The sequence below is a fragment of the Delphinapterus leucas genome, chromosome 7, assembly GCF_059928025.1.
Source record: "Delphinapterus leucas isolate spDelLeu-1000000601 "Yukka" chromosome 7, BTC_Dleu_Yukka2, whole genome shotgun sequence".
Taxonomy (NCBI): Eukaryota; Metazoa; Chordata; class Mammalia; order Artiodactyla; family Monodontidae; genus Delphinapterus; species Delphinapterus leucas.
In genome coordinates this window covers 41,853,997-42,142,354 of record NC_143135.1, presented here as the reverse complement: position 1 = coordinate 42,142,354, position 288,358 = coordinate 41,853,997, and the positions used below count along the sequence as shown (strand labels likewise).

Genomic DNA, 288,358 nt, shown 5'->3' with positions numbered 1-288,358 from the left:
GTGTGTGTGTGTGTGTGTGTGTGTGTGTGTACTTTATACTGCAAGAACAAATACATCAATATAACAGAATAAACACATAGAGCTCAAAAATAAACCTATGTTAGTAACATCAGCAAGGTGGTGGAATAGGAAGTCCTAGGCCTTGGTTCCTCACGGAAACACTGATTTAGCAATAATATACAGAGCAAAATACCTTCATGAGAAGTCTAGGATCCAGTTAAGAAGTTGCAGCACCCCAGAGAAGCACAAAACTAATAACAGCCGTATTGAAATGATGGCCATGGGAGAAAAACTCAGAAAAGAATCAACACATTTCACCCGCCTGAACTATTTCCAAGATCCCTGTTTGACATTCTGCAAACATAACTTCTGTTTCTCCTGCCTTAGGCATCAGGACAGTCTTTTCTCTTGGCTCCAGTGTCTTGACATCTCCTAGATCCAGAGGACCCAGACCAGCATGGCCCTGGGGAAACTGGTGAGACTGAGATCTAAGTGATGATGTCTGTGCTGAGATCCTATGTGAAAATGACTCTAGCTCTGGTTATAGCCAGTGACTTCCTCTTATTCTCTTAATGACCTGCAGAGCATTGAATATGGGTAGGTTCAGACAAGACAACCAGAGAATGCCAAAACATTTATCTCTGCTTCTTGTGTGCTGGGGTCATCCTGCTTCACCTCTGACTGACGTTATTAGGAGGTGGAAGTCGGAGAAACACTGGAATTGGCTGTGGTTGTTTGCAGGGATTCTGCATATCATGATTGCCCTTTCCTGGTATCTTCAGGTCTGGGGTTCTGGGTTGTGAGCCTCAGGAGGAGACATTAAGTCACTGCCAGTACAGAAACCAGGACTATTCTCCACGTGAACTCAGACTTACAGAGGTGAGGATTTTTCTGGACTGGGACCTGAAAGCCATTTTATTTTTCAATGCCTCTGATGGTTTTCATTTATATATCTTCACAAATATTGAGTTGGCCAAAAAGTTCGTTCAGTTAGTGAATACACTGCTCAAAAAGTTCTTGGTGAGAATGAAAAATGTGTCTTACCTTGGAGTCTCCTGTGCCCACCCTTTTTCCTGGGGATCTCAAGAGAAGGTGAAAATGTACAACCCATGAAGATCTGTGCCAAGAATGCTACAGATGTTGCAATTTGGCCACAGTCCTTTCAAAGAGATACGTTATGTCTTATCCCCAAAGAAGAGCATATAGGGTAAAACTGATGCATCATATATCCCCAAGCTTTCCTGATATTACCAGGAGTTTATATAATTGGGAAAACTATCTAAGAATTACAAAAACAAATAATTGATTTTAAAACCTAACTTAATTTACATAATGAGCTTTGCTCAGGATGATGTTGAACTAGACCCAGGAGGCTCACAGTTTAAGGTGTTGACCTAAAATAAACCTAGTTATTTTCCCAGCAAAAAAAAGTTTATTTGTGTTAAGCAAAGAATTACAATTCAGCGTCTGCCACCATGGAGAGCAACATGTAAGTCCTCACATAGCAAGGGAAGGAGAACTCTTTCACAGAAGGCAAAAGGATGTTGGGAGGGCTATAATAAACAAACAGTCCAGGGCTTTTCATTGGCTGAGTTGTTGCCAGGAAAGAAGAGGAGGTCTTTCTTCTTCCAGTTGGGTCCTACTTTGGTAGCAGGGCATGAGAGCTCCCTCTTCTGGTTTCCTGACTACTTGAGGTTTCTGTTTATTAATTTTTTACATTTCCCTCTTTTAATCAAGATCTTTCTTTGAAAGTATCACTGATCGAGTCAGGGTTTCTCATTTCAGCAGCTCCCTGTCCCTCAATGCCAGGAAGGACTTTTCCTGGGTATAATGTCTCACATCAGAGGGAAAGAACACAGAGTGGAAACCTATTGAAGTCACATTTGAGTAACAAGGAGGGTAAGAGAGAGAACTCCCAGGCACTTTTAATTTAAAGTTTATATATTATCAAGATATTAGGCATTGGAGATCACCTGAAGCATTATGTCATCATCAATGGTTTGGCAGACAAACTTCCAACAGGCCTGGTCCAGATATCTTTGGAAAGCTATCTCATCAGATACTGTCTGCTTCAATTCCAGGAAATCTTTACTTTCAGGTCACTAGATAATGTGCAGGTCCAGTCAGTGTTTGGTGTTTTCTTTAGGTGTGTCACATGTTCTCAGAGTTTATTCCCTGGAGTTTGGCAGCCCAGGATTAGTTTGCAGTACCTGATAGGGGCCTTTCCTGCAAGGTTGAAGAGAGTCTTTCTGGAGGTGCATTTTCCAGCTTGCAGGGTAGGATGCTTAAGGTCTTCCTCTCCGGAGAATGCACTGTGAAAAGATTGCTCTATCAAACATAGTTATTTGTAGTAGAAGCAATTAGACCTTTGCAATACTGGAGTATCTTTCATCTCTTGTGGGTCAAAAGAGGCAGGAGCCAAGTACACTGGGCATCCTCTGACTATCCCAAAGGGTGAGAGTTTATGCGTTCCAAAAGAGGTAGATCTGAGATTTAGAAGGACCACCAGCAAGGCTTTTGGCCAAGGTATTTGGAAGGCCTCTACAAATTTTGTCAGTTGACTCAATAATGCTGTGTACCTTCAACTAAACCAGAGGATTGAAGGTGATAAACACAGTGAAATTGTTGTAAAACCAGCCAAACAGAGCAGACTGGTCGAAGTACATGAACAGTAAAAATGGGTTCCTTGATCATTATGAAGTTTAAGAGGAGTTCCCCAGGTAAGGATAATCATATCCAAAAGGACTTTAGCCACAGAGCAGGCAGTAGTCCGCCAGTCCGGTGTGAAAACATACATACCATGACTAAAACATATGTATATCCATGAGATGGAGGAAGTTGTATGAAACCCATTGGGCAGAACTCAAACGGTCCATGAGGCAGTTTAAAATGTCTGAGAGCAGTACAAACAGGCTTCCTGGATTGTATTTATAACAAGTGCGACAAGTGAGGTAGGCACTATTTTGTGACTTTGTTAATGTTTCTCCACCAATATTGACTCATGAATGCTATCATTTTATGAATAGACCAATGGTTTAATGCATGTACAGTGGCTAGCAATGGGATTTTTAGAGTTTCTGGTAGGACTAGAATGTTATTTGGTTTGAATCAGAGCTTTCTCTTTTTTCAAACCAACAACTGTGAATTTTCAACCTTGTTTTTTCTTTTCTGAGGCCAACTGTTGGGCTTCTCTAGCCAGTTTTTCTAACTTGTCATTTGGGGAAATATCTCTTTGGACCATGACAGAGGTCTGATTGCTCTTGGTTCCTTTAAGGGCAGCATTCCTTGTGGAAATTCCAGCACGGAGATTTACTTCCAGGAGTCATGTTTAGAACACCCTGGAATCTTGGGACTTCCCTTGTAGTCCAGTGGGTAAGACTCCGAGCTCCCAATGCAGGGGACCTGGGTTTGATCCCTGGTCGGGGAACTAGATCCCACATGCATGCCGCAACTAAGAGTCCGCATGCCGCTACTAAGAAGCCCGCATGCTGCAACTAAAAGATCCCGCGTGCCACAGCTAAGACCTACCGCAGCCAAAATAAATTAAAAAAAAATAGAATGCTCTGGAATCTTAATAACAGCTAAAGTGGAGGGTAAAAGCATTACATCCAACAATTCCTGAACAAAGGGGCCATTTTAAATTTTATATCTGCTGGAAGAAAGGAAGCCACATTGCTTGTAAAACAGTCCAAAATCATGAACTACTCTGAAAGCATACCTGCTATCAGTATAAATATTAGAAGTTTTGCCCTTGGCTAAAGTACAAGCCTGTGTAATGGTATATAATCCAGGCTGTTGGGCCAAAGTAGTCATACGTATAGATGGTGCCTCATCAGTATCAAAAGGAGTTGCAATAGACTAAACAGCACAGTATTTGCCATTGTCACCTTTTAAATAAGAACCATCAGTGAACCATGAAAAGCCAGTGTTACCCAGAGGAATTGCCTGTAGATTATCACCAGGAGTCGGGGGGTGATCCATCAGCGTTAGGCAGTCATGAGAGATGTCATTGGTGATGGTGGGAAGAAGAGTACCAGGATTAAAGTTATCACACTGTAAAAGAGTTACGTGAGGAGTAGTTAACAAAAGGGCTTCATAGGAGTTGAGGGGGCTCACTGAGAAGGGTTGAGTGTAATGAGAATTGGGGAGGCCTTCTACTGCATGAGGTATAAAAATGGGTAATGGGGATCCCACAATAACTTTCTTGTGGCCTTAACCAAAAGGGCAGAGACAGTAATTGTTCTAAGGCAAGAAGGGTATCTCCATGCCACAGGGTCCAGTTATTGGCTATAATACCCTATGGGTCAATGGTGATCCCAGTGTTTTTGGGTGAGTACCCCCAGGGCATTCCCTTCCTTTTCATATACAAAAGGAAAAAGAGAATTTGATAACTGGGATGTCCAAACACAGGCAGGTTCATCAAACTCTCCTTTAAGGCCTTAAAAGCTGTGTTGTCTGGTTCTTCCCATCAAATTGGATTGGAGTTGTTATTGCTTAGTAAAACATACAGAGTTTTGGCCATAAAAGAGAAATTTGGAATCCAATTTTGGCAACAAGCAACTAGCAGTTGGCACTTAGTTTTGGGTTTTTGGAAACTTAGGACACCATGAAGTCTATCTGGATCTGGGTGTGGCCCTTGTTCTGATATCAGATGCCCTAAATATGAAACCTGGGTTTGGGCAAACTGATTTTTTTCCTTGACAATGTTATGTCTCTTTAAGGCTAAAAGCTTTGACATATGGATGCTGTCTTCCGGTGAAGAGGCTTGAGAAGGAGAGCACAGAGATTTCTTTCGCAAGTTACAACAAAATAGAACTTCTAGGGAACTTTTTATCACCTGGATAAGCCTTCAGGATTTGTGAGAAATAAGTAAGGGCTGAGGCATTACTGCCCATGTGAACTGTTTTTCTTACCAAGTGAAGTAAAAAAGGTATTGGCTAGGGGACTTCCCTGGTGGCGCAGTGGTTAAGAATCTGCCTGCCAATGCAGGGGACACGGGTTTGATCCCTGGTCTGGGAAGAACCCATATGCCGCGGATCAACTAAGCCCGTGCACCACAACTACTGAGCCTGCACTCTAGAGCCTACAAGCCACAACTACTGAGCCCACGCGTCGCAACTACTGAAGCCCGCGCGCTCTAGTGCCTGCATGCCGCAACTACTGAGCCTGTATGCTGCAACTACTGAAGCCCACACACCTAGAGCCTGTGCTCCACAACAAGAGATGCCACCGCGCTGAGAAGCCCACGCATTGCAATGAAGAATAGCCCCCTCTCGCCGCAACTAGAGAAAGCCTGTGCACAGCAACAAAGACCCAATGCAGCCAAAAATTAAAAAAAAAAAAAAGGTATTGGCTAGTTTCATCAACTGGAATACTAAAGAATGTACTGCATAAATCAATTACTGTAAAGAAATTGCTTTCAGTGGGAGCGGATATTAGTAATGGATATTAGGAACAACAGGGTGTTGAGGGATAACAATGTTGTTTATTGCTCAAAGGTCCTGGACAAGCATCCACCCTTGGCCCTTAGGTTTTCTCACTAGCAAAATGGGAGTATTGCAGGGGCTAGTGCAAGGGATAATGATGCCTTGGCCCTTGTAATCTTCTGTTATGGGCTTTATGCTTTTTAGAGATTCTTTCCTATAGAATATTGATTAATTCTGAGCAGAGGTTTTGAGAGATCTATTTGAATATTGATGGGAGGTGTGCTGTGAGTTTTGCCAATATCAGTTGGAGATTTTGCCCATAACAAAGATGGTAGCTGGATTGATAGGGACAAACTATCAGTGTTTCCAGAATCAGCTCTAGAATCATTAGAGATGGAGCAAATAAAAGATGTCAAGGGGTCATTTAATTCACCTGGTTTGTTATTTCAATGACTACTCTGAAGTTCTAGAATTATTTCTACCTTTGCAATTTTTTTTTTTTTGCCGCACTGTGTGGCTTGTGGGATTTTTGTTCCCTGACCAAGGCCCTTGGCAGTGAAAGCGTGGAGTCCTAACCACTGGACTGCCTGGGAATTCCCTTTATGATTTTTTTTTCTCCCTTTGGAAGAAAGAAATTCCAGCATGATACTTCTCTAAGAAGTCTCAGCCTGATAGATGGATGGGGTTGAGGAACTAAGGAGAAAAAGGCATGTATCTCTCAAAGGGCCAAACAAAAGGAAATAAGTCCAGGGAGAGGCATCTCTTGCAGTTGATTAGAGATCCCCACTATTTGAACTGTTTTAGTACTTCGAGGCAGGGGCTATTTCATAGTAGTGGAGTCAAGCACCGAGAGTGTGGCTCTGGTGTCAGTTAGGACTGGAACAGATTCATACCCAATCTGGAGAGACGTTTCTCCAAGCAGATTAAGAGGGATGATTGGGAAGAGCCCCTGTAGTTTCTCAGAGCCCCATCATTGAGAATTGGGAGGACGTTGGAAAGGCTTGTTAGAGGGCTGAAGGTGCCTAAAGCACTTAAAGGTATAACAATCTCTTTTCCAGTGTCCTAGTTTTTGCAATAATAGCAGAAACTAGGAGGGTTTTGTTTTTGTTTAGGGGTTTTTATTTGCTGGAGTTGAAGAATTTTAGTGTGTTTTTTTTTGGTTTTGTTTTTTGGGGTCTTTTTTGGCCACTCCACGCAGCTTGTGGGATCTTAGTTCCCTGACCAGGAATCGAACCTGGGCCATGGCAGTGGAAGTGTGGAGTCCTAACCACTGGACAGCCAGGGAATTCCCTAGTGGTCTTTCTTTTAGGTGAATCATCTAGAGTGCAAGAGAGTAAGTTTGTCAGATTAACTAAGTCTGGAGTGGACATATTTTCCCATTCCATCCTGATCCTTTTTACTAGAAGGGAAAGGTCCTGGTTCAGCCCATTAATAAACATAGAGTTAAAAGCTACCCAGGTGGAATAAACACCTGAAGGAAAACCAGAATTTTCTTTAAAAGTAATCTGAAGTCAATTGTAATAGTCATGAACAGATTCGTCTGATTTTTTTGTGCAAACCTAAATTTTGCTGCAATCAACAGGCTTTGGAAAAGGCCTAGGAGTTGCTTCATGAAGTTGCCTAGCAACTGTCCAAGCTTGATCGTATAATAAGTTAGCAAGCTGGTCTCCCAGTTGTGATTCTAGAGACTTTCAGGATTTTCCCAATTATCAGTTTTCATGCAGTGCTGGGCCGGGCCTTTACCCACAAGCATATGAACTAACTGATTTAAATCAGAGAAACAAGGTTGACAAGTTTGAAAGACTATATTAAATTCCTCAGCAAATCTGTGGAGATCTTCGGTTACTTTGGGAAAATATTTGAGTGTGGCTCGCAGTTTAGCTTTAGTCCAGGGAATATAAGAAATTCAGGGTTTAGTCTCTGGATCCTCAGAAGGCTTAATTTTAAGGGGACAGGTTCTGATAAGTTCTGAGGAAAAAGGAGTGGGAAGGGTTTCAAAGAAATATGAAAGTTCAATGAGAGAATTAGTAAGGGGGAGCTGAGGGTGTGGAGGAGGTGTGGGTATAGAAGTATAGAAGGGAAGGAGGAAGATGGCACCGGACATGAAGCCTGAGCACAAGGCGCCAAGGAAGAGGAGCACGAGGCTTCCGAAGCCACTTCATCTTTCTTTAATTGCTTGTTTGCCTCAGTTAACCTTAAAATCCTATTTTGCAGAGAGGCAATTTTAGGGTCCTGGTGATATTTGGAGGCCTCAAAATACCAATCAAAATAGGCATTTCATTCAGTTTTGGAACTCTTAGAGCTATGGTAGTCCAATTTGGTTTTAAGAACGTTGAGTCTGGGGATTTCAGAAGTTCCCCATAATGCCCATTGATATTCTAAATTGTCTTTGGTTAAGTCAGTCCGTTTTGTTAGAAATGCGTGTGAGGAAGGACAAATGAACAAAGTTATATTCTATTAAACACAAAAATTCTATTCCTTGCAATTTGGGGTCCAGACTAGGAATATGACCAGGGGCATTTCATTTCCTTTCCTGAAATGAAGAGGACAATAGTAACTAGCTAGTGATGATTCGGGGACCTGGTACTTTGATATTTAAAGGATAATTTCAAAATATCAGAATGTTAGACATAGGGTTAAAAAAAATTTTGTGTTGTTCCTCTTAGTCACATTCAATTTAAACATACTGGTGTTACTCATAACCAAAAGATATTTTTATAACAAGGAAGAAATACTTAACTTCATTTATTTAGAATCAATAGAAATAGAATTATTAAAAGAGCTCTTAGATGAATAAAAGTAAAATCAAAATAATCAATTAAAATTGCTGCTACCACAGTTAGCAATAGATTACACATAAAGTTTGGTAATATTAGAAATATTGGCACTTAATCTTAATAGAGCTTGAAAACATTAGCAGTATGTAATGTTGTTGCCCTATGCTGTCTAGAGCAGTGCTCTGATCATATCTGTTTTCACTGGGGTTTAGCTTTAATTAATACATCCACATCAGCTTTGTCTGCTTCTCCAAGACTTTTTTGATGGCTCTCAACCAGGACATTGTCTTCCTTTTTTCGGGGTCTCTGGGAACTACCATCTCTATAAGCTAGAGAAGTTCCGAGAGCAACAAAGTTGTGCACATCCTGCAACTTCTTACGCAGCCATTCCACTCTTTCCATGGAGCTCAGATGCTTGCCCAGGTTATGCATAAGCTGTATTTCACTCACAGATCTCTTCCTACAGGGAACAGAATCAGAGAGGATCACTCCATTAGCTCCCCTCTTCCAAATCATAAAGCCAACCTTAAAAATCCAATTCCCATGCCCTCACCGTGCAGAACAGGCTATGGTACTTACTTAACAGACTTCCCTTCCGATCTTGCAAGAAAACAAACCGCGAACATGACAACCATTACTTTAACCATGTCTTTTGCAGACATCATCTTCACTAAAAGAAAAAGCGAAATGAAGGCATTTAAAATATTTTTAATATTCCAAACAATACAATTAAATTTATAGTAGTTTATATTTATAATCATACAACTTTGTACAGAGTGTGACAGTAACTAATTGGATTGTTTTTCATGAGAGACTTTTGGAATCAGCCTCTTTATTTTACAGTATATATAAGTATATATTATATATACAGATAATTAGTATATATTATGTATACACACGATTTGACTTAGAAATTAGACAGATTAGCTTTACTTTCTTAGGTATCTTTTTGAGAGTTCTTGTGCAAGTTTTAATATATGAATTTAAGCTACATGAAGAATGAAAAACCTTACTGTTTAGAATTTCCTCCCACATTTTGTGTTATGACTAAATACACAAGAAGCTTGAAAATGGCTACTTCTTATTTATTTATTTATCTATCTATCTATCTATTTATTTATTTATTATTTTGGCTGTGCCGGGTCTTAGTTGCAGCACGCAGGATCCTCCTTGCAGCATGTGGGATCTTTAGTTGCAGCATGCGTGCAGGATCTAGTTCCCAACCAGGGATTCAATGCAGGGCCCCCTGCACTGGGAGCGTGGAGTCTTATCAACTGGACCACCAGGGAAGTCCCTACTTCTTTTAATTAGGTAAATTGTCAACAGTGTTTGTTGACTTAGCAAATCTCTTTTTCATAAGTAAACTTCCTTTCAACGCAATGATAAACATAAATGTCAAATGAATAGGCGCTGATTTAGAGATTTTTACTAAATTAACACACACTTCTCCTACCGTTAAAAAGAATGTGTCAAAGCATTTAAACATCATCTAATTAATTACTTGTTATATGAATTTAGAGCTTTGACTCCATATAAAATGCCTGTCTGTATCTTATCTTTTCAGCTTATTTTATTAACAATTTTGTTTGAGTATAATTTTTAGTACATTCCTCTTTTGCTTTTAAGCTTTTCATCTCAAAATAGAAAAGTCTTACCGTAATCTGCATTTCAACAATTGCAAAGCCTTTTATCATAGACGTGCCTTTTCTTAATACTTAACGTTCTCCGTTTTAACATACACATAGGGTGGCTATGTACTCATATTTTAAAGGGAATCTGCATCATTTAGAAGTAGCATAAGGAGCATTATAATCTACTATATTTATTTTCACTGTGCAATATAAAGCTATTGAAGGAGGAACAAATGAATATTCTTCATTTTTGGTTTGTGTTAGAAACAATCATTATAGCCAGAGGACAGAAGCTTTGGTGTCCTATTCTAGCCTTGTCACATTCACCAAACGCCTCTGCCTTGCTTCCTTGTTCTTAATAGAGAGATGAGGTTCTTACAAGAATGTCATTTAAAAAGCTGAAAAATGGTTGTAAAACATCCTTAAAATTCATGTACAGTTTTCAGAATAGAAAATTAGAAAAGGCTTTATGTAAAGGGAATAAATATTCAGCAGTAAAACTGAGTTTCTCCAACTATAGTACACAGATTGAGCTCTCTATGAGGATATTCTGGAGGAAAAGTGGAATTTTAACTCAGAGAAATAAATTTACATTGATTATTTAAATCAGAATTATTCATTTCTCATTAGGCTGTTTTATTTCAAAATTTTAATAAGATACCATCAAAGCACATCATGCCAAATTTTAATTATTTTTCATGTAATTTCAGATGAGTTTATAAAAAGCAAGGCCTCTCAAAAGACTTTAATCACAAAAATAAATGATTTAACAATATTTTAGTAGCATAAATTTATTTTTCATTACAGCATTTTTAGATTAAATAATATTCAAACCCTCCCTTAACATTTTACCTTGAACAAGCAGCATGACATGGTAGAAAATGGTACACATTAAATAATTGCTTGATCATAAAAAAGAACTCATATGAAATTTAAAAGAGAAAATAAAGATTACTCACCACACAATGTCTTAGGACACGATCTTCTTTCAGGTTTATTGGCAGCTGATGCTTTCTCAAAGTTGAGTAAACCTGAGAAAGCTGATGGATTGAGTTGTAGACCCTTAAATGTGACTTTTATATATAGGTCTTCCACACACCAAGGAAGCTTTTTTATTGTTAAGGATGACGTCACTCCCAATTCTCTGAATTTTAACTATAGGATCAGAGCAGCACACACACTCCCATGGGGCGGTGCTCATTCCTCTTAAATTTTAGATAATTGGATATTAAAAGGAAAACAGTGTGGGGCTGGGCAAAGGATTTATGCAAAGATTTCTAACAAATAGTGAATTGTAATTCTGACTGGATTAGTGAATTTATATTACAAAAAAGACTGACTTCAGAGATTTATGGTAAAGTCATCACTTATTTGAAAGTAAAATCTGAAAATAAGTATATTTCTTATAACCATAATATTGGCACAACTATTATGAGGATTATAATGAATTATATTGCATTATGCTTACTTTACAAGCCATATTCAACCAATCCATATCATTCCTGATCATCTTTCAAAAAAATAGGTATAGTGCTTTTCTTAAAGGAAGTGTTAAAAATGTTTTGAGAATATGCTCTTAGTACATAATTAATTTGAAAGGCTTCAAAAGTGAAATTATTTTAAAATTCATTTAACTTACGTTTTATCTCTTTTTATTTTAATTTGCAATAAAAGCATTTGAAAAGCAGTAACTGTATGCCAGACTTTACATATATCATCCCCCTAAGTCTTCACAGCAATCCTTTAAAGTAAATACTATTATCTTCACATGAGGAAACTGAGGTTTGGAAAATGAAGAAGATGGAGTTCGACGAAGGTCTTTATGATACCAGAGCTATTTTAATTCTTACTACCTCAGTTTCCCCTTAGAAATGTAGCCCTTCTTTGAACCCCAGTCTTCCTGACTCTAATTTGCCTAACCCTTTGCAGACTCTTTGCCAGGAGTTGGGTCTTGTTTCTCATGTTCCCCACCTGGTGATGGAGGGCCTGCTCCAAAACCTAATAGAGGCAAGATGCCCCCACCTGTCTAATTTCAAATATTGCTACAGCCTTGTCCCCATCTATCGATCAAAACCCCTTGAATCCCCTTGGTATATCTAGGGTTCATTTAGGCAGCTTGCCTCCCAACTAAAGCCCCAGAATTGGATCAGTTCTCTTAGCTCTGCTCCTACCCAGGCTTCATGTTATCCTCTTTCCTGCTAACTCTTGCCAAGCTTTGACTCTACATCAAGTAAGAGCCAGTCCGAATTTCAAATACCTGTACAGAGGCTAGAATGAAAGATATGTGTTAGTGCTGTTCTGAGGAATCCTCTACACTGAGCAAATCTCATTTGGAGTAGTGTTCCAGGCTCCGTTTCAGAAGTCTTAGAGACAAACTGCAACGTGCCTGGAGGATATGAACCAGGTTGGTGAAAATGTTGATAAACATGACATATCAGAAGGAGTTGAATCAAACTGGAAAAGTCTGGAAAAGAAAAGACTTGGGATGATGATGTAGCTGTTTTTAATTCTTTATAGGGCTTCTATAAGGAAGAAGGAATATCTTCTGTGGTTTAAGAAGGAAGGACTGAGTCCAATGGCTAAAGATAACAAGGAGGCAGATTTGGGCTCATCTTGGATATCGTAATTGTCAAAATAAAGAATCAATTACCTTCCTAAGTAGTGAGCTCCCGATCACTGGAAGTGTTCAAGTAGAAGCTGGGTGAGCATCTATCAGAGATATCATAGAGATTCATACAGAGCAGAGAGTTGAACTAGATAACCAAGAGGTCCCTTTCGACTAAAAAAAAGAAATCTATTGTTTTGATCCTTTAAAAGACCTCTTCTGATGCAAAGTCTAAACCTGATGTTTGTGTATCATTTTTTCTTACGCCCTGTTAAGAAGTAGAAGAACTGGAAAAATAAATGGTTTTATAAACACATTTTTTGATTGTTATTATAAAGCCATGTTTAACATTTTAATTTGGAGATTTTTCCCACTTCTTTGGGTAAGTTTGGCATAACTGACAGCCTTCCAGGAGTAATGCACACTGTTTTCACTGTCTTCCTCTTATTACAATTATTTAAGAATAAACTGCCATATTGAAGATAACCACATTATTAAACTAGTTTTACAGAAAAATGAAGAAAACAGACAAAGCTTATTCATTCAAAAAATGCATTGAGTATATACTAGGTATCTGCCGGAGGCTGTGTTAATCACTAAATGATTGAGACATGATCCTTGCCCTGAAATTTGACATATAAATTGGAATACAATAGGCGTTATAATAGCCATATTAACAGAGGCTTACAAAAAGCACAGAGGAAGAAGTGACTAATTTCCCTGTAGTTGCTGCAAGCTGTTTTCCTGAGAAGCTTAAGTATTCTCAAGGATGAATGAGTTTTCCATCAGAGAAGGTGAGAAAGGACAAGAAGGAACAGCATGTGCAAAGGCATAGAGGCAATGAAGACTGAATACACGCTAGTGGGAGGAGAGGGGAGATGGGTAATGACCCTAAAAAAGTAAGTATGGTACAAATTATGGAAGGCTTCTGTGTGTATGCCTAGGAGTTTTATCTTGTAGTCCTCCCTAAACACATATGTGCATTAGTAATATTTTGTGTCCTTTGGATTTTGTAAAGTACTACTTTGACCTTCCCACAAAGAAGAGACACAGCTGCCAAGATTTGGCACATAGTTTATCTGAACCATCAGCCGCTGGGACTGTAGACATTAGATAGAAGGAAACCATTTAGGAATAAGAGGGCTAAGGGCTATGTGGGCACAAGAGGCTGATGTCAGAGTGACAGAAAAGAGCTGAGCATAGCTTTTTCCTTTGAAAAGCTCAGCCTTTCTTAGCGCTCTCAAGTTCTCTGAAGCTAGGGTCAGACAACCTACTGTATTCCTCCTCACATTTGGTAAGGATAAAGGGCCATGTGTTATTTCCCCTGCATTATGGGAGGTTTAATTTGAGACTGATACTTTTTCCTTCTGTTTGCTCAATAAGAATTAGTATGGCTTTGGGGACTTAACATCAAGAAGAAACTTCCAGCGCTGGGAAATCCAGCTATAGTTCTCCTAATTCCATGTTTTGTCAACAGATTAATTGGTGACTGTCTTAACAGTTGACCTACTCTTTTGCTTTAAGCTCTCCTGTGGGTTATTGAGCTACTGAATTCTTAATCTGTCAGACACAATTTTCCTCCCTCCTACTCACCAGCCCCCAGTCGTTTCTGTTGTTAGAGACAATGAATAAAAATGTTTTAAAGGACAGTATATAATAACTGTTGAATTTTCCACTTGTTTTTTATAATATTCATTTCTTTATTTTTCTTTCTCCATAATCTTTATTGATGGATATTTCAAATGTGGTTCTCTGATAGGCAGCGTTTAATAAGCCATTGATCTCTTTATAATGTATAAGCTGTTATAAACCCTGGGATACATTATACCTGAGTAGTCCTTCAAAGATGAAATATGCAGCTACTTTCACAAATAAAATACTAATTGTTGCTTTTTGTCCATTCTATCAGTGAGCGTCCATCCCTGCCTGTATTCCTTCTCCATGTTTATGTGGAATGGAGGAGTGTTAAAATGACATGCACTGTTTTCACAGTTAGAAGAAGGCATCTCTGCAGGTGGGGACTGAGGGTAAAAAGATTCTGTATGCCTGGGATGAGAGAGTCCTTCTAAATACAGCAAGGCATGTCACAGTGTAGACCAGGGTGTCACTTGGGGAAGCCTTGGGATCCTTACTGATTGAAAAGATTTCTAGTTGTGCAGATGCCTCTGTAATGTCCTCATGATATAGGTAAGCACTGGAACAAGTCCTTGAGTGTTCCTCATTCAAAAGCCCCCTGAGATTTAATTGTACCCTCTGTTTCTTAAAGAAATAGAGGTGGGGGGGAAAGTAGGCTTTGAGAGTTTTCATTTTTAGTTTTGGAACCATAAGGAAGTTGGACAGCCATAGCAATTTAATGAAGAAGTAAAGTCTCACATTTTTAATGACGCTTTTCAGTGAGCTGACCAGACCACTGATGTCACCGCTAATTCTAAACATTCTTCTTTTATTGTCTCGTAAATATACTTTTCAGACCAAGTGTTCTCATTTGGAGTATAGACAATATGTTTTCCTCAGTAAATGTGAATCTTCCCTTGGAATAGATTCTTAGTTCTGCTGCATTTTCCCTTTACCCTTGGTAGAATATTATATGCAATTTATGACATCAGAAAAAAAAATACAATGTCTTTCACATCCCTTCCCAATAGTCAACTGGAGCCAATAGTCTGTGTACCTTGATTCTTTCTTTGTGTTTTAAAATAGTGTGGGAAAAATAAAGCAGGACCGGGGGTATTGGTTTCCCATTAGTGAAGCTTTAAGTCAAATGATGTGGGTGCTCAGAGTCTGAGTTAGGAATGCCAGCATGTCAATCCAAATTACCATTTCAATCCAACACAGTAAAGATTTGTTGAGCACCTAAAATCAGCCAGTCTAGAAACAGTAGCAATTTCCCTGCTCACAATCTTCTCCCTGAACTTTTTTTTCCTGTGATTTTTTTTTTAAGTTAGAGCATCTTAACTTTTCAGATCTCAAATTTTACATCTCAAAGTAGAATACTGCCTTCCCTCCTTTTAGTTATGAGCTTTCAGAAATGAGCTATCATATGTGAAAGTGTTTTGACTGTTTATGGCATTCAAAAAATGCATGTTGGGCCTTCCCTGGTGGCGCAGCGGTTGAGAGTCCGCCTGCCGATGCAGGGGACACGGGTTTGTGCCCCGGTCCAGGAAGATCTCACATGCTGTGGAGCGGCTGGGCCTGTGAGCCATGGCCGCTGAGCCTGTGTGTCCGCAGCCTGTGCTCCGCAATGGGAGAGGCCACAACAGTGAGAGGCCCATGTACCGAATAAAAAAAAAAAAAAAAAAAAAAGTATGTTGAATCTAAATCTGAAAGGTAATTGTCCCTTGCCCATTCTCTCACATGCGTCCACCTCATTCCAGGAGTCCCCAGTACTAAACATGGAGAGTGCTGAGCTCCTGGGCTCAATCTGCTCTCTTCCTCCTTCAGCCCAGCCCCCTGAAGTGCAAAGAATTCTGAGGCAGTAGGCAGTTATGGTGTTCATAAATTCCATTCTGAATTTGCTGATTGCACAAAGAATTGTAAAATTTAAACTAAAACTAAGCATATCTTTCTATTGTTGGGAATAAAATGTGCCGAGTGTGACTGGAGAGTGGACTCCAATGCAAGTTAAGCTGACAGGCAGCCCTAGAAGCTATGTTCTTCTCACATCCACCTAGCAGCACTATGCAGTGAAACGCTCAGGACCTGAATATGGAAGATGAGGGTAAAGGTTTGGCACTTATTAGTTGCACAAGCCAAGTCATTTTAGCACAGAACCTTAATTTCTACAGAAAAATAGATATGAACTACTCCACAGAGTTATTGTGAGGATCACATAGAATAATATATATAAATGCACTTTGTCAACTGCATACCTGGTATTGATTAAAATCACAACTAACAATAATAATTATTTTCATGGCTTTTCGGCCAGAACCGCCATCTTCCAGTAATTCACCAAAATGACCAACACAAAGGGAAAGAGGAGGGGCACCCGCTACATGTTCTCTAGGCCTTTTAAAAAACATGGAGTTGTTCCTTTGGCCACATACATGCAAATCTACAAGAAACGTGATATTGTAGATATCAAGGGAATGGGCACTGTTCAAAAAGGAATGCCCCACAAATGTTACCATGGCAAAACTTGGAGAGTCTACAATGTTACTCAGCATGCTGTTGGCATCCTTGTAAACAAACAGGTTAAGGGCGAGATTCTTGCCAAGAGAATTAATGTGAGTATCGAGCATATTAAGCACTCTAAGGGCCAAGATAGCTTCCTGAAACGGGTGAAGGAAAATGATCAGAAAAAGAAGGAAGCCAAAGAGAAAGGTACTTGGGTTCAACTGAAGCGCCAGCCAGCACCACCCAGAGAAGCACACTTCATGAGAACCAATGGAAAGGAGCCTGAACTGTTGGAGCCCATTCCCTATGAATTCATGGCATGATGGGTATAAAGAAAATAAAAGACCTGGACTGTAAAATAATAATATTAATAATAATAATAATTATTATTTTCATGAATCCTGTTAAGGTCATATAATTCCAATTGGTAGCTTTCTGTGTCCCCATTTTAAGCTGATTGCATGGCATTTCAAACATCACAGAGATGCTCTAAAGGCTTAACCTAGAATGCTATTGACTTCATCTTTCAACAGTGAAGAGAATCTTCAGCATGGCCTAACTCAACAAACTGTCCAAAAGAATGATCTAATGGGTGCAAAGAGAGGCATGAAAATGAGATCCTATATTTCCCTGCCAGGGACATTCTCCAGATGTCTAGGGCAGCAGTAAAGTATGGAAAGTCACTGTGAAACAATTCCAAACATACTCATGTGGCTGGTTATTTTACAAAATCAATCAGAGGGAAGGTGATAGTGGAAAGAGCACTAGATTTGGAGTCAGAAGACCTGAGTTCAGATCCTGAAATCACTAGGGTCACCAGTTTCAATAATAAAAACACAGAATACCAGTCAACAATAATATATTCTATATTTAAAGTTTTATTAAGAGGGTAAATCTCATGTTAAATGTTTTTGTTTTTTCCACAATTAAAAAAAAAAGGAATTAGGGAATTCCCTGGTGGTCCAATGGTTAGGACTCAGCGCTTTCACTGCCAAGAGCATGGATTCAATCCCTGGTCAGGGAACCAAGATCCCTGTGTGGCTCAGCCAAAGAAAAAAGAAGGAATTAAAAAAAATCCCACAGGACAAGAAGTTAAATTTGAATTAGTTCTAATTACCTATGCAAATGCACACTGAGATTAAAAAAGATATTGTGGGCTTCTCTGGTGGCGCAGTGCTTGAGAGTCCGCCTGCCGGTGCGGGGGGCACGGGTTCGTGCCCCGGTCTGGGAGGATCCCACATGCCGTGGAGCGGCTGGGCCCGTGAGCCGTGGCCGCTGAGCCTGCGCGTCCGGAGCCTGTGCTCCGCAGCGGGAGGGGCCACAGCAGTGGGAGGCCCGCGTACCGCAAAAAAAAAAAAAGATATTGCAAGGGAAGGGACATATGTGTAATAAAAATTATTTGAGTTTATCTGAAGTAAATATCTGAATTCTGTACCTCTTTCTTTATTTCCCTAATGACTTGGTTTTTTTTAATAGGTCCTATTTTGTATAATTTGCTTATCAGGTTTCTTGCAGTTACAGTCTATGTTCCAATTACATTGTTACATAGCTTCTACAGTGGCCACATCCAAATTATTTCATTCTTTTCTGGACTGAATATACATTAATGTGAAAACATGCTCAAGATTATCATATGAGCGGGTATCCTGAACATGTACTGGAATAAAATCAACTCCAAGAACTGCTCTTCAAATTTGATTTGTTGAAGCACATAATATCATCTTTCATGGTATGAACTGCTTTTCCCTTTCTTCAGAATTACATTTCATCTCTTGATCAATGACTCTTTAAATTTCTATCCACTGACAAAAACGAATTCCCCTCTTCTTCAACACTGTACATGATGATTTCACTTGTTTCCATGCTGGATAAGTATTTAGGACTATCCATGTAAAAGAATCAAATTCTTCAAGGGATGAAATCCATTGGAAAAGATAGCTATGGCAAGTGTCATAATTACTGTCCTCTTCAAGTTGGAATTTTTTTTTCCATTCATAAGTAATGTTATCCCTTTTAAGAACAGGTACTTAAAGGGAAACACTTTTCATCAATTCTTTCTTATTGAACATATTTTAAAAGTTTCTATAAACAATGGAGCACTTTAATAACACTGCTGCTCTTCTTTTAATTTGCATAATCTGATTGCCAAAGAAATATTGAAAACTGTGAACAAGAAATAAGGCTCCATTTAATGGAGTATTTAAAAAGTCAACAAGAATTTGGGGAACGTTTTCTTTAAAAAGTATCTTAATGCATCAGGTAAACTGAGCATTCTTTGTGCTTGTGAAAGAGAAGTCAGTGGGCTTTTAAATGTGAGAGAATTGGATAATACTGAATGCCAACAAAATTACAAAAATCATTTAATCATCCAGTTTGAACAGGATAAATATTGAACTATGTTTCTTTTTTTTTTTTAACATGTTTATTGGAGTATGATTGCTTTACAATGGCGTGTTAGTTTGAACTACGGTTTTTAACTAATAAAAATGTATCAGTATTGGCTCATTAATTATGAAAAGTGTACCACATTAATATAATATGCTAACTCTAGGGGAAACTGTGTGTAGGGGTGAGTTTATGGGAACGTGCTGGGCTACCTGGTCAAATTTTCTGTAAATCTAAAACTCTTCAAAAAAATGAAGACCATTGGGCTTCCCTGATGGCGCAGTGGTTAAGAATCCGCCTGCTAATGCAGGGGACACGGGTTTGAGACCTGGTCCGGGAAGATCCCACATGCCACAGAGCAACGAAGCCCATGCGCCACAACTACTGATCCTGCACACCCTAGAGCCCGTGCTGCGCAGCAAGAGAAGCCACTGCAATAAGAAGCCTGCGCACCGTAATGAAGAGTACCACCCCGCTTGCCGCAACTAGAGAAAGCCCACGCACAGCAACAAAGACCCAACGCAGCCAAAAATAACTAAATAAATTAATTAATTTTTTAAAAATGAAGTCCATTATTTACTTATTTATTTATTTGTTTTTTATTATTTTTTTAGTTTGGCTGCGCTGGGTCTTCATTGTGGCATGTGGGCTCTTCATTGCGGGCTTCTCTAGTTGTGGCACCCAGGCACTAGAGCGCACGGGCTCAGTATTTGCAGCATGTGGGCTTCTCTCTAGTTGCAGCGCACACGTCTAGTTGCCCTGTGGCATGTGGGATCTTAATTTCCCGACCAGGGATCAAACCCGTGATCCCTGCATGGGAAGGTGGATTCTTTTTTTTTTTTTTTTGAATTTTTGAATTTTATTTTATTTATATATTTATAATATAAAAATATATACTAACATGTATACATGTCAGTCCCAATCACCCAATTCATCACACCACCACCCGCACCTCCCTGTCACTTCCCCCCATGGTGTTCATACGTTTGTTCTCTACATCTGTGTCTCATTTTCTGCCCTGCAAACCAGTTCATCTGTACCATTTTTGTAGGTTCCACATACATGCGTTAATATACGAAATTTGTTTTTCTCTTTCTGACTTACTTCACTCTGTATGACAGTCTCTAGATCCATCCACGTCTCAACAGATGACCCAATTTCATTCCTTTATATGGCTGAGTAATACTCCATTGTATATATATACCACATCTTCTTTATCCATTCGTCTGTCGATGGGCATTTAGGTTGCTTCCATGACCTGACTATTGTAAATAGTGCTGCAGTGAACATTGAGGTGCATGTGTCTTTTTGAATTATGGTTTTCTCTGGGTATATGCCCAGTAGTGGGACTGCTGGATCATATGGTAATTTTATTTATAGTTTTCTAAGGAACCTCCATACTCTTTCTCCATAGTGGCTGTATCAGTTTACATTCCCACCAACAGTGCAAGAGGGTTCCCTTTATTCCACACCCTCTCCAGCATTTGTTGTTTGTAGATTTTCTGATGACGCCCATTCTAACTGGTGTGAGGTGGTACCTCATTGTAGTTTTGATTTGCATTTCTCTAAAAATTAGTGATGTTGAGCAGCTTTTCATGTGCTTCTTGCCCATCTGTATGTTTTCTTTGGAGAAATGTCTATTTAGGTCTTCTGCCCATTTTTGGATTGGATTGTTAGTTTTTTTAATATTGAGCTGCATGAGCTGTTTATATATTTTGGAGATTAATCCTTTGTCCGTTGATTCGTTTGCAAATATTTTCTCCCATTCTGAGGGTTGTCTTTTCATCTTGTTTATGGTTTCCTTTGCTGTGCAAAAGCTTTTAAATTTCATTAGGTCCCATTTGCCTATTTTTGTTTTTATTTCCATTACTTTAGGAAGTGGATCAAAAAAGATCTTGCTGTGATTTATGTCAAAGAGTGTTCTTCCTATGTTTTCCTCTAAGAGTTTTATAGTGTCCTGTCTTACATTTAGGTCTTTAATCCATTTCGAGTTTAATTTTGTGTATGGTGTTAGGGAGTGCTCTAATTTCATTCTTTTACATGTAGCTGTCCAGTTTTCCCAGCACAACTTAATGAAGAGACTGTCTTTTCTCCATTGTATATCCTTGCCTCCTTTGTCATCGATTAGTTGATCACAGGTGCATGGGTTTATCTCTGGGCTTTCTGTCCTGTTTCATTGATCTATATTTCTGTTTTTGTGCCAGTACCATATTGTCTTGATTACTGTAGCTTCGTAGCATAGTCCGAAGTCAGGGAGCCTGATTCCTCCAGCTCCATTTTTCTTCCTCAAGATTGCTTTGGCTATTCGGGGTCTTTTGTGTTTCTGTAAAAATTATGAAATTTTTGTTCCACTTCTGTGAAAAATGCCATTGGTAGTTTGAAAGGGGTTGCATTGAATCTGTGGATCGCTTTGGGTATACAGTCATTTTCACAATATTGATTCTTCCAATCCAAGAACATGGTATATCTCTCCATCTGTTGGTATCATCTTTAATTTCTTTCATCAGGGTCTTTTAGTTTTCTGCATACAGGTCTTTTGTCTCCCTAGGTAGGTTTTATTCCTAGATATTTTATTCTTTTTGTTGCAGTGGTAAATGGGAGTGTTTCCTTAATTTCTCTTTCAGATTTTTCATCATTAGTGTATAGGAATGCAAGAGACTTCTGTGCATTAATTTTGCAATCTGCAACTTTACCAAATTCACTCGTTAGCTCTAGTAGTTTTCTGGTGGCATCTCTAGGATCCTCTATGTATAGTATCATGTCATCTGCAAACAGTGACAGTTTTACTTCTTCTTTTCCAATTTGTATTCCTTTTATTTCTTTTTCTTCTCTGATTGCCATGGCTAGGACTTCCAAAACTATGTTGAATAATAGTGATGACAGTGGACATCCTTGTCTTGTTCCTGATCTTAGAGGAAATGCTTTCAGTTTTTCACCATTGAGAATGATGTTTGCTGTGGGTTTGTCATATATGGCCTTTATTATGTTGAGGTAGGTTCCCTCGATGCCCACTTTCTGGAGAGTTTTTATCATAAATGGGTGTTGAATTTTGTCAAAAGTGTTTTCTGCATCTATTGAGATGATAATATGTTTTTATTTTTCAATTGTTAATATGGTGTATCACAATTGATTGATTTTCATATATTGAAGAATCCTTGCATCCCTGGGATAAATCCCACTTGATCATGGTATATGATCCTTTTAATGTGTTATTGGATTCTGTTTGCTAGTATTTTGTTGAGGATTTTTGCATCTACATTCATCAGTGATATTGGTCTGTAATTTTCTTTTTTTGTAGTATCTTTGTCTGGTTTTGGTATCAGGGTGATGGTGGCTTCATAGAATGAGTTTGGGAGTGTTCCTCTGCAAATTTTTGGAAGAGTTTGAGAAGGATGGGTGTTAGCTCTTCTCTAAATGTTTGATAGAATTCACCTGTGAAGCCATGTGGTCCTGGACTTTTGTTTGTTGGAAGATTTTAAATCACAGTTTCAATTTCATTATTTGTGATTGGTCTGTTCATATTTTCTATTTCTTCCTGTTTCAATCTTGAAAGGTTATACCTTTCTGTGAACTTGTCCATTTCTTCCAGGTTGTCCATTTTATTGGCATAGAGTTGCTTGTAGTACTCTTAGGATGTTTTCCAGAGGTGTTTGTTGTAACTTCTCCTTTTTCATTTCCAATTTTATTGATTTGAGACCTCTCCCTCTTTTCCTTGATGAGTCTGGCTAATGGTTTATCAATTTTGTTTATCTTCTCAAAGAACCAGCTTTTAGTTTTATTGATCTTTGCTATTGTTTTCTTTGTTTCTATTTCATTTATTTCTGCTCTGATTTTTATGATGACTTTCCTCCTACTAACTTTGGGTTTTGTTTGTTCTTCTTTCTCTAGTTCCTTCAAGTGTAAGGTTAGATGGTTTATTTGAGATTTTTCTTGTTTCTTGAGGTAGGATTGTATTGCTATAAACTTCCCTCTTAAAACTGCTTTTGTTGCATCCCATAGGTTTTGGACCATCGTGTTTTCATTGTCTTTTGTCTCTAGGTATTTTTTGATTTCCTCTTTGATTTCTTCAGTGATCTCTTGGTTATTTAGTAACATATTGTTTAGTCTCCATGTGTTTGTGTTTTTTAAGTTTTTCTCCTTGTAATTGATTTCTATTCTCATAGCGTTGTGCTCAGACAAGATGCTTGATATGATTTCAGTTTTCTTTAATTTATTGAGGCTTGATTTGTGACCCAAGATGTGATCTATCCTGGAGAATGTTCTGTGTGCACTTGAGAAGAAAGTGTAATCTGCTGTTTTTGGATAGAATGTCCTATAAATATCAATTAAATCTATCTGGTCCATTGTGTCATTTAAAGCTTGAGTTTCCTTATTTATTTTCATTTTCGATGATCTGTCCGTTGGTGTAAGTGAGGTGTTAAAGTCCCCCACTATTACTGTGTTACTGTTGATTTCCTCTTTTAGAGCTGTTAGAAGTTGCCTTATGTATTGTGGTGCTCCTAGGTTGAGTGCATATATATTTATAATTGTTATATGTTCTTCTTGGATTGATCCCTTGATCATTATGTAGTGTCCTTCCTTGTCTCTTGTAACATTCTTTATTTTAAAGTCTACTTTATCTGATATGAGTATTGCTACTCCAGCTTTCTTTTGATTTCCATTGGCATGGAATAGCTTTTTCCAACCCCTCACTTTCAGTCTGTATGTGTCCCTAGGTCTGAAGTGGGTCTCTTTTAGACAGCATATATATGGGTCTTGTTTTTGTATCCATTCAGCGAGCCTGTGTCTTTTGGCTGGAGCATTTAATCCATTTACGTTTAAGCTAATTATCCATATGTATGTTCCTATGACCATTTTCTTAATTGCTTTGGGTTTGTTTTTGTAGGTCCTTTTCTTCTCTTGTGTTTCCCACTTAGAGAAGTTCCTTTAGCATTTGTTGTAGAGCTGGTTTGGTGGTGCTGAATTCTCTTAGCTTTTGCTTGTCTGTAAAGATTTTGATTTCTCCATCAAATCTGAATGAGATCCTTGATGGGTAGGGTAATCTTGGTTGCAGGTTCTTCCCTTTCATCACTTTAAGTATATCATGCCACTCCCTTCTGGCTTGTAGAGTTTCTGTTGAGAAATCAGCTGTTAACCTTATGGGAGTTCCCTTGTATGTTATTTGTCATTTTTCCCTTGTTGCTTTCAATAATTTTTCTGTGTCTTTAATTTTTGCCAATTTGATTACTATGTGCCTCAGCGTGTTTCTCTTTGGGTTTATCCTGTATGGGACTCTCTGTGCTTCCTGAACTTGGGTGGCTATTTCCTTTCCCATGTTAGGGAAGTTTTTGACTATAATCTCTTCAAATATTTTCTCTGGTCCTTTCTCTCTCTCGTCTCCTTCTGGGACCTCTATAATGCGAACGTTGTTGCATTTAATGTTGTCCCAGAGGTCTCTTAGGCTGTCTTCATTTCTTTTCATTCTTTCTTCTTTATTCTGTTCTGCAGCAGTGAACTCCACCATTCTGTCTTCCAGGTCACTTATCCATTCTTCTGCCTCAGTTATTCTGCTATTGATTCCTTCTAATGTAGTTTTCATTTCAGTTATTGTATTGTTCATCTCTGTTTGTTTGTTCTTTAATTCATCTAGGTCTTTGTTAAACATTTCTTGCATCTTCTTGATCTTTGCCTCCATTCTTTTTCCGAGGTCCTGGATCATCTTCACTATCATTATTCTGATTTCTTTTTCTGGAAGGTTGCCTATCTCCACTTCATTTAATTGCTTTTCTGAGGTTTTATCTTGTTCCTTCATCTGGTACATAGCTCTCTGCCTTTTCATGTTGTCTATCTTTATGTGAACGTGGTTTTTTGTCCACAGGCTGCAGGATTGTAGTTCTTCTTGTTTCTCAGAAGGTGGATTCTTAACCACTGGACCACCAGCGAAGTCCCTGAATTCCATTAATTTTTAAAATGTTCATGGAGGTATCGCAGGCCAAGATAAATAAATGACTGGTAATTTAAGCAAAAAAAAAAAAAGTTTAGGAATTAAATTGAGAATTAGAGTGGTGACAATACAGCAAAATTCAGTCAAATAAGATTATTTTGATCATCTATTATCACTTTCCCCAGCACTTCATATTATACATTGTCTTATTTGGTTCTCACAGTATATTTGAGGTAAACATTATTCCTATCTTTTAAGTGAGAAGTTGAAGCTTGGACTTATGAAGTTACTGGTTCAAGTTTACTCAGCTAGTGAGGGAACAAGGTCTGAATTTAAATCTATGTCTCTTATATCCATGGCTTTTCCTGCAATGTCAGATTACAGAGAATACAGGTGAATAGAATGGAAGAAGGGAATTCAATCCAGAACATATCTGCTAAGGTGTTGGAAGGGATGGTATTATAGAGAAGGTCAGGCATGAACCTTGACCTTGATGAATGTTTGTGCTGGGGGGGAGACAGACAAATATGACTTACAATAATACCAGGACCATTGGAGTGGGAAGGAGAGGCAGATGTAGGTGTTTAATGTGCACACAACCTCATTCCTGCTAGTGGTAAAAAGTTTCAAGGTCAGACTCCTACACTTAAATGCAGTCTCTGCAGATTTGAAGATTACTTCCTTTTACCTGAGGGAACACTGAAGGATAGGCATCTTGGTTTCTTTTCAGGTGTAAATAAGATGACACTCACAAGTGATAAAGCTGACAATCTTTTATCTAGTATAAAGATTTCTGCCTATAGTTTTTCAACCGTAAGTGCTTTCCTTGCCACTAAATAATTTAGCTGGCAGTTTGATTTTAAGCTTGGATTCAGCGAAATACTCGTATCTTTCATTAGTCAGAGTGCAATAATATAATAATAGTTACACTTATAGAGCCCTTACTATATGCCGGCAACTATTCTAAGTACTTTATAAACATTATATGTTTAATCTTTACAACAGTCATAAAATGGGACTATTTTGACAACTATTTTACAACTGAGGAATCTGAAACATAAATAGGTTTAAAACTTGTCTGGGGTTATCAAACTATAGTGGCAGAGACATGATTTGGACACAGGAGTATGACTTATAATAATTATGGTATATTTGAAACCCAGCAGGACTCTGTGGGACCCTCCTGGGTACAAATACTTTCTGTGTCTCCCATTTCTTGTTTGTAGGAAATAGGCTTCATTCAGCCTCCCTGACCTTCCCTGACCAAAGGGAGATTCAAACAGTTGCTAATCCGGGAAGGGAGGGAATGCAGAAACAAAGGAGGAGCAGTCAAGAAATAATAGTGTGGTGATAAAGCAGGGTCCTGGTTCCCCCTCAAGAGATATACATAACAATATCTTTGCCATCTTCTGCAGGAACTAAGGCCCCCACCCAGGTGGAGGATGGTAACTTCAAGCTGAGCACAAGATTCTTGGAACAGCACTCTGTTACCTCAGTACCACCCAATCAGAAGAAAGTCTGCATACAGTGGAAGATATCAGAGACTCTCATCCCCTCCCCTGCAATTAACTTCCCCTTTTTCCCTTTAAAAACTTTCATGGTCAAGCAGAATCTTTGGAGTTGGTTCTTGAACACGAGTCTTCCTTCTCCCCAGGTTGCTGGCCATCTGAATACAGCAACCTTTCCTTTCCAACCAACACTTGTCTCTCTCTCTTTTTTTTTTAAATGTTATTTCCAGTGTACTTTTTTTTAAAATTTATTCATTTATTTTTGGCTGCATTGAGTGTTTGTTGCTGAGCATGGGCTTTCTCTAGTTGCAGCGAGCAGGGGCTACTCTTCGTTGCGGTGCTCAGGCTTCTCATTGCAGTGGCTTCTCTTGTTGCAGAGCACGAGCTTTAGGTGTGTGGGCTTCAGTAGTTTGGCACGTGGACTCAGTAGTTGTGGCTCGCAGGTCCTAGAGCACAGGCTCAGTAGTTGTGGCGCACGGGTTTAGTTGCTCCCCGGCATGTGGGATCTTCCTGCACCAGGGCTTGAACCCTTGTCCCCTGCATTGGCAGGCAGATTCTTAACCACTGCACCACCAGGGAATTTCCACTAAGTGAGATTTCTTCCTGGAATGCACAGATGGCTTAACATGCAAAAATCAATTAATGTTCTGTATAACATTAACAGAATGAAGGTGGGAAAACTGCATGATCATCTCAATTGGTGCAGAAAAAGCATTTGACAAAATTCATCACCCTTTCATGATAAAAACATTCAACAAACTAGGAATATAAGGAAATTACCTCAACATAATAAAGGTTACATATGAAAATTCACAGCTTGCATCATACCCAAGATGAAAGACAGAAAGCCTTTTCTCTTAGAATAGGAACAAAATAAAGGTGCTGGCTTTTGCCACTTTTATTCAACATAGTACTGGAAGTCCTAGCCAGAGCACTTTGGCAAGAAAAAGAGATAAAAGGCATCCAAATTGGAAAGGAAGAAGTAAAATTATCTCTGTTCACAGACAACATGTACATAGAAAATCCTAAAGATTCCAACACACACACACACACACACACACACACACACACACACACATACAACCTGTTAGAGCTAAGTTTCAGGATACAAAATCAACAACACCAGTTGCATTTATTTACACTAATAAAGAACATCCCCCCCCATTAAGAAGACAATTCCATTTATAATAGCATAAAAAGAATAAAATACTTAAGAATAAACATAACCATGGAGGTGAGAGACTTATATACTTGTATAGTGATAACTACAAAACATTGCTGAAAGAAATTAAAGACACCAAGAAATAGAAAGACAGCTCAAGCTCACGGATTAGAAGACTTAATTTTTTTTGGCCATGCCATTTGGCTTGCGGGATCTTAGTTCCCCAGTCAGGGACCAAACCCGGGCCCTTGGCAGTGGAAGTACAGTCCTAACAACCGGACCACCAGGGAATTCCCAAGAAGACTTCATATTCCTAAGCTGTCAATACTATCCAAAGCAATCTACAGATTCAGTACAATCCCCATAAAAATCTCAGTCGTGTTTTTTTGTAGAGATAGAAAAATCCATCTAAAATTCATATGGAATCTCAAGGGACCCTGGAGTAGGTAAAACAACCTTGAAAAAGAAGAACAAAGTTGAAAACAACATTTCATAATTTAAAAGCTTACTACAGATCTATGGTAATCAACATAGTGTGTTACTGGCATAATGACAGATAGGAAGACCGACATAATAGAATAGAATAGAGCCCAGAAACAAACCCTTGCATACATGGTCGAATGATTTTCGACAAGGTGCCAAGATAATTCAATAGGAAAAGGACAGTCTTTTCAACCTTACACCATATAAAAAAATTAACTCAAGGGACTTCCCTGGCGGTCCAGTGGTTAAGACCCTGCCCTTCCACTGCAGGGGGTGTGGGTTCCATCCCTGGTGGGGGAACTAAATCGCACATGCTGCACAGAACGGCCAAGAAAAAGAAAAATTAACTCAAAATGGATGGAAGACTTAGATGTAAGACCTAAAAGTATAAATCTCTTAGAAGAGAACATAGGCCAAAAGCTGCACAACATTGGATTTGGCAATGATTTCTTGGATATGACACCAAAGGCACAGGCAACAAAATAAAAAACAGACAAAGTGGACTTCACAAAAATTGTAAAATTTTGTGCATCAAAGGATAACAGAGTGAAAAGTCAACCTGTGGAATGGGAGGAAATATTTGCAAATCATATATGTGATAAGAGATTGACATCTAGATTAGAAAAAGAACTCCAACAACTCAACAACAACAAAAGAACCTGATTTTAAAATGGGCAAAGGACTTGAATAAGGAGTATTTATTACTTCTCCAAAGAAGACATACATTTAGTCAATAAGCACATGAGAAGATGATCTACATCAATAGTCATTAGGGAAATTCAAACCAAAACCACAATGACACACCACTTCACACCAATCATTATAGCTATTTAAAACCAAAAGCAAAATAGAAAATAATAAGTGTTGGTGAGGATGTGGAGAAATTGGAACCCTTGTGCACTGTTAGTGAAATGTAAAATGGTGCAGCTGCTGTGGAAAAAGCACGGTGGTTCCTCAAAAAATTAAACATAGACTTACCATATGATCCAGAAATTCTACTTCTAGGTATATACGCAAAAGAAATGAAAGCAGAGACCAGAACAGATATGCGTACACTCATATTCATGGCAGTGTTATTCATAACAGCCAAAAGGTGGAAACAATCCAAATGTCCATCAATAGATGAATGGATAAGCAAAATGTGGCATATGCATAGTATGGACTATTATCCAACCTTAAAAAAGAATGAAATTCTGACACATGATACAACATGGATAAACCTTGAAGACATTATGCTAAGTGAAATAAGTCAGACACGAAAGGACACATGTTGTATGATTCCAGTTATATGAGGTACCTAGCATAGTCAAAATCATAGAAATGGAAAGTAGAATAGTGGTTGCCAGAGGCTCAGAGGGTGGGGTGGGTGAGGAGTTGTTAGCAGATACAGAATTTTAGCCTGGGAGGATGAAGTTCTAGAGAAGGGTAGTGGTCATGGTTGTAGAACAATGTGAATGTACTTAACACCACTGAACTGCACACATAAAAATGGTTAAAATTGTAAGTTTTATGTTATGTATATTTTTCCACAATAAAAAATAAAACCAAAAAATTAGTTCAAGTCACTCAGTTAAAGGGATTTCTAAATTTAATTTAAACTTTCTAAATTTACCCCTTCCCCTTTTTCCTCTCCAAGATGGTATCCAGGGGCACAGTTGGAGGGTTCTGGCCTACATGATCCTGTGAGAATGGTGAGTAAAAGGTCCTGTACCTAAGTTGGTCCACACATGTGCACAACCTGCCATCTATTCAGATACAGTTGGTTCATCCCTGACCTTTGGCATGAAATTTTGGTCTTCTTACTCACTTAGTTTCCAGTGACTTCTCCTTGTTGGTTTAGTTTCTCTTGTCTCTAGGTATTACAGTTTCCACTCCCAGATTCTGTCACAATCTCGAACCAGGCCTTGGCCTATCCTGTCCACTGTTCATGACTTTGCTGCTATATCATCTTACTTTGCTATTGTGAGCCCATGCCAGAACCACTGGCCCTCAACTCAGAGTACCCACCACAGGGGAACCCAGGGAACATGAGAGAGCAAACTGAAAGCTCTCTCTACCTGAGAAGGCCACTCAACTCACTTAGCTATGCTGTACCTTCCCTTCTTTTATGGAGCCACACAGGATAGTGATTTCCTTCCAAAGTCTCAAACGGGGATCAGTGCAAGAACTCTTCTGCTCTTGGAATTTATTTTAAATTATCCAATGCCACTCTGTCTCAGAGCAAATCCTGAAGAGGTGAAGAGAATCCATGACTATAACTTCTTACCTCTCCCCTCCTCTCCTCTCCTCTCTTGTCGTCTCCTCTTCTTAGTCTTCCTTGCTCTTCCAACAAGTCTCCCTTCCACCCCCATTTTGACCACAAGTGGTGGGATTTTATTTTAATTTACCTATGACATACTCTCCTACCACCAGGCAGCACATCTCCTGTGCTAATCATAGTAAGTGGAGGGATTATCTTGAAGGAAGGAACTTTATGGAAGGAACACTGTGATCTGATTCAGATCTAACTTTTGATACTTTAAATACAAGCTAAAGGAATTTAGAAGATTCTTTCACAAAACCTGGCTTTCTTGCTGTAATATCCATTTTAAACATTAAATTTGCTGGATATTACTTATCTCTTTTTATTTGTAGTCCTTCTGCGACAAATTCCAACCTCTCCCAAGAAGATGATGCTTAGGTCCTGCTAGACAAAACATCATACTTTCAAAAATGCAAAACAAGAGGCACATAAATATGTTTTCAAATAATATTACCCCTCTTACATTTGTGTCGTTGCTTCAAAGTATCTCTACAAAATGCAAATCAAAACTACAATGAGATATCATCTCACACCGGTCAGAATGGCCATCATCAAAAAATCTAGAAACAGTACATGCTGGAGAGGGTGTGGAGAAAAGGGAACCCTCTTGCACTGCTGGTGGGAATGTGAATTGGTTCAGCCACTATGGAGAACAGTCTGGAGGTTCCTTAAAAAACTACAAATAGAACTACCATAGGACCCAGCAATCCCAATACTGGGCATATACCCTGAGAAAACCAAAATTCAAAAAGAGTCATGTACCAAAATGTTCATTGCAGCTCTATTTACAATAGCCCAGAGATGGAAACAACCTAAGTGCCCATCATTGGATGAATGGATAAAGAAGATGTGGCACATATATACAATGGAATATTACTCAGCCATAAAAAGAAATGAAATTGAGTTATTTGTAGTGAGGTGGATGTACCTAGAGTCTGTCATACAGAGTGAAGTAAGTCAGAAAGAAAAAGACAAATACCATATGCTAACACATATATATGGAATTTAAGGAAAAAAAATGTCATGAAGAACCTAGGGGTAAGACAGGAATAAAGACACAGACCTACTGGAGAACGGACTTGAGGGTATGGGGAGGGGGAAGGGTGAGCTGTGACAGGGCGAGGGAGAGTCATGGACATATATACACTAACAAACATAAGGTAGATAGCTAGTGGGAAGCAGCCGCATGGCACAGGGATATCGGCTCGGTGCTTTGTGACTGCCTGGAGTGGTGGGATAGGGAGGGTGGGAGGGAGGGAGACACAAGAGGGAAGAGATATGGGAACATATGTATATGTATAACTGATTCACTTTGTTATAAAGCAAAAACTAACACACCATTGTAAAGCAATTATACCCCAATAAAGATGTTAAAAAAATAATAATAATAAAATAAAATAATTTAAAAAAATTAAAAAAAAAACAAAGTATCTCTACAGCAAATCTACCACCCAGGTCATTGTAAATACCCTGCATCTGGATAATGGCACTAAACTAACCTCCAGAAAATCCATTCTCCACACAGTAGCCAGAACAGTCACTTAAAAACAGAAACAGATCACATCATACACCTACCTAAATCGAAACTCCTAACCATGGCCAAAGAGGCCGGACATGAAGTGACCTCTGTCTACCTCGCCTCTTTTCACTCTCCCCCTCCTTTTCTACTAAAAAAATATCCTACAGTAGAATTTCCTCAGAATCCCACTACTCTACAGATAATGTGAACAATTTCAAATCACTAATGAGAAGTCTGCTTCTCACCCCTATGCAATTTTACATGAGCCAAGTCTCTCTTCTGAGGCTCTGGTTTTTCCTTGGCCAGTTGACAAATACCTGCCCATCTCTAAGATCCAGACCAATTATAACCTCATCTGTGATGCCTGCATAAACACTGAGATATTCCTGAGGCACTTTGTACTCATCTCTACCAAAGCACTGAAAATGGCAGCCAAGGCTGGAACCCAAGTTCAGCTATTTCTATTACTCTCACTGTCTCTCACATTAACTTCTTTTTTTAAAAGATTTTCCTGGTTTACATCACCAATGCAGGATTTTTTAAAAATTTTATTTATTTGTTTTATTTATTTTTGGCTGCATTGGGTCTTCGTTGCTGTGTGGGCGCTTTCTCTAGTTGCGCTGAGAGGGGGCTACTCTTCCTTGCAGTGTGCAGGCCTCTCATTGCAGTGGCTTCTCTTGTTGCGGAGCATGGGCTTTAGGCATGCGGGCTTCAGTAGTTGTGGTGCAAGGGCTTAGTTGCTCCGCGGCATGTGGGATCTTCCCGGACCAGGGCTCGAACCCATGTCCCCTGCATTGGCAGGCGGAGTCTTAACCACTGCACCACCAGGGAAGCCCTCTCACATTAACTTCTAAGCTGTGACACTTGCAGACTGACCAAAGAATATCAAAACGAGGGCTAATAAAGACTTGGAGATTGTCTTTTCAGGAAAACAAAAGCTGTGTGATAGTGGTTTTGAGTACTGTCATCATTTCTTTTCATATTTGAATTTTTTTGTTTGCCATGAACCCCCTCAATCAGTCTTAAATTATCTGAGATTAAAGAGAGAGATCAAGTGCTCATGTGCTTGGGAGCTATGGGGTATAAACAGCAGTGAGCGATTTTATGTGTCTCTGAGCCAGATACTATATAGATTTCTCTTGGCTCCTCCATGGCAAATTCCATTCACCTTCCAGTTGCCCTCAGTCCCCACTAAGCTCCAAGCCATTAATTTCTAGGACCAATGGAAAGCCTTCCAAGTCTTTTCCACTTTAACCTCCTGTTTTACATATACATACACAGTCAATTTTGCACTGTTAACTGTAGGGTTCACATATTACACAGCATTGCAAAAACCTCCCTTACTAGGTTTTAAGGTAAAATTGCAATTCCTTCAAAGATATCTTTTCCACAAAATCTCTTCTATACTGCTTCATAGTCTAAAAGTGGGTGAGAAAGTTCAAGAGTACATGGAATGGGTTTTCTCTCATTTCCTTTGTAAATTCTGTTTTTGGAGCTCTGTTTCATATACACTTTGATGTCTGATATCTCTGTACTTAGCACCATGATGCAAACTGAGGCCAGGGGAGCCATTTCTTAACACTATGTTATACTATATGTATTAGTAATCCAGTACTGCATTACAAATTGTCTCCAAACTTGGTGGCTTAAAACGATAATAATTATTTGTGATTTCTACTCTTTCTGTGGTCAGGAATTCAGCAGTGGCTTGGCTGGTCAGTTTTGTGATAGGTCTTTCATGAGGTTGCAGTCAAGATATTGTCTGGGGCTAAAGTCATCTCTCTAAATTTGAAATACTGATTTTCTTTTTTTTTTAGTTTAAGTTTTGTTTTTGTTTTTGTTTTTTTTGCGGTACGTGGGCCTCTCACTGCTGTGGCCTCTCCCGTTGCGGAGCACAGGCTCCAAACTCGCAGGCTCAGTGGCCTGTGCTCACGGGCCCAGCCGCTCCGCGGCATGTGGGATCTTTCCGGACCGGGGCACGAACCCGTGTTCCCTGCATCGGCAGACGGACTCTCAACCACTGCGCCACCAGGGAAGCCCTAGTTTAAGTTTTACTCTTCCAATGACTCTAAAATGTTCTTATTAGTCCCAAGTGTTCACCCAAATTCTGATTGTATATCTCCACTTGTTAACTGGATCCTATGACTTGCACTCCAACTCCATGTGTCCAAACTGAAAATATCAATGTCATGCTTTAACTGGCTTCTTGAAAAAGTCATTAACAAATATTTATTGGGAGCCTACTATATTTCAGGCTTGGATTAGGTGTGGCATAAAACAAAGTGAGAATAAACAGTATCTAAACTTGGGGAACTCACAATTTAGGGAAGAGAACCAGAAGCCAATGAAAGGCTGATATACAAATGGACAATGGACAGGCCATATATAAAAGCAGGACCTTGCCCCACAACCTGCAGCAACATACTCAGGAAACCAGCCCCTCATCAAAATAAACAACACAGGAAGCCATTCTGCTGTAAATCAGACTTGCAGAAAGCCAGGCTGCTATCTCTGGTAACAGCCCAGGAAGCTAAACAATAATTTCTGTAACAATTGGCCCCTAATGGCAAAGACTTGATTGATAACGGTTTCTCTAATTTTGTCCCTGCTTCCAACTGAGGACCAACCAGAGGAAGCCAAATATGTACCCTTAACCAACCACATAGGATGCTCTACTTCTAATTAGTCCACCTACAGCTTCACCATGCCAACGGCCTCTAATCAGGGCATATCTGAAGCTTCCCCTTTTTCCACTATAAAGCTTTATCCCTCTTCTGCCTGCCTTTGAGTCTATGACAAAATGCAAGTGACAGTGGCTGACTCCCTTGCTGTAGCAAGCTTAGAATAAATAGACTTGGCTTTTTTCATTTGGTTGGTCTTTGATTTTTTTCCACACCAACATCCACATAACTGTATGGAATAAATGTCTTAATGGTAGCTATGGAAACACAAACTGCTGTTGGATCCCAGGATAGGGGTGGAGAGGTTGTAAAGAAAATTTTCTCAGAGGAGGTAGCCTTCTAGCTGGGTCTTGAAAGTAAGGAATTACATTATTACTTAAAAGTTTTACAGGTAAAAAAAAAAAAAAAAAAGTTTTACAGGTATATCTTGTCTCTACAACTAGATCAAAGAGAAGAGAACCTGAAAGAAACATAGTTTCAGATTTAAAAGGGCCATTAGAGTTGATTTAAACACCTTCATGGTTACTAACTGCTGCAGACTGAAGGTTTGTGTCCTCGGAAAATTCATATGTTGAAACCTAATCCTCAATGTGGTGGCATTTGGAGGTGGGGTCTTTGGGAGGTGACTAGGTCATGAGGCAAGCCCTCATGAGTGAGATTATTGCCCTTATAAAAGAGACCCCAGAGAGCTCCCTCACCCTTTTCCTACGTAGATGTGAAGACGCAGAGAGAACAGCTGTCTGTGAGTCCAGAAGGCTGGTTCACTGGGAACTGAATCTGCTGGCACCTTGATCTTGGGCTTCCCAGCTTCCAGAACAGAAATAAATTTTTGTTATAAAGCCATCCAGTCTATGGCAGTTTGTTATAGCCACCTGGACAGACTGAGACACTAACAAAGAGTCTGGGGCTCTGAGAGGGGAAATAACTTGCTGCAAAATCTTTTCATGTTCCTTGTGGTACCTGTCATAGACTTAATGATTCTAAATCTCTCCAAACTGAGAATATGAAGTGATTTCCTTTAATATTCAAATTATGAGGGCTTTGTGCTCCCATCTCACTTGACTGAAGAAAGTTGAGTCATTCCCTGGGCTCTTTTCCCAAGTTGTTTTAACAGCAGAGAAGCTTACATGTCCCACAAATCCAACCTGGTGGGGTATGCTACCTAATTAAGCTGCTGGCCTCAGAATATTGGTTTTCTATCCATAAGCATGGCCATGCATTTCCTGCCAATCACATGCTGCAATTTGGGGATTATCATCCATGGTCAAGCATATGCTACCACTACCCTTCTGGCATGGGCAGTGAGAGAAGGAAATAAATCCTTCCTTTAATTGATAATGGATAGCAAGTAGAACAGAGAAAATAATGTACACCTGTTGCTCAATGTGGTTGCTCAGAGTCTACAGATCCATCCTGTCAAGGTCATGGAAGGATGTCTGGCTGCTGGTCCATCACCTCTGGTTGGTGCCATCTTCTGTCTCACAAAAGAGAATTGCCTCAACATCTCGCCTGACGTGAAGTTGGAGTTCCATCTATGATGAAGCAGGTTTCAGGTCTATCACTCTAGTCCTCATTTTCTGTTCCAGAACCAATGTCTTTCTAGGCTGACAGGACGAGTGGGAGTGGAAATATCCACTTCATCCATGAGAAACCCCTTCTACTATCCACAGGAGGGTTACAGTGCACAATGGCTCACAGAAATGAAATCTCAGATCAAAATCTTTCAGCATCAGCACAATTGGGTTATTGCTTCAAATTACCTGTAGATAATAACCAACAGTCCAGTCTAGCTCAGTCTAGTTCCTTTCTTCCTATTGTTTTCTCCAGCTCCAGAAAAAGTTTGGGATCTCATATTTTGGTACATTTTTCAGATTTCCAGATCTCTTGGAGTAAAAACACACTCTCATATTTCCATAAGAACAAACAATAAAGCTGTTTAAATTCAATCAAAGAAAGAATAATTTTTCCCAAGTAAGCACAAATTCTGCAGAGTAGTACTGCTAAAACACATCAAATTTATGTAATCAAACAGAAAACTGAGCTGCTTCATTTAAAAAATCTACTTTTGTGTTGTTTTCATTTTCTTGAAAAACAGTGGAGGGACTTCTCTGGTGGTCCAGTGGTTAAGAATCTGCCTTCCAATGCAGGGGACGTGGATTTGATCCCTGGTCGGGGAACTAAGATCCCAAATGCCATGGGGCAACTAAGCCCACATGCCACAACTAAAGGGCCTGCATACTGCAACTACTGAGGCTGCATGCTCTAGAGTCCACGTGCCACAACTAGAGAGAAGCCCATGCGTCGCAACTAGAGAAGCCAGCACACCGTAATGAAAGATCCCACGTGCTGCAATGAAGATCCTGCGTGCTGCAATGAAGATCCCACATGCTGCAACTAAGACCCGACACAGCCAAATAAATTTTTTTTCTTTTTTTTTTTTACTGTACGCGGGCCTCTCACTGTTGTGGCCTCTCCCGTTGTGGAGCACAGGCTCCGGACGCGCAGGCTCAGCGGCCATGGCTCACGGGCCCAGCCGCTCCGCGGCATGTGGGATCTTCCTGGACTGGGGCACGAACCCATGTCCCCTGCATCGGCAGGCGGACTCTCAACCACTGCGCCACCAGGGAAACCCAGCTGTTCCTGTCTTGAGTGCACTTATGTAAATGCTTCTCTCGTTGAGTTTATGTCCTTTTGGCCTTAGATTCAATGACACTGAATATGATCAAGAGCACATTTTAAAATCTGCAATTCCCCTAGCAGCTAACCAGAGAATGCACCAAGTGAAATTTGCATTCCTTGCCATTACAAGTCATTACATGGATCCTGCTAGGCAGCTGTCCTAAATTGTTAGCTTGCTGGCACTATGGTTTATTCATCTCTGTATCTTTTGCAACACTTAGCATTCTATTAACACAAAGTTGATCAATGAGTTATATGTTGAACTAAACTGAGAGAAATTAAATATCCTCAAAGTTGGCAGATCTACCATTTGAAAATGGTTTCAGAATTTGGGAATAGGTAAAAAGTCATTAGAAGTCAGGTATAAGAATCATTCTACTTAAAGGCATGATGTGGCCATTAAGTAGTGAGTGATTATCTTGCACAGCCCATAAACTGACTAAAAAGACAACTCCTAGAGAGGAGCTACTTCCTCCTCAAACCCCTGAATTCACACAACAAGCTGCATATACTCTTTCACTGACCACTTACAATACTGAGGGTACTATATGGGCACTGGATATATAAAGTTGGATAAAATATGGGCCCTCGAGAAGAGTAAGGTACCCCTCCCACATAATGCATTCATAGTAATCTATCCGTCCCCCACCAAAGCATATATTTTACGTCATTGCAATTTCTTGTTAGTCTGTCATACACTAAACAAGGCTCATATGCTCTGTGAGAACAGAGATGTGTGTACTTTTTTGCTCACTTTTGCCCCCACCAGTGCCTGGAACCTGGTAGAGTGTTTGCTTGACATTGCCTACCCAGCCTTCTTCCGTCTTCTTTAATAAAAGAACCCTCTTTCCTGTGAAGCATCTACTGCATGTGGTTTACTTGACTCTGATCCCATCTGTATTGCAAAAGAATTGCACACATCAGAGTTCACCCTGAACTTTTCAGAGACTTAAGGAGAAGATCTTTCCTTGGAGGGTGGCCAAGCTACAGATGAATCTTGGCAGCCACCATGCCTCCCACATGGTTGCTGTTGCTGCCTCACCCATGTCCTGTTCACAGGGGAGATTAGCACAAACCTTCGCATCTAACAATTCTTGACTGATTGGCAAGGGAGTGCAAAAGGCAAACCCCCCTTGACTCCAGGTGGGATAAACTCTATGGTGTGATTTATGCCTCAAATCTCCCCATGGGAAAAAGCTGAAACTAGTGGAGCTTTTTCTCCAGTGGAGCCCACATTCTTAGTTATCTTTCTTCCCCTGCTTTCTTTCCTCCCACATCTTTTCCTGAAAGCATCCCTTCAATAAATAACTTTCATGAGAATCCTAGCTCTATTTCTAGGGAACCCAACCTAATCAAGCGGTACAAAAGAAAGATGAATACAAATAACATCATTTGCATGGCTGGATCTCACCATGTTTTTCATTGTACTTTTCCATTAGGTGAGCTGGTTTGTTTAAGCTATTTGGATTTGAGTTTCTATCATTTGCATCTAAAAAAGTCCTGACATTTAGCAGTGTTCTAGAAATGTTTGTTGACTAAGTATGTTGAATTATAAATAGAGTAAAATGGAAATATAGGTGAGGATGGAAAAATGGTGAGCTAGTTTGTTTAAGCTACTTGGATTGGGTTTCTGTCATTTGCATCTTAAAAGGTCCTGATATTCAGGAGGCATTCTATAAATGTTTGCTGAATAAGTATATTGAACTATAAACAGCATGAAGTGGAAATATAGATGAGGATGCAATGAATTCCATCGAGTATTTTGAGGAGAAATGGTAATTTACATTTATCTGAGCCTGTAAGTATAAATAGTAAATCAGCAGGAAGGTGAGTAGTGAAGACATTCTAGGCCTAAGGAACCTTTGTAAGAACAAAAGTTTGGTAATGTGAAAGTACATGGTATTTGAGAAAAATTAGTTGTTCTGCATGGTTAGAGCAAAGGAGTGAAAAAAGTGCCTATTCTGTTGAAGCAGCAAGTCTATGAGATTATATGGGAGGGAAGGCAGATCATCACTGGCACGTTTACCAACGTCGTGGGCTAATGCTGACAGGTGGGCTCTAAAAGAGCGTACAAGATGTACAGACAACACTCTGATATGTTTGGGATGCAGTGGCAAAGAGACTGCAGCCAGTGTAACCAAGCTGTTGCTGTTAGTCATGGTCACATGCAATCAAGGTAAGATCTGCTGAGACCCATTGATTCTGAGGTGTGTTCTTTACCCACATGGGAACGCAACATACACGTCAGTCTCCTTGGTGTCATTTTGTCCTGATCTGTTTCACCTGGGTGATGCAAGAGCTGGCCTGTACAGGGTGAAATACATTTATTTTGATCCTAAGTCATCATCAAAGTTGTTGGATTTTTTTCAGAAAACAATGTTATAGGTATAGAGTATTTTTCATATTGATTGCTCATACCAATGCCTGCTCCCACAAGGTACAATATAAACCTCCATTTATACAGCCACATGCTTTCACATGAATTTTTCTATTTAATCTTCACAATCATCTGACAAAAATCAAAGAAGTTTAAACTTTGCCAAAGTCACCAGACTTTAAACCATGTCTTTTCTTTTCAAGTTCATGCCTCTTCCTATTATCTGAGAGTAGCCTCAGGGTGATTCTTATGGGCCTTCAGTAAATATTTGCTAAGATGAGCTGCAGCAGCACTCTTAGTTCTTGGTTCTTTTTTCTCTGTTCTCATGATAATGGTCTCCTTCATCTGACACCTGCTCCAGCATCCCGGAAGTCAGACTCCCCCTTTACAGTAAGCTCTCTTCCTCAGCTGCTTTTCTTGCTGGAAGACTCTGACCCTTATCCTACATGCCTTTTGAATGTCTCATAGGCATTTTAAATACAACATGTCTAAAATGGAATTCTGGATGATTTTTTAAAACCTATATATTCTCTAGTTCTCTTCTATTCTTCCCCATTTCAGCATATGATGCCACCATCCAGTGAGTTCGGAAAGCCAGAAACTTGAGGGTCAACCTGTTACTTTCGCTTCCGAAATACATCTAGAATATTTTTACTTTTCTCCATGTATCTCTACTAGTACTATCCTTGTCTAACACATCTTTCTTTCATTTTGACAGCTTCAATAGCCTCTTAGCTGGACTTCAAGATTCTAACCTTGTTTACTCTATATACCCAATCCATTCTATACCTATCGCAGGAGTGAGCTTTTAAAAAGATAAATCAGATCACAACATTCTTTGGTTTAAAATCCTTTAATCGCTTCTAATTGTATTTTGGATAAATCAGTTTTTGAATAACCTACAACACCTTGTAATCATTGCCTGCTTACCTCTCTAGTATCACTGTGCTCTTTGCTTAGTAGTTATCCCTGATATTCTCAATTATGGCAGACTTTCCTTTTCGTTACAGCAATATGCAATTATTTGCTGTAATTATTTTGTTATTTGTGAAATTTCTTGTTATATGTCTCCTGTGCAAGAAAGTAAACTTCACGAAGGCAGTGACATTGTCTATTCTTGATTATATCACTAATCCTTGGCACACAGTAGTCCCTGAATAAATATTCTTTAAATGAACAAACAATTGAATGATCTCCCACCTAAATGAGAAGGCTGTAAGATCCAGTATTTATCCTGGTCCTCATGCCACTCAGGTGGCCACTTACCTAGCTCAGACCAGAGAGGAAGTATAGAAGATATTTGAGAACTGCAAAAGGAATCAACCTATCAGCCTTTCTGCAGTGAAAATATTATGGGACTTGGAGTCATGAGAACTCCATTCTAATTCAAGAGAGTTACCTAAACTTTCTGAGCCTCAGTTCCCTCATGTGTGAGAACGGGGATCATGTTGCATATCTTGCAGCCCCAGTATCTTGCATCCACAATGCCTGACACATAATAGATGGTAAAAATAAGATTGTTTAATTAATAAAATCATAATATTACCTTACAGGATTTTTATGAGGATTGTATTAGATACTTATGTAAGTTTTGGGTATATTATAAACGTTCTTTAAATATTTACCTCATAGAACACATAGTTGAAAGAAACAAAGTTGCTTTCTTATTCAAAGCAACTCTGAAGAAGAACAAAGTTGGAGGACTTACATTTCATGATTTCAAAACGTACTGAAAAGCTACAGTAATCAAGGCAGTGCAGTACTGGTATAAAACTAGACATAAAGATCAATGGAATAGAATTGAAAGTCCAGAAATAAACCATTACGTTTATTATCAGTTAATTAAAAAAATTTTTTTTATTGAGGTAGAATGTCATAACTTAAAATTTTCCATCTTAGTTTTAAGTGTACAGTTCTGTGGTATTAAGTACATTCATGATGTTGTGCAACCATCACCACCATTCATCTTCATAACTTTTAATCTTGTAAAACTGAAACCCTAGACCAATTAAACAATAACCCCTCCTCCCAGCCCCTGGCAACCACAATTCTACTTTCTCTCTCTAGATTTTGACTACTCTAAATATCTACTTCATATAAGCAGAAATGTGCAGTATTTGTCTTTTTGTGACTGGCTCATTTCAATCACCATAATGTCCTCAAGGTTTATCCGTGTTGTAGCATATGCCAGAATTTCCTTCCTTTTTAAGGCTAAATAATATTCCATTGTATGTTTATACTACATTGTACCATTCAATCATCCATCGATGGGCACTTAGGTTGCTTCCATGTTTGAACTATTGTGAATAATACTGCTATGAACATGGGTGTACAAATGTCTATTTGAGTCCCTGATTCCAATTCTTTTGGGCATATACCCAGAAGTGGAATGCTAGATCATATGGTAATTGTATTTTTAATATTTTGAGGAACTGCCATAGTGGCTGTACCATTTTACTTTCCCACCAGCAATGTACAAGGGTTCCAGTTTCTCCACATCCCCACTAACATGTGTGTTTTTTTGTCTCTTCTTCTTTTTTGCTAGTACCCATCCTAATGGACGTGGGGAGGTATCTCATTATAGTTTTGATTTGCATTTCCCTAATGATTAGTGATGTTGAGCATCTTTTCATGTGGTTATTGGCCATTTATAGACAACTTTTTAATTTTTAAAAATTTTAATTTTTGGGTGTGTGGGGTCTTTGTTGTGGCACGTGGATCTTCGTTGCAGCGCAGGTTTCTCTCTAGTTGTGGCACACAGGCTCAGTAGTTGCAGCACATGGGCTTAGTTGCCCTGCAGCATGTGGGATCTTAGTTCCCTTAGCAGGGATTGAACCCACATCCCCTGCATTGGAAGGTGGATTCTTAACCACTGGACCACCAGGGAAGTCCTGACAACTTTTTTAATTTTTGTTTTTTGTTTTGGCCGTGTCATGCAGCTGTGTGGGATCTTAGTTCCCCAACCAAGGATCAAACCCATGCCCCCTGCAGTGGAAGCATGGAGTCCTAACCACTGGACCACCAGGGAATTCCCCCTTATTGGCCATTTATATATCTTCTTTGGAGAAATGTCTGTTCAAGTCCTTTGCCCAATCTCTAATCAGTTTGTTTTTGTTGTTGTTGAGTTTTAAGAGTTTTCTATATATTCTGAATATTAATCCCTTATCATATATATGATGTGAAAATATTTTCCTTTATCCTTTGGATTGCCCTTTTATTGATAGTATCTTTTGATGCACAAAATTTAAAAATTTTCATGAAGTGTAATTTGTCTATTTTTTATTTTGTTGCCTGTGCCTTTGGTGTCACATCTAGGAAATCATTGCCAAATCCAATATTGTGCAGCTTTTGTCCTATGTTTTCTTGTAAGAGTTTTATACTTTTAGGCCTTACATTTAAGTTTTTGATCCATTTTGAGTTAATTTTGGTATGTTATGTTAGATAAAAGTCCATTTATTCTCTCACATGTGGACATCCAGTTTTGCCAGCACCATTTGCTAAAAAGGCTGACCTTTTACCATTGAGTTGTCTTGACATCCTTGTCAAAAATCATTTGACCACATAAGAAAAGAATTTATTTCTGGGCTTTCTATTTTATTCCTTTGGTCTATATATATGTCTGTCTATATGCCAGTACCACATTGTTTATGTCACTTGATTTTTGACAAGGATGCCAAGATCATTCAATGGAGAAATAATAGTATTTTTAACAAATGATATTGGGACAACTGAGTATCCACATACAAAAGAATGAAGCTGGATTCCTATTCACACCACAAACAAAATCCAACTCAAATGGATCAAAGACCTAAATGTAACTAAAATCACAAAGTTCTTAGAAGACAACATGGGAGTAAATCTTCGTGACTTTTTATTAGGCAATGAGTTCTTAAATATGACACCAAAAGCACAAGCAACCAAAAGAAAAAAGATAAATTGAACTTCATCAAAACTAAAAACTTTTGTGCCAAAGGACACTGTCAAGAAAGTGAAAAGACAACCTAGAGAATAGGGGAAAATATTTACAAATTACATATTAAATAAAGGAGTTATATTCAGAGTATATAAAGAACTCTTACAACTCAACAACAGAAAGACAAACAATCCAATTTTTAAATGGGCAAAGGATTTTAATAGACACTTCTTCAAGGAAGATATACAAATGGTCAACAAGCACATGAAAATATGCTCAACATCATTAGTCATTAGGGAAATGCAAATCAAAACCACACCTGAGGGACTTCCCTGGTGGTCCAGTGGCTAAGATTCCATGCTCCTAATGCAGGGGGCCGGGGTTTGACCCCTGGTCAGGGAACTAGATCCCACATGCCACAAGTGAAGACCCAGTGCAGCCAAATAAAAAAAACAAAAAAAAAACAAACAAAAAAACCCCCACAATTGAGATACCACTGCATACCCATGGGATGGGTATTAAAAAAAAATACAAACATTACTAAGAATTAGCAGGGGAAAAAAAGACTTCAATAAATAATGCAGAAAATTATTTAAGTAAAGAAATATGTGGTGAAAAAAGTTTTAGTGAGAACGTGGAGAAACTGGACTCTCATACCTTGTTGGTGGAAGTGTAAAATGGTGCTGCCACTTTGGAACACAATATGGTATTTCCTCAAAATGTTAAATATAGAGTTATATGACCCAGAAATTCCACTCCTAAGTATATACCTAAGAGAACTGAAAATATGTGCACACAAATGTTCATAAAAATTGTTATTCATAAAAAGTAAAAAGTTGAAATGATCCAAATATCCATCAACTGATGGATGGATAAACAACATATGGTATATTTATAGAACAGAATATTAGTCAGCAATAAAAATTAATGAAGTACTAGTATATACAACAACATGGATGAACCTTGAAAACATTATGCTAATGAAAGAAGCTAGACACAACATACCAAATATTGTATGACTCCTTTTATATGAAATGTCCAGAATTGGTCAATTCATTGAGACAGAACTTAGATTAATGGTTGCCAGGTGCTGGGAAAGGGAGTAATGACTGCTAATAAGCATAGAGTTTCTTTTTGGGGTTATGAAAATGTTCCGAAATTACATAGTGATGATAGTGTTACCAAATGCAAGTTTTTTTGTTTTTTTGTTTTTTTTTGTGGTACGCGGGCCTCTCACTGTTGTGGCCTCTCCCGTTGCGGAGCACAGGCTCCGGACACGCAGGCTCAGCGGTCACGGGCCCAGCCGCTCCGCGGCATGTGGGATCTTCCCGGACCGGGGCATGAACCCATGTCCCCTGCATCGGCAGGCGGACTCTCAACCACTGTGCCACCAGGGAAGCCCAAATGCAAGTTCTTGTGCCTGACGCATAGTGAGCCCAAACAAACCAAAACTTTGGAGTTTGAAGCAGAGAAAGGTTTATTACAGGACCAAGCAGGGAGAATGGGTGGCTCATGCTCAAAAAACCCAAACTCCCCGATGGTTTTCGGGGACAAGTTTTTATAGGCAAAATTTGGGGTGAAGGCTACAGGGTGTGTGACTGTCTTCTGATTGGTTGAGGTAACAGGGCGGTGTTCCAGGAATCTTGTGCTCAGCCTGAAGTTATCATCGTCCCCCTGAATGGGGGCCTTAGTTATTGAGTTAAAGACATTGTTACGTATATTCCTTCAGGAGGAACCAGGATCCTGCTTTAATAGCTGCACTATAGTTTCCTGATTGTTCCTCATTTGTTTCTGCATTACTTTACTTCCCTGACTAGCAACTGTTTGAATCTGCTCTTTGGAACTCAGGGAGTTCTAGGAGGCTGGAGCCTTTATCTTGCAAATAAGAAGCTGGGTTGTGAAAGGCTTTTGTGCCCAGGAGGGCCCCACAGGGTCCTGCTCAGTTTCAATAGTTGCGCAGCTCTGTGACTATACTAAGAACCACTAAATTGCATACTTTAAAAGGGTAAATTTTATGGTATATGAAATATTCCTCAATCAAACCATTATAAAAAGAAAAGAACATTTACCCAAAGACCTCATTTTAAGTGTGATGAAATTGAGATCTAAAGAATTTGAGTGTTGACATATGTACCAGTGGTTTTCTCTTCAAATGAAACTATTATGAAACTATAAAGGCAAGCCACAGGCTGGGTTAAAATATTTGAAAAAATCTGATAGTGACATTTATCCAGAATATACGAGGCACTCCGTAAGAAAAAGACAAACAACTCAATTTAAAAAATGGGTAAAAGATTTAAAGATATCTTCTTTGACCAAAAAAGACATAGGAAGGACAAATAAATACAAGAAAGATGCTCAACATCATTATTGATTAGAGAAATGCTAATTAAAGTAACAATTAGAGACAGTTACATACCCACTAGAACTGTTAGGGAACTGTTGACTGAAACCACCCCCCTTGGCCAGGCACAATGATAACTGCTTGGCCAAGTTGTCTCACAACAGGAGGTCCTGATAAAGAATGCAGTGCTACCTAAAACTAACTGGGAGAATTTGGAAGGGGCCAAAAGGAGGAGGGAGGAGATGATATGTCCTGCCAAGCTCCCAGAAGCCCTCACACTAGAATCCATCTTGGCTGAGAGATGCGTGCACCAACAGGAAGGACCCTGAGTCACCAAACATGGGCCAAGCAAGATGATTGGCCATAGACAACCCAGAAACTAACCCCATAATTACCATAAAACCTGAGACTGTGAGCCACGTGGCAGAGCAGTTCTCCTGGGTTCCCTTACCCTGCTGCCCTCCCCCCGGGTGTCCCTTCCCAATAAAGCCTTTTGCTTTGTCAGCGTGTGTGTCTCCTTAGACAATTCATTTCCGAGTGTTAGACAAGAGCCCACTCTCAGGCCCTGGAAGGGGGCCCCCTCCTGCAAAAGAATGGCTAAAATGAAAAAGACTGACAATACCAAGTGTTAAAAAGTATGTGGAACGACTAGATTGTCGACAATTGCCAGTGGGAATGAGAAATGGTAGAGTCACTTTAGAAAACAGTCTGTAGTTCCTTATAAACCGAAATGTACACTTACTATCTAACCCAGCAATACCACTTATTGGGTGTTTACCCAAGAGAAATGAAAAAATATGTTCACTCAAAGACTTGTATATGAGTCTTCACAGTAGACTTAGTAATAAAAATTTTTAAAAACCCAAAACACCTGGGAACAACCCAAAATGTTCATCAGTTGACAAATAGATGAAAACTTTGATACATTCATATACAATGGCATACAATTCAGCAATAAATAAACAAGTTACTGATATGCACAACACTGATGAATTTCAAAAACATTGTGCCAAATAAAAGAAACCAGACATGAAATTTTTGAAAAGGCAAAACTGTAGTGATAAAAATCAGATCTGTGTTTTCCATGGGCCAGGGATAAGGGAAGGAGATTGTTTGCCAAGGGTCAGGATTTTGTGGTGATGAAAATGAAATGTTCTATATCATGATAATGGTGGTAGTTACAAGACTATATACATTTTCAGAACTCTTCAAATTACACTTAAAAATTGTGCATTGCATATGCAAATAATATGTCATTAAAGCTGATTTTTAAAAACAGCATCACCCCAAAACCTCACTTAAGGACGAAAAAGTTGAAATCTAAAGGAGAGTGATCACACAAGTAGCGGAAGTTGGAAGTACATCCAGCATTAGAACCAGTCCTTGACTTCTTATTTAGGTCTATTTGCATTACAACTTGTAGCTTTTTTTAGAAGAAAAGCAACAAATGTATTTTCATTTATTTGGTTTTGCGAACACAGTAATTAAATATTTCTATTATCAGGTTTGTCTTCTATTTAGCTCAACTTGGGATCAAGCCTGTTGATAATAAATAATTCATTGTAGTCCTCGGTTGAATGACTTACAGTTCCTAAATCCCTTCAGTAATGGGGACTAATAAATCTCCCTGTCAGCTCTTTAAAAGACTAAGAAAAACTAAGAAAGTCTCAGACAGTGGTTTGATATAAATAAAAGGTATTGTTTCCAGGCTTGCGACTTGTCTAGTGTTTCTCTATTGCCTTGTTCTGAAAGAAAGCAAATACTTAATACTTGAGAACTCAGAACTATTCAGGGTGGTGAAGGATGTTTTTACAGACTTCATTTGGAAAATCCAGGGGAGCCCCCTGGTGTAGTTTCTTGATATTGCACTTGGGCGATGCTGTCATCAAGCAGGAAGAGAGGAGAAACACCCCAGGGTAACACAAATAAAAGGGCTAGTTTGACATTTTTGTTCATTCAGATGTTCCTGATCCTTTGTGTTGTCACTGTGACTAGCCTGGCTCACGCAGAATGCCTTTGAATTGGACGTAATTCAACAGACATTATTAAGAGTCTATTACCTAAGTGTTAGATTGATGCATAGAGAACGGATACTTGGAGACATCAAAAGTTAAATGTTACAAAAATGTATGGCTTAAAAAGTGCTATTATGCAAATTATTGGGTTTGATTTACAAGGTAGGTATTATTATTCTAACTTTACAGATGAGGAAACTGAGGCTCAGAAAAGCAGAGATTTGTCCAGGAGTACTTTTTTAGAAAGCACTCTAAAATTGCATACTTTGTATTATGTACCACACCCTTGGCCAGGTTCCAGGAATATAAAGGGAAATAAGTTCAAGAACCTCACTGTTGGCTGTAAATATGTAAAGTAATTATAACACAGAGGAAGAAGTCCTCCACTGTGATGGGGAGAGTTGGGAAATATTTCCTATGAGTAATGAGTTGAATCTCACAGAGTATAAGTAAATTTGCTATGTAAAGTAGAGGGAGGAGAGGTTTCCAGGCAGAAAAAAATCACGTGCAAGGAAGGGAGCACAGAAGACCAAGGCAGTGAGAGAATGGTGAAAATTCCATTGACTAGCAAGAGCATCAGTTACATACGTAATGAGACGTCATGGGGTTGAGCCTGGGAAACTCAGTAGCAACCAGATTGTAAAGGGCCTCTATGCCATTCTAAAGAGCTTGGATTTTTAAAATATCTGTGTATTTCCACTGCTTACAAAATCAGCATAGTAATGTCTTAAGAAGGTAACTCTGGAGCCAGTGTGGCTGCTTCACTGGAGGAAGTGGATTAGTTGGAGGCTGTTGGAGTAGTCAGGCATGGGATGATGACAGTGCCAACCAAGGCTGACTCAATGAGGATGAAAACAAACAGGCAGACTAAAGAGATTCTAGGAGTCAGACATGTCAGAACTGGGCAATCAGTTGGATTTGGAGGGTTAAGGGAAAGGGAGAATCAGAAGATGACTCCAAGTTTGAACTACCAGGTGGATGGTAATACTGCCATTAAATACATGTAGAGCACAGGATTTGGGGCCAGTAAATGATGAATCCAGAACTCAATCCCAGGCCTTCTGACTCCAAACCTAAAGCTCATTGTACTCTAACATACTGTGTTTTATAGGCTAGCGATGCCTATTGTGGTGGAAAAATATTAATGAAAGTAACTTAAAATTTTTACAAAAATAACTTCTACAATAGAGCTAAATTATTATATTATCATAGCCTCTTCTGTTGTGCAATAATTTCTCAAAAATATATTCCTTTAAAGCCCACTATACTTATGTCACTTCCTCTCTGTCACTAATTCTCTGCTAGGTCTTAGTCTACTTTCAGAGGAGTTTATTAATACATTGGATATATACAATCTAGTCCAAGTTTTATTAACATAATGGTACAGAAGTCAACTTGCTCCAGTTCAGAGGTGCTCACTCTGCCTGATGATACTGTAAGTCCCCTGGCCACCTAGACCTGTCACCATCAGTCAATGATCCACCTCTCAGTGTCACTCATTCAGTCATTGCACCGTGCTGGCCCCTATACCAGGCACTCTACATACAGTAGTTGATTCAATCCTCTTAATGTCTCTGTGAAGGAACAACTAAATCATCCTTACTTTGTATGTGAGGATCCTAAGACCCAGAGAAGCTGAGTAACTTATTCAGAGTCTGACAACTTGAAGTATATATGCTAACTACTCGCATACTGGCACTTCCAGCCGAAACATCACAAATCCCAGACCTGCATCTCCAACACTACCAGCCACCCCCACCTAGACATCCTTCACATGTCTCACAACTTAATGCTTAAAATCCAGTTATTTTCCCCACAATCTGCCATTCTTCTGTTTTCTATCCTGGTCAACAGCATCGGTACATCCCTGATCACTCAAGTCAAGAAACTAGAAGTCACCTTAGTCTCTTTACTTGTTCTTTCCACCCACGTGCAATAACCCAACCTTTTTCACCTCACCTTCCTGCTCACCTACATTTCCTTTAAAACATGATTGACTATATAATCATACATGTTGTCTTAACTTGCAAAATAATTTCTAAAAACTGCCTGTCTGGCTGGGGCATCTCAATAAAACTGCAGCTTGCTTTAAGTTGCAGAATGTTCTTGGAGATCTACCATTTGCAGTATCTGATTAGTGATCATTTTTGCCCCAGGACTTTAGTAAAATGTTAGGAAAAGTTTCCAGATTCACAATAATATAAAAGCATAATTTCTGGAAACAATAAGTATTGCTGAGCAAACCAAATGTGAAAAGCAGAGAACATTTGGTCATGCATATGAATATGCAGCAGGAGCACTTAAATACTTTCAGCTTTTTATCAGTGATGAAAATGTGGCAAGATCCTGAAATATATCTTTTGGCCCAACCAGAACATTCTTCTTTTAGTAACTCACAAACAATTTAATATTAATATATTGAGCACATAATTTACATTCATCTTTGGGTTCTCACTAATTTACTCCTTCCCACTCCAAGAAAAATTCTTTATACAGTATAGTACATAGCAGGTGAAAACAAACTGCCTAGGTTTGTATCCTGACTCTGTTACTTCCAGCTGTGTGACTCAGGCAAGTTGCTTAACTTCTCTCTGCTTCAGTGTTTTCATTGGCAAAATGAGGACAGTAATTGTAGCTACCTCATACAGGTTTTGTGAAGGATTAAATGTAAAGCTTTTGCACATAGTAAGTAATTAATAAGTGCTAGCTCTTTATTACTCTTCTGATTATAAAAAGTATATATGCTTACCATTCTAAAAAGTCAGCAATATATAATTTTTTTTTTTTTAAAGCAGACACTACCCAAACTAGTCCATGACCATTGTCAGCATTTTAGTGAAAATCCTTCCAGTTATATTTCCATGTATGTGTGTGATATGCAGAGTCATACACATTTACCTTATATACATTTACAACAGAGGGAAAAATGTGTATAAGGATCACTGGTGCCTCTAAGAGGGGCAAGTTCCAGATCCTTCTTTGATATTCAGAGTAATTGAAGCAGTGGTCTTAAACAATTTGGGGTGGCAGAGAACTGGTCCCTGAGACAAAAAATGCCCATGACCAACAAAAAGACAGAAGGTGGTAGACTGGCTTCTTCCCTGAAATTAAGTGTGAGGAAGGTTTAGGGTTAATGGGGCAGCAGACATTAGCTTCTCTGTTTCAGTTCATATGAGAGGAAGCTTGTGATCCTAGCAAGTGGTGTATATGGAAGCAATGGAAAAGCCTGTCCATCAAGAGCTATAAGTCGGATAGTCAAGGCCTACTTTGGAAAGCAGTGACGCATTTGAATCCTCAAGCTTTCTTAGCAGTGGCAAGGGGCACTGATTCAGAAGATTCATATAAGAGTCTTGTCATCTGAGGAATAACCTAACGTTGCACCTTCAAACAAGCTAAGCCCAAAGCTAGAAAGAAGACAATAATAACCAAAGCAGAGATCAATGAAATAAAAAATTGAAAAATATTAGGGAAAAAAATCGCAAAACCAAAAGTTGGTTCTGTGAAAATATCAACAAAATTGACATTGAAGAATGTCACTGAGGAATCTTGGGGCAGGAGACTCAAGAAGGTAAATTGTATTTTCTGCTAAGCTGAGAAGAATAGCCTTGAGGTTATTATCATTTGAACAGTAAAAGAATATGACTTTATTTTATACTCAAGCAAATAAGACATACTTGATACTTATCTTTGTGAATCATTTTACATAAATGGGATCATAGTACATGTGCTATTTTGTAACTTGCTTTTTTCCCCTCACAATATGTTGTGGACATCTTTCTGTGAAATAAATGTATAAATGTATAGCTGTATCGTAAGTTTTTAAATCAGCTGTACACTATTCCATTATATGTACAACCAGTATAAACCACCCCCAAAAATCAGGACAGAATTATTGTCACAGTCCATTTTTTTTCAATAAATCACTAGTGCCCCGATCTGCTAGGTCAATAGAAGATTCCAAATCTCCCTCTTAGAGCTTCCTATTCTCCTTGAGCTATCTAAAATTCCAGGGCCTTGCATAGTCTAAAAGGAGGTCATTTGACTTCCACATCTAAGGAGGGAGACCCTAGTGTTGGTTCTGTCTTTGTCCCCCCAGCTCTTCCACTGGGGCTCTTGCATCAGGTCTGACCCAGGATCTGCCCTGTTCTAGTTCCCAAATTTTATAAGATTATAGCATTACAAAAGAATCTGAAGTCCATGTATCTGATGAAGTTTAGTATCATTTATCTTCCCAGTCTAGGAGTTCTAGTATGGATTAGTGAGTACCTGTGTTGCTCTTATGTTCTCAGAGAGTAAAGGAACACTGTGCCCCTTGAATCTTGGTGTTCTTTTCTTTGTGTACTTTAGCTCTTGCTACACTGCCTCACTCTTGCCAGTGCCCTCTTCCTAGGGACTTTGTCCCTGTCCCCTCGCCTGGTGGCTGTGGCCTAACCGATGGGCCCCTCAAAAGTCTCCCTGATACTTGAATTAAGGCTGAGCTCATCCATTATATTAGAGAAAATGTCTTGTGGGTCTGGTATCTCCATCTCTTAGTCCAAGGAGTCCTGAGATGTGATGAGACATGTTCCTGGCAGAGAATACTAAACAAAAGAGTCTGGTCAGGGACCATAGCAGGTCTTCTGGGCCAAAACAGACATTGTCTGGAGATGCAGCATGGTATGTTGCTGTCATCTTGATGGTTATTTGCTACTTACTCTCCATCCACCTCAAGTCCAAGAGTGGCAACCCCTTTCCCTTTACCAGCGATCAGTGTAGGAGTGGGTCAATCCTGGCAATGAGATGTGAAGTTTACTGGGATAGCCTTCTAAAAAAGATTTCCTCATTCCTAAAATAGAGACTCAGAGGGAGATGGTCCCCTCTTCCTTTGCACATTGTCATGTTTAAATGGGGTGCCTGGAACCACTTTTGCCTCTTTGTGAGATGAAAGCCAATCCATGATGGAGGAAAGAACCAAGAGAATTGCAGAAAGGTACAGCTGGAACCCAGATGTGCTGACTCTGAAGGCTACCCTGTCTCTAGACTTAATAAACCCGATTAATATATTTCCTCACTGCTTAAGACCATTTGAGTGAAGTTTCCTATTACTTGCAGCCCAAAACTCTATTAGTCTTTCAGGTGGATAAATTACTTAGTCTCTTAGACCTCAGTCTCTTCATCTAAAATAATCTCTACACTCCTGTATTTTGAAGTTTAAGCGTGCTTTGTCATGCACACTGTCATGAGGCTATCATTACTAGATTAAAGATAATACTTCTTTTCCATGTTTTTAATCTTGTCTCACAGTGAGCTGCTCAGGTAGCTTGGACTCTACTTCGTATTTTCTGAGGAATTTAACCCCACATAAGCTGGACTGAAGACCTTGATACTGAGTAAATCTTAGCCAGGTCCACAAAGCTGCACAGCAGTGTAGTATCATGATCAGGAATTAGATTGCCTCATTTCAAATAACAGCTGCCCCCTAACCATGATCTTGGGTAAACGGCTTAATTTCTCTAAGGCCTAGTGCCCCAACTAGACATTGTAGATTACAGTACCTACTTCAGAAGGTTGTTTTAACATTCAAATGAGGAGATCTATGTTAAGATTTTAACCCATTGACATTGTTCACAGTTAAAAAAAATTAGCTATAATTATTTGGTCAGAGTAGTATAATGGTTTGTTGATATGGCTTTGATCTTTGTTTACTTAGTACCTAATGTCTTCTGTACATACTTCTGTGAATTCTGCAAAATACACTGAACTTGAAATGTGGTTGAGAGCTTTATTTTCTTACCCTTTAGTTTTATCAAGTATCATTTTGGGTTTCTTTACCTTAAAGTTTCTAATTTTGTGTTTGGGACTTGTGAGTCCATTTTTGATGGAAGTCTCATATATGCCTGGCAAGAGAGATGGCTGCATTCAGAACAAACCTCAGGGTCAATGACCGACTGAGTATACTTTATGTACCACACCTCTCCCCCTAGTCCTAAGGCCTAAAGGTGAGTGGTGACTAAGGGGATGAAAACCCTTATTAGTACTGAAACAGATGAGGTGTCTCTGGAAGCCACCTCCCCTGAGCTGTTTCATTTTTGAAAGCTGGCATGAGCTGACAGAACCAAGGAGATGGGTCAGCACCACTTCAAGATCCTTTTTTTTTTCTCTCTCTCTCTTTTTCTTTCTTCCCCTGACTCTTGGTTTGCTATGTCAATTCAGATAATCCTGACTCAAGAGACAGCTTCTTTTAATGTTTGCCTGCCTCTGCCTTACAGAGAAGAGGTGCTCAAGAATCACATGGATCATTACAGAGTGAGGACCCTTAGGACTGTAAGACAATATCCCACCCAATCTCCTTATTTTATGTATGAGATACTGGGCTCCCAATTGTCCAATGATCATGCAGCTACTTAGGGCATAGAGTAAGGACTCAAACCCAGGACCGGACACTCTACCCAATGCTCTTTATTTTTATTTAGTGAATTAGTTTGGCAAGAATTGCCACAGAAATGCATACTTAGGTAATACCTAGTAAATATTATTGAGAAGTCAGGATAAATGCATTTATATGATCTCATTTCATCTTTACTACTACCCTGTGAGAGGATTGGAGAGCTCAGCAACTTGCCAGAGATCACAATGGATTCTAAGTGGGGAAGCTGGGATATGAAACTATATCGTCTGACTCCAAATCCAGAGTTCCTAAAAGAGAAAACATTTGTGCTCAGTCAGCCTATCCTTCACCCCATACATATGCTTGCATGGTATATGCATAGTAAAAATGCAATAAACAACTCCCTCTCTCCCTTCAACCAAAGCATCCTCAGCCAAGGGCAACATTATTCATGAACCTCAGAGTTAAAAAAATTTTTTTTTCCCCAGAGAATTCGAGCCTCTTATCCCTGGCTTCTGCATATGTGATCCTTACACCAGAGGCATTAGCATCTCCTTGGAGCCTACTAGAAATGCAGAATATCAGGCTCCACTCCAGACCTCCTGAATCAGAATCAGAGTTTAACAAGATCCTCAGGTGAGTCGTGTGGCCCTTAAAGTTGAGAGACTCTGCTTTAATCTAACTGAAGCTGAAAGATTTCTGACTTCTGGTGATCAAATAGCATTGTTATTAAATTTCTCCTTAACGTGATGAAATTTCCAAATAATTATGTGCAAACCTCTCTCTCAAGAAGTTGAAAAAGTTGAATATTTCAGAGAAAAATAGGATTAACACTAGATGGTATATCTTGCTAAAGGTAAGGAGAGTTGAAATAATTTGAAAGTCTTTTTTAAAAACAGAGAAATTAGGTAGAGAAATTTCTCCTACACCCCAAGTCACTGAGAAAAATTAAGATAATAAATATTTATTGGAAAAAATGAAAATATGAGGGGAAAGGAATATTTATCAAATAGCTTCACCAGGCATTTTACATAGTTTAATTTCTCATCACAACACTGGATCCTCACTGTATATACAAGGAAACTGAGGCTAAAAGAAATTAGATAAATTGTTCAAGGCCATGAAGAGTTAAGTCAGAATTCAGGTTTGTCTGATTCCAAAACTCCTTATGCCACTCCCTGTGTATGACCCACATACAGTTGCTAGGTGCTGTGAGGCTCCAAAAGAAGTTCCTATTTTCTCAATTCTAAGATGCAGTTTTTGCCCCGCAGCTTAACATTTCTGAAGTAGGGATGCTTCTTAAAACTAATGTTAGGTCTTCCCTGGTGGCGCAGTGGTTGAGAGTCCACCTGCCGATGCAGGGGACATGGGTTAGTGCCCCGGTCCGGGAAGATCCCACATGCCGCGGAGCCGCTGGGCCCGTGCGCCATGGCCGCTGAGCCTGCGCGTCGGAGCCTGTGCTCCGCAACGGGAGAGGCCACAACAGTGAGAGGCCTGCGTACTGCAAAAAAACAACAACAAAAACAACAACAAAAAACCAAAAAAAACCCCACTAATGTTAAAAGACACTTGTCGGGACTTCCCTGGTGGTGCAGTGGTTAAGAATCCACCTGCCAATGCAGGGGACACGGGTTCAATCCCTGGTCCGGGAAGATCTCACATGCTGCGGAGCAACTAAGCCCATGCACCACGACTATAGAGCCTGCACTATAGAGCCCACGAGCCACAACTACTGAGCCCACGTGCCGCAACTACTGAGCCCGTGTGCTGCAACTACTGAAGACCATGCGCCTAGAGCCCATGCTCTGCAACAAGAGAAGCCACCGCAATGAGAAGCCCACACAGCGCAACGAAGAGTAGCCCCAGCTCGCCACAACTAGAGAAAGCCCACACGCAGCAACAAAGACCCAATGCAGCCAAAAAATAAATAAAAATTTAAAAAGAAAAAGACACTTGTCAAGGTGCCAGGAAAGTTCAGTGTGTATTGTAAAGATTTTTCAACAAATAGTGCCAGAACAGCTGGATATTCAACCAAAAAAAATGAACCTTGACTCATTTCACACACAAAGATTAATTTGGGATGAATCATTGTCTTGAATGTTAAAAGCCAAAACTTTAAATGTGGAAGGATATGTTTGAAAACTTGGGATAGGTAAATATTTCTAAAAGAAGTCACTAAAAGCACCAGATACCTCATACCCATTAGGATGACTACTGTGAAAAAAAAAAAAAGGGGGTTGGAGGGAATATGGAGAAATTGGAACCCTCGAACACTTTTGGTGGCACTGTAAATGGTTCAGTCACTATGGAAAACAATATGGAGTTTCCTCTAAAAATTAAAAATAGAACTACCAGATGATCCAACAATCCCACTTCTGGGCATATATCCATAAGGATTGAAAGCAGGGTCTAAAAGAGATATTTGCATGCCCATGTTCATTGTAGCACTATTCACAGAAGAGGTAGAAGCAATCCAAACGTCCACTGATAGATGAATAGATAAATAAAACGTGGTATAGACATACAATGGGATATTATTCAACTTTAAAAAGAGAGTAAATCCCGTCACATGATATAAAATGGATGGACCTTGAGGACATAATGCTAAGTGAGATAAACCAGTCACAAAAAGACAAATACTGTGTGATTCTACTTATATGAGGTATATAAAGTTGTCAAAATCATAGAGACAGAAAGCAGAATGGTTTGTCAATGAAAAAATGTTGCCTGCCATATCAGTAAACAAGGATGTTGTAGCCATCAAGCCTTCACACTGCAGCTGCCCTGATGGTGAGCCCTGAGGGAACTCAGGATAGAAACAGGATGCTGCCATCAGTCACTGCAGGCACCCCCCAACGGTGCACCCCGAGGAGACTCAGAATGAGAAAGCACAGGATACTGGCCCCAGATAGCTGAAGTGCTTATCAAAGGAATAATCTCAATGAGCCCAGAGCTTTGCATCTTCTCATATATAGAAAAGCACTAAATTCATTAACTTGAGATGTCTGGTTCTCTTTAATCAACTGTAATCTTTTGAAGTTCCTACTACCTGGTGTTTGTTGTAAATACTCCTATACATCCTGGCTCCTCTCTTACATCTTTGGAGCAGTCTCTCTGAGCTGACAGGCTGCATCCTGGGCTTAAGCCCTCAGTTTTGTCGCCAAATAAAACAAAATTCTCCACTTTTAGGTGGTGCATTTTTTTCAATCTACGGGTTGTTACTAGGGCCTGGAGGAAGAGAGAAGAGGGAGTTGTTTAATGGGTATACAGTTTTAGATTTATAAGATGAAAAACTTCTGGAGATCTGTTTTATAACAATGTGAACTACTTAGCACTATTGAACTGTATACTTTAAAATGGTTAAGATGGTAAATTTTATGTTATGTGTTTTTTACCACAATAAAATTTTTTAAAAATCTTCACAGAAAGAAAGCACTTAACATAAAAGAAAAAAATGATTTATTGGACCTTGTAAAAATTGAAACTAGCCATTCATTGAGACACTGAAAAGAAAATGAAAAGGCAAATCACATACTAGGAGAAAAAAAGTATATATATTTTAAAAGGAACCCTATAGTCTTTTTTTTTTTTTTTTAATTTTTGGCTGCATTGGATCTTCATTGCTGTGCACGGGTTTTCTCTAATTACGGCAAGCGGGGGCTACTCTTCATTGCAGTGCGTGGGCTTCTCATTGCGGTGGCTTCTCTTGTTGCGCAGCACGAGCTCTAGGCACGCAGGCTCAGTAGTTGTGGCTCGCGGGCTCTAGAGCGCAGGCTCAATAGTTGTGGCACAGGAGCTTGGTTGCTCTGCGACATGTGGGATCTTCCCGGGCCAGGGCTTGGGCCCGTGTACCCTGCATTGGCAGGTGGATTCTGAACCACTGCACCACCAGGGAAGTCCCAGGAACCCTATAGTCTTTATTTATTTTTAAAATATTTTTGTTGCATTTCTTTTGTTTATTTATTTTTAATTAATTAATTTGTGGCTGCTTTGGTTCTTCGTTGCTGTGCATGGCTTTCTGTAGTTGCGGTGAGCAGGGTTACTCTTTGTTGTGGTGTGCAGGCTTCTCCTTGCGGTGGCTTCTCTTGTTGTGGAGCACGGGTTCTAGGCACGTGGGCTTCAGTAGTTGTGGTGCATGGGCTTAGTTGCTCCGGAGCATGTGGGATCTTCCCGGACTAGGGCTCGAACCCATATCCCCTGCATTGGCAGGAGGATTCTTAACTACTGCGCCACCAGGGAAGCCCCAGGAGAAAATATTAATAGTACATATATCTGCAGTGGATGCTTTGATGCTCCCTCCAGATTTCCCTTCCACAACTGCCAGGAGTTTGGGCTGCTAGAATTGCGACTGTTAAGTCTGCCTGTAGACATTGCCCTTGACCAGAAGAGAAAAAAAAATGTAAGGGAGAAGAAAAGAAGAAAAATCAGGGCATCCAGAGAGATGGGAGGAAAACTAGGATTGTGTGGAGACACGGAAATCAAGGGAAGAACGTACATCAGAAAAGAGGTAGTTTGTCAAATGTTCCTAAGTGATTACATAAGAGAAAAACTAGATAATACATATCAGATGTAGCAATATGGAGGTCACTGGAGAGAATAGGTAACAGCAATTTAACTAATAATGGGGACAGAAGCCAGATTGCAGTGTGTTCATGAGTAGGAGGTAAGGAAATAGACGCAGTAAGTGAAACAACTCTGAAAACATTTTGAATGCAAAGGGGAGGAGTGAATTAGGTCAGCATTTGGAGCAGCTATGTGGGTCAGATGGCAAAATGTTTAAAAATTCAATTTAATTATTTTTGAATAAGTAATAAATTCACTTGGTTTAAATTACGCATTGAGTAGTCTTACTCTAGTTCCCCACAATCCACATCCCCTACTCTGACTTTTATATGTAACCACTATCTATTAGTTTTTTTGGAATCTTTCTATTATTTCTTTAGGCAGATATGAGCATATGCTAATGTAAATTAATAATCCTCCCCCTCTTTCTTCCACAAAAGCAGCTCAGCTTTGATTTTTTTCACTTAACAATAGATCCTGTATATCTTTCTTAGTATCTACAGAGGGGACACAGGTTGTTTCCAACCGTTTGCTACTATAAACGATGCTGCACTGGATAACCTTATACAGTTGAAAGTTTGTATGTATAGGTATATTTTTAGGTTAAAATTCCAGAAGTGGGATTTCTGGATTAAAGATTGGTGCACTTTTAATTTTGATGGATATTGTCATATTGCCTTCTATGCGGTTCATATCATTTTGTTCTCCCAGGCATTACGTGAAAGTGTCTGTTACAGAAAATGCTATCACACCTTTGACTTTTTTGTAATCTCATGAGTGGTTGTAAGGCCAACTGGCCCGAGGCAGGGGAACACAATCAGATTCACAGGTTGCATCAGACCGAAATTAATTCTCTGGACCACCCAGTTCCAGAAACTGACCTGGGGACTTTGAACCCAGCCCAGCCTTCCTGCCTTTCGAGGGGCGGGACTAACGGTCCCCCAGGATACCCGAAAAGACCACCAAATAAGGAATACCCTGCGCCCTCCCAGATTCACCACACCCCTTTCCCTTCTTCCCCTATAAAATCTTGCCCAGCCTTGCCCGGGTGCGACTTCTCTGGCCCCTTTCTCTCGGACCAGTGAACCTCGCCCAGGAGCGCTCCCTAATAAAGCTCACTTGAAGCTTTCCTCTGTTTCGCGATGCCGTTTGTTAAGATCCGACCTTACAGTGGTCATTGGTATTTTATTATACTTTTACTTGGCATTTATCTTACTATGAAAGAGGTTGAACGTGTTTTTGTATGTTTAAATGCAATTTGCATTTTTTATAGTGAACTCTGTCTCTCAAAGAGTCTTATTGTTTATGTCTTTATCCATTTTTTCATTTGACTTGTTGGTCTTTTTCTTCTCAATTTCTAGGAGCTCTTTATATATTAGGGGAGAAGGAGCTATTAATCTTATAAGTGAAAGGTGGATAATAGACCAAGCTTACTAAGAAGAGATGGGGAGTGATATCAAAAGCAAAAATGCAAATATTAGCCTTAAGTGAGAGGAAGGATACATTTTGTTACATTACAACAAAAGGGACAGATGGGGTTGGGTCCACATTCCAGGTGGGTATGAGGATATTGTGGTAGGGCTGCAGGAGTACCAGTTTATCAGCTTCTACTTTCACAGTGAAATAAGAGGCAGGTTCACCTGCTGAGACGTGACAAAGGGGTAGGGGTGGGAAGAGACATGGCTGGAAGGCTGAGAATGGGTTGTCTGATTTAGTGATTTTACAGGCAAAATAATTTTAGGTGAAGACAAGGTCCAGGGTGTAATATTGGGAGTGTGTGGCTGAGGTGACAGCGGTGGAGGTCACTGAAAATAAAAAGATCAAGAGACCAAAAGCCAAGATGTTGCAAAGAATTAAATTGGGGGAGAGAGAGAGAGACAAGAGAATCAGACTGTTTACATCTTAACAACAAAATAGGCTAACGGAAGCAGTGTTCAAAAAGGCAGGAAGATTTTTTTTTTTTTTTTGCGGTACTCGGGCCTCTCACTGCTGTGGCCTCTCCCGTTACGGAGCACAGGCTCCAGACGCGCAGGCTCAGTGGCCATGGCTCACGGGCCTAGCCACTCCAAGGCATGTGGGATCCTGCCAGACCGGGGCACGAACTCGTGTCCCCTGCATCGGCAGGCGGACTCTTAACCACTGCGCCACCTGGGAAGCCCTGGCAGGAAGATTTTGATAAGTGAAACCAAAGAGTAGAACTGGCCTCTCTGATGGCTCCTCTGTCCTTAGTCATTCTCTTGACCTCGTGGCCTGAGACTTTGAGGGAGGCATAGTCATTCTGGAGTAGTGCTGTGAGCTGAGCTTCATGACTCAGCTCTTAAAATCTAAGAGGTGGGGGAGACTGTGGGGAAGAGAGAGGAGACGTCTTTCTTCCTCCTGTTTCAGTTTCAGAATTGACCTTACAAAACTTCAGATCCACCCAATTCTTTGGGGTCTTCTGAGGAACCCAGCCCAAGGAAGTCTCTGATGTATTTCAAACAGCTATGGAGTCTTTGCTATAACCACAGTAAACCAATATTTGTTTGTTTTTTTAACCAGTTGTTCAGCATAGCAAGTCACAAAATAGTACACGCTGTCTAAGCCCATCTTTTTTTCTTTTTTTCCTCAACAAAAATGTCTAGCTGTGTACAAAAAACTTTAGATGCCATATATAACCAACAGTGGCTAAATCCGAGAAGCTATTATAACTGTTTATAAATTCATTTTCTCATCTAAAATTTTCTTTTTTGACAATAAACATAACTTATGAAATTTAAAAAATTAAATAAAATAGTTCATTACAACATCAACAGTGGGCCATGAAACCATTCAGCATGATGAGGTCGAGAAAATAAAAAGGGTCTTCTTGAAAGCTGTGCCTTTGAGAATTCCTTCTCTCATCAAGTTTCTCCCACAGCTGTGTCTCAGAGGATAAACTTGGAAGGATGCTGCCTCTCTACACTATGTGTCTACTTCCCCCATAATGACCAATCACTGCAGGGTCACATCAATTGTCGGCACCCTCAGTTTGACTTTATCTGATTTTCTCTGATTCATTCCCATCTTGGAAGCTTCACATCTTCACTATCAGGCCAGGAGACCTGGGTATAATTCTCCATGCCTACTGCCCCCACTACCAGTGCTGTGCTGGCAGAGGAACACAGTTGTGTTCTTTTCCGGACTCAGTCACACTTACAACTACTAGCACCAACCTTGCCACCTCCTGATATGGCAGTTCTCGCATTTATCCTCTGCCCTTTCCCAATCATCCCTGGCTCCTCTGCTATACTAAATTAATAAACCCTAATGACAAGTTTAATTCTCTTTCTTCTACCTGTTAGGAGTAGAGTATGGCCAAAAAGGAAGACAACATCACCCCTCAAAAGTGTTGCTCCTGAAGTTTACTCCAAAAAGGTTCAGCAACATCCCAGTTATCTCTGTTAAGAGGGACTGTCTAATGAGGTATGGTCCTGTGGTAGAGCTGTAGTTTTACCTTAACCTTTTCTGCTGGCGCTTGAGTGGAGTGGCTCTCCTAGCATCATCCATATGCTGGATGTGCTGAACTTTTCCTTGTCCTTGACTTACTTTGTGAGCTGAGGGCATGGCCCAGACTCATGATATCTTTCCTTAGGCATTCTAATAAATAGGAGCCATTTTATCTTGCCAAAACACTAAATATATGTGAGAGAATTTCTTAGATTGTTTCACCAGGCTTCTTTTAATTATTTTACCAAGCTTCTAAGAGTTTGGTAATATGCAAATATGCTCACATCATTTGGTCATTACCTCTTTATGACTTTTTTCTTCTGCTAAGAAAGACCAATTAGCCTCTGGGTTAACCAGGAAACACACCAATGTCCCTTAAACCAAGACAAATGTGCAACCAGCTGAGTTATTGAGAATTAAATGGAGCAAGATTGGATGTAAACACTCAACAATATTATTTATTTAATTTTTTAAAACATCTTTATTGGAGTATAATTGCTTTACAATGGTGTGTTATTTCTGCTTTATAACAAAGTGAATCAGCTATACATATACATATATCCCCATAACTCCTCCCTAACTCAGTACCTGAAGCTGTCTCCTGCCCCTTGTTAGCAAGAGTATGTATGTATATAAAATAAAATATTGTATATAATTTTATATGTATACTTTTAAACAATTATTTTAGTTTCAATTCCTCACAAAGGAGAGCTTGAAACAAGGGCTTGGGTGTAGGAGGTAATATCAGGAAGCAGGAATGAGGGAATAAAGAAAATGAGAGAGATAAAGAGAAACTGCTGATAAAAAAGATGTGTTATTGAGTTACTGAGTGGGCAACTGGGATTCAGTCCCTCTCTGAACCCTCTAAAGAAATACACAAAATGGGCCTCAGAATTGTCCTTCTTAAGGATGGGAAGCTATGGCTTTTCTTTTTTTTTTAACTGATTCCCACCCTCTATTGAGGCTTGCTCCCAGGAGTGTTTCTGAACTACCCTGTGGAGGGATGACAGATCTTCCTTGGCTTCAGGAAAAACACTGAGGCTGAACATCAAAGCATAGGGAGAGCTAGAGGTAAGAGAACTTGGAACATGGAAACTGTCTACCACAGCTGCTACTAAAACCCAAGCTGGCCTGAGGGGATGAAACTAGGGGCACAAAAAAGCACATGCTACATAAACCTGTATCAGGAAAGTGAGTGGAAGGTGACTAATCTTTTAGAGAAGAATCTTTCTCCCCCCCCAACTCCCTACCCTAGGTTATTGGGTAAGAGGGTAGGCATTGGATGACCTGTTGCCTTTGAATATGTGTTTAAGCCTCAGATGAATGCCTTGTGCTTAGTAGCAGGTCTCAGTCTTACTCTGTCTTATCTGATGACATTGACTCCAAAGCCTATCTGAGTTTGCCAGACATATCTCTCTCCTGGCTATACAGCAGCCTCCTTGAAGCTTATTCTAGGCTATGGATTCTTTTGTTACCTCATCTAGTAACACATTCTTTTTTATTTTCCATCTTCTAGAATTAAAAAAAAAAATTTTTTATTGGTGGGGCAAATGGCGGCCTCTGGGAAGGCTCATGCCAATGAGTACTTCCCAGAACTGCTGCTGCAAGTGCCCTTATCCCCATGGTGAGCCACAGCCGCCCCACCCCCCCCCCCCCCCACCTCTGCAGGAGACCCACCAACACCAGCAGGTTGACCCTGGTTCTATTCTATATCATCTTCAATCTGGGGCACAAGGTGTCAGAGCAGCCTCTATCTGGAACATTGTCAGTAGTTGTGGCATATGGCAAAGAGAACATGGTGAGGAAGGTGCTGACCCTTAAAGCCTCCATCCAGAACTGACACCTCTGTTCACTCATTGGTCAAGCTAAATAAAAAAGAAAAAATAGAGAAGCACGAAGAACTACAATCCTGCAGCCTATAGAATGAAAACCACATTCACAGAAAGACAGACAAAATGAAAAGGCAGAGGACTATGTACCAGCTGAAGGAACAAGATAAAACCCCAGAAAAAGAACTAAATGAAGTGGAGATAGGCAGAAAAAGAATTCAGAAAATTCTTCCAGAAAAAGAATTCAGAATAATGATAGTGAAGATGATCCAGGACCTCTGAAAAGGAATGGAGGTAAAGATCAAGAAAATGCAAGAAATGTTTAACAAAGACCTAGAAGAAATAAAGAACAAACACTTAGAAGAATTAAAGAACAAACAGAGATGAACAATACAATAACTGAAATGAAAAATACACTAGAAGGAATCAATAGCATAGTAACTGAGGCAGAAGAATGGATAAGTGACCTGGAAGACAGAATGGTGGAAATCACTGTAACAGAACAGAATTTAAAAAAAAGAACAAAAGGAAAAGAAGATCCTAAGAGACCTCTGGGACAACATTAACACACCAACATTCACATTATAGGGGTCCAGAAGGAGAAGAGAGAGAGAAAGGACCCAAGAAGATATTTGAAGAGATTATAGTTGAAAACTCCCCTTACATGGGAAAGGAAATAGCCACCCAAGTCCAGGAAGGGCAGAGAATTCCAGGCATGATAAATCCATGGGTAAGCAGGCTGAGACACATAGTAATCAAATTGACAAAAATTAAAGGCAAAGAAAAATTATAAAAAGCAACAAGGGAAAAATGACAAAAATATACAAGGGAACTCCCATAAGGTTAACAGCTGATTTCTCAGCAGAAACTCTACAAGCCAGAAGGGAGTGGCATGATATATTTAATGTGATGAAAGGGAAGAACCTACAACCAAGATTACTCTACCTGGCAAGGATCTTATTCAGGTTCCTAGAGAAATCAACAGCTTTACAGACAAGCAAAAGCTAAGAGAATTCAGCACCACCAAACCAGCTCTACAACAAATGCTAAAGGAACTTCTCTAACTGGGAAACACAAGAGAAGAAAAGGACCTACAAAAGCAAACCCAAACAATTAAGAAAATGGTCGTAGGAACATACATATTGATAATTACCTTAAATGTGAATGGATTAAATGCTCCAACCAAAAGACACAGGCTTGCTGAACAGGTACAAAAAAAGACCTGTATATATGCTATCTACAAGAGACCCACTTCAGACCTAGGGACACATACAGACTGAAAGTGAGGGGAGGAAAAAGCTATTCCATGCCAATGGAAATCAAAAGAAAGCTGGAGTAGCAATACTCATATCAGATAAAATAGACTTTAAAATAACGTTACAAGAGACAAGGAAGGGCGCTACATAATGATCAAGGGATCAGTCCAAGAAGAACATATAACAATTATAAATATATATGCACTCCACATAGGATCACCTCAATACATAAGGCAAATGCTAACCGCTATAAAAGAGCAAAATGTCAGTAACACAACAATAGCGGCGGAATTTAACACCACGCTTACACCAATGGACAGATCATCCAGACAGAAAATTAATAAGGAAACACAAACTTTAAAAGACACAATAGACCAGATAGATTTAATTGATATAGGACATTCCATCTGAAAACAGCAGATTGCACTTTCTTCTCAAGTGCACATGGAAAATTCTCCAGGATAGATCACACGCTGGGTCACAAATCAAGCCTCAGTAAATTTAAGAAAATTGAAATCATATCAAGCATCTTTTCCGACCACAACGTTATGAGATTAGAAATAAATTACAGGGAAAAAAAGTAAAAAACACAAACACATAGAAGCTAAACAATATGTTACTAAATAACCAAGAGATCACTGAAGAAATCAAAGAGGAAATCAAAAAATACCTAGTGACAAATGACAACGAAAACACAACAATCCAAAACCTATGGGATGCAGCAGAAGCAGCTCTAAGAGGGAAGTTTATAGCAATACAATCCTATCTCAAGAAACAAGAAAAATCTCAAATAAACAATCTAAACTTATGCCTAAAGGAACTAGAGAAAGAAGAAAAAACAAAGCCCAAAGTTAGTAGGAGGAAAGAAATAAATCATAAAGATGAGAGCAGAAATAAATGAAATAGAAATGAAGAAAATAATAGCAAAGATCAATAACACTAAAAGCTGGTTCTTTGAGAAGATAAACAAAATTGATAAACCATTAACCAGATTCACAAGCAAAAGAGGGAGAGGACTCAAATTGATAAAATTAGAAATGAAAAAGGAGAAGTTACAATGGACACCACAGAAATACAAAGCATCCTAAGAGACTACTACAAGCAACTCTATGCCAATAAAATGGACAACCTGGAAGAAATGGACAAGTTCACAGAAAGGTATAACCTTCCAAGACTGAACCAGAAAGAAATAGAAAATATGAACAGACCAATCACAAATAATGAAATTGAAACTGTGATTTAAAATCTTCCAACAAACAAAAGTCCAGGACCACATGGCTTCACAGGTGAATTCTATCAAACATTTAGAGAAGAGCTAACACCCATCCTTCTCAAACTCTTCCAAAAAATTGCAGAGAAAGAGACACCCCCAAACTCATTCTATGAGGCCACAATCACCCTGATACTAAAATAAGACAAAGATACAACAAAAAAAGAAAATTACAGACGAATATCACTGCTGAATATAGATGCAAAAATCCTCAACAAAATACTAGCAAACAGAATCCAACAACACATTAAAAGGATCATACACCATGATCAAGTGGGATTTATCCCAGGGATGCAAGGATTCTTCAATATATGAAAATCAATCAGTGTGATACACCATATTAACAAATTGAAGAATAAAAACCATATGATCATCTCAATAGTTGCACCAAAAGCTTTCAACAAAATTCAACACCCATTTATGATAAAAACTCTCCAGAAAGTGGGCATTGAGGGAACCTACCTCAACATAATAATATGACAAACCCACAGTAAACATCATTCTCAATGGTGAAAAACTGAAAGCATTTTCTCTAAGATTAGGAACAATACAAGGATGTCCACTCTTATGCAACATAGTTTTGGAAGTCCTAGCCATGGCAATCAGAGAAGAAAAAGAAATAAAAGGAATAAAAATTGGAAAAGAAGTAAAACTGTCACTGTTTGCAGATGACGTGATACTATACATAGATAAACCTAAAGATTCTACCAGAAAACTACTAGAGCTAATCAATGAATTTGGTAAAGTTGCAGGATACAAAATTAATGCACAGAAATCTCTTGCATTCCTATATACTAACAACGAAAGATCAGAAAGAGAAACTAAGGAAACAATCCCATTCACCATTGCAACAAAAAGAATAAAATACCTAGGAATAAACCTACCTAAGGAGGTAAAAGACCTGTACTCAGAAAACAATAAGACACTGATGAAAGAAATCAAAAATGACACAAACAGATGGAGAGATATATACCATGTTCTTGGATTGGAAGAATCAGTATTGTGAAAATGACTATACTACCCAAAGCAATCTACAGATTCAATGAAATCCCTGCCAAATTACCAATGCATTTTTTACAGAAGTAGAACAAAAAATCTTAAAATTTGTATAGAGACATAAAAGACTCTGAATAGCCAAAGCAATCTTGAGGGAGAAAAACGGAGCTGGAGGAATCAGACTCTCTGACTTCAGACTATACTTCAAAGCTACAATAATCGGGCTTCCCTGGTGGCGCAGTGGTTGAGAGTCCACCTGCTGAAGCAGGGGACACGGGTTCGTGCCCTGGTCCGGGAAGATCCCACATGCCGCGGAGTGGCTGGGCCCGTGAGCCATGGCTGCTAAGCCTGCACGTCCAGAGCCTGTGTTCCACAATGGGAGAGGCCACAACAGTGAGAGGCCTGTGTACCGCAAAAAAAAAAAAAAAAAAAAAGCTACAGTAATCAAGACAATATGGTACTAGCACAAAAACAGAAATACAGATCAATGGAACAGGATAGAAAGCTCAGAGATAAACCCGCACACTTATGGTCAACAATCTGTGACAAAGGAGGCAAGGATATACAATGGAGAAAAGACAGTCTCTTCAATAAGTGGTGCTGGGAAAACTGGGCAGCCACATGTAAAAGAATTAAATTAGAACACTCTCTAACACCATACACACAAATAAACTCAAAATGGATTAAAGACCTAAATGTAAAACTGGACAATATAAAACTCCTAGAGGAAAACATAGGAAGAACACTCTTTGACATAAATCCCAGCAAGATCTTTTTTTTTTTTTTCCAGCAAGATCTTTTTTGACCCACCTCCTAGAGAAATGGAAATAAAAACAAAAATAAACAAATGGGGCCTAATGAAACTTAAAAGCATTTGAATAGCAAAGGAAACCATAAATGAGATGAAAAAACAACCCTCAGAATGGGAGAAAATATTTGCAAATGAAGCAACTGACAAAGGATTAATCTCCAAAATATACAAGCAGCTCATACAGCTCAATATCAAAAAAACAAACAACCCAATCCAAAAATGGGCAGAAGACCTAAATAGGCATTTCTTCAAAGAAGACACACAGATGGCCAAGAGGCACAGGAAAAGATTCTCAACATCACTAATTATTAGAGAAATGCAAATGAAAACTACAATGAGGTATCACCTCACACCGGTTAGAATGGGCATCATCAGAAAATCTACAAAGAATAAATGCTGGAGAGGGTGTGGAGAAAAAGGAACACTTTTGCACTGTTGGTGGGAATGTAAATTGATACAGCCACTATGGAGAACAGTATGGAAGTTCCTTAAAAAACTAAAAATAGAATTACCATATGAGCCAGCAATCCCACTACTGGGCATATACCCAGAGAAAACCATAATTCAAAAAGAGACATGCACCCCAATGTTCACTGCAGCACTACTTACAATAGTCAGGTCATGGAAGCAACCTAAATGCCCATCAACAGACGAATGGATAAAGAAGATGTGGTACATATATACAATGGAATATAACTCAGCCATAAAAAGGAACGAAATTGGGTCATTTGTAGAGATGTGGATGGACCTAGAGACTGTCATACAGAGTGAAATAAGTCAGAAAGAGAAAAACAAATATCGTATATTAACGCATATATGTGGAATATAGAAAAACGGTACAGATGAACTGGTTTGCAAGGCAGAAATAGAGACACAGATGTAGAGAACAAACGTATGGAGACCAAGGCAGGAAACTGGGGGGTGGGTGGTGGTGGGATGAACTGGGAGATTGGGATTGACATATATACACTAGTATGTATAAAATAGATAACTAGAAGAACCTGCTGTATAAAAAAAAGAAAAAATACATTTCTCTGAAGAAATGAATTATTGGGAAATAATGTTGCATGAAAGAATGAAAAAAAATTTTTTTAATCTTCTGATGGAGAAATGTCTAATCTGATCCTTTGCCCCTGTTTTAGTTGGGTTATTTGTCTCTCTGTGGTTGAGCTGAACGTGTTTTTATATATTCTGGATTCTAGTCTCTCTCTCTCTCTCTATTTTCTTTTTTTTTGGTCACACCATGTGGCATTCAGAATCTTAGTTCCCCGACTAGGGATCAAGCCCATGACTCATGCATTAGGAGCAAGGAGTCTTAACCACTGGACAGCCAGGGAAGTCCCTGGATTCTAATCTCTTATCCAAGATATGATTTACAAAAATCTTCTCCCGTTATGTAGACTGCCTTTTCACTTTATCAGTGGCGTACTTTGAAGCACAAAAATTTTAAATCTTGATGAAGTGTAATTAATTTATTTTTCCTTCGGCTGCTCCTGCTTTTGGTTTCATATTTAAGAAACAATTGCTAATCAAAGGTCATAATTTACACCTATGTTTTCTCCTAAGAGTTTTATACCTTCAGTGTTTAGATTTAGGTTTTTATTCATTTTTAGTTAATTTTTGTATATTATGTGAGGTATAGGTCCAAATTCACTCTTCTGTATGTGCATATCCAATTGTCCCAGCAATATTTGTTGAAAAACTCTTCTTTTCCAATTGAATTGTTTTGGCACCTTTGTTGAAAATCAACTGATCATAAAATGTGAAGGTTTATTTCTGGATCTCAATTCTATTCCACTGATCTGTATTTCTATCCTTATGCCAGTACCACACTGTCTTGATTAGTGTAGCTCTATAGTAAGTTTTGAAATTGGGAAGCTTGAGTCTTCCAAATTTGTCCTTCTCCAAGACTGTTTTGGATTGTTTGGCTATTCTGAGTCCCTTTAATCTCTATATAAATTTTAAGAAAAGCTTGTCAATTTCTACAAAGAAGTCAGCTGTGATTATAAATTGTTATTTAACTTTTCTTAATAATAAATTACTTGTAACATACCTCACAATGATTATAACACATTTCAACATGAATATTGACAACTATACCCATATTTATTATTTTTGTTCATTTGCATTATGAAATTCTATGAAGGTGCTATTCAGAGGGTGGCAGTTGAAAGTCATAGCAGAAATTTCTAACTTTGTGGAAGTCTGTATATATTTTTTACTTTATTCTCATGAAGCATAATAATATACATCCAAGAGTAACAAAACATAACATTGTTTTTGTCCTTTTCAAATGCACCATGTGACATTCTTGTTGTAGAAGATAAATGTTAGCAAGATGGCTGACAGATTCTCCTTCTTTCTTCTTCTTCTCCTTCTTTTTTCTTAATTTTAGAGTGCTGAATAATATTGTTCAATAAAAATATTCTCTAAAATAACTTCATTATATTTCTAAACTACTTTGGCATTAATCTGGAAGTTCAATTGAACTCTCACATTAGTGGAATTTCTTTTCCAAAAGAGAGTATCTGTGAATCAAATCAAATCAAACAACACTTTTACAGAATAAAAAATATACTGAGTACCTACTGGGGGTTTAGCCCAACTCTTCATTGTGAAACTTCTTAAGTGATCTATACTAGTCACTTCTACCTGACCCAGATAAAGTGTTTCTTTATTTGTTGAAATGTGCCTTCCTTATCTCACCATTCATAGTCTTCTTGCCAAGGACTCTTGTGTTGCCACATTTAAGGATCAGTTTGCTTTTGTCTCATGTAATGTCTATACTGCATTAGACACAATGGCCTGCTCTCTACTTTGTGAACTATGTCCTTTGAACTCTGTCCAGGTATTATACTACCCTGGGTCTCCTACTTCTGAATACCTGGTCTCCACTTTCCTTAGTACTTTCTTCTCTCTTCCTACTACACCCAAGGGACATGTCCTAGGCTACCCTAGTCCTTGCTTGCCAGTTTCACAACAATTCTTATTCTGATGTCTTCTCATCCAGGCTAATGCTCCCTCTTGCCTAGAGGGCATAGCTATTGGATATCACATAACCTTAAATAGAGCATGTCTGGACGTGGACCCCCTTTACTCTCCAAATCAACTTCCTTTCAACATCATTTCATAGTGGTAACAAACATTTCCCAAGGTCATTAGATTTCAGTCCCCCATCCCTTAATTCCCTATATATAATTAGTTACCATAAAGTCCTGTGGGTATTTTTGGAAAGAATTCTCAAACCAATCTATTCATCTCCATTCCACTTTTACCACTTGTACAATTACTTATGAAACTTTTTGTTCATGAGGTCAAGGGCAACATAGTTAAGAGCTTTAACCTGCAAGAGCTTTAATCTACAAGACATGCACCTGCCTAGAAGGCGAATAGGTCCTAAGAGCTGGGCCAGATACATTACTCTGTTGATCAGAGTTGAAGGCCATTTTCAGATGGTATCAAGAAGAACCAATATAACCTTTACCTCAGGTTTGTATATCTACAACTCCCCACCATGTCTCCTGAATACTGTATGCTACTAACATATTTTGTTCACACCCACATCTATACTTTTGTTTATTTGGTTAGTCTAGTTGGTGGTACAAGCTTAGTACTATCCCATTTAAAGGTTGGTGGTTTATGTCATAAAGCTTTTAGTACCATGGTCAATTCAAGAATATGGTGAAGCACATCTCCAGGTTGGTTTTCATGAAAACCAAAAGGTGGACAGACACAGAGAGGTTTAATCTTAAACTCAAGACATTGTTCACTAAGTCAACAGGGTAGTGTCAGGAACTAGAACTGAAGTAGAGTTTCCCAAACCAACAGAAAAATTCTGGGCAGGAGTTTTTCTAAGCTTCCTTAAGTTCTCTGCCACCTGTAAAGCAAAAGCAACTCAAACCTTCACAATTAGCCCTATCTGAACTCTCCTTGTCTTTGACATCTAACAAGTCTCAGTATCTCCTGCAAAAGAAGAGCAAAACTCATATAGCCCTTTCCATTGGCTAATGTATTGATTATGTTTTTAATATTTTTATGATGTTTGGACATCTTGGGGGCCCTAGCTGGCTGAGAAGAGACTGCTTCTCCCAGGATTAGCTAAGTCCCAGAGATAATAAACAACTTGCCTGAAGACATACTTTTCATACACAGATCAACCAATCCCAAGTAAATACATAGTCCCTCCTTTATCTAACTCTTCTACACCAAGCAAATATATCCCCTGCCCTAAGTTTCTCAGGTTCAGTTACCAGGCAACTAGTGACTACCCCTATAGCCCAGAGCCCACTTGAATTATTCAAACTAGCCATTTGTAAGCAGTTTCCCTACCCTGTCTTGCCTTTCTTACAGAAAACAATAAAGTCTTTGGCCAGGCTTTCTCTCACTCCTTTTTGCTTCCTGATCAACCCTGGTGCTTCCCAATGTGGCCCTGCATCAGGTGGTGTGCCCCCTCCTCTTGGAAACATAAGTAATTGAAATCTTCTTTCAATGGCATTAGCCTCTCCATGTCATCACTCAGTCACCTCCATAAATTAAAATCCCATGAGTATAACTGAAATAGCTAGAGTCATTCTAAACAATTTGTATAGTTGACCTCATTTAATCTTCACAACTCTCTGAGGTATATGCTATTATCCCCACTCTAACAAAGAGAATACTGATGTACAGAGAGGGTAGGTAATTTGCCCAAGATTCTATGAATCAGTGGCAGAGCTGGGACGCAAACCCAGGCAGAGCAGTGTCAATCTGTGACTTCATAACTGCACTATATTGCCTTCTAAGGAAGTTGGGGTGTTCTATACGCTCAAGATACAAATCACTGGCATTTTCCTCATCACCATAGGCCTCCTGAAATGGTTGCCCTTCTTGTTTGAAAGCCTGTCTTAAATTATTTATCAGAATGAGGAACAGACATTATCTGGAGCTTGAAAAGCATCTGGTTCTGATCCTAGTTGTTGGCTTACAGTGAATAGAGAAATGAACATCTAATTAAAATTGCATAGAATGCAGATGAGACAAGGGTGACAATCCATACTCTTTCTCTATAACCTCTAGATTGCTTTCACTAACTTATATAGCCTCAAGTATGATTCCTCAGTGGCTACTACATGAATGGTTGTTTTGGTTGTGTAGCATAAAACTTTTATTTTCTTTGTTTTTTTAAATATTTATTTATTTATTTGGTTGCACCAGGTCTTAGTTGTGGCAGGCGGGCTCCTTAGATGTGGCATGCGAACTTTTCGTTGCGGCATGCATGTGGGATCTAGTTCCCTGACCAGGGATCGAATCCAGGCCCCCTGCATTGGGAGTGTGGAGTCTTATCCACTGTGCCATCAGGAAAGTCCCAAACTTTTATTAATGACGCTAATAAAATTTACAGTCAACAACTGCCACACAATAATATTTTCTTTTCAATGGCTGCCTTGGGCCAATTCCCAGGGATAAGATTGAGTTAAAGAAAATTATGGTTGTTCTCATTACTTTCTATGTCTTTAACCTCTAGATTGCTTTCACTAACTTATATAGCCTCAAGTTTTGTACATGTTAGACATGGACTTGCCAACATTCAATTATATCATGTATATTTATGCTAAGTCATCCGACACTCTCTAAAACTATCATATTACTCTACTCTGAATCTCCAACATCCCCTTCCCTTTCCTTATCCTCGACTGATAATCTCGTTTCTTGTAGAGACAAGCAGGCAAGACATCCAGACAAGACACTGGAGAGTTGGTAGATTTGTGATGAGCAGGTGCTCATCACAAATCTACCAACCCTCCAGCGTCTGAATCTGCTTACTCTGTTGACCCTGTATTATAAGGAATGGAATTGGCATGCTCTTACCTAAGGACAAACCCTCATTTGTTCATTGATGTCTCCCTCCACTCAGGGCTTTCCTTCTCCTCCTTCTACTGACTACCCCATGACTCTAATGACGCTAGTTGTTCTCCCCCAATTTCTCAAGTTCTGTATGTGGATGTCTATCTGGAATCTTAAATGTAGCATATTCAGAACAGAAATCTTGATGTCCTCCACACCCCGAATCTGCTTCTCCTCCAGTCTTCCTTCTGGAGGAGAAGGAAGGAATTCCTTCCTTCTGGAGGAATAATGACACAATCATTCATTCAATTGGTCAGACCCCAGACTAGAAGTCATCCTTGATTCTTTTCTTCTCTTTCTCTCATGCCATGCATTGAATCTACCTCTAAAACCAAAATATAACCAAGTGTAGTCATTTCTCACCTCCTCCATCAGTATCATCTTAGCCCTAGCCAGCCTCAACCCACATCTTATTGTTGTAATAACCTCCTAAGTGGTCTTTCTGCTTTCGCTCTTAGTCTCCTACACAGTGGCCAAAGTATTTTTTTCTTTTTTTTCTTCCATTTTATGAAGATATAATTGACATACAGTACTATATAAATTTAAGGTATACAGCATAATGATTTGACTTACATACATCATGAAGTGATTATCACAGTAAGTTCAGTGAACATCCATCAACTCATATAGATACAAAATTAAAGAAACAGAAACTTTTTTTTCCTTGTGATAAGACCTCTTAGGGTTGCTTTCTTAACAACTTTCATATACAACATACAGCAGTGTTAATTTTATTTATCATGTTGTATATTACATCCCTAGTACTTATTTATATTATAACTGGAAGTGTGTATCTTTTGATTGCCTTCATCCAATTCTTCCTTCCCCCCACACCCCACCTTTGGAAACCATAAATATGACCTCTTTTTCTTTGAGTTTGTTTTTTCTTGAAGTATAATTGTCCTACAACACTATATTAGTTTCTGTTACACAACATAGTGATTTGATATTCTATATAGTTCTAAATGATCACCATGATAAGTCTAATTACCGTCTGTCACCATAAAAAGATATTACATAATTATTCACTGCGATCCCCATATTGTATTCACACTCATAACTCATTTATAGCCCTACTGGACGCTTGTACGTCTTAATCTCCCTCACCTGTTTCTGTTTTAGCCCATCCATCTCCCCTCTGGCAATCACCTGTTTGTTCTCTGTATCTATGACTGTTTCTGTTTTATTATGCTTGTTCATTTGTTTTGTTTTAAGGATTCTATATATAAGTTAAATCATACTGTATTTGTCTTTCTCTGATTTATTTCACTTAGCATAATACCCTAAGTTCATACATATTGTCACAAATGACAAGATATCATTCTTTTTTAAAAAATTAATTAATTCATTTGTTTTTATTTTTGGCTGTGTTGGGTCTTCGTTGCTGCGTGCAGGCTTTCTCTAGCTGCAGCGAGCGGGGGCTACTCTTCGTTGCAGTGTGTGGGCTTCTCATTGTCGTGGCTTCTCTTGCTGTGGAGCATGGGCTCTAGGCACGCAGGCTTCAGTAGTTGAGGCTCGCAGGCTCTAGAGCACAGGCTCAGTATTTGCGGCACATGGGCTTAGTTCCTCCGTGGCATGTGGGATCTTCCCAGACCTAGGATTGAACCCCTGTCCCCTGCATTGACAGGCAGATTCTTAACCACTGTGCCACCAGGGAAGCCCTTCATTCTTTTTTTATGGGTGAGTAATATTCTACTGAATATATATACCACATCTTTTTTATCCATTCATCTATCTTAAGCAACTTTGGTGGCTTCCATATCCTGGCTATCGTAAATAACATTGCAGTGAACATAAGGGTGCATATATCTTTTCTAATTAGTGTTTTCAATTTCTTCAGATAAATACCCAGGAGAGGAATTGCTGAATCATATGGTATTTCTATTTTCACTTTTTAAAGGAAACTCCATACTGTTTTCCACAATTGCTGCACCAATCTACATTCGCACCAACAGCACGCAAGGGTTCTGTTTTTTCCACATCCTTGCCAACACTTGTCTTTTTGATAATAGCTATTCTGACAGGTATGAGGTGATATCTGTCCCTCAGACCAGAGCTACAGACTAACCAGGGCTAGTAGGATCTGTATTAAGAGAAAAGGGCTATCTCTTAATGAGAGGGTGATATCTCATTGTAGTTTTGATTTGTATTTCCCTAAAGATTAGTGATGTTGAGCACCTTTTCATATGCTTGTGAGCCATCTATATGTCTTCTTTGGAAAAATGCTAATCAGGTCCTCTGCCCATTTTTTAATCAGATGCTCATTTTTTTTTGATGTTGAGATGTGTGAAGTCTTTGTATATTTTGGATATTAACCTCTTATTGGATATATCATTTGCAAATATCTTCTCCCATTCAGTAGGCAAACTTTTCATTTTGGTGATAGTTTCCTTCACTGTGCAAACCTTTTTTAGTTTGACGTAGTCCCATTTGTTTATTTTTACTTTTGTTTTCCTTGCCTGAGGAGACTTATCCAAAAAAATGTTGCTAAGACTAATGTCAAAGAGCATATACTACCTAAGTTTACTTTTATGGTTTCAGACTTTACACTTAAGTCTTTATCTACTTTGAATTTATTTCTGTGCATGGTGTGAGAAAATAGTGCAGTTTGATTCTTTTGCATGTAGCTGTCCAATTTTCCCAACACCATTCATCAAAGAGGCTATCTTTTCCCCATTGTATATTTTTGCCTCCTTGTTGTAGATTAATTGTCCCTGTAAGTGTGGGTTCATTTCTGGGCTCTCTATTCTGTTCCATTGATCTGTGTGTCTTTGGGGGACCAGTACCATACTGTCTTGATTACTGTAGCTTTGTAGTATAGTTTGAAACCAGGGAACATGCTAACTCCAGTTTTGTTCTTCTTTTTCAAGATTGCTTTGGCTATTTGGGATCTTTCGTGCTTCCAAGTAAATTTTAGAATTATTTGTTCTAGTTCTGTACAAAAACAGCATTGGTACTTAAATAGTGGTTGCATTGACTCTGTAGATATCCTTGTGTAGTATGGTCATTTTAACAACATTAATTCTTCCAATCCATGAGCACAGTAAATCTTTCCATTTCTTTGTGTTGTCTTCAATTTCTTTCATCAGTGTCTTGTAGTTTTCCAAGTATAGATATTTTACTTCCTTAGATTTATTCCTAGGTATTCTTTTTTTTTTTTCTTTTGCGGTGCGCAGGCCTCTCACTGTTGTGGCCTCTCCCTTTGCAGAGCACAGGCTCCAGACGCGCAGGCTCAGTGGCCATGGCTCACGGGCCCAGCCACTCTGCGGCATGTGGGATCTTCCCAGACCAGGGAACGAACCCGTGTCCCCTGCATCGGCAGGCGGACTCTCAACCACTGTGTTACCAGGGAAGCCCCCTAGGTATTCTTTTTGATGTGATTGTAAATGAGATTGTGTTCTTAATTTCTCTGATAGTTCATTGTTAGCATACAGAAATGCAACAGATTTCTGTAAATTAATTTTGTATCCTGCAATGTTACTAAATTCATTGATAACTTCTAGTAGTTTTTTGGTGGCATCTTTAGGATTTTCTTTGTATGGTATAATGACATCTGCAAACAGTGAGTTTTACTTCTTCCTTTCCAATTTGGATTCCTTTTATTTCTTTTTTTTTGTCTGATTACTGTGGCTAGGCCTTCCAATACTATGTTGAATAAAAGTGCTGGGAGTGGGCATCTTTGTATTGTTCCTAACCGTAAAGGAAATTCTTTCAGCTCTTCACTGTTGAATATGATGTTAGCTGTGGGCTTGTCATATATGGTTTTTATCATATTGAGGTATGCTCCCTCTATACCTATTATGTTGAAAGTTTTTATCATGAATGGATGTTGAATTTTGTGAAATGCTTTTTCTGAATCTATTTAGATGATTATGTGATTTTTATCCTTCCTTCTTGTAATGTGGTATATCATATTGATTGATTTGCAAATATTGTTCCACTGTTACATCCTGGGATAATTCCTACCTGATCATGGTGTATGATCCTTTTAATGTACTGTTGAGATAAGTTTTATTGTTGAGATAAGTTTGCTAATATTTTGTTGAGGATTTCTGCACCTGTGTTCATCAGTGATGTTGACCTGTAATTTTCCTTTTTTGGTGATATCTTTGCATGGTTTTGGTATCAGGATGATACTGGCCTTATAGAATGAGTTTGGAAGCATTTCTTCTTCTGCAATTTTTTGGAATAGTTGAGAAGCATAGATGTTAACTCTTCTCTAAATGTTTGGTAGAATTCACCTCTGAAACTATTCAGTCCTGGACTTTGATTTTTGGGAGTTTTTAAAATTATTGATTCAATTTCATTACTGGTAATTGATTTGTTTATGTTTTCTATTTCTTCCTGGTTCAGTCTTGGGAGATTGTACATTTCTAGGAATTTGTCCATTTCTTCCAGGATGTCCATTTTATTGGCATATAATTGATTATAGTAATCTCTTATGAGCCTTTGTATCTTTCCAAGAACCAGCTCTTAGTTTCATTGACCTTTTCTGGGTTTTTTTGGTCTCTATTTCATTTATTTCTGTTCTGATCTTTTTATTTCTTCCTTTCTACTAACTTGCTAACTTTGGGTCTTGTTTGTTCTTTTTCTAGTTTATTTAGGTGTAAGGTTAGGTTGCTTATTTGAGATTTTTCTTGTTTCCTAACATAGGCTTGTATCACTAAACTTCCCTCTTGGAACTGCTTTTGCTGCATCCATAGATTTTGGAATGTTGTGCTTCCATTTTCATTTGTCTTGAAGTATTTTCTGATTTCCTCTTTGATTTATTCATTGTCCCATTGGTCTTTTAGTAGCACGTTGTTAAACATATGTTTGTGTTTTCTCTATTTTTCTTCCTGTAATTTCTATCATCTTACCCTTGTGGCTGGAAAAAAAGATGCTTGATATAATTTCTATCCTCTTAAATTTACTTGTTTTGTGGCCTAGCATATGATCTATCCTGGAGAACATCCCATATGCACTTGAAAATAATATGTATCCTGCTCTTTCTGGATGAAATGTCCTAAAGATATCTATTATGTCCAACTGGTCTAATGTGTTGTTTAATACCACTGTTTCCTTATAGATTTTCTGTCTGGATAAACTGTCTGTTGATGTAAGTGGGGTGTTAAAGTCCCCTACTATTATTGTGTTATTGTCAATTTCTCCCTTTATGTCTGTTAATATTTGCTTTACATATTTAGGTGCTCCTGTATTAGGTGATTATGCGTTAGTGAGTGTACTATCCTCTTCTTGTATTGATTGCGTTGTCATTATATAATGCCCTTCTTTGTTTTTCTTTATAGACTTTGTTTTAAAGTCGATTTTGTCTGATATGAGTATTACTGCCCCCACTTTCTTGTCATTTACATTTGCATGAAATATCTTTTCCCATCTGCTCACTTTCAGTCTGGGTGCCTTTAGTTCTGAAGTGAGTCTCTTGTAAACAGTGTATACATGGTTCTTGCTTTTTTATTCAATCACCCACTCTATGTCGTTTGATTGGAGAATTTGATCCATTGATATTTAAAGTAATTATTAATAGGTATGTACTTATTGCCATTTAGTTACTTGTTTTCTGGTTGTTTTTGTAGTTCTTCTCTGTTCTTTTCTTTTTCTTTTAGTTTCTTCCCTTGTAGTTTGATGATTTTCTTTAGTGGTATGCTTGTATTCCTTTCTCTTTAGTTTTTGTGTATCTATTTTAGGTTTTTTATTTGTGGACACCATGGGGCTCATATATGCTGATCTATAACTGTATCTACTTGTTTCAAACTGGTAGTCACTTAAGTTCAAACACATTCTAAAAGATCTACATTTTTTACTCTCCTCCCACACATTTTCTATTTTAGATGTCATATTTTACATCTTCATGTTATTCCTTTACTGATTATTATAGTTACAGTTGATCTTAAAATTTTTTGTCTTTTAATCTTCATATTAGCTTATTTAAGTGGTTGATCTCAGCCTTTACTATATATATACTTTTACTAGTGGAATTTTCCCTTTCCCATAGATGCTTACTTCTTGTTACAGCCGTTTCTTCCACTTAGAAAAGACGCTGTAACATTTCTTTTAAGATAAGTTTAGTATTGATGAACTCTTTTAAATTTATTTATTTATTTATTTATTTATTTATTTATTTATTTACTTGGCCTCGCCATGCAGTGTGCAGGATGCGGGATCTTAGTTCCCTGACCAGGGATCGAAGCCATGCCCCCTGCACTGGGAGCACAGACTCTTAACCACTGGACTGCCAGGGAAGTCCCTTGATGAACTCTTTTAGTTTTTGCTTGTCTTAGAAGATCTTTATCTCTCCTTCAATTCTAAATGATAATCTTGGTGGGTAGAGTATCCTAGGGTGTAGGGTTTTCCCTTTCAGCACTTTGAATGTACCATGCCACGCCCTTCCGGCCTGCAAAGTTTCTACAGAAAAATCATCTGATAGACTTATGTGGGTTCCTTTGTACATGATTCTTTATTTTTCTCTTGCTGCTTTTAGAATTCTCACTTTATATTTAGCCATTTTAATCATGGTATGTCTTGGTATGTGTCTGGGTTCATCTTGTTTGGGATCCGCTGTGATTCCTGTACCCGAATATCTGTTTCCTTCTTCAGGCTTGGAAAGTTTTCAGCCATTATTTCATCAAATACATTTTCAACTATCTTTTTTCTCTCTTCTCCTTCTGGGAGAATGTTGGTATGTTTGATGTTGTTCTGGAGATCCATTAAAATGTCCTCGTTTTTAAAATTTGTTTTTCTTTTTGACATTCTGCTTGGGTAATTTCCATTATTCTATCTTCCAGATCACTTATGTGTTCTTCTGTATCACCTATTTTACTCTTAATTCCTTCTAGTGTGTTTTTCATTTCAGTTATTGTATTATTCAGTTCTGACTGGTTCTTTTTTTATTTTTTTCAATTGAAGTATAGTTGATTTACAATGCTCTAGTATTTTCTGGGGTACAGCAAAGTGTTCTTTTTCATATTCTTTTCCATTATGGATTATTATGGGATATTTAATATAGCTCCTTGTGCTATACAGTAGGACCCTGTTGTTTATCTGTTTTATATATAGTAGTTTGTATCTGCTAATCCTAAACTCCTAATTTATCCCTCCCTTACCCTCTTTCCCCTTTGGTAACCATAAGTTTGTTTTCTATGTCTGTGAGTCTGTTTCTGCTTCATAAATAAGTTCATTTGTATCATATTTTAAATTTATTTATTTTTAAAAATTTTATTTATTTTTGGCTGCATTGGGTCTTTGTTGCTGTATGCGGGATTTTCTTGAGTTGCAGTGAGTGGTGGCATCTCTTGTTGCAGAGCATGGGCTCTAGGTGTGCAGGCTCAGCAGTTGTGGCTCATGGGCTCTAGAGCGCAGGCTCAGTAGTTGTGGCGCACGGGCTTAGCTGCTCCACAGCATGTGGGATCTTCCCAGACCAGGGCTTGAACCTGTGTCCTCTTCATTGGCAGCTGGATTCTTAACCACTGTGCCACCAGGGAAGTCCCTATTTCATATTTTAGATTCCACATATGAGTGATATTGTATGGTATTTGTCTTTCTCTTTCTGACTTACTTCACTTAGTATGATAGTCTCTATGTCCATCCATGTTGCTGCAAATGGCATTATTTCATTCTTTTTTATGGCTGAGTAGTATTCCATTGTGTATATATGTACCACATCTTCTTTATCCATTCATCTGTTATGGACATTTATGTTGCTTGCATGTCTTGGCTATTGTAAATAGTGCTGCTGTGAACATTGGGGCGCATGTATCTTTTAGAATTCAAGTTTTCTCCAGATATATGTCCATGAGTGGGATTGCTGGATCATATGGCAACTCTATTTTTAGTTTTTCAAGGAACTTCCATACTTTTTTTCCATAGTGGTTGCACCAATTTATATTCCCACCAACAGTGTAGGAGGGTTCCCTTTTCTCCACACCCGCTCCAGCATTTGTTATTTGTAGACTTTTTAATGATGGCCTTTCTGACTGGCGTGAGGTGGTATGACTCATTTTTTTTATATTTTCTAGGTCCTTGTTAAAATTCTCGCCGTGTTCATCTATTCTTTTCCTAATTCAGTTAGCATTCTTATTACTAATGCTTGGAATTCTTTATCTGGTAAATTGTTTATTCGTTTCATTTGTTGTTTTTTCAGGAGTTTTTTCTTGCTCCTTCAGTTGAAATAAATTCCTCTGTCTTCTCATTTTGCTTAACTTTGTCTTTATGAAACAGGACCACCTGTTGTGGTCCTGAAGGGTGTCCTTGGGTAAGCACGCCCCTGTACAGTCTGTGTGTGCCCAGTGGCTTTGGTGGGAGAGCTGGATCTGATGTGAACACAAGTTACATCTTTCCCCAGGGTGTTCTGGAAGCTAACACCTTGGTAGGAGGTAGGGCTGGAGATGAAGTGGCTAGGGGCGGAGCCAGGTGTGAGCTGGGGTTTCTCCTTTGCCCAGTAGCCATCACCACCCTATTCAGTGCAGGTCACAAGCTGCTGGAGTAGAAGCCTGAGTGCTGAGTCCAAGCCGGCTCTATTTCCTTTAAGAGTATCCTTGCCCCAGAGGATTGGAGTGCTGGAGCATGAGGGGCTGGTGCAGGCACTTGGTGAGTCTGAGCAGAGGCTGTGCCCTGCTCAGATGCTGCTTTGGGTCTGAGCTCTCCCCTCAGCTGATGCTGGCCTTGCCCTGTTGTGGAGCTTTAATGCAGAGCAGGTGAGGCCTGTATGGATGCTCAGAGTGAGTCAGGGTACAGGTTTTGGCAGTCTGGCCACAGTCAGAGATCCAGACTGCTTCTGATTTGCTGCCTGTGTAAGCACTAGTAATGGCTGCCCCCACCTTGCTTAGATGTCACTTTGGGTCTGAGCCCCTTTGTGCCTCACAGCCAAGTTCTTTAGCAGCCTGCATCCCAGTGTGGAGCATCATGAAGCAAGTGGGGCTTGAGTAGTGACTTGGCTCAGGCTGGGTGCACACCTGGGTGGTCCAGGAAACTGGCCAGCAACACATGCAGTTTCAATTCATCCCCATCACGCTGTTTTGGGAGTGAGCAAGTGTGCAAATGCTCCTCATGAGTGGAGTCTAGGTTTCCTACAAGCCTCCTGTTAGTCTTGCTGGCCCTTCAACCAGCCTAGGGAACTCATCTTCCCAGTGCCGGACCTCAGGGCTGGGGCACCCAATATGTGGTTCAAACTTCCCAGGGAGCATCTCCCCTATGTAATCTCCCTTCTCTTCTGAGTCCCCTCCCAGGGGCACATGTCCCTGATCGCTTCTCTTCTCTTCCTACCCGATTCCATGTGGATCTTTCTTACAGCCTTGGTTGTACAGGAGTCTCTCTGACAGTCTTCAGTTAGTTTTCAGTGAGAATTGTTCAACATGTAGATGTATTTTTGATGTGTTCATGGGTTGCGGGGGAGGTGAGTTCTGCATCCCCCTACTCTGCGATCTTTATCTCCTTCCACAGCAGGTTTTTTTTCTTGTAGTTAATTTCTAGTCTCATAGTGTTGTGATTAGAAAAGATGCTTGATATGGTTTCCATTTTCTTAAATTTACTGAGGCTTGTTTTGTGGCTTAGCATGTGATCTATCCTGGAGAATGTTCCATGTGCCCTTAAAAAGAATATGTACTCTGCTGCTTTTGCATAGAAGTTCTTTATCTATATCTATTAAATCCATTTGATTTAATGTGTTGTTTAAGGCCAGTGTTTCCTTATTAATTTTATGTCTGGAGAAACTGTCTGTTGATGTAAGTGGGGTGCTAAAGTCTCCTACTATTATTGTGTTACTATCAATTTCTCCCTTTATGTCTGTTAGTATCTGCTTTATATATTTATGTGCTCCTATGTTCAGTGCATTTGTTATATCTTCTTCTTGGATTGGTCCCTTGATCATTATATAATGTCCTTCTTTGTCTCTTTGTTTTACAGTCTATTTTGTCTGATATAAGTATTGCTGCCCTGGCTTTCTTTTAATTTCCATTTGCATGGAATACTTTTTTCCATTCCAACACTTTTGGTCTGTGTGTGTCTTTAAATCTGAAATGAGTCTCTTGTAGGCGCCATATATATGGGTCTTGTTTTTATATCTTTCAGTCACTATATGCCTTTTTATTGGATCATTTAGTCCATTTATATTTGAAGTAATTATTGATAGGTATGTACTTATTGCCATTCTGTTCATTGCTTTGGGGGTGGCCAAAGTATTTTATAACATAAATCAGATCATTTCACTGTCTTAATATCAAATTTCAAATCACGTTCCATCACCCTTAGAGTAAAATCCCAAGCCCTTGCCTTGGCCTACAAGGTCTTACATAATTGGTTTTGATTGTGTCTCCTTGGTTCCTCCTGCTCTTTCCCTGCTCACTACACTCCAGCTACACTGGTCCTGCTGTTCTTCAAATACATGAAGCTAGTTTCCAACTCAGGACATTTGTGCTTGCTGTTCTCTCCAATAGAAATGTTCCCAGATTAGTCACATGACCTGCTGCCTCACTTCAGCCCAGTCTTTATTTAATTATCACCAACTCAGAATGACCTTCCCTGTCTACCTTATCTAAATAACCTCTCACCCTTCTTGACTCTCTTACCCCTCATTCAATTTTGTCTTTTTGTTTATTCATTAATTTTCTGCTCCCTTCCCCAATACTTACCTGACACTAGAACATAAGTGCAATGAGAAAAGAGATTTCATTTGTTCACTTATGTATCTAGTGCCAGGAACATAGGTGCTCAAAACATATTTCTTTGTTAATGGATTAATAACTTAGTAAAAAAATAAAAACAAAGTTGTTCACATTTTAAAAATGTAAAAGGACGTATTAATTGAAATGAAAGCTTTGGAGTTCAGATTCTGTTAGTGACTAATGTCACTTGCAGAATTGCTTGCAGATTCGTTTTTAAGGGTATGGTCAGATGAATTAGGATACTTCTTTTCTTCCCACACATATCTAATTATATCCACAATTAAATAAAGAAACAAAGATATTGAAAGAGGTCTGATGGATCAGAGTGAGTCTGGCCAAAACCTAGATAAAGGACAGAAGAACACTGACCCTAAAAATATACTCTTCATGAAGATAAAAGTTGTATGGATCAGTGGGTCAGCTTTTACATTGATGGCTGAGGCCATAGGAAAACACTATATTTGCAGAAATGATTTCTACACTCCCACCTTGGTACTGTGGGCTGTTATGTGAAAAATTGTTTTGTATGTGTGAACTGAAAGAGCTGTACCACTAAAAAAATGTATCATGTGGAACTCAGGCTCTTTCTGTTGTGGGACAGTATGGCAGAGATTTTTACCTGGTCCCAATAGTCATCTCTCTTCTACAGCAAGGTCAAAAGACCTTTTCTGTTAAGGACCAGATAGTAGATAATTTTGGCCTTGAGGGCCATATAATATAAATAAATGTTCATGACTATGTTCAAATAAATCATTATTTACAAAAAGAGGCAATGGAAAGATTTGGCCCCCAGCTATACTTTGTCAAACCTTGCTTTAGAATTGTAAAATTTTTAACTGAGTGCATGACTGCCTAGCTAAAGGCTGTGTTTCCTAGCCTGCCTTGTAGCTATCTGTGGCCATGTGACTAAATTTAGCATGTATATAGATTACTGTGATTCTTAATCTCAGTGCTATTGACATTGTAGGCCAGATAACTCTTAATTTATTTTTATTGGGATATAATTCATAACATAAAATTCACTGTTTTAAATTAAAGTATACAATTCAGTGGTTTTTAGTATATTCACAAGGTGTGTGCACCACTATCTATTCCAGAACACTTTCACCACTCCTAAAAGAAACTCTATATCAGTTAGCAGTCACTTCCCATTCCTCCCTCTCCTTCATATTCTGACCACCACTTATCTACTAATTCTGTCTGTATAGATTTGCTTACTCTGAAATCATACAATATGTGGCCTTTTGTGACTGGCTTCTTTCACTTAGCATAACAGTTTCAAGGTTCACCTATGTTGTAGCAAGTATCAGTACTCCATTCCTTTTTCATGCCTGAATAACATTCCATTGTACACATATACCACATTTTGTTTATCCATGCATGGACACTTGAGCTGTTTCTACTTTTTAGCTATAATTTAAAATGCTTTTATGGGACTTCCCTGGTGGTCCAGTGGGTAAGACTCCACACTCCCAATGCAGGGTGCCCAGGTTCAATCCCTGGTTGGGGAACTAGATCCTGCATGCCTGCCACAATTATGAGTTTGCATGCTGCAACTAAAGATCCCTCATGCTGCAACGAAGATCCTGCGTGCTGCAACTAAAACCCGGCTCAACCAAAATAAATAAATAAATGAATAAATATTTTAAAATGCTTTTATGAATCTCATGTACTAGTTAGATCACAGAATAACTCTATGTTTAACCTCTGTGGAACTTCCAAACTATTTTCCAAAGTGGCTGCGCCATTTTGTATTCCCACCAGCAATGTATGAGTGTTCCAATTTCTCCATATCTTCACCAAAACTTATTTTTGATTATAGCCATCTCAGTGGGTATGAAATGGCATCTCATTTTGGCTTTGATCTGCATTTCCCTAATGACTAATGACACTGAGCATCTTTTCATGTGCCTATTAACAATGTACATATCTTTAGAGAAGTGTCTACTCAAATTTTTGTACATTTAAAAAATTGAGTTGTCTTTTTATTGTTGAGCTGTAAGAGTTCTTATATATCTTAAAAAGAGATCCTTATCAGATATATAATTTGCAAATATTTTCTTCCTTTCTCTGGGTGGCCTTTTCACTTTCTCAATAGTGTACTTGGAAGCCACAAAAGTTTTTAATTTTAATGAATTCTGCTTTATGTATTTTTTTGTTGGTTGCACACATTTTTGGTGTCATATCTAAGACTCTGTTGTCTATTCCAAAGTCATGAAAATTTACCTGTTTTCTTTTAAGAGTTTTATACTTTTAGTGCTTAGATTTAGGTCTTTGATCCACTTTTTTTTTTTTTAACATCTTTTTTGGAGTATAATTGCTTTACAATGTTGTGTTCATTTCTATTGTATAACAAAGTGAATCAGTTATATGTATATATATATCCCCATATCCCCTCCTTCTTGCGCCTCCATCCCATTCTCCCTTTCCCACCCCTCTAGATGGTCACAAAGCATCGAACTGATCTCCCTGTGCTATGCAGCTGCTTCCCACTAGCTAAGCTATCTATTTTACATTTGGTAGTGTATATATTTCAATACTACTCTTTCACTTTGTCCGAGTCTACCCTTCCCCCTCTCCATGTCCTCAAGTCCATTCTCTACCTCTGCATCTTTATTCCTGTCTGGTCCCTAGGTTCATCAGAACCTTTTTTTTTTTGATTCCATATATATGTATTAGCATACAGTATTTGTTATTCTCTTTCTGACTTACTTCACTCTGTATGACAGATTCTAGGTCCACCCACCTCACTACAAATAACTCAATTTTGTTTATTTTTATGGCCGAGTAATACTCCATTGTATATTTGTGTCACTTCTTCTTTATCCATTCATCTGTCGATGGACACTTAGGTTGCTTCCATGTCCTGGCTGTTGTAAATAGAGCTGCAGTGAACATTGTGGTACATGACTCTTTTTGAATTATGGTTTTCTCAGGGTATATGCCCAGTAGTGGGATTTCTCGGTCATATGGTAGTTCTATTTTTAGTTTTTTAAGGAACCTCCATACTGTTCTCTATAGTGGCTGTATCAATTTACATTCCCACCAACAGAGTGTTCCCTTTTCTCCACACCCTTTCCAGCTTTTATTTTTTGTAGATTTTTTGATGATGGCCATTCTGACCGGTGTGAGATGATACCTCACTGTAGTTTTGATTTGCACTTCTCTAATGATTAGTGGTGTTGAGCATCCTTTCATGTGTTTGTTGGCAACCTATATGTCTTCTTTGGAGAAATGTTTATTTAGGTCTACCACCCATTTTTGGATTGGGTTGTTTGTTTTTTTGATATTGAGCTGCTTGAGCTGCTGGTATATTTTGGAGATTAATCCTTTGTCAGTTGCTTTGCTTGCAGATATTTTCTCCCATTCTGAGGGTTGTCTTTTCACCTTGTTTATGGTTTCCTTTGTTATGCAAAAGCTTTTAAGTTTCATTAGGTCCCATTTGTTTATTTTTGTTTTTATTTCCCTTTCTCTAGGAGGTGGGTCAAAAAGGATCTTGCTGGGATTTATGTCATAGAGTGTTCTTCCTATGTTTTCCTCTAAGAGTTTTATAGTGTCTGGCCTTACATTTAGGTCTTTAATCCATTTTGAGTTTATTACTGTGTGTGGTGTTAGGAAGTGTGCTAATTTCATTCTTTTACATGTAGCTGTCCAGTTTTCCCAGCACCTCCTTTATCAAAGATAAGGTGACCATATGTGCGTGGGTTTATCTCTGGGCTTTCTATCCTGTTCCATTGATTTATATTTCTGTTTTTGTGCCAGTACCATACAGTCTTGATTACTGTAGCTTTGTAGTATAGTCTGGAGTCAGGGAGCCTGATTCCAGCTCCGTTTTTCTTTCTCAAGATTGCTTCGGCTATTTGGGGTGTTGTGTTTCCATACAAATTGTGAAAGTTTTTGTTTTAGTTCTGTAAAAAATGCCATTGGTAGCTTGATAGGGATTGCATTGAATCTGTACATTGCTTTGGGTAGTATAGTCATTTTCACAATATTGATTCTTCCAATCCAAGAACATAGCATATCTCTCCAACTGTTTGCATCACATTTAATTTCTTTCATCAGTGTCTGATAGTTTACTGCATTCCGGTCTTTTTTTTCCTTAGGTAGGTTTATTCCTAGGTATTTTATTCTTTTTGTTGCAATGGTAAATGGGAGTGTTTCTTTAATTTCTCTTTCAGATTTTTCATCATTAGTGTATAGGAATGCAAGAGATTTCTGTGCATTAATTTTGTACCCTGCAACTTTACCAAATTCATTCATTAGCTCTAGTAGTTTTCTGGTAGCATCTTTAGGATTCTCTATGTATAGTATCATGTCATCTGCAAACAGTGACAGTTTTAATTCTTCCTTTCCAATTTGGATCCCTTTTATTTCTTTTTCTCCTCTGATTGCTGTGGCTAAAACTTCCAAAACTATGTTGAATAATAGTGGTGAGTGGGCAACCTTGTCTTATTCCTGATCTTAGAGGAAACGGTTTCAGTTTTTCACCATTGAGAATGATGTTGGCTGTGGGTTTGTCATACATGGCCTTTATTATGTTGAGGTAGGTTCCCTCTTTGCTCACTTTCTGGAGAGTTTTTATCATAAATGCGTGTTGAATTATGTTGAAAGCTATTTCTGCACCTATTGAGATTATCATATGGTTTTTAACCTTCAATTCTTAATATGGTACATCACATTGATTGATTTGCATTTATTGAAGAATCCTTGCATTCCTGGGATAAACACCACTTGATCATGGTGTATGATCCTTTTAATGTGCTGTTAGATTCTGTTTGCTGGTATTTTGTTGAAGATTTTTGCGTCTATGTTCATCAGTGATATTGGTCTGTAGTTTTCTTTGTGACATCTTTGTCTGGTTTTGGTATCAGGGTGATGGTGGCCTCGTAGAATGAATTTGGGAGTGTTCCTCCCTCTGCTATATTTTGGAAGAGTTTAAGAAGGATAGGTGTTAGCTCTTCTCTAAATGTTTGACAGAATTTACCTGTGAAGCCATCTGGTCCTGGACTTTTGTTTGTTGGAAGATTTTTAATCACAGTTTCAATTTCAGTGCTTGTGATTGGTCTGTTCATATTTTCTATTTCTTCCTGGTTCAGTCTTGGAAGTTTGTACTTTTCTCAGAATTTGTCCATTTCTTCCAGGATGTCCATTTTATTGGCATATGGTTGCTTGTAGTAGTCTCTCATGATCCTTTGTATTTCTGCAGGTTCATTTGTTACTTTGTTTTCATTTCTAATTCTGTTGATTTGAGTCTTCTCCCTTTTTCCATTTTTAAAAAATTAATTAATTATTTTTGGCTGTGTTGGGTCTTCATTGTTGCGTGCGGGCTTTCTCTAGTTGTGGCGAGTGGGGGCTACTCTTCATTGTGGTGAGCAGGCTTCTTATTACAGTGACTTCCCTTGTTGCGGAGCATGGGCTGTAGGTGTGTAGGCTTCAGTAGTTGTGGCATGCGGCCTCTAGAGCACAGGCTCAGTAGTTGTGGCACATGGGCTTAGTTGCTCTGCGGTATGTGGGATCTTCCCAGACCAGGGCTCGAACCCATGTCCCATGCATTGGCAGGTGGATTCTTAACCACTGCACCACCAGGGAGGCCCTCCCTTTTATTCCCCCCTTTTTATTGCGGTACGCAGGCCTCTCACTTCTGTGGCCTCTCCCGCTGCGGAGCACAGGCTCCGGACGCACAGCCTCAGCAGCCATGGCTCACGGGCCCAGCCACTCTGCGGCATGTGGGATCTTCCCGAGCCGGGGCACGAACCCACGTCCCCTGCATCGGCAGGTGGACCCTCAAGCACTGCGCCACCAGGGAAGCCCGAAGCCCTCCCTTTTTTTCTTGATGAGTCTGGCTAATGGTTTATCAATTTTGTTTATCTTCTCAAAGAAACAGCTTTTAGTTTTATTGATCTTTGCTATTGTTTCCTTCATTTCTTTTTCTTTTATTTCTGATCTGATGATTGTGATTTCTTTCCTTCTGCTAACTTTGGGGTTTTTCTGTTCTTCCTTCTCTAATTGCTTTAGGTGTAAGGTTAGGTTGTTTATTTGAGATTTCTCATGTTTCTTGTGGTAGGATTGTATTGCTATAAACTTCCCTCTTAGAACTGCTTTTGCTGCATCCCGTATGTTGTGGGTCCTCATGTTTTCATTGTCATTTGTTTTTAGGCATTTTTTGATTTCCTCTTTGATTTCTTCAGTGATCTCTTGGTTATTTAGTAGCATATTGTTTAGCCTCCATGTGTTTGTATTTTTTACAGTTTTCTTCCTGTAATTGATATGCAGTCTCACAGAATTGTGGTTGGAAAAGATACTTGATACGATTTCAGTTTTCTTAAATTTACCGAGGCTTGATTTGTGACCCAAGGTGTGATCTATCCTGGAGAATGTTCCATGAGCACTTGAGAAGAAAGTATATTCTGTTGTTTTGGGATGGAATGTCCTATAACTATCAATTAAGTCCATCTTGTTAAGTGTATCATTTAAAGCTTGTGTTTCCTTATTTATTTTCATTTTGGATGATCTGTCCTTTGGTGTAAGTGAGGTGTTAACGTCCCCCACTATTGCTGTGTTACTGTCAATTTCCTCTTTTATACCTGTTAGCATTTGCCTTATGTATCGAGGTGCTCATATGTTGGGTACAGAAATATTTACAGTTGTTATATCTTCTTCTTGGATTGATTCCTTGATCATTATGTAGTGCCCTTCTTTGTCTCTTATAATAGTCTTTATTTTAAAGTCTATTTTGTCTGATATGAGTATTGCTACTCCAGCTTTCTTTTGATTTCCATTTGCATGGAATATCTTTTTCCATCCCCTCACTTTCAGTCTGTATGTGTCCCTAGGTCTGAAGTGGGTCTCTTGTAGACAGCATATATACAGGTCTTGTTTTTGTATCCATTCAGCCAGTCTGTGTCTTTTGGTTGGAGCATTTAATCTATTTACATTTAAGGGAATTATTGATACGTATGTTCCTATCACAATTTTCTTAATTGTTTTGGGTTTGTTTTTGTAGGTCTTTTCTTTCTCTTGTGTTTCCTGCCTAAAGAAGTTCTTTTAGAATTTGTTTTAAAGCTGATTTGGTGGTGCTGAATTCTCTTAACTTTTGCTTTTCTGTAAAGGTTTTAATTCCTCCCTCAAACCTGAATGATATCCTTGCTGGGTAGAGTAATCTTGGTTGTAGGTTTTTCCCTTTCATCACTTTAAATATGTCCTGCCACTCCCTTCTGGCTTGTAGAGTTTCTGCTGAAAGATCAGCTGTTAACTTTATGAGGTTTCCCTTGTATATTATTTGTTTCTTTTCCCTTGCTGCTTTAGTATTTTTTCTTTGTATTTAATTTTTGATAGTTTGATTAATATGTGTCTTGGTGTATTTTTCCTTGGATTCATACTGTATGGGACTCTCTGTGCTTCCTGGACTTGATTGACTATTTCATTTCCTATGTTAGGGAAGTTTTCAACTATAATTTCTTCAAATATTTTCTCAGACCCTTTCTTTTTCTCTTCTTCTTCTGGGACCCTTATAATTTGAATGTTGGTCCATTTCATGTTGTCCCAGAGGTCTCCGAGAGTGTCCTCAATTCTTTTCATTCTTTTTTCTTTATCCTGCTCTGTGGCAGTTATTTCCAGTATTTTATCTTTCAGGTCACTTATCCATTCTTCTGCCTCAGTTATTCTGCTATTGATTCCTTCTTGAGTATTTTTAATTTCATTTATTGTGTTGTTCATCATTATTTGTGTGCTCTTTAGTTTTTCTACATCCTTATTAAATGTTTCTTGTATTTTCTCCATTCTATTTCCGAGATTTTGGATCATCTTTACTATCATTATTCTGAATTCTTTTTCAGGTAGACTGCCTATTTCCTCTTCAATTGTTTGGCCTGGTGGGTTTTTACCATGCTCCTTCATCTGCTGCATATTTCTCTGTTTTCTAATTTTGTTTAATTTGCTGTGTTTGGGGTCTCCTTTTTCCCAGGCTGTAGGTTTGTAGTTCCTATTATTTTTGGTGTCTGCCCCCAGTGGGTGAGGTTGGTTCAGTGGCTTGTGTAGGCTTCCTGGTGGAGGGGACTGGTGCCTGTGTTCTGATAGGTGGGGCTGTATCTTGTCCTTCTGGTGGGCAGGACTGTGTCCAGTGTTGTGTTTTGGAGTGTCCGTGAACTCAGTATGACTTTAGGAAGATTCTCTGCTAATGGGTGGGGTTGTGTTCTTGTCTTGCTAGTTGTTTGGCATGGGGCATCCAGCACTGGAGCTTGCTGGCCATTGGGTGGAGCTGGGTCTTATGTTGAGACGAAGATCTCTGGGAAAGCTATGCTGATTGATATTTTGTGGACCCGGGAGGCTTCTGGTGGTCCAGTGTCCTGGACTTGGCCCTCCCACCTTGAAGGCTCAGGCCCAACACCAGCCAGAGCACCAAGACCCTTCCAGCCACATGGCTCAGAAGAAAAGGAAGAGAGAAAACAAAAACAAAAACAGAAACAAAAACAAAAAAACGAACAGACAGAACCCTAGGGCAAATGGTAAAAGCAAAGCTATACAGACAAAATCACACAAAGAAGCATACACATACACATTCATAAAAAGAGTAAAAGGAAAAAAAATATATATATATATAAAAGGAAGAGAGAAACCAAACCAATAAATGAATCCACCAATGATAATAAGCACTAAATAGTATACTAAGATAAACATAAAACCAGAAACAAAGTTGACACAGAAGGCAAACCCCAAGTCTACAGTTGCCCCCAACGTCCACCTCCTCAATTTTGGGAACATTCGTTGTCTATTCAGGTATTGTTCAGATGCAGCATTTTTCAAGTTGATTGTTGGGATTTAATCCACTACTCCTGAGGCTTCACGGAGAAATTTCCCTTTCTCTTCTTTGTTCACACAGATTCTGGGGTTCAGCTTTGGTTTTGGCCCCGCCTCTGCGTGTAGGTCGCCTGAGGGCGTCTGTTCCCCGTCCAGACAGGAGGGGGTTAAAGCAGCAGCTGATTAGGGCTCTCTTGCTCACTCAGGCCACGGAAAGGGAGGGATATGGTAGTGAATTGGAATGCGGGGCAAGCCTGAGGTGGTAGAGGCACGCATGACGTTGCAACAGCCTGAGGCGCGCCATGTGTTCTCCTGGTGAAGTTGTCCCTGGATCTTGGGACCCTGGCAGTGGTGTGCTGCACAGGCTCCCTGCAGGGTGTGGATAGTGACCTGTGCTTGCACACAGGATTCTTGGTGGCAGCAGTAGCCTTAGCATTTCACGCCCATCTGTGGGGTCCGAGCTGATAGCTGCGGCTTGTGCCCGTCTCTGGAGCTCACTTAGGCAGTGCTCTGCCTTCTGTGGGCACACTGGGAAGGAATCCCCTCTCCTCACGCACCCTGAAACAAAGGTCTTTTGCCTCTCCGGCAGGTCCAGATTTTTTCCCGGACTCCATCTCAGCTAGCTGTGGTGCGTTAGCCCCCTTCAGGCTGTCTTCATGCAGCCAACTCCAGTCCTCTCCCTGGGGTCTGAACTCTGAAGCCTGAGCTTCAGCTCCCAGCCCCCATCCGCCCCGGCGGGTGAGCAGACAAACATCTCTGGCTGGTGAGTGCTGGCACTGATCCTTTATGTGGGAATCTCTCCACTTTGCCCTCTGCACCCCTGTTGCTGTGCTCTCCTTCATGGTTCCAAAGCTTCCCCCCTGCCCAACCCCTGTCCACACCAGTGAAGGGGCTCCCTAGTGTGTGGAAACTTTTCCTCCTTCACAGGTCCCTCCCAGCGGTGCAGGTCCTGTCCCTATTCTTTTGTCTATGTTTTTACTTTTTTCTATTGCCCTACCCAGGCACATGGGGATTTTCTTGCCTTTTGGGAAGTCTGTGGTCTTCTGCCAGCGTTCAGTAAGTGTTCTGTAGGAGTTATTCCACATGCAGATGTATTTTTGATGTATTTATGAGGAGGAAGGTGATCTCCACTTCTTACTCCTCTGACATCTTGAAGGCCTCTCCTGATCCACTTTGAGTTAATTTTTGTACATGGTATGAAATAGAGATCCAAATTTACTCTTTTGCATGTGGATATCCAGTTGTCCAGATAATTCTTTTATTGCAGAGGGTTGTGCACTGTAGGATGTTTAGCAGCTGTCCTGGTCTTTCCCTCTTAGATGTCAGTAGCACACCTCTCCTATTTGTGACAACTAAAAGTGTCTCCAGAGCTTGTCAAATGTCTCCTGGGGCGTGAATAGGGGGAGCAAACTTAACCCTGGTTGAGAACCCCAGATTTAGATAATGGGAATTGTTTTGAAATAAAATGTGCAATCTCTAGACTTTACTCTTAAAAGAAAGGCCTTCTTCTTGACAATTTCTTCTTGCCTACTGGCTGGAATGTAGATGTTACGGTGGGTGTTGACCAGCCATTTTACTCACAAGACAGAATCCACAGGTAAGAATATTGGAGCAATAATGCAAAAAAGCCTGGGCCCCTTATAACGGTAGAGCCATCACACTGATCATAAATTGTTTATCCAGATTTATCCAAGAGTGAAAAAAATCTTCTAATTTATTTAAGCCACTATTATTTTAGATCATAGTAGCTGAACCTATATCCTAACAAATATACTTCTTTTTTAAATCAAGGAAGAGTGGTCTACTCTTTCTGCACCCCAAACTTTTACTTCAACTTATAAAATCTTTGTTGCCTGAACAAATCCCTGTAGCTCTCCCAGAAGAATGATCACATAGCTAGCAGCCACACTTTGCCATAACAAAGGTAGAATGTTCCTGACTCTGTCAGACACTCCAGTAGGATATTGCATGTGTAAATGAATGGAGGAATACAATAGCATGACTTGTGGGTGGGAACCTCAGAAAGATCAAAGGATCAGAGTGGTATTCACTCATACAATGGGCCCTTTCAAGAGATTAAGGGTATGCCTCCTGGAACATTTCAAACAATAGGGCCTCTAGGAAGCTTAAGAGTTATGTACCTAGCCATCTCAGGAGTCCAAGGTAGAGAAGAGCTTATATTGAACAGATCTGTGTGTATGTATTTTTTCTAATGGAGTCTTTTTTTTTTTTTAACATCTTTATTGGAGTATAATTGCTTTACAGTGGTGTGTTAGTTTCTGCTTTATAACAAAGTGAATCAGTTATACATATACACATGTTCCCATATCTCTTCCCTCCTGCATCTCCCTCCCTCCCACCTTCCCTATCCCACCCCTCTAGGCGGTCACAAACCACCTAGCTGATCTCCCTGTGCTACGCGGCTGCTTCCCACTAGCTATCCACTTTAGATTGGTAGTGTATACATGTCCATGCCACCCTCTCACCTCGTCACAGCCTACTCCTCCCCTTCCCCATATCCTCAAGTCCATTCTCTAGTAGGTCTGTGTCTTTATTCCTGTCTTACCCCTAGGTTCTTCATGACCCTTTTTTGTTGTTTCTTTTTTCTTAGATTCCATATATATGTGTTAGCATACGGTATTTGTTTTTCTCTTTCTGACTTACTTTGCTCTGTATGACAGACTCTAGGTCCATGCACCTCACCACAAATAACTCAATTTCGTCTTATATGACCTTATATGTCAATTGACAGACTCAATTGACATATAAGGTCCAAATGGAGAAATAGCAAAAAATGTAGGTATAAGCAAGGTTTTGAAGGATCTATCAGATCTTTTAAAGAACTTGATTTTTTTTCTGTAGGATGTGGTGAGTCATTGAAATACCTGATTGGATTTCCATTTTAGAAAGATAAGTTACAGCAATGCGAAAAACAGATTGGATGGAATCATGGCATGGGGAGGGAAAATAAATTGAAGGGATGACTGGGACTTCCCTTGTGGTCCAGTGGTTGAGATTCCATGCTTCCCCTTCAGGGGGCATGGTTTCAATCCATGGTTGGGGAACTAAGATCCCACATGCCATGCAGCTAAAAAAAAAAAAAAAAAAAAAAAAATTGAAGGGATGACTATTTGGAGAAAAAATTAAAGGAAATCAAGCTTTAAAAGATAATCTACCTAGTTTAATAAAGAGGAGAGAGAGAAAAAAAACAGAAAAACATAAAATGAGGAATAATAATGGGGGTAATAGAGAGTAAATTAAAATAAAGAAAATTGTACATGTCTCCCTCTTATTCCCTCATCCCCACTCTCATTCTGCTCCTACTATAGGCATTCATTATGGTATATTAAACACATGTATTTCCAATTCACCCTCCATACATACATTTTTATAAGTATTTATATATTCTTCAAAAATATTACACTAGTTTGGTTTTTAAATTTTTTAAATTAAGTATAACATATATACAGATATGTGCACAAATTGTAAGTGTACAGGTCAATAAATTATCACAAGTGAACATGCTCTGGTAATTACACCAAAATCAAGAAATAGAATATTATTGCCAGAATCTCAGAAATTTATATCTTAACCCCTTCCTGCCACTATCTCCTCCCCAATGTCTACCACAGAATGACTTCTAGCACCATGGCTTAGTTTTTGCCTGCTTTGAACTTCAGATAAATTCAATCATTTGGTATGTGTTCTTTTGTGTTTGGCTCCTTTCATTCAACATTACATTAATGCGATTCATTCACATTTCGTGGACCAGTACACTTTATTTTTTATTTCTGTATAATATTCCTTTGCTTGGCTATGCCACAATATATTTATCCATTCTATACTATTGATAGGCTTTATAAGTAATAGCCAATTTTGGATATAATGAATTATGCTTCTGTGAACATTTCATATCTATTGGTATTGTGATTTCATTTTCTAAATCAAAGATTAAAAATGGTTGCACCAAAATATGGGACTTCCCTGGCAGTCCAGTGGTTAAGACTCCATGCTTCCAATGCAGGGGGCGGGTTTGATCCCTGATCAGGGAACTAGGATCCCACATGCTGTGTGGTCCACAAAAAAAAAATTGATTGCACCAAAATATATTTCCATCAACAGTGTTTTTAGAAATCTGATTGTTTTAAATTTTCCCAGACATGGCATTGTCATGTTTTTTTTATTTTTAGTCATTTTGGTAGATATATAGTAGTAGTACACTGCGATTTTAATTTGCATTTTTCTGATGACCCTCTCAAATGTTTATTGGCTGTTTGGATATCCTCGTTTGTGAAGTGCCTCATCAAGTTTCCTATCCATTTTTTAAATTGGGTTGCTTATTTTTTCCCTATTGATTTATAGGCATTCTTTTATATGTTCTAGATATAAGGCTTTACATATCTTCTCAAAGTCTTTCCTCTCAGTGGTATCTTTTGATATTTCTTAATTTGAATCTAGTCCAATTTATCAAGTATTTTTGCATACTCCAAAATCACAAAAATATTCTCCTCTCTAATACTCTAGAACTTTGTTCTTTCATAAGAGTATGATGCTATTCTTGGCTCTTTGTTTTCCCATATACATTTTAAAATTAATTTGTTTTCATATATACAAAAATACATGCTGGGATATTTTAGAATTGCACTGAATCTAAAAACCTTTGGGGAAAGAATTAATTTTTTATAGTAATGGGTTTATAATTCATGCATAATTAGATCTCCTTTAATTCTCTCAATAATGTTTTGTGGTTTTCTATACAGATCTTGTACATTTTTTGCTAGATTTATTCCTAAATATTTTATGTTCTTTTAAAGTATGGCATTTAATTGCTTTATTTTCTACTTGTTTCTTATTGGTTTACATATGTATTGCCTGATTTGATTTGCTAACATTTTGTTTAAGAGTTTTGCCTCTATGTTCATGAGTGAGAATTACTCACAATTTCTTTTCTTGTTATGTTCTCAACATGTTTTTGTATGAAAGAAATCCTCGATTTATAAGATGAATTGATAGATTCTCCCCACTTTTCTATTCTCTGTAAATATTTGTGTAGGCTTGGTATCATTTCTTCCTTAAATATTTGGAAAAATTCAGCAGTAAAGGCATTTGGGAACGTTTTTAACTACAGATTTAATTTTATAATACATACAGGACCATTCAGATTTCTGGTTCTTGGAATGTCTGGTATTAAGTTTTACTCCTGACATGAGTAATTTGTCCCTTCTTTCTCTTTTATTAGTTAATTAATTAATTAATTTTTGGCTGCATTGGGTCTTTATTGCTGCACATGGGCTTTCTCTAGTTGTGGCAAGTGGGGGCTACTCTTCGTTGGGGTCCACGGGCTTCTCACTGAGGTGGCTTCTCTTGTTGCAGAGCATGGGCTCTAGGCACGTGGGCTTCAGTAGTTGTGGCATGTAGGCTCAGTAGTTGTGGCTCACGGACTCTAGAGCACAGGCTCAGTAGTTGTGGTGCACGGGCTTAGTTGCTCTGTGGCATGTTGGATCTTCCCGGACCAAGGCTCGAACCCGTGTCCCCTGCATTGGCAGGCAGATTCTTAACCACTGCACCACCAGGGAAATCCCCCTTCTCTCTTTTTAAAAAATTAACCATAGTCACCAGATTTAGGAAAGTTATTATAGTCCAAAGAAGTACCTCTTCCCTTGCTGATTCTTCATATTATTTATTTTGTTTCATTAATTTCTGCTCTTTTTTATTTGAATTTCATTTGCTGTTACCTTTTCCACTTTCTTGTGATGGATGCTTAGCTCAATTCTGTTTGGTACTTCTTTTTTTCTAAAAGATGTATATAAGGCTACATATTTCCCTTTGATCATGGTTTAAGGTGCAGCTCACAATTTTGATATAAAGTATTTTCATTATCATTCAACTAAAAATACTTTTTTTTTTTTTTTGCGGTACGCAGGCCTCTCACTGTTGTGGCCTCTCCCGTTGCGGAGCACAGGCTCCGGACGCGCAGGCTCAGCGGCCATGGCTCATGGGCCCAGCCTCTCCACGGCATGTGGGATCTTCCCGGACCGGGGCACGAACCCGTGTCCCCTGCATCGGCAGGCGGACTCTCAACCACTGCGCCACCAGGGAAGCCCCTAAAAATACTTTTTTAAATTAAAATTATTGTAAAAAATATTCAAGTATACACAAAGAAATGGAGAATAGTATAATGAACCCCCAACTACCCACCACTCAGCTTCAACAACTTCCCACATTTTGCAAATCCTTTCTCTTTTATTCTTTTCATTAACACTTTTAGGGACACGGGATATTTTCAAGCAAACTCCATACATCACATTATTTTATCAGTAAATACTTTAGTACAAAATATTTTCTAAAGCCGAATGTGAGAAAGGAACTGAACTGGAGCAAAAAGCAAATGGTGGGCTTCCCTGGTGGCGCAGTGGTTGAGAGTCCACCTGCCGATGCAGGGGGCACGGGTTCGTGCCCCGGTCTGGGAAGATCCCACATGCCGCGGAGCGGCTGGTCCCATGAGCCATGGCCGCTGAGCCTGTGCGTCTGGAGCCTGTGCTCCGCAACGGGAGAGGCCACAACAGTGAGAAGCCCGCGTACCGCAAAAAAAAAAAAAAAAAAAAGCAAATGGGAAAAGCTACTGTGAGGATAGAAGACAGAGGGAGTCAGACCAGGCAGGGCCTTGGAGACAAAATTTCCAATCATTTTAAGAGCAATGGGAACACAATCAGACTGTGATTTTGAAAGATCTCTATAGTTACAGTGTGAAGAGAGAGGGGATTGTTAATGGGAGCAAGAGTATATGCAGGTAAACCAGTTAACAGGAAGATGAAGTTAAAGAATGGGAGGCGGCACTTCCCTCGTGGTCCAGTGGTTAAGACTGCACTCCCAATGCAGGAGCCCGGGTTCGATCCCTGGTCAGGGAACTAGATCCCACGTGCCGCAACTAAAAGATCCCACATGCTGCAACTAAAGATCCCACATGCCGCAATGAAGATCTCGAACTCGGCAACAAAGACCCCGCATGCCACAACTAAGACCTGGCAGAGCCAAATAAATAAATAAATATTAAAAACAAGAATGGGAGGCAACTATCTATAATATCCCCAATTCCTAGCAGTCTCCAAATATCCTTACATAATTGAAATCTTATTAATAGAGTATATCCCCTTGCCCTGTTCTGAGAGAAACTATCCCACCCATAATCCTGTTGAAGGAGTCCTACATTACTAGTAGTAGTAGTAATGATAACTAATACTGAGCACTTACCATGTGCCAAACACTGTGGTAGATATTTTACATGTAACACCATTGATCCTCACAACAAGCTTATGAAACAGGCACATTCATTATCTCCATTTTATAGGCGAAGAAATGGAAGTTCAGAGAAAAGAGCATGAACACATGCTAAGTGGCAGGACCTGATTTCTGCCTAAGCAGTCTGATTTCAGAGCACATAACCTTAATCACTAAAATGTGTTCTCTCTCTTTCTGTCTCTCTCTGTCTTTGAACTTAGACCCCAGCCATAGACAGTAGCTGATTATACCAGAATTGAGAATATTACCCAATCCACAGACTGACCACAACCGATGACATAGCCTACTATAAAAAAAATGAGCCTGGATAATCAGATTTCTTCTCTCATAGATCTGAACAAACAAATACTGAGAGATAAGGCATATTATCAGTGGGAGCTGAAACAGAAAGTTTCTGATGTAGAGAGAAGCTGTCAAAGTCATAATACGCCACTGAAAAGTGAAGACAGAGAGATTCGAAACTTATGAGTTAGCCAAAGTTATGAGGCACGCAAAGGACACAGCAAGAGTATAAGAGGAGGAAGTCATTGGTAAAGAAACAGGCATATGGAGAGAATAACTGACTCATGTTGATGGCACAGCATTAAAGAGAATTAATAGACTCCTGCTGTAGAGGTCTGGAGAACTGCCTTGTATCCAGTTTCTGTTCTGTGAAGCCTGGCTCTACTACAAATCCTGTTCTTCCAAAGCCCGGATTGTTTGACTATTCCTAGTTTCCAAAAGCACACAGAGGCTTAGTATAAACATACTTTTTCAGTCAAGATCCAGCTGGAATTTAATACAAGAATTATATAGGTGATGGAAGCACTGAGAAGCCAAAAAGGGTATGAGTCAACCCCAAGGCTAGCAATGCCAAGGATCTATTACCACATCTAGGGTCAGATGACAAGGAAGGTAATGGTATTACAAGAGCCTAGAATGCTGCCCAGAGGGAGCAGGGACCATAGAGAGATGAGCTGTCCCATCAGGAATGGGAACCAGAGACATTGTTTGAGGCATGGTAAGCCATGAAGAAATCCCCAGGCTCTCCCCTCACTTTCTGAATTTCAATTTTCTCCTGATGTGTTCCATTAGGTGAACCTACCTGGAAGCCAGTTGGCAAGGGAACCTTGGACACACAGCTCCCTACAATACAAGGCAGAGCAAGGAATGGATCTGAGAGCAAACAGTAAAAGATCCACACATCTTCCATTACCTGAAGTAAATGGAGATAAACTAAGCCTGTTTCTTTGCCCCAAAGAGTGTAATTTATGAACTTTGATTTGCTAGGATGTTGCATAAACTGAAGGACCCAATTATGTCTAGAAAGTAATCTTCTATTGGTGGTCTCCCAGACTTGGACACGACTTCTTGAAACTTAAAGCTCCATCATTATGAAAACCTGAGCCCCTCTGAGTTGGTTTGCTAAATTAGAGTTTTGTGGAAGTGGGCCATTGGGTCATTTTATCACCCATGATGAGGACTGACAGTCTTGGAGGTACTGTTGCTTACAATGATTCAGTTTTCTGAAGAAGAAAGGTCTTCTAGCTGAATTAGAGAATCAATAAATGGTGTTTGGAAAACTGGACAGCCACATACAAAAGAATCAAACTGGACTACTTTCTTACAACATGCACAAAAATAAATTCAAAATGTATTAAAGACTTAAATGTAAGACCTGAAACCATAAAACTTCTAGAAGAAAACACAGGCAGTATGATCTTTGACATCGGTTTCAGTAATTTTTTTTTTTTTTGGATATGTCTCCTCAGGCAAGGGAAACAAAAGCAAAAATGGGACTACATCTAATGAAAAAGCTTTTGCACAGTGAAGGAAACTATCAACAACAAAAAGGCCACCTATTGAATAGGAGGAGGTATTTGCAAACAATATATCCAAGAAAGGGTTAATACCCAAAATATGCAAAGAACTCATGCAACTCAACATCAAACAAACATCTTGATTAAAAAATGGGCAGAGGATCTGAATAGATATTTTTCCAAGAAAGACATACAGACGGCCAACAGGCACATGAAGAGATCACTTGACATCACTAGTAATCAGGGAAATGCAAAACAAAACCACAATGAACTATCACTTCACACCTGTCAGAATGGTTATTATTAAAATAATAACAAGGGTTGGTGAGAATGTGGAGAAAAAGGAACCCTCGTGCACTGTTGGTGGGAATGTAAGTTGGTGCAGTCACTATGGAAAACAGTATGGAGATTCCTCGAAAAATTAAAAATAGAACTACTGTATGATCCAGCAATTCCACTCTTGGGTATTTATCCAAAGAAAACAAAAACACTAATTAGAAAAGATATATGTTCATTGCAGCATTATTTACAATAGCCAAAATATGGAAGTAACCTAAGTGCCCACCAATAGATAAATGGATAAAGATGTGATATAATCATATCTTTACAATGGAATATTACTCAGCCACAAAAAAGAATGAATTCTTGCCATTTGTGACAACATGGATGGACCTAGAGGGTATTGTGCTAACTGAAATAAGTCAGATGGAGAAAGAGAAATACCTTATGATTCATCATAAGATGTGGGATCTAAAAAACAAAATAAATGCGCAAACACAACCATATAGAAAGACTCGAAGATAAAGAAAATAAACCGGTGCTTGCCAGAGGGGAGGAGAGTGGAAGGATGAGTGAAATAGGTGAGGGAGATTAAGAGGTACAACTTCCCATTACAAAATAAATGAGTGAAAGGTATAAAATGTATAGCATGGGGAATATAGTCAATAACATTATAATAACTTTGTATGTTGACCAGATGGTAACTAATCGTGGTGATCATTTTGTAACAGAAATATCGAATCACTATGCTGTGTACCTGGAATGAATATAGTGTTGTAGGTCAATTACTCTTCAATTTTAAAAAATGTAGGGGCTTCCCTGGTGGCGCAGTGGTTGAGAGTCTGCCTGCTAATGCAGGGGACACGGGTTCGAGCCTGGTCTGGGAAGATCCCACATGCCGCGGAGCAACTAGGCACGTGAGCCACAACTACTGAGCCTGCGCGTCCGGAGCCTGTGCTCTGCAACAAGAGAGGCCGCGATAGTGAGAGGCCCGCACACCGTGATGAAGTGTGGCCCCCGCTTGCCACAACTAGAGAAAGCCCTCGCACAGAAACGAAGACCCAACACAGCCAAAAATAAATTAATCAATTTAAAAAATGTAAAACAATGTCACTCCTCTCACTACAGCTGACCCTTGAACAATCCGGGGGTTAGGGGTGATGACCCTCCATACAGTTGGAATATTCACCTGTAAGTTTACAAGTTGACCTTCCATTCTGCCATTCAACATCTGCAGACTCAACTAACCACACATCATGTAGGGCTGCAATACATATTTACTGAAAACAAAAATCCACATGTAAGTGGACCTCCACAGTTCAAACCCATGTTTTTCAAGGGTCAACTGTGCTTTGTATTGGAAAATAAAGCTGTTCTCCATAAAAATGTTATTTCTGCTAACATGCAACTTGATTATTATTATCGTTAAGTGAATTAAAAGTAAAGATTCTTAAAATGTCTCAGTTGTAGTTTATAATATGGGAAATACTGATAGCTATAACCTTCATAAACAAAAGCTCTTCGGGGTTCTTAACAATTTTTAAGACTATGATAGGGTCTTGAAACCAAAAATATTTGAGAAATGCTGTTCTAAGGGTCACACTTAGAAACTGAATGGATTTTCTGGGCCATAGGGAATGCATCATATTCAACTTCAGTATATAATGCCAGGTTGTTTTCCAAATTAATTATATCAATTTACACTCCCACCAGCAATGGACTGCTTTAGTTGAACAAGTTGGTACTTTCTGTGATTTCTGACTTTTATTTGATTTGTAAAAACTCCACACTATTGCAAAGGTAATTAAGATTTTGGGGAGGGAGTAGGGGTGCAGCAGTCTAGGCTCCACCATTTTGTAGCAGGGTGGTCTTGGACACATTATTTAACCTCAGTGTCCTCATAGGATTGCTTTTATGATCACATGAATCACATGTAAAGCACTAGAACTGTGCCTAGTACTATTAGATGCTGTACATAACTGTGCTTAATAAATGTTGGCTATCATCATGGTCCTTGTCATCAGTTCTGTGGAAATATGAATTACAGCTGGGATATGATCAGCAGTGACCAGCTCTGTGATTGTAGCTAACCTGGTGAAATAGGTATTTTATTTAAGCTTCAACTTACTTTCAGTGGGGTGGGGCTGGGGGTGGTAAGAGTGGGGGGTGGTGTCTAAGAATTTAAAATATATGAACCTATAGAAATGGAAAAATGAGACCTCTTTGTAGCGAGGGTGGGGAGTCTGGAAAGCCCAGATGATGTTTCCATCCATTTGGGAGGAGGAATTTTCTCAATCCAGACCCAGGAAGGACTCATTTAGGTTCTACAAAAGACCCAGGAAGATAAAGGGACTGTTAAAAAGAGCTAACATTAACTGAGTGCTTAAGGTGTGCTAGACACTGTTCTAATAAACTACCATTTGTTTTGTCATTTCACTGCATAACAATTCTACATACTAGGTACTTTTCTTAACCCACTTCACTGAGGCATGCCTACGTATTTACCAAGCCTACATATTTGTTAAGATGTGGAGCTCAGCTTTAAGCCAAGGCAATCTGACCCAAGAGCCTCTTAATTATTCTCTGATACTGCCTCACTTGAATACCTAATTCTCAAAATACATGGTTTAAGTGGGTGGGAGTGACTGATACACATTTTAGTCAAGTCAATGAACCTGTGAGATAGAAACGATAGAAATGATTCAGCATTGATTCAAGAGCAGTTTTCCTGAAATGATGAGGGGGAAACCTGGACACAGTCTGAGGCTGGTATGTATTACTATGCAGAGGATAAAGAATAAAGTTGGGCTTGGTCCAAAATAAGCCTCTGTGGACAGTCTGTCCCAAGTCTTTTGGCAGCTCGTAACCCCCTGAGATTTTACATTATTGAGTTGATCTGAAAGATCAACTTTCTAACTCTTTTGATCTTATTAGTATTTTTCCTTTTACAATGCCTTTCTCAGCAACCCAGCAAGGTAAGCAAGGTAGCTATTCTTTTTTTTTTTTTACCTTATTAACTTTATTTATTTTTAACATCTTTATTGGAGTATAATTGCTTTACAATGGTGTGTCAGTATCTGCTTTATAACAAAGTGAATCAGCTATACCTATACATATATCCCCATATCTCCTCCCACTTGTGTCTCCCTCCCACCCTCCCTATCCCACCCCTCCAGGCGGACACAAAGCACCAAGCTGATCTCCCTGTGCTCTGCAGCTGCTTCCCACTAGCTATCTATTTTACATTTGGTAGTGTATATATGTCCATGCCACTCTCTCACTTTGTCCCAGCTTACCGTTCCCCCTCCCTGTGTCCTCAAGTCCATTCTCTACGTCTGCATCTTTATTCCTGTCTTGCCCCAGGTTCTTCAGAAACTTTTTTTTTTTTTTTTAGATTCCATATATATGTGTTAGCATACAGTATTTGTTTTTCTCTTTCTGACTTACTTCACTCTGTATGACAGACTCTAGGTCTATCCACCTCACTACAAATAACTCAATTTTGTTTCTTTTTATGGCTGAGTAATATTCCATTGTATATATGTGCCACTTCTTCTTTATCCATTCATCTGTCGATGGACACTTAGATTGCTTCCATGTCCTGGCTATTGTAAATAGAGCTGCAGTGAACATTGTGGTACATGACTGTTTTTGAATTATGGTTTTCTCAGCGTATATGCCCAGTAGAGGGATTTCTGGGTCTTACGGTAGTTCTATTTTTAGTTTTTAAAGGAACCTCCATACTGTTCTTCATAGTGGCTGTATCAATTTACATTCCCATCAACAGTGCAAGAGGGTTCCCTTTTCTCCATACCCTCTCCAGCATTTATTTTTTGTAGACTTTTTGATGATGGCCATTCTGACCAGTGTGAGGTGATACCTCATTGTAGCTTTGATTTGTATTTCTCTAATGATTACTGATGTTGAGCATCCTTTCATGTGTTTGTTGGCAATCTGTATATCTTCTTTGGAGAGATGTCTATTTAGGTCTTCTGCCCATTTTTGGATTGGGTTGTTTGTTTTTTGGATGTTGAACTGCATGTATATTTTGGAGATTAATCCTTTGTCAGTTGCTTCGTTTGCAAATATTTTCTCCCATTCTGAGGGTTGTCTTTTTGTCTTGTTTATGGTTTCCTTTGGTGTGCAAGAGCTTTTAAGTTTCATTAGGTCCCACTTGTTTACCTTTGTTTTTATTTCCCTTTCTCTAGGAGGTGGGTCAAAAAGGGTCTTGCTTGGATTTATGTTATAGAGTGTTCTATGTTTTCCTCTAAGAGTTTTATAGTGTCTGGCCTTACATTTAGGTCTCTAATCCATTTTGAGTTTAATTTTGTGTATGGTGTTAGGGAGTGTTCTAATTTCATTCTTTTTTTTTTTTTTTTGCGGTACACGGGTCTCTCACCATTGTGGCCTCTCCCGTTGCGGAGCACAGTCTCCGGATGCACAGGCTCAGCGGCCATGGCCCATGGGCCCAGCCACTCTGCGGCATGTGGGATCTTCCCGGACCAGGGCATGAACCCGTGTCCCCTGCATCAGCAGGCGGACTCTCAACCACTGTGCCACCAGGGAAGCCCCTAATTTCATTCTTTTTCATGTAGCTGTCCAGTTTTCCCAGCACCACTGATTGAAGAGGCTGTCTTTTCTCCATTGTATATTCTTGCCTACTTTATCAAAGATAAGGTGACCATATGTGCGTGGGTTTTTCTCTGGGCTTTCTATCCCGTTTCATTGATCTATATTTCTGGTTTTGTGCCAGTACCATACTGTCTTGATTACTGTAGCTTTGTAGTATAGTCTGAAGTCAGGGAACATGATTCCTCCAGCTCCATTTTTCTTTCTCAAGATTGCTTTGGCTATTTGGGGCCTTTTGTGTTTCCATACACATTGTGAAATTTTTTGTTCTAGTTCTGTGAAAAATGCCATTGGTAGTTTGATAGGGATTGCATTGAATCTGTAGATTGCTTTGGGTAGTATATTCGTTTTCACAATGTTGATTCTTCCAATCCAAGAACATGGTATATCTCTCCATCTGGTTGTATCATCTCTAATTTCTTTCATCAGTGTCTTATAGTTTTCTGCATACAGGTCTTTTGTCTCTGTAGGTAGGTTTATTCTTTGGTGTTTTATTCTTTTTGTTTTTGCCTATTTTTTAATTGAGTTATCTTTTTGTTGATGAGTTGTAAGAGGTTTTTAAAAATATATTCTGAATACTAGATCCTTATCAGATATTTGAGTTGCAAATATGTTCTCCCATTCTGTGGGTTCTCTTTTAACTTTCTTGATAGCATCCTTCAGTGCACAGGATTTTTTTACTTTAATGAAGTCTAACTAATTTTTTCCTATTTCTTATATATTCTTTGCTTGTGTTTTTAATATCCTATCTAAGATTTCACTGCCAAATCCAAGAAATGAAAATTTGCTCCTATGTTTTCCTCTAAGAGTTTTATATTATCTCTTACATTAAATCTTGATCCATTTTGAGTTAATTTTTGTGTATGGTGTGAGGTAAGGGTCCAACTTCATTTTTATGCATACTGATATCCAGTTGTCCCAGCACCACTTGTTGAAGAGACTATTCTTGTCCCACTGAATAGTGTTGGCACCCTTGTTGAAAATCAGTTGAGCATAAATGTGAGGGTTTCTTTCTGGACTCAAAATTCTATTTCATTGATCTATATGTCTATATTTATACCAATACTGCACTGTTTTGATTACTGTGGCTTTGTAGTTTTTTGTTTTTTTTTAGAAGATGTTGGGGGTAGGAGTTTATTAATTAATTAATTTATTTTTGCTGTGTTGGGTCTTCGTTTCTGTGTGAGGGCTTTCTCTAGTTGTGGAAAGCGGGGGCCACTCTTCATCGCGGTGCACAGGCCTCTCACTATTGCTGCCTCTCTTGTTGGGGAGCACAGGCTCCAGACGCACAGGCTCAGTAGTTGTGGCTTACAGGCCTAGTCGCTCCGCAGCATGTGGGATCCTCCCGGACCAGGCTCGAACCCGTGTCCCCTGCATTAGCAGGCAGATTCTCAACCACTGTGCCACCAGGGAAGCCCTGTAGTGAGTTTTGGAGGTTAGAATTGTGAGACATCTAACTTTGTTCCTTTTTTTTTTTTTTGGTACGCGGGTCTCTCACTGCTGTGGCCTCTCCCGTTGTGCAGCACAGGCTCAGTGGCCATGGCTCACGGGCCTAGCCACTCCGCAGCATGTTGGATCTTCCTGGACCGGGGCATGAACCCGTGTCCCCTGCATCGGCAGGCAGACTCTCAACCACTGCGCCACCAGGGAAGCCCTAACTTTGTTCTTTTTAAGATTGTTTTGACTATTATGGGTCTCTTGCTATTTCATATGGATTTTAGGATCAACTTATCCATTTCTGGAAAACAGGCAATTGAAATTTTGATAGGGATTGCACTGAATCTGTAAATTTAGGGAATATTGCCATCTTAACAATATTGTCTTCCAATCGATGAACACAGGTTCTCTTTAATTTCTATCAGCAGTGTTTTAGTTTCCAGTATATGAGTCTTGTATCTCCTCAGTTAAATATATTAAGTATTTTATTATTTTTGATGATGTTGTAAATAGAACTGTGTTCTTAATTTCATTTTCAGGTCGTTCATTGAAGAGTATAGAAATACAACTGATTTTTGTAAGTGATCTTGTATCCTGTAATTATGCTGAATTCATTTATTAGCTCTAATAGTTTTTGAATAGATTCTTTATGGTTTTCAATATTTAAAATTATGTCATCTGTGAATAGAAATAGCTTTACTTCTTCTTTTCCAATTTGTATGACTTTTATTTCTTTTTCTTGCCTAATTGCCCTGACTAGAACTTCCAGTGCTAGGTAGTGGAAAGAAGTGTGAAAGCAGATATCCTTGTCTTGTTCCTGATTTTAGGGAGAAAGCTTCAAACATGATGTTAGCTGTGAGTTTTTTCACTGATGCCCTTTATTAGGTTGCGGAGCATTCCGTCTCTTCCTGACTTAATACAGGTTTTTTGTTTTTTTCCATGAAAGGGTACTGGAATTTGTCAAATGCTTTTTCTGCATCTATCAAGTTGATTATGTGACTTTCCCCTCTTCGTTTTCATAATATGGTGTATTACACTGACTGATTTTCATGTTGATGCACTCTTACATTCCTGGAATAAATACTACTTGGTCATGGTGTATAATCCTTTTAATATGCAGCTGGATTTCATTTGCTACTATTTTGTTGAGGAATTTTACGTCTTTTATTATTTTTTTAAAAATTAATTAATTAATTAATTTTTGGCTGTGTTGGGTCTTCATTTCTGTGCGAGGGCTTTCTCCAGTTGTAGTGAGCGGGGGCCACTCTTCATCGCGGTGCATGGGCCTCTCACTGTCGTGACCTCTTGTTACGGAGCATGGTTCCAGACATGCAGGCTCAGTAGTTGTGGCTCACGGGCCCAGTTGCTCCACAGCATGTGGGATCCTCCCCGACCAGGGCTCAAACCCATGTCCCCTGCATCAGCAGGCAGACTCTCAACCACTGTGCCACCAGGGAAGCCCCTACATCTTTATTCATGAAGGACATTGGTCTGTATTTTCTTTTATTGTGATTTCTTTGTCTGGCTTTGGTATCAAAGTAATACTGGACTCACACAATGAGTTAGGTAGTGTTATCTCCTCTTCCATTTTTTTTTGAAGAGCTTGAGGACTGGTGTTAATTCTTCTTTAAATGTTTTATAAAATTCACTAGTGAAGCCATCTGATCCTGGGCTTTTATTAGTTGGAAGTTTTCAGGTAACTGAATCAATCCTTTTACTTGTTACAGGTTTATTCAAATTTTCTATTTATTCTTTAGTCAGTTTTAGTTTTTGTGTGTTTCAAGGAATGTGTCTATTTTATCCAGTCTATCCAATTTGTTGGTGTACATTTTTCACAGCATTCTCTTATAAACTTTCTATTTATGCAAGATTGAAAGTAATGTCTCCATTTTCATTCCTGATTTTATTAATTTGAGTCCTCTCTCTGTTTTCCTGGGTCAGTCTAGCTAAAAGTTTAATTTTGTTGATCTCTTCAAAGGACCAACCTTACACTGATTCTATTGTTTTTCTATTCTCTATTTTGTTTATCTCTGCTCTAATCTTTATTGTTTCCTTTCTTCTAGTTACTTTGTGGTTAGTTTGCTCTTCTTTTTCTAGTTCCTTAAGGTGGAATGCTGGGTTGTGGATTTGAGATCTTTCTTCTTTTTTAAAAATGTAGATGTTTACATCTATAAATTTCCCCCTGAGCACTGCTTTCGCTGCATCTCATAAGTTTTGGTATGTTGTGTTTCTGTTTTCATTCGTCTCAAAGTATTTTCTAATTTCCTTTTGGATCTATTCTTTGACCCATTGCTTGTTTAAGACTGTGTAGTTTAATTTCCACATATTTGTGAATCTCCAGATTTTCTTCTTTTATTGATTTCTAACTTCATTCCATTGTTGTCAGAGAAGATACTTTATAACATTTAATATTTTAAACTTTATTGAGATTTGTGTCATGACCCAACATGTTCTGTGCTGAAGAATGTTCCATGTACAGTTGGGAATAATGTGAGTCCTGCTGTTTTTGGCTGAAGTATTCTACACATGTCTGTTAAGTCTAGTTGATTTATAGTCATACAAGTTTCATATTTCCTTGTTTATCTTCTGTCTAGTTGTTCTATTGATTATTGAAAGTGAGGTGTTGAAGTCTCCAATTACTGTTGTTGAAATGTCTATTTCTCCCTTCAACTCTGTCAGTTTTTGCTTAATATATTTTAGGTCTCTGTTGTTAGTTGCATATATGTTTGCAATTGTTGTATCTTCTTGATGAATTGACTCTTTTATTATTATGTAATGTCCCTCTTTATCTGTGTAACAATTTTTGTCTTAAAGTCTACTTTGTCTGATATTAGAATAGCCACTCCAATTCTCTTTTGCTTACTGTTTGCTCTCTTTTGGTTACTGAAATATATTTTTCCATTCTTTCATTCTGTCTATTTGTGTCCTGGGTTTAAAGTGAGTCTCTTGTAGACAGCATATAGTTTGATCAAATTTTTATCCATTCTGCCAATCTCTGCTTTAAATGTGAGAGTTTAACCCATTTATATTTAATGTAATAACTGATAGAAAAGGATTTACTTTTGTGATTTTTCTATTTGTTTTACATATGTCTCATATCTTTTTTGTTCTGTAGTTACCCTATTACTGCCTTCTTTTGTGTTAAGTGGATGGTAATTAATTAAATAATAGTTTTCTAGTATACCATTTTTTTCTTTTCAATTCCTTTACTATATATTTTCTAGTTATTTTCTTAATGGTTTCCCATGGGATTACAATTAACATCTTAATTTACAACAAGATAATTTCAGTTAATACCAACTTAGCTTCAATAATATATAAAAACGTTGTTCCTATATAGCTCCTCCATTCCCTATGCTGTTATTGCCTCAAATTACATTTTTACACAATATGTGCCCAACATAGATTTATAATTATTGTTTTATGTAGATTTTAAAAAATTGAATAGACTAAAAAGAGAAGTTATAACCAAAAATACATTAAGACTAACTTTTGGGCTTTCCTGGTGGCGCAGTGGTTGAGAATCTGCCTGCCAATGCAGGGGACACGGGCTCAAGCCCTGGTCTGGGAAGATCCCACATGCCGCGGAGCAACTAGGCCCATGTGCCACAACTACTGAGCTGAGCCTGTGCGACTGGAGCTTGTGCTCTGCAACAAGAGAGGCCGCGACAGAGAGAGGCCCGTGCACCATGATGAAGAGTGGCCCCCACTCGTCGCAACTAGAGGAAACCCATGCACAGAAACGAAGACCCAACAAGCCAAAAATAAAAAAAAAAAAAAAAAAAAAAGACTAACTTTTATATTTAGCTATGTGGTTACCTTTATTAGTGGATATTTCTTCATGTGGATTTGAATTTACATCTAGTGTTCTTTTATTTCAGATTAAAGGGCTCCTTTTTTCATTTCTTGTAGGGGAATGTTTACCAGAAACAATTTCTCAGTTTTTATTTATCTGCGAAAGTCTTGGTTTCTTCCTTTTTTGTTAGGCTTTTCTTGTGAGTGGTAAAAAAAAAACAACAACAACAACACATGACATAAATTTACCATCTTAACAACTTTTAAGTATATGTTACAGTATTGTTAACTATATGCACATAGTTGTACAACAGTTCTCTAGAACTTTTTCATCTTGCATAACTGAAACTCTATATTCATTGAACAACAACTCCCATTTCCTCCTCACCCCAGCCCCGGGAAACTACTATTATTTCATTTCTATGAGTTTGATTACTTTAGATATTTTATATAAATGGAATCATGAGTGTCTTTTTGTGATTGGATTATTTTACTTAGCATACTGTCTTCAAAGTTCATACTTGCTGTAGTATATGACAGGATTTCCTTTTTTAAGACTGAATAATATTCTATTATATGTATGTTCAATATTTTCTTTATCCTTTAATCCACTGATGGGAATTTAGGTTGCTTCCACATATTGGCTATTGTGAAAAATGATGCAATAAGTATACCTCTTTCATTCCTGCAAGATCATTTTGCTGGATATATAATTCTTGGTTGACAGCGTTTATTTTTCTTTTAGCATTTTGAATATGTTGTCTCATACCCTCTGGCCTCTGTGGTTTCTGATGAGAAATCAGCTGTTAATCTTATTGATGATCACTTGTTCTTGACAAGTCATTGCTCTCCTGCTGATTTCATGATTCTCTTTGTCTTTGATTTTTGACAGTTTGATTATAATGTATCTTGGTGTGTATCTCCTTGATTTTGTCCTACTTGAAGTTCACTGAGCTTGTTGAATATGACCATTCACATCTTTTATCAAATCTAGGAGGTTTTCAGCCATTATTTCTTCAAACATTCTTTCTATCCCTTTCTCTTCTCTCCTTCTGGGACTCCAATTACGTGTACGTTGGTATGCTTGGTGGTGTCTCACAAATTTCTGAGATTCTTCATTTTTTTCATTCATTTTTCTTTGTTCTCCTCAGATCAGATAATCTCAATTGACCTATCTTTAATTTCACTGACTCTTTCTTTTGCATATTTAAATCTGCTGTTGAACCCTCAAGTGAATTTTTAATTTCAGTTATACATTTTTCAGCTCCAGAATTTCTGTTTGGTTCATTTTAAATAATCTCTATTTATTTATTGATATTCTCTATTTGATGAGACTTTGTTCTCCTAGTTTCCTTTACTTCTTTGTACAAGTACCTTTTGAATATTATAATGCAGCATCTACAGAAATTATATTCTTTCCTCCCCAAGGTTTGCTGTTCCTGCTTGTTGTAGTTGTTGTTTGTTTCTTTATTGAGTTTTCTGAATTAGTTTTGTAAACACTTTTTTTTTGGTCATGTGGGCCACTGAAGTCTCTGTTCAATTATCTCAGTGATCAGCTAATGATTTGACAGATTTCCTTTAATGTCTGGAAAACAACAACAGAAAACCTCCCAGTTTGTTACGGGTCTCCATGTGCATGTTATGACACACATTCAACACTTATCCAGATGTTAGCAACTCTGCCTTAGACTTCACTTCCTGCTTGAGCAGAGACTTAAGGCCAGCTAGAGGTGAGAGCCCAGGGTCTTCTCCGGTCTTTTCTGAACACACACCAGCCCTGGGCATGCAATGCCCTTCCAGAGTCTTGGGAACTTTTCAAAAGCCTTATTCCCCAAAGCATCTCATTTCCCAGGATTTCCCCTCCCAAGCTTTTCTATTGCTTGTTCCAACTGTTCTTTTTTGCCCCATGTAGCAGCAGATAATACATTTGCCTTTAAATGTTTTTGACAAATACCTCCAGGTAACTGCCTTAGCATCGGGAGAGATCCAAGTTAGGTGAAATAAAGTCAAGTCCTTTGATCTGGTCTTTCAGGGAACCACCAGACAAGTTAAAAAAAAAAAAAAACTACCACAATTCTTTGAGAATAAGGTCTGCTCTTCTCTCTCTGGCACTTGAAACTTAACCTATAATGCAAGATGTCTTGAAAGCTGCTGCTGAATGAACCAGGGAGTGAGGGATGGAGGATAAGGAGTGAAAATCAAAATTCCACAAAGTTGTCTTACCAAGATTCACCTGTTTTTTTTTTTTTCTTGATTAAGCATTTGCCTGGTTGCAAACTTTTTATTACTTTCTAGAGGTTCTGATAAAGTTGGTTTTGACAGTTTTCTTTTTCCAGTTTATTTACTGCTTTTATGGAGGGGAAGAACTTTGGATTTCCCGCTCTACTTTAAAATTTTCACTGATGTGGGAGTTCCCTGTGGTCTAGTGGTTAGGATTTGGTGCTTTCACTGTTGTGGCCCAGGTTCAATTCCTGGTCAGAGGAGTGAGATCCCACAAGTTGTGCAAGTGGCCAAAATTCTAAAAATTAAAAATAATTTAAAAATTAAAAATTTCACTGATGTCACTCTGATTTAGGTTTCTGAAACTCATTTAAGGACTTTCTATATCTAGGATAATAAATCTATTCCCTTAAATTTTCTTTTATTCTTTGAAAGATATGTTTTTTAAAAAACACATGGATCTGAGAGACTTCCCTGGTGGTCCAGTGGCTAAGACTCTGCACTCCCAATGCAGGGGGCCCGGGTTCGAGCCCTGGTCAGGGAACTAGATCCCACATACCACAACTAAGAGTTTTCATACTGCAACTAAAGATCCCGCATGCCTCAACTAAAGCCCGCATGCTGCAACAAAGATCCCGCACGTGGCAATGAAGATCCTTAGCACCAAACTAAGACCTGGCACAACCAAGTAAATAAATAAATTATTTTTGAAAATAAAAATAAAAACACATGGGCCTGAAATTCATCAGAATTTATTTTTGTGAACAATGTGAGAAAGAGATTGTGGTAGGCTGAATAGTGGTCCCCCAAGAACCACTGAGTATTATCATATATAGCAAAAGGAACTTTGCAGATGTGATTAAGGATTTTTAAATGGGGAAATTATCCTGTATTATCAGAGTGGGTCTGAAGTAATCACAAGGGTCCTTAAAAGGAGGAGGCAGGCAATCAGAGTAAGTAGTACTAGGAGATCTGAAGTGGAAGCAAGAAGTTGGAGTGCTGCAAGGAAAGAGCCATGAGGCAAGAAATGGGACACGAGGAAAGGAATGCAGGCAGCCTCTAGAGGCTAAAAAAGGCAAAGATACATTCTTTCCTGAAGCCTCCAGAATGAATACAGCCCTGCTGATATCTTGATTTTAGTCTTCTGACCTCCAGAACTGTAAGAGAATAAATTTGTGTTGTTTTAAGCCACTAAGTTTGTGGTAATTTTTAACGCAGAAATAGGAAACTAATACAGATTTCTTACTTTAAATTTTAGCCAAAGGAATGAGATATGACCTCACACCTGTCAGAACGGCTATCATCAAAAAGTCTACAAATAACAAATGTGGGGAAACGTGTACCCTAGTACACTGTTGGTGGGAAGGTAAATTGGTGTGCACTATGGAAAACAGTGTGGAAGTTCCTCAAAACACAAAAATAGAGTTACCATATGATCCAGCAACTCCACTCCTGGGTATATATCCATAAAATAACGAAAACACTAATTTGAAAAGATCCATGCACCTTGATGTTCATAGCAGCATTATTTACAATAGCCAAGATATGGAAGCAACTTAAGTGTCCATCAACAGATGAATGGATAAAGAAGATGTGGTATATATACAATACAATATTAATTAGCCATATAAAAAGAATGAAATTTTGCCATTTGCAACAAATGAATGGACCTGGAGGGTATTATTGCTTAGTGAAATAAGTCAGATGGAGAAAGACAAATACTGTATGTTACCACATATGTGGTATCTAAAAAATAAAAGAAACAAATGAACATAACAAAACAGAAACAGACTCACAGATATAGAAAACAAACTGTGGTTACCAGCGGGGAGGAGCAAGATAGGGGTAGGGGATTAAGAGGTACAAACTACTATGCATAAAATAAGTACACTGCAAAGATATATTGTACAGCACAAGAATATAAGCAATATTTTATAACTTTAAATTTATAAAATCGATTTAATCTATAAAAATATTGAGTCACTATGTGATACACCTGAAACTAATATGATATTTTAAATCAATTATGCTTCAATAAAAATATTTAGCCAAAGGACTATCCAAATATACCCAATGCCAAGTACTAAAAATGTATCCTCTCACTGATTGGAAATGCAGGGGTTGGGGTGGGATGGAAGGGTTGTGCAAGAGTAACATGATCTGAATTATGTATTAAAAGGATCATCATGGCTGCTGTCTTAACAATAGACTATGTGGGAAGGTGGGGATAGAAACACAGGAAGATAAGTGAGGAGGCTATTAATCCACATGAGAGCTCTGGTGACTTGAAACAGGGTAGCATAAGTGGTGGTGATAAATGGCTAGATTCAAGTTATATTTTAAAGGTAAAAGAAGTAGGATTTCCAGAGTGACTGGATGTGAGGTGTTAGAGGAATCCAGGACCATTTTTTGTCTGAGCAATGGATAGAATGGAGTTGCGACTTATTAAAATAAGAAAAACTATATGAAGAGCAGGTTTGGGGGAAGAAAGACAGTGTTGGACCTGTAAACTTTTACACTCTCCAAGTGGAGACACCAAGAAATGGTTGTAAAAGTTATTGACTTGGGAGTGGGGTAAAGGTCAGGACTAGAGATAAGAATTTGGGGGAGTCATCAGCATATAGATGCCACTTAAAGTAATGACACTGGATGAGATAATCTAGGGAGGGAAGGTGGATAAAGAAGAGAGCTGGGCATTAAGCCTTGGTAGACTCCAATAAATGCTGAGGAGGAGAAATCAACAATGGAGGCTCTGAACAAATGGTCTATGAGGTAGAAGGAAAATCAAAGAGATATGATGCCCTTAAAGCCAAGTGAAGGAATATTTCAAGAAAGAGGAAATGATCAACTGTGTCAACCACTGCTGGCGGTTAACAAGATGAAACTGAAAAATAATCATTGGACCTGGAAACATGAAGATTGATTACTTTGCCAAAATTATAAAGCCTGAATGGAGTGAATATAAGAGAGAATATGAGGATAGGAAGTAAAATAGAGATAATAGACAACTCTTTTGAGGAGCTTTGCAGTAAGGTGGAATTGAGAAATAAAGAAGCTCTTGCAAGGGGAAGTGTGGTCAAGAAGCATTTTTTGAAAGATGGGACATACTAAATTATATGGCTCTGAGCATCCTCTAGCTAGTGATCTGACGCAGTATCATATTCCTCTGCAACTTCCCCAATACACTCTGCCCTTTGGAAGTCTTTGTCATAAACAAAATGTTCCATTCTCTCAACCTGTTCTCTGAAACTTTGCCTATTTATATGGATCAGCCCCATGTACACCAAGTTGGGCTGGGAGTAGAGGAGATCAAATCCCAGTCACAGATGTTCCCTGCTCCTTCTCTTTTATGGGGAATTTATCACTAGATACATACCTTTTGTTTTCAAAGATGCATTTCCTAGGGATTCTCAAATTAGAATCACTTTTGGCCTGTGTTAATGATGTAAATACCTTGCTTCTACCCCAGACCATTTATGGCCCATGCTGACCAAGTAACCTTGTTTTTTATTATGTGACTACCTCACCCCATACCACATGGCCACAGCTGATTGAGGCCAGGTAGGCACCTGACTGAAGAACCACCAATACATAGGCACCTGACTGAAGAACCACCAATACATAGGCTGGCCCACATCCTGTACAGTGGAATGACATGAAATTCTTTGCCTTAACTGAGGAAGGAGTTTGCTTACTAAAGACTGGACCTTACAAAAAGTGTAGCTGCAAGAACATTTTCATTTTATATGCTGCAAGCACCTTCTGCCACGCAGGATGGAAAAACAGATTACTTTTAGGAGCAGACCCTCCCCGCACTCTGGAAAGTATTATTTTTGCATGACTTTTTAGTTACATGAATATGAGTCAAGTATCTATCAACTTTCCTTGGGGAATTCTGTAAAAATATACAAATATAGATGGTTTATGTTGAAAAATTGAGGGTCCTATTTAAAGGGGTAAATTGTTTTTGTTTTTTTTTAGCAGAACCACATCCCTGAAAATGATATTAAAAACATTTTTTCTTAATCTGGAAATAGAATAGCCTACACCTAAAAATCACTGTTTTGAAGGAAGGGATGTGATTTTGTCCAAGTAACTAGAAGTAGGAAATTAGAACTGAAGACAAGCCGCAAATATCCAAAATGAGCTTGACTGTTTGGTTGTAAGCCTACATGTGATATTATAAAAGATTGAGTTGTTCACATTTTGGAAAATGGACGGCTCATTATTTTCAGAGGAATCTTATGATGAGAACCTAAGGTAAGGGAGGATAGCTCTGAGAATGGGGGGGTGAAGAGAATGTGTGCTTCCACCTTCAATCACCCTGGGACAAGGTGAATTCTGGAGCATAATCTGAGGACTCTGTGGGGAAGATAAAAGCAATGGCCCCCTCCCAGATTTGGGGATTTGAGGAATGTACTTTAGGGAGGGGAAATTGACTCAAGGGCACTCTAGCAAGCTTTAGGCTGGCCCTCCAAACACTGTGCTGAGGCAGTCCAGGGCCAGCACTAGGGTGAGGCCAGCAAGACCGCCAGGGGGCAACATGTCAGGAGGCATTCCCTCTTACGGTTGTACAAGTGCGTGGTTGGCATCACAGAGTGCATGTCTTCTGAAATTCTGTTCTCTGGGGGCCTTGCTTGCTTCACCCTAGTCCTGGCCCTGTGTGGCACTCTGATTATTGGGGAATGAGCTGTGGCAGAGTCTCACTCACAGAAGTTTAACTGCTGAATCCTGAAAGTTTCAGTAAATTAAGGATGAAAGCAGAGGCTCAGAAGCCTGATCCCTGAGGGGAGCAGAACATGCCAAATGCGAATCGAAATACGCAACTTTGACACATTAATTATTTTGAGTGGAAGGCATTTGAGAAACAGCAGATGCAGGAAGGGCTCTCTGAACTTCTCCTTTCTACCTAAAAGCAGATCATAAAATTTCCCATAAGAAAAGTGTCCTCCACATATCAGGAAGAGAAGAACATTCTTATTACCAGAGATCGGGAGTCAATGCCAAAATTGATCTGTAGAAACCAACCTACTAAAACAACCCTTATCTTTCATTACTTTCCCCTAATATTTCCTAGTCACTTCCTCACAATTTACCACTCCTAGAAGGTTAAACTCTTTTCCTTTGTCTTGTCATTTCTCCACAGATTTATTGTCTTTTTGATTAAAAAAAGAAAAAAATGTATATAAGCTCTTTGTCCTAATTGCTTCTTCAGGTCTTCAGTTTTCCTATAAAGGCTCCAAGTGCACATAACAATATTCAATAAAATTTGTATATATTTCTCCTGTTAATCTCTCTTATGTCAGTTTAATTCTCAGGCCTGGCCACAGAACCTAAGAGGGTAGAGGAATGGTTTTCCCTCCCCTGCAGGGGTCATGAATGTGTTGAAGAGACTAATTGAACGTTTGAGTATACAGGAACTGTGAGCTGGAGAGAAGATAAAGGGTGAGGACGAATTCATAGTAGGGAAAGAAACAGATGCAGAGAATAGCAGACAAAGAATAGCTGATCATGGTGCACTAGAGAGATAGTACTTCAGTTTTTACTGCTGAGGACCCAAGAGTTGTTTTGGATTCTGCATGACCCCCCAGTCCCATGGGACCCAGCTCTACCATGGTTCCAGCCGTTCATGAGTGAAGCTCTCTGTGGCAAGCTGCAGAAAATGGCTCTAACTTAAGCAGAAGGGAATTTATTCAAAAGGCATTGGGGGGGACTTCCCTGGTGGTCCAGTGGTTAAGACTCTGCTCTCCTAATGCAGGGGCCTGAGTTAGATCCCTGGTCGTGGAACTAGATCCCGCATGCATGCCGCAACTAAAAGATCCTGCGTGCTGCAACTAAGACCCAGCGCAGCCAAATAAATAGATACATAAAATTTTTTTTTTAAAAAAAAGAGGCATTAGGGGTATAATCAAATTGACAGGAGGTGGGAGAGTCAGACTTGCGGACGGGTGGGAAGCAAGACAGCCCTAGAGACAATAGCTGTCTCGGTGGCAGGAATGGTCTGGTCAAGATGTTGCTATACAGACAGAGTGAAATTTGATAATTGATAGCTTCAGTCTCTTTGTCCCTGTGCTAGAGATTCAAATTCCAGGGAGGGAATTTACAATGCCCTAGCTTGAGTCATGGGCCTGCCCTCCTAGCTTGGGTTACGAGCCAAATCTCAAACAATAGCTCCAAATTAATCAAAGTGGAAGAGGCAATAGGGGAAAAGGAAACTGGGGGGCTAAGAACAGGAAAAGATGAATATAGGGAAGCCAAACCAAGAACTGTCCACTGCCCAGCAACATGACTTTCTGTCCTTTTCTGTGTTGCCATAGGCCTTCCCACATGATTCTGATTCCTGTCTTTTGATTCCTGTGAGTACCATTACCCCGGCTATCCCATAACTGTTACTTGAATGATGATTCTCAGTCCCTTGCCACAGAGACAGCTGAGGCAGATTGTGAGGAAAAGGGTGCTCTTCTGCTTTTTTTTGGTCTGTCTCCTACAGAAATTATCAAAAACCTCTCAAAAAAAGATCCCAACTTGCTTCTTCAGAGACTGTTTGGCTCTGCTGGATCCTCTTGACTTGTCAGCTTTTTCTTGGGACATTTCCCATGAGGGAAGGGAAAGGGGTCATAACATAATAGTATTTCCTTTCTCAGTTAATGTTTAGCATGGTTCGGCTCAGAGATCAGCCCAAATGGGCAATACATGGGCCCTTACACTCCCTCATTCTTTTTTTTTAATTGAGCTATAATTCACATGCCATAAAATTCACCCTTTTAAGTAATGTGACTCAGTGGTTGCTGTATATTCACAAACTTGTGCAACTATCACTACTATATAATACCAGAACATTTTCATCAGTTACTCCCCATTTTCACCTTCCCTCAACCGCTGACAACTACTAGTCTATTTTCTTTTCTTTTAATAAATGTATTTATTTATTTATTTATGGCAGCGTTGGGTCTTCATTGGTGTGCGTGGTCTTTCTCTAGTTGCTGAGAGCGGAGGCTATTCTTTGTTGCAGTGCGCAGGATTCTCATTGCAGTGGCTTCTCTTTGTTGCAGAGCACAGGCTCTAGGTGCGTGGGCTTCAGTAGCTGTGGCACGCAGGCTCAGTAGTTGTGTCTCATGGGCTCTAGAGCGCAGGCTCAGTAGCTGTGGTGCACGGGCTTAGTTGCTCCACGGCATGTGGGATCTTCCCAGACAAGGGATCGAACCCGTGTCCCCTGCATTGGCAGGCGAATGCACTTAACCACTGTGCCACGAGGGAAGTCCCTACTAGTCTATTTTCTGTCTCTGTGAATTTGCCTATTCTGGACATTTCATATAAATAGAATCATATAATATGTGGCATTGTGTGTCTGGTTTCCTTCATTTAGCATAATGTTTCAAGGCTCATCCATGTTGTAACATGTATTAGTACTTTATGTCTTTTTATGGCTAAACAACATGCCATTGTATGGATACATCACAATTTATTAATCCACTCATAATGATAGATATTTGGGTTGTTTCTACTTTATAGCTATTGTAAATAATGCAGTTATGAACATCATGTACAATTTTTTGTGTCCATGTGTGTTTTCAATTCTATCGGGTATACACCTAGGAGTGTAATTACTGGGTCATGTGTTAATTCTATGTATAACATTTTGAGTAACTGACAAACACCATCTGCAAGCTATAAGGTTCTATTCCAGATCCTCAGCAACACTTGGCCCTCATTTTTATTTTAACCATTCTAGGGGGTGAGAAATGGTATCTCATCGTGGTTTCCATTTGCATTTCCCTAATGGCTGATGATGCTGAACATCTTTTCATGTGCTTATTGGCTATTTATGTAACTTCCCTGGAGAAATGTCTATTCAAATCCTTTGCCCCTATTTTAGTTGGATTGTCTTTTTACCGTTTAGTTGAAAGTGCTCTTTGTGTATTCTGGATACTAGTTTCTTATCTGATATATAATTTGCAAATATTTTCTCCCATTCTGTGGTTAGTTATTTCACTTTCTTGACATTGAAGCACAAACATTTTTAATTTTGATGAAGTCCAATCTAATTTTTATTTGGTGGCATTTTTTTTTTAACATCTTTTTTGGAGTATAATTGCTTTACAAAGGTGTGCCAGCTTCTGCTGTATAACAAAGTGAATCAGCTATACATAAACATATATCCCCCTATCTCCTCCCTCTTGCGTCTCCCTCCCACCCTCCCTATCCCACCCCTCTAGGTGGACACAAAGCACTGAGTTGATCTCCCTGTGCTATGTGGCTGCTTCCCACTAGACATCTATTTTACATTTGGTAGTGTATATATGTCCATGCCATTCTCTCACTTCGTCCCAGCTTACCCTTCCCCCTCCCTGTGTCCTCAAGTCCATTCTCTTCCTCTACGTCTTTATTCCTGTCCTGCCCCTAGGTTCTTCAGAACCATTTTTTTTTTTTTAGATTCCATATATGTGTGTTAGCATACGGTATCTGTTTTCCTCTTTCTGACTTACTTCACTGACAGTGTCTAGGTCCATCCACCTCACTGCAAATAACTCAATTTTGTTTCTTTTTATGGCTGAGTAATATTCCATTGTATATATGTGCCACATCTTTTTTTTTAACATCTTTATTGGAGTATAATTGCTTTACAATGGTGTGTTAGTTTCTGCTTTATAACAAAGTGAATCAGTTATACATATACATATGTTCCCATATCTCTTCCCTCTTGCATCTCCCTCCCTCCCACCCTCCCTGTCCCACCCCTCTAGGTGGTCACAAAGCACCGAGCTCATCTCCCTGTGCTATGCAGCCGCCCCCCATTAGCTATCTATTTTACGTTTGGTAGTGTATATATGTCCATGCCACTCTCTCACTCTGTCACAGCTTACCCTTCCCCCTCCCCATATCCTCAAGTCCATTCTCTAGTAGGTCTCTGTCTTTAACCCCATCTTACCCCTAGGTTCTTCATGACCTTTTTTTTTTTCTCTTAGATTCCATATATATGTGTTAGCATACAGTATTTGTTTTTCTCTTTCTGACTTACTTCACTCTGTATGACAGACTCTAGGTCCATCCACCTCACTACAAATAACTCAATTTCGTTTCTTTTTATGGCTGAGTAATATTCCATTGTATATATGTGCCACATCTTCTTTATCCATTCATCTGTCGATGGACACTTAGGTTACTTCCATGTCCTGGCTATTGTAAATAGAGCTGCAATGAACATTGTGGTACATGACTCTTTTTCAATTATGGTTTTCTCAGGGCGTATGCCCAGTTGTGGGATTGCTGGGTCATATGGTAGATCTATTTTTAGTTTTTTAAGGAACCTCCATACTGTTCTCCATAGTGGCTGTATCAATTTGCATTCCCATATTTGGTGGCATATTTAAGAAATCATTGGTTAATCCAAGGTTACAAAACCTTATACTCATGCTTTCTTCTAACAGTTTTATAGTTTAAATTTTTACATTTAGTTATTTGATTCATTTTGAGTTAATTTTTTTATATGGTGTGAGGTAGGGGGTACAAATTCATGTGGATTTGTTGCTGTCTCCATGTCATTTTGCACGTGCATATCTTGCTGTCCCCGTGGATATCTTGCTGTCCCCGTGTCATTTGTGGAAAAGATTATTCTTTTCCCCATTGAGTTGTTTTGGTATCCTTGTTGAAATCAAATGACTGTAAATATAAGGGTTTATTTCTGGACTGTCAACTTGATTCCATTAATCTATATTGCTATCTTTATGTCAGTACCACAATGCCTTGATGATTGTAGTTTTGTAATAAGTTTTGAAATCAAGAATTGTGTGTCCTCCAACTTTGATCTTTTTCAAGATTACTTTCACTATTTCAAATCCCTTGCTATTCCATGTGAATTTTAGGATCAAAAGAAAAGCTGTTGGTATTTTGATAGTGATTGCACTGGATCTGTAGATCAACTTGGGGTATATTGCCATCTTAACAATATTAATTTTTCCAATCTGACCATGTCTTCACATTTATTTAGGTTGTCTTTAATTTTTTTCAAAATTTTTAACAACAATTAAAAAAATTATTTCTAAATATTTTATTTGTCTGATGCTATTGAAAATGGAATTGTTTTCTCAATCTTATTTTCTTACTGTTGTTTACTGGTGTACCTAGGTACAATTGATATTTGTATATTGAGCTTCTATTTTGCAACTTCAGTGAGTAAATTTATTTCTTAGTTTTAATGGTCTTAATGGAGTCTTGGGATTTCCTATGTACAAGATTATGTCATCTACAAGTAGAAGTAGTTTTACTTCTTCCTTTCCAGTCTGAATGGGGCTTTTCTTTTTTTCTTTTCTTTTTTTTTCTTTTTGCCTAATTGCACTGACCAGACTCTCCAGCACAATGTTGAATAGAAGCGGCAAGAGCAAACATCCTTGTCTTGTTCCTGATCTTAGGGGGAAGCTTTAAAACTTTCACCATTAAGTATGATGTTAGCTGTGGTTTTTTCACAGATGCCCTTTATCAGATTGAGGAAGTTGCCTTCTATTCTTAGTTTGTTGAATGTTTTTATCAGAAATATTGAGATTATATGATTTTTAAACTTTATTCTATTAACGTGGTGTATTACATTGCTTGATTTTTGTATGTTAAACCAACATTGCATTCTTGGGATAAGTCCCAATTGATCATGGTATATAATCCTTTTTTATACGTTGCTAGACGTGGTCTGCAAATGAATAAATATGCAGCTATTATTTTGCTGAGGATTTTTGTGACTATATTCACAGGGATGTTGGTCTGTAGTTTGGTTTTGTCATTTTCCTTGTGACGCCTTTGTCTGGTTTTGGCATTAGGGTAACACTGGCCTCATAGAATTAGTCAGGAAGTTTTCCCTCCTCCTCCATTTTTTTGAAGTTTGGAAAGGACTTTAGTAATGCAACTAAAGCCAAGAAAATGAAAGACTGTTTTGTGCTGCATAATTCTACCCTTAGAATACAAAATATTACATACCAAGATAGACTATTACGAACAAGATACTAAATATTTAAAAGACAAAAATCAAGCCAACAAGTTTTGTCCCAGATTAAGTTTACCCCCTCCTAAAATTCCTAGAGATAATTTACTTAATCTATATCACAAATTTATTTTTAAACCAATGACTTCTGTGTTGGTGAAAAGGCAAATAAAGTACACTCTTTGAAAAGCATTCAAGAAGCACAGCAACATATTAGTAAGAAAGTAAAAAGAAATAAAAATACTATCCTCCAGAAATAATCATCAGAAGTATTCAGTGAACACCATTTCAGACCATGCTCTATATCACAGTTATTTAACTCCATATTTAAATGTATTCATTGTTTACCACCAATCCTCTTACTTTACCTTCTGTATACTTAAATCTCATGGATATATGGATTTTTTTTTTTAAGTAGTTTTGTGCTAGGACTCCTGGGCAATGTGATTCCTGAGTTCCTTTCTGCTTAGGGATGTTAATATGCTTCCTTACATGTGTAGTATTCTTGTCTCACATTTTAACTTATTAGAGATTGTTCTATTATTTTCTGGCATGAATACTGTTGTGGAAGAGTCAAAGGATAATCCCATTGCCCCCTCTTATAGATGACCTTCTTTTTCTGGGTTGATGCTTAAAGAACATTCTTTAATCCTTGAAATTCAACTTAATTTGACATGTTTCATCTCAGGTAGATCATTCTGGAATGATCAAAATCAGCCCTTTAATTTACAGTTTCAGTTTCTTTTAATACTTTTTTTTGCTGCATTTTTTGGTCACCTCTATTTAGACCTCTTTTTTAAAATTTTTTATTGGAGTATCATTTATTTACAATGTTGTGTTACTTTCTGCTATATAGCAAAGTGAATCAGTTATACGTATACATATACCCACTCTGCATTTTTTAAGCTCACTCTTCTAGGGATAATAATTAGTCTTATGTTGGATAATGTTTGTCCTCTGCAATGTCTTACTTCTAATTGCTTTCACCTTTGTTTTCTTCTCTTATAAGTGATCAACCAGGCTTTCTTTTGTGTTAGAAATCTCTTTTCAGTTGTGCCCATTCTATTTCTTCCTATTTCATATTAATTTGTTAGAGAAAGTTAGTTTTATTTTGGTCCTTGAATTGGTTTTGCAACTCTGAAATTTCCCTTTCCATCTCCTGGTCTCATTTTATCTGGTATTTGAGCTCTTGCTTTATTGGACGGAAATTCTTATTAAATTTTCCTTAGGTGTACTTATGAACATTTTTATTCTGCAAAGTATTTAAATAGTTCCAGATGTTTCTTCCTTAACATCCCACACTCATCTAAACTTTCACCATTTGGGTATTTTGCAGGGGCAGAGAATGTTTAATGCATATCCTTATTTCTGTCATGTTTTAATCCTATCAGTTAGGATGCTTTTGCCTGCAAATAACGGAAGCTCTAACTAACAATGTTTTAAACAATAAATACTTTCTGTTATCTGGCATGTCTAGTATCTAGAGGTAGTCAGCTCCAAGGTTATTTCTGCAGTTTAACTATGTCCTTGAGGATATAATCTCTTCCCATTTTTCTGTTCTGCCATACCTCAAAATCATAGGATGGCTGCCACAGCTCCAAGATTCAAGTTTATACACACCAGCATCCCAGGCAACAAGGAAGGGGATGGGCTAAAAGGGCCTTATCATTTTTTATCTCTCTTTTTTTCAGAAAAGAAACTTTTCCTAAGAACCTCTCTCCCTTCCACCCCAACCCCTAAACGGACTTCTCCTTTCTTTTTTCCAGAACTTGATCATATGCTCTTCCGTAAATAAGTCACTGAAAAAGGAGAACTGGATTGTCATGATTGGTCTAAGACAGTGATTCTCAACTGAGGGTGATTTTGACCTCCAGGGGACATTTGGCAATATCTGTGAACAGTTTTGGTTGTTACAACTTCAAACCAAAATCAAACCAAAACCAATATTGGCAAGGATATAGGGGGAGAATAGTAGTGGAGTATGTGCACTACCTAACTATACACCATTGTCTAGTGGAAGGAAACCCATTTTCAGTTAGAATACTAATGAATAATTTATTTTTCTCACCAAAAGGGTTGTTAAATTGTCCTTCCTTTGCCATACAAAGGACAAAATAGAACTCAGAGAGAATGTAGAGGTCTTAGATATATCGAGACAAATGCTTCAAAATCATGCAGTCAGAAAAAGAGAAAAGTAATTGGGGTTTAACAAGTGAAAAATACTTCCGCAGAGTATAAGAAGAATAAACCTATGAAAATAAACTAATCAAAACAGTCCTTAATGTGAACTTTGTAAATAACTTTATGAACAAAAGTAAAGGTTAAGTAAAACAGAATAAATTAGAAAAAAGGACATCTATGGTAGACAGAATAATAAGTCCTCAAAGATACCCATGTCCTAACCCCTGGAATCTGTAAATGTTACATGCAAAAGGGGTTAAGATATGAATAAATTGTCATGAAATAATAAAAAAATTGTCATGAAATAATCAAAAAATCAAATATTTTTTGATTATCCTCTGAGGCCTAGTGTAATCACAAAAGTTCTTACAAAAGGGAGGCAGGAGGGTCAGAGTCAGAATAAGAAATGTGACAACAGAAGCAGAGTTGAAGTGATGCCATAGCCAAGGAATGCAGATGGCCTCCCCAAACTAGAAAAGGAAAGGAAATGGATTCTCCGTTGGAGCCTCCAGAAGGAATGTAGCCCTGCTGACACCCATTTTAGACTTGATCTCCAGAACTATAATAAATTTAAGTTGTTTTAGGCCACTAAGTTTGGGATAATTTGTTACAGCAGCATTAGAGCATCCAAGTACAGGCTGACGTACAATAAGAACAGCATGAGACAAAGCAAAGATCATCTACAAGACTTGGACAATGCAAAGACAAGAGGAATCAAAACTGGATCAAAACAGAGGCAATACCTAGCTAAAAACTAATTAAGAGTTTTCATCATTTTTCATAGTAAGAAAACTGGACATTTCTATGGGAATTCACTGTGTATTTGTTACAGTTTGATGTATGTATTATTTAAGGTTCTCCAGAGAAACAGATCCAATAGGAGATTTTATATATGTGAGGTGGTATGTGTGTGTGTGTGTGTGTGTGTGTGTGTGTGTGTTTTAAGGAATTGTCTCATACAGTTGGGAGGGCTAGCAAGTTTGAAATCTGTAGGGCTGGCTAGCAGCCTGGCAATTCAGGTTGATGTTGCAGTATTGAGAACTCTGTAGGGCTGCAGGCTACGAACTCAGGTAAGGCTTCTATGTTGCAGTTGTGAGAATTCCTTTTTCAGGAAACCTCAGTCTTTGCTCTTAAGGCCTTGAACTGATTGAATGAGGCCCCATCATATTATTCAAATTGCACTGATTTAAATGTTAATCACATGTTAAAAAACAACAACCCTTACAGAACATCTAGTCTGTTGTTTGACCAAACAACTGCGCATATAATCTAATCAAGTTGACAGATAAAATTAACCATCACAATGTACACATGTACATTTAACTCTACAGTAGAATACACTCATTAATTAACAACAAATCCCTTGTATTCATCAATTTGCCTTACTAGTATTTAGATAAAGATTCTTAATCTGAAATCCATGGACCTCTAGAGGGTCTCCCATCTTCAGGTGGGGGGAGGAGGTCCATGAAACATTCTAATTACATACAGCATTTTGAGTTGATGTGTGTTCATTTTTCTGGGTGATGAGTCCATAGTTTTCACCATATTCTCAGAAAACTCTAGAAGGGTATGAGACTGGCCAAGAAAGGTCAAGAAGCCACTATAGACAGACATCTAAACTGAGTGGACCATTTTTGACATTTGAAGGCTGGGTTCTCATGTCTGAAAAAGCAGCACCCTTACCAACTGCCCTGGGAGTTACTCATTACACAAATACTAAGTCCTCACCAACTGCAAATAATAGATTAAATATAAATCTTTGCTTTCCAACAAAGTTTTCTATATCTTACTCTGATATGATATTGCAAAGTGGGGGGATGGAACGGTCTCATAGTTCAGTCCCAAATGAGTCTTTCAGAAGCAATTTTTCGGTCATTATAATTTTATGGGTGAGCTATTTAGTTAATTCCTGGCAGTGGAGTGAGCAGCAGTGAGGGGCCTTCTAAAATTTTAGAAATGAGAAAGAATGCTGCTCTTTGAATCCTAAACCTATCAACTCAACACATATAAGAAGTCAGCAAAATGTCTCCTAGGCCCTGAGAACAGCTACATAGTTAAAGTGAATAAATCAATTAATAGGAAAAACTAGTATTTTAAAGCAGTTCAGACTACAAATAGGCTGCACAGGGGAATTTATAGGGTGATGGAAATACTCTATGTGATACTGTAGTTTTAGACAGATGACTTATATCTTTGTCACAACCCATAGAATTATGCATCACAAATAGTGAATTTCTGCACGCAAATTTCAAAAATACCAACCAGGATGCCCAGGGATCCCAGGATGGAATGCAGACAATGACTAATGAACATAATTGTATTACAAATGTATAATATAACTTGACTGAAGGAAGTGAGGAAAACAGGAGCTAACAAGTAACTTTGGAAAACCATGTTTTGACTGGATACTTTAAGGCTAAAGACAAAACTAGTGACATGAGTTAGCATTTCTGAAACTGCTTTATATATATACTAGGGTAGAAGAATTAAATAAGTTGTAGATAATAGGAGGCAGATTTCCAACTGTCAGATAATAGTTAAAAAATTAATTACAGAGAAAGAGGCTAGAGTTAATCCTATAGTGCTGTATTAGAGTTGGGGATGTATGAACTCATGTTTATTTTAAGATATATGTAGACAGATACAGAAACATATATATGTGTGTTTACATGGGTTAGTATCTACATGTACACACATACATACACACACACACATTTACTAGCTTTGTTCACTGAGTGAGCTGAGAAACAGTGGCAACTCAGTAACAGTGAGCACACCCAGGACCCAAACCTTGGTTTCTAAGTATAATTCTCCAATAAAAGGATACTGAAGGCAACCTGAAATAGCTCTCAAAGCTAGAAAAATTTGGCCAAAGCTGGAACTATTTGAGCAACAAAATAATGACAGTACTCTATTATGACCCAAAGAATAAAATATCCATGAACCTATACTGATATAAACAATTGAATAAATAAGTAGATAGGTTAGTGCTGAAGAAAGAACAAATTTTTCTTACAGAAGAATTCAAAACAATATTTGTAGATACTTCCTCCTCCAGGAAGTAGAGATAATTCCCCTCTCCTTGAGTGTGGGCTGGATTTAGTGACTTGCTTCCAAGGAAAGTATGGGAAAGAAAAATAGTAACTTTCAATGGAGAAAACTGGCAGGTACTACCTTAACCAACTCAATAAGGTTAACATCATCAGTAATAAATCATTTTGATATCATATACCTCCTGATACATGATGTGCAGAGAAGGTACTTCACCTTTGTGGTAATTTCCCCCAAAACTCATAACTCTCATATAATCAGGAGAAAAACCCAAATTGAAGGACATTCTCAAAGTATCTGACCAGCTCTCATCAAAACTGTCAAAGTCATAAAGAACAAAGAGACTGAGAAACTGTCAAAGATTGGAGGGGATTAAGGAACCGTGATGACTAAATGCAGTATGGGATACCAGGTAGGCTCCTCAAATAGGAAAAGGACATTAGCGGAAAAACTGGTAAAATAAAAATAAAGTGCAAGGTTAATGGTATTATAACTATGTTAATTTCTTAGTTTTGACAACTGTACTGTATTTGTGTTAAGATGTTAACAGTAGGGGAAGCTGGGTGAAGGGTACAAGGGAACTCTTGATACTACCTTTGCAACTTTTTAGTAAATCTAAAATTATTCCAAAAGTATAAGGTGGTTCTGAAAAGCAAATTCTGACAGAGTGCCTAGTACAAGAAAAACGTTCTTCTGTGGGTCAAGAATACTTCCCCAGGCCTGAGCTGGCTGAAATATGCCTCAGGTCTAACTATATGCTTTGACTGGAATTCCCTGCTTATTCAACAACTTTCGGAATGTTGATTCAGCCTACAAGGGACTGTGGTCCTGGGAAAGGAATGCAGTGAAGAGAGCACAGGAGCATAATGTCACTAGAAAGACATATCCCCTTACTATAAATCAATCATCCAGCATTCAAGCTAATTGCACCAACTCAGAAGATTCTGTTATGAATCTCTCACTGAGAACCTGTTCATTCTAGGGTCCAAAGTCTATTTTCTGGACTAGCAAGCCTCAAATTCAGACCTTACAGTCTGGTGGGTTCCCTCCCTAATTCCTCCCCACCCCCACTCCCAGCACCCCTTTATCCACGTCGTTGTTCCAGCCCATTAGGCCTCCCAATAGTCAGCTCTCCCAGTGATACCTCCAGGAACACCATACCAGCTATATACAAGGTATTTCTGATATCTTGGCATCCCTTTTACTTTCTTGAATAACATGAATACCAGTTTAAAAAGTGAGATTCCCTCAGCTCCCTTGATATTTTTACTAAGTAAATATTGTGGCTGTATCCTAGAAAAATTAGGGCACAACACCAATAAACAATGACTCTAGAATATAGCCTCTACCAGGTTTTTACTGTGCTGAAAGAAAAGAACTTGATTCTCTCCCTCCTGTATAAATAATTTTTCTTTAATCTCTGTGTACATTACTTGTGCTTTTCCTTACCATTCTATGTTTGAAGGCCTATGTAACCTGAATTGCCACTTTCCTTTACAGAGATGAAGAGAGAAGTACTCATGTCATTTGTATTTCAAGTATGAAGTCATTCCTCTTTCTCGCTTTTTTATCCATTCTAAAACTTTGCCTTGAACATCAAGTTCTTCTGGCCCACATGACTCTAACCTGGTTGTCAATAATTTTTAGTAACTATTGTAACTGAGAGCTTTTCTTTCCACTCAAAGTTCACCAAACCCTATACTAAAAACAGAAATGTGTTAGTGAATCAAGCAGAGGCATGCAGAGCATCTTCTTGTGTAACCCGCAATGAAAAGTAAAGTTGCTGAATATTTGTTTCCTTTTCATTATTCAAACTTGATTACATATAATTTTGTGTGTGTGTGTTTCCTACAGTAAATACACACTTAACTTTGAGAAATGGATGGGGTGATTTTTGACTGAGAGAATTTTTGTCTTATTACTACAGACAAGCCTGGACCTTGAAATGCCTGACTTCTGTATATTTCTCTCACAGGATTGGGTAAAGAGTGGGAAATTTCCTTCCCTTTACATTGTGGATGAGCAGTTAACCCCCCTCATTCTTCTCTCTGGGAGCTGATCCTTGCCAGGGTCCCAGGGCCTTGACTCAGTTTCCTCTTCATTCTGGTCCCCCGTTCCATACTGTGCTCACAGTAGGTGAGGTGAAGGCGAAAGCAAGCAAGGAAGGGGGAAAAAAAGCCCAACCCGCTGTTGCCACGATATTAGTCAACACCATGTCCTTCTGCATCACCTCCTTCCTAACTTTTATACTACCCTCATGGTCAAGAAAGGCTGACTGGACTGGGAACGGCCCAAGTTGGGATTTTATGACAAGAAGAAGGAATGAGAAAGGGTAAACTCCATCCCAATACAGCTTCAGACCCTAATTCTCCCACTCCCTGAAATAATGCCTCACCCTTTTCCATAGAACTTTCTTTAGGTTCTTTGTACACTAATTTCTTGCCTCCTGTTTCAGCCTTTGGTCAGTCCCTATTCTCCCTGCTCCTCAACCATCCCACACCCTACTCCATTGTTATGCTGTTCTTGCACCAGTGCCAGTAATGCGGAAGGCCCACTCTCATTGTCAGAGGGAAGAGAACAGCACCTCCAGGGAATGGTACTGAAGAAAGATTTGCTTCTAGCACCTCAAGATGGAATTCTGTCACTTACCTTGATAAACCTAAAGAATATGCATATACCACTATCTCTTGATTCATTTATTTTATCAATGAATGATCAACTAACTGCCTAGTCTCTCCACCTTTTCAACGTACTCACATATTTCCAAGTGAAGATACTTAGTAGGCAACGTTCAGGGGACAGGATAAGCCTGGATGTTTAAATTTGGGAGTTGTCAGCATCCATATGATATCTGACATACAGATTGAATAAAGGCGCAAGCTTCAATCCTTATAATAAATTTTAGTAAAGTTCAATTTCTTTTTCATTTCTGTATATATACATATTTTAAAAACACATCTATAGAAGTTCTCACATTTTCTTCCCACACATGCCTGGGGTGGTAGAGCCTTGCTTTGCAGAACAGTGCTCAGGGATACAGAAATCCAATGGCCAAGTTCTACAAAATGTACATTTTCAGTTTTACTGCAAACCGCCAAATTGCTTTTCTAAATGCAACGTACTAATCTGCAAGCAGTTTATGAAGGAGCTCCTGTTTCTTCACATCCTTTCTTAAACTTTATATTATCAGACTTCATACCTGCCAGTCTGTGGATTGATCTCTCCCCTCAGGGATCAGATTCCTGCTCTATCTCATTAGAGGAGGAACTGCCACTCTCACCTTAGCACAAGACCTTTGCCCATTTAATGTCCCTGAAAATAAGATTATTCCACAGAAATAAAAGTTTCGTTAGTGGGCCAGTAATTAAATGTGGATTTAATACTTTCTTTTCTGATCCCTATAATCACATAACGTTAAGACATTGTACCAGGAGCCCATTAAGCACTACCACCTACTACTTGGCACATAAGTAAGCCTTCAATAAATATTTTGTGAATGAACAGAAGGAGATGTCACTACATAGCCATGTACAAATACAACCGGGCATCTCTCTTGATCCCTCTCTTTTTGCTGCTTCCCTGACATGAATTACCAGGTCCTGTCAGTTCTACTTCTGAGATATCTTTTGTGGCCCTGTCTTATGAATTCCCACTACCATTGCCCAAGTTATGGACATCTAAATCTCCTCTCTTCCTTTCTCATTCTTCCATCCCCAAATTGAAAATGTGTGGGTTATTCTCTCATGTTTATGTGACATTCTACATGCTCATCTTCTGCCTAGAAAATACTCACCTGACAATATTCTTACTTATCCTTCAGAATTCAAGTCAAATATTACCTCCTCTGTGAAAACTTTCTTGACTCCTGGGCAGTTTCTCCTCTGTGCTCCCACAGATGTTCTAGTGACTCTTCTCATTGGACTTACATTCTGTTGTGTTCATCTTTTTTGCTATCTTGACCAATGCTGTCCAATAGAAATATAATGCAAGCCACATGTAACTTTTCTAGTAGCCACATTAAAAAATGTAAACAGAAACAGATTAAAAGAATTTAAATATTTTAATTTAACCTGATACATCCCAAATATCATTTCAACATGTAACATTTATTAATGAGGTATTTTATTTTTTGGTACTAAGTCTTCAAAATTGTGCGTGTTTTTTATACTTATAACATATTCCACTCCAGACCGGCCACATTTCAGGTGCTCAATAGCCACATGTGGTTAATGGCTCCTGTACTGAAAGACTAGTATGACGTTCAAAAGGAATTATATCTTGTTAATTTTTGTATTCCCAGGTGTTCGACTTGTCAGAAATGCCTAACAAATGCTTGCTAAATGAATTAATGAATAAATGAACAATGATAAAAATTAGCTAGTGCTGATTGCATGTGAAAGGCACTGTGGTAAGCAATATACATAACTTCATTCCTTTCCCTACCGGCAAATGTTTAGTTGGTATTCAATGGCTACTTAACAGTCATTAAGTAATTAGTCTTGGGAAAGCCACTTGTTTGTTAAGAACTCAAGTTTTCCTACTTGTGAAAGACGGGGGGATGGGCAAAGTGAGACTTAGACCAGTTCTGAAATAGTGTGGATATAAATGAATGCAGAGCATTTAGAGTTGAGTCATGAAAACAATGAATGATCAGATAAATTTTAGGAGACAATGTTGCACAGTGGAAGGGCACAGGCTTTGGAATTAGGCACACCTGGTTAGAATTCCCAGCTCCACTACTCAGTTATGTGCTCTTAGGCAATGAAATTAAATTTCCCAGTCTTCCACTTCTTCCCTGTAAAATGGAGACAATAGCTACCTGTTGCAGGGTTCGGAAATAATACCTATAAAGTCTTTGGCATGTTAGTACACCTTTAAAAAACAGAAGACATTATTATTGGTTCTGAGAAGTCTTTCATTCTATTTTTTCCCCCTTAGGATTTAACAGTCGTAAAGGTAAGAGTTTAGATAAGGCTTACCATGTGCCGGAAACTGTGATAAAAAGCTTAAAAATATTAACGCATTCAGCTTGATAGCACCCCTATGAGGTAAGTGCTATTACTGTCATTTCCATTTACCCCCAGGGAACTGAGGCACAGAGGGTAAGTAACTTGCCCAGGGTCACACACATAGTAAGTCGTAGTGCTTCGATCCTACACCCAGGTGTTCAGAGTCAGGACTGTTAATCACTGCTCTATTCTTCTCAAGCCAACCACTGACTAATTTATTAGAAAAAACCTACAATTGGCTGCTCTAATAAATATCATAACAGAGTGGTTAAATGGCTTTTTTATGGAGAACCTAATCTGCGCACTGTTCTCTGATCTGGAGAATAAGTGATTAGGAACTGAGTTAAATATAAGTTTTATTTCCTTAAGAGTCATACATGTGTGAATACCCTGACAGATTTTTTTTACACATAGGTGTGGTTTGCTGTCTGAGGTTCTCCCAGTTCAGGTCCTTTGTTTCAACTGTTTCTGGGAAGAGGGCTTTCCCTAGAAGCTCAAGGGTGAGCTGATACTGATCTCAGAGACTTTAGGCACAGTTCTCAAAAAGCACCACCCAGAGAGCAGGACATAGGGGAGTCAGAGTCTGTGGCTTACCCCTTGGACATGCTGTGATGTTCTAATACAGATAATGAACTAGTGATTCCCACTTCTGGGCATCTGAAGCAGCTCAGTTCTGACTAATGTGCAAAGAGAGTAAATCCCTAAAAAAGAAAGAAAAAGAAAAAAAGAATAATTTCCAGGTCTCAGGGTCCTACTGAGTTACTACTGCCCCCAAAGTGAGCTCCAAACAATGACAATGCCACCCACAAAAGAAGGGCAAATGACCACCAAATCAGTTGTGGGAAGAAACAGGCCAGCAAGATGGTTACTTCTTTCCACAGTGACACTTGGAAAAAAGACAGCAGATGGTATTTAAAGAAATGTTACAAATACTGTTCCTCTTCCTCCCAATACCTGTGAGTCGGGTAACACCAGAACACTGTTAGCAATAAACAGGGCCTGGAGGAGACACTTGAGAATGTAGGGAAGGCAAAATTTTACCTCTACCTCCTTAGGGGTTTTCAGCTGGGCCTGAGAATTAAACTGACATAAGACAGGAGAAATGTATACAAATTTATATGTTTTACGTGACACGGGGGCTCTGATAAGAAAATGAAGATGAAAAGAAATGGCAAAACCTACAGGCTTTTACATTAGGTTGAACAAAGAGAGGAAATTGTGGGAAAGTAACTAAATTATATGGGGAGGTTAAAGGAAGATAAGAATTAACAGTTCTGTTTATACAGGATTCTCAGCTTTGATTCCCCATTGAAGAATGTTTCTTTCTTCTGGTATAGGAAGGGTATCTTTCACCTGGGAGATTTTATCTCCTGTTTTCAGGAAGAAATGGGGAGATTAGAAGGCCGCTTTGGCATCTGCTATTCTTCCAAGTGCCTTTAGTTCAAAATAATCCTTATGTCACAGTAGCATATTTTGGGGTGGTATATTCTGCCACTTTTTATTCTTCCCCTGTGAAACTTCACCCCAAAGATTCATAGTGCAGAATCTGAGCTTGCAGATTATTCTGTTTCTCCTCGAATTAGTCTTGAGAATAGGTCAGTTTATTTGAACAGTTGTGTCTTAGTTAAGGAGGCAGTGGTGCAGGTGAGAGCAGTAGCTCATCTAAGTTAGATCTCTATATGATGTGAACAATCAGGCATTTAGTGAGGGTTTTTTTGTTTGCTTGTTTTGTTTTTTTGTGGTACGCGGGCCTCTCACTGTTGTGGCCTCTCCCGTTGCAGAGCACAGGCTACGGACACGCAGTCTCAGCGGCCATGGCTCACGGGCCTAGCCACTCCGCGGCATGTGGGATCTTCCCAGACTGGGGCACGAACCAGTGTCCCCTGCATCGGCAGGCGGACTCCCAACCACTGCGCCACCAGGGAAGCCCTCTCCAACTTTTTTAATGTACTGCTGTGTTTGACATGCATCAAGCAATTTATTTTTACTATATGTCCTGATTTTAAATTGAGTTTAAAATTTTACAATCTTAAACATCTAGTAGAGATAACATAAATTCATTTGACTAGTAAACCCAAATAGAATAAGTGCTATGTCTTCATTATATTTACTGTTGACAACTCTGAAGACGTGACTTAAACAAGCTTTTATCCCAGATCCTGTGAGCCTGAGAAACATTTGGGTTAGTTTCTATATTTCTGAGAGTTTTAGGAATACTTTATATAAGCGTTTATTTTTTTAAACCAATTAAATAGAACTCTTTTACAGAGTAATTTTGGCAGTATCATCCAGAGGTAGAAAAATATTACATATATACATAGACATATAGAGACATATACAAAAAGAGATCTTACAGTTTTCATTTTAAACCTTAGCCATGAGTTAGGTATAAATATAGAAACAAAAAATTTACTAACTTATACAAGAGTTATCTTCATCTTATTAATTTTTTCCTTTCAATTTGACCTTCCCATAGGTAACAGTAGGATAATTGTATAGGGTGGGAGCTCTCTAAAAACTCCTTTTAGATATAGAAGTCCAAATATTCAAGAGTATACCTATTTTTTTTTTTTTTTTTTTTTTTGCGGTACGCAGGCCTCTCACTGCTGTGGCCTCTCCCGTTGCAGAGCACAGGTTCCAGACGCGCAGGCTCCGCGGCCATGGCACGGCATGTGGGATCTTCCTGGACCGGGGCACGAACCCCTGTCTCCTGCATCGGCAGGTGGACTCTCAACCACTACGCCACCAGGGAAGCCCAAGAGTATACCTATTTTAATTATGACTCAAAACCAATAAGCCTTTTATGGCTTAGCCACAGACATGAGAGGCATCCCCAAAGAGAGTACAAAAGATGCAGCCCTCCCAAAATCCAGAAAGTTCACTCCCAGAGTTAGCCTAAGAATGCAAAGAGCTTTACTGTCACAGGCAGTAAGAATAGTGTTTGTGAAACTGGTGTCTCTTGTTTCCTACAGGAACTTGAAATGTCTCCAGCTATAGACCAGCTCATTTGTGGCATCGGGTGGGTGACATTAGGATAAGGGCTTCCTAGCACTATGAAGACAACAAAGGTCAGACAACCAAGGCTCCTTATGGACTGGAATCTCTCAAGACAAACTGGAATCTCTCTTAAGACACACTTCTCTGAGAGGTGGCAAGGATGGACAAAGAGAATGCTGCTTGTCATTTTGTGTCTTGATTTCCACCCTGTCTGGCTCGTTACCTGACTCAAGCCAATACTTGTACTGTCCAGTCCAGCTGATGGAGACCAGAGAGAATATTTTCCCTGGTCACAAAGCCAAGCTCTGAAGATGTGAAACAAGATGAATGGTGCAGCTCATTTTATGATTTTCCTCCTTATGACAAGCACCACTAAAGACAGAGACAAAGAAACAAAGACTAGGAGGCTGTGGATTATAACCAATGGGTAGTCAGAACCAAATACAAAGGTCACAACTCAAAGAACTAAGTTTTACATACTTTTTCTCCTGCCAAGCTACATTTAGAAAGGGAAAAAGATAAGGAGAGACTTTCATTATTCTTGCTTTGGTTGGGCCATGCAGGCAGAGATCTAAGGGATTGATGTGTAAGAATTCTTACCTTCTGCTGGCTTTTTGTCAGCTGTCCCAGGATCTCTCAGTGTCCCAACCATTGAAATCCCAACCTCATAACCAGAAACTGTAGGGGAGGCAAAATTTTACCTCTATCTTCTTAAGGTTTTTTGGCTGGGCCTGAGAATTAAATTGGCATAAAACAGATTAACAGTAGAATTGTATACACATTTATGTTAAATGAAGACTCAAAGAAATGGCAAAATCTATAGGCTTTTATACTAGGTTGAACAAATAAAGGCAATTGTGAAAAAGTAAATTATATGGGGAGGCTAAAGAAAGATACGAATTATTTTAACAAAGTCTATGTATACAGGATACTCGGCTTTGATTTGCCACTGAAGAATGTTTCTTTTCTTCTGGTATAAGAGCATCCTTCACATGGGAGCTTTTATCTCCTGTTTTCAGGAAGAAAAGGGGAGCTTAGAAGGCTCTTCTTGCATCTGCTGTTTCTTAGGTGACTTTAGCTCAAAATAATCCTTAGGCTAAAGTGGCATATTTTGGGGTGGCATATTCTGCCACTCTTCAAGAACCAGAAAGTCAGTGGTCAGGACACAAGGAATATTTTAGAAGAGCCAAGAACACAGCAGCTCCATTTTTGCTCCATGTAGATTAAAGCTGTTGAATAACTGAGGGTCAGATGATTCACCTCCAGGTGAAAACCAAACTTATTTCACAGATCTCTAAAACACTCAGAACAGATACTGGGCATTAAGTTTCACCCTTCTTTTAGAGATGAGGAAATGAAGCCACAGAAACCCGTGTGTACTCGTTCAGACTGACAATTGATGTATTAGCAGAAATGTTAGAAACTTGGTAGAATTTTTTTGTTTGCTTTTTAATAACAAGCTTTAAAAATATGTTTAAAGCAGACCAATTCTGGATGTCATAATTGAATACAGAACAAGGTAGAGATCACCAAATGAATTGCAGAGAGTAACTGTACTCACTAGAAATTTGGCTCTCTTGAGAAAAGCTGCCTGAAACTCTTTCTATGCTGTGCTCAGTCTATGCTATGAAAGTGAGCATCTCTGATGCATTCTAGATAGCAGTAATGGGCTCTTCACTGCAACTACAAAGTTGTGTTCCCTTTAGTTTTGTCAAAAGAAGTAGTTACTTTTAAATAGTTCACACTCTCCTTTGTCATGAAATCTGTAAAGATAAAGCATGGTGAAAAGAATTATTAACACCATGAGTTCCATGAGAAACATACGTAAGATTCTGTGCTACTCATTGTGAGGAACACAAAGATGTATGGAGGAGAAGGCAAAATGACCAGATCTTGTTTTGGAGGAGGCAAATGTGGCATAGTAAAAAGATTATGGAATTTGCCATCAAATAGACCTAGATTTCAATCCCACTTCTGCCACCTAACAGCTGTGTGACTTTGGGCAAATTACTTGTCTCATTGAGCCTCAATTTTCTCTTCTACAAAATTCAGATGAATAGATGAACATTTGCATAGGGTTGTTGTAAAGATGGAGTGAAGAACCTCAACAAAACTATGTTTAATGAGACATTGACAGAACAATGTATCATATGAGTTAGAAAATGATACATGCCATGAGAAAAGTATTTCCTCAGAGCAGGAAGAGGTACTGTTTGCATAAAAAAGTTAATGCTTGACCTTACTTGACTTCTGTTTTTAAAGAAGTTATGGAAGTCTGAGGGAATGCACAAATAGCTATAACTAGTTTATGAGTAACAAATGGGTTTTTGGTGTCTATTCCTATTTATTTTCTCAGTAATATATGGTATCCTTAGGCTGTAAACTATAGTAATACATTTTTGGCATGGTATAATTTACCTTCATTTACAGAACTGTGTTTCTGTAGCAAGAATCAAAAGTATATACAGGTGTTCCATACGTGAATAAAATTACAATGTAGTAGATTCCAATATATGGCAGCCCAATTTTCGGGGCTCTTGTTGAAAAGAGATGGGAAAAGCATTTGAATGAATTATTACTTTTTTTTGGTATTACTATATTTTAAGTGTTAGACTCTGGGCAAAATCCTTCATTACCTTTTGTGAAGACTATTAGTCACTTTTTATAGATATATGACTTGGAATTCATGTAAAAATGGTGGTGCACTGCAAGGGACATGAGCCACACAACATGCCCATGAGACTGTACCATCTTGGATAGTAAACCGTTGTTTTAATTTTAAGTCCTCTTCCAGAATGCATGCTGCCCATCTGTGGGGGGTCTCTGCTGGAGGGACATGTTACATACACATCGACTTGAATCAAATGAATGCCTTTAAGCTTGCAACCCTAAAGTTATTTTTGAAAGTCATAATGTATTCATTAAGCAATTACTTAATTTCTTCACATGTTTTTCTCAGAACTAAGTATTAATTTATATATTTATATATAGCTATTATATTGTTATATTTACATATAACTATTTTTTAAAAATGAAGGTATTTGCACAAAAATTTAAAAATTTGTAATGAAAGTACTCTCCAGAAATAGTGCCTAATTGCTTATGGTATGGTGATAAACCTTAGCAGTGGTTAACTTAGCTCTGTACCTTCTAAGAAGATGCCCCTAAATTCCCTAGGCTGGGTTAGATCCTTTTTATATATATTCTCTCATCCTTCATTATAATGGAATTATCTGTTTATGTCTGCCTCCCTATTACACCCTATACTCTGTGGGAAATACTGTCTTACCTAACTTTATGTGCCTAGTTCAGGGACAAGTACTTTAAACAAAGGAATTTATCAGAAATGAACAACTTAATGACTGAGTTAATAAACACGAATCCTGTAATCTTTAACTTGTTTTGCTGCTGATGCCCTTCCACAGGCTAACATTTGGCCCATAGTTCTTGTGGCTATTTTGGGAAGAATATTATTGACTTATAGCTAAGAAGTGTTTCATCTGACTCTGGATATTTCAGAATTTTGCTAATGGACTGGGTTTTAGACACACATACATCTTGCCTAGTCTAGGAAAATGACTCATCCCTGAGGGTAGGCAGCTGTATTAGTTTTGTGTTCAGTGCCCTCTGCCAGGAATGACTGTATCGACAGCCTCAGTATCCGTGGGTTCCACATCTGTGAATTCAAATAACTGTGGATTGAAAATATTCAGAAAAAAAATTCTAGAAAAGTTCCAAAAAGCAAAAGTTTGAATTTGCTATTTGTCAGCAACTGTTTACCCAGCATTTACATTGTATTTACAACTACTTACATAGCATTTACATTGTATTAGGTATTATAAGTTAACTAGAGATGATTTAAAGAATGTGGGAGGATGTGCACAGTGGTTATGTTAGCAGTGGTTAACTTAATTCTGCATCTTCTAAGAAGATGCCCCTAAATTCCCTAGGCTGGGTAAGATCCTGTTTATATGTATTCCCTCATCCTGCATTATAGTGGAATTATCTGTTTATGTCTGTGTCCTTATTATATCCTATGCTCTGTGGAAAATACTATCTTACCTAACTTTATATGTCAAGTTCAGAAACAAAGATTCTTCACCATCTCACATAAGGAACATGAACATCTGTGGATTTTGGTATTTGCGGGGGGGCGGGGGGAGAGTGTGTCCTGGAACCAATTCCCCAGGATACAGAGGGTGACTGTACTTGGTGCTGGACTGTGAGCTCCTCCAAGGCAGAAGCCATGGTGTTCAAATGAAAGTAAAGTACGCAGCTCCGTAAACTTCTGTAGTTTCCAACTGGGTGCAGCACCCCATGGGTGCTTTAGTTCTGGTAACAGTGTCAGGCACTGAAACAAGCTCTAAATTCTCAGAGAAAAATCATTCTGAACCATCTTAGCTCATCCTTAAAGCACCAACCTGTGAGTGTTATTCACCGTGCCAGGAGCTTTCACTCACTTTAAATCCTCACAGTCCTGTTTTTCTTCCTCTGGTTTCTAGTTTTTGAACGATAGCTAAATCCTAGTGGGATTGTTTATACCATGGGTGTCCCATGGAGCCTAAGGTTATGGTAATATTAGAGTTTTTCTCACAATCCTTTTATCATTAAAAAAATTGAGATATTATACATAAAGTGCGTTGAGTGAACTAATCTTAAGTGTACGACTCGGTGAAGTTTTATCTAGGCAGACACCACCTCGGTAACTACCACCCAGCTCAAGAGGCAGAACGCTCCGAGCTTCCGTGAGGTTCCCTTGTGCCCTTTCCATTTCCCCTCCTCCCCCCCGCGAGATAACCATTATTCTAATTTCTCTCATCATGGATAAATTTTGTATGAAATTACTCTGGAAGCAGTGTTAAGTGGAAATATTTGACCCACAGTCCCGCGGGGCTGGACGAGACGCACGTTAGGCTCCCTCTCTATAGGGCACCCCGCGGAGGCTCCAGGGGACCACAGAGCCACGGTTCCGCTCTCACCGACCCAAACCAGCCCCGCCAAGAGGCGCGTCGGGACTCACGAAGACAGCGCGGGAGCACGCCACAATGGCTGCCAGCGGTCACCTGCGGCCGCCTCGCCGCATCCTCCCCACCTTTCCAGTGGGCGCCGCTCCCAAGCGACGGGCAGCCCGGGTGTGGCCCTGGACGCGACCCGCCAGAACGCGAGCTGCCGGCGGGGGCGCTCGTGAGCTCGGGGTGTGGGGCGCGCGACCATTGGATGAACTTTCCCCGCGAGCTGGCCGGGAGCAGAGCCCACCTCCCGGCTCTCTCTCCGCCCTCCCATTGGCCGTTCGTGTCCCACCCGCGCCCGCTCCCGTCCTCCTCCCGCCCGGATGGAAACGGGGTTGAGGGGGTGGGAGGCCGAAGCCAGGCGGAGGGTGAGCGGTCCTCCTAGTAAGGGGGCACGAGGGAGCCAATCAGGACAAGACGTGGAAAAGAGGCGCCGCGTCAGCCAGTCACATTCCGAGGTCCGTGTCGGGGCCGGCTGACGCGAGCGCGGGCCGCAGCCAATGGGCGTGCCACCGCCCGTTCGCTCTTCAGCGGCCGGTCGGGGGCGGTGGAAGAGCGAGTGAAGGGAGCGCAACGCCGACGGCGACAGAGCCCTCTCTGGACTGCCAGGAGGAAAGCGAGGCCCGAGCCTCTGCGTCTAGGTGAGAGGCGGGGACGCCGGGCGGGAGAGGCGGGCTGCGGGTCCCTCCTCGCCTGGCCGGGGCCACGGTTCTGGGAGCCGGGGAGGCAGGCCTGGCCGAGGCGGGGGCTACACCAGCTGCCCCGCCCCCGCCCACGGCTGCGTAGAGCGGGGGGCGCCCGCTTCTGCCCGGATGGTCTCTGCGAGGCTTGGCGGGGCCACCGCCCTCTGGAGAGCCGGGACTGAGAGCGGTGCCATAGGGAGGGGCTTGGCTTGCAGACGCGGAGCCTGGGGGCGCCGCCTGGGGCGGAGAGACCGCGTAGAGGTGGCGAAGGTGGGGCGGAGTAGTTAACGGAGGAGCAGGTTTGTGCGCCTGAGGGTGGCAGTGAAAGGAGGCCTGTGATGGCAGGATTTTGGGTCTGGGGACGAAGAAAGTGATGGGAATAGGGTGATGCTCAGAAAAGGGTGCCCGGGGAGAAGGTGCGGAGCCGGGGCGTGTGGTTGGCCTCTTGGAAGTAGGCATTGATTGAGACTGGGGGGAAATCAGCTGGGAGTGAAGGGAGGACAGGCTTGGGACACGTGAATCTGGAGTAAGAGGCACTTACTAAAGCCGGAAGGTGACTGAGAGGCAGAGGTTTTAGGTGAGGTGTGGTTGGAGGCTGTTTGACTAGAAGGCGTTAGGTGGCCAGTTAGGAGAAAGTATACGAGGAGCAAACGAGGTAGGTTTATGTATGGTAACTGAAGGTGGATCTTTTATGAGTAAGTCAGCAAGAATAACTGTCGGTTTTGTCAGGTAGGAGTCAGTCAGCCAGGTCCATAGGTTCATTCACTACTCATCGATGGCCAAACTCTCAGACTTGTTAACTCTCACTGCTGAGATTGATTGTCCTCCCTCCCCAACCCTCCTCCTTCCTCCCCAACCCATCTCCCACCCGTGTGACAGTTCACCTCATTGTTTTGCCTCAGCAGCACACGAACTCATCTTCTTACAAGCCATGGCACAAATATTGTTAGCTTTTGATTGGATGGCAGTGAGGAATCGCTTAATTCTTATATCAAACAAAAGTAGAATGTGTTAGTTTAAAGACAACATCACAGGATACTTTGCGAAAACTGCAATACAGGGGAGTTTCTCAACAGTTATGTGTCATAAAAATGATGCAAGATCTCTTACAGTAACACAAGTAAGAGTGAACATAAGTACAATTCTCTTACTCTATAAGAATCAAGCATTTTGATGTAGAATTTGATTATGCATCATGCTTGTTGGGAAATTTTTCAGCCTTGGGAAGAGTTTTGTAGCTAAATAGTTTCAAAGTTCTTTTCACTTACAGGAAAGAAAAACGTGGTATCACTGCTACTACCTTTCTGTTTAAAGCTTTGGAAGTTTTATTTGCGGGGTATGGGCAGAGGTTGGGGGCAGGGAAAAGATAGTAGAAAAGAAAATGGTCCATTACTACATTTCCATTGGATTTAAACAGGAGGAGGTGATACAACTGAGGTATTATTTCTGCCTGAGGATAGGACAGAAGGATTGTGAAGAGTTAAGTGCTTCTTTACCAACATGAAGTAGCATAGTGTTAAGGACAAAACCCAAAGAGGGCATTTGTCATATAGGATGTTTCCTAATTAACCAAATCAACAAAGCATTATAGGTAATGGACCATTCTTTAGGATGTAGAAATAGTTTTGTGGAAGTAATTTCTTGGTAATGCTATTCACTGATCACATTTTACTCTTAGTATAACAGAGTACCTAAGTGCTGAGGGGCTGAGGCGACTCGGAGCAGAGAAGTAATCTGAGTGGTGTGGAGTTAATCAGGGAAAGTTTCCTGGAAGAGGTGAGTGTTGAGCCATCTTTTGAACTAGGAGTTGGGACATGGGTTATTGCAAGATAAGAGGATGGCATTCCAGTAGTATGGACATGTTATAAGCAACTGTGGACAAGAGTGACAAATTAAAAATGGTTTTTAAGGAGGATTGAAGATTTGAATGAAGATTTTTTTTTTAATAAATTTTATTTATTTATTTTTGGCTGAGTTGGGTCTTCGTTGCTGCGCGCAGGCTTTCTCTAGTTGTGGTGCGCTGGGGCTACTCTTCTTTGTGATGCATGGGCTTCTCATTGCGGTGGCTTCTCTTGTTGTGGAGCACCGGCTATAGGTGTGCAGGCTTCAGTAGTTGTGGCACGCGGGCTCTAGAGCGCAGGCTCAGTAGTTGCTTGAGGCACACGGGCTTAGTTGCTCCGCAGCATGTGGGATCTTCCCGGACCAGGTTTCGAACATGTGTCCCCTGCATTGGCAGGTGGATTCTTAACCACTGTGCCACCAGGGAAGCCCATGAATGAAGATATAAAGGTGTAGAAATCAACTAAGTCTGTTGTTATAGCTTAGTTGATAAATGATGGTTTTGTATGGTGGCTAGGAGAGAAAAATTAGAATAGTTGATGATGGATTGGAGATAAGTAGTGAAGAGTACAAAAATGTTTTTTGATAGTTATGATAAGAGGAATATGGTGAAAGTAAATTAGGTTATTGAGAGGTAGATTTGGTGTTCAACCGTATATAATAATAAATATTTTTGATTCCTGTACTAGATTATGTTGATAATAATAGCAAAATTTATTGGGTGCAACTTTGTGCCAGAAACTGTTTTGAGCTTTCCAAGCATCATCTTCCTTTGATTATCCCTACTTTATAAATGAGAGAACTGAGGTTCAGAAAGATTTAATTTAACCAAGGTAACACAACTAGTAGGTGGCAGGTCAGGGTTGGCAAAGTCAGTAAGTAAACGTGAATTGAGCATCTGCTTCATGCCAGGCATTGTGTTATTAAGTGCTAGGGATTCAAGGTTGACAAGCAAATTCAAAGTCAGGACTGAGCCATGTTTTAGAGATTGTCAGGAGTTAACAGAAGAGAGCCAGTGAAGAAATAGAAGATTAGTTGGAGAGACTTTTGTAGACACTGAGGAATATACTGTTTAGGGAAACTTAGGATAGAGTTTTAAGAAAGAGGAAGTGATCATCAGCAAAATATGTAGAGACTCAGAAGAGGAAAGATTGAGAAGAAACCATTGAGTTAAGTAAGGAAAAACAATGTGAATTTGGTCTCAAGAAAGCCATGATGAAGATACTAACATACGGACTGGTAGTTAATTGTGTTTAGTGGCAAGTGCTCTGTACAAATTTAAAGTTTGGTATGATCATAATTATGGTCAAATTCATAGGAAAGATGTTGGTATGTCCTTTTGTAATATTTTAGTTATTGGCTGGTAAGATCATGGGTAGTTTAAAAATGCTGGTACTTCTTGTATTTTTCCAAGTTTAAAAAAAAGCATTGTTATTTTTATCATTAGTGGGGAAAAATCATTCAACTAAAATGAACTAATAGTGAGAGAATATGTGGGTGGTCTAGTCTGTACTATGTTTGGGGTAGGAGAGAAGATGGTCTTATTTCAGTGTCTACTGCATATGAGCCACTTTGCTAGGCACAGTCCCATCTTGGCAATGACTTGTTATTGTTGGAAACAACCTGAAACTACATTTGCTTAATCTGAGGGATCAGGTTACTAAAGCATCCTGAATCATGGAGATATGGTCTTGGCTTTTCTGAACATTGTTTAATAAATGAATTTAAGGTTAAAAAAAACCAAACCAGTCGTACTTTGAGTCATTTTAAATGTGTCTTTTTGGCCTTATACCCTTCTCTCCTCCCACACGTAGGCTTGTAGTTCCTCTCTTCAGTGGGTTTGTATTGGGCTTAGAGTCTCAGTTCAGTAAGGCAACATGAAAGTGCTGAGTTTACATATAACAAGTTTAACTTAAACACTTAAAATTTGTCATTGTTTTCTGTTCCCAGTTTGAAGAAGAAAAGAGAGAAATTTCAAGAAAATAAGCTTTTCTTATCAAGTAATTATTCCAAAGCAAATTAGTAGTATTTGCCCTAGGGTTAATACAGATTTATTCCAATCTTATAAGTCAAGAATGGGACGTAGTTTTTAGTTTTAATTTCATTTGGTCCATAGGAATTGTGGAAGGAAACTTAACATTTCATCTAGGCACTGTACTATGTTCCTTAAATAAATTATTACATTTAATTCTCAGGCAATTATCTAAGGTGGTTATCTTATTTTATGAAGAGAATGAGATTTGGAGAAATTAGTAACTTTCCAAAGGCCAGAGAGCTAAGTGGCAGAGCTGGAGATTCCAGTTTGCTTTCTCTGACTCCAGAGCTCATGCATATGAGATGTATGGCAAAAAGGACTTGTTTATTAATACAGACAACTGAAAAAAATGCCACATAGCCTTAGGTATTTAGTAACTATTCGTTACTTTAGAAGATGGGACTCTTGCTCTGTGTGTTTGTGCCTGTGACATGGGGTCTTAAATGATAGTGATTTTTGTGTCTTATAGGGTACGTTATATTTCATTGCTTTAGAGGTGTGTTTTCACATTTTAATATTTTTTGAAATGAAGATTTTACAGTGTCTATATTTTTTAAAAAATGTTTACAAAATGGATACTATGTCTTAAAGTCAGGTGTGTCTCAGAATTAAGGAAGTGTGGTATGTGCATATAGTATTCATGTATAACTGTCTTAGCAGTTTGTTTGCATTTTCTACCCAGCCTCCTCCCTTTACTTAGTGTATTGCTTTTTTTTTTTAGTATGGTAGAATACAGAATTGAAGTGTATATTAATAATAAAATAGTCATTCTCTTTCGGTAGTGAATATTATGGGGTAGGAGAAAGTTTTTTATGTAGAAAATTCACATTGCACTGTGAATGAGCAGGTCTGAATTTTACTTTTGGTTTTGTTAGCAACTTGATGTGTAACTTGAGGCAAGTCAGTTCCCCTCTCTGAGCTTTAGTTTCCTCATCTGTAGAATAGAGTGGGGAGGGGAACTTTTAGACCTGTCTAGCTTAAAGAAACTGTATGCCTTCTTTCTAATTAAAAATGTGAATGCCTTAGAGCCCTTTCTTAAAATACTGTATTTGTTGCTTTTTACTATTTTTTCTTTCCCTTCATCTCCCTGTCTTCCCTCCCTGCCCTTTTTCCCATGGATCCTTGAGGGTATTGTCAGATTCTTAATTTATTAGAGAGTATGAATTACTTTTTATATCCTCCATTTATCAAGACAGGATATCTGAGAAAAGTAGGTAACCAGTAAGTAGTGAATGAATGAATATGTTTTATCTGGGTTAATAAAAGAATTGTTTAAATAAAATACCATCAAAGAGTTGTTGAAGTTTCATTGAAGGATAGTACTGCTGCCTTTCACATAAAGAATGAAATGTGTTTAGCAAAGTAACTGCTCTCTACTGGGCAGATGTACAAAGAGGAAAGCTCCTGCACCTGTCTTTAAGAAGCTCTCTGTTCTAATAGGCGAGGCCAATGTCTTTAAACTTTGTATTATGGAAAATTGCAAACATAAAAATATAATAATATGCATATCACCAGCTTTAACATTTTTCAACTTGTGGTCAATCTTGTTTTATCTGTATCTCCACCCACTCCCCTTCCCCTTCTTAATTCTGAAACAAGTCCCTAGACATTTTTACCTGTTATTACCATACAATGCAACAATAGACATGCTAATCTAAGTGAAGTGGAAATTTCTTCGTATAAATATATTTGAGACTTGTATATTATACTGTTCTGAGCAAGAGAAATTAGATATAATAATCTACTGTAGGACAGGGATAAGTAGTTGGAGAGACTGAATATACATGTATAAAGCAGAATGTAGCAACGTAAGATCATATGCCAGTATTAGAGATTCTAAGTGGGAAATGACATTGGTGGAGTGTGTGTATGTATGTGTGCGTGTGTTTAAGTTTTAACTGTTTGACAGTTTTAAGATTACTTTGAGATATCTAGTCTAGATCATTCTTGTTCTTTATGGAATTTTGCTGCCATGTGGCATGGCAGCCACATGAGAAATCCTTCTTGAATGTAAGGAATTCTTACCACTATATCTTATTATTTTGGAGTATTGACTTAAAAACTTTGAACTATTAACTGAGAATTAAAATCTTAAAATATACCCATAATGCAGAGTCTTAGTCAAAGGTCATAAACTTCTTTGAGCATCTCAAAGCTTTGTGCTATCTCTTCTCCTCAGAAAAAATATACATATACACTTAGTTTTTCTAATAATTTCAGGAGGCTGATAATAAGACTTTCAAAACCCATTCAGATATCTTTGAAGGTTTACAGATTCTGGTTTAATAATCCATTCTTTAATGTATAGGCAGATAGCATACTGCTAAAATTCAACTTTATTTATTTCTTTGTGCTTTTCACCTTCTACATACAAGTGTTTTTGTTTTTTTTAACTTTAAACAATTTTTATTATACAAACGTTGTCACATAATTGGATATTGCTCTACTCTGTACACAATTATTCTTACTCTCCACAGAAAGGCTGCTTCTTAACTTCTCATCTGTTGATGGCAATCACTAAAATCCTGATTTTAATAGAATAGTAGTAAAAATGCCTCAGTGATTTAAGTTGAAAGCAGTACATTGGCACATGGCTCTTATACTCATTTACCAGGAATGTGTAAATGTCTTTATTCAAAAATACAAAATAAGTCATCTGTAGGTATGGACAATGACAGCAGTAAACCATTCTATGTTGTCAACTGAAACCAGTAACTGATGGTTATAGTGATTTTCTTAAACATCAGCCAGGCTTTTCTTCATCATCTCCTTCAAATGACCTCTCTTAAAGTTATTGGTGAGGAACGCTGCCTTAAGCTTCCTTTCACATCTCATTAATGATGGTAAAACACTATTCTAGGAATTAGGACATGCCACCTCCCATCCCACCTCCCATCCCACCCATTCCGCCCATTCCAGGATCCTTCTCTTCTTTTCTCTTCTTTAGGAATTTCTGTGACTACGACTTCTACTGTAGTTAACAGAGGGGCCACTCCAGCAGCATCCAGTAATGCACTTCTTACAACCTTAGTTGGATCGGTGATTCCTTTTTCCACCATATTCACAAAATCTCCAAGCATAGCGTCATAACCAACTTCTGAAGAACTTTGCAAAATTTTCTCAACTATCAGTGATCCTTCGACACCTGCATTCTTAGCAGTGGTCATTGCAGGAATTTTGAGTCAAACAAGTGTTTTTCATTATTGAGTGAAATTATAAAATTCATTATGCAAATGCCTAATTTTTTAAAAGACCAATTCTTAATTGCATTCTTGGGAGAAAACAAGCTGTAGCCAGTTTGAATATGTAGGAATGATTTTACCAAAGATTTTGGAATAAGTGTATGGAACTTTATATAATGGCTGCTATCCATCCTGAATTAAGATGAAGTAGAATATGATTTAAGAATGAATAAATACATAAATACCACTTTTTCAGAGGTAAAGGAAAATCTTCTTTGACCTCTCTTGCCCTTAAATAGTTAAGATCTGTGGAGGAAAGGATCTGTTAAAGTATTTTGAGGTTCACATTTGTGTTAAAACAACTCCTAGATATGATACACAGAGGCTTAGAAACATGTATTGGTCTGACAGAGGATTGATTCTCTGTAGAGCCCTGAGATCATAAGTGTTTATTGTCCATCTAGTTTGAAGGATGGGCCTAAATATATTCCTTAGAAGTATGGTTTTTTTTTAACATCTTTATTGGAGTATAATTGCTTTACAATGGTTTGTTAGTTTCTGCTGTATAACAAAATGAATCAGCTGTATGTATGCATATATCCCCATATCCCCTCCCTCTTGCGTCTGCCTCCCACCCTCCCTATCCCACCCCTGTAGGTGGTCACAAAGCACTGAGCTGATCTCCCCTTGCGATGCGCCTGCTTCCCACGAGCTATCGATTTTACATTTGGTAGTGTATATATGTCAGTGCTACTCTTTCACTTTGTCCCAGCTTACCCTTCCCCCTCCTCGTGTCCTCAAGTCCATTCTCTACATCTGCGTCTTTATTCCTGTCCTGCCCCTGGGTTCATCAGAACCATTTTTTTTTTTTTTAGATTCCATATATATGTGTTAGCATACGGTATTTGTTTTTCTTTTTTTGACTTACTTCATTCTGTATGACAGACTGTAGGTCCATCTACCTCACTACAAATAACTCAATTTCGTTTCTTTTTATGGCTGAGTAATATTCCATTGTATATATGTGCCACATCTTCTTTATCCATTCATTTGTCAGTGGACACTTAGGTCGCTTCCATGTCCTGGCTATTGTAAATAGTGCTGCAGTGAACATTGTGGTACATGACTCTTTGAATTATGGTTTTCTCAGGGTATATGCCCAGTAGTAGGATTGCTGGGTCGTGTGGTAGTTCTATTTTTAGTTTTTTAAGGAACCTCCATACTGTTCTTCATAGTGGCTGTATCAATTTACATTCCCACCAACAGTGCAAGAGGGTTCCCTTTTCTCCACACTCTCTTCAGCATTTATTGTTTGAGGATTTTTTTTTTTTTGATGATGGCCATTCTGACCGGTGTGAGGTGAGAAGTATGGGGTTTTAAAAATTTGTGGATTGTACCTAAAATATAATCATAATAATGGTTATTAGCATAAGCAGAATCCTTAGGAGATAGGAACAGATCAGTTAGCTGCTAAATGAGACATTTGACTGCAGAGCAGAGCATAGGTTATTTGAAGATCAGTGAATATTAGGTGTATGGCTTTAAAGTGATAACCTTGTGACCCATTGGAGTTAATAATTTTCTGAGTATCTAATGTATTACTAGGAAATAACTTATTCTAATATACAGTAATACATAGACTTTGAGAGCTAGAAGAGGATTTATCCATCAGTGATTTAGCCTCCCCTTCAGTGAATTTTATGACTGATCAGAGCAATTAATTGACTTGCCCAAGGTCACGTGGTTAGTGGCAGTCACAACAGTGTAGTCTGTTGCTCTTATTTATCTTGGCTGCCTTTTCTTTCTGGATCTCAGTTTCTGGAGAAGGAAATATCTTGACAGAGTTTTTAGCATTGTGACTTTGATTCTCAGTTGATAAATTGACTAAGAATTCGCTGGGCTTCTTAGATGCGTTAAGTCAGTTTCAGAGCTGGAAAGAGATTCTAAGAATCCACAAAGTCATCAAACACTTCCCTCCTGTTTTCTGTACCTTTCTATGCTTGACAGCATTTTGTTTGTTGCAAGCTTTACATAAGAACCTGGCAAGGTTTTAAAGCTAGACCAGGAAGATTTTTGAGAAGAGGCTTTGTTATGGGATTCAGTTGTTTAAAGAGATTCCTGGAAGCTTCCTACTCAAAACTAGAGACTGGAGGGATCATTGACATTCAAGTTCAGAGAAGTTTCTATTACTTCCAGGAAGAGCTCTGATTCCAAGTCCTCATGCCACATTTGGTTGGTGTGGACCTGGTGACCAGGGAGAAGACCTGCGCCTATAGCTGGGGTAAAGACCTTTAGAACGGTGACCCTCCAGCTCTTTTAATCCCGGCCCTTTAGCTGGGTCATTCTTTAGCTCAGTAATTCCCATTTTCTAGTGGAATAATAACAACTAAATTGTCAAGGTATAAGCATTTTGGGGGAGAGAGGGACTTTCTTCAGCAGTTAGGGAAATGGATGGTTCCTGTTTGAATCACAAAAAATATACTTATCTTAAAGTCTAGACTAGTTAGAAAACTGTAGGTCTCAAATTCTAGTGATGGAATTATATAACACATTCTCCCGGTTTAATAAAACAACTAAAATGATAATAATTAAGCTCAACTTAATTAGAAGAAAGAATAATGATAATTGAAAACCATGACCAGTTTCACTGACAATGACTGATTGCTCCTCTTGAAAATTACAGAATTCCAGGTTTTGCGTGTGCATATTTGGAGCATTGTGAGTTGCAGCAAGCAGAGTTATTACTTGTATACAAACTGAAGTTTTCGGTACATTCTAATAACATACTCATATTTGCAACTCTTAATAACTGGCTTTATAGTTTATTCATAAGTAGCCTTGTGGATCAATGGAAGGTCATGCTTTCTAAATCATTTGTAGACCATGGGAGGTTTGGTCCATGTTTGTATAGTCATTACCTTAGAAGGCTGATGTGGCAATAATGAGCTTTTTCAGGAGCATTGTTTCCCTAGCGGTGTTGGGAAATTGGTGAAAGGCCAGCCTTAAAAAGAGGTCAGATGAACCGGTTTGCAGGGCAGAAATTGAGACATAGATGTAGAGAACAAACGTATGGACACCAAGGGGGGAAAGTGGTGGGGGGGTGGGAGGGGTGTGATGAATTGGGCGATTGGGATTGACATGTATACACTAATATGTATAACATGGATAACTAATAAGAACCTGCTGTATAAAAAAAAATTAAATTAAAAAAAAGAGGTCTAGGAGTTTCTTTACCTCAGTACATTTTGTAGGTCTTTGATATGCTAATGCACTTTGTAGCTCTCCTGGTTGGGGATAAAATGTACAGCATCCCAGCCCCATTTACCACAATTTGGAAAATGCTGCCTTGGTGGACTAGAGCCTGTTTTTAGGTTCAGCCTTGGGAACAGATTGAGAAGGCTTCATAAGAAAGTGATACAAGAGAAATGGAGAGGAAATAACAGCATACAGCAGGAGCTTCAAAGCACTTTTCCGTAGTTAAGAGTTGCAGGTTATTTGCTATAATAATCAGACTGAGTATAAACAGCTTTCAAACAAAGTCTACTTCTGTAACCAGTGAAATATCTGATTCTAACAACTTGTTCTTAAAGTTACTAATCTTCATGAATAGGCTTTGGTAGTTTTAAATCAGACCACACAAGATACATGATTAGTAATCTGCCTGAGTCAATTTTTTGGGTAAACTTGTATGTGTACGTCTACATGTAATGTTCGCGGTATACATGGAACATTTTCATGTTAAAATCAATTTTGCCGAGTAATTTGAAATGTGTATATATTTTCATGTAAAAGTTCTTAGTTTATTAATCGTCTCATGAAAAATCTGCACAGTCACCACAGATACAGTCACTGCAGAGTCTTTACTCCTTCTGTTGTCCAATCTCCAGCTCACTTTTTCCCAGCACCAACATTGGCCTTTGCAGTCCTCTTGACTTTCTTCATTCTGTTCTTCGTTCCTTTTGCTGTTTCCTTGAGGTGTTTTTCTTATGCAGGCCATGTCTTGCACGTCTATGTTAGGGTTCATTTTTCTTTCTGTAGTCCAAGGAATCGTAAATCCTGCCAAAGCCAGTTGTCTTGCCACCGCCAAAATGGATTCTGAATCCACATCCAAAGATGACATCTGGTGTGGTCTTGTACATTTTGGCTAGTTTTTCCTGAATATCTCTCTTAGCTACTTTTGCCTTCCCAGGGTGAAGGATGTCGATGATCTGCTAAAGTAGTTGGTTGGTCATGAACTTCCTGGTCTGGAGAGCTACTGTGTCATTTATGATGGCTGCTGATCTTCAAGCAGCCAGAGAGAAAAAGAGTGAAATATTTTTATATTAATTCTTAGGTATATTATGGAGTCAGATGCACAACTTTAATGAGTTTTTAAGCAAAATGGGATATTTCGATTTCTGTGTTGTATTGGAGAAGTTTAAGAAGCCTTATCTTTGCTAATACACTTAAAATACTAGTATGCCTTTGTATATTGTATATCACTTTTTTGAGTCTGAAAGTGTTAGGATAAAAATTACAATATTTAACATGAAAACATTTTTATTAAGGTAAGGAGTCTGTAGCACAATAGTTGATCTAAAGAAAATCATGTATGACTTTTGGAGGTTACTTTTTTAAGATTGTTTTCTCCCAGAATGGAATTGGATACATGTTTTTGCAAGCTGTGGAACTGTTTATTACCAAACTGTGTTAACAAGAGCACAGCCCTTCTTCTGTAGGCTTTACAGTAGAGAAGTTACCCTACTGGTGTACAGGCCTCGAGGACAGAAACAAAGGAAAATGGGTATTGCTAAAAAATTTAAGTTTTCTTGTCAGCAAATAATTTTAATGCTGTAGAATTGACATTTCCTCTCTGATGAAGTAGAACTTGACTTTTAAGGATGTTTTTGTGTTTGATTTTTACATCACTCAAAGGAATTCTGAGTCTGATTTTTCTTAACGTTTAATATTTTCCAGGATAATGAGGTTTTAGAGGCATTTTAACTTGCCAAAGTGCCATGCTTATGGAGTAACATCAGTATACAAAATAGTTGTGTAGTGCCCTAAGAACTAACGAGCCTACTGAGATTCCTTACCAAGATGTGTCGTAGAAATTGGGGAAGATTGGATATAGAGAGTTAAATATTGGCATATCAATGTCTGTGTAGGCAAACAGAGTGGCCATTATATTCACTTCAATGGGTGCTTACAACAGGGTTGGACACTAGCATCTTTTATTGAAAACCAAGATGCTAGAGTTATTCTTTTGTTTGTTGAAAAATGCTTTGTAAGCCTTAATTTTTGAAAAGAAAAAGGAACCCACTATTCTTATCAACTTGCACATTTTGAGTTTGCATTTTTTAGTCCTTCTTTTGTTGTTTACAGTTCACTTGCAGAGGTTTTCTTTTATGTTGAGTCTTGATCAAAACACTAAATATTCTAGAGTTATTAAAATATAGTAAAAAGACGCTATACCAGTGGTTCCCAATATGCCTCCAGATGAGAGTCTATGAAAAAATTTAAAAGAAAATATATGCTTACCTATAATATGAGGCCTCTTAATAGTCTAACTAAAATGAGTTGGCTTGTTTTTGGCTACAAGTATGTCAACTCCAAGTAGAAATCTACTGGTTATAAGTTCACAATTAAGTGAATATGGGAAAGTGAAATTTTTATTCAGTGAATGAGATTATTTGGTGGGCAAAATCAGTTGACCCTGGAGCAGCAGTGGAGGTTATGGGTGCCAGTCTTCCTAGAAGTCAAAAAAATCTGTGTGTAATTTTACAGTTGGCTCTCTGTATCTGTGGTTCTGCCTCCTCAGGTTCAACCAACTGCAGGTTGTATAATGCTGTAATATGCATTTGTTGAAAAAAATCTGTGCATAAGTGCACCCATGTAGTTTAAACCTGTGTTGTTCAAGGATCATCTGTACTTAGAAGTATGAGGCCCATGGGGCCATATTTTTTTTAAGGCATTTTGGGTAACTTGAACATGGATTAAATGTGTTACCGAACCAGGTTTGTTTGCCTGACGTGCAGCAAGCCAAACGCTGAGACACCGAGGTTTGCAGCAGAGAAAGGGTTTATTCAGGAGACAGCCAAGTGAGGAGACAGGAGACAGGAGAGCAGATCTCAGATCTGCCTCCCTGAAGGCAAGGGGTTTGAAATATTTATGGGATAAAGAAGCAGGGTGGTATTAGGCATGGGGAAAGGTGATTGGAGGTGGGGAAAAGGTGAGGTAATTGGTGTTCTTTGCAGGCATATCTGAGTTCCATGCTTCTTCTTGAGATGCATGTTCAAAAATGGAGGCACTTAGCATGATCTGAGGGTGGAGTTTTGAGTCCTCTGACATCAAAAGGTCATTTATTGGACACCTTTGCAGGCCCAGTTTTAGGGTCAGTGGTCCCAAGCAAAAATCTTAGCCGGCTTGAACTGGATAAGAGCTGACTCCAAGTTTCTGGAAAACAGCATAAGCCCCCAATACGGTAGGGACCCATACGACAGAGGTGTTACCTATAGGTGGTGGTTAAGGAGCCAAAAGAAATAATTAAGATGAGCTCGATCAGTGAAAGCATATTACAATCAGGGGGGTTTTTAATAAGCTGTTCCCTTAGCTGCTGTTCTGTAAGACAAGCTCAAGAATTTCTTTTAGTCATCAGTTTCTGTTAACCTATGGGACAGTTTCAAGTGGTTGACCATCTCAGGAGTAATGAGCAGTTACTTTACCATATTCTTTGTGGCAGATTGTATTTTCTAAAAGTAGTTGTAACAATGTGTCCCTTCTCACATGTTCTTGTGACCTTGACCATTCTCTCATCCTGAGGTGGAGTTATGTTCCCTTCCCTTGAATTTGGGTGTTCTTGTGAATCACTTGTGAGCAATAAGGTGAGGTCAGAAAAGGTGAATTTCTATCCAGCTCACCAAAATACTGGTCTTGAAGTCTTCAACAGCTTTTCATCAGTATAGCCTGAGATTGCCATGCTATAAGGAAACCCAGACTGCCTCATGTGGACAGACCACGTGAAGAGGCTCTAAGATAGGAGCTAGAACTGTTCAGCTAAAACTGCTTATTTGAGCCATTCCCAAATTCCTAACTCTCAGAAACTATGAGAGAGAATAAAAATGATTATTGTTGCTTTAAGATGTTGTTTTAGAGTGATTTTGTTACATAGCAATAGATAATCAGAACACTACTTTCCCTGAATCTGCTACTGTATACTGAGATTTGTCAGTGTACAGATGTACAGTCAGTGATATACCACAATGGTTTGTTCTGGGATCTGAACATTAACTTTATTTTGGTCTTTACCTTTGATATATAAAACTTTTTTCTATCATTCTTTCCTGTACCCATTTGGAAAAGCCATTCCATCCTTAACTATTTAGTAGAATGTATTTTGGTAATTGAAACTGTCATGTTTGTTGGAAAGTGTCCATGATATGTTTATTATGTCATGAGAGCATATGATCATCTTTAGAAGGCCTTTTGCTCTGTACCTTAATTTTAGTTACTGTGGTATTTGGCCTTCTCTTAGTTTCCTAGGGCTGCTGTAACAAAGTACTACAAACTGGGTGGCTTAAAACAACAGATATTTATTGTCTCACAGTTCTGGAGGTTAGAAGTCCAAAATCCATGCTCTGTCTGAAACCTCTGAGGGGATTCTTCCTTGCCTCTTCCTAGTTTTTTCTTAGCAATTTTGATATTCCTTGGCTTGTAGCTGTGTAATTCCAGTCTCTGCTTTTGTTGTCAGGTGGAGTTCTCCCTGTGTATATCTATGTCTTTACATGCCTCTCCTCTTATAAGGACACCAGTGATGTTGGATTAGAGACCCATTCTGCTCCAGTGTTATATCATTTACCTTAACTAATTACACCTTCAACAACCCCATTTCCAAATGAGGTCACATTCTGAAGTCCTAGGGATTAGGATTTCAACATATCTTTTTAGGGGGAACACAGTTCAATCCATAACAGGCTTCAAGGGAGATTGATATAATTATGTTTTAACCATTTAAACATTTTTACTCCAGATTAGATGTGAATGGGGTTTTTAATCAGTGACCATGAAGCTCTATTCTCTGCAGTTTAGGTCCCCTTTCTCTCTAGCATACATGCATACTACACATAAAATTTGATAGTAGTTTTTTACTGTTTACGCTCATTGACCCTTTTGAGAATCTGATAAGAACAGTGGATTTTTCCCCTAGAAAAAATGTACAGATATATGCATGGGAGTGCACACTTGTACACACACACATAAACACACTCAAAACAATATTTTGCATGAAACTTTAACACGTTCTTGGATTTCCCCGCCACCCCCCAAGCCTGTTCATGAACTTCTGGATTAGAGAGTTATTAATTCCCATCAGTTACAGATACCTAATTTCTATTTCCCTTTTAGTGGAAAAGCAAACGAAAAGGAAAAATAATGAGGAAGCAGAAGTATGTATATGGAATCCCCTCATGGTCATTGTAGCTCAGTGCAGCTTTTTGGGGAATTTTCATAATTCTGTGATATTTACCATGTGCGTAGTCTCTTTTCTGCTTCCATTCCCGTTCCCTTAGCCATGTATATAACCTTTGGCTACATAAAATTATAAGTAATGTTATACTTTTATGTAGAAAAGAATAATCTATGTAGTTTTAGACCTGTACACAGTATATAAACAAAGCTTTGTATCCTGCAACAGTGTTGGGTTAACTCTTGACCTCTTTAAATTCTGTGTTATTTCTTGATTATTATATCAAGATTTTTTTGAACATGGTAGCGGTCTAGGGTTTCTGAGTCTGCGATAGGATTATATTCTGTGCTCTTCTTCACTTGTAGCCTTTTCTCCAAAATAATATCGCCCAAGCTTCACCCCTGAACATCTTATCTTAATGGGCTCTCTTTTTAAAAATACATATTTTTAAGTACACCTTGAAAAAGGCTATAGGTCATGTCTTTGTGTTGTGTTTAGTCTCTGATATATCTGTGTTTCTGAAGCCTGTCATTCATTTATTGTTTTTGTTTTGAAAATATTATATCAATTATTTACTGTCCATTTTAGAGTGATATGCATAGTAACTCTAGTAATAGTGAAATCATAGGCAATGGATATTTAGACTGTGCTGGTTTCCCATTGATGCCTTTCTTAGTAGTTCATTTTTCTGAATGTGGAATATTCAGAATCTTTATTTAGAACAGGGGTTGGCAAACTGTGACCTGCAAACTGTTTTCCTGTCTTTGTGAATAAAGTTTTATTGAAACAGAGCCATGCCCATTTGTTTACTTACTGTTCATGGCTGATTTTGTGCCCCAAATGGCAGAATGGAGTAGTTGCTAATAAGATTGTATGGCCCACTGAAAATATTTACTACTTGACCCTTTACAGAAACCTTTGCCAACTCTTGGTTTAGAATATTTTGGAATTAATTCCCCCTCTTTTAAGGATATTTGAAATTCTTTTATTTATTTTACTTCTTCAGCCATGGAATCTAAGGGATATTAAAAGACCATTTAGCTCAGCATTCTGTCTACTGCTGCTTGAATTTCCTCCAGTACTCCTGCCAAGTGGTCCTCCAGCTTAGAGGTGTAGTAGGATTATGAGACAAAACAGCATTGGATGTGTCTGTGTTAAACACAGAATTGCCCCTGATTGGGAGTCAATCAGTGACTCTCAATAAAAAGATAGATGAAATAGCTTATTCTTTGTCTCTTTGCTCTCCCCACTGTCTCCATTGGTAGGTTATTTACTTTGGGTTTGTTTACATGCTAGAGGCACAGAGGAGTCACTTTTTAAGAGGAAGACAACTAAGTAGATCCTACTTTAAGGTGTAGCTGTAGGTGGAAATTTATAGGAAGCTGGAATGAATGTTTAGACATTGTCTAGAGATTTTCATATTCAGTGCTTAGTTTCCCTAAATAAATTTATAGCAGCTAAAACAAGGAACTAAGAGTTCTTACAATTACCTTTTGTCAGTTTTTACTGTATGTTCAATAAATAATGGTGCAGAAAGAAACATATAGGTAGAGCCAGTCTCACTGCAGAACTTCACTGCAGAACTGTGTTTGGTAATTCTGTGTACTTGACTCCTTGGTGAACATGGTGAGCGTAGGGGTCCTCTCAGGAGATGGGAGAGAGTGGTATCTGATCCAAAGATCAACATTATCCAGACGGGGGAAGAATTTCTCACATTCCATTTAGGAAATCCAGCCTGCTAAAGTCTTGTTAAACAACAGTTTCGTAGTTAAAACATCATCTCGTTTTTAATCTAGTAGGTTTGCCATCTAATAAAGAAATGAAATAAAAACTCAAGTAATAAAGATTAACAGAAGAAAGATATTACACTTTTTTTCTTAACACAATGCTCGTCTTTTATTTTTCACTTTAGAAAAGATTTTTCATACTTTTTTTCTCATAGATGAAAGTGAGTTTGTAAATTGTTAGAGGACAAAAGATAGTATAGGCTGGCTAATTGATGGGAAAATATACGCTTTCAAATATTTTTTTGGTACCTTCTGATTTTTCTGTTTACTGGCTCTACCTGTTATGTTTCTTTCTGCACCAGTAGTTTAAAATATATAACACATGCACTTTGTACATAATTTTAAATTGTGCAAAAGGATATATAGTGTGTATAGTGAAAAGCAAGTGCCTGTCATTTCTCTTCCCTAGTTATCCAGTTCTCCCTCCCAGAGGCAACCATTATTACCAGTTTTCTGGCTTTTTTGCCAGAAAAATCTGTGTATTTATAAACATATGCATTCATTTTTTCATTCCTTTTCCATGAAAGGTGGTATATCATACAGAATATTACATCTTAGCTTTTAAAGTTAATCATGAATGCTGTGTTTCATATCAGTATAAGTTGAACCACCTCTTTCCTTCTTTAGTCCTCAGAGGTTTGGTTTAAACCTACTTCTCCTAAAATCATTAATTTCCTTCCCAGAATTAAAAAATGGGTATATGTGCATGTGACTGTAACAGTATACAGTCCAGAGATAAAGTAGCTATTATTTTTACTTCGGTAATAAAAATTTTTTCCTAGTCTAAAAATTACACTCATAACTAAATGATTATTTCCATAAAAAAAGATAATTAAAGTTTTTTAGACTGAAATATTACAGATCAGACTGACTGCTGAGGGACCACAGAGAAATCACTGCCAAAGAAGTATGGGGAAGATGAATAAGGAAATGTAATTATGTGCCCAGCCTTAATCCTTACACAAATGCTATGAAGTGAAGGGGTGGGGATGTATATGCTGTCTATATGTTTTAGAGATGAGGAAACTACAGAAACAAACAGATAAGTAAGCTCACCCCCAAGATAAATGGATGAGCCTGGATTCCAGCCCAGCCCTGCTAGACTCAGAGCCCAAAGGTCCCCACTACATCATGGCATTGGGTTATCTGAAAGGCTTGTTTCCACAAAGGGGGCCTACCTTGTTTATCAGGAAGCAGTTTATAACAGGGCCAGATTCAATAGAGTACTGAAAATGGCTTCACTAGAGACTTAATTTCTTAATAGCTTATGTAAGGGAGGAAGACTTTTCTTCTATCCTTTTATGTTCTAGGACTGATGCCTGCAAATTAAACTGACAAAAGACATTAACAGAAAAGGCATATGTATATTTTTAAAATGTGCATAAAGGCTTCACAGAAAAGTGAAAACCCAAAAAAAGATGGTTAGACTTGAGAGCTTATATACCATATTAACAAAGGGTTATAAATTATGGAGAAGTGACTAGACAAAGGAAAAGGAGTTTGGGCTTCTAGGGGCAATAAATTGTGGGAAGGTAAATATGTGGGAAAACTAATAGAAGGTATCGGTTGCTAACATTCCATCTTCTTCATGGCCATGAAACTCACCCATAGAGTCCTCATTATGGCAGCCCTCATTTCTTGGAAGTTTCTGCTTTTAATCAGATGAGGGAAGCTCTGAGGAGAATTCTTTCTGCATCTGTTGAATCTCAGTTCCTTCAGCTCAAAGTAACCCATGTGCTATTAGTGATAAGCTTTGGGGTGTAAATTCTGATCCCATACTCCCTTATACAGAACTCACTGTTTTTCAAAGGTAGGCAAGTGTGATACATAGTATATATATTGGTATAGATATTTGCATATATTGGTATAGATATTTATAGAAACATGTTTGAATTTTGTTATTAATCTTAAGCAAGACCTTAAGAAGCTCTCAGAGCTTCTTGTCTTTACCTTATCTTATTACCTTTACTGCCTTGAGTTTTTTGTTTCTAGTCTTCCAATAAATAGTTCTGTTTAGGAAAGGTCTTTCAGTGGGTCGGGTAGAGTAGAGTTGGAAATAAATCCACTAACCTTCGATAAGTGTCTATTTCTTAACCTGAGAATGATGTCTTTTTATTCAAACTGATAGTGGCAATAATTAAGTCCACTTCGGTGTTCTTGTGAGTCGAGTTCTAAGTTTGACAACAGACCTTTTCCTTTCTCATTCTCTTTGTTGGGTGCCTCTGGAAATGGCCTTCGGGGAAATACTGGTAAAGTCTAATTGCTCTTGAGCTTTAATTGTTTAAGAGTCTACCTGAACCAGTTAATAGTCTCATTTCTAAACTGTGTTGCTTAATTGGCCCATCAGCTTTTACTGTGAAATGATGTGGAGTTTTAAGGATTTTTCAGCCAGAATTTGCCTTATTTCATATGCTAAAATTTTCTGTGGAGCAGGTTCTTGACTGTTATATGCCAAGAAGATCCTATAGTAAAGATACTGTCCATTTCCTCTTATAGTGAATCATACAACTTTAGAAATGGAAAGGAAGACCATCTGTTCCAGCCTCTTCACTTTCCTGCAACTTCTCTTCCAGTGTTATGCACTCACTCCTTACCCATGAGTTGATGCCTTTACCTCACTGTAGGACAAGTGGAAACTTCTTATACTCTCTATAAGTGTGGAATTTAATTAGAAGATACTGGTTTAAATTTGCCTCTGTCTATATATAGGTGCTGAGTGACCTTAGGCAAGAAAAATTATTAAGAAGACTTGTAGGAAATTGTATCGGAAAGCATGAGAGATATAGTTTTTTGTGCTTAATCTCTCCTTTTCCTGCCTTCCTTTTATTATTTATTTTTCTCATCACTGATGACTTCTGTAAAGCTTTGCTTCAAGCCCATGGACCCACCTTGTTCCTCTCACCATATCCTAATCTCCATGTACTTTGTTCACATTTGTCTTTCTGCTTAGCAAGTTTCTGAAACAACTACTTGACAGTGTATTAAAAGTTTTAATTAATTTGAGTTGTTTTTAGCAGTAATATAGGCAAAGGAATTCCCATTTCTTGGCACTAAAGAGCTGCTTTTTTGGGCAGATTTTTGTGGTTTTCATGTTACTGTAATACCCCAGTCTCTCACTTTGATTGCTTTGTCTATTTAAAGAACACTTTTTTAAAAATTTAAGTTTATATTTTTAGTTTTTTACACATATCCCCTCTTTTTTGGATTTTCCTCCCATCTAGGTCACCACAGAACACCAAGTAGAGCTCCCTGTACCACCCAGCAGACTCTCACCAGTCATCCACTTTATACACAGTATAAAGAACTCTTTTTTAAAAAGTTGAAAATGAGAGAAGGAACTTGTCTCTAATTATTTATCTTAACTAGGTTTCTGAAAGTAATGAGACAACATGATTGGCTTTCCATTAATTTTAGGACATCTATTAAGAGACTACAATTATGTTACAAGGGTGCAGTTTATATTGATTGGGTGAGTGCTATCTTAGAATTATCTGTGGTTTCTCCATTTACATCCATTCCAGGCTCTTTTTGCCCATGAGCCTGCATGTTCTCCTTTTATAGATAAGGAAACAGGTTAAGAGTAGTAGGTTTATCTTAGGATCTCATGGCTTCAAAGTGGCAGAGCCTGGACCTCAGCCACTAGCAAGTGAAGGTATCTTAGTTTAAGTAGCTTTGTAATATGTTCTCTTAATGTAAGTTTATGTGCATAATATAAAACCCACTAGGAAAACCCACTTTAGCAAGAAAGCCTCTAAAGTAATTGTGATATTTGGTACCCACCATTTTGCTGGTCTTCTGAAAGATTTCTGCCTCTTTAACTATTGAACCATAGGATAAGGTACTTTTTGAAGAAAATACCCAGCTGCCACTGCTAGGTGGTGTATCCTAAGGCATCTCAAGAACAGTGAAAATAAATATGAATCATGTTTCACAGCTTCTCTGCCCTGGCACATGGAATAATATTGCTGCTTTTCTCATTACTGCAGTGCTGCAGCTACTTTTTAACAGCTGATAGGAGCTTTAGATATTTTCCTGTGTAAGTAGAATCACACAGTAGGAACCTAAACAGCATGCTCTGGAAGGATTGGCAGCATTTCTTTCCTGGCTTCTGCTTTTCCTGTAGCTTTTGGCCATACTAGCAGGACTATGTGGAAGATGTGATAAGTCTAGACTTTCCTTAAAAGGAGTGCTCATTTGTACTTACTTTGCCAGTAAGTTAATAGGGTAAAGTATATTGGTGGGTGGGGGAATCAAGAATACCTGGAGACAGAGTTTAAAAATACTTGGTGCTTGTAAAGTTTTTGGTTGCGTTGTGATAAAGTTGGGGAGCTGTGGGAATCTGTTCTTTCTTCCATGAAGAGAACCTTAAGGATAAAATCACATGCAGTTAGCTTTAAGCTAGTTACCTGAAACTGGTAAGAAGTAGTTTCATTCTACAACTCTCTTAGCAAATAATCTTTATACTGTTAAGGAGAGAGTATTAAATTCGGTAAAAATTTTCTGTTGTTTGGTTTTAACAGATTTTTATAGGGAGGGTGTCCTGGTAGGTGAGGAAGGGTTGAGCCAATCCTTTTAGGGTTGAGCCAATCACATATTCAGGCTATAAATCCTCAATTGTTAAAGGGCAGACTGCTTAGTATCTTTTTCTGTCTTAAATGCATGTGTACACCTATGGAAAACTTTCTGGTTCCTGGTATCTGGTAGGTGCTTAATAAATATTTCTTGAATAGATTTTTACATATGAAGCTCAGAGAATTAAATAACTTGTTCTAGGTCATGTGTCTAGGACACTGTGTTTAATATATATTTAGTATGTAATTGTCATTAATACTTACCAGATTTGTTTGGTGTATTGATGCAGAATTATTCTTCATTTCTCCCCTATGACAACATTTTAATGCTCTATAGTTTTAATTAGGTTTGGGGGTCAACGAAGTCTTGAAATAGTCTTATTAGACCTGAAGCAGATTATAAGTAGAGTAACCATACTGTGAAAACTGGAACACTTTTGAGAAGAGGGGGCTCTAATCAAAGTTAAGCTGGAATAATGTGTAAAACCAGGCTTATTCCAGGAAAACCAGGACATATATGGTCACCCTATATTTACTTTTATTTTTTACAGTAAACTTTTTTTTTTTTTTTTGTGGTACGCGGGGCTCTCACTGTTGTGGCCTCTCCCGTTGCGGAGCACAGGCTCCGGACGCGCAGGCTCAGCGGCCATGGCTCACGGGCCCAGCCGCTCCGCGGCATGTGGGATCTTCCCAGACCCGGGCACGATCCCGTGTCCCCCTGCAGCGGCAGGCGGACTCTCAACCACTGCGCCACCAGGGAAGCCTTACAGTAAACTTTTTATTGACATGTAACATACCTTCAGAAAGTCCATAAATCCTGTGTACAACTTGACGAGCTTTAAAAAATGAGCCACCCAGATCAAGAAATAGAACATAACCAGTATCCCAGAAGCCTCCCTCACACCCTTTTTGGTCGCTACCTCTTCCTCCCCTGGAATATAACCATTGTTCTGACTTTTAACCGTAGATGATTTTTTGCCTGATTTTGAACTTTATATGCATGATATCATACAGTATACACCTTTTGTGTCTGGCCTCTTTGGCTCAGTGTTCTCTTTGTGAGCCCCATCCATGTGGTGTGTAGGATAATTCCTTCATTCTTATTGTTTTTTAATATTCCATTGTATGAATATACTATAATTTATGTAATATACTATTGACCAGACATTGGGTTTTTTAAATTTTGGGTCAGTAGGAATAGTGCTGCTACAAACATGTAAACATTGTTTATGAGTCTTTTGGTGAACAAATGTACTCATTTCTGTTGGGTATATAATCAGGAATGGAGCTGCTACATCATATGATATGTGATTGTTTAGCTTTATTAGGTTGTACCACTTTTACTAAGTGTTATAACTATCTGTACTTCCTCCAGCAGTAGATGAGAGTTCCATTTTTCTCTCTCTGAAACTTTACCAATACTATGTATTGTCTGTCTTTTTCATTTTAGCCATTCTGGGGACAGTGTACCAGGATCACATTGAGGTTTGATAACTAATGAAGTTCAGCCCTTTTTAAATTTTTTAAACTGTATTTTATTTTTATTTATTTATTTTTGGTTGTATTGGGTCTTTGTTGCTGTGCGCAGGCTTTCTCCAGTTGTGGGGAGCGGGGGCTACTCTTCATTGCATGCGCGGGCTTCTCATTGCAGTGGCTTCTCTTGTTGTGGAGCATAGGCTCTCGGTGTGTGGGCTCAGTAGTTGTGGCACACAGGCATAGTTGCTCTGTGGCATGTGGGATCTTCCCGGACCAGGGATCGAACCCATGTCCCCTGCATTGGCAGGTGGATTCTTAACCACTATGCCACCAGGGAAGTCCTCAGCCTTTTTTATGTGCTAATTGGCCATTTGGATACTCTCCCTTATGCTTCCTTTTCTGTTCAAGCCTTTCCCATTTTCTATTGTTTTTTTCACTTCTCCTTATTGATTTGTAGTTCTTCATATATTCTGGGTAGTAATCAGTTGTCATTTATACATACTACTGCAATATCTTTTACCTGTTTTGCCTTTCCTCTCTGTTAATAGTGTTGTGGGATGAACTCAGTTTTAGTGTCTTCCAGTTTATCAATATTTTTCCTTTTTGGTTAGCACTTCTTGTGTCCTATTTAATAAATATTTGCCTACCCCATGATCATGGAGATGTTCTGTGTCATCTTCTAGAATCATAACTATTTTACCTTTCACATTTGGGTGTATAGTCTGTCTGGAATTCATTTTTGTGTGTGGTGTGGTATAGAAGTCAAGATTCATTTTTTGCTATATGGACATCCATTGATTGTACTCTTCTCTTCTTGTCCCAATACCACATTTCTGTAGCTTTATAATACATCTTGTTACATGGTAATATAAGTTCTCCAGCTTTGTTGTTCTTAATGCTTGTCTTGGCTACTCTTGGCCCTTTGCATTTCTGTAACATTTTAGAGTCTTAGTTTCCATACATAAATAAAAACAGCTTAAATTTTGATTGGGATTGTATTGAATCTAAGGAATGTAGTACATCTCTCCATTTATTTAAGTATTGTTTGATTTCTCTCAATGTTTTGTAGTTTTCCATTAGTATCTTTTACATTTATTTCTAATTTTTGGTGGTCTCAAAAAAAAAATAATTCAGGGGCTTCCCTGGTGGTGCAGTGGTTAAGAATCCGCCTGCCAATGCAGGGGACACGGGTTCGAACCCTGGCCTGGGAAGATGCCCCATGCCATGGAACAGTTAAGCCTGTGCGCCACAACTACTGAGCCTGTGCTCTAGAACCGTGAGCCACAGCTACTGAAACCCATGTGCCTAGAGCCTGTGCTCTGCAACAAGAGAAGCCACCGTAATGAGAAGCCCGTGCACCACAACAAAGACCCAACTCAGCCCCCCCAAAAAATTCGTTGAGGTGAAATTCACATAATATAAAATTAATCATTTTAAAGGGAAAAATTCAATGACATTTGCTACATTCACAATGTTATGCAGCTGCCACCTCTGTCTAGTTCCAGAATTCCTTCACTCCAAAGTAAAGCTCCTGAAGCAGTTTTCCTCCACTGCCCACTCTCTCCACTCTTCAGCTGCTGCCAACCACCAGTCTGCATTGTCTCTATGGATTTATCTATTCTGGATATTTCATAAAAATGAAATCCTATAGTATGTGATCTTCTATATCTGATTTTTTAAACTTAGTATGTTTTTGAGGTTCATCCCCCATTGTAGTACGTGTCAGTACTTCATTCCTTATTATGACTGAATAATATTCCACTATATATACATGATTTGTTGATCCATTCATTTGTTGATGGACTTTTGGGCTGTTTGTACTATTTGGCTGTTGTAAACACTGCTGCTATAAACAAGTGTGTATATGTACTTTTTGAGTACCTATCTGCAGATCTTTTGGGGTGTATACCTAGGAGCAGAATTGCAGGGTCATATGATAATTTTTTGTTTAACTTTTTGAGGAACTGCCAAACTTTCCCACAGCAGCTGAATCATTTTTCATTCCCATCAGCAATGTGCATGAGTTCCAGTTTCTCTGCATCCTCATCAGTCGATACTTGATATTTTCCATAATTTTTTGGTGTTTTGGATGGTATTATAAGTGGTATAGTTTTTTTTTAACTTTATTTCTTGTGCGTTGGTGGTGGGTTTTTTTCTGTATAAACCTTGTATCTAGTTCTCATATTCACTTGGTAATTCTAATAATTTACTTATATATTGACTGAATTTTCTGCGTACATTTGCATTTCTTATTTCCAATGCTTTTTTTAAATTTTTAAATTTTATTTTTTTATACAGCAGGTTCTTATTAGTTATCCATTTTATACATATTAGTGTATATATGTCAATCCCAATCTCCCAATTCATCACCCCCCCCACCCCACCCCCCGCCAGTTTCCCCCCTTGGTGTCCATATGTTTGTTCTCTACATCTGTGTCTCAATTTCTGCCCTGCAAACTGGTTCATCTGTACCATTTTTATAGGTTCCACATATATGTGTTAATATACGATATTTGTTTTTCTTTTCCTGACTTACTTCACTCTGCATGACAGTCTCTAGATTCATCCATGTCTCTAAGATGACCCAATTTCTTTCCTTTTTATGGCTGAGTAATATTCCACTGTATGTATGTACCACATCTTCTTTATCCATTTGTCTGTCGATGGGCATTTAGGTTGCTTCCATGACCTGGCTGTAGTAAATAGTGCTGCAGTGAACATTGATGTGCATGTGTCTTTTTGAATTATGGTTTTCTCTGAGTATATGCCCAGTAGTGGTATTGCTGGGTCATATGGTAATTCTATTTTTGGTTTTTTAAGGAACCTCCATACAGTTCTCCATAGTGGCGGTATCAATTTACATTCCCACCAACAGTACAAGAGGGTTCCCTTTTCTCCACACCCTCTCCAGCATTTCTTGTTTGTAGATTTTCTGATGATGCCCCTTCTAACTGGTGTGAGGTGATACCTCATTGTACTTTTGATTTGCATTTCTCTAATAATTAGTGACGTAGAGCCGCTTTTCATGTTCTTCTTGGCCATCTGTATGTCTTCTTTGCAGAAATGTCTATTTAGGTCTTCTGCCCATTTTTGGATTGGGTTGTTTGTTTTTTTAATATTGAGTTGCACGAGCTGTTTATATATTTTGGAGATTAACCCTTTGTCCGTTGATTCATTTGCAAATATTTTCTCCCATTCTGAGGGTTGTCTTTTCATCTTGTTTGTAGTTTCCCTTGCTTTGCAAAGGCTTTTAGGTTTCATTAGGTCCCGTTTGTTTATTTTTGCTTTTATTTCCATTACTCTAAGAGGTGGATCAAAAAACGCCTTGCTGTGATTTATGTCAAAGAGTGTTCTTCCTATGTTTTCCTCTAAGAGTTTTATAGTGTCTGGCCTTACATTTAGGTCTCTAATCCGTTTTGAGTTTATTTTTGTGTATGGTGTTAGGGAGTGTTCTAATTTCATTCTTTTACATGTAGCTGTCCAGTTTTCCCAGCACCACTTGTTGAAGAGACTGTCTTTTCTCCATTGTATATCCTTGCCTCCTTTGTCATAGATTAGTTGACCATAGGTGTGTGGGTTTATCTCTGGGCTTTCTGTCCTGTTCTATTGATCTATATTTCTCTTTTTGTGCCAGTACCATCATATTGTCTTGATTACTGCAGCTTTGTAGTATAGTCTGAAGTCAGGGAGTCTGATTCCTCCAGCTCCGTTTTTCTCCCTCAAGATTGCTTTGGCTATTTGGGGTCTTTTGTGTCTCCATACAAATTTTAAGATTTGTTGTTCCAGTTATGTAAAAAATACCATTGGTAATTTGATAGGGATTGCATTGAATCTGTAGATTGCTTTGGGTAGTATAGTCATTTTCACAATATTGATTCTTCCAACACAAGAACATGTTAAACATCTCTCCATCTGTTTGTATCATTAATTTCATTCATCAGTGTCATATTGTTTTCTGCATACAGGTCTTCTGTGTCCCTAGGTAGGTTTATTCCTAGGTATTTTATTATTTTTGTTGCAGTGGTAAATGGGAGTGTTTCCTTAATTTCTCTTTCAGATTTTTCATCATTAGCATATAGGAATGCAAGAGATTTCTGTGCATTAATTTTGTATCCTGCAACTTGACCAGATTCACTGATTAGCTCTAGTAGTTTTTTGGTGGCATCTTTAGGATTCTGTATGTATTGTATTTCTGGTGGCATCTTTAGGATTCTGTATGTATTGTATTTCCGGTGGCATCTTTAGGATTCTGTATGTATAGTATCATGTCATCTGCAAACAGTGACAGTTTTACTTCTTCTTTTCCAATTTGTATTCCTTTTATTTCTTTTTCTTCTCTGATTGCCGTGGCTAGGACTTCCAAGACTATGTTGAATAATAGTGGTGAGAGTGGACATCCTTGTCTTGTTCCTGATCTTAGAGGAAATGCTTTCAGTTTTCCACCATTGAGAATGATGTTTGCTGTGGGTTTGTCGTATATGGCCTGTTTATGTTGAGGTAGGTTCCCTCTGTGCCTACTTTCTGGAGAGTTTTTATCATAAATATGTGTTGAATTTTGTCAGAAGCTTTTTCTACATCTATTGAGATGATCATATGGTTTTTATTCTTCAATTTGTTAATATGGTGTATCACATTGATTGATTTGCATATATTGAAGAATCCTTGCATCCCTGGGATAAATCCCACTTGATCATGGTGTATGATCCTTTTAATGTGTTGTTGCATTCTGTTTGCTAGTATTTTGTTGAGGATTTTTGCATCTTTATTCATCAGTGATATTGGTGTGTAATTTTCTTTTTTTGTAGTATCTTTGTCTGGTTTTGGTATCAGGGTGATGGTGGCCTCATAGAATGAGTTTGGGCATGTTTCTTCCTCTGCAATTTTTTGGAAGAGTTTGAGAAGGATGGGTGGTAGCTCTTCTCTAAATGTTTGGTAGAATTCACCTGTGAAGCCATCTGGTCCTGGACTTTTGTTTGTTGGAAGATTTTTAATCACAGTTTCAATTTCAGTGCTTGTGATTGGTCTGTTCATATTTTCTATTTCTTCCTGGTTCAGTCTTGGAAGGTTATAGCTTTCTAAGGATTTGTCCATTTCTTCCAGGTTGTCCATTTTATTGGCATAGAGTTGTTGGTAGTAGTGTCTTAGGATGCTTTGTACTTCTGCGGTGTCTGTTGTAACTTCTCCTTTTTCATTTCTAATTTTATTGCTTTGAGTGCTCTCCTTCTTTTTCTTGATGAGTCTGGCTAATGGTTTATCAATTTTATCTTCTCAAAGAACCAGCTTTTAGTTTTGTTGATCTTTGCTATTGTCTTCTTTGTTTCTATTTCTTCTCTGATCTTTATAATTTCTTTCCTTCTGCTAACTTTGGGTTTTGTTTTTTCTTCTTTCTCTAGTTCCTTTAGGCATAAGGTTAGATTGTTTATTTGAGATTTTTTTCTTGTTTCTTGAGGTAGGCTTGTATTGCTATAAACGTCCCTCTTAGAACTGCTTCTGCTGCATCCCATAGGTTTTGGATCGTTGTGTTTTCATTGTCTTTTGTCTCTAGGTATTTTTTGATTTTCTCTTTGATTTCTTTAGTGATCTCTTGGTTTTTTTGTAACATATTATTTTGTCAAAATATGAACAATCCATGTGTTTGTGTGTTTTCCTTTTTTTCCCCTGTAATTGCTTTCTAATCCCATAGCGTTGTGGTCAGAAAAGATGCTTGATATGATTTGAATTTTCTTAAATTTACTGAGTCTTGATTTGTGACCCAAGACATGATCTATCCTGGAGAACGTTCCATGCGCACTTGAGAAGAAAGTGTAATCTACTGTTTTTGGATGGAATGTCCTATAGATATCAGTTAATTCTATCTGGTCTATTGTGTCATTTAAAGCTTGTGTTCCCTTTTTAATTTTCTGTTTGGGTGATCTGTCCATTGATGTAAGTGAGGTGTTAAAGTCCCCCAGTATTACTGTGTTATTGTTGATTTATTGTTTTGTTTTGTTTTGGCGGTATGTGGGCCTCTCACTGTTGTGGCCTCTCCCGTTGCGGAGCACAGGCTCCAGACGCGCAGGCTCAGCGACCATGGCTCACAGGCCCAGCCGCTCCGCGGCATGTGGGATCTTCCCGGACTGGGGCACAAACCTGTGTCCCCTGCGTCGCCAGGCAGACTCTCAACCACTGCACCACCAGGAAAGCCCCGATTTATTCTTTTATAGCTGTTAGCAGTTGCCTTATGTATTGAGGTGCTCCTATGTTGGGTGCATATATATTTATAATTGTTATGTTTTCTTCTTGGATTGATCCCTTGATCCTTATGTAGTGTCCTTCCTTGTGTCCTGTAACATTCTTTATTTTAAAGTCTATTTTGTCTGATATAGTTTTGCCACTCCAGCTTTCTTTTGATTTCTATTTGCATGGAATATCTTTTTCCATCCCCTCACTTTCAGTCTGTATGTGTTCCTAGGTCTGAAGTTGGTCTCTTGTAGACAGCATATATATGGGTCTTGTTTTTGTATCCATTCAGCAAGCCTGTGTCTTTTGGTTGGAGCATTTAATCCATTCACATTTAAGGTAATTATCAATATGTACGTTCCTATGACCATTTTCTTAATTGTTTTGGGTTTGTTTTTGTTGGTACTTTTCTTCTCTTGTGTTTCCCACTTAGAGAAGTTCCTTTAGCATTTGTTGTAGAGCTACTTTGGTGGTGCTGAATTCTCTTAGCTTTTGCTTGTCTGTAAAGCTTTTGATTTCTCCTTCGAATCTGAATGAAATCCTTGCCGTGTAGAGTAATCTTGGTTGTAGGTTCTTCCCTTTCGTCACTTTAAATATGCCATGCCATTCCCTTCTGGCTTGTAGAGTTTCTGCTGAGAGATCAGCTGTTAACCTTATGGGAGTTCCCTTGTATGTTATTTGTCGTTTTTCCCTTGCTGCTTTCAATAATTTTTTTTTGTCTTTAATTTTTGCCAGTTTGATTACTGTGTGTCTCAGTGTGTTTCTCCTTGGGTTTATCCTGTATGGGACTATCTGTGCTTCCTGGACTTGGGTGGCTATTTCCCTTCCCATGTTAGGGAAGTTTTCACGTATAATCTTTTCAATATTTTCTCAGGTCATTTCTCTCTCTCTTCTCCTTCTGGGACTCCTATAATGCGAATGTTGTTGTGTTTAATGTCCCAGAGGCCTCTTAGGCTGTCTTCATTTCTTTTCATTCTTTTTTCTTTATTCTGTTCCACAGCAGTGAATTCCACCATTCTGCCTTCCAGGTCGCTCATCCGTTCTTCTGCCTCAGTTATTCTGCTATTGATTCCTTCTAGTGTATTTTCCATTTCAGTTATTGTGTTGTTCATCTCTGTTTGTTCTCTAATTCTTCTAGGTCTTTGTTAAACATTTCTTGCATCTTCTTGATCTTTGCCTCCATTCTTTTTGCGAGGTCCTGGATCATCTTCACTATCATTATTCTGATTTCTTTTTCTGGAAGGTTGCCTATCTCCACTTCATTTAGTTGCTTTTCTGGGGTTTTATCTTGTTCCTTCATCTGGTGCATAGCACTCTGCCTTTTCATCTTGTCTGTCTTTCTGTGAATACGGTTTTTGTTCCACAGGCTGCAGGATTGTAGTTCTTCTTGCTTCTGCTGTCTGCCTTCTGGTGGATGAGGCTATCTAAGAGGCTTGTGCAAGTTTCCTGATAGGAAGGACTGGTGGTAGGTAGAGCTGGCTGTTGCTGTGGTGGGCAGAGCTCCGTCTCCAATGGTTTCTTCTTCTCTGTTCCTTTTTCATAGTAGTTTACTCGATGGATGCAATATTCTTGTGAATGACTTGGAGGGTATTTATTAGAATTTAAATTTTTCATTACGTTAGTTTTCTTCGTGGTTGGTTCTGTTGCTTTTCATTTTGGTCCTTCTTAATTTTGTAGATATTTCTTAAATATCTGATGATCCTTAGTTATCCATATTTATGAAGGACTAGTATGATTGGTTTTGGTAGCTGATACTGCCTTCCTCTCAGTTTTCTGAAGCCTGATTTTCCAAGAGATCTTTTCTCCAAGTGGAATTACTGCGAGCTCTGTATAAGTTTGTTTTAAGGGTCAGCAGCAGCCAGATAAACTGAGGACCTAAAATTTATTTCTGGGGGACAAGTGCTCTGAAGACTTTTCTTCTTTTGGTTGTTTTTCTTTCCTTTCTCCCAGTGCCCCACCTCCATTTGTGGATGTACAGAGCAACCTCAAACTTAGCCCTACTTCTCTTTTGTCCTTAGCAGCCATGCTGGATGTTCTCAGCAGATCTGGATACTAAGCCTGGGAGCCAAAGTTTATACAGGAAGTAAGACTGTCAGGAGTGGCTTTGCTGTTCTGTGAGCAACCTTTAGGTACCTTAATTTCCCTAAGCTTTTATTCACCTTCTTGATCCTGAACTTGGTGTTTTCTATTTAGGGGGTTGGGACAGCTCTTGCCTCCTTATGGTGCTTTCCTATGTTTGTTTTGCTTAGGTTGTTATTTCTTATGCTATGGCTTCTCTATCAGTTTAGTCTCATCTGTTTCTTGAAATTCTTTTTTCTTGCCTTCCTTCCTACCTTTCTTCCTTCTTTTCTTTTTGCTTGTTAATGGGTTTTCAGATTGTTACGAATTTAATTTTTTATAATTGTGAAAAATTTAGATATAAAATACAGGTATCTACTCCTTAGCTTAAACAAAACATAAATACAATTGAAGCTTCTTATTCTCTTTTCTGATTGTATTATACTCTCTCTAATGAATTTATTAATATTATCATGTATATGCATTTCTAAACAGTAAGTAGCATCATTTTGAATGTGTTTGAGCCTTGAATAGTGACATACTGCATGAGTCCTTCTGCATCTCATTTTTTCCACTCATCATGGTTCTTTTGTGTGTTCATTCTATTAGTATACTCTCTTTTCTGCTGTTTCAGTGGAATTTGGGTAGGGAGGATAAGTCAGTCTATATATTCCTTACTATATTTCTTACTAAAAGGGAGGTTTAAGTACCTTTTGAATATATTGTCACTACAGACATGTAAAAGAAAGGACTTGGTGTTACCTCTTGTTTCAACTGGTGATGATAGGTGAATATGACACCTCACCATGTTATACAAGCTAGGCAATTGAGTCTTGCTGCTGACCTCTATTTGGTGTTATAAATACTTTTGGAGACAGAGAAACACCACTTATTCATGTTTGGGGTTTAACAGAGGTTTAAGTGAAGATTTGGATTCTTATTGCTGAAGGAATTTTTAGAGGTCACTTGGTACAAACTGTACTAAAGAAACCCAGGCCCAGAGAAGGTGAGTGACTTGTCTGAGGTGGTCCAGGTAAAAACAGGGATTAGAAGCCAGTGTTGCAGTTCACTGTACTTTCCACCTTACTACAATGAGCCAAACGTTAATGTCCCCTTTTGTGTTAACGTTGAACTTTGATTTTTGCCTGTCCTTGAAAATACTTATTTGAATACCAAGAGATTTTCAGTATGTAACAATGAACATAAATCTTTGAAGTGATGCTTATTTGTCATATTTTCCTTAGGATCAGAATGGTTTCAATCCCAGAATACTATGAAGGCAAGAATGTCCTCCTCACTGGAGCTACTGGTTTCCTAGGGAAGGTACTTCTGGAAAAGTTGCTGAGGTCTTGTCCTAAGGTGAATTCAGTGTATGTTTTGGTGAGGCAGAAAGCTGGGCAGACACCCCAGGAACGAGTAGAAGAAGTCATTAGTGGCAAGGTAAGTATGGAAAATGATCATTTGGAAGAGAGAAAAAAGTGTGTGTTTGTGCATGTAATTATTGTAATCATCAACAGCTTAGTATATTTCTTAAGTATCCTGAAAAAAATTGGTAAAAAAAAACCCTATAAGAATGGCAGTAAACTGAATATGACTTGTGATCAGTAGGAGAAAAAAGCTTTCTTCTATGATGAACAAAATTATATAACAAGTTCTAAATTACCTTTATGGTAAAGGTTTAATGTGTTTTTAGAATATTTGAGGCAGATTATTTGTAATTACTAGATGTTTAAATAGTTTCAGAATGATAATAATGAGTTAGTTTCTAACTCCTACTATGCTGTGAGACAGTGCTTTGATAACAGTGAAAAATTTGTAAGCACTAATTGCTCCTCACAAAAGTATTAGGAAGTAGCAAAGTCACATATTCCCATTTGACAAGTAAGAACATGGTGACAGGGGTTATATAGAATACAAGAGTATGTCATACATTTGAACCTTTAGTAAAATATGGCTAAGAAAAAAATGGAAATGAGCTGGAGTAAAATTATTTCACAGTTATAGGCTTTAGAATTTATCTGACATTCATTGTTAGTAAGTTTAGTATAGTAGCTATGTAATTTTTTAGTTATTAGGTGGGTATCTGATACCTTTTAACCTTCTAGGGCAGCTGTGACTTATGTATAAAAAAACAAAAAAGACCAAAACTAGAAACCTCTGAGTTACTCTGAGCAGTGAAAGAATTGCTGAAAAGTATCAAAAGATATGTTGATTACTTATAGATTAACAATTCTCTAGAGTTAATAAATAATTTATTAGACATGATTTGTATTCCAGCCTGTTTTGATCTTTCAGTAGAAATCCATAGTTAATAGTGGCTGACATTTATTGAGTGCTTAAGTTGTGCCAGGCACTGTGTGCAAAGCACCTTATATGTATTTAATTATCACAGGAACTCTTCAAGGTAAGTACTGGTCTTATTCCCATTCTACAAGGTCATATAGTTAGTGTTAGAGCCAATGTCTGTGAATGATTGAAACCAGAGCTCATGCTCCGGTAGGGACAGATGTTGATATATCCCATTTTACAAATATGGACAATGAGTCTCAGAGGTGGTTATTTTATCTGAAGTTGTGTAGCTAATAGATGTCGGATATAACGCAGATGACTTGATAACAAATCCCTTTCTACTTTATAACATTACTTCCCCAATAGATAAGAAAGTAAGGCAAAGATGATGGAACGCTTTGTGATAAAATGGAAAAAGTAATCTTGAGAGTTGGATACCTTACTAGTTGTATGTTGTAGCTGGTACACACTGAGTAAAAATAGCTTAATTTCCCTAAGCCAATGGCAAAAAGCTTGGTGCCCAAGTTTACAAAAATTAAAAGAGAAGATGACAAAATCAAAAGAGAAGTGCGTGAAGGGCAGCGAATAACAGAGGTTAACATCAGAAGGAATAAGAGTCAGTTTATGGGTTAGGGCAGTAGTGGGAAGCTTATCTCCTAGGAGTGATAAAGTATGATAACAGAAAAATAATTAAGAGAAAAAGAGAAGGTACACAATAAGACCTGTACAGAAGTGTGGGAGGGTTTAAATATAACTTTTAATTTTCTTAACATTACAGAGTTATAATAAAATACAATCACTAATATTCACTACAGTGACTTAGGATAAATTAAGAAAAGGTTAAACTATATTTAGAATGTTTTCTTTACTAAGATGTTACGTTGTTTGAGAATGATTTCCATTCAAATATAATTTTGGTTCAGAAAGATAAACTTCTCTTTTGTGAAGCATCCACGTTTTTCTTGTTTGTATTCCCCCTCCTCCCCATTAAGAGGTAATCCTAGACCTACAGGGTTTTAATAGTGATGTAAATTAATATTTGTTTTTACTTTTAAAAATAAATTGTTTGAAACTATTAATAGGGCATTAAAGAATAAAAATAATATTTACTTTTGTCCCACTGTTTATTGAGTTTGTCCCCACATGAAAACTTTAAATAATCTTTATTTCAACTAGAAAATCTTCTTTTCTCTGAATTACTTTTTAAAACAAATCTACTTCTTTGAGGGCTACTCAGTGACAGTATAGCTCACAAGGGTAGTTATACTCTAGTAACTTTCTTCCCATTGCCCCAGACTCTCGTGCACTTGTGTTCTTCCCATTTGCCCTCCCTTCCGCAAAGATGTGAGTCCTGCTACATACTAGAAGCTGTTCAGGTTACTAGAGATACGGCAATGAAGAAAACAAAATCCCAGCATTTGGAATTTACATTCTAGTTAGGGAGACAAGTTAACAACTATATAACATGTTGAATAGTGGCACGTGCTGTTCAAAAGTAAAGCAGAAAAGGGGGATTGAAAGTGATGGAGGTGCTGCTTTAGATACGATGGTCAGAAAAAGTTCTCTCTGAGGTGACGTTTGGTCAGAGACCTGAATGATGAAGTGAGGAAGAATCCATGTGGTACGTGGAGGAAGAGTGTTAAAGGTAGAGAGAACAGCACGGGCAAAGGCTCTGAGAACTGCTTGGCAGGTTGGAAGAGTATCAGAGCAAGCTGTGGTGTTTGCTTTACTGGACTCTGTATAAGGCATGTAAAGTAAATACTAAGTGCTGGAGTATTCCTACTAACACTCTCCTCTACCCAAGTGAGGTTTTTGCCTTTTAAAATATCGAAAATCAAAATTGTTAATTATTCTTTTATTGTTAATTAATTGTTAATTATTAAAATATCGAAAATCGAAATTGTTAATTATTCTTTTAAATTTTTGCTTGTTTAACTTGAGGAAGAGGGTTTCAAACAAATATTTATACTTACACATGAGAAAAATGTAGCAAGTGTTAACTTTAAACTCTTAGATTAAGGAATTATCACATGAACTTTCTATGTACTTATTTTTAAAGGTAAGATGTGGGTTAAATGTGAAAACAGAGAACAGAGTAGTGATTACCAGAGAGGAAGGGGTTGGGGGTAGGGTGAAATGGGTAAAGGGGGTCAACTGTATGGTGACAGATGGAAACTAAACTTTTCTTGGTGAGCACGCAGTAGTGTATATAGGAGTCAAAATATAATGTCCTAATCGTGGAACTTATATGATGTTATAAACCAGTGTTAGTTATCTCAATTAAAAAAAAAGACAAGGGACTTCCCTGGTGATCCATTGGTTAAGACTCTTTGCTTCCACTGGAGGGGGCATGGGTTTGATCCCTAGTCGGGGAACTAAGATCCCGGGTGCCAGGGGGAATGGCCACACACACACACACACACACACACACAAAAAGACAAGTTTTAGTCATTTTCATTATTGTTTCTAAATTCTTTAGAGACAATAAAAAAAAGATGTGAATTAATATTTCAGTATTTACTACCGTAAAATCTAGCTACATAATAACTATGCTTGAAGAATTTGCCATCTTAAAGTGTGGTAGGTACAAAGGTCATTTTCAGTTTTTCCTGAGAACTGGGAAGATCAACTAAACTGTATTCAATATCATTTTAAAATTATAAGTATTTGGTAGCCTAGTGTAAGGACTTTTTTAAAAACGTGATATAATTTATAGCTTTTTTCCAAGTGACTTTTAATTAAAACTCTTGAGCAAATTATTTGATAATGTATATTGACTGCAGTGTATTGCAGACTGATATTATTACCTTATGGCTGTATTTTTTCATATCATCCAAATAGGTTGAAAGATTCTATTTATTTAAGGCAGTGATTCTCAAACTTTTGACCTCTGGACCCCTTTACACTCTTAAAAATTATTGAGGACTTCAAAGAGATTTTGCTTTTGTGAGGTTTTATTTCAAATATCTTACTGATGTTTTATCGTAGTAGAGATTAAAATTGAGAATTTTTTTTTTCAGTCTGTAACACCTCTTTGTAAAGTTTTGAGACTTTAACAATACCTTACACAGACCACGTGTTAAATACATGTTGAATGATTGATTCAAATAAGATACTGCTATTTAAAACATTTTGCACAAAGCCTGGGCCATAGTAAAAACTCAAAACATGATAGAAGCAGTAATAGCAATGATAGTGATTTAGTACTTATGATAATTGTAGTGCAATATTAATATTAATATTGATTTATTTTATACTGGATTGCTAGATCATTCATCGAGTGCTGAGAGTTATTTAAAAAGAACAATTTTACAAACAGTCGGGTATTCACACTGTAGGTATGATCTATGCTTCCTGAGTTCAGCTCTTCATCCATCTTTTTCTGTGTATAGATTTATCAAAGTAAGCTTTATGCTGTATTCCTCTTCTAGTTTCCCTTTTCTTTTTTTTTAACATCTTTATTGGAGTATAATTGCTTTACAATGGTGTGTTAAGTTAATGCTTTATAACAAAGTGAATCAGCTATACATATACATATATCCCTGTATCTCCTCCCTCTTGCGTCTCCCTACCACCGTCCCTATCCCACCCCTCTAGGTGGTCACAAAGCACCGAGCTGATCTCCCTGTGCTATGGGCTGCTTCCCACTAGTTATCTATTTTACCTTTGTTAGTATATGTAAGTCCATGCCACTCTCTCACTTTGTCCCAGCTTACCCTTCCCCCTCCCTGTGTCCTCAAGTCCATTCTCTACGTCTGCGTCTTTGTTCCTGTCCTGCCCCTAGGTTCTTCAGAACCTTTTTTTAGATTCCATATATATGTGTTAGCATATGGTATTTATTTTTCTCTTTCTGACTTACTTCACTCTATATGACAGTCTCTGTGTCCTTCCACCTCACTACAAATAACTCAATTTTGTTTCTTTTTATGGCTGAGTAATATTCCATTGTATATATGTGCCGATTCTTTATCCATTCATCTGTCGATGGACACTTAGGTTGCTTCCATGTCCTGGCTATTGTAAATAGAACTGCAGTGAACATTGTGGTACATGACCCTTTTTGAACTATGGTTTTCTCAGGGTATATGCCCAGTAGTGGGATTGCTAGGTCATATGGTAGTTCTATTTTTTGTTTTTTAAGGAACCTCCATACTGTTCTTCATAGTGGCTGTATCAATTTACATTCCCACCAAGAGTGCAAGAGGGTTCCCTTTTCTCCACACCCTCCAGCATTTATTGTTTGTAGATTTTTTGATGATGGCCATTCTGACTGGTGTGAGGTGATACCTCATTGTAGTTTTGATTTGCATTTCTCTAATGATTAGTGATGTTCATCCTTTCATGTGTTTGTTGGCAATCTGTGTATCTTCTTTGGAGAAATGTCTATTTAGGTCTTCTGCCCATTTTTGGATTGGGTTGTTTGTTTTTTTGATATTGAGTTGCATGAGCTGCTTGTAAATTTTGGAAATTAATCCTTTGTCAGTTGCTTCATTTGCAAATATTTTCTCCCATTCTGAGGATTGTCTTTTTGTCTTGTTTATGGTTTCCTTTGCTGTGCAAAAGCTTTTAAGTTTCATTAGGTCCCATTTAAAATTGAGAAATTTTTAAAGTAAAAGAATATACATACAAGCACACATTCCATGAGCCATCGAGAGTGATGATGTCATTACACATGTAGCTTTGGAAAATTCCTCTCTATACTTGTGAGAGAATGAAAGTGAAAAATGCAAATAATGTTTTACTTTTATTATGAAAATAGTTTTGACTTCGTGAACTCCCTAAGTGGGAGTCTCAGGGACTCCTAGGATCTTCTACACTTTGCGAACTGGCGCTGATTAAGAGTGTACAGTGTTGCTTAGACCATGTGGGGACAGTCTACTGGCACATTCTAATGGATATACTGAATAGGGGCAAATGTTCATGCTTTAAGGAGAGAGTTGACTTTTGCAGACATCCAAAATTAATTTGAACCCAAGCTTGGCAGTAAAGATTCAGAGAATAAAATTGGAGTCAGAAACAAAAGTGATTAGAAAGCTGTGAGCTCAGTTTTGCAAGGACTCTGACTCTATAGGCATATCCCTCCAAAGAAATGTCAATGATAGCATTATTTTTTTTTTTTTGGAAGAGAATGATGCTCATTTGTCTATCTAAATTCTTATAGTCCTGTTGGAAAAAACAAAAAAATTAGCAAATCCTTACATAGCAACTAAGCAGACTTTTTACTTTGAATGAACTTTGTATACCTTTGTGATAGTTCTTTGGATTAGAACTAATTGTCATGTCACAGTAGCTTTTCTTTGACATCATGCAGCAGATACTTAACATGTTGCTTTTATTTTTATTTAACTGTAGGATGTAAAATCCTTTCTCCAAAATTTAGAAGTTATCCCTAAACTTCTTAACTACTCAGATAGTGTATGTTAGTCTCTCTTCTTTTTTCTCTTTCTGATTTTTTGCCACATCCTTTTGGAATTCTTTGCTTCCCTGAAAACCTGTGAGAAGGGAGTCATCAAGGGGGCTATCAGACCACAAGGCCTATTTTAAGTAATAATGCCTGCATGTGTGTTTTGCTGCCATCTCTGCCCTTTGTTTACTCATCTTGGCATTTTATCATGAACCACTTGTAATTGGTATATTGTAATTCCCTTCCCAACACCCTCCTTCCCCCTAGTGAGAGGTTATTTTTTCTTATTCATTTTTTATTTTTCAGAAAACATTTATTGTGTGTACTCAGTGCTGGGCACTTGACTTGATGTAAGGGGTTGAATTCAGGAATAAATAAGAGTCCCTGCCTTAATGGAGCCTACAGTCTAGAGAGTTTTTAAGAGGGAAGAGGGAAGGAAGAGAGAGTGTAGAGGTGTTAAGACAGATTGGATAGGAGCAGTTATTGAAGCTGATGGTTGGAATTGAGGACCTAAGTAAAATGTGAAAGAGTTGGGCATCTTCTCTGGGGTCTCCAGGGTAATGCTTCTAAAATTTTTCCTCACCAGTAAGTCTGATTTGTAAAGAAAATGATTATCTTCTACTGAAAGCCTGAAATTTTATTGAACTTTTATAGTTTAGTCTAAACATATGGCCATTATTTTCAATATAAAAGTGCCTTGTCCCCAAATATTTGTCTAAATAAATATTTGACTAAAATACTCTATAAAATTTTGTCATTTTATCTTATGCTTTTAATTCCCCCCGGCACATCCCACCACTTACTCCTAGGGCCATTCATTCCCACTTATGTATAGCATTTCTGGTGAATCAATAAAATGAGTTCTTTTTATATCAAGTAGCAGTGAATATGTACACTTAAAGTTGTTAAGAAACCTTTAGGTAGAGCCTTCTATGATTTTGAAACAGGAATAAAAGAGCATAGGCATAGAGCATATACTATAGTGGGACATTGTCTTATAGCAGAATTTCTCAACTTCAGCACTATTCACATTTTGGGCCAGATAATTCTTTGTTATGGGGAGCTGTCCTATGCATTGTAGGGTGGTCAGCATTCCTGGCCTCTACCCACTGAATGCCAGCAGCTCCCTCTCCTCACCATCCCAGTTTTGACAAAGAAAAATGTCTTCAGACATCACCAAATGTTCCCTGGGGGCTAAAATTGCCCTAACTTGAGAACCACTGATTTACAGTAATGTCTCTGGGAAGGTAAACCTCATTGCTGGCAAGGAGTGCAAATAGTTGACCACGAAATAAATTCTGGAAAGGGAATAAAATACATTAAAGAGGGCATTAGTGGACTTAATAAAGTAGGAACTAATTGGGGTACCAGTGGGTTAAAGACTTTGGAAAAGATGGTATTGAATAAAGAGATGGTAGCTAAAGAAGGGAAGAGCATCACATTTGAGATGTAATTTGTGAAGCAGCGTGATCATGTACTGGTGGTAGTGGTGGAGATATCTGATATGAAGGGGAATTAAAGGTCATTGGCAGTCTGGGAGAATGAAAAAGTCTGAATTCAGTGTGTTAAAAGTACTTTTCTGGTCATTCCTCAGGCTCCTTTTTCTCTGCTAGCCCCTTAAATATTCTTCAGAATTCTGTCCTAGGCCTTGATCTCTTCTTACTAGGTCCATTTAGGTAATTACTCAGCACCTTCTGTTTTGTGTGAGGTGAAAGGTTGTATTTTAAATTAGATTTGGAAAAAGCTTCATATAGTCTGGACCTTGGGTGCTCATCACTGCTGCTACCTGGGTGGTTAATAAAATCTGTATCAGTAGTCTGACTCTTTCTTCCCTGAACTCAGGACCCACAGAGCCAGTTATCTCTACTAGACCAGTCTTCTGGGGTGTTCTCATTGGCACTTTATACTCAGCATTCACAAAGCTGAACTCATATCTCCATAGCTGTACTTCTTTCACTTCCAGTGTTTTCCACCTAATGAATTTATTCATTTAACAAATGTTTATCATGTCACTATCTTGCCAGGCACTCTGTTATCTAGGGCCTTTGTTCTGAGCAAAATAGACCTAGTCCCTGTCCACGTGGAGTTTATATTCCTTATCCCTCTTCCAGTCATTGGCCAAGTCTTACTGAGTTTTTTAAATTTCCCAAACATTAATGCTGTGTTACTTCTAGGTGGTTATACATGCTACTTTCTCTACCTGAAACACTATTCTTCTACTTTATAATCTCAGGTCCTTCCCAACTAGCAGGGCTAGATGTTGCTCCTGTACAGTCTCATAACATTTATATTATCCCTATTTTATTACTTATAACATTATATTTTAACTGTTTACTTGTCTAATTTTTCCTATTAGACTCTAAATAGCCTGAGGCAAAGGTCATAATTCTTGTTTTCTCAGTGTCTAGAAGGTACTTAGTTCATCTGAAATGCTTAGTAAATATTTTATTAATTAATATAAAAAAACAATAATATTGAAGTCACTAGCTAGCAGTGGTGGAGGGGAAGACTGTTACTTACTAAAAGTCACCTGGGAAGATGAAAGCGAGTACCATATATGTTTTATAGACTTTTTCCCCAGATTTCAGAATCTCTGCTTAAACTACAAATATGGACTTTAAATGGAGTGGAGAGTCAGGGTGTAATAGAACAGTGATCTGGAGGTGACATCAGTGTTCCTCTATAAAATCTGGGATAAAAAATTAAATTTGACTCAAAATTGAATGTACCTTTATACTGTAACCATTTTGGGATCTGATTCTCCAGTTAAAAATTTATTCCTTTGAGTATACTTAAGGAATATTGAATTTTCTATTTTCAAGTTAGAATCCTATATGTATTTCTCACGTTTATCCAGCTTCATATTCACATTTGCTTACCAAATTCTTTTTCCTTTAACGTACTTACTTTGTTTTCCCCTTTAAAATTTTCCTAAGATATTAGGTAGAGTATGATTAATGGTATTTTAATCTACTAAAAGATACTAAAAGCAAAATAAAATGAAGTGATAAATTAAGGTTTGGATTTTAGAAATCTGAATGATCTTTTTATTTATTTTTTTTAAAATGTTATTTATTTTTATCTGAGTTGGGTCTTCGTTGCTGCATGCAGGCTTTCTCTAGTTGTGGAGAGCAGGGGCTCCTTTTCATTGCGGTGGCTTCTCTTGTTGCAGAGCACGGGCTCTAGGTGTGCAGGCTTCAGTAGTTGTGGCACACAGGCTCAGTAGTTGTGGCACACAGGCTCAGGAGTTGTGGCTCGTGGGCTCTAGAGTACAGGCTCAGTGGTTGTGATGCACAGGCTTAGTTGCTCAGCGGTATGTGGGATCTTCCCGGACCAGGGATCGAACCCGTGTGCCCTGCATTGGCAGGTGGATTCTTAACTGCTGCACCACCAGGAAGTCCCTGGATGATCATTTTAAACATTGTTCTAATGTCTGTGCTGCTTATGTCTATTCTGAGAGATAATATCTAATCAACAAAGGCATGGACAGTTAAAATTTAACTCTGCAAGCTACCAGCCCTGTGTCCTTTGGCAAGTTACTTAACCTCTCTGTGTCTCAGATTCCTCATCTATAAAATGGGGATAACAATGTGGACCCCATAGAGTGTTTTTCATGCAGAATGATAGCAATTTAAGCAACCTTAGGATTCACGTAGTGGAAATTTAAAAAATAGTGATCCTTGGGGGAGGAAAAGGTGGTGATGATGGGTTTTAGAAAGTTGAAAAATACTGCCCTAAAATGTTTTTCCCCTTTGATAGCTTTTTGACAGATTGAGAGATGAAAATCCAGATTTTAGGGAGAAAATTATAGCAGTCAACAGTGAACTCACCCAACCTAAACTGGCTCTTAGTGAAGAAGATAAAGAGATCATCATAGAGTCTACCAATATTATATTCCACTGTGCAGCTACAGTAAGGTTTAATGAAAACTTGAGGTAAGTAAAGGTATTTATATGATATTTGAACTGCAGCACAGTTAAAAGATCTAATTTGAATTCTACTTTTTAGTCAAGTCATTTGAAAGTGTTTTGAAAATGTTTGCTCTCCGTTAATTGTAGCATTCTGTGTCCTACAGAGTATTAAAAGAATTTTCTTTCTCTTCTTAACAGTTTAAAAACATCGGATAGCTAGTATATGTTTATTAGAAGTTGCCATAAATTTATATATGGGGCAGGGAGGAGGCAAGAAATGGGAAGTGTGGAGTAGAAGAAAGAGAAGTTTCCCTTGGGTAGGAGTATTAGTCTTAACAACTAATAATGTTTATTTCCTCTGCCCTCCATTCTTTCAGAAGTGTATACCCCAGCAGCTTTGTCTACTTCACACATATTCATCTGAAAATTTTAAAAAGTTAGGCTCAGGTTTTGCAGAGTAAGATGAAATGGCTTATACATTGAAGTCATACCCTGTTTTTGTTTTAAAACTTTGGTATCTGTGTTAAGGGCAGGGTACATTGGATATAGGTTTACTTTAAAAACGGTTTGGACTTCCTTCAAGGTGCCCTATTTCAAGAAAAAAATAGCATTTTAAATGGTCACTATGTTTTTAAAAATCTAACAAATACACATTTCAGATAATGTTGCTTAATTCAGAGCATTTTTTGATGTTATATACAGTTTTATAATGTTAATCTAATTGTATGGTCTTATATCAATTAAAATGGTGCACACTTCTTTAGGTTTCATAATTGCTTGAAGGCCTTCTTAAAATGTTTTTAAGTTCAATTCTGATTGTAAAGAGTTTTGAGATTATCCCCCATATTGTCTATGTGTAGAAGTGTAAACCTTAATCGACAGTGTATATAACATGACAGTTCAGTGCCAAAGCATTACAGTGAGTTTTGCCTATATTGCAGGTAAGGACACTATAATAGTCCCTTAGATTCCTCCAACAATGCTTTATAGTTTCAGGGTGTTTTCTGGCTCATTATTTCATTCCATGCTTAATGTTACCCAATGTAATATAATGGTCAAATCCATTTTATACTTGAGGAAGCTGAGGCAGCACTGTATAATGGAGAGGGCGTGAGCTTTGGAATTACACACCTTAGTTCTAATCTTGACTTTATCCTTTATTATCTGGTGGTAATAATTTATTTACATTTTATTTCTTTTTATGCAGCAATTATGTGTTCAGGATTCAAAAGTGACAAAAGAATCTTATTAGAACTATAGTATAATCTCATTTTCATAAAATATGTATGTACATAAATGTGTATTTATATACATATCTTTTAATATTGGCCAGTTATTATATTTGGATAGTGCGGTTACAGGTAGGTTTTTAATATGAAATAGTCCATCTAACTGGTATTTTTCCCTGTAGTTCTAGCTTTCATTTTTTTCATAACCAAAAGAAAGAGTTCACATAGCCTTATGAAACTGTTTTCAAGGAAAAAGGTATATAGATACTTGATAATTATGGTATAGTCCTCAAAGGGAAAATCAGATGCTTTTGAAGGGGAAATTGTTTTACAAACAGGCAACATTCATTAGGGTGAAACTCATCCAAGTAACGAGGAGAACCAAAGTGTAATACTTTTGGGGAATGTTCTCGCCTCTTTCTCCCCTCAGGGTAAGCAAAGTTACCATTAACAAAAGGGAAATCTTTTTATTATTATTCTTTCTTCTTTCACTAGAGATGCCATAGTGGAAGGAGGTAGACAGATGAACAAGAAAATTTATTGTTCTTCTCTTCCTTGTCAGGGCATGCATATTTACTGACCTAATCCTAGTCATTAATTGAAATTATTGTTTTCTGTGGAGCAATTTTAATGGATATTGATGTCTAAGTGGTGATACTACAACATTCTAAAATACTGTAGGTTGACATATAATAACTACTTACAAAACAATTATTCTTTATAGCCACTTTTTAAGTTAGCCCACAAATAAAAAATGGTTCAGAGCCTTTACTACCAGGACAAGAAAATCCAGATTTTACTCCCAACATTATACTCTGTATTTTGGGAGAAATCAAAATAAATTGTACACAGATCCTATTTGCAAAGTCCATATTGTCTATTAGAGGAAATGGAATATACTTAAATAACCATAAAATAGGATAGAAAATGTGGAGTTACTGAAGAGCATACATTAAAGTGCTATGAGAGTTGAGAGGTGGCAGAGCTCATTTATTTTCAGATACGGTGGTCTATAAATCTTGAAGTGGGAAAAAATGGATATCAAGATTAGGAATTATAAAGAAATACTGACAAAAGTTGAGGAGAGAGTGATATTGAGGATAATAAAGGGAGTTACTTAAATAGTTGACCATAGGTATGGTATCTCTTAGTAAGGAAAGTGAAGGTAGAACAGGGCCATTGGACTTGAGAGTAAAGAAGTATCAGGAGGCTAAAGACCATGATGAGGACAGAAAACAGGCTTAAGGGCAGAAATGGGAGGACAGATAGTGTGGTCTGGGGAAAATTCATAGTATGAGATTTTAGAGCTAGAGCAATTTTGGGTGAGAGGGCCCAGGGTATGAATATGAGAGTAGGTGTTCAGAAAGGAGTGGAAGTAAAGATAGATGATTTAGAAAAGATCAAGAAACTGTTGAGCCTAAGGGCATGGATTCTCAAACTTTAGAATGTATTATGAATCTTAAGGATTACTGGAAAATGTGTTAAAAATGCATAGTCTTGGACTGTATTTGCCAAATTCAGACCCTCTAGTTTTGAGATAATACCCAGGAATCCTCATTTTTAATAAGAGCCTAGGGTGTGATTTAAATTACAAACGACTGGATCCCCTACCCTGATTGATTAATTGTCCCCTTAATAGACATCTGTTTCTATATCTTCATTAAGTTAAAAAAAAACCAGCAGCAGTATAGTGATGAGATCTCATGTAGGTAGTATTTTCTCAGAGGTGGGGAAGGGAGTGATGAGGAAGAGATCAGAATGGCCTGGGGAGCTTATATAAGATGTGATTTAAGGGCTTCCCTGGTGGCGTAGTGGTTGAGAGTCCACCTGCCGATGCAGGGGACACGGGTTTGTGCTCCGGTCCGGGAAGATCCTACATGCCGCGGAGCGGCTAGGCCCGTGAGCCATGGCCGCTGAGCCTGCGCATCCAGAGCCTGTGCTCCGCAACGGGAGAGGCCACAACAGTGAGAGGCCCGCGTACCGCAAAAAAAAAAAAAAAAAAAAAGTGTCTGAAGATGAGGGCCAGCAATCTGCATTTTTAATAAGCTCACAGGTGTCTGTCAAGCAAAGCATGATCTCTGGTTTAAGGTCTTAAAAGTGTTATCAGCATAGATTTTGAACAACCCAATATGTCAATAGAAGACAGGTGAATAAGAAAATTTATTGGCAGTTCAAGTTGAGCTTTTTCCTTTATTAAAGTGGTTTCTGTGTCTACATTAGTGATAGACCATAATTACAAAGATTTGTTCATTTTTGCTCTCCCCCCAAAAAGCCAGTGTTATATAAGATGCGTTTATGAATACCCATAACCAAAACATAGTGAGAACTTTATGTTTGTTTGGTACTGCTAAATGCTTTCAGATCTAACATTTCAGGGTCTCAGCCTAAAGTTCAAGGTGTACAAATTGGATGGTAGTAAAACAGAATGAGGATACTAGCCTGGCAGAGATACTAAGTTATTTACATGGGCACAAAATGCCTTCAGGTTTGCGCTGTCAGGTGCGGATGGATGGGAAGAGGTGAGTAGGCAAAGCTCAGGAGTGCTTCCTCTCTCAAGTTATTCCTTATTTTCAGTGACCCAGAAATTCTGTCACCATCCTCAGAAACCTGTAACAAAATATCCTTTGTGTTCTGTTCCCAAAACATCACTCTCCCTACCACTATTGTTTTGCAAATGCAAAAGAAAATAGCACATTGCCTTATAGTCTAGTGGACAGTATCCTCTCTGTGAAACGTCTTTTTTGCTGGATATCTATTTAAACAGATAAGGAAGGAAAAAGATACACTCATGTTTTTAAGATCCCAGCCCAATTAGTCCATTAAAAAATTTTTTTTTCCTTTTAGTATGTTTTCATAGGTTCTCAGATAATATTAAATTAAAAGAAAAAATAAGTCCCAAGAGTTTTTCCTCTCATGAATTACTTCTTATTCCTAGTGACCCAGAACTTGTTGTTCTGTCCTCAGAAACCTGTAACAGGATATTCTCTGTATACCTTTTCGAAAACAGTACCCTCCCCATTCCCACTGTTTTGCAAATATGATACGCATCAAAGAACTACTTTACAGTCAAGTAGACCAGATTCTATCTGTGACATATCCTGGCCTTTTAAAAGAACAGTTGGATTTTTTTCTTCTTAAATACTGAAAATGTAAGAATTTCAGAAAGTACTCAAAACTATTTTTATTTTTTAAAAAAATTTTCTTGTGGTCTCTCTTTGAAAATACATTGTTTTCCATAAAACGTAAACATAGAATTTGTAATTTTACTTATTGAAACAATTTCCATATTTCTAACTTTTTCATAGTTATAATTTTCATGATATGATATTTCATCATGTTACTATACTGTAATTTATGTCATGTTCACTTAGTATAGCAAATATAGGGAATTTTTCTGAGGGTGTGGAGAAAAGGGAACCCTCCTACGCTGTTGGTGGGAATGTAAATTGGTGCAGCCAATTTCTATGGAGAACAATATGCAGGTTCCTCAAAAACTAAAAACAGAGTTGCCATATGGTCCAGCAGTCCCACTCCTGGGCACATATATCTGGACAAAACTATAATTCAAAAAGATATATGCAACCCTGTGTTCATAGCAGCACTATTTACAATAGCCAAGACATGGAAACAACCTAAATGTCCATCAGCAGATGAATGGATAGGGAAGATGTGGTGGTGGTGGTGGTGGTGGTGTGTGTGTGTGTGTGTGTGTGTGTGTGTGTGTGTGTGTGTGTACACACAGAGAGAGAGAGAGAGAGAGAAATATTACTCAACCATGAAAAAGAATGAAATAACGCCATTTGCAACTACATGGATGGACCTAGAGATTATCATATTACATGAAGTAAGTCAGAAAGAGAAAGACAAATACCATATGATATCACTTATATGCAGAATCTAAAATATGACACAAATGAACTTATCTACAAAACAGACTGACTCACAGACATAGAGAACAGACTTATGGTTGCCAAGGGGTAGGGGCGGGGGAGGGTTGGATTGGGAGTTAGGGACTAGAGGATGCAAATTATTATAGATAGAATGGATAAACAACAAGGCCCTAATGTATACACTGGGAACTATATTTAATATCCTGTAATAAACCATAATGGAAAAGAATATGAAGAAGAATATATATGTATAACTGAATCACTTTGCTGTACATCAGAAGCTAACACAACGTTGGAAATCAAGTATACTTCAATTAAAACACAAAAGCAAAAACACAACCAAAAAACCCAAAAAACAAATTTAAGGAATCTTAATTTCTTTCTGTTTGAAAAATTACGGTTAGAACAAGTTTTTCCTCAGTTAATTTCAGTGGGTTAACTAGATTAATAACTCTGTCATTTCTGTAATCCCTGGTACTTTGTCCTAGTCTCTTTCGGATCAGTTGTATCAGTTTATAGTGTCACCAACAGTGTATTACTTTGCCAGTTTTTTCACAGTATTACTGGTTTGGGGTATTTCAACTTTTTTTCCCTCAAGTAAGTTATAAACAAAAGTATAATAGAAAGCAAAAACTATCCACCCCTTAAGTAATATTTATTGAATGCCTATTTTGGGACTATGTTAAGAATAATGCTGAATACTTGCAAGCTGTTTTGTTTAATTTAACTTTATACAAATCTTAGTAGTTAGTCTCCATTACGTATTCTCCTTTACAGATGAAGAAATTGAGGCCTGAGTGCTTGAATGACTTTACAAGGTCACCTGATCCTAGCTGATAGGCAGGCTAAACCAGGGTTTGAACCCAGGTCTTATTCCAGAGTCTTGTTTTTAATCCTGTTTCACTTCATAATCTATATATTTAAAAAATATTATTCACACAGATTTTCCATGTTTTTATAGTTGTCAGTTATTTAATGGCTGTATTCTTTCGTTGTGATAAGATACCTACTTTATTATACCATTTCATAGTGAATATTTGAGCTCTCTAGGCTTTTGCTATTACTAGATGATGCTTCATCGATTATTTTTCTGCATATATACTTTTGCATTTGTGAAATTATTTACCTCAAATAAACTTCAGGAAGGGAATATATAGATCATCTTGGGGTCTTGCATTTGCCTCTTGTAACAAATGTATTATAACACCCCTTTGAATTTTGTAAGGTAGCCTTAAAAAGGTGTTTGGGTTAATTGCTATAAAGAGAGAAGTAAACATACTTTTACTTGATTATATATTAATATAATTTAATGTTTTTGAGTTTTCTTTGACTGTTTTACCCTTATTGATGACTCTACCATAGTATTTTAAAATTACTCAATGATTCTTACTTCTCCTGGTGGTATAGCCATTCATAAAACAGTATGCTTTCAAAAATCAAGAGGCAAAAGAAGTCTAAAATGACTTCAAAAATGTATGCATAAAAGCCAAAGACTGAAATTATTTGTGTCTATTTCTGGGTAATTTAAAATTTTTAATTTGTGCTTTTATTTTTACAATCCTAATATGAAGTTTATTTTATAATCAGAAAAAGTTTAAACACAGCTGGTAGAATGGTTGTACTTCATGTTGAAATAACACACAAAATCTGAGCTAAGGGATCAGTTGTAAAGAAACAAAAACCTCTTTGTCCCTTTCTGTCTCTGATGCTCTAAAATGGAAATAAGATTTTTTTAACAGGTGAAAAAATGACACAGCTTCCCAATTTTTTATTGTCACTTTTTCTTTTACAGAGATGCTGTTCAGTTAAATGTGATTGCTACACGACAGCTTATTCTGCTTGCACAACAGATGAAGAATCTGGAAGTGTTCATGCATGTATCAACGGCATATGCCTACTGCAATCGAAAGCATATTGATGAAGTAGTCTATCCACCCCCTGTGGATCCCAAGAAGCTGATTGATTCTTTAGAGTACGTTTGTTTGAAATTTATATACATTTGCTTTGACCCCAAACTTTGGATCCGAGTTTATCTATTTACATGTATCTCTTGGTCTGTTTCAGTTTCTATCTCTTTCTCTCTAAATCTCCACCCACGCTTATGTATACATTTACCTCTTCCTTATTCAGCAAATTATTATGTATCTACTGTGTTCTTTTTATTGTATAGATTTGTACCTAAATGACTCTCCATAAAGTCAATGTGTAAAGTCAGTGTAGAGCTTTCACTTTTGACCAGGTGTGATGGTTGGAGGAAAGCCTCTGAACAACTCATCCATGGTATTAGAGTCTCCGTTTTTCCAAGGAATCAATCTTAGCTGCTAAGAAGTGCCTGATATCCATGGAGACTAATGACTGCCTATTTAATAGCAAGGTCTAATTTATTAAAAGATTATCCTTTTTTTTTGCCCAATGGAGTACAGTTGACCCTTGAACAACACGGGCTTGAACTATGTGGGTTCACTTATACACAGATTTTTTTTCAATAAATAAGTACTCTAGTACTACACAGTCTGCAGTTGGTTGAATCTTTTGATGCAGAACCATGATACAGAGGGCTGACTGTAGAGTTATATGTGGATTTTTGACTGCGCAGTCAACGCAGTCAACGCCCCGACCCCATGTTTTTCAAGTGTCAACTGTATATCTGCAGAGAGGCCTTGAATTATTAGGGAATCGGAGGAGTCATGGTCCTTTAATTGATACTCCTAGTGTTGTTGTTTGTCATCTTTCTGAGGACTAGGATCCTGTCATCAATTATTACTTGAGAAATGTTTGCATTTGATGGATACAAATAGGCATAGCCAAGATTTCATTTGCTTCAGCCTTTACTTTCTCATCGAGTGAAACAAACAAACAGGATCAGAGCAAGAATAAATAAAGGGTCTTTTATAGACGATAATTATAGAAAATTCCAGTATCCGTATCTTCACATATTTGTTAATCCTCATATAATATTCCTGTGAGCTTTTTCCTCCTTTATTCTGTTTGCTTTTCGGTCTCTTTTATTCCAAGGAATCCTATTCACGTTCAGCTCTTCAGTTACCATCCCCTGTTTTCTCAGTCGAATTCTTTTCTTCCCAAGGGTGCTACAGAATGTCGGTAGCTCCTTCTCCAAGTTTTCTTCTAAAATAAACACATAAGTCCATTTCTTTAAAGCTTTCCTGGAAATATGAGGAAGTGGACAGATTTGTAAGGAAACTAATAAGTATGGGAGCTTACTGAGACATTCTTATGGCAGTTCCCTGGTTTCTGTTTTCTAATTCGTTTCTTAGATTGTCCCAAATGTCTACCTCATTTTCCTCAGGTCAGTAGGCAGAAGTGTTTAATATCTCTGGGAACAGCTGGGTGTGGAAGTTAATAAATCTTTTTACTTTTTCTCTTATTAGCAGTTTGTATAGCCAGACATCGAAGTTGCTGAGAAAGAGCCTATAACCTTCTAATTCTATTATTTCCTTTCTTTGCTTACAAAGAAATCTGACCAACTGGCCAACAGATAATTTTAGGATAACTCATAGATTGGCTCTGTAAACTCACTCCAGTGATGAGGCTTACTGACTCTAAAAGTCTTTCCTCGGTTTAGCTAGTTTGGTTTTTTTTTGCGGTACGCGGGCCTCTCACCGTTGTGGCCTCTCCTGTTGTGGAGCACAGGCTCCGGATGCACAGGCTCAGCAGCCATGGCTTACAGGCCCAGCCGCTTCGCAGCATGTGGGATCTTCCCGGACTGGGGCATGAACCCGTGTCCCCTGCGTCAGCAGGCGGACTCTCAACTGCTGTGCCACCAGGGAAGCCCTTGTTTTTTTTTTAATATAGCAGCTCTCTCTTCCATTTTTCAAAGTTCATCTCCACTATGGAATTTTTCCTAAGTTGAGTAGCAACCTCCCTTCAATTTTGTTAGTGTTCTTTTCCTTCTACATGCAAAAAGTACTTCTACATACAGAAGAAAGTTTATCTTGATAGTCTCCATTTTATGCATCCTTATCAGTTAGTATGGGTATCATTTGTGCACTGATAGAGTACTTAGTATGCATACAAGTATGCATTGTATTACAGACAGGAAGAAAAACTATCTGAAAACAAGTACATAATGTTTTGGAATTAGAAATTTAGACTGGAAAAGACTATAGAGATCACCTAGCGTATCACCCTCCTCTTCCAGATTATCATAGTAGAACTTTTCTTCAGAGACACTGAGAGAATTGGAGGAATTTTGTGACTTCACAGTAGGTTGCTAATTGAATTTTTATAGCACGGTTCAATTTATTTTTATCATTTACCCCAGTATTTGTTAGTGTTGCTAGTGAGAGCATAACGAGTTTTAGTGCTTCACCTTAAATATTTAGATTACTAGACCTTTTATGTTGATTGTAAATGTATGTTCATTTAAAATATATAATTTACATGTTATGCTGTTATGGTGATTATACACAAATCTGTAATTCCTAATCTGAAACCCTTGGGGCCAGATGTATTTTGGAATTTATTTAGACTTTAGAAAGGAAATATAATCTATGTATTGTGTAATATGAAATAACTTCAACTGGATTCGGGGTAGCACCCCTCATCAAACACATATGAAGTATATGAATACGTACAACTAAATGATGTTTTTTTTAAAAAAAAAGACCATAAATCAGTTCTGATTCACTTTTGCTACCTACCATATGAGTTATTAAAGAACTCTTGGTTTTCAGACCTTTGTGGGTATAGAAACTGGATATAAGAGATAATGGAGTTCTGGTTGATATTTAATGAAAGTAAAGCTAATTTCCATTTTTTTAGTAAAAGTTGTTGTCAGATCACTTGAGTCAGAGCAACAGATATGTTTGAAATATGCAAAGTGTTTTTTCATTTTATAGTAAAACATCCGAAAATATTTTTGCATGCAATTTCTTTGTTTACCAGGTGGATGGATGATGGCCTAGTAAATGACATCACACCAAAATTGATAGGAGACAGACCTAATACATACATATACACAAAAGCATTGGCAGAATATGTTGTACAACAAGAAGGAGCAAAGCTAAATGTGGCGATTGTAAGGCCATCAATTGTTGGTGCCAGTTGGAAAGAACCTTTTCCAGTAAGTTGTTAGAAATCTTTGTAAATAATTGGAATTGGGAATTTTAAGGCATAATTCTGTACAAAAAGAGTTGGCAATTTTTTATGAGCAGGTTTTGTTTACTGAACATGGCTTACTATGGCAAAGTTGTTTCCGTTTGTAGAAAGAGACACTCTTATTGGTACTTTTATTTCTAATGTAATACTGTATGTATACATATGCAGATCAATTTTTAAAATGTTAATTGAAAATTAAATCGAAGGCTATGGTGCTGTCTGGAGTCAAAGGAGACCATGAGTTTTCTTCATGATTGATGAGGGATTGGACTCTGACACGCCAACGTTTGTTGGAGTTTAAAATTCTTTGCAGATTAGTTTCCCTTGCAGAGGTGAAGGAAATAGAGATGAGAATATTCAGATCTTATTTTATTTCATTTGCTTTTTAGTACCAAAAAGAGGCAGGCCTTCCAAGAGGTTGACTCCTCCCTGTATAGATTACAAGCTAAGGAAGATAAGAGATTTCTGTGATCTGCTGTAGAAAAGCAAGGCATTATGGTATTTGTGAATCCCTGAAATAAGAGAAAACATAAGAGATAAATTGATTTAGGAAAAACTTAGGTCTCTGTAATGGTAGTAAATGATAGTATCTCTTCTGTTGCTTTGGCATTATTCTGTTTTATTCAGTAATTTTGAGGAGGATTTACCATTTCCCTCAGTCTCAGGCTGCTGCCTTAGTAAATAGCACAAAATCAAACTTAAACAGTCATCAGTTAGCTAAAATATGTGACAGATATAAAATTCTCTTTGCAGAGAGTTAATGGAAGAGTAGGTACCCCTTTGAAAACTATTTTACTTAGTCATTTGCAATCTCAGAGGAAGACTGCTTCTATTTAAGATGGGGAGAAATATTCTGGCCTGAATCTAGTCTGTTTTTTAGTTTTTAGAAGAAAACTACCAAGTATGTATGTGGAGTTATAGATTTCAAATGATAAATCTCTAGTTTCATAATATTTCTAAGCTCCCTCCCTTTTTTTAATTTTTGGTATTAGGGATGGATTGATAACTTTAATGGACCAAGTGGTCTCTTTATTGCGGTAAGTAAGCCTTTTGTTTTATTGAATATTCTGTACTTTTTTTCTGTTTTCTGTGTATCTGTATATTGTGTATATGTTCTTTGGCTTATATATCTTAAGGTGTTGTTTTTAATTTCAACAAAGGCAGGGAAAGGAATTCTTCGAACAATGCGTGCCTCCAACAATGCCCTTGCAGATCTTGTTCCTGTAGATGTAGTTGTCAACATGAGTCTTGCGGCAGCCTGGTATTCCGGAGTTAATAGGTATATGAGATGACAGTGTCACTTGTTAAATATATAGTAACTGAGATGGGAATACTAATGTTAAATAATCCCTCATAACTGATATTTATCAGTTTATTAACCCATACCAATATTATATAGGCATTATCACTTTAAACTGCAAGAGGTGGTTTAAATAGGCGATGAAGTGGTTCCGTCCGCAATTATTAAGAATTAACATAAATTCTTGTGTACTGCCCACAGGATGGACAAGGTCATTAGAAATTTAAAAAAAAAACATGTTTTTTTTAAAATCCAAACTAGAACTTGGTATAAACTTGGCATATATAAAGAGCTAAAATTCGCAGAGAATGGCTTACATATATCAAACATGCACACTAGAGCACTTCAATCAACTCATGGGCCTCCTTTTAAAAGAGAGTAGTAGCATTTACAGGTAACACCTAAGCCTAAACACCTAAGCTTCTTAATAACTTTTTTTCTAAATAATAAACTGCCCTTACTTTTGAAGTCAGTATTTTATATCTTAAAAAGGAGGGATATGATTATATGAATATATTGTTTCTGGTGAAAGGGAACTCAATTCATAATTGTTTCAGCTAGAGCCTCTGAAAATGGGAAGGAGATAGGAAGAGCTGAGGTTGTTTGTTGTTCTTTTTCCTCGCATGAAAAGCAGACACTCCTGCTAATACAAAGAAGAAAATATGAAGTCTATATTATTTTTTATAAATAATTTTTTTGGTAGAATAGGGAAAAAGGGTAGTGTAAATAGTCGTTCAGGCACAAAAATTAATCCTTTAAAGGTAATATTTTAAATATTCACTGTAGCAGAGGTACCCATCATCCTCATTTCTTCCTACTTAAGTATCATGTAAGATTTAGATTGGTTAAGTTTAGCCTCTTTTTATGTTTCATTGCTTTGATCTTTGTCTTTGCAGACCAAGAAACATCATGGTGTATAATTGTACAACAGGCAGCACTAATCCTTTCCACTGGGGTGAAGTTGGTATGATTTTACCTGTGTTTTTGAATGTTAGAATAAATTTTAATGAACTTAAAATGTTCACTGAGTTTTTACGTTAGAATAACCCATGAGGCATTAAAGCCACCAGTTACCAATTTATTCTTACTTTAATTGCCATGTTAGAATATCTACTAGTACTGCCTTTTGGTCCTTAATAATGTTTCATAAATTTTAAAATATCCTGCTGTATATTCCTTCCTCATCCCACCCTTGTCTGACCCTTACTATTTCTCTGCTGCCATCTGCAGCAACGCCTATAGATACTCGTGGTATGGAAATAATGCTTTTTTCCTCCCTCGTGGGTACTCTCAATCCTGATGTTCCCTGTTCACAGGCAGTATCACTTCCAACTACAAGAGTTGGTATATTATAGGAGATAGCTAGTTGTCCTAAGAGTAATAACTGAAGGAATTAGCAAGTAGAATACATGTTGCCAGAATATTTTCTATTACATTTATTATATCTGTTTAAATTCACAGATTCACAGCAGGTAGTGTATATGCTATGTTACTTGTTTTAGAATAGGAATAGTATAACTTAAAGGCCTACTTAAATTGAATCTTTTTTAAGTTGTTGGTTTATGTTTTCAAATTTAAAGTAAAATGTATTTACAGTGTTGATTTAGTACTAGGTCTTATTTTACCTCTAATTGAACAATTTTTGTTACCCTTGAGGAGCGATTTGATTTTAAAGTAAATCTTTGTCTTTCATCCTCGGGTTTTTTATGGCATTTTTATTTCAATTGAAAGATTGACTGTTAGAGCATATAAGAAAAAGAAAATCTAGGGTGCTTTTAATTTTATGATAATTTGTATTCTTTTAAGAATTTTAAAACACTTTAATGAGTTAGGTTTTTTGTAGTCTTTCATTGTGTTATAAAGTTTAGCAAAAATCAAGTTGAGCTTTATTTTAGTGAATATTCCAGTATACATTTCCATTGAAGTATTAACGTACATGATAATAGATTTGATTATTTTGATATTGCATAACCTAAATAAATTACAACAGAAGTTAATTTGAGGCTGTTTTAAGCTTGTTGATATATGTTAATGTGAGCAACTTAATTATTCACAAGCAAAGGATGATGGTTTCCCTTTTCTTTTTTAAGTAAGTACAGTAATAAGAATCTGGAAAGAGGAACAGAAAGAAAGAAGCTATCATGAGAGGTGAAATATAGAAACTGACATTGTAAACTGATGTAGGTAAAACATTAAAAGGATTCTTAAGAGTGAATTTTAGCAAAAATTCATTCATCTAATTAAAATTCATAAATAGTGGCAGTTCTAAAATCATTTGAGTTCAGCAGTCTAATACCCATATTCTCTTAGCTACTATAGAAAATAGAAAACTTTGTTTTTTAAATGAGCAAACTGTTACATCTTTGGTAAAATATTTTGCTTTGTAAAAACGTGTTTTTGTTTTTTTTTCAAAACTTCATTACATGGTTATTATCAAAGCTGTTACACAACTTTTCTTCCTCAGAATACCATGTAATTTCCACTTTCAAGAGGAATCCTCTCGAACAGGCCTTCAGACGGCCCAATGTAAATCTAACCTCCAATCACCTTTTATATCATTACTGGATTGCTGTAAGCCATAAGGCCCCAGCATTCCTGTATGATATCTACCTCAGGATGACTGGAAGAAGCCCAAGGTAATGGTGACTAGCTCTGTCTTATCTGTTCCTCTGACTGTTAAGCAACCCATGCTTACGCTAAAATGCATATTAACTCTGTTTATGCTTATGATAAGGCTTAATGGCCTTTTGTGAATGAGAAGACTCTTGAATTTAAGAATTTGTCAGAAAAGCGAAGGTAGTGTTATAATTCACTCTGTTCTAAAGTTTGGATGATAAATTATTGTCATGTGCTGAATTCTAGGTCTAACTTCAGGTTATTTTTTCTGAATAACAAATAACATTCAAAATGCTTTGACGCTTATTTTTCCTACAGGATATTATCTAAATCATTCCTTCAAGATGAATCCTTTAAACCAAGTATTCAGGCGCCCCAATATTAAGTTGTATTCCAACAACTTATTGCTTCATTATTGGAAGGGTGTCAGACATACAGTACCTGCATTATTGCTCGATCTTGCACTCAGGTTGACAGGTCAGAAACCGTGGTAAGAAGAATAGCAGTAAATACACTATGTATTGGTAAGGTGGTGGAAGCTTGCTGGAGAGACAAAAAGTCGCTAGCATGAGCTTTACCTTTAGAATTACTAACCTGATTAATCACAATAACAGCCAGGATGCTAGGACATTTCTTAGAAATTAAGCATATTTGGGGAGACTAACTGTGGATCTCATCTGATTGGGCCATTGATCCTCCAGAATCCCATAATATAGGAAATGTCCAGCGTCAAGGTTGTCATTGTTATTATAAGCTGAAATTGAGCCCTTCTCTCCCCGTTAAAAACTTGGAGGTGAGTTTTATAGGGGATTAAGGGTTAAATGTTTTGCTTTAAGTGGATTGTGCAGTTTTATATGAAAAAACCTAGGATGCTTCTAGAAAATTAACTGCTTGAGCTATCTCAGCTTCCTATTCAGCTTATAATATGGTAATTACCGTTTTTGACTAATTTTTAAGGTTGAGAATTTAAAACAAAAGTTAACAAATGGAAAACTTTCTATTATAGTTGTTATGGCCTTTCTTTTCTTTTTTATTGAAACCCCACAAACTTAAATAAAGTAATCCTACTGTCTTTACCACAATTATAGTGAAATATACTATAAAATATTCATTTTTTTAACTACATTGGCATTATAGTGGAGCCTTTGATTAGAGAGTTCAGGATTTGAGTATTTATGTATAAAGAAGATGCTGATTCCAGAACTTTAATCAACTGCTCAAAAAAATAAAAGTGAGGTATCTTCCAGTTATAGTGTATCAGGATCTGAGTTACATGTAGGGAATTTTCTGTGGATTCAGTTGTCTATTATGTTTCTAACCCTGTATGTTAAATATTGAAATACAAGAGAGGTGTTGAATTGAACAACTTTAGAATAGGTAAAGAAATACTCAGTGGAAAGAAGATCCAAAATACATTAAAACTATCTTCAGGTTTTCCTAGAATGATCTGCAAAGTACAGTATTTGTCATTGGCAACATTCTTTCGTGGCTAAAAAGCAGATGTAAATTTATGAGTGATGGCAGTGATGCTGTCTTGATATTAATAAAGTTGTTGCAAATTAGAGCAGAACAATCAAAACTAGGTCAAAAAAGTAAAATAAGTTAAATATATCACAGTGCTTTACACAGAAAATGGGGCTTAGTAAACTTAAAAAATGAAGAGCCAAAGTTTATTAAATAATTTATAGTAGATGTTGCTACATAACAAATCATCTCAAACTTAGTGGCTTAAAACAGCAGTAGTCATTTTACTTCTTTCAGGATCTGGAATTCAGGAAGGAATCCACTGGGCAACTTTGTCTTAGAGGTCTTTCATGTGATTGTGGTCAGATGGAGCTGAAAGGGGGGCGTGCAGTGGAATAGCTGGTATCACTGTCTCTTCATATTGTGTCAGGATCTCTTCATAGAGTCTCTTTGCAAGGTCCAGTGGTAGCCTTAGGGGAATTGGACTACTTACATGGCAACTGAAGGCTTCAAGGAAAAGTGCTTCAGCAGGCAAGGTGGAAGTTACGTGCATTTTCTGACCTACCTAAGGAAATCATGCAGCACTACTTCCACCTCACTCTTTTAGTCACAGGCGAGTCACAGATCCTCCAAGATTGAAGAAGAAGGGATATAGAGAATAGTCAAGATCATCTTGTAAATGAACGGGTGAGATGAAAGGTATTGTTGCAGCCATTTTTGGAAAGTGCAGTCTGCTATAGTCAGGCCTCTGGTGCAAACAATTCATATTCCTCCTACATGGAAAATACTCTTGCCTTTTCCCCCCAAAACCTCTCTGACATCAGCTTGAAGCCAGTGTGGTCAGCGAAATCTGGTAAATTGTGGATGAAGCTCTTTAGGAGTGTTTTTTCAGGTATAGTTCCTCAAGTGTTAATCTGAAAACCTGTGAACTAAAGTGACAGGTTACCTGCTGCCCGTCCACCCAACATATAATAGTGAGACAAGCATAGGAAATACTTTAGACAGTCTTGTTCGAAAGAGAGAAAAAGAGAGGCACGCAGCAATCACTGGTCCATAGCAGTTCTGCATTCCAGCAGGGTCCCGTTTGATGGTTTCTTAGTTACGGCTCATTCCCACTCCCTGGTTGTTTTCTGAGGCTTTTGGCTCTCCCCTCTGAGTCATCCTTCTTTTCCCATAAAAAAATGGCCTGTGTTTGCAACTGAGTAGCCTTTGTACCCTACTTCCTGCCTGTAAAAAGTTGGGAATCTTCAGGGCAGGGATTGGCAAACTTTCTGTAAAGGGCCATATAGTAAATATTTTAGCCTTTGTGAGCCATGGATTCTGTTGTAACTACTTAACTCTGCTGTTAAATGTAGCTTCCATCTTGTAACTACTCAATTCTGCAGCCTTAGGCAATGTGTAAATGAATAAGCATGACTGTGTTCCAATCAGACTTTATTTACAAAAACAGGTGGATTTGGCCCCTAAGCTCTGGTTTGCTGGCCCTTGATCCAGAGGCCTCTTTTCATTTGGTACTGTCTCTGTCCTCTTAAGTGTAAACTCATAGGATTCCTTTTAAAACTGTGTGGGTTTCCCATGTATCTATTTTAAAACAATCCACTCCATTATACCAAAGCCCACATATCTTTTTGAGACATAACCTTCTCTATCTTGGGTTCCTTATGAGGTTGCTGTGGGATAACACCCTTGAATCTTAGATCCTTAGACTCTTACATCCTGCCTCTTAAACAATAGAGCTTATGTAAGACATGTCTTTAACATCTAGAGTGAAACTTTTGTTTGTCTGAAAGGTTCTATGAAGTATACTACCTTAAATCTTTCTGCGGTCCTAACAAAGAATCTTATATTTACATTCTGGATTTTATCTATCCCCAGAAGATGTTTCTTAAAGAATTCCTGGCTGGAAATTTACATTCCTTCCAAATTGCACCCAAACAGATAGTTCATTTTTTAAGATCATCTTTGAGGAAATCTTAGCTAGATCATCGAGTTTATTAGATACATTTTCCATGTGACCACAGGTGACAATTTTGTTCTTTTAACTTCCAACATTATTTTCCTCACTTACCTTGAAACTCTCACCAACAGTTTCCTTAGAGCCCTTTTATTTTTTCCACTAACACTCTTGGTCCTTCCAGGTTTTAGCAGTGGTTTCCAGGGCCTTCCAGTTTCTGTCTGCCCCCTAATCCTAAAGTCAGTACTGCATGTTTAGATTTTTATTATAGCAGTCCCTCACTCCCAGTACTGATATCTGTTCCCATTATTTGTGCTGCATAACAATTTCAGTTCCCATTATTTGTGCTGCATAGCAAATCTTTCAAATTTATTATTTCTTTTTTTAAAAAATTGAGATCTAATTGACATCAACCTTAGTATCTTAAAACAGTAATCATTTCATTTATTGTTCATGATTTCTGTGGGTCAGAAATTCTAGAAGCCTTTGATGGGGTGGTTTTTTCTCAGGATCTTTCAAGTGGTTGCAGTCATAGGGGCTGGAGCAGGTACACTGTAGGAATGGTAAAGGAGAGAAAGGGTACAGAGCAGCTGGGTGGCCAGGCATCTTTCTCTCTTCATATAGTCTCAGAGCCTCTCAATATGGTCTCTACACGTGGACTAATTTGGGCCTCCTCACAGCCTGGCAGCCTCAGGGGGAGTTGGACAGCATACATGACCTCTGAAGGCTTCAAGGGTGAGTATTCCAGTGAGCAAGGCAGAAAGCTACATCACTTTTTCTTACCTCCCCACGGAAGTCACACAGTGTCACTTCCACCTCATTCTTCTTGTATAAGTTACCTTCACCTCTTAATAGGGTGATAATTAAGGTGATATTATAGGTGAACATGTAAGATGGGAGATAATATTTGCAGCCACCTTTGGAAATTAAAATTTGCTACAAATAGGAAACATGAAATAAAGAATCTTCTTACATGAGGTTTGTCCTGTACAAGGCTTCCTAAGTATCAAAGCAGGAATGCTTTGGGAGCCTATACTGTGAAAGCAACAAGAGACACAAAGTTTTTTTATTTAGGCAATATTATAAATGTTAAATATAAATATAGCAAATTTATATTAATTTATATGTAATATAAATTACATATTTACAAATATAAATTATATTTATATTACATTAAATTATATTAAATTAAATTTAAATTTATATAAATTTAAATTAAATTTATATTTGTAAATATGTAATTTATATTATTTAATTTGTTCAGATATTTACTGAGCAAGGTACTGGCCTCTATACCTTATATTGGGGCCTTAATATAATGCCTACTTCTGCATTAAACTAATGTCAGTCATGTCATTCGTGATGTCCAGTTTACTCATTTACATTATTCTGAGTACCAGCTAGATAAAAATCTGACTTACTGTATATCTTGACATAATTTAAAAAGTATACACATCATATGGATTCCTGGTTAATAGTCACTGGGGACTAAGATGCATGATATTATCACATGTAGAAGCAGTATAAATTATTTACTCTAGCTCTTGAAATGTAGTAGATATTTCATCACTCTTAAAATGGTATTTTAAAAAAATGTTTCCATTGTCTTGTTTTTTTTTTGATTATTTAGCTTAACTTTCTCCAGCTTAACTTCTCTGAATATGATATTTTTTTATCTTTGTGATTCTCAGTGGAGGACAATTTTGCCTCCCTCAAGGGACATTGGACAATTTTTGGAGATGTTTTTAGTTATCACAACTGGGGGATGGGTGCTACTAGCATCTAGTGGGTAGAGACCAGGGATGCTGCCGAGCATCTTACAGTGCACAGGACAGCCCCCTACCACAAATAATTATCTGCCCTAAAATGTCTATAGTGCTGAGGTTGAGAAACCCTGGACTAGATGACCGTTAAGATCTTGCCTGCCTCTAAAAGATTGTGATTATTTTTTACAGGTTGCTGTAATAAAGAATAAATACTCAGAACATACATGGCAGTGTAGTCCCAGGCATCTACTCTTACAGCATGTTTAACCAGAGATTGATGGTGCAAAGTTTTAAGTTTCTTTTTATCCCCCATAGTATTCAATCCAGAGTTTTATTGCTTGATAAGTATTCTGTGAACTTCATACATATATGACCTTTCAGATTTCCTTCTCCCCCTCCAATTTTTTATTGTCATTATGGCTGAATCAGTGATTGGTTTTAGGGTAGTTCTGTCACTTGAATGAATCTGAAAATAAGACTAGGTGAGAATTGTCAGTGAAAAAGGAGTTAGGAAGAAAAACTTTTTAGTAAGATGTATGTTGGAAAATCACATTAACTAAATATGTGTATATGTGTGATTCAAGTGTACTATACTGGCTGTGATAGTGGGTGTTAATTACAAATCTGTTAAATCTTTTTGTTGTTTTTTAGAAAAAAATTGCCTAATCTCTTTTCTAAAAGCAGCATGAATTGTTTTTTTTTCCCTTCAAGTACTTTCTATTTGAACTATTCCTGTCCACATTTAGCCTTTGATGCTCAGTAATTCTTTTTGTGTTTAATGGAGGTTTTATTTTGGAATTGCTTCCTTGCATGAAGTACAGTTTTTCTTTACATAGTCCATGTTGCCTCATTTTCTTTCAGTATTCTGGATTTAGGGTTTCTTTCTAAATGTATGTGTCATCAGAATTTCTTAGCTAATGTTACTGTTTTGATTTCCCCCCCCATTTCTAATGTTCTAATTTTCTCCTATTTCCCCCGTTTCTGAAGCCCATAATTTTGGGACTTCTAAACTGCATATAATGCTATTCCTTATTGTGGGACTATAAATAGAATTCTTTTTAAGTATTACTTCACACATAATTTTTCTGTTTACCAGAGGTTAGGAATTTTTGGTGTGTGTTTTGTTTCAAAAAGTTCTTTCTTCCGTTTCTCTACTTATCATAGGTAATTATTATTGTATAGATGTTGCTTTTCTGGTTAGTGTTACGATATCAATGACTTATGGTGAGCCATGATATATAAAATGACAAATTTAAAAACTAAAGCCCTTCACCCATCTAAAAAGAAACAAAAAAAGTATCGAACTCCCTTGTTTCCATAAGGATGGATATTGGGGACTTGGGAAGGTGAGTGAATATCTTGAATATTTTTTTCAGAAAGCTGTCAACATGAGTCATTGATTTCATGGCACGTCCAGACAATCACGGAACCCGTTAGTGTTCAAGAGAAAGTTATTTAAAATATATATAGAGAGTTGACTAAATGGCAAATGAATATTTCTGTATACTTTGCTTCCATGTTGCTGAAGAGTTGAGATTATAATGGAACAGTATGTTATGAATTCACAGATAATCTTAGTAAAATGCAGCTGAACTAAAATGTGGCTTAAGGAACAAAAAGGAAAGGAATACTAATTGAATCCATTTATTTGCTTAGTATTGTATGTAGAAAATTTGAGCTTGAAGTATTGCATTTCCTTTGAAAATTAATTTCATATATCAGCAGAACTCTCTTTAGGCATTTACTGCTGCTTAAATTCAATTACTGCTGCTTAAACTTACTGCTGCTGTATCAAATTCATTTTGGATTTATAGAATGTTCTTCTAAGATGCAGAAATATTCTTATTTCCTGGTGGTTTGGTACACTTATTGAATTACGTGTTACAATTTTATTGTTAATGTCTCAAAATAGAAACTGGTACCCTGGGTGGTGATGAGATTTTTCCCTATCTATGCAAATTATGAATCTCAATTTTTCTTATAATACAGGATGATGAAGACAATAACTCGTCTTCACAAAGCTATGGTGTTTCTTGAATATTTCACAAGTAATTCTTGGGTTTGGAATACTGACAATGTCAATATGTTAATGAATCAACTAAACCCGGAAGATAAAAAGGCAAGTATTTTCTGTTTTATATTAGAAAACAAGTAGCATACTAATTAGAGTATGCTAATTAGCAACCCGAGAAATAATTGAGTATTTTCCCCAACCATTATACAATAAGAAATTTGATCTATTTATAGTCTCCCATTAAAGCTTCAGTCATAATTGGTGGTGATAAAGTTGCTTTATCCTAGAATTTATAATGTAAGTATGAGAGCAGCAGAGGTATTTTCAAAGCATGATTGACATGTTGATTCTCTTTTTCTCTTTAATGTCAGATTCAAAGAGAATTTTGACTTCTTTATGCATTTTCCCCCCAAACACTCTGTTTTCTTTAAGTTTTAAGGAAAACCTTCTCTCAGAAACTGCTTTTGTATACTCTTTTACTTTTTGCCATTCCACATTTTGCTCTCTGTTAGTTTGAAACTAAACTCTGTATTTTCTTTTTAAGGTTACCTTAGGTATTTGAACATGCATACTTAACAAAGTCTAAATTGAGCAATTTCTATAGTCTTCCTTAATAATATTTAGGACCATAAAATGTTTTAGCTCTGATTACCATCCTCATTAACTTATATGGTTATATGTTACTTTAGTTCTCTACTTAAACCTCATAATTAGAAATGATTATTTTGTTCAGTTTTACTGAGATTTAACTATATATTTACTAGAGTCTTTGCTATAAGATCTTCTCTTTAGGGTCATTTTTTTTTCTGCTTGAAATATATCCAGAATACAAGAATATGTTTGAGTAGTAGGTATGTTGGTAGTGAATTCTCAGTTTGTGATTATGTTACATGATTTCAGCACATTAAAGACAACTTTCTTTTTATATTTGTCTTATTTTCTTGGTGTTGAAAAGCCAGTCTAATTTGTGACTGCTTTACAGTATCCTTTCTTAATTTAGCAAGGTCTAATATAATATTGATACTTCTACCTTTTCTTGGATAATGCAAAGGGTAACACCTATCTGCTATGTTGTTATGTTTTTTAATTCTGTATTTATGTTATGTGCCTCACAGTCATTCCTACTGTAGTCTAGTCAATTAGTATTCATATAGATTTACTGGCATAATTGTCCTTTTACTGCTCTTATTTCTTCCTCCATCGTCCATCCTCCTCTAATTATTCCATACTTCAATCTGGAATCATTTTCATTCTGCCTAAAGAGTACCCATTAGTATACTTCTTCTAGTGTGTGTCTTCTATTGATGTCAGTTTGTATCAGTTTTTATTCTTCTGGGACTATTTTTATTTTTCAAAGATATTTATACTGGTATAGAATTCTATGTTAGCAGCTTTCTTTGAGCACTTGGAAGACATCTTCTCATAGTCTTTTGGCTTCTACTGCTTCTTTTCAGAAGTCAGTTGGTCAGACTAATGTTTCTTTGGAGGTAATCCACAGTGCCTTCTCTGGTTTTTAAAAAAATTTTTTCTTTGACTTTCAGCAGTTTTACTCTAATATGTGTAGATATATGTGTGTATATGTGGTATATGTGTGTTTTGAATCTTTGGCTTGGTCTCACCATTTTTGGAAATTTTCCAGCCATTGTCTTTTCAGATACTGCTTCTGTTCTATTCTTTTTCACTCTTCCTATGGGAATACAGTTGCACATATGTGTGACCGTCTCATAATATCTCATATCTTAAGTCTCCATTTCAGTGCGCTGGTACTTTAGTGATTTATTTATGGTAGCTTTTTTATTTTTGGTCTAGAACTTGCTATTTTCAGAAATAATGGTAAATTAAATTGTGAATAATTTATTACACCAAAAAAATTACCTGATTGTGTGTGGAGGAGCACTGAGCAGTGTATAGCCCTCTTATTTTGTCATGAAATAGCATCTTTGTAAGGCTTTCTTTTTCAGATTTATCTACCCTTTTCATCAAATGGCCTACTTAAATTTATCTAAATTCCTAAGCCAGCTTTCATAACATATTCTGTCTCTTGATGTCAATACTATTTCTCTAGGAAAATTAATCTGTGTGGTATGCAGGATGTTCAAAAAGAAGAGATAGTGTAGACAGAAGGAAACTGGAAACAGGTGTATTGTTACATGTATAAAAGGAATACTTAGGTCTATTTGCACAATGGGATTTTGTCGGTTTATCTATTTATTTTTAATGGTGCAGGCTTCTTTCTTCTTCGTGTACTCCTCTTTAAAAGCTGACATGAGTTTTTAGATTATCTTCTCAAATGTTTCTTTGTTTAATGGACGATATGAAATAAGAACTTTTTTGTGAATAGCAGTAACATTTAAAAAATTAATACAGTAAATGTTTTGTAATCATGTCATGTGAAATTAGCCTTTAGAAAAAGTGTGAATTTTTGACTGGTTGTGAAAAAAATTATCCAAGAAAGTAACCAGTAATTTTTTTGTTTATGTAGACTTTTAATATTGATGTACGACAGTTACATTGGGCAGAATATATAGAGAACTACTGTATGGGAACTAAGAAATATGTATTGAATGAAGAAATGTCTGGCCTCCCTGCAGCTAGAAAACATCTGAACAAGTACGTTTTTATATGGGTTTGATTTCATCTTGTCTTCCTTATGAAATATTATAATTTTTTCTAAGCTGATAAATTGAGATACTGCTAATAACATATTGTATCAATATTTAAGAAAAGTGGTTGCCTTTGAGCTGTAACTATGGTAGTATTAATTTAGCCTATGATTGTTGAACCTTACTATTTTCATCAGCTTATACTGTCCATTAGTAATAAAGTCAGGTGGAATTTAGTTTTAAATATCACTTTTATCTTCCCTTATTGCTAGTGAAGGAAGAAGTAAAGATATTAGGAGAAAATAAAAATATATTTTAAACTGGAGGTAATGTAAAGTTTCTTTTACCCTATTTAAATACATCTTTAGAAGAGGAAAAGAGGTATAATAATACATTATTCACTATAGAACTTTTTTCCTTGTTTATAAAATAGTTGTAATTATTCTCTTAGTCTCTTATAAAATTAATACATACTAATTGTTAAAAAAAAAAACCTCAGAAAATAGAAAAGAAAAAATTACTATTAATCCATTATTCAGAGATGCAGTTAGTTTTAATAGTAATCTCTTTTATTCATAGTAATTTTTGTGTGTGTGTGTGGTACGCGGGCCTCTCACTGTTGTGGCCTCTCCCATTGCGGAGCACAGGCTCCGGACGCTCAGGCTCAGCAGCCATGGCTTACGGGCCCAGCCGCTCCGCGGCATGTGGGATCTTCCCGGACCGTGGCATGAACCCGTGTCCCCTGCATCGGCAGGCAGACTCTCAACCACTGCGCCACCAGGGAAGCCCCCATAGTAATTTTTTAATACAAGTTTTATAACAGTTTTCAAAAGTTTCACATTATTTTTCTTGTGCTTTCAACTCTTTGAGAATTTATAGGGCAGCTGGTTGTATAGATGAGGAAATGGAGACTTAAGAAAATTGTGTTTGACAAGGTCGTATTGTATTAAGTGGCAGGGCAAACTAGAATACTGATCTTTGACTCCTAATTCAAAGCTCTTTTGTCTACACCCATTGTTTGTGTGTTGTTTGGTTAACCCTTGAACAACATGGGTTTGAACTGCATGGGTCCATTTATTGATACATGTAGATTTTTTTCTACAAATACATACTATATTACTACACAATGTGAAGTTGGTTGAATTCACTGATGCAGAAACACGGGTAAGAAGGGCTGACTGAAGTTATACTTGGATTGTTGGAGGGTCGATGCCCTAACCCCCACGTTGTTCAAGGATCAACTGTAGTCTTATATCTTTCACTGCCTGTTGAAGTTAATGGAATTTATGTAACAGTATTGCATATCTAAAGGATTTATATTCCTTTCTAACACCATTAAAAAACATCAAAAATGTTTTGAAACATGAGCAAGATAATGTGCATGTTGCTCTTTGAGAATAGGAGGGTCTTCCTATTTAGAGCAAGTGCCATGTTTCTTTCATGAATGAGGACTTGTCCAGTTGGCTTTTGATCCTGTGACTGAAGGAGTAAATTCACTTGTCTGACAACTTGTAAGCAGCTAAAGATGTCCAAAAAATGTTTATTTTGTCTGTAGGATGATGTATATGATGAATCTACCTTTTTAGATTAGATAGGAAGCTCCGAAGTGCAAGAGATATGTCTATTGTACCTACTAATGTACTTGCTGACTAGCACAGTATAGGGCATACAGAAGGATGCTAAATAATACTTGTTAAATAAATAAATTTGCATCCCAAATGTAGTTATAAAAAAACTTTGCATTATTCATTATTAATAGAGGTAATGCATTGTTTGATGGACTCTTGTCCAGAATGTGCACAGTCAGGTTTGTTTGATGTTTGCTAACTTTCTAATTTAAGGACTTCTAGTTAGTTGTTTTTTTTTTTTAATAGATTTATTTATTTACTTTTGGCTGCGTTGGTTCTTAGTTGCTGTGAGCGGGCTTTCTCTAGTTGTGGAGAGCGGGGGCTACTCTTCATTGCGGTGTGCAGGCTTCTCATTGCGGTGGCTTCTCTTGCTGCGGAGCACTGGCTCTAGGCGCACGGGCTTCAGTAGTTGTGGCACACAGGCTCAATAGTTGTGGCTCACGGGCTCTAGAGCGCAGGCTCAGAAGTTGTGGCACATGGGCTTAGTTGCTCTGTAGCATGTGGGATCTTCCCGGACCAGGGCTCGAACCCATGTCCCCTGCATCGGCAGGTGGATTCTTAACCACTGTACCACCAGGGAAGTTGCTTCTAGTTAGTTTTTAAATAAGTTGCAGCTTAATATGGATTTGAACTTTGATTAGATTAAAACTGAGCATGAATTATCTGCTGTCCAACAATATTCTATTCTAGAAAATAGTATCCAGTACATTTCTTGATTTGCTTTTCAGGTTGAGGAACATACGTTACGGTTTCAATACTATCCTCGTGATCCTGATTTGGCGCATTTTTATCGCAAGATCACAAATGGCAAGAAACATCTGGTACTTTGTGGTTAGTCTGTGCTACAAGTTTCTGTCTTACTTCCGAGCATCCAGCACTATGAGATACTGAAGACAAGAATTTAGCATTAGAACATCTATGCATATGGTGGTCTAAATGCACAAAATGTAAAATGTACTTAAGTCATTTCACCTTTTGTCAAGACATTAAACCATCTTAACTCAGAGTGTGGAGTAAATTATGGAACATTTTATGTAACATATGCTCATAAAAACCTAGTGAATACACTGTGGTATGCCAACTCAAATCTATAATAGCCACCAAAACCATGACTTAACATTTTGATCCCTGGGGAAAAGGGGTTGGGTGAGGAACACTGACCAGTATAACTGTGCAATTCTGGAACATATTAATTAAAATATGCCTTAACATACAGTGATTTTCTAATTATAATATTTAGTGCAGTGGAAAGCATTTATTTGGACAGGAATACTAGCCAAGTGGTAGATATTTGATTCTTCAGTGTTTGATTCTTTTCATCAGTTCAAGTGGGTTTTAGTTTTGTTAAAATTACAACCAAACTATTTTCACCTCATCCTGTAAGTTATTGAGTGGTCTCAGACATGAGAGACACGTTCTCATTTTTCTTTCTCTGATTAGAGGTCTGATGCATATCATTTTTCTATAAGCAGTCAGTTGCTTTCATAATCAGAAGGCTATATATTATTATAGAGGCCCTACTGGATCTAAATGAGTTTGAGAATCATGTCAACATATGCTATGTGTTTTTAGAAGGAAAATGAAAATTCAGTAAGACAGTTAGTATCAAAAAGAATAGGAATACATTTTTCTTGACCACATTATGACCAAATGAAAATCAGTTCTGTGACATTTTGTTCATATTTTGAAGCTGGATGATTACTTGAGACTTTGACAAGCAGGTGTGGGTGCAGGGAGGAATTCACCATACTTATGCTCTCTGCCCTTTATAAATTTTATTAATAGGACTTTAAAAGGCTTATACTGTCTTTCCAATGAAAACTAAAAGTACATTACTATGGAAGAATGTATTTGCAGGTAGTCATAGCATTAAGAAAATGTTCTCATGTGTGTAAACACATACTAATTTTTGACCTTGAGAGCTGAATTTCTTCCAGAAAAACAAAATAATACATAAAATAATGTGTATAAAATTAAAGAACTTTATTTACATACCACATAAAGTAGCAAACTGTTGAATGAGTTTAAAGATATCATTTATTTTTTTCTGCATGTGGTTTTAGCTTTTAGAAAAGAATTCATTATAGAAACAAGTAATAGCAAGAAAATCGATGTATATTTTAATGATACATTATAATTCCCTTTAAATCTTAATAGTAGGTAACTCTCCTTACTGTTATAACACATTTGCTTTAACATATCAGCATAACATGTTCTAATTTAGCTGATCAAGTTGTACTATATTTAAATCATTAACAATGTATCTTGAATATGTTTAATGAAGTCAGTTCACAATACAAAAAGTTACATAGAACTTTACATCTTAATTTTCTTCATCAATTTAAATGCAATGTATAAGAAATTTATTTTATTATTGTGAAAAAACTAAATGTAAAGGAAACCACCTTCTTCCATGCAGGTGTATAATCTTGAAAAGGAAAATGCTTCCATGTTGAAGCCAGATTTTCTGTAGCAAACCTTTTAAAACATTATTTTAAAAGAAATATGTATATAAATATAAATACATATGTATTCTTTGCAATGACACTAAAGTCTCTGGTTTAGGACCATACCTTGTGTAAGGTGTGAGAGACCATGGCAGTGTCTAAAAATGGAATAAATGATGATGCCTTTGATTTGAAGTGGCCCACAAAGTTAACTATAGATGCTCTATACATTGAGTACTCCATCTCTCCAAATACATTTCCGTAATGTGTTGAAAACATGCTAACATTTGTATGATTTTTACACATCTGCTGAATATACTTAGAATCAGATGAATTGTCTTTGTGTCTTGCAAAAGAATCAGGTACAACTTTGGCAGGTGTGTGAAGCACATGGAAGGTGTATGTCTCTGAACTCTGTCAGTTCTAGTAATTGTTCTTGTAATCTAACTTAAAGAAATGATAACTGGGAGGGTGCTGAGGCCACTGCATTAATTTTGTGTGTTTAGAATTTTTCTGTCAAAAGAAAGCTAATGAATAAATTAATATGTCATTCTGGAACTTAAAGTCCTAAAATTAGTATAAAAAGTATATAGGTTGTTAATCCTCACCAGCTTGACTTTAAGCTTAACTCAAAGATTTTGGAAATCATTTGTATTTATGTCATTTGCTAGATGTGGTTTTTAGTTCTTTCTGATTGTGTTTTACACACAAACTCAAATTTTAACAGGGTAACCTGTTAAATAAATCTAATATTTCATTTAACTCATTTGATAAAGCTGATTTTTAAACATTGGGTTTTTTCTCCCTATTCACCCTTGATTCTTATAATTCTAACATATGCATTTGTCAGTCGTGAAGTCATTATAACTGTATTTAAACTTGACTTGGCAACATTAATATGTTCAAAAACTCAACACAGAGAAGCATGGCAATACATTCTTTGACTTAAGGATGGTATAAAATAAATATTTTCTGAATCTGTGTAATAAAGCTTGGAAGCAGGGAGGAAAAATCTTCTCTCCCTTTTTTGTGCTTGTCTGTAGGAACTGTTTCAGGGTTTTTTGCTTTTTGTTTTAAATGTAAATCGATAGTCTTTTATAAGAAATAAATAGAAGCATTATTGGGTGCCTTTGTTTGTAAACCAAAAAGTAATAAATGAATCCCTATATTTCCATTATAGTATTTATTGTATTTTTACAATAATTGTCCTGAAAATTACTCATGGGGTAATGTGGTTAGGATTACAGGAAACAGTTCTCATTTATACTTCTTACCTTTTTAAAGGTGTACTCATTACTTTTTATATCCTAATTTTATTGAATTCTAAATCTCTTACACAGCATTTTAGGGGAAGCATATAGGCAGGATGAATACTTTTTGTTAAAGTATCATTTTTATTTATTAGCTGGAATGAGGTGGTTTTTCTAAAAACAGTGCCAGGGTGTCATTAGGCTCCAGCTCCTCTCCTCCACATTGAATGATATTATATTAATTTATAAATACATTTGTTGTAATTTGTCTATTGAGTAAGTATAAGGAATCATTCATTAGTAATAGAGGGTAACTAAAAAAGGAGAGAGCTGATATCAGGCTAGGGTACAGGTGAATATAAATGTCCTTCCTAGCCAAGCTCTTCTAGGCTGACTCCAAGCTGTGACTTGAAAATATTAGCACTGACTTGCTCTATTTTGAGAAAAACTCCCTAATCTTTTGCATGAGAAGCTAGAGAAAGGAAGGTATACTGCATAACTTGATATAGAAATGTGTTAATTAAATTTACAGTCTCTGTGATAAAAGAAATATGAAATATTTTCTTATTGAATTAGTATTTTTATCTTGAGACATTTTCAAGTCATAGAATGAATGAATGCCTTTTTTTTTATGATGGTACTCTCTTAGCATACATCTCTGCTACCCTTAAGATTCCTAAACAAATCATCTTTGTCATTTGAGCATATTTGTTGAATTATTCCTTTGATTTTTCTTTATTAAAGAAAATTTGAGTAATATTAAGTTTGACGTGCTCCTTTGCAAGTTGATGGCTGTAAGAATACATTTATACAGAAAAATGTAAAGTGATAAATATGAGTTAAATATCTTTATGGTGGGCAAATAAGGCTATAATTGTCGTTTTCTTTCTTTTCTTTCTCCCTCTCTTTCCCTCCCTCCCTCCCTCCCTTCCTTTGTCACAGATCACATACAATACCTATACTTTTATACAAGATGAAGAGAGTCAGGGACTTCCCTGGCAGTCCAGTGGTTAAGACTCCGCACTTCCAATGCAGGGATGCAAGGGGTGTGGGTTCAGTCCCTGGTCAGGGAACTAAGATCCCACACGCTGCGTGGTGCAGCCAAGAAATTTTAAAAAAAGATGAAGAGAGGCAGTGGAGATTTTTCTGAATTCATTAAAATATATAAGCATACCTCATTATTCTCTTCAAAATATTTACTTTGAGATTCTCTCCTAGACATTTGACTTTGTTTTTTTATGGGGTTGAATTAGGTGTCCTCCAAAGATGCTTTGGAGGCAGAATTCCTTTATTTTCTGCTGTTATACAGAAAACCTAATTCTCTTTCTTTCTCTCTCACATATATCTGTGGAAAGCTTATCTTCAGTTTTTGAGAGCAAAGTGTAACTAGAAAGTGTTAGGCTGAAACGCATAAAAATGCTAATACTTGATGGTCTTTGAACTACAAAGATAATCTCATATGACTCTACCCTAGTATTAGAGCTGCTTTTTTTGTTTTATTTTTTAACAAACACACCTGAACCTAAACATACAGATGAATGGATTTTATTTAAAATAGTCTTCCCAGGAGAATATATATTTATTTCATCAGTACTTAAGTTTTTGACATATAATACCTACTTCTCTGCTTTATGTTACATCTTTCACAGGTTTGTCATTTTCCCGAACTGGGTTGTTGATTTCTGGTTGTTGAGAGGAAAACCAGCTCGCACCTTTTACACTGTAGAAATAACATTAGTGAACACTTGTTGAGCACTCACTATGTGCCAGACACTACTCTAAGCATTTTACATGTATTAACCCATTCGTGACTTACAGCAACCCTTTGAGAAGGGCACCTCTGTTACCCTAAGGTGTGTAACATTAGTAATTTATCCATGTTACACTGCTAGTGGCAGAGCCAAGGTTTGAACTCAAGTAAGTCTAGCTCAAAAGCCTGCTACACTTGTCCATCACACTATACTGTCTTTCACTATAGGAGCACGTGCTTCTGGACCATTTAGAGAGGTTCTCTTATATGCTGTTGGGTTAGGCACTGTGTTTTATATATTGCAATTATCTGTTTATCTGTCTGTATCACTCAACACACTCTAAACTTGTCAGTGGTTCAGATCGGAGTATGACACACTACCTACCCTTTAGGGTTGTATGACTTAACATAGGTAAGTAAACATAGTTTTAATATAACATATAAAGAACAAAATACTAAAAGCACAAAGGAGTGATTTACTGCTTAGTGTTTCAGGGAGGAGCTCATACAGACATACAACAGTTGAATTGTGGTTTTAAGTCTCATTGGAAGAATGGTGGGAAAGGGAAGCATTCCAGGTATAGAGAAGGGCATGTGTAAAGGGAAGTGTGGGGAGCCATGAGGAAATGTCTTGGTGCCAAAGGGGAGGATGACTAAGGGAGGATGAGGCTGGGGAGGCAATTGGGTGCCAACCAAGGGCCTTTATATGCTCAGAATTCACTATGGAATGTGGAATGGCTGTGGTCAAAAACACTCAGAAGGTCCTCCTAGCCAAAGCACACCAATTCCTATTAAATATGAATAGATTTTGGACTTCAGTGAACTGACCTATAACACTTATTTCCTGAATGAAATCAACTTAAGAGAAAAAATTCTACTTAAATAGTGACACTAAGTATTTTTGAGAATACAAGCCACATCAGTGTTTAAACAGCTGGTCTCTCTGTTTTTCAGTTTTCTGTGATTCTCAAAGTATGATCCCAGACCAGCAGCAGCAGCATCTGCATCACCTGGGAGCTCAATAGAAATGCAGCTTTCAGATCCCAGCCAGACTTACTGAATCAGAAACTGGGTGGGGCCCAGCAGCCTGTTCCGAGGTGGCCTCCAGGTGATCGTTATGCACTCTAAAGTTGGAGAACTGCTGGTCTGAGTAGTCAGTCTTCGTGAGATACCAGCAAGGTCCAAGTAGAGTACATTCCTAGGACCTGGGACAAGGTCTGGAAAGTTCCACTTGAAAGTAAAAATCAATATATAAAACATGACACAAAACACATAGTAATACATAGGAAATGGTCTGGCCTCACAGGAATAATGCCAAAATGTTCAAGAAGTTAGCCTTATGTGATAATTATGGGTGGTCTAGCTTTTTGACCCTTATACTTTCATATTTTCTACGTTTTCTGCAATGAGCCTGAGTTTTTTGTAAACTAAAGCAAAAGTTTTTATTTTACAGTAACAAATGAGGGTGTGTGGAATCTGGAAAAATAAGAAAAGCCTTAAAAAAAAAAATAAAGTCCATTCATTCTGGGTTTTTAACTCCAGATCTTGAGATGGCATTTTTGTCTCATGGTTAGAGAACAACAACTTACTATGCTATGATAGCCTTTGAAATTGTCCAGGTCTGTTAGGTTTTTGGTAAACTTGGTAAGTATATTCATTTCTGTGCTTACTAGTTTATTACTCGGTCTTTATCTCGTACTAAGCATGAGTGTATGTCCTTTCTGTGCAGCCAAATTACCACAGTCCTCCAACTAGCTTACTTTCCCATTGTAATTCCCATTATAATGCTCATTTTATATATCAATTAATTGTGAGTTTATGGAGAGTCAGCTGTCACAGAGAATGCTCAGATCTTCATAGGTTGAGAAGGTGTTTCTGTCCTTAAAACTGGGTTCTAGAGCCTGTGCCGTGGGAACCTAGCATAATTACCAAAGCATGCAGGCAGTTGAAAGTATTGCTAATTTTAGAATGTTTTACTTGAGAAAATCTGAAATGATTAGGGAGTTTGCCTTAAGCTATATGAAAACAGGATCTAACCCCATTAGATTGAAAATACCTGTTTACTTTGTTTACTTCATACACTTGTGAGCTCTCCCATAGGGCAGGGCCTATTTCTTTAAGGAACCTGGCACATAGAAGTTACTCAATAAATGTCTCAGCTTAATTGATAATATGAAGTTTGTCCTTCCTTCTATCAGCCCCAGAATTGTTAAGCTTCCTTTTCCTATATAATACAAAATTACAATCAAGAATTTGCCAAGGGCTTCCCGGGTGGCGCAGTGGTTGAGAATCTGCCTGCTAATGCAGGAGACACAGGTTCGAGCCCTGGTCTGGGAGGATCCCACATGCCGCGGAGCAACTGGACCCGTGAGCCACAACTACTGAGCCTGCGCGTCTGGAGCCTATGCTCCGCAACAAGAGAGGCCTGCGCACCGCGATGAAGAGTGGCCCCCGCTTGCCACAACTAGAGAAAGCCCTCGCACTCGCACAGAAACGAAGACCCAACACAGCAAAAATAAATAAATTAATTAATAAACTCCTACCCCCAACATCTTCAAAAAAAAAAAGAATTTGCCAAAAGGAATATAAAAGTTGACACCAATAATTTCATTTTTTTCCTCACCTAGAGATGCTAACAAAAGACAATGCAAATGCTCCAAGTTAGAAACTCCACAATTGACAAACTTTAGTAAGTCTTTTATTCCATAAGCATTGATTGGCTCTTTGCTATCCACTAATGTAAAGTCATGCTAAATACAATCTTCTGAATTCTTAGTAGATCATAAAGTACTAGTTCTGCTGTCTGTACTACTTCTAGAGTTTTTCTTTATGAAGACACTTATCCAAAGAAATCTAGTTGTCTAGATTGAAGGGCAACTTGATTCCTGGTGTGTGGTGATTCCTAGTGGTGTGTGCTTTAGATTAGAAAATCTCTGGATAAGCTTTATGAATCTGCTTAGCTCAGTGGTACGAAAGCAACTGGGAGGGTTGACTGTGCATGTAACACCTGGCAGCACGGTAGAATGGCCTGATGGCACATTTTTGACCTGGCTATATCATCTGCCTTCTTCCCCAGTATACCAGAATGATCTTGCAGGCCTAGGCCAATTTTTGAATTTTTTCCCTTTGACACGAGAGGTAATGTTCAGTACACTATATGAAATGCCCGCCCTGCTCTGACATCACTTCAACCCTCAATTTCCTCGTTGTACAATTCCAGTATTGTTCAAACTTACACCATGTTATGAGCACCCTCCTACTTCTCGAATTGTCAGATGCACTTTACCTGCAAGCATATTGTATCCATATACATCAATACTCTGCTTAACAGACCATAAAATTGTAGGTCATCACAGAGCATAAGGACAAATTCTTCAAGAAATGTCAGTACTGGGATCCTGGAGTATCCCGAGATCCTCCTTGGCACTAGGCACACGTATTAGCATAATCTCAAAAAGGCACACAGAACCATCCCCTAGGTTGGGCATCCTAGGAGGAATCCCTTTTGTCTGAAAAGAAACCTTTTTTTTCTTAACACAGAAAAAATGCAAGGGGAAAACGTTGACTTTGAGGCATTTTAAAACTCCAGCTCTGGGACTTCTTCACAAAGCCCAGGTAATGTACTAAAACCTAGCCTCATCTGTTTGAGAGTCACTACTGCTTGTTTGCCCACTCTGGTCCCATTGCTACTCTGCCTTTTGTCACGTAGTTCTTGACAGTTCTCTCTCTGCTCTTGTCTTCCGCATTTCCCATTTGAAAACTCCCTTTCCAGCTGCAGTGAGTCTTCCAGAATTACTGACATTCTTCTTGCAGGGAATTGGACTAATATTCCTTCTAGGAGGCTTAATTCCTATAAGGTCCGCACACATGAAGGATTTGCTGTTTTAAAAAATAACTAAGCGGAATTCCCTGGCGGCCCAGTGGTTAAGACTCAGTGCTTTCACTACCGTGGCCTGGATTCGATCCCTGGTCAGGGAAGTAGGATCCCACAAGCCACGTGACACAGCCATGTTAATAATAATAATAAAAATAAGCAGTTAAAGATTAGTGTCGAAAGGGATTCTCACAGATATTCTAATTGTTCTTGAGAATGAATACTCCATGTCTATTTTTCTAACATATTGTTCCATGGTAACTGGAGCACAAGTACATAGTCACTTCTAAAATTAAAAAAAAAATACAACAAAACTTCCGTAAGGACAGAGAAGCAGAATTGTATAGTAGAAAAAGCATTCATTTTGCTGTAAGACTAGGCATGAATCAACTGCCACTTATGAGCTGTGTGACTATGAATGAGTCATTTAACCTCTCAGACTCAGTTTCCACTTTTGTAAAATACCTACCCAGGAACGTGGTTGTAAGGATTAAATGATATAATGAATATAAAGTGTGTGTTACCTAGTGTTCAGTAACTATTTCTTCAAAATCACCAAAAATGCCTAAGGAATAAAGCTATGGAATAATTATGGAATTAGTTATACTAATGCAACGCAATTTATATTCTCCAATTTTATACTATGATTTCCCCATTTCTGATATCACTTTTTTTAAAAGATTTTTTTAATGTGGGCCATTTTTTTAAAGTCTTCTTTTAAAATCTAAATTTATTTATTTTTGGCTGCGTTGGGTCTTTGTTGCTGTGCACGGGCTTTCTCTAGTTGCGGTGAGCGGGGGCTACTCTTCGTTGTGGTACACAGGCTTCTCATTGCAGTGGCTTCTCGTTGCGGAGCACACGCTCTAGGCGTGCGGGTTCAGTAGTTGTGGCACGTGGGCTCAGAATTTGTGGCTCATGGGCTCTAGAGCGCAGGCTCAGTAGTTGTGGCACATGGGCTTAGTTGCCCCACGGCATGTGGGATCGTCCCTGACCAGGGATCGAATCTGTGTCCCCTGCATTGGCAGGCGGATTCCTAACCACAGTGCCACCAGGGAAGTCCTCATTTTTTATTTGACACAATATTGCACACACAATATGAATTTGACACAATATTGCCCTTGCTTTTATGTTTTTGGTTTCTTGGCCCCGAGGCATGTGGGATCCTAGTCCCCTGACCAGGGATCAAACCCACACCCCCTGCATTGGATGGCAAAGTCTCAACCACTGGACCACCAGGAAAGTCCCAGATACCACTTTTTTTAATCATTAAGGAATACAAATTTTGAACATTTTGAATAAAAGTATAGGAAATCAGTTCTCTTTACACCTTGCAGTGTTAGTATTATTATCACTTTAATTGAGCACCCTTCTCCACTGTGGCTTTTCTACAATCAACAGGACTTGCCCACTGGATAAAATGAGGATCCTTCAAAGTTTCCTCATATGGGAACAGAAGTCCCACTTAGTCATTTCACCCGCGGGCATGTTGAGACAACTGGCCCTCTTTATCTGCCCTAATGATCTGTAGTCAACCCAATAGTTTGTCTTCTTGCTGAGGTAGATTATAGCACATGACCTGGGCCTCATTTGTGTTCCAAGAATTCTTTGGGGAGTTTCCCTCCTCTTGCTTTTATTTAAAAGAGATGAAACAAACTTGAACTGCAAACTGTCAATTTTTTCTAATTGTTTATATAACTTGGCTGCTGGAGCATTTCGCATTCCATTAGCTCTGTAGTCCTCAATCCTGATCAGTGGCCTGTAATTAGGAAAAGCCTTGAACTATCCAGAAGCCAATTCTGGAAATCATCCCACCCTCACACATACACATTTAAAATCTTCGTTTTTGAACAAGGCTTCTTCCTCAGAATCAAAAATCTTCAGGAAATTTTCACTTACAACTAGAAATTGCAGGGTACATGTATTTGTATACTGTTAAATCACAGATTCTTAGCTCTAGATTTGATTCTTTGCTTTGCCAGGCATTCTGTACAGCTTTCTCAGTCTTCCTCATTTTCAAAGGAGAACGTACAGTGTTTCCACATCAGTTGTCAGGTTCCCCTCTTCCCCCTCCCACCCCCACCCTGGGCTTCAATTATTTTTTTTCCAAGAAAAGTCTAGTTACTTTTTACCTTGGTTAGAGCTTGCTGGTTATTTCATTTGAGTTTCTAATTCTGATTCACAGTCCTCACTTTAGAGGCACCCCGCCTCACCCTTTTCCCTCAAGAGGAAAGTTCCTCTGCTGAATGTTCTTTGCCCCTGCAGACCCACTCTATTCTCCACGCTGCTCTTTGCCACGTCAAGCTGACCTCTGTGGATGACACATTTGGGTTCCCTTGCCTTCTGGCTTCCAGTTGGATTCAGCCCGTGAGAGGCACTGGCAGGAGTAGAGGACAAGAGGAGAGAAAGGACAGGGCTGTTTGCTCCTCAGTCATTCCCTCTGAGCTCTGGTTTGGCAGTGGTTGCATTCCTCTACCAAATGCCATTGCTGCTGCAGGGTGGCCTCCCTCCTACAGCTCCGCATTTCTCAGAGTTCCAATCATCGTCTCCTCCCCTTGCCTGCAGCTCCCCACTGTTGATAGTCCCTGTGCTTCACCGTTCCTCGTCGTTGCTTTAACCCTGCTCATACTTTTGTAGTCCCTTCCTTGACCTCTATTACTTTTCTCAGTGTGCATCTGTTTCCTGTCCGGTTTGGATACAGCTCCTCATCTACATCTTAGCAATGCTGGTACCTTCCACTAACACAGTTCAGGACCCCAAATGTGGTGGAATAAAGCCTACTGGTTGGTCCTGAAAAAGTGTTCACTGCCTTTCTCACTTTTTCAAGTTGGCTACTACTTCCTTTGTCAGTACCTGATATGGGCACACCATCATTACATGGGAATCATCCTTGCTCTTCCATATGTATTATATCACTGTGGAACTGATTGCTAATTCGCAGATTTGGTCCGCCCACCAACATCTAGAAGGCAAATTCTTTGCCTGAAAACAAAAAACAAAAAAACCCCCACTCTTTCTACCTAGTCTGTCTTCCCCTTCTATACATTCCATTCCCAAAAAGGTGTGTGCACACGCGTGCACACTCACACACACACACACTGTTTTGTTGCTTGTCAGTGGAGTCACGGTTGTAGTACTTCAATAAAGAGCCCTTCATCCGTTCCTTAAGATGAACTCAGCTCTGGAAGAGACTGTTCAAGATTGTCAAAAAATGGAAATTATCTCTTATATTTTTCTCCCTGTCCCCCAAACTCTCCTCCTCTGTCCCATCAGATGGACCCCATCATCCACCCAGGTAAACTAGAAATGGGAATCATTCCCTCTCTTTATACTAATTTTTGCATTAGTCACCAGATCTTTGCCATTCTATTCCCTTAACATTGGGGATATGTTAACTTCCTTCCATCTTCATTGCTACCGCTGTGGTCCAGAGACCAACATTTCTCTTACCTGGATCGTGATGACATTTTCCTAACTGATTTCCATGCCTCTAGTCTGGTTCCTCTCCAAAGCATGCTCTCTTCAACAACTGAATGATCTTTCTAAATCACAATTCTGATATGTTGGTTTCCATACTTAAAACCCCTAAGTGACTTCCCATTTGTACACTGTACCCAGGATAAAGTTTGTACTTCATAACACAGATTTCTAAAGCTCATTACGATCTGAATATTCTCATCTCCTACATTTTTTCCTGTTCCTCATGCCTCAACCACTTGCTCTTCTACCAAAGTTCTAATCTCTGTCTTGTCTTGATCACGACGTGCCTCTACCTGCAAAATTTTGTCAGCTCTCACCAATCTTTCACATTTCAATTTAGGCATCAAGTCTGTATCAAGAATGCTTTCAATGGCAAATATCCAAAAACAGATTGCTACTAATTTTTCTTATATAAGAAATCTGGAGATAGGCAGTTGATAGCATTGATTCATTATTACTGTCATCATAATCATTACTGTTATTATTTATAATAATAAGATTAGTCTTCTAACCATCATTCTTAAGTGATCCCAGACTTCTGATAAAATTCCATTCCACATCTCATTCTTCTGGTCCAAACCAGGTATTGTAAACGGACTTTATCTTAGGTATTATTGCCAGTCAGTTGATAACTAATATCTGTATTGAGAAAAAATTTGAGACCCAAGAGAGGCTCAGCAGAAGAGAATGTGAGGCATGATCATTTATTGATGTCTGCCATGGGTGCAAAAAACAGAAACATGGGATGTGTGCAATATATCTGCCATCTTTTGTCAAACTTAAGCATCTCTATGTGGCCTGGTTAGAAGTTGCACAGTTAGCTTGTCAGGATGGAAGAGGACAATTCTAGAATAGGAAAAACATGATTATTTTTTTCTCCTTTAATTTGCATAGAGTGAATTATTCCACTTTAAATTATAAAACAACCTCACTTTTCTAGAATTAAACCCAATTTAGTTTTGGTATAGTGTCTTTTGTATACACTACTGAGTTTGGCTTGCTAATATCTCTACTTATCACAGTCTACGTGGAATTAATGTTACACCACTTAGCATATAAGAACCTTACAACAGTATATTTCCAGTTACCCCCTTCCCATTCTTCATGATACTGTTACCAAACACTTTTCTTTTTTTTTTTTTTTTTTGCTTTTCCAAATGTTATAAACTGTAATAAATTGTTAATACTTTTGCTTTAAACAGTCAGCTGTTTTTCTTGTAATGAAAACAAGACTTTGTATTTTCTAAAGTACTTTTAAGAAGAAGTATTTAATATTTCTGGAGTTCTTCATGTAGATTCATATTTCCATCTGGTGCCATTTCCCTTTGGCCTGAAAGCATTAACATATCTTGTTGTGTAGGTCTGCTGGTGATGAATTGTTTTGCCTTTGTCTGGAAATGTCTATATTTCATCTTCATTTTATAGGATATTGTCTCTGGAAAAAGAATTCTAGGTTGACAGTTTTTTTCTTTAGCACTTTACATATACCATTCTGTTGTCTTTTTTTTTAACATCTTTATTGGACTATAATTGCTTTACAGTGGTGTGTTAGTTTCTGCTTTATAACACCGTGAATCAGCTGTACATATATCCCCATATCTCCTCCCTCTTGTGTCTCCTTCCCACCCTGCCTCTCCCACCCCTCTAGGTGGTCACAAAGCACCGAGCTGATCTCCCTGTGCTATGCAGCTGCTTCCCACTAGCTATCTATTTTACATTTGGTAGTATATATAAGTCCATGCCACTCTCGCACTTCGTCCCAGCTTACCCTTCCCCCTCCCTGTGTCCTTAAGTCCATTCTCTAGTAGGTCTGCGTCTTGATTCCCGTCCTCTCCCTAGATTCTTCATAACCATTTTTTTTTTTTTTTTAGATTCCATATATATGTGTTAGCTTACAGTATTTGTTTTTCTCTTTCTGACTTACTTCACTCTGTATGACACTCTAGGTCCATCGACCTCACTACAAATAACTCAATTTCTTTTCTTTTTATGGCTGAGTAATATTCCATTGTATATATATGCCACTTCTATATCCATTAATCTGTCGATGGACACTTAGGTTGCTCCCATGTCCTGGCTATTGTAAATAGAGCTGAAATGAACATTTTGGTACATGACTCTTTTTGAATTATGGTTTTCTCAGGGTATATGCCCAGTAGTGGGATTGCTGGGTCATATGGTAGTTCTATTTTTAGTTTTTTAAGGAACCTCCATACTGTTCTCCATAGTGGCTGTACCAATTCACATTCCCACCAAGAGTGCAAGATGGTTCCCTCTTCTCCACACCTTCTCCAGCATTCATTGTTTGTAGATTGTTTGATGATGGCCATTCTGACTGCTGTGGGGTGATACCTCATTGCAGTTTGATTTGCATTTCTTTAATGATTAATGATGTTGAGCATTCTTTCATGTGTTGGCAATCTGTATATCTTCTTTGGAGAAATGTCTATTTAGGTCTTCTGCCCATTTTTGGATTGGGTTGTTTGTTTTCTTGATATTGAGCTGCTTGAGCTGCTTGTAAATTTTGGAAATTTATCCTTTGTCCGTTGCTTCATTTGCAAATATTTTCTCCCATTCTGAGGGTTGTCTTTTCGTCTTCTGTATGGTTTCCTTTGCTGTGCAAAAGCTTTTAAGTTTCATTAGGTCCCATTTGTTTATTTTTGTTTTTATTTCCCTTTCTCTAGGAGATGGATCAAAAAGGATCTTGCTGTAATTTATATCATAGAGGTGTTCTGCCTATGTTTTCCTCTAAGAGTTTTATAGTGTCTGGCCTTACATTTAGGTCTCTAATCCATTTTGAGTTTATTTTCGTGTATGGTGTTAGGGAGTGTTCTAATTTCATTCTTTTACATGTAGCTGTTCAGTTTTCCCAGCACCACTGATTGAAGAGGCTGTCTTTTCTCCATTGTATATTCTTTCCTCCTTTGTCAAAACTAATGTGACCATATGTGCGTGGGTTTATCTCTGGGCTTTCTATCCTGTTCCATTGGTCTATATTTCTGTTTTTGTGCCAGTACCAGACTGTCTTGATTACTGTAGCTTTGTAGTATAGTCTGAAGTCAGGGAGCCTGTTTTTCCAGCTCTGTTTTTCTTTCTCAAGACTGCTTTGGCTATTCGGGGTCTTTTGTGTTTCCATACAAACTGTGAAATTTTTTTTCTAGTTCTGTGAAAAATGCCAGTGGTAGTTTGATAGGGATTGCATTGAATCTGTAGATTGCTTTGGGTAGTATAGTCATTTTCACAATGTTGATCTTCCAATCCAAGAATATGGTATATCTCTCCATCTGTTTCTATCAGCTTTAATTTGTTTCATCAGTGTCTTGTAGTCTTCTGCATACAGGTCTTTTGTCTCCTTAGGTAGGTTTATTCCTAGGTATTTTATTCTTTTTGTTGCAATGGTAAATGGGAGTGTTTCCTTAATTTCTCTTTCAGATTTTTCATCATTAGTGTATAGGAATGCAAGAGATTTCTGTGCATTAATTTTATATCCTGCTACTTTACCAGATTCATTGATTAGCTCTAGTAGTTTTCTGGTAGCACCTTTAGGATTCTCTATGTATAGTATCATGTCATCTGCCAACAGTGACAGCTTTACTTCTTCTTTTCCAATTTGGATTCCTTTTATTTCTTTTTCTTCTCTGATTGCTGTGGCTAAAACTTCCAAAACTATGTTGAATAATAGTGGTGAGAGTAGGCAACCTTGTCTTGTTCCTGATCTTAGTGGAAATGGTTTCAGTTTTTCACCATTGAGGACGATGTTTGCTGTGGGTTTGTCATATATGGCCTTTATTATGTTGAGATAAGTTCCCTCTATGCCTACTTTCTGCAGGGTTTTTATCATAAATGGGTGTTGAAATTTGTTGAAAGTTTTTTCGGCATCTATTGAGATGATCATATTGTTTTTATTCTTCAATTTGTTAATATGGTGTATTACATTGATTGATTTGCGTATGTTGAAGAATCCTTGCATTCCTGGGATAAACCCCCCTTATCATGGTGTATGATCCTTTTAATGTGCTGTTGGATTCTGTTTGCTAGTATTTTGTTGAGTTTTTTTGCATCTATGTTCATCAATGATATTGGCCTGTAGTTTTCTTTCTTTGTGACATCTTTGTCTGGTTTTGGAATCAGGGTGATGGTGGGCTTGTAGAATGAGTTTGGGAGTGTTCCTCCCTCTGCTATATTTTGGAAGGGTTTGAGAAGGATAGGTGTTAGCTCTTCTCTAAATGTTTGATAGCTTTGTCTGTGAAGCCATCTGGTTCTGGGCTTTTGTTTGTTGGAAGATTTTTAATCACAGTTTCAATTTCAGTGGTTGTGATTGGTCTATTTATATTTTCTATTTCTTCCTGGTTCAGTCTCGGAAGGTTTTGCTTTTCTAAGAATTTGTCCATTTCTTCCAGGTTGTCCATTTTATTGGCATAGAGTTGCTTGTAGTAATCTCTCATGATCCTTTGTATATCTGCAGTGTCAGTTGTTACTTCTCCCTTTTCATTTCTAATTCTATTGATTTGAGTCTTCTCCCTTTTTTTCTTGACGAGTCTGGCTAATGGTTTATCAATTTTGTTTATCTTCTCAAAGAACCAGCTTTTAGTTTTATTGATCTTTGCTATTGTTTCCTTCATTTCTTTTTCATTTATTTCTGATCTGATCTTTATGATTTCTTTCCTTCTGCTAACTTTGGGAGTATTTTTGTTCTTCTTTCTCTAATTGCTTTCAGTATAAGGTTAGGTTGTTTATTTGAGATTTTTCTTGTTTCTTGAGGTAGGATTGTATTGCTATAAACTTCCCTCATAGAATTGCTTTTGCTGCATCCCATAGGTTTTGGGTCATCGTGTTTTCATTGTCATTTGTTTCTAGGTATTTTTTAATTTCCTCTTTGATTTCTTCAGTGATCTCTTGGTTATTAAGTAGTGTATTGTTTAGCCTCCATATGTTTGTATTTTTTACAGAATTTTTCCTGTAATCGATATCTAGCCTCATAGTGTTGTTGTCAGAAAAGATACTTGATATGATTTCAGTTTTCTTAAATTTACCAAGGCTTGATTTGTGACCCAAGATATGATCTATCCTGGAGAATGTTCCATGAGCACTTGAGAAGAAAGTATATTCTGTTCTTTTTGAATGGAATGTCCTATAAATATCAATTAAGTACATCTTGTTTAATGTATCATTTAAAGCTTGTGTTTCCTTATTTATTTTCATTCTGGATGATCTGTCCATTGGTGAAAGTGAGGTGTTAAAGTCCCCTACTATGATTGTGTTACTGTTGATTTCCCCTTTTATGGCTGTTAGCATTTGCCTTATGTATTGAGGTGCTCCTTTGTTGGGTGCAGAAATATATACAATTGTTATACCTTCTTCTTGGATTGATCCCTTGATCATTATGTAGTGTCCTTCTTTGTCTCTTGTAATAGTCTTTATTTTAAAGTCTATTTTGTCCGATATGAGGATTGCTACTGCAGCTCTCTATTGATTTCCATTTGCATGGAATATCGTTTTCCATTCCCTCATTTTCAGTCTGTATGTGTCCCTAGGTCTCAAGTGTGTCTCTTGTAGACAGCATATATGTGGGTCTTGTTTTTGTATCCATTCAGCCAGTCTGTGTCTTTTGGTTGGAGCATTTAATCCATTTACATTTAAGGTAATTATCGATATGTATGTTCTTATTACCATTTTTTTAATTGTTTTGGGTTTGTTATTGTAGGTCTTTCCTTCTCTTGTGTTTCCTGCCTAGAGAGCTTCCTTTAGCATTTGTTGTAAAGCTGGTTTGGTGGTGCTGAATTCTCTTAGCTTTTGCTTGTCTGTAAACGTTTTAATTTCTCCCTCAAACCTGAGTGAGATCCTTGCCATGTAGAGTAATCTTGATTGTAGGTTTTTCTCTTTCATTACTCTAAATATGTCCTGCCAGTCCCTTCTGGCTTGCAGAGTTTCTGCTGAAAGATCAGCTGTTAACTTTATGGGGATTCCCTTGTATGTTATTTGTTGTTTTTCCCTTGCTGCTTTTAATATTTTTTCTTTGTATTTAATTTTTGATAGTTTGATTAATATGTGTCTTGGCATGTTTTTCCTTGGATTTATCCTGTATGGGACTCTCTGTGCTTCCTGGACTTGATTATTTCCTTTTCCATATTAGGGAAATTTTCAACTATAATCTCTTCAAATATTTTCTCAGTCCCTTTCTTTTTCTCCTCTTCTTCTGGGACCCCTATAAATCGAATGTTGGTGCATTTAATGTTGTCGCAGTAGCCTCTGAGACTGTCCTCAATTCTTTTCATTCTTTTTTCTTTATTCTGCTCTGCAATAGTTATATCCACTATTTTATCTTCCAGGTCACTTATCCATTCTTCTTCCTCAGTTATTCTGCTATTGAGTCCCTCTAGAGAATTTTTAATTTCATTTATTGTGTCGTTCATCATTGTTTGTTTGCTCTTTAGTTCTTGTAGGTCCTTGTTAAACGTTTCTTGTATTTTCTTCATTCTATTTCCAAGATTTTGCATCATCTTTACTATCATTACTCTGAATTCTTTTTCAGGTAGACTGCCTATTTCCTCTTCATTTGTTTGGTCTGGTGAGTTTTTACCTTGCTCCTTCATGTGCTGTGTGTTTCTCTGTCTTCTCATTTTGTGTAACTTACTGTGTTTGGGGTATCGTTTTCACAGGCTGCAGGTTCATAGTTCCTATTGTTTTGGGTGTCTGCCCCCAATGGCTAAGGTTGGTTCAGTGGGTTGGGTAGGCTTCGTGGTAGAGGGGACTAGTTCCTGTGTTCTGGTGGATGAGGCTGCATCGTGTCTTTCTGGTGGGCAGATCTCTGTCCAGTGGTGTGTTTTGGGGTGTCTGTGACCTTAGTATGATTTTAGGCTGGTTTTCTGCTAGTGGGTGGGGTAGTGTTCCTGTCTTGCTAGTTGTTTGGCATAGGATGTCCAGCACTGTAGCTTGCTTATCATTGAGTGGAGCTGGGTCTTGGCGTTGAGATGGAGATCTCTGGGAGATTTTCACCATTTGATATGTGGAGCTGGGAGGTCTCTGGTGGACCAATGTCCTGAACTCGGCTCTCCCACCTCAGAGGCACAGGCCTGACAGCTGGCCAGAGCACCAAGACCCTGTCATCCACATGGCTCAGAATAAAAGAGAGAAAAAAAGAACGAACGAAAGAAAAAAATAATAAAGTTGTTAAAATAAAAAATAATTATTAAAAATTAAAAAGTAATAGAAAGAAAGAAGAGAGCAATCAAATGAAAAAACAAATCCACCAGTGATAACAAGCAGTAAAAACTATACTAAAAACAACAACAACAAAAAACAAAAACAATAAATGGACAGACAGAACCCTAGGACAAATGGTAAAAGCAAAGCTATACAGACAAAATCACACACAGAAGCATACACATACACACTCACAAAAAGAGAAAAAGGAAAAAAATATATATATATATACATGGTTGCTCCCAAAGTCCACCGCCTAGGTTTGGGATGATTTGTTGTCTATTCAGGTATTCCACAGATGCAGAGTACATCAAGTTCATTGTGTAGGTTTAATCCGCTGCTCCTGAGGCTGCTGGGAGAAATTTCCCTTTCTCTCCTTTGTTCGAACAGCTCCTGGGGTTCAGCTTTGGATTTGGCCCCGCCTCTGCGTGTAGGTCACCTGAGGGCGTCTGTTCTTTGCTCATACAGGACGGGGTTAAAGGAGCAGCTGATTAGGGGACTCTGGCGCACTCAGGCCGGGGGGAGGGAGTTGTACGGAGTGTGGGGTGAGCCTTTGGTGGCAGAGGCCAGCATGACATTGCAACAGCCTGAGGCGCGCCGTGTGTTCTCCTGGGGAAGTTGTCCCTGGATCACAGGACCCTGGCAGTGGCGGGCTGCACAGGCTCCCGGGAGGGGCGGTGTGGATAGTGACCTGTGCTTGCACGCAGGCTTCTTGGTGGCTGCAGCAGCAGCCTTAGCATTTCATGCCCGTCTCTGGGGTCCGCGCTGATAGCCGAGGCTCACACCCATCTCTGGAGCTCATTTAGGCGGTGCTCTGAATCCCCTCTCGCACACCCCAAAACAATGGTCTCTTGCCTCTTAGGCAGGTCCAGACGTTTTCCCGGACTCCCTCCCGGCTAGCTGTGGTGCACTAGCCCCCTTCAGGCTGTGTTAACGCAGCCAACCCCAGTCCTCTCCCTGGGATCTGACCTCCGAAGCCAGAGCCTCAGCTCCCAGTCCCCGCCCATCCCCGTGGGTGAGCAGACTAGCCTCTCGGGCTGGTGAGTGCTGGTTAGCACCGATCCTCTGTGCGGCAGTTTCTCCACTTTGCCCTCCGCAGCCCTGTTGCTGCAGTCTCCTCTGTGGCTCTGAAGCTTCCCCCTCACCCCGCCGCCCCCGTCTCCACCAGTGAAGGGGCTTTCTAGTGTGTGGAAACTTTTCCTGCTTCACAGTTCCCTCCCACTGGTGCAGGTCCCGTCCCTATTCTTTTCTCTCTGTTTTTTACTTTTTTCTTTTACCCTATCCAGGTACATGGGGAGTTTCTTGCCTTTTGGGAAGTCTGAGGTCTTCTGCCGGCATTCAGTAAGTGTTCTGTAGGAGTTGTTCCACAGATAGATGTATTTTTGATGTATTTGTGGGGAGGAAGGTGATCTCCGCGTGTTACTCTTCTGCCATCTTGAATGTCTCCATTCTGTTGTCTTTTGATCTCTGTTGCTTCTCATGAGCAGTCAGTGATTATTCTTATCATTGGCCCCCATATGTAATGTGCCTTTTTTCCTCTGGGTGCTTTATTTTTATTTTCTTTTAGCAATTTGACTATGATGGATTTTTAGTTTAGTTTTTTTTTTTAATGTTTATGCTGCTTGTGTTTTATTAAGCTTCTTCTGGGATCTGTGGGTTGACAGTTTTTATCAAATTTAGAAAATTTTGGCCATTATTTCTTCAAAATCTTTTCTGTGCTGATCTTTCTTTCCCTCTGAGGCTCCATATATATGTATATTAGACTGCTTGACATTATCCCATAAGTCACTGAGGCTGTGTTTTTTATCCTTTTTCTTTCTGTGTTTCAGTTTGGATAGTTTCTATTCACCTGTTTTCAAATATACTGATTTTTGTTTTGTAGTGTCCAACTTGCTGTTAAGCCCATCCAATAAATTTTTGTTTTGTTTTGTTTTGTTTTGTTCTTTGTTTTTTCTTCTTGGCCATGCTGCACAACATGTAGTATCTTAGTTCCCTGACCATGACCACGGATCAAACCTGCACCCTCTGCAGTGGAAGCACTGGACTGCCAGGGAAATCCCAAAATTTCATTTTAAATATTATAATTTTTAGTTTTAGAATTTCCATTCTGTTCTTTTTTTTTTTTAATAGTTTCCATTTCTCTGCTGACATGCCTTACCTCCATCTTTTTTTTTTTTTTTAATCTTGAATATATTTATAATAGCTGTTTTAAAGTCCTTGGCTGTTAATTCCAGTGTCCTTTCAGAGTCTGTTTCTTTGGACCATTTTGTTTTTGTTGTTGCTACTCCTGGTTATGGGTCGCATTTTCTTGCTCCTTTCCAGGTCTAATGATTGTTATTGCTTGCTGAGCCATGTGGATATTACATTATTGAGAGTCTGGATTTGTTTTCTTCCCTCAAAGAGTGTTGTTTTTTTGTTCTTTTAGGTAGTTAATGTATCAGCACATCAGTTTGATCCAACTGGGACTTGGTTTTAGGCTTCATTAGGGTGGGACTAGCATAGCCCTTATTCTAAGGCTAGAGCAAACCTACTTCTAAGATATGGCCCTTCTGAGCTCTCCACTGAATGCCTGGGATGTCACTTTATTCTGGCTAGTTGGAACACCAATATCTCAGCACTGTGCAACCTTCAGAATCCTCATTTCGCTTATACAGACCCCAATGGATAATTCCTTTCTGACAGACCTGTGGTATCTTGCACTGTGCATCTACAGGTTAGTATTTGGTCAAAGACCCAAGGGGGTTCATACGCAGATTGCAGGAGCTCCTTCCCGGTGCAGCTCCCTCCTCTCTGATATCCTTACTCTCAATTTCCAGGCACCTCAGCAGCTCCAGACTCTGCTCTCTGTTTCCTCCACCTAGGAAGACCACACTCAGTCCTGGGCTCCCCAAGGCTCTGGAAGTCCCTCCTGAGTGAGAAGCGGGTGATCTTGCTACTGTTTCTGGCCATCTCTTTAGGGAGGTGCCTGATATCCAGGAAGAAATCTGCAGCTCCCTTTCTCCCCCTAGATCCACCTGGGGCACCCAGCTTCCTGTCCCTGATGTACTCCTTGCTAAGTTTGTGTGTACACACAGGGCTTCCAAACCAGAAAACTCTACCAGATGTCATTGTGGTGAAAAGGGAGGACTGGAGAGCCTTCAGCTTCTCCATCATCTCCACTGACACCCCAGAGCCACCACTTGGTATTCTTCGGTAGGGATGATTTTTCTCAAATGTATGAAAAGCTTGAATACAAGAAGTTTAGAAAATATTGATATTTGTATTTATCTTTAAATTTTAAAAATGTGGCAGTTTGGGTTTTGGGGAACAGACTCTGGGTTGGGGTTCTGGGATCAAGCTGTTTGTTAGGGATTAACTCCTGTGAAATTGGTAGAGGTGGAAATCCAACTGGATGCTGATAGAGGCTTAGCCCTCCAGCAGGGAGCCCAGGAGTCAGCGTTGCCTGTTAGATGTCTTGCATCAAGCCAAAATAGCTAAGCCTAGATACGCCACCTCCCTCGGTCACCAGATAGGGGCTGCCCCGGTGAGGGCATGATTTTGGACATGGCAACTCTTCAGCTGAGGCAGACCCTGTAGGAGCTGACATCAAAGGCTGTCTGCTGACCATGCTCCCTGCAGCTGAGCAGCAAGTCCTCCCTCAAAGGGGACTGTGGTGGCAAACCTCCATGTCTACCACACAAAAAAAGTGCTTGCTATGGAAATGCAACTTTAAGACAAATCCTCTTGCCAATCTTCCCAACCTGATTGCTACTCCTAAGCTCCTTCTAAATAGAAATTCTGGAGCCAACTGGACTCATCCTTTGAAATACCAGGAAGTAGTGAGAACTGGACTGTCATGGAGCCTCACTGGGGTTAAGTCACGGCAGGGACTCCAGCAGGCATTGATCCATTTATCCAACCATCTGTCCATCTTTCCACGGGTCCACCCACAAATGTTCCCTGTGCCAGATTCTTAGACATGTGTTGGGAAGGTAATTGTGGCTATGACACGTTCTCTGTCCTCAAGGAACCCAGAGTCAATGGGGCTGACATCACAGAGAGCACAGCAGCCCTCAGTGTGACCTGGGCAGATGACTGGACCCACAGCAGGAGGGCCTCAGCTAGTCAGTTGTCCCACTGCTTCTGGGCCCAGAAGCCAGTGTCAAGGCAAATGGGAGGCACTGAGAAGTCAGCCCACATGGGAGAGTAGCAGCCATGCGGCCATGACAGGGCTGGGCTGGCAACAGCTGCCATAAAAGGGTCAGGCCTCGGGCTGGGGTGCCTGGGGTGGCACAGGAGAAATAGGCCCTGGGCTCTGTGGCAATCCTGCTGGGCCAGAGCCCTGAGGTGTCTGGACACAGGCTGCAGCTGAGCTTGGAGGAACTGAAGAAAGTGTAGTGAATCCAGAAATGAGGGGGGAGGAAACGGGCTGGGTGGACGTAGGAGTGGAGTGGGGTGAGGGGCACCAGTAGTGACTGTGACAGGTGGGAGGGGCATAGATTCAGACAGTGGAGACAGAAGGTCAGCTTCCTTCTGAGGTTGAGGGTCCTGTTTCTAAATGTTCTTTCTCAGACGAGCTTACTTGGTGGTCCCTTACTCTCTCCTTCGTGCTCCTGCTGCCTTCTCCCTGACCCAGAGCTGACCTAGGAGGAGGCTGATCTTCCAAGAGAGAAAGTCACGGTGAATGAGAAACAGGAAGACCAGCCCTGAAATGGGCACCAGCCTCACCTGGCTGACGATGACCCTCTGCTGAGGATTTCAGCCAACAGAGGGCAGCCGGAGGAAGATGCCCTGGGTGTACCTAGGGCTGCAGCCATCGTTTCTCAGGCCTCTGCTGTTTGGGGAGCTTGAAGCTCAAAACTGTCCTACAGTATGCTTCATCCTGGAAATATTTCCTCTGCCTGCTGCAGAGACACAGCTCCCATATCCAAAACATACCTGCTTACGTCACCTTCTCACCCAGGCAGATCCAGTCAGGCTGTGAGGAAAAACGGCCTTCGGAAGGCCTGGAGCCCTGCAGCCAGTATTCCAATAGGCGTTGCCTGACCGGGGCCTAAGGAAGCGGACCTGAAGGCCGGAGGGAGGCCTTTTAGAAACTTCAGCAGTAATATTATTTCTGGGCAATTTAGGCCTTCCCTCAAAGCCCTGGCACATGCTGCATCTATGGCAAGAAAAGAGACAGCTGAAGGTTTTTGCAAGATACTTGCCTTTTGGAGAAAAGCCAAAGAAAAAAGAAAGGATTAGCACGAATGCTCAAGCTGTTGTTTTCTGCTGGGGCAAAATTCTCTTGCACCTAGGCTGCAGGGGAAAATCCAAAGCACAACTCTTCTGAGCATCCCTGGTGGGCTGCTTTGCCCACTTCCTGTGTTAGTGCTCTTCTTCACTCTGCAAGTTCCCACATCAGTCCAGACTCCGTTCCCCCAAATCACAGACCTTCAGGTGTGAACCCTTCTACTTACAGACTCACCGCTCAGCACTGCCGCCCTTCCCTGGGTCTCAGAAGCTGCATCCCTCCACCTGGTCAAGGCCAGGCCCACCCCTCTCCTCAGGTGCCCTTCCTGCCTTGACTGCTCCAGGACACTTTACCTCTCTATGATTCTTTCTAACGTCTCGCTCCCCCTGCTTCCTTTCCTCTTTCCTAGCCACCCGCTCAGATGTACCCCATCAAGAGGCAGAGAGTCTCCACTGGCTCCTTTGCACACTAATGCCTCTTGTTTCTCTCCTGTCACTCCCAATCTTGAAAGAGCAGTTCTTTCTTGCTTTTCTGTCTTGGCTCCCTCGCTGCCACCCACATTTCAGCACGTTGTGCTCAGGCTAGTCACATCCAACAGATCCTTGTCCGCAAGCCCTTATCTCCTTTGACCTTGCTGTACCAGTTGGCAGAGTTGGCCACTCCATTCTCCTTGATCTCTCCCCTCCCTTGGCTTTTTCTAACACAGCTGTATCCTGGGTGTCCCCAATCTCCTTTATCGACATTGCTTTCCTTTTTTCCCCCTTCTCTCTACACAAGCTCTGTCCTCAGTACTCTTCTCTCCTTCAGGTGCTCCCTGGCAGTGACCCATCCACAAGCATGAGTTCCCCTCTAGTGATTCCAAGTCTGTATCCTCAGCTCAGATACCTCTCCTGAGCTTCAGATCCACATTTCCAGAGTCCACCTGTCACCCCTTGAGGATGTACATAGACATTTTCAAAAAGGTCATCTTCCCACCTTCCATTTCTCCCTTCTCCTGTGTTATCTTAGTCACGTCTCCTGTGTTATCTGTCCTAGTCACTCAGTACATGTGGTTGCCCAAGCCAAGCACCTGGGAGTCATCCTTGCTCCTCTACTTGTTCACTTGCCTCAGTCCCCCTCCCCCCCCTTCCTCTCTCTCCTCCATTACCACTGCTCTACTCTGGTCCTTACCTCCTCTTACTCCAGTCACTCCAATTGCCCCCTAGTAGAGTCAGCACCTCCTGTCTGACACTCCTGAAACTCATTCTTTGTAATCAGAACAATCTGGCAAAGCACACAGCTGATCAACTCACTCCTCTGCTAGACACCTTCAATGGCTCTCTTACAGTACAATCTCCTCCTTGTAGTCCATAAAACCATCTCTGACCTGGCTCCTGTCGACTCCTCCAGCTTCCCTTCTCCCTCCATGCCTTGCATTTTACACTCCAGCAACAAGCTGATGCCTCTGTAACTTTGTTCATGCTGTTCTTTCTGTCTGGAATCTGTTCTCCTTATATTTTCACTTTCCCTACTCCTTATTGAATGCTCAACTCTGATGTTCCTTCTCCAAGACACACATCTGATTTACATGCCCCTTCTCTGAGCTTGCACCTATGATAGCTTGTGTCACCATTGCACTGTAGTTACTTATGCAAAAGAGTGTTCTAAGTGAGCCTAGAATGGGAGTCAGAATTGGTGGACTGGACAGCCCTTGGATTCTATTGGCAAGAGCTGATATGCATGAGGGTAGTTTAGGGGGAAGTACTGAGTGTGAGATTGGACAACTGGATGACTGAGAGAAAGATGGGAGATAGGAGAGGCATTTATTCTCTGCCAAGACCCTTGAAATGTGAGTCCTGGTGAGGGTGAGTCATAAACCTTGTGCAGCTCTGGGCCCTGGCAGCATTAGTTGGCCCCCAGGTGACAAAGTACAATGCAAATGTAATGAGAGGCTGTTCTCTTCTCAGCATGGACCACTATCAGTCTGGCACCCTGAGGCCTAGAGGTTTGGGGATCATCCTTGGCACCCAGCCCTACCTTGTACGGTTACACAGGTTGTGACTTCCACGTGGGCTCCCGGACAAAGGGTTGGGAGTGGAGCTCAAGTCCACCCAAAGTAAGCAAGACCTTCCTCTGCTTTGCATAGAAGATTTTATGGTCTTGTGGCGGCTCTGTTGGAGTAGACATGGCTTTCCTGGAAAGGGCACTGTCATTTCTGGGTGTGGAAAGGCTCCCTTGTGCACCTGTGAGGACACAGGACATTGACAAGAGAGAACCAGGGCAAGCTGTAAGGCAGGGGTTAAGTGTTGGTTAAACTGATGAGTTGATTCATGATTATAGGTCAAACACTCCTTGGAAACTTCAAGAAATATTTGAGGGATTCTGTAGGGAATTAAAGTCTCTGAGTGAGTTATTTGAATGCATGAACCCCCATCTGTATTCATAAGCTGCTGAGGACTGGGGACATTGAGTTTATATTTTCAGTCTCCCCGTACTGGACCCCCAAAATCTAAAGACTGGACTATTCTTATTCCTTTTTCACTCCCTGAGGCTAAGCACAGCGCCTGGACATAACAGATGATAAATGGATGGATGGTTGGATGGATGGATGGATGAAAAGACTATTCTATTGATTCCTTGCCCCAAATCCAAGGGATTTAAGGAGGCCATAGCAGCCCTGCCCAGGCCAGTCCCAATAGCAATTTTCTCTTGTTTCTTCAGGCAGGATAATAGCCCTCTGACAGTGAGAGACTTGACCCTCACCCAGGAGGATGCAAAGAAAAACACCCAGTGGTGGATCTGGCTTGTGCACTGGCTCTGGGGACTGTGAGCTGTGGGCCTTTATGGGGCCCTGGGGAGAGAGGAGTGCTTCCATGAGGTGCTGCCTCCACAGGCTCTGGCTCCTCTTCCCTACGTAAAGGTGGCTAGATCAGTACATCCCTGTGCAGCCAAGGCGCCAGCCGAAAGCGAGGAATTGGCTGAGGCAACTTTGGGCAGCCCTGGAAGAGAACACCCTGCCCAAGCTCTACTCCCCTTCCTGCTTTCACTCCGCAGCTCTCCTGGCCCTATTCTGAGCTGAGCGAGGGCCCAGAGAGTAGTGGGCATGGAGCCCTCGCACCATCGTGCACGGAACCCACTGTAGTCCTCTGCAGACCTGTCCTGCCAGGCGGCTGAAAGAGCATGCCTTTCTTCACTGCCTGGGAGTTACCTGGCTTTGGGCCCTCTCCTCCCTTTCAAGAAACCACCATTTTCTTGTGACTGAGAGGAACAGGCCGGTGTAGGGGAAAGGGCAAAGGCCTTTAGAGTCAGAAAGATCTGGGTTCAAGGCCTGGTTCTCCACTTGGGCACCTTAGGCAACTCATTTACTTCTCCTAGCCTCAGTTTTCTAACCTGAATGCAAAATGAGTCACTGCGACGATGAACCGTGATCATTTCATGTAACGTACTGGGACAACGCCTGACTCAGAGTAGCTTGCTTAATAAATGCTAGCTCTTATCATCATTACAGGCAAGCTGGCAGAACAAGTTCTTTGGCCTCCTCCTGGGATGAAAGCCCTTGTACAGGCTAAGAGCAAATATTCTGACAATCCAGTGGTGCCACTTTAGCCAACCGAAATATGCACGAGCAACGTGGAACAAGGGTTCACTTTCACTGAGCTGGTGCACCAGCTCTTGGAAGTGAATTCAATTTGGCAAATGTTTGGGGTTTTTTTTGCGGTACGCGGGCCTCTCACTGTTGTGGCCTCTCCCGTTGCGGAGCACAGGCTCCGGACGCGCAGGCTCAGCGGCCATGGCTCACGGGCCCAGCCGCTCCGCGGCATGAGGGATCTTCCCGGACCGGGGCATGAACCCGTGTCCCCTGCATCGGCAGGCAGACTCTCAACCACTGCGCCACCAGGGAAGCCCTGGCAAATGTTTTTTAATTGCCTGTTTGTATCCACGCTTAGTCTGGAGTTTCAAAGGGAGGATGGCATCATTCTGGGGCCAGGGACAGGACAACTGGGAATCTGAGCAAGAGCCGTGGGGGGCGGGGGGAGCCTAGGGAGCATACCTGGGCACCGTGTGACCACATCCATCACAGCACCTCCCCACAGAGGCCTGCAGGGATGCCTGCTGGCTTTTAGAAATGGTGGGAGCCGTTCCCTGCAGATGAGAAGGAATTCGGTGGCTCTGTGTCACCTGCAGGAGGGCCCAAAGCCCATCATGTAGCCATGGGGCTGTTTACGATTTGGCCCTAATTTATCTTTTCACTTACATCTCACACTCAAGCTATCCTTCCCCACCCAGACGCTCAGTTTCTCAATGGGGCTGCTACTGCCATTTCAGGCGGGACATGTCTTCATAATACAGGACTGTCCTGCATGGTTCAGGACATTGGACTTCACTGGCCTCCACTCACTAAATGTCCGTTGCACCCACCCCTTTACCATTCATATCCAAATGCCCTCCCCCTTTTCCAAATGCACCAGGTGCTCTTTGCACTTGCCTGAGCCTCTGCCTGGAATGTCCCTCCCACCCCCACTTCTCCACCTAGAGAAGCATCACATCTCTGGAAGCTCCTCCTAATTCCCCACAGGCCAAGTCACAGCTACAGTCAGTCTTTCCCTCTGACCCTGCTGGGATCTCCACTATTGGACGGGTTGTTTGGAGGTCGATTTCCTTCGTTAACCTGCAGCCCCTGAAGGCTGGACCACATCTTAGAAGCTTTTTTTGTAGTCCTCACAGTGCCTACCATCAAGCTCAAGATGCAAAATATGCTTCACCCTGGGTGCCTCGGAGTAGCGCCGCGTATTCCCAGGCAGGGCGGGGCGCGCTCCAGGAGACCCGGAGGGACTGCAGCTGGGCTTCCACTGCCACCTGGCGGCGACCCAGCGCTCGCTTTGATGCAATGGAAAGAGCGGCTGGGCCCGCGGCCAGCCCGCCCAGCCTGGGCTCCTGAGGCCCAGTTTCAGTGGCGCTCCGAGCATGAGCCAGGATATTACAGCAACCATCATGATTATTATCACAGTGGCAACCACTGTTTATACAGCTGTTTACAGTTTAAAGAGCTTTTATTTCATGCACACTATTTCACGCAAAGCGCATTGCAACCTTGGGAAGTCGCCAGAGTTTAAATTATTATTCTTATTTTTCAGATGAGCAAAGGGAGATGAATAATATCATTAACAACACCAGCTACTACTATAAAAATAACATCTCTTCTTCCACCTCCATTCTCTCCTCTGTCCTAATTACTGAGTGCTTAATATGTGCCAGGCAGTGGTCTAAGGGATTTGCAAACATCACATAACAGCCTCTTGAATGGGACTTTTCCTATCTCAGAGTTTGGACCAGGCCCTAAAGCCATGTGCCCATGCATTTTAAAGCCGCGCTATCCAATAGAAATATAACGTGAGCTGTATATGTAATTAAAAATTTCCAGTAGCCACATTTTAAAAAAAGACAAAGTGGTGAAATCAATTTAATGAGAGAGTAAATTCATGCAATACATCAAAAATATTATTTCGACGTCTACTTAATATAAAAATATTAATGAGATATTTTACAATCTTTTATTCATACTAAGTCTTGGAAAACTGGTGTCTTGGGGACATAGCTCATCCCACTTTGGACCAACCATACTTCAAGTGCTCAATAGTCATACAAGGTTAGTAGCTGCCATGTTGGGTGGTGTGGTTCTGAAGAAAGGAATTTCACCATCCAGAAAGACCTTGCTCACTGGAAGTCTGCAAGCCAGCTCGTGAGTCTTAGCCCACCAATATCAATGTCTAGACCATTTGTAAGAGGAGCTAGGGGATTGGAGGAAGAGAACTGGGGAGTGAGAATTTCTTTGAAAAGCGTTGTTGGAGTGCTGTGTGATTTCATTCCCCTACTAATGGAGGAGAGGAGGGCTGTTCCCTTTCTCCAATTTGAACTAAACAAGGGAAGCTTCTATGCAGTACAGAAGCTGATGCCTGACTAGTGCTGGGAGAAGCCAAGGAATGAGCCTGGCTGGGGTTGACCCTGATGTCAGAGGAGGGAGAGAGGGCTGCAGAGTGAATAAGGTGAGCCGTGCTTATGGCAGGGCAAGGGGCATGTTCTCCATGGGACACTGGTCACCTTGAAGGAGCCAGCCCAGAGGACCTCATGCCAGGACAGAAAGGCTGCATGGAATGCACCAAAGGAGCAGGGATGGAGGGGCCAGGTGCGAGCAGCCAGCCAGTTTGTGTCACTCACAGCTGAGGGTGGTGCAGTGAGAGCGCCCCACTGAAGGGAGTTTTTGAGAAACCCACAAAAGGCCTCCATGGGAGAAGGGGCCAGGATGTTGATACCTCCCACCCAGAGTGTCCCGAACCTGTGTTAAAACGTTATCTATGGAGGACCTTGCCCTTTTCCCCAGATCTCCTGCTCTTCCCGTATGTGACCTGAAAGAAGGCCCAACATGGCAGCTTGAACAAGTGGAAGGCAGTGGAGCAAGGAAGAGGGAAGAAACTGACCATTACCTTCTTTTCCTTCTGTGGCTTCTCCAGCAGTGGCAGACATTATATGGGGAGGCAGGGCAAGCAGGAACTGAAATTCCTAGAGAGGGACACAGGACTACGTAGCCTCAGCTGGGTCCTGCCCTGTCTTTTGACAAGGCTTTTGTACTTTGGTGATGATCATTCATCCCATGAACACTTAGGGAGCACTCCACAGTAGTAGTTGCTATTATCACATAGTAGCCTTTATTATTTGGGTTAAAATGTATTTTAATAAATAACTGTTGATAACACTGAGGTTAAGTTGAAGCTTTGTAATACAGGTAGATTAATCAGAGATCTCTGATGTAAGCAAAAGAAATCCAGCTCAAACTAGCAAAAGTGGAAATGGTAATGGAGTAGATCATATAAGTGAGAAATTTAGTGGTGACTTACCTCAGGAACAGTTTAATCCAGAAACTCAGACAATAGTATGTCTTCTTTTAATCTTAGATTTTTTTTTCTGCTTTTCTTTGTGTGATGACCACAAACTTTCTTACTGTAAATGACGTCTCCTGCCAAGCTACGCAAGATGGCTGTCCATTGCTCCAAATTTGCAGCTTTCTAGCACTGTAACCTGAAGGTAAGATAGCATCTTTCTTGCTGGTGTCAGCAGGCATGTTCTTAAGACTCTGGTTTGACTGACTCAGGTGTCCACCCTTTGGAGTTGGGGATTAGGCATAGACAAGATGTGGTAATTGACCACATCCAAAACACAAGGACTGGGGGCAAGTTTCCTTGGGAATGAGGGTGCTATTGCCAGAAGTGAGCTGGGGAAGCATGCTGAGAAGATACAGCTACAGTTACCCCTATCCACTCTGGGGTACAAGTGCACAGAGCTGTGGGCACACAGAAGAGGGTGTGACCAATATTCTTCTTTAAGAAATTCCCAACAACCTTTGTCAAATACCTCATTCAAATCCAGATACGTTATGTGTATTTAATTTTCCTAATATTCCTCAGCTGGATATCTTCTATTTGCCCCTCCAGATCTGCCCTCCACCCTTCTCTAGCCTGTTCTGTGCCCAGGAGGCTGACTTCTCTGGACTGCATCAATGGCTCCTTTGCCCTCTGGTTGGATTTCCAGTTGGGGTTGGCCAATGGAGACAAGAAATTGAAGGGAAAGAGAAGGACATGTTGGGATATTTATTCTCCAGTTCCCTTAATTCAAGATTACTTGAGCTGGCCAGTTGGTGTGGCCCTGTAGACAGTCACTCTGCTTCCAGGTTTGCCCTCTCACTGTCACTCCTTCAGGCTTGGGTGGTAACATCCCCACTGTTCTAGCCCGGGGTACTGTACTATTCCCTGTGGTTTTCCTACATCCTGCTCATCTTTGTGTATAGTCCCTTTATAAGACTCCCTTTTAAACCATCCTAATATGTGTACACTGTTACTTACCAAGACCCAGACTGGTATAAAATCTGTCTGCAAAGCAAGTGAAAATTAGTTGGTTGTGATTGTCTTTAAACCACATTGACTCCTTATGGTCTCTGCTTTTTCCCTAAGTGCTCACAGACCATTCTCTTCACAGTACTTATTCCTTCCAGACTCTTGTAGAGAGTCAACACCAAGCTTGGCAGCCTGTAGTTTCGGAACACTCTTTTAAAAAGAATCACTGCATTTGCTAGTCTCAGTTCTTTAATGTCCTTCCTTATGCTCTAAAGTGCTCTAGAAGCTTGACCATTTCGTCCCTTTAGTGTTTCAGTCAGAATAACCCAGGTTATGCTGTGATAATAAACAACCTCCAACACATGATGGCTTCAAACAAAAACAGGTTTATTTCTCGTTCCCAGTACGTACTCATCACAGGTTGGCAGAGGGCTCTGCTCATGGCGGACACTCAGAGACCCACAGTGATGGAGCTGCCGTAACTCAAGCCGTGCCGGTCATTGTGCCAGAGGGAAAGAGAATCTGAGAGTCTTGCAAGGACAATTAAATGTTTGTCCTGAAAGTGACACCAAACTAGTCACAAGGCCTCATCCCTGCACAAGGGGGCCAGAAAGGTAGTCCTACTGAGTGTCTCTTTTAGGGGAATGTTGTTATTTTAGGTATATATCTCGTTCTTCCAACTGGGATATAAGCTCTCTTGGGACAGAGTTATTTTTCTACTGCTTTTTGTTAGTATATGTCTGGACCCAGATCATGCTCAGTAATTACTCGCTGGAGGGACAGCTTATCCAACCATGATTTTAAGAGTGAATGACGTTTGAAAAAAAAAAAAGAGTGAATGACATTTGAAAGCAGGAAGGTGTGCTGGGTGTTAATGATGTTTAGGCAGAAGTTGCTAAGGTTTTGGGGTGTTTGTGTGTGTGTGTGTGTGTGTGTGTGTGTGTGTGTGTTTTAATGTTAATGGTAAATACTAGTTCTTCCAATAGTAAAATCTCATACAGAAGGTAAAAAGCATAATACAGAAGGAAAAATGCATCTTCTAGATGTGCCAGTTCTACTACTAGGTTTGTTTTAAGGTAACTATACAATTTGGTTTGGCACATATTAGGCTAAATATTTGTTGAATGAGTGAATGAGTATCATCTCTGCTTATTCACTTAGCCTCATATATCAGCTTTTTCTCGTTGCCAGGCAACAGAGACCATATGTTCACTTTATACATAGTATAACATAGAAGAGCTGGACTACAATGCCAATAAGGTGAAATGAATGATGAGGGCTCTTATTGAAACACAAAGACAGTAGAATCTGGGCTAGAGGGGCTTTTATTGTAAAGGGGGAAAGGGGTGGGTGGAGGACCATAGAGGCCATACCTACTATTTGCTGGCCACTGCTAACCTCACCTATGTAACTTTAAATCCCCCTGGCTTCACCTGCCTGAGAGTGTAAAATACACTGAATTAACATAGAATCCCACGTCTTGAGTGCTGTGAGTCCCATCTGATCACAAAGGAGTTCCAGGTAGTCCCAAAGCCCCCCGCCCCAGGTATTTCTACATACCTGTGCTCAGGCTGAGTCCATGCATGCTCTTCTGCTCCTCGATGCAGGTTGGTGCCTGCAAACCATGCTGCCCCTGCTAGGGGTGCCGGTGGTTTAATACACAGTCCTGTCATGCACAGCTGTCTGTCCTCTGGCCAATTCTTTCCAACATAAATGAAGAAGCATTTTGAAGGGATGTAAGTATCTCCTTTGACTGTATAGTTTAGGATTAGCTTGTAGATAAGCCAGGACTGCATAGAGTACACAGCTTTAATGCCAACAGAACAAGACAGGTGTGGGCAGTGACATGTGGCACTGGGTGATGAAAGAGCCCTGGAAAGAGTTGACTTAGAGACGATGAAAGAAGAGGAGAGAGGAGTGGAATACAGTTGTAATTGCTCAGAGACCACAGGAAAAAGACAGTAGATTGGAGACAATGTTTATATGATGAAAACAATCCACTAGGGTTATTTAAGTGTTAGAAACATCACAGTCCAAATCAAATAGATTTGGCTTAGTCCTTTATCTGCCAGAATTAACGAGAAAAGCAAAGTCTGCCATTGCACGTGCCCCTGTGTGTGTGCACACGTGCATGCCTATATGCACACCTTTCCTATCCAGCAATTATGCAAGAGCCCTGGGGGCTTATGGGGTATTCCCAAAAGAAGGCTTTTGCAGGTGGGTGCAGCTCTTGCTGCTTCTTGGTCATGTCTCGTTGGATCCATTCAGAAGCCGCGGATTCCGTGTATGTTATAACAAGCCCAAACACAGAGATCTTTGCCAAGATTCCTACCTAAGCCCTGGTTCCTTGTGCCCAGTGTTCTTAACCATCTCTGTTTGGAGCCTCTAGTAGTTTTTCTGCTATGCAGCATCCATACTTGACTTCCTCCAGTTATAGTACCCAATTCTCACAGTTTCAGGGAAGAAATATGTGACTGGCCAATTAGAGTACTATGTCTCATGGCTTTAGTAATTGGCTCAGTAATTGACATATATTCTGTTGAGAAGCCAGTGAGAGTTTGTCTGTTTGTTTGAGACAGCTGCTGGGGGAACATTACATGGATCTTGACAATGAAGTCAACAGAGAGAGGGAAATGCAATGTTGAGAGATGAATAGAAACAGTCCTCGTGATATATTTTAGATCCCTGGAATAACCCACACCTGAAGTTAGCTACCCATGCACTTTTTAGTAACAAACAAATAAATTACCCAACCTCATCTTTTTTCTCCTCTTTAAGCCTGTTTGGCTGTGTCTTCTGTCATTTGCAATAGAAGGAATCCTAATATTACTGAGTCCTGCTCATCCTGGGGATATTAAGTGAGATGAAGGTCATGGTCATTTATGAACCCAGCTTCTCCCCTCTAGCCTGAGTCTTAAAGAGTGTAATTCTCTTCTTGTTTGCAAGTTTTCTCTCTCTTCAACCCTTGGGATACTTTCTTCTCTGGAACAATCCAGCTCTAGGTTCTAGGTGACTAGGTCCTTGAAAATAAAAGCCTGTTAATTCTCCCACAAGGCAAAGGTCACTTAGATCTTTTGGACACAAATGCTTGTCTGTTCTTCCAGGAATAGGGGAGGGAAATTTTACCTTTTCATTTGCCTTCAGCTGGGAGAATAAGCTAGAATAAATATCTCAGTAAATTGCCTGCTAATTAACTTTAGAAGGTGTAATGGTAAGGCAGCAAGTCCTAGTAATAGAGCACCTGACCAATGACTCAGCTTCAGGCATGTTTGAAACACTATGAGGACAGGACAGCAGAGGAAGACAGAGGGCACCTGACCCAGACCTTCCTGACTAGAGAACTCTTGCCAACTGCCACTGGAGAGGCTGGGTGGCCAGAGCTAAACTCACTTGGCAGATTGCAAATTCAAATGCCACCAGGGGCCAGGTGGATAACAAAATAAGTGGACTGGGGGAGGACGGAGGAGGAGTGGGGTCTTCTGTGAACAGGGGAGGTTGCCTCAATAAACAGGCAGCCCCTATTCAATGGAGCCTATGTCTCCATGTGGGAAAACGGGCACAATGTGGCTCCAGTTTAAGAGAAACCCTAAATTTTGCAAGTTCTGAATGTTGGCAGCCAATTACAAAAAAAAAAAAAAAATAACACTATTGAGCCAAACAAAATATTCAAGCAGGCCGGATCCATCTTTTTCTGTTCCTTTGTTTAAATCCAAGATAAATAGTTGGTCTAAGATATCATGTTCATCAGACACCAGATTCCCCAAACCTCACAAGCTACTAGATGGGTGCCTGGCTTGGACCACTGTGGGTGATGGGTATCTGCGTTGATCTGTTCCTCCTTTCCATGCACTGGACCTGTCTCTCATTTGAGGACTGCTCCCTCTCCAAGTACAGGTGGTTTGGCTGGGGCCGACTCAATCCCTGAATCCAAGGGTCAGCCCATAACCTGATCCTCTGATCATCCCTCGTGGACTAGGGCAAGGTTGGGGAGTAGTGCATCAAGCCACACCAATGAGACCGTTTCTTTGTTTGTTGTTGTTGTTACTATTATTATTTTTGCAAAAATTATTGGGAAAGAGAAGCTCTCTTTCCTCTGGCATTGCTAGCTATGAATATTATAAATCTGGAAGATCCAGGTGCCATCAGCGGGAGAGGGCCTGGAAAAGAAGGACACTGTCACCAAGGAAAGTGGAATATGGGGAGAGTGCAGGTGAGAGAGACAGGGACCAAATTTGAGCCCCTGACTACAGCTGAGCCTGAAGCCATATCTACAGCTGAACTTTTGATTAGGTTAGCAAAATGTAATCCTTTTCTTAAGATAGTTTGAGTTTAGGTTCCCTCACTGGTAACCAAAATAAACTTGTCAAATATATACTGTACTGTTAACTACCTGTTAGCACCTCAGACATAATTGAAGCCTGGGAGCCCAGAGCTTTGATGGAGCCTCCCTAGCAGGAGGTGAGACATTTGTGAATCCAACATTGAGTTTGTAGGGAGAGAGGCCAGAGGAAGAAGGAGGGCTGACAGATCCATCCTTTCAGCAGGGGTTATTGTCAGATGTGTTCCAGGGAAGCATCCCATGTTCAGTCTGTTTGCTATAACACTTGTGTGTTTGTGAGTGATTGTAACAAATTAGCTCATATGTAGCTGATAAATGGTGGAATGGTGTCAGTGAAATGTGGGAGTTGTGCTGGTTCATAGGAGATGCTCCTAGCCTGTCAGAAGATGAAGGCAAAGTTTAGGACCAAGGCTGACGGCAGCAAGCTGAGGAGGGAGGCGGTCTGGTGCATGGTCCTCCCTGCCTCATGTCTCCCTGTCGCCTTAGCTGAGCCATCACCTTGGTCTAGGAGTGCTTCTTGCTCAGTGCGACCCCATCCTGCGTGTCGTTCCCTTATTTCCAAGACTCAGAAGACTACGCTTCTCCCACACTGCCTGCTATCAAATTACCTTCTCTTTCTTTTTTTTCTTTTTCAGGCAAAGTCCTTTGTTTTCTGCAAAATGTTTTATTTATTAAGTGCTGACCATTCTTTTTAAACTCTGCTGATATTTTAAAATTAAGATTTTTATTGCTTTTGTTAGTGTTCTAGTTGCAAAGTTGGGTAAGTTTTAAACTACCTGCCTCAATCCTCTCTCCCCCATAAGTCTTATCATTTTTAGTTTGCAATTTGCAGAAAGTGTCTTTTTGTCCTCTCCCACAGGAACACATATATCTCGTTATTGAAGAAACACTTGCACTTTTTAAAAGAGCAAAATGGTAGATAGCTCTAGATGTGCTGAGCCTGGACCACATTGCTTCAGTTCTCATTGATTTTCCTTGCTTTTATACAGTATCATCAAAGTTCAACCTGTCTTATCACTTTTTTTTTTTTTTTTTGTCTAGTATTGAAATATAAAGAGACTTGAATCTGATTCCTGGTTCCTGATAGGCTGAACCCAGGAATTTTTCTGGATCCCTGAATCCAATTTTCAAACCTGGGTGACCTAACTTGTGCTCTGCCTCTCAGCATCCAGGAGGAGCCTTTAAACAAAACTATATACACCAACAACACAGCATGAGCAGATGCCACACACTGTAAAGGACACAGGATGCAGGCAGCTGGAAAATTGTGCTACAAAAATAAACACCCGGTTTCTGCAAGTTGGGCGACTCTCATTAGCCCGGGGAAGCTCATTCTCGTGGTTAAGTAGTTAAGCTGCCGATTAAAGGCACAATACTATTTAGACACCTGCTTATTCTTTCATTTTCTTTTCATTACTTTGGCCAGGAGATGGTGCTCTGGAATGTAATCTGCCAGAGGACCCCTCAGATTTGGAGCTACAAGAACAAATTCAACACCTGCAAATACTCTCTACTAAACTGAGAAAATGACTTGGATTTTCCAAGGGGGAGAGGAATGCAATTTTAAAACCAGTTAGAGACCGAGTGGCTAAGAACATAACACTACCTGTCATTTTTCTTTTGGATTTCCAAATCCAATTAACGATGATTCGTGGTAGGGGCAGGTACAGCGCAAGACTGTGATGTTAAACTGGCAAGTAAAACTATTTGGAAGTAAAAAATATAAAGCACTTCAGGAGAAACTAGTTTTAGAGCCTACCACACTAGAATAATGACAGTGTACCATTATTAATAATAATGGTACACTGGCCTGAGGTGACCTGGATTTAAATCTTGTACACAAATGATGCATATAATGGCTTACACCTTCCAGGTATGCCTTTGCATGTTACCAGAGGCCTTCAAAGCCATTATGCCCAGGACTGAGTAAACCAGGATGGATCGTCAAATATTGCTTTTTAGGCAGCTTCCACCTCTATTCGAAGAGCTAGTTCTAGAACATAGCAACTTGAGGTCTGAATCTTACATTGAGATGTAAGAGAGTGATATCCTAAAATAGAATCATACCACTATTGATGGCTGCCATGTGCCAGTTGCCCTGCAGGAGGTGCTCTGAATGTTCTTTTTCTCTCATTCCTTACTACAACATCAAGAGGCAGTTGCTTTTGGGCTTCCCTGGTGGTGCAGTGGTTAAGAATCCACCTGCCAATGCAGGGGACATGGGTTCGATCCCTGGTCTGGGAAAATCCCACATGCCGCAGAGCAACTAAGCCCGTTTGCCACAACTACTGAGCCTGTGCTCTAGAGCCCACAAGCCACAACTACTGAGCCCGTGTGCCACAACTACTGAAGCCCGAGCGCTTAGAGCCCGTGCTCTGCAAAGAGAAGCCATCGCAATTAGAAGCCTGCACACTGCAACGGAGAGAAGCCCATGCACAGCAATGAAGACCCAACACAGCCAAAAATAAATAAATAAATAAAATAAATTTATATATATATATAAAGAGGTGGTTACTCTTATTATCCTCGTTTTACAGATGAGGAAACAGACTTGAAGAGGCTAAATAACTTGCCCAAGGTTAAACTGGTAGGAAATATTACAGCTAGTAAATAATTCACCTGGTTCCAGAATCCACCCTAATTATTATGCCGTTAACCTCCCCGCAGAATTGCTACTGTGTATTTCCCACTTAAAACCTTCCGAGGTCTTTCACAGCCCACAGGATAGAAACCAGATCCCTTAGCCTGACACTTAAGGTCTTTTATGAATTATGAGTCAGAAAAACGGCAGTGATATTATCTAAGGCCATGTGTAAGGCAGTGACCACCAAGTCCTATCACTGCAACTGTTTTGAAGCACACACCCACAACACATGAATATTTATTCATGAGTTATTTATGGGTTTTCTTGTCAAATCAGGCATTAAATACTATTAAAATTTATTTCTAATTTAAAAGAAATTCTAAAGAATGTCTAATATATCCTTCCTTCACCCCCAGTGGAAGATCTTGTTCATCCCTTGCCTCGCACACTCTGTGCACACTTGGGAAACCACCAGCCTAAGGTGAGGCCAGCTGGGTCTGGATCTCTGCTCTGAGACAGAGATTCTCCCTTGTCAATGTTCAGGAGAGCTCAGGCCCTGAGAGGCAATGGGCTGGCATACTTGTGCTGAAAAATCTTTTCTCTGGGATGGGGAGGGGGTGAGTATCATAATTATCTATAACTTGGTAAGCCTGGAAACAGAACTAAGGGACATATAGGGACTGAATGATGCTTGCACTTCGTGGTCCAGGATGTGCAAAGTCCATTGGCCAAGGCATCATCTCCCATAAACTGTGCTTGGATGATGTATCAGTTTTCTAGGGCTGCCATAACAAAGTACCACACACTGGGTGCCTAAGACAACAGAAATTTATTCTCTCACAGTTCTGGAGGCTAGAAGTCTGAGATCACAGTGTTGGCAGGGTTGGTTCCTTCTGAGGGTATAAGAAAGAATCCTGTTCCATGCCTCTTCTTTGATGTTCCTTGGCTTGTAGACACAGTACCCCAATATCTGCCTTCATCTTCACAGGGCATTCTTTTCATGAGGATGCCAGTCATGTTGGATTAGGGAGTCTGCCCTTCTCCAGTATGACCTCACCTTAACTAATTACATCTACAATGACCCTATTTCCAAGGATGATTGCATTCTTGGGGGTGAGGATTTCAACATATCTTTTTTTTTTTTAACATCTTTATTGGCTTATAATTGCTTTACAATGGTGTGCTAGTTTCTGCTGTATAACAAAGTGAATCAGCTATATGTATACATATATCCCCATATCGCCTCCCTCTTGCATCTTCCTCCCACCTTCCCTATCCCACCCCTGTAGGTGGTCACAAAGCACTGAGCTGATCTCCCCTTGCGATGCAGCTACTTCCCACTAGCTAGCTATTTTACATTTGGTAGTTTATATATGTCAGGGCTGCTCTCTCACTTTGTCCCAGCTTACCCTTCCCCCTCCCCGTGTCCTCAAGTCCATTCTCTATATCTGCATATTTATTCCTGTCCTGCCCCTAGGGTGTTCAGAACCTGTTTGCTTTGGGTTTTTTTTAGATTCCATGTATATGTGTTAGCATACGGTATTTGTTTTTCTCTTTCTGACTTACTTCACTCTGTATGACAGACTCTAGGTCCATCCACCTCACTACAAATAACTCAATTTCGTTTCTTTTTATGGCTGAGTAATATTTCATTGTACATATGTGCCACATCTTCTATATCCATTAATCTGTCGATGGACACTTAGGTTGCTTCCATGTCCTGGCTATTGTAAATAGAGCTGAAATGAACATTGTGGTACATGACTCTTTTTCAGTTATGGTTTTCTCAGGGTATATGCCCAGTAGTGGGATTGCTGGGTCGTATGGTAGATCTATTTTTAGTTTTTTAAGGAACTCCATACTGTTCTCCATAGTGGTGGTATCAATTTACATTCCCACCAACAGTGCAAGAGGGTTCCCTTTTCTCCACACCCTGTCCAGCATTTATTGTTAGTAGATTTTTTGATGATGGCCATTCTGACTGGCATGAGGTGATACCTCATTGTTTTGATTTGCATTTTTTTAATGATTAGTGATGTTTAGTGTCCTTTCATGTGTTTGTTGGCAATCTGTATATCTTCTTTGGAGAAATGTCTATTTAGGTCTTCTGCCCATTTTTGGATTGGGTTGTTTGTTTTTTTGATATTGAGCTGCATGAGCTGCTTGCATATTTTGGAGATTAAACCTTTGTCAGTTGCTTCGTCTGCAAATATTTTCTCCCATTCTGAGGGCTGTCTTTTCATCTTGTTTAAGGTTTCCTTTGCTGTGCAAAAGCTTTGAAGTTTCATTAGGTCCCATTTGTTTATTTTTCTTTTTATTTCCATTTCTCTAGGAGGGGGGTCAAAAAGGATCTTGCTGTGATTTATGTCATAGAGTATTCTGCCTATGTTTTCCTCTAACAGTTTTATAATGTCTGCCTTACATTTAGGTCTTTAATCCATTTTGAGTTTATTTTTGTGTACGGTGTCAGGAAGTGTTCTAATTTCATTCTTTTTCATGTAGCTGTCCAGTTTTCCCAGCACCACTGATTGAAGAGGCTGTCTTTTCTCCATTGTATATTCTTGCCTCCTTTATAAAGATAAGTTGAGCATATGTGTGTGGGTTTATCTCTGGGCTTTCTATCCTATTCCATTGATCTATATTTCTGTTTTTGTGCCAGTACCATACTGTCTTGATTACTGTAGCTTTGTAGTATAGTCTGTAGTATAGTCTGAAGTCTGTAGTATAGTCTGTAGTATAGTCTGATTCCTCCGGCTCTGTTTTTCTTTCTCAAGATTGCTTTGGCTATTTGGGGCCTTTCATGTTTCCATACAAATTGTGAAATTTTTTGTTCTAGTTCTGTGAAAAATGCCAGCGGTAGTTTGATAGAGATTGCATTGAATCTGTAGATTGCTTTGGGTAGTATAGTCATTTTCACAATGTTGATTCTTCCAGTCCAAGAACATGGTATATCTCTCCATCTGTTTGTGTCATCTTTGATTTCTTTCATCAGTGTCTTGTAGTTTTCTGCATTCAGGTCTTTTGTCTCCTTAGGCAGGTTTATTCCTAGGTATTTTATTCTTTTTTTTTGCAATGGTAAATGGGAGTGTTCGTTAATTTCTCTTTCAGATTTTTCATCATTAGTGTATAGGAATGCAAGAGATTTCTGTGCATTAATTTTATATCCTACTACTTTACCAAATTCATTGATTAGCTCTAATAGTTTTCTGGTAGCATCTTTAGGATTCTCTATATATCATATCATGTCATCTGCAAACAGTGACAGCATTACTTCTTCTTTTCTGATTTGGATTCCTTTTACTTCTTTTTCTTCTCTGATTGCTGTGGCCAAAACTTCCAAAACTCTGTTGAATAATAGTGGTGAGAGTGGGCATCCTTCTCTTGTTCCTGATTTTAGAGGAAATGCTTTCAGTTTTTTACCATTGAGAATGATGTTTGCTGTGGGTTTGTCATATATGGCCTTTATTATGTTTAAGTAAGTTCCCTCTATGCCTACTTTCTGGAGAGGTTATATCATAAATGGGTGTTGAATTTTGTCAAAAGCTTTTTCTGCATCTATTGAGATTATCATATGGTTTTTATCTTTCAGTTTGTTAATATGGTGTATTGCATTGATTGATTTGCATATATTGAAGAACCCTTGCATTCCTGGGATAAACCTCACTTGGTCATGGTGTATGATCCTTTTAATGTGCTGTTGGATTCTGTTTGCTAGTATTTTGTTGAGGATTTTTGCATCTATGTTCATCAGTGATATTGGTCTGTAGTTTTCTTTTTTGGGGACATCTTTGTCTGGTTTTGGTATGGTGGCCTTGTAGAATGAGTTTGGGAGTGTTCCTCCATCTGCTATATTTTGGAAGAGTTTGAGAAGGATAGGTGTTAGGTCTTTTCTAAATGTTTGATGACTTTGCCTGTGAAGCCATCTGGTCCTGGGCTTTTGTTTGTTGGAAGATTTTTAATCACAGTTTCAATTTCAGTGGTTGTGATTGGTCTGTTTATATTTTCTATTTCTTCCTGGTTCAGTCTTGGAAGGCTGAGCTTTTCTAAGAATTTGTCCATTTCTTCCCGGTTGTCCATTTTATTGGCAGATAGTTGCTTGTAGTAATTCCTCAAGATTCTTTGTATTTCTGCAGTGTCAGTTGTTACTTCTCCCTTTTCATTTCTAATTCTGTTGATTTGAGTCTTCTCCCTTTTTTTCTTGATGAGTCTGGCTAGTGGTTTATCAATTTTGTTTATCTTCTCAAAGAACCAGCTTTTAGTTTTATTGATCTTTGCTATCGTTTCCTTCATTTCTTTTTCATTTATTTCTGATCAGATCTTTATGATTTCTTTCCTTCTGCTGACTTTGGGGTTGTTTTGTTCTTCTTTCTCTAATTGCTTTAGGTGAAAGTTTAGGTTGTTTATTTGAGATTTTTATTGTTTCTTGAGGTAGGATTATATTGCTATAAACTTCCCTCTTAGAACTGCTTTTGCTGCATCCCATAAGTTTTGGGCCATCGTGTTTTCATTGTCATTTGTTTCTAGGTATTTTTTGATTTTCTCTTTGATTTCTTTAGTGACCTCTTGGTTATTTAGTGGTGTATTGTTTAGCCTCCATGTGTTTGTATTTTTTTACAGTTTTTTCTCCTGTAACTTATATCTAGCCTCATACCATTGTGGTCGAAAAGATACTTGATATGACTTCAATTTTCTCAAATTTACCAAGGCTTGATTTGTGTCCCAAGATATGATCTACCCTGGAGAATGTTCCATGAGCACTTGAGAAGAAAGTGTATTCTGTTGTTTTTGAATGGAATGTCCTATAAATATCAATTAAATCCATCTTGTTTAATGTGTCATTTAAAGCTTGTGTTTCCTTATTTATTTTCATTTTGGATGGTATGTCCACTGGTGGAAGCGGGGTGTTAAAGTCCCTTACTATTATTGTGTTACTGTCGATTTCCCCTTTTATGGCTCTTAGCATTTGCCTTATGTATTGAGGTGCTCCTATGTTGGGTGCATAAATATTTACAAATGTTATATCTTCTTCTTGGATCAATCCCTTGATCATTATGTAGTGTCCTTCTTTGTGTCTTGTAATAGTCTTTATTGTAAAGTCTGTTTTATCTGATATGAGAATTGCTACTCCAGCTTTCTTTTGATTTCCATTTGCATGGAATATCTTTTTTCATCTCCTCACTTTCAGTCTGTATGTGTCCCTAGGTCTGAAGTGGGTCTCGTGTAGACTGCATATATACAGGTCTTGTTTTTGTGTCCATTCAGCCAGCCTGTGTCTTTTGGTTGGAGCATTTAATCCATTCACATTTAAGGTAATTATCAATATGTATGTTCCTATTACCATTTTCTTAATTGTTTTGGGCTTGTTTTTTAGGTCCTTTTCTTCTCTTGTGTCTCCCACTTAGAGAAGTTCCTTTAGCATTTGTTGTAGAGCTAGTTTGGTGGTGCTGAATTCTCTTAGCCTTTGCTTGTCTGTAAAGCTTTTGATTTCTCTGTCAAATCTGAATGAGATCCTTGCTGGGTAGAGTAATGTTGGTTGTAGGTTTTTCCCTTTCATCCCTTTAGATATGTCCTGCCACTCTCTCTGGCTTGCTGTTTCTGCTGAGAAATCAGCTGTTCACCTTATGGGGGTTCCCTTGTATGTTATGTGTCATTTTTCCCTTGTTGCTTTTAATAATTTTTCTTTGTCCTTAATTTTTGTCAATTTGATTACTGTGTGTCTCGGCATGTTTCTCCTTGGGTTTATCCTGCCTGAGACTCTCTGTTCTTCCTGGAGTTGGCTGACTCTTTCCTTTCCCATGTTAGGGAAGTTTTCAACTATAATCTCTTCAAATATTTTCTCAGACCCTCTCTTTTTCTCTACTTCTTCTGGGAGCCCTATAATTCGAATGTTGGTGTGTTTAATGTTGTGCCTGAGGTCTCTGAGACTGTCCTCAATTCTTTTCATTCTTTTTTCTTTATTCTGCTCTGCAGTAGTTATTTCCAATATTTTATCTTCCAGATCACTTATCCGTTCTTCTGCCTCAGTTATTCTGCTATTGATTCCTTCTAGAGAATTTTTAATTTCATTTATTGTGTCATTCATCATTGTTTGTTTGCTCTTTAGTTCTTGTAAGTCCTTGTTAAACGTTTCTTGTATTTTCTCCATTCTATTTCCAAGATTTTGCATCATCTTTACTATCATTACTCTGAATTCTTTTTCAGGTAGACTGCCCAATTCCTGTTCATATGTTTGGTCTGGTGGGTTTTTACCTTACTCCTTCATCTGCTGCATATTTCTCTGTCGTCACATTTTGCTTAACTTAACTGTGTTTGGGGTCCTCTTTTCATGGGCTACAGGTTCATAGTTCCTGTTGTTTTTGGTGTCTGCCCCCAGTGGGTAAGGTTGATTCAGGGGCTTGTGTAGGCTTCCTGATGGAGGGGACTGGTGCCTGTGTACTGGTGGGTGGGGCTGGATCTTGTCTTTCTGGTGAGCAGGATCGTGTCTGGTGGTGTGTTTTGGGGTGTCTGTGAACTTAGTATGATTTTCGGCAGCCTCTCTGCTAATGGGTGGGGTTGTGTTCCTGTCTTGTTAGTTGTTTCGCATGGGGTGTCCAACCCTGCAGCTTGTGGGCTGTTCAGTGGAGCTGTGTCTTAGCTTTGAGATGGAGATCTCTGGGAGAGCTCCCACCAATTGATATTATGTGGGGCTGGGAGATCTCTGGTGGTCCAATGTCCTGAGCTCAGCTCTTCCACCTCAGAGGCTCAGGCTTGACACCAGGCCAGAGCATCAAGACCCTATCAGCCACACGACTCAGAAGAACAGGGAGAAAAGAAGGAAGAAAAAAAAAAAAAGTAATAAAATAAAATAATTAAAATTAAAAAATAATTATTAAGATAAAAACATTTTTAGGGCTTCCCTGGTGGTGCCGTGGTTGAGAGTCCGCCTGCCAATGCAGGGGACACGGGTTCGTGCCCTGGTCCGGGAGGATTCCCACATGCTGCGGAGCAGCTAGGCCCGTGAGCCATGGCCACTGAGCCTGTGCGTCTGGAGCCTGTGCTCCACAACAGTGAGAGGCCTGCGTACCACAAAAAAAAACATTTTTAAAAAAGTAATAAGAAAAGAAGAGTGCAACCAAACCAGTAAACAAATCCACCAATGATATCAAGCGCTAAAAACTATAGTAAGATAAACATAAAAATCAGAAACAAGTCAGTCGCAGACAGCAAACACCAAGTCTACAGTTGCTCCTGAAGTCCACCGCCTCAATTTTGGGATGATTCATTGTCTATTCAGGTATTCCACAGATGCAGCATACATCAAGTTGACTGTGGGGATTTAATCCACTGCTCCTGAGGCTGCTGGGAGAGATTTCCCTTTCTCTCCTTTGTTCGCACAGCTCCTGGGGTTCAGCTTTGGTTTTGGCCCCGCCTCTACATGTAGGTCGCCTGAGGGCGTCTGTTCCCCGCCCAAACAGGACGGGGTTAAAGGAGCCGCTGATTGGGGGGCTCTGGTTCACTCAGGCCTGGGAAAGGGAGGGGTACGGAATGCGGGGCGAGCCTGCAGCGGCAGAGGCCGGCATGACATTGCAACAGTCTGGGGTGCACTGCATGTCCTCTCAGGGAAGCTGTCCCTGGATCACAGCAGTGGTGGGCTGCACCGGCTCCCGGGAGGGGCGGTGTGGATAGTGACCTGTGCTTGCACATAGGCTTCTTGGTGCCTGCAACAGCAGCCTTAGCGCTTCATGCCCATCTCTGGGGTCCGTGCTGATAGCCACAGATCGCGCCCGTCTCTGGAGCTCATTTAGGCAGTACTCTGAATCCCCTCTCCTTGAGCACCCCGAAACAATGGTCTCTTGCCTCTTAGGCAGGTCCAGACTTTTTCCTGGACTCCCTCCCAGCTAGCTGTGGCACACTAGCCTTGAGGCTGTGTTAACACAGCCAACCCCAGCCCTCTCCCTGGGATCTGACCTCCGAAGCCCAAGCCTCAGCTCCCAGCCCCCACCCGCCCTGGCAGGTGAGCAGACAAGCCTCTCGGGCTGGTGAGTGCTGGTCGGCACCGATCCTCTGTGCAGGAATCTTTCCGCTTTGCCCTCTGCACTCATGTTGCTGCGCTCTCCTCCGCGGCCCCGAAGCTTCCCCACCACCACCCCCGTCTCCGCCAGTGAAGAGGCTTCCTAGTATGTGGAAAGTTTTCCTCCTTCACAGCTCCCTCCCAGAGGTGCAGGTCCCATCCCTGTTCTTTTGTCTCTGTTTTTTCTTTTTCCTTTTGCCCTACCCAGGTACGTGGGGAGTTCCTTGCCTTTTGGGAGGTCTGAGGTCTTCTGCCAGTGTTCAGTAGGTGCTCTGTAGGAGTTGTTCCACGTGTAGATGTATTTTTGATGTATTTGTGGGGAGAAAGGTGATCTCCACATCTTACTCTTCTGCCATCTTGAAGCACCCCCCTCAATTCACTTCTGTATCGCTGCTCACCCAGCATGGCACCCGGCACCCCAGCACGTTTTGCTGAATGCAGGCATTCCCAGCTGATTGCTTCATTCTGTTTGTTACCAGTGTATCTTTTCTAAAAAACTGCTTGATTGAGATATAATTCACATACCATACGACTCACCCATTTAAAGTATGTAATTCAATGGGTTTTAGTAGAGCTGTGCAATCATAACTACAATTAATTTTAGAACATTTTTACTGCCCACAAAGGAAACGCTGTGCTGATTCTCAGTCACTCTCCATCTCCTCCAACAGTCTCTGACTTTAGCAATCGCTGTTCTACTTTCTGTCTTTATGGATGTGCCTCTTCTGGATATGGGTATAAATGGGATAATACAATATGTGTGATCAAGTTTCATCCATATTGTAGCACATATCAGTACTTCATTTATTTTCATTGCCAAACAATATTCTATTTTATGGATAAACATGTTTTATCCAATATTTGATGGACATTTGCATTGTTTCCACCTTTTGGCTACTTAAATGGTAACATATGAATATGAATGTTTAGATGCTCTGTACGAGTTGTTGTGTATCCAAAAACTGGGTCAGGTGGTAACTCTGTGTTTAACCTTGAAGAAACTGTCAAACAGTTTTTCTAAAGCAGCTGCATCATTTTACGTAGCAGTATATGAGGGCTCTGATTTCTCTACATCCTCGCCATCTCTTGTTATCTTTTTTATTGTAGCCATGCTAGTGGGTGTGAAGGTGTATCTCACTGCAGTTTTGATTACATTTCCTTGATGGCTAATGATGGTAAGCATCATTTCATGTGTTTATTCAGTCAGTTATACACCTTCTTTGGAGGAATGTCTATTTGGTTCCTTTGCACACTTTTTGATAGGGTCATTTGTCTTCTTATCGTTTGATATATCATTTTATCATTATGTTATTTGAACTCTTAATATAAAGAGTTATCAACATATTCTAGATATAAGTCACAGATATATAATTTGCAAAAACATTTTCCCATTCTATGGATTGTCTTTTCACTTTCTTGATGATGTCTTTTGAAGCACAAAAGTTTATTTTTGATGAAGTCCAGTTGATAGTTTTTTTTTCTTCTGTTACTTGTGCATTTGGTGTCACATGTGTATCTTGAACAACATACATGCTACATACATACTACAATAGCTCTTACCTGACAGTATTGAGATATTGCCTTGACTCTTCCTGATGGGACTCTGAGCTCCCTGGCAAGGAGGAGGGGGAATGGGGAACAACCATGCCTTAGTAAATTCGTATCCTTAATAGTCCTAAGTGGTTGTTCTCATTCTAGCAAAGTGGTTAAGGACATGGGCTCTCCAATCAGATGCCTGGGTTCGAATCCCCTCTCTGCCACTATCACTGTGACCTTGAGCAAATTACATAGACTCACCAGGCTTCAGGGACTTCAACTGTAAAATAGGGAAAATAGCAACCAATTAGCATTATCCTGAGGATTAACTGGGTAATGCATGTAAGGTGGTTGGCACAAGGCCTTGGACTTACTATGTTAGCTGGACCATTATTATCTCAGTACCTGGCAGAGAAAACATCCAATAAACGCTTGTTGAATCAATGACTGATAAAAAGGGTCATTTAGGAGAGCAACCCAATCTCTATGTAGAGTCACAATCCTGGTGCCCAGGGGGGCAAACAGAAACTTCTACTCTCTTGGAGAGGGATATCTAAACCAGTCCATACCTACCGGGGGTGGGGTCCCATCTGGCACACTCTCCAGATAAGTCTTTTCTTGACCTGGGCATTTCTCCCTCCTTGAGATGTCTGTTTACACAGCTCACCCTTTGAGGGTCCTGGGGACAGTGCCTTCTGCTGCTCTTGCTTAATTGTCTCCTAAACATACAACGAAAGTAGATAATTGTTCCACGAGGAAATACTGCTGGGCTTTGATTCCTAAGCTAGCATTACAGAGATGTCAGCATTTCTTACGAAGTCCCCAAGCACAAGCTTTGCACAAGCACTCTATCCCTCAGGTCATTATTTTGTGACATTTGTTAAGAAATATGCTTTCTATTTTACAGTCAGAAGCTTCTTATCCTAAGTGTGTTTCTTTCCTTGGTCTTGGTGAGACTGAGGCTGAGTTCACTGGCCACTGAGCTTAAGCCAATTTTTAATTAATTGCTGCTACCAAGTGGAGGCAGATTCTGGTCGTGGGGATGCTACCCATGGGAAAGGACAAAGCATGCAAAAATCTAAGATGAGTTAAAGGATCATCACAGCAAAAAGCAAATATAAATGAACTTCAGTTTTTCTTATCCTTTGGGAAGTTCAAAAGTTATTATCCATCGTTCCCAAAATGAGAAAAATAGGATGGCTGGTTTTTTTGGAGCTGCCATTATTGGGTTCATCACAAGCCTGATCTTTTCATTGAAGCAGGTCCCTTAATGCCTGTGCTGGGAAGTGAGTTCAGCTTTATCCTAGTTGATGACTGATGTTTGCTCAAAGGTGTTTTCTTTCTTGGATTTTACCTGAATTGTGTGTGTGTGTGTGTGTGTGTGTGTGTGTGTGTGTGTGTGTAGGACTGGGGTTGGGAAGGATGAGAATACAGATCAGTAGAGATCAGAGGAGGCTTCAGGCCCCTCATTTGTGGAAAGGATGGCAGCCCTCTAGGTATGTAGGACAATCGCTGCTACCACCTTTTCACTCCCTAACACCAATCCTATGAGCACAGAATATCTCCATTCTCCCCTCAAAGGTCTTCCTAAAACAGGTTGACTCTACTATTCCTCAACCCTCAAGTCCGCTTCAGTATCAGAGACAGAAAACATGATATCATAGAACAGCAAGGAACTACGAGTCAGAAGACATGGATTTGAATTCAGTTCTGCTGCTGATCTTGGGGAAGTTGCTTAATCAGACCAGAGTCTAACTGACTTCAACACCAGAGTCCAAAAGAGGCTCAACCTCTCTCATGAAGAACCTTGAATGATATGCTGAGATGTTGAATTGGCCTGGGCGGGCATATCAACATCCATTGTAATATGGGTATGATCCAGGGTTCCCAGGCCACGAGCAGAGGGGAGCTGAGACTGGCATGATGACGGTAGTTACAAGTCACCTGCAGTAGCCATGAGAGCCCTCCCACCAGTTGTACGCACGTAGTCCCTGCACTGCTGACGCAGGTGCCTTGCTGCCCAGCACGCCATGGGGACGGGGGGAGGTGGGGGGGGAGGGGGGAGGGGGGAGGGTATGTAGGATATTTCAGTTTTTATTTCTTTTATGTTACAGCTCCTTTGCTTTAGGATTCAGCATGAGCCCATTGGGATGAAGGGCAAGCTACAGACAGACCCCATGCTGGGCTCAGGCCTCTGTTCACCTCTCCCACTGGCTCACTGGCTCTAAACCAAACTTGTGCTCTTTTCCAGAAGTCTCCTGGCCTCCTCATGCAAACAGGTTCTCAGTAGACAGTTCCCTCTAAGGCTAGTCATATGCAGCTCTGGGGGTAACTACAGCTTGGCTTCAAACCAGGCTCCTCCAGCCATGTTTGCTTTCTTATGTCCAGGTATGCCCTTTGAGAAATGGGTTCATGTCTCACATTGAATGCATTGTCCATCAGCTTTACTGTGAAGACCAATTAGATGTTTTATTGTATAAATCATCTTAAGGCCATGCATTCTTGACAGGGGCAATATCACCCCAAGGGAGTGAAAATGGGTGCTCGGTTATATGCTTTATGTATAAAGCACAACATATAAATAGTATACATATATACAAAATATTGGCGGTGTTACAATTTCATTGGGGATATTAGGGAAAAAGTGTCTAAAAGGCTACTTAGGGGCAATAATGAAAAAAAGTTGAGAAACACTCTTAAGACCCTAAGATAAAAGGAATATTTATGTAAATTACAAATATACTTTCTGTGTGATTATCTTTCTGCCCATGCTTATTAATAGACAATTTCCATCTAACAAAAATATTAGTAGGGCTTCCCTGGTGGTGCAGTGGTTGAGAATCCGCCTGCTAATGCAGGGGACACGGGTTCGAGCCCTGGTCTGGGAGGATCCCACATGCCGTGGAGCAACTAGGCCCAGGAGCCACAACTACTGAGCCTGCACGTCTGGAGCCTGTGCTCCGCAACGAGAGAGGCCGCGATAGTGAGAGGCCCACACACCGCGATGAAGAGTGGTCCCCGCTTGCCACAACTAGAGAAAGCCCTCGCACAGAAACGAAGACACAACACAGCAAAAATAAAATAAGTAAATTAATTAAAAATACATATATTAGTAAAACAAAATGAATGTTGAAGACTCCTGTTTCAGAATGTGTCTACAGATGTTAAACATTTCAAGAAATCTCTTACATAGGCTGTATTTGGAGTACTTCATATATTTGGAATTCTGTGCTTTCTTAAATGATAACATAGAAATTCCCCAAATGGTTTTATTGGCGTTGATTACCATCCTTGAATTTGAATGGAAAGCCCTTTACACATCTGTGATCAATTAGCTTTTGATTATTGGCTAATGATACACATTTAAATATATCCAGGAGACATATTATGGTTCAATACAATAATTAAATTAGTGCTATGATTGAAAATATTTTAATCTTTTATCAATCTAGGGCACTCATGGAAGGAATATTTATTATTTTGTTTTACTGCACAATTTACAAAGAGCTTTCAAATAACTTCATTTGCTAATCACTCATTTCACCCTCACGAGTCCTATAAAGTTAAGATTATTATCAACTTAACCATTTTCCTTTTAGAGATAAGGAAGCTGAGGCTCCGTCAGCTTAAATGATTTGTTTAAGAGATTTAGCTGCGAAGAGTGTGTATGACCTCAGGCTGCCACAGTAGTGCATCAGAGACTGGGTGGTATAGGTGAGTAAAAAGTCTTTTTCCTACAACCCTCTTAGGTTCTGTGCCTGGGGACTGCTTGAACTGGGCTGACAAAAGACAGATTAACAAGAGAGAAGCAGAAGTTTGTCACATTTACATATGGGAGCAGTCAGAGATCAGTAACTCAAAGGGTTGGTTGGAATTTAGGCTTACATACCATTTTAGCAAAGGAACAATACATTTTTAGAGAGATCACAAGACAAAGGAAAAGAACCTTGAGTCTCTAGGAACAAGAAATTGTGGGAAGGCAAATACAGAGGGAACTAATGGTACACAAAGGCTAGTTAGTGAAGTTTGCTTATGTAGATTCCTCTGGTGCCATCTCTAGGCTGGTGAGGGATTAAAGTTGTCTCCGATGATTAACTTTTGTCCTTCCTGGTAGAATAGGGAGGAAATTTGTGTCCCATTTTTAGGCAAATAGGGGAAACACGGCTCTTTTCTTGTATCTGCTTATTCTCGACTGCCTTCAGCTAAAAATAATCCTTATGCCAAAGTAGTATATTTTGGGGTGGCATATTCTACCACTCTACCATGGCTTAAACAACAGAAATTTATTTCCTCACAGTTCTGGAGGCTGGAAGTCCAAGAGTAAGGTGCCAGCAGTGTTGGTGTCTGGTGAGCCCTCTTCCTCGCTTGCAGATGGCCACCTTCTTTCTGAGTCCTCACACGTGGGGAAAGGAAAAGATCTCTGGTGTCTCTTCCTCTTCTTATAAGGTCACCAATCTTATCGGATTAGGGTCCCACTCTTATGACTTCATTTAAACTTAACTACCTCCTTATGGGTCCTAGCTCCAAACAGAGTCACATTGGGGGTTAGGGCTTGAACATATGAATTTGGCAAGAGGGGAGACACAATTCAGTCTGTAACAGAGTGGCAATGGGATCTGAATTCCTGCTCTGACTCCCAAGCCTGTTCTTCTCTGTCCCATCACGTGACCCCTCCACATGCTGGCATCCATCCTCTGAGCCAGAGCCAGACCACTGGCAGCAAGCCTAGAGCAGACAGGCAGCTGCCTGATTCTGGGGTGACTACTAGAGTTGGGAGGAAGGCGTGCATCATCTGTATCAGGGGGAAGAAGGGCAGGGGGAAAGGCAAGTTTGCCCTTGACGTGGCCACTGCCTTAATTCAAGTGCTTATTATCTTTTGCCTTGACTCTTAGAAGAGTCCCCTGCTTACTTCCCCTGCCTCTAGACTTGTCCCACTCTATTCCATCCCCCAAACAGACAACAGAGTCCTATTTCTAAAATGCAACTCTAATCACCTCTTTACTGTGCTTAAAACTATTCAGTGTTTCTCAGTATCTAGATAAAGTCAAATTCCTTAGCTTTGCATTTAAGACCCATCATGACCTTGGCCAGGACCACATCTCTGACATCATTTCCTGTCCTTCTCTGTCATATTAAACATTCCAGCTACAGAAAACTCCCTTTTATTCTCTCCAATACAGTTCAAGTTGAAAATGCTTACTCTTATTTATAAACTTAGCTCAGATGGCATCTCTTCTAGAAATCTTCCCCCCAGATCCCTCCTAAAATTCTTAACCATTCTTTTCTTTCTGAAGCCATGATAATTCGATTATAAAAAACAGTTACCCTCTATTGGAATTGTCTCTATTTTTATTTCCCCTAATGGAATGTGGGCCTCCTGTAGAACAGGGGCTCAGAAAATACTTGCTGGACAAATGAGTGTTTTGTCATGAGATGGCAGGTCCCTCACTCAGGTGTGTTTCTTCATCTTCTCCATCCCTCAGCAAGCAACAAAGCCAGCCTATTCCTATGGGAACTTCCAACTCTGGTTATTCTCCATCTCTAAAGGCTGATAGACAATCTCGATCAACAAATTGACCCTCATAGATTTTCTGCAGTTATAGCAAATATCACCAGGAAAACTGGATTTCTCCCCATACTTGGTAACCATCGCTTCATCCCCTCTTCTATTTGGAGTAGTACTTCTGTGCCTTATGTGGCAGCCCAACTCCATATAGCTTTTAGAACTCTGGGAGGTCTCTAAGGCTCACAGGGAATCAGTCCTCCTTGCCTTCCTACAACAAGCAAAGGCCCCCCCAGAAGGTCCAGATTTCACCTGGAAGGTCAAACACAAGCCCTGGAAAAATCCCTTTGGTCAGAGGCCAGACTTGGTGCTTTACTCACCACCTTCAGCCAATTGTCTCTTTAACTAATTGGTCGGTCAATTGCTACAGCTTTTTCCATCTGACCAGCTGTTTAACTCCGAGGTCTATCACTTCCTTCCCAACTTGAGATATACTCAATCATTCACAGAAGCCTTTTCTGTCCGACTCAGATCCCACTCTTTCTTCCCTCTCCTTCCTTCTTCTCCTTGAGCCAAACCACCTTCAGTGCTGACCCAAGGAGAGAAAGACCTCAGTGTAACATTAAAATTCTGCTGCTTTATGACAGAAGAGAGGGATTGCAGTCTGTAACAAAATTGTCTTTAGTCAAACACACAGACCGTTCCTGAAGATTATTAAGATGGTTCTTTATTTTAGGATCAAGAGGTCTATTCCAGCCTATACAGAATCTACACTGTGGATTCAGCGGTTCATATATGGCTTCTCCATCCTGTCTAACTTGCCTCAACCATCCTTTGTTGGCTTTATGCCTGGCACAAGACTCCCAGAGCACTCCCTTTGCTCATCCCTGTGGTAACAAAGAGTAACGTTCCTGAAACTTCTTTCTTGAACTCTTTTCTATAATCTCCTCGACACTTTATATCCTCATTTTATTCCAATTACTATCACAGCGCAAGAATCTTTCATGTGTTTTTACATGTTCTTCACAATTGTTATAACTTAATTGTTCTTCCAGTGAATATAAATACATTTAAAATTATTTTCCTTTTATTTACTAATCGTATGATGTTATTTTTTACTCGTATATAACACTTCAATGAATATCTTCACAAAATAGATTTTTAAAAATTCTTTTGACTTACTTCCTTAGGATTAATTTTTAGTGATGGAATGACTGGGTCACTGGAGATGCATATCACTATGACTCTTTCTAGCTATCATTATCTGGCCTTATATACACGGCACCAACTCTGCAGGTGTCTGTTAGAGAGCAAGATCACCCACGCTGAGGGCTATGGCTTTCCATTTGTCTTTACTGATTAAATACATACAAAATACTATTTTCACTTCCATTCCAATTGCCATATAAGTCATTGCCAGTACCTTCAAAGTACAACTTCTTATTGAGGCATGGTCACCTCAGACTTTTTTTTTTTTTTTTTGCGGTATGCAGGCCTCTCACTGTTGTGGCCTCTCCCGTTGCAGAGCACAGGCTCTGGACGCGCAGGCTCTGTGGCCATGGCTCACGGGCCCAGCCGCTCCACAGCATGTGGGATCTTCCCAGACTGGGGCACGAACCCGTGTCCGCTGTATCGGCAGGCGGACTCTCAACCACTGCGCCACCAGGGAAGCCCACACCTCAGACTTTTTAAGCACCATTAACTTAAATCAAAATTTTCAAGCCCCACTAACTAAACTGCCATTTTCAAGTTCCTTTAAATCCCGTCTCCACTTTGGTTCAAGACCTGTTTCACTACTGGAAAGGTGACATCCTGCACCTGTTTCATGGGGCTCTTCCCTGCCTCCCTCCCCTCTTTCCCGTCCTTATCTACACTGGTGTCTACACAGGTGGCATCTCTCTAGATAGTGCATCGGCTCTGCCATGGGAGTTAGTCTAACTCTGCATTTCTTTCCCTAGAAACATGTTTTGACTCCTTATTCCAAATGCTCAGGATTATTCCAACAATGCTGTCAGAGCCCAAAATAGCTTGGAAAATTTTCTTTGGAAATTGTTTTCAAAAGCCATAGGCATGCCCTTTTGAATCTCCTTATTGGTGGCAAAACTTGGTATTTAGAAGATAGATTTTATTTTTTGGAAGGAAACTAGCATCTTTTACGTATTTTTCGTATCAGACAGGATCCTGTCAGAAGCTAGAAACCATGCCATTATTTCAGTGAAGAGAATTTAGTATAAAGAGAACTTCTTCCCAGATAGAACTACACAGGCAAAAAGGGGAAACTGAGGTATCATGAAGGTCGTAGCTGCAGGAGGCAGCTGCCTCCCCTAAGGATGAGGGAACAAAGGGAAGAGGTTGGGATTACAAACTTAGAAGTTTGCAGAAGGGGTCTGCAGAGCTGGGACTCGGCTCCTGAGGGACAGGGTGTGCTCCGATGGAACTTGGAGCCCGGAGAAGAGGCCCCTCAGAGCTGGGATTCTGACTCCTGAGGAGGAGATGCCGGTGGCTAATGCTGTCTTTCTGAGCGGTCACATTGAGGTTGGTTCTAAGAGTGTGGAAGGGCAGCAAACTAGAACCACCTGTGCTGCTGGAACCAGCAGCTGCTGGAGGGTGAAGAGTGTTGCTGGGGCAACGCTGATAGGAGCCGGAAGCAAACAAAGGAGAAAGTCTCCATTCCCTCCTCCAACCCGCAAGTTCCCTATGGCATCCCTGATAGGCAGAGCCTAACAAGGAGAGAGCTGGCAAAGGAAAAGTGTCATTTGCAGAGGCTCAGCCCCAGTATCAGAAAGTAGAGTGAGGAGGAGGGGAAAACTGGAGACCAGAAACAATGGCTTAATAACGAGCAACCGCCCAGGTACCAGGCACTCGGTAACTATTTTGAAATAGGAGATCTTTAGTGCTCATGCCACCCCTGTGATTGAGGAATTCTTGCCCTGTTTCATGGATGAGGAAGTGGAGGCCCAGAGAGAGTAAATGATATTAGTGGCCCTGAAATCAGAACACACATCTCCTCACTTCGTGTTCACTGCTTCGTGTTCCACTACATCTGCCTAAGTGAGGCTTCCTTCTGGATGACAAGGGAAGGAGTTTTCTTATTTCTGAGGGGGCTGTCATAAGGGGAGATAAGAAGGAAGAAAGGAAAGAGCCAGGGAGTTGGCATAAGGCTCTGCCATATATAATATGGTTCTTCCATGTGACCCGCTCTCCAAATGTTTAGAAAATTCTACCCAGCTCATGAAATATCTGGAGTAAGTGGATTTCTTGTGAAAATTGTTAAAAGGTCTGAACGTTGCACCAAGAGAGACTTGGAGACGAATAAGGACAGCATCTGAAGATGCCGCACAAGAGTTAGAGAGGGTAAACTCTTTGGTGGCAGAAATCTTGAGAAGTTTTATGATTTGTCTAGGCTGTGTAATTGGTTTATATTTTAAGACATGGGAGGATCTGACATTTTTCTTTACTTTAAAAAATTTTTTTATTTTATATTTGAGTATAGTTGATTTACAATGTTGTGTTAGTTTCAGGTGTACAGCAAACTTATTCAGTTATACATATATATATCTATTCTTTTTCAGATTTCTTTTCATATAGGTTATTACAGAATATTGAGTAGAGTTCCCTGTGCTATACAGTAGGTCTTTGTTGACTATCTATTTTATATATATTAGTGTGTATATGTCTAACTGGTATTTAAATTATACCCATTTATTTATTTATTTATTATTTATTTATTTTTATTTTGGCTGCGTAGGGTCTTAGCTGTGGAATGCAAGATCTTTAGTTACATCATGCTTTCTTTTTTCTTTTTTTTTTTACATCTTTATTGGAGTATAATTGCTTTACAATGGTGTGTTAGTTTCTGATTTATAACAAAGTGAATCAGTTATACATATACATATGTTCCCATATCTCTTCCCTCTTGTGTCTCCCTCCCTCCCACCTTCCCTATCCCACCCCTCCAGGTGGTCACAAAGCACCGAGCTGATCACCCTGTGCTATGTGGCTGCTTCCCACTAGTTATCTAACTTAGGTTTGGTTGTGTATATATGTCCATGCCTCTCTCTCGCTTTGTCAGAGCTTACCCTTTCCCCCTCCATATCCTCAAGTCCATTCTCTAGTAGGTCTGTGTCTTTATTCCTGTCTTACCCCTAGGTTCTTCATGACATTTTTTTAATTAGATTCCATATATATGTGTTAGCATATGGTATTTGTCTTTCTCTTTCTGACATACTTCACTCTGTATGACAGACTCTAGGTCTATCCACCTCATTACAAATAGCTCAGTTTCGTTTCTTTTTATGGCTGAGTAATATTCCATTGTATATATGTGCCACAACTTCTTTATCCATTCATCTGATAATGGACACTTAGGTTGTTTCCATCTCTGGGCTATTGTAAATAGAGCTGCAATGAACATTTTGTTACATGACTCTTTTTGAATTATGGTTTTCTCAGAGTATATGCCCAGTAGTGGGATTGCTGGGTCATATGGTAGTTCTATTTGTAGGTTTTTAAGGAACCTCCATACTGTTCTCCACAGTGGCTGTATCAATTTACATTCCCACCAACAGTGCAAGAAGGTTCCCTTTTCTCCACACCCTCTCCAGCATTTATTGTTTCTAGATTTTATGATGATGGCCATTCTGACTGGTGTGAGATGATATTTCATTGTAGTTTTGATTTGCATTTCTCTAATAATTAATTATGTTGAGCATTCTTTCATGTGTTTGTTGGCAGTCTGTATATCTTCTTTGGAGAAATGTCTATTTAGATCTTCTGCCCATTTTTGGATTGCGTTGTTTGTTTTTTGTTATTGAGCTGCATGAGCTGCTTGTAAATTTTGGTGATTAATCCTTTGTCAATTGCTTCATTTGCAAATATTTTCTCCCATTCTGAGTGTTGTCTTTTCGTCTTGGTTATGGTTTCCTTTGCTGTGCAAAAGCTTTGAAGTTTCATTAGGTCCCATTTGTTTATTTTTGTTTCCATTTCTCTAGGAGGTGGGTCAAAAAGGATCTTGCTGTGATTTATGTCATAGAGTGTTCTGCCTATGTTTTCCTCTAAGAGTTTGATAGTTTCTGGCCTTACATTTAGGTCTTTAACCCATTTTGAGCTTATTTTTGTGTATGGTGTTAGGGAGTGATCTAATCTCATACTTTTACATGTACCTGTCCAGTTTTCCCAGCACCACTTACTGAAGAGGCTGTCCATTCTCCACTGTACATTCCTGCCTCCTTTATCAAAGATAAGGTGACCATATGTGCGTGGGTTTATCTCTGGGCTTTCTATCCTGTTCCATTGATCTATATTTCTGTTTTTGTGCCAGTGCCATACTGTCTTGATTACTGTAGCTTTGTAGTATAGTCTGAAGTCAGGGAGCCTGATTCCTCCAGCTCCGTTTTTCGTTCTCAATACTGCTTTGGCTATTCGGGGTCTTTTGTGTTTCCATACAAATTGTGAAATTTTTTGTTCTAGTTCTGTGAAAAATACCAGTGGTAGTTTGATAGGGATTGCATTGAATCTGTAGATTGCTTGGGGCAGTAGAGTCATTTTCACAATGTTGATTCTTCCAATCCAAGAACATGGTATATCTCTCCATCTATTTGTATCATCTTTAATTTCTTTCATCAGTGTCTTATAATTTTCTGCATACAGGTCTTTTGTCTCCTTAGGTAGGTTTATTCCTAGATATTTTATTCTTTTTGTTGCAATGGTAAATGGGAGTGTTTTCTTGATTTCACTTTCAGATTTTTCATCATTAGTGTATAGGAATGCCAGAGATTTCTGTGCATTAATTTTGTATCCTGCTACTTTACCAAATTCATTGATTAGCTCTAGTAGTTTTCTGGTAGCATCTTTAGGATTCTCTATGTATAGTATCATGTCATCTGCAAACAGTGACAGCTTTACTTCTTCTTTTCCGATTTGGATTCCTTTTATTTCCTTTTCTTCTCTGATTGCTGTGGCTAAAACTTCCAAAACTATGTTGAATATGAGTGGTGAGAGTGGGCAACCTTGTCTTGTTCCTGATCTTAGTGGAAATGCTTTCAATTTTTCACCATTGAGGACAATGTTGGCTGTGGGTTTGTCGTATATGGCCTTTATTATGTTGAGGAAAGTTCCCTCTATGCCTACTTTCTGCAGGGTTTTTATCATAAATGGGTGTTGAATTTTGTCAAAAGCTTTCTCTGCATCTATTGAGATTATCATATGGTTTTTCTCCTTCAATTTATTAATATGGTTTATCACATTGATTGATTTGCGTATATTAAAGAATCCTTGCATTCCTGGAATAAACGCCACTTGATCATGGTGTATGATCCTTTTAATGTGCTGTTGGATTCTGTTTGCTTGTATTTTGTTGAGGATTATTGCATCTATGTTCATCAGTGATATTGGCCTGTAGTTTTCTTTCTTTGTGACATCCTTGTCTGGTTTTGGTATCAAGGTGATGGTGGCCTCGTAGAATGAGTTTGGGAGTGTTACTCCCTCTGCTATATTTTGGAAGAGTTTGAGAAGGATAGGTGTTAGCTCTTCTCTAAATGTTTGATAGAATTCGCCTGTGAAGCCATCTGGTCCTGGGCTTTTGTTTGTTGGAAGATTTTTAATCACAGTTTCAATTTCAGTGCTTGTGATTGGTCTGTTCATATTTTCTATTTCTTCCTGATTCAGTCTTGGCAGGTTGTACATTTCTAAGAATTTGTCCATTTCTTCCAGGTTGTCCATTTTATTGGCATAGAGTTGCTTGTAGTAAGCTCTCATGATCTTTTGTATTTCTGCATTGTCACTTGTTACTTCTTTTTCATTTCTAATTCTATTGATTTGAGTCTTCTCCCTTTTTTTCTTGATGGGTCTGGCTAATGGTTTATCAATTTTGTTTATCTTCTCAAAGAACCAGCTTTTAGTTTTATTGATCTTTGCTATCGTTTCCTTCATTTCTTTTTCATTTATTTCTGATCTGATTTTTATGATTTCTTTCCTTCTGCTAACTTTGGGGTTTTTTTGTTCTTCTTTAATTGCTTTAGGTGCAAGGTTAGGTTGTTTATTTGAGATTTTTCTTGTTTCTTGAGGTAGGATTGTATTGCTATAAACTTCCCTTTTAGAACTGCTTTTGCTGCATCCCATAGATTTTGGGTCATCGTGTCTCCATTGTCATTTGTTTCTAGGTATTTTTTTATTCTCTTTGATTTTTTTCAGTGATCACTTCGTTATTAAGTAGTGTATTGTTTAGCCTCCATATATTTGTATTTTTTACAGATCTTTTCCTGTAATTGATACCTAGTCTCATAGCATTGTGGTCAGAAAAGATACTTGATATGATTTCAATTTTCTTAAATTTACCAAGGCTTGATTTGTGACCCAAGATATGATCTATCCTGGAGAATGTTCCATGAACACTTGAGAAAAATGTGTATTCTGTTCTTTTTGAATGGAATGTCCTATAAATATCAATTAAGTCCATCTTGTTTAATGTATCATTTAAAGCTTGTGTTTCCTTATTTATTTTCATTTTGGATGATCTGTCCATTGGTGAAAGTGGGGTGTTAAAGTCCCCTACTATGAATGTGTTACTGTCGATTTCCCCTTTTATGGCTGTTAGTATTTGCCTTATGTATTGAGGTGCTCCTATGTTGGGTACATAAATATTTACCATTGTTATATCTTCTTCTTGGATCGATCCCTTGATCATTATGTAGTATCCTTCTTTGTCTCTTCTAATAGTCTTTATTTTAAAGTCTATTTTGTCTGATATGAGAATTGCTACTCCAGCTTTCTTTTGATTTCCATTTGCATGGAACATCTTTTCCCACCCCCTCACTTTCAGTCTGTATGTGTCCCTAGGTCTGAAGTGGGTCTCTTGTAGACAGCATATATATGGGTCTTGTTTTTGTATCCATTCAGCTAATCTGTGTCTTTTGGTGGGAGCATTTAGTCCATTTACATTTAAGGTAATTATTGATATGAATGTTCCTATTCCCATTTTCTTAATTGTTTTGGCTTCATTATTGTAGGTCTTTTCCTTCTCTTGTGATTCTTGCCTAGAGAAGTTCCTTTAGCCATTGTTGTAAAGCTGGTTTGGTGGTGCTGAACTCTCTCAGCTTTTACTTGTCTGTAAAGGTTTTAATTTCTCCATCAAATCTGAATGAGATCCTTGCTGGGTACAGTAATCTTGGTTGCAGGTTTTTTCTCCTTCATCACTTTAAATATGTTCTGCCAGTCCCTTCTGGCTTGCAGAGTTTCTGCTGAGAGATCAGCTGTTAACCTTATGGGGATTCCCTTGTGTGTTATTTGTTGTTTTTCCCTTGCTGCTTTTGTTTGTTTGTTTGTTTGTTTCTTGCGGTACGCGGGCCTCTCACTGTTGTGGCCTCTCCTGTTGCGGAGCACAGGCTCCGGACGCACAGGCTCCGGACACGCAGGCTCAGCGGCCATGGCTCAGGGGCCCAGGCACTCTGCAGCATGTGGGATCTTCCCGGACCAGGGCAAGAACCCGTGTCCCCTGCATCGGCAGGCAGACTCTCAACAACTGCACCATCAGGGAAGCCCTCCCTTGCTGCTTTTAATGTGTTTTCTTTGTATTTAATTTTTGACAGTTTGATTAATATGTGTCTTGGCGTATTTCTTCTTGCATTTATCCTGTATGGGACTCTCTGTGCTTCCTGGACTTGATTAACTATTTCCTTTCCCATATTAGGGAAGTTTTCAACTATAATCTCTTCAAATATTTTCTCAGTCCCTTTCTTTTTCTCTTCTTCTTCTGGAACCCCTATAATTCGAATGTTGGTGCATTTAATGTTTTCCCAGAGATCTCTGAGACTGTCCTCAGTTCTTTTCATTCTTTTTTCTTTATTCTGCTCTGCAGTAGTTATTTCCACTATTTTATCTTCCAGGTCACTTATCCGTTCTTCTGCCTCAGTTATTCTGCTACTGATCCCATCTAGAGTATTTTTAATTTCTAGATGTGTTGTTCATCATTGTTTGTTTCATCTTTAGTTCTTCTAGGTCCTTGTTAAATGTTTCTTGCATTTTGTCTATTTCCAAGATTTTGGATCATCTTTACTATCATTATTCTGAATTCTGTTTCAGGTAAACTGCCTATTTCCTCTTCATTTGTTAGGTCTGATGGGTTTTTATCTTGCTCCTTCATCTGCTGTGTGTTTTTCTGTCTTCTCATTTTGCTTATCTTACTGTGTTTGAGGTCTCCTTTTTGCAGGCTGCAGGTTTGTAGTTCCTGTTGTTTTTGGTGTCTGTCCCCAGTGGCTAAGGTTGGTTCAGTGGGTTGTGTAGGCTTCCTGGTGGAGGGGACTAGTGCCTGTGTTCTGGTGGATGAGGCTGGATCTTGTCTTTCTGGTGGGAAGGTCCACGTTTGGTGGTGTGTTTTGGGGTGTCTGTGCACTTACTATGATTTTAGGCAGCCTCTCTGCTAATGGGTGGGGTTGTGTTCCTGTCTTGCTAGTTGTTTGGCATAGGATGTCCAGCACTGTAGCTTGCTGGTCGTTGAGTGAAGCTGGGTGCTGGTGTTGAGATGGAGATCTCTGGGAGATTTTTGCCATTTGATATTATGTGGAGCTGGGAGGTCTCTTGTGGACCAGTGTCCTGAAGTTGGCTCTCCCACCTCAGAGGCACAGCACTGACTCCTGGCTGGAGCACCAAGAGCCTTTCATCCACATGGTTCAGAATAAAAGGGAGAAAAAGTAGAAAGAATTAGTAGAAGCTGAAAGAAAGAAAGAAACAAAGAAAGAAAGAAAGGAGGGAGGGAGGGAGGGAGGGAGGAAGGAAGGAAGGAGGGAAGGAAGGAAAAAAAGAAAGAAGATAAAGTAAAATAAAATAAAGTAAGATAAAATATAATAAAGTTATTAAAATAAAAAATTATTAAGAAAAAAATTTTAAAAACAAAAAACAACGGAAAAACGGGCAGATAGAACCCTAGGACAAATGGTGGAAGCAAAGCTATACAGACAAAATCTCACACAGAAGCATACACATACACACAAAAAGAGGAAAAGGGGAAAAAATAAATCTTGCTCTCAAAGTCCACCTCCTCAATTTGGGATGATTCGTTGTCTAAAGGAGGGAAGGAAGGAAAGAAAGAAAGAAAGAAGATCAAGTAAAATAAAATAACATTAAAATAAAAAATAATTATTAAGAAAAAAATTTAAAAAAAAAAAACGGACAGATAGAACCCTAGGATAAATGGTGGAAGCAAAGCTCTACAGACAGAATCTCACACAGAAGCATATACACTCACAAAAAGAGGGAAAGGGGAAAAAATCATAAATCTTGCTCTCAAAGTCCACTTCCTCAATTTGGGATGATTCGTTGTCTATTCATGTATTCCACAGATGCAGAGTACATCAAATTGATTGTGGAGCTTTAATCCGCTGCTTCTGAGGCTGCTGGGAGAGATTTCCCTTTCTCTTCTTTGTTCTCACAGCTCCCAGGGGCTCAGCTTTGGATTGGGCCCCGCCTCTGCGTGTAGGTCGCCAGAGGGCGTCTGTTCTTTGCTCAAACAGGACGGGGTTAAAGGAGCCGCTGATTCAGGGGCTCTGGCTCACTCAGGCCGGGGGGAGGGAGGGTCGCGGAGTGCGGGGCGAGCCTGCGGCGGCAGAGGCCGGCATGACGTTACACCAGCCTGAGGCGCGCCGTGCGTTCTCCCGGGGGAGTTGTCCCTGGATCCCGGGACCCTGGCAGTGGCGGGCTGCACAGGCTCCCCGTAAGGGGGGTGTGTATAGTGACCTGTGCTCGCACACAGGCTTCTTGGTGGCGGCAGCAGCAGCCTTAGCGTCTCATGTCCGTCTCTGGGGTCCGTGCTTTTAGCCGCGGCTCACGCCCGTCTCTGGAGCTCCTTTAAGCAGCGCTGTTAATCCCCTCTCCTCGCGCACCAGGAAACAAAGAGGGAAGAAAAAGTCTTCTGCCTCTTCGGCAGGTACAGACTTTTACCCGGACTCCCTCCAGGCCTGCCGTGGCGCACTAATCCCCTGCAGGCTGTGTTCACGCCGCCAACCCCAGTCCTCTCCCGGTGCTCCAACTGAAGCCGAAGCCTCAGCTCCCAGCCCCGCCCGCCCCGGCGGGTTAGCAGACGAGCCTCTCGGGCTGGTGAGTGCTGGCTGGCACCAATCTTCTGGGCGGGAGTCTCTCGCCGCTTTGCCCTCCGCAACCCTGTTGCTGTGCTCTCCTCCGCGGCTCCAAAGCTTTCCCCCTCCACCACCCACAGTCTCCGCCCCTGAAGGGGCTTCCTAGTGTGTGGAAACCTTCCCTCCTTCACGGCTCCCTCCCAGTGGTGCGGGTCCCATCCCTATCCTTTTGTCTCTGTTTATTCTTTTTTCTTTTGCCCTACCCAGGTACGTGGGGGGTTTCTTGCCTTTGGGGAGGTCTGAGGTCTTCTGCCAGCGTTCAGTAGGTGTTCTGTAGGAGTTGTTCCACGGGTATATGTATTTCTGGTGTATCTGTGGGGACGAAGGTGATCTCCGCGTCTTACTCTTCCGCCATCTTCCCGGAAGCTCTCCACCGACTTTCTTAGTTGGGGCATGCGAACTCTTAGTTGTAGCATGCCATGAAGTATCTAGTTCCCCGACAAGGGATTGAACCCAGGCCCCCTGCATTGGGAGTGAGGAATCTTACCTACTGGACCACCAAGAAGTCCTGAAATTATACCCATTTTACAGGTAGAGAATTTGAGACTGAGAAAGGGTTAGGTAACATGACCAAGATCACATAGCTATTAAGTTTTAAACCTTGGATTTGAATTCATTCAAATATATTTCCTGTCCAAAATGGAATGCACAGGAGAAGCCACAATAGTACTACTACGTACCATTTATTCAACATAGATTGCACGCCTGGAAATACACTAATTGCTTACTTTGTTCACCTACCAATTTCATAAGTAGACACTAGTATTCCTATTTTACAGATGAAAAACTGAGGCCAATATAGGCTAAATAATATGTTCTCTTCAGAGCCAGTAGTTAAGTAGAGCTTGAATTCCCACCTAAGTCCATTGGACTCCCAAATCTTGTGCTGCCAACCAGTGCTTCTTAAACTCTAATGTGCCTGAAAATCACCCAGGGAATCCTGTTAAAGCAGATTCCTATGCAGTAGATCTGGGGTGAGGCTTGTGATGCTGCATTTCTAGTAAGCTTCCCGGTGATGCTGGTCCGTGAACCTCACTTTGGGTAGCAAGGCTCCTATGATGATGTCATACTGCTTCCCTGTCCTGCCAAGCCCACTTCATCATCTCCAAGCTGGCTCACCCCTGAGACCCCAGGAGGCCTCTTGGTCAAGCTCTGTTGTGTTATGACACTCAGAGCTCATCCTTTTTCTCTTTCCTTCCTCTGAAAATGTTCATAATAAAGTAACTAAACAAATCCACCACCTGGCAGGTCATTAAAGGAAAACATGATTTTGCCCCCATGTGACTTCATTCGATTAATGATGCTGTCATTAAAGCCTATGACTATGCCAAGAAAATTAGTTTCAGGTGTTGGGTTGTTTTGGTTCTAGACTCATTCCTATATTTTTTAAGTGGAATATTTGAAATGTCACCTTTATTCCCCATCAGGGGCTTACAGCTCAGGCTGCCTAAGAAGTCTGACATATTGGAGGTCAGTGGGATGTTTACAGGAAGCAACAACAGCCATTTTTACCTCTTTCTATTAACATGAGGCTGCCCATTGAGAAGGTTTCCAGAGCCATAGCATTTCTTGGGAGAAAGAGAAGCAAATGTAGCGTATGAAAAGTGCTGACAACTTCATAAAAGAACCCAAAGGGTGCTAACTAGGGATCTCCCACTCATATTGTCTGCCCACAGAATGGAAAGCCTTAAGGAAGATTAATTTCCCCTCTCTAACATAGAACATTTATTTTGTAAACTCTGTACATTGTAAACAATGTTTCTTTTAAAACTGACATGTTTTCCCCCTGCAGTACCACCCCCTTTTATTTCCAAACTTATCTCAAACTAAACCTCAGAAACCCAGCTCTCACTGTAAGTTGTTGCAGCAGAAATGCAAAGAGAATCAAAATAAATGTTGTGGGATTTTTTGGCCCGAGTTTTAGAGCTGTGTTTGACCTTCAACAATAAGTTTGGAAAAATGCTAACGGAGTAAGCTTGCTTCTCTTTCACACAGGGGTGTCTGGGCTGGAGCATTGAGGAAGCCATTCAGGAAGGAGACAAAGTTCATTGCTGGTGGGGGTGTCTGAGAGGGTCCTTGTTCTGCACCCTGATCCATGGGTGGACATCCTAGGACAGGTGAGGAAACAATAGAAACTGAGATAGTTGTCCTAGCATTCAGTGTGTTCCCTCCTATGAGAAGGTTCTAGGAACTTATATGTCTTTTCAAATATCACTTTCTATTCACCATATTTTGTGTGTCAATAGTTTGGTCATTTTTATTGTTGAATAACATGCTATCATGTGAATATGCCATAATTTGTTTATCCATTCACTTGTTGATGGACCTTTGGGCTATTTCCAATTTTCGCTATTATGAATAAAGCTGATATGAATATTCATGTATATTAAATAAACTTTTAAATTTTAGAACAGTTTCAGATGTGTAGAAAAAGTGCACAGGTAATACAGAGATTTTCTATATATCACACAACCAGCTTCTCTTACTATTAACATCTTACATTAGGATCATACATTTGTCACAGTTAACGAACCAATATTGACACAATGTCAACTAAAGCCCATCCTTTATTCAGATTTCCTTCATTTTTGCCTGATATTCTTTTACTGTTCCAGCATCCCATCCAGAATACCATATACATTAAGTCGTAATGACTCCTTAAGCTTCTCTTTTCTGTGACAATTCCTCGGACTTGCCTTGTTTTCTCGCGACTTTTGACAGTTTTGAGGAGAGCTGGTCAGATATTTTGTGGAATGTGCCTCAGTTGGGATGTGTTTCTCTTATGATTAGAGTAGAGTTATCGGTTTTGAAGAGGAATACCATAGAGGTAAAGTGCTGCTCTCATCACGTCGTATCAAACGTACATACTACCAACGTGTTGTATTTTTTTCAATATTTTTTCTGCATCTTTTGAAATCATCATTTTGAAGTTTCTCCCATATATTCTATTAATGTTGTGGGTAATATTAATTGCTTTTCAAATGTTGAATCAACTTTGAATTCCTGCGATAAACTTCACTTAGTCATAATGTATTGTCCTTTTATGTATTCCATGGCGTAATTTGCTAAAATTTAGTTGAAGATTTTGTGTCTATGTTTATGAGTTATATTGTTATTTTATTTTCTGACAATATCTTTGTTGGTTTTGTTATCAGAGCAATGCTGTCCTCATAAAGTGAGTTGAGAACTGTTCTATTTTCTGGAAGAATTTGTGTAAGATTGTTATATCTTCCTTGAATATTTGACAGGATTCACTGGTGAAGCCACTGGGCTTGGGATTTTCTTTATTAGAAGGTTTTTAATTATAAATTCCATTTCCTTAATAGATATATGGCTATTAATATTTTTATTTCTTCTTGAGTCTGTTTTAGTATGTTGTTTGCAAGTAATCTGTCCATTTCATCTAAACTCTCAAGTTTATTGGCATAAATGTGTTCATATTTCCTTATTATATTTTAAATGTCTATAGGATATCTCCTGATATCCCTACTTTCATATTTTATATTGGCAATTTGAATTTTCTTTGTCTTTCCCTTCTTTCTTACCAGAGGTTTATCAATTTTAATAATATTTCAAAGAAGCAACTTTTGGCCTTTTAATTTCTCCTAATGTTTGTCTGTTTTCTGTTTCATTTATTTCTGCTTTCATCTTTATTATTTCTTTCCCTCCTCTTCCTTTGGTTTTACTTTGTTTTTTCTCTAGCTTCTTAGGTGAAAATTCTGAATTTCTTTTTAAGGCTTTTTTTCTTTTCTACTTTAGTTTGTAAAGCTATAAATTTCACTCTAAGCACTGCTTTTGTTGCATCTCACACATTTTAATACATTGTGGTTCCATCATCTTTCATTTGAAACATTTCCCAATTTCTCTTGTGATTTCTTCTGTGACCCATGGATTATTTAGAAGTGTGTTATTTAATTTCCAAATATTTGGGGGAATTTTCTAGATATTTTACTGTTATTGATTTCTATTCAGTTGTCTGTTGTAGCTAGAGACTCTACTCTGTAAGATTCTACTCTTTTGAAATTTATTGCAAATTATTTTTTAGTCTTGCTATGTGGTTTTGCCATTTCTTTTGCAAAGGAGATAAAGTGTATGTTCCTGCCTTTGACTTTCAAGTTCTTATGTGACTTGCTTTGGCCAATAGAATGAGGTGGAAGTGGTGGCATGCTAGTTTCAAGCCTAGGCACAAGAGGGCCTGCATACTTCCAATTGCTTTCTGGAAGTTTTGTCATCCCTGCGAAAAGAACATGCCAGGGCTACCCTGCTGGCTCAGGGGAAGGGTGTGAAACACAGGAGCAGAGCCTAGTCTTAATCAGCAGATGTCTAGCCAACCTCCAGATCTGTGATCAAAAATGAATAATTGTTGGTTTAAGCCACTGATAGTTTTGAATGATTTGTTGCACAAGAGCTAACTGATACAGCCACTCTCCATGACAGGTGACTGAGTGGATGCTTAAGACCTAGCCAGCTGGTCTGTATCCATTCCAGTAGGCACTCCTGCTCTTTTGGACTGAAGCACTACCTGGCTTTTGTCCTCGTCCTTCCATTACTTTTCTTCCCTTGGAACAGTGACAATGGACATCCGTTAGGGTGTCAGCCTGATGAATGTGTTCATGGGGTTGTCCTGACATGACTCCTATGCAAAAAGCTCAGGCGTCCTGGATGCTGCATCTGGCCAGAGAGTGCACATGTGTTGGACGAGGGGCATAACCAGGCGGTGGGGCAGAAGCTGATCAATCTCAGTGTTTTTTTGCAAGGATTACCCAGGGCAGTGTTGAGTAGAGTGTGCAGTTAAAAGCATCTACTAGCATGCAGCACCTTTATATTGGACCCTAACATTCACCCATGAATTTGGATTCCATTAACTTCAGGATGTCATTTCCTTCCTGTGCTAAAGGTTGATAACCTCCACTCTGCCAAGGATGAGACTTCTGGTCCTGGCTTTGCATCCAGTTATTCTCCCTATATCTTTCCTGGCATTTCCAGTTTAGTAGGGAGGAAGGGGGACTGCAACACTTTCTAGTTTTCTATCTAGTCTGAACCTGGAAGTTCCAACTTTTCCCATGTTTATGTTGATGTGTGTGTATGTGTGTGTGTGTGTGTGTGTGTGTGTGAATGCAATGTGTAAATGTTTGTGTGTCTATGTACACACAAGTATACATACACATTCTCTCTCTGTGTCTCTTGATAGAGATATATATACACATACATTCATATATATGTATGTATAAACACACACAGGTATATAAGCTCATATATGCCAAATATATACATCCACTTATATTTATTTATGTTATATTTATTAGTCTGCTATTGTTTTCTCCTCTGCCAGATCTATAAGAGGTGGACTGGTTCACTCTTACACAACTTTGCAGGGCCTGAGGTAAGAGTAAAAATGAAGGCTCACTTACCATAGGAATAAGTATTTACAAGTGACAAATCAAGGTAATAAATGGTTAAACAAAATATGTCCTCTCCTCCTACCTTGACAATTATATTTTCATGATAACCTGGAAGGCCAGGCTTAAATTTAGAGTGCTTTTATCTCTCAGAGTTCTGTGTCAGAAGTGGTGGTATGGGTAAAGCTGGTCCTTGGCCCATGGCCTGCTCCCCTTCTTTCCACCCCTGACTGGTGCACACACTAGCTCATGAATTCAAGCATCATTTATACCTCCTGCAAAGAGCCGCCCTTGGCCACACTTTGGGCTTAGGCATGGACATTCCAACAGCCCAGTCCACCCTTGGAAGAATGGTTAGGGGAAGAGGCCTGTACAGGCCAGGTAGGTGGTTTCAGGGACATTTGGGCAGGGAATGCCAGGGTCCTAGATATCCAGACTGTGGTCTAGAATGGGTCAGGGCAAGACTCCAAGTAGGTATCTCTTTGACCCTAGAAACATCATCTTCCCCTTCAACCTGTGAGGAAGAGCATAGCCAGCAGAAGAATATATATTGCTAACAATACTATAATGCTAACAGTGCTTGGTTGAAATATAAATCTTCCTTGATCAGGTGCATTATTCTTTGAATATGCTAGCTGCAAATATTTACTTTAGAATTTTTGTATAGATACTTATAAGTAAGACTGGTTTATTTTCTTTTGGACACTGTTTAATTTGGTTTTTGGTATTAAGCTTATGCTAGATTTATAAAATGATTTGGGAAACTTTCCACTTATATATTATGGAACAATTTGAATAATTTATGTAGAATTATATATTCCTTGATGGTTAGGTTAGTTAGATCTTGCCCATAAAACAACCAGGGTCTAATGTTCTTTCTTATTTTTACTTTTTAAAGTGGTGGATTTATTTATTTATTTTAAGTTTAAAATTCTTGGCTGCATTGGGTCTTTGTTGCTGTGCGCGGGCTTTCTCTAGTTGTGGCGGGCGGGGGCTACTCTTGATTGCGGTGCACGGGCCTCTCATTGCGGTGGTTCCTCTTGTTGTGGAGCACAGGTTCTAGGCGTGCTTGCTTCAGTAGTTGCAGCATGCAGGCTCAGTAGTTGTGGCTTGCAGGCTCTAGAGCGCAGGCTCAGTAGTTGTGGCTCATGGGCTTAGTTGCTCTGCAGCACGTGGGATCTTCCCGGACCAGGAATTGAACCCATGTCCCTTGCATTGGCAGGTGGATTCTTAACCACTGCACCACCAGGGAAGTCCCATAGTGTTTTATTTATGAAAAACCTTGCTAGTGTATTGTGTGGTTGTTAATGTGTTCAGATAATCTACTTTTTCTTGAATTAATTTTGGTAATTTATATTGTGCTGGAAAATCATCCATTTCATCTAGATTTTAAACATTTGACAACATTTTACAAGATATTTTATAATTATTTTTACTGTTTTTCCACAACTACGGTTTTATCTTCTTTCTCATTCCTGATATGTGTGTTTGTCCTGCATTTTTTCTTAGTCAAACTTGATAGCGTTTTGGGCTTATCTACCATTTTTTGCTGGCATTTTGTTTGTGATTCACTATTTTTAGCATTTTATCTCTATTAATTCCATCATATTTCTTTGAGTTTGTTTTGTTCTAATCTTTTAACTTGAATACTTAGCTCATTTATGTTCAAATTTTCAAATGTGAATACCAAGGAAAGAGCAGATGTAGGACATAAATAGGAAATGAAGCCAAGAGTCAGGAGGACTGGATGTGAGGTGGAGGAGAGAGGTTGGGAACCACATGCAGAGGGACTTGGAGTGTTATTACAAGCAGCATAGAATGTATGAGGTTTGGTTGTCAAGGTGACGTGTTAGAAAACATTGCCATCAGGACACCCTGCCTCTGCCGGCTCTGCATCCAATTCCTGTTTCCTTCTTGGCCGTGAGCACATCATGAAGAGCTTGCCAAATACCCAACAGAAATCCAGACCCACAATGTCTACTACATTTTTGATCCAAGACTTTTAGTTTCATAGCCCAACAAAATACAAAAAAATCAACAGGGACAAACATAGGGTTGCTGATTTTTATTTTGTCAAGCACAGATATTAAACATATACACATACAACCATTTATTAGCACAGCAATTATACCAGGTTTTAACAGACAAAATTAATAAGGTCAAAAATCACAGAATAACTGTTTTATTCAATTTGCAATGTGGCTTGCAGAATTTCAGCCCTAGCATCACAAAGCAGAGTATAGAAGGGTGGGTTTGAAGCTAAGTAACAATAGCTTAATAACCAGCTCACTTGCTAGGCACGGGGGAAACTTGGGGAGCCCTACTTGCTGTAGATTTAGGTCTCCAAATTTTGTACTCTAGGAGTAAGCATGAAACGGAGTTTGAAAACCTATCACAGGGAGTGTAACTCAGCTTTGCTAACCCAATTCTTGAAAATTAAGGTGAACCCACAGTGCCAAGCACCTGGCAGCAGCAAATGTCAGTTCTCTCAGAAAGAAGGCATGGTCGTGTATATCACAATTTATTTTCACAAGCAATTTTGTAAAGGCAGTATCCTGGACTGGACAAAACTAGCCAGGAACACAAGGAGACAAAACAATAAGAATGAAACCCATCAGAGGCAGAACCAATAGTGCTTCATTTACTAGAATGATCAGCTATAGACTTTAAAATAATGGTGATTACTTATTCAAGGGAATAAAATACAATGTCTAGAATTGGAGCAGAATATTGAAAGCTATATTAAAAATGGAACCAAATGAACAGCCTAGATATCAAAACCAAAATTAAGGAGTCAATGATTGGGTTTAAGAACTAATGAGAGAATTAACATATTAAAAGACAGAT

General features: G+C 39.0%; 2 protein-coding genes, 1 long non-coding RNA gene and 2 pseudogenes across 5 annotated transcripts; 2 read left to right on the top strand and 3 right to left on the bottom strand.

Annotated features, from left to right (window-relative positions):
- Window positions 1–7,647: 7,647 nt before the first annotated feature.
- PTH (parathyroid hormone) lies at window positions 7,648–8,873 on the bottom strand. The gene is made up of 2 exons (XM_022555740.2): window positions 8,783–8,873; window positions 7,648–8,663 (listed from the first exon to the last, which is right to left on the bottom strand). The coding sequence occupies exons 1-2, from the start codon at window positions 8,866–8,868 to the stop codon at window positions 8,402–8,404; spliced, it is 348 nt and encodes a 115-aa protein (XP_022411448.2). The 5' UTR covers window positions 8,869–8,873; the 3' UTR covers window positions 7,648–8,401.
- A 7,155-nt stretch (window positions 8,874–16,028) lies between these two features.
- Window positions 16,029–17,538, top strand: LOC111165278 (large ribosomal subunit protein eL21 pseudogene; annotated as a pseudogene).
- A 99,744-nt stretch (window positions 17,539–117,282) lies between these two features.
- Window positions 117,283–144,728, bottom strand: LOC111165273 (uncharacterized). The gene is made up of 3 exons (XR_016393815.1): window positions 140,009–144,728; window positions 137,006–137,112; window positions 117,283–135,367 (listed from the first exon to the last, which is right to left on the bottom strand). It is a non-coding gene; the product is annotated as an uncharacterized LOC111165273 (long non-coding RNA).
- A 210-nt stretch (window positions 144,729–144,938) lies between these two features.
- On the top strand, window positions 144,939–217,517 carry FAR1 (fatty acyl-CoA reductase 1). 3 transcript variants are annotated; one of them, XM_022555640.3, is made up of 13 exons: window positions 144,943–145,058; window positions 146,779–146,876; window positions 177,955–178,150; window positions 188,163–188,338; window positions 195,226–195,405; window positions 198,339–198,516; window positions 199,544–199,588; window positions 199,712–199,830; window positions 200,748–200,815; window positions 202,316–202,487; window positions 209,641–209,770; window positions 212,148–212,275; window positions 214,625–217,517. In XM_022555640.3, the coding sequence occupies exons 3-13, from the start codon at window positions 177,962–177,964 to the stop codon at window positions 214,785–214,787; spliced, it is 1,548 nt and encodes a 515-aa protein (XP_022411348.1). In that variant the 5' UTR covers window positions 144,943–145,058; window positions 146,779–146,876; window positions 177,955–177,961; the 3' UTR covers window positions 214,788–217,517. The 3 variants fall into 3 exon arrangements, with proteins under 3 accessions (XP_022411349.1, XP_022411348.1, XP_089771252.1); XM_022555641.3 differs by lacking the exon at window positions 146,779–146,876 and having other exon boundaries at window positions 144,939–145,058; XM_089915126.1 differs by lacking the exons at window positions 144,943–145,058; window positions 146,779–146,876 and adding an exon at window positions 176,668–176,781.
- On the bottom strand, window positions 155,924–162,320 carry LOC111165262 (small ribosomal subunit protein eS24 pseudogene; annotated as a pseudogene).
- Window positions 217,518–288,358: the final 70,841 nt, after the last annotated feature.

Coding starts and splice junctions, on each gene's coding strand:
- PTH (XM_022555740.2), bottom strand. CDS start 8,868: ATGATGTCTGCAAAAGACATGGTTAAAGTAATGGTTGTCATGTTCGCG. Junction 8,664..8,782: donor TCGGAAGGGAAGTCTGTTAA/GTAAGTACCATA, acceptor TGTTCCCTGTAG/GAAGAGATCTGTGAGTGAAA.
- FAR1 (XM_022555641.3), top strand. CDS start 177,962: ATGGTTTCAATCCCAGAATACTATGAAGGCAAGAATGTCCTCCTCACT. Junction 199,831..200,747: donor TGGTATTCCGGAGTTAATAG/GTATATGAGATG, acceptor TTGTCTTTGCAG/ACCAAGAAACATCATGGTGT. Junction 209,771..212,147: donor TAAACCCGGAAGATAAAAAG/GCAAGTATTTTC, acceptor TTGTTTATGTAG/ACTTTTAATATTGATGTACG.